This window comes from Amblyraja radiata, chromosome 12 (assembly GCF_010909765.2).
Source record: "Amblyraja radiata isolate CabotCenter1 chromosome 12, sAmbRad1.1.pri, whole genome shotgun sequence".
Lineage (NCBI taxonomy): Eukaryota > Metazoa > Chordata > Chondrichthyes > Rajiformes > Rajidae > Amblyraja > Amblyraja radiata.
Window position 1 is genome coordinate 12,001,127 of NC_045967.1, and position 248,669 is coordinate 12,249,795.

Consider the following 248,669-nt stretch of genomic DNA (forward strand, 5'->3'; position numbering starts at 1 on the left):
TGAACAATTGTAGTGTAACTCTTTCCCTGCACACTCACCTTCTCCATACCTTCCTTCCTTCGCACCCCATGCCTTAGCACACAAGATAGTCACAAGATGCCAGAGTAACTCAGCGGGTCAGGCAGCATCTCTGGATAGAAGGAATAGGTGACGTTTCGGGTCGAGGCCCTTCTTCAGACTGTATACGCTTAAATACACAGACACGCACATGCATGCATGGCCACACACACACACACACACACACACACACACACACACACACACACACACACACACACACACACACACACACACACACACACACACACACACACACACAGATAGACAGACATACACACAGACATGCACAAACATAAACAGACACAGGAAAACACACACACACAGATACACATACACACACTCAGACATACACTGAGGCACACACACACACACACACATTCAGATGGATACAAATAGACTCAAATAGACACACAGACATACGCACACATCCGAACAGATACACGCACACAGGCAAATGTTAATGTACACAGACAGATACATTCGTATAAACAGACACACACACTGATTCATAAAGACACACATGGACCCACACAGATACACAGACACACACACACACACAGACACACACACACAGATACACACACACATACATACATTTATAATTTTAAAAACAATCCAGACACCCATTTAAATTGCAAGAAAGGGAACTTCAAACATATCATCGCCAGGACATTAGTGCTTGGGGAGGTGTGGGTTGTGTGGTTTAATTTGGGAAGAGATGCAGTTCTTTGCTTGTGTGGCATGGCAGTAATTGCAAGCTGTGCTCTTGTGTTGAGGAGCAGAGTGTTGGTGGTGGTGGTGGCACCAAATGTCCTCTGTGCCTGGGTGCTGTAGTGACATGGCTGTTTCAACAGGCCCCAGCGCACTGTGTCTAATGATTACACTGCCACAGACCTTGCCTTTTAGATGAGTCAACGCACTGATGTTCGGGCATCTGTTTACTCTGCGTCCACGCCTTTGGCAAACCGTGGCATGAGGGCTTGCGTTGCGGAATTAACTTCTGAACGCGGCTCTCAACGATGAACATTCAGCCAGTTCAGATAACATCAGCCAGTATTGTGCCCTGCACGCACTGTTGGTTTGGATAATAAGTGCCATTAGACCAGGGACCCGGTTCCTGAGGCAGCCTGCTCGAGAATCTCCCTTCACATTCCTTGCCTTGACATGCGAGGTTTAACAACGTGGAATTCAACGGTTCAATGGCGCGTTATTTGTCGCGTGTACCGAGGTACAGTGCAATTCATTTTTGTATACGTTTTAAAGTAAGTAAGTAAATAAGTCTGAAGAAGGGTTTCGGCCCGAAACGTTGCCTATTTCCTTCGCTCCATAGATGCTGCTGCACCAGCTGAGTTTCTCCAGCTTTTTTGTGTATCTTCGATTTTCCAGCATCTGCAGTTCCTTCTTAAACACAAGTAAATAAGTTTATCGGCCAAGTATTCACATACAAGGAATTTGCCTTGGTGCTCCGCCCACAAGTAACAACATGACATACAGTGACAGTTACGAATGACTCAGAAAACACTAAACATTAATAATAATAATAATAATATTTCAGTGCAGATATCACTATACATAAGCACTTAGACACATCTTAGATACGCAACATAGATACAAGTGTATAGCAGTAGTACACTAACACAGTATACAGCGTCACCAGACTTGGCGCCAATTTCAAGTCCCAGTCGTTGTTAAGTGCTCCATCCGTCCGTGCTGCTGCTGGCTGTGTCAAGCCCACGCTCTCAGCTTCGTGGAGCGGTGCCCGATCCAGCCGAGCCCCAGGCTGCTGCCGGGCCTCCAGCAGTCCACTCCACCGTCGATGTGCACCACACTGTCCACCGCAGCCGGTCTGTTCCGACTCCCTCCTCTCCGGTCCAGGAGGTGAGCAGGGACCGGGCTCAGCAGCTTCCCTGTCCGGGCCCGCCAGGCCTGCCGTAAGGTGCAGCCGCGGCATCGTGGGCCCAAAGTATTGGCGCAGACTCGGATTTTGAGTGACCAATTGCTTTCATTAATAAGCAAACTTTCCTGGCGAGACTATTCACATTTCCCATCGCTGTTGCTTTGTGGCCATGGAGTGGTATTGAGCTGTAGAAAGAATTGAAAAGTCACAGCAGGCTACTTTAGATTTTGCTTTAGAATCTAGAGATACAGCACGGGAACAGGCCCTTCGGCCCACTGAGTCAGTGCTGGCCAGCGATCATCCCGTACACTAACACTATCCTGCACATTAGGGGAAATTTACAATTTTTTTACCAAAGCCAATTAACCTACAAACCTGTACATAGAAACATAGGAACATAGAAAATAGGTGCAGGAGTAGGTCATTCGGCCCTTCGAGCCTGCACCGCCATTCAATATGATCATGGCTGATCATCCAACTCCGTATCCTGTACCTGCCTTCTCTCCATACCCCCTGATCCCTTTAGCCACAAGGGCCACACCTAACTCCCTCTTAAATATAGCCAATGAACTGGCCTCAACTACCTTCTGTGGCAGTGAACGTCTTTGGAGTGTGAAAGAAACCCGGAGACAACCCACTAGTTTGGTTTAGAGATACGGTACGGAACCAGGCTCTTCCACCGACTGAGTTCACACCAGCCATCGATCGCCTGTTCACACTAGTTCTATGTTATCCCACTTTTCCCATCCACTCCCTGCATGCCCAGGGCAATTTACAGAGGCCAATCAACCTACAGACACGCATGTCTTTGCGATGTGCGAGGAAGCCGGATGACCCGGAGGAAACCCACGCGGTCCCAGGGAGAACCTACAAACTTCATACAGACAAGGTCAGGATCGAAGCTGGGTCTTTTACGCTGTGAGGCAGTAACGCTGGCACTGTGCTGCCCTAATAGCCCACAGACTGAAAGAGAATTACTGACTTCCTTGAAGCATCTGTATACTGAGATGGACATACTAGTTTTACAAGGGTGGCCATATGTTTCCATGTTCACTTAAATTACAGATCCTTATCCTTTTTTAAGCTCTGACTGTTTTACTCCCTTCTTTGTTCTAATTTGTCCTTTGTCTGAGCACTTCCAAGAGTAGCCTCGCTCTGCCTATGGGCGACTCCTGGCTCCTGCCATTGTTGATCAATGTACAGTAAAGCATGTGATGCTGCAAACTGCCTTACATCACTGTCAAACCACCGAGAGAGAGGCTGGATTCCAAGTGAAAATATGGTCAATAATACCGCATATTCCTGAACTACTGCAAGAGAGATGCTTGGAACATCGCTTTAATGATCTATCACTGACTGTCTCTGTCTCTCTGTCTCTCTCTCTCTCTATCTCTGTCTCTCTCTCTCTCTCTCTCTCTCTTCTCTATGCGTATCTCTCTCTCTCTCTCGCTCTGTTCTTCTCTCTCTCTGTCGATCTCTCTCTATCAAGGATTGTGATCGTTATATCTGTCGGCTCTATCTCTACTCTGTGTATCGATATCTAAGCTATATCAGCTAGCCTATGCGATATACGACTCTCTCTCTCTCTCTCTCTCTCCCTCTCTCTCTCTCTCTCTCTCTATCTCTCTCTCTCTCCCTCTCTCTCTCTCTCTCTCTCTCTCTCTCTCTCTCTCTCTCTCTCTGTCTCTCTCTCTCTCTCTTTCTCTCTCGTCACACAGTCACAAAGTAGCAAGATACAATGTGGTGTGATTTATAGAACTAGACCTTGTAAATACAGTATTTGAGTTATTGGGGGATGAAATATTCTCCATTCAGTTTCAAGAGTGTTTAATTGTCATGAGTACTGACAATGGAACAATGAAATTGGTCTTTGCTACAGCCTAACATGCCCATCGTTGCAATAACTAACAGATACATATATGAGAATAAAAAACACAACAAATTAATAACCATAATAGTGGGTCTGTAGTGCAACCAACGACACAGTCCATAGAAGATCATAGTCACTGTTGTTAGTTGGTTGTTTAATTTAGAGATACAGCGCGGAAACAAACTCATCGGCCCTCTGAGTCCGCACCGACCAGTGATACACTAGCACTATCCTACACACTAGGGGGGGACAATTTACCAAAGCCGATTAACCTACAAACCTGTACGCCTTTGGAATGTGGGAGGAAAACGGAGCAGCCGGAGAAAACCCACGCAGTCACGGGGAGAACATGCAAACTCCGTACAGACAGCACCCGTAGTCAGGATCGATAACCAGGGCTCTGACGCTGTGAGGCAGCAAGCCGATTGCTGTGCCACCGTGTCGCCCACTTTGATGTATATTTAGAGGGCCATCGCCATTAGATTAGAGGCTAGTTTGTGCTGTGCTCAATGACTTGGTGGTTGGTGGGACGATGTTGCTCTTGAAGCTGGAGGCCGCGGTTTTCAGGCTCCTGACCCTTCTTCCCGACGGCAGTCGAGAAATGAGTGCGTGGTCAGATTTGTTTCAGCGTTGTATTTGAAGTCTGAACAAGGGTCTCGACCCGAAAACGTTGCCTATTTCCTTCGCTCCATAGATGCTGCCTCACCCGCTGAGTTTCTCCAGCGTTTTTGTCTTCCTTGCATTTTAAGTTGCATTTAAAAAAAAGTACTGTTGTGGATCCTCTTATCCTTCAACGCTGACTGAAACTCCATAATTTTTGTTCAAATAATCTATTAGCCTTTCGTGCAGTACCAGATAAGAGTAGGATATTTTATTAAGAAAGATTCGTAGGATCAAAATTGGAAGGTTTGTTGGGAGGTTTGCAATAGGTTTTTTCTTGTTCTTGCTCGGTGAGGAAGTTAGCTGGGGTGTTTCCAAGGGAAAGGGATTATTTCATTCAACAACTATTCCATGTATCTTGGTCTCCAGCCGCCCATTAGAATATGCAGCTCACAAATCAGTAACTGTTCTGCCTCAGAGGACGACTGAAGAGCGATTTTAACAGGGGATCCAAGCCCCCACTAGCGGTGAAACATTGCAACTGCTAACGGTTGGGGGACTTAATGGAAATTGTCTCGATTCTGCTGTTGTCTCCATCAATTTTACCCCCGCCCTCCCCCCCCCCTCCCCTGTGAAACCCAACACTAAAATAAAAGGGATTCTACTTGGCAATCGGTCTGATTACATTACTGTAAAGCTGGATCTAAATCAAACCCAGTAATCAGACATCGAAGGTTCTTTATTCCACTTTGCTTGCCTGCAGTACCTAGTCCATGAGATATTTAATGTGCTCTAGAGATTATTCCAAATACGGCTCCAAAAAACTAGATGCCCACTTCTGCCTCAGTGGACAGGAGCCATTACATGGAACAATTGACCTACAAGGACACACTACCATTTAGTTTGGTTTAGTTCAAAGATACAGCACGGAAACAGGCCCTTCGGCCCACCGAGTCGGTGCCGACCAGCGGATCCCTGTACTCTAGCACGATCCTGCACAATAAGGAACATTTATAATCTTCACCGAAGCCAATTAACCTACAAACCTGTACATCTTTGGAGCGTGGGAGGAAACCGGGAACACCCGGAGAAACCCACGCGGCCACGGGGAGAACGTACTAACTCCATACAGACACTCCATACACCCGTGGTCAGGGTCGAACCCGGGTCCTGGCGCTGTGGGGCAGCAACTCTACCGCTGAACCACCCCTGCCACAAATTTCTTGTACGGTTGTTGAGATCTGATTTGACTTCCGCTCACATAAATAGATCCTGGTGCGGATTGATCTCTGTCTGAAGTGCATTGGGAACAGATAAAAGAGGAACTTTGGGCAGGTTCTTGAAGGGGAAAACACTTCTTGATCCGTGAAGGGGAAGAAAAGAGGAATGCAGTAAACCTTCATTAAAATGGACCATAGCCGAGGGAACGGCATCCGTTATTGCCAAATGTCCGCTATAACCGAGTGTAATATACGGCACTTCACGTGCAGAGACCCAAAGATAAACTGTAGGCTGAACAAGAACTACACTGGCAGAGGTGCGTTATCTCAGCTGGAACATGAAGGCCAAACCCTGCCTGTACTCCACTACCAAGCTTCATTGTCTCGATACAGCAGTAGAGGCGGAGGCAACGTAGGCACGGCCAGGGGTGGCGAGGGCAGCCATCAGTAGGTCTGTTATAAAGAGGTCCGTAAAAACAAGGGTTTACTGTAGTTCGACCACCTCTCACGAGCCGGCTCTGTCCCACCCTGCTTTTTCCCCCCACTACTGTAATCAGTCTGAAGAAGGGTCCCGACCTGAAATGTCGCCTAACCATGTTCTCCAGAGATGCTGCCTGACCCACTGAGTTACTCCAGCGCTTTGTGTCATTCTATGTATTAACCAGCGACTGCAGTTCCTTATGCTCCTGTCCCACTTAGGAAACCTGAACGGAAACCTCTGGAGACTTTGCGCCCCACCCAAGGTTTCCATGCGGTTCCCGGAGGTTGCAGGTGGTTGCCGGAGGTTGCAGGTAGTGGAAGCAGGTAGGGAGGCTGACAAAAACCTCCGGGAACCGCACAGAAACCTTGGGTGGGGCGCAAAGTCTCCAGAGGTTTCCGTTCAGTTTCCTAAGTGGGACAGGGGCATAATGTCTCCATTTCACTGCTCCATTGCGAAATGTCCTTCGAGTGTGCCTACTTTGAAGACGTTGTCCTCCTCTCTCAGGCAGGGAGTTCCGTGAGACCCTCTCGCATGTCTCCCCATCTATGATCCCTGCTGCTCTTCTGCCCTTCAACTGTTTCTGACCCTTTTACTTGCCAGACTTTGTCGTGTCCCTGCCTCTTGTCCAGCTTTCTTCCCCCACCCCACATCTACTCCAATTGGCCTGAAGAGAGGTCCCGAGCCAAAACATTGCCTGACCATGTTCTCCAGAGATGCCGCCGGACCCACCGAGTTCCCCCAGTACTTTATGTTCCACGACAACAGTTCAAATTGGATAACTCTTTCAGACAAATAGCACAAACTCAATGAGGCGGATGATCAGTGGGAAAAGGAAATTGGTTCTTTGGCCCACCAGGTCCACGTCAACCATCACGCACCCAATTATTGACACTTATTTTAGTCTAACCAGTTCCTAATCTCCCCGACACTCCTGCCAGCCCCCTCCCTGATTCTGCCATTCATTCACACACGAGGGTTAATGTCCTCTGGCCCATTAATCCACTTGTCAGTTCATCTTTGGGTTTTGTAGATTAGAGATACAGCGCGGAAAAAGGCCCTTCGGCCCACCATGTCTGCACCGACCGCCGATCCCCGCACTTTGACACTACCCCACGCTAGGGACAATCTTTACATTTACACCAAGCCAATTAACCTACAAACCTGCGGGTCATTGGAGAGTGGGAGAAAACCAAAGATCTCGGAGGAAACCCACGCAGGCCACGTGGGAGAGCGTACAAACTCCGCACAGACAGGCTCCCGTGGTCAGGATCGAACCCGGGTTCTGGCGCTGTGGAGCAGGAACTCTACCGCTGCGCCACCGTGCCACCCGACCGGTGATAGGAGCGCCTAAAGGGAACCCGTGCCGTCCAAAGGGAGAACATGCAAACTCCACTCAGGCAGCACTGGAGGTCGGGCAGGAGCTCGGTCACTGGAGCTGTGAGGCAACAGTTCGACGAACCGCAACACCATGCTGTGTGATTGTATTTGGAGTTTCCTGCATCGTCAAAGTGACCACTTTTCTCCTCCGCCTGTCTTGAACCACATTCATCTCTGAAAAGCTCCCAGTTACAGTTTATTGATGTGATGAGAGGCGTCTACACATCACTCGCAGCCAATAATAATAATAATAATAATAATAATATCTTTTATTGTCATTGCATATCAGTGCAACGAGATTTAGTATGCAGCTTCCAACCGATGTCAAAGAAAAGTAAAATAAATAAATAAGCTGTGCGACGTGACCATCTGAGGGAGACAGTCCAGGGGGGATGGGGGGCACTCAGCAGGGCCGGTTCAGAGCCGCTATAGCTCTGGGAATAAAGCTGTTTCTGAGTCTGGAGGTTTGGGCGTAGAAGGCCTTGTAACGCCTGCCGGAGGGAAGTAGTTCGAACAGTCCGTTACAAGGGTGTGAGGAGTCTTTATGGATGCTGACGGCCTTCCTGAGGCACCGTGTGTGGTAGATGCCCTCCAAGGCTGGTAGCTGTGTCCCAATAATCCTCTGCGCTCTGTGGACGACGCGCTGAAGAGCTCTCCTCTCCGCCTCCGTGCAGCTGAGATACCACACAGAGATGCCATACGTTAATATGCTCTCTGTGGTGCAGCGGTAGAACGTTGTCAGCAGCTGTTGGGGCAGACCAGTCTTTTTAATGTCCTCAGGAAGAACAGTCGTTGCTGTGCCTTCTTGACCAGCGCAGCTGTGTTGGTGGACCATGTGAGGTCTTCTGAAATGTGAGTGCCCAGAAACTTAAAGCTGGACACTCTCTCCACACTTTCCCCGTAAATGGAGATTGGGGCGTATTCTCCATTATGGGACCTCCTGAAGTCAATAATCAGCTCCTTTGTCTTGGAGGTGTTTAGTGACAAGTTGTTACGTGCGCACCAGTCCGCCAGGTTCTGCACCTCCGCTCTGTATTGTTGTTTCATCACCGTCGGTGATCAGCCCAATCACTGTTGTGTCGTCTGCAAACTTCACGATGGTGTTGGTGTCGAATGCAGGGACACAGTCGTGAGTGAAGAGGGAGTAGAGCATGGGGCTTAGTACACAGCCCTGTGGTGTGCCGGTGCTCAGGGTGATAGTGGAGGACAGGTGCGGGCCCAGTCTCACTAGTATTCGGAAGCTTGTCGCTGGAGTTCCAAAGCCATGTTTCATATAAAAGTCTGAGGAAGGGTCTCGACCTGAAACGTCACCTATCCATGTTGATACGTTCATGGGTTAGACCAGTGGTTCCCAACCTTTTTTAGCTCATGGCCCCCTTGGGATCTTTTAATTTTTCTGTGCCCCCCCCCTGACATTATTAGCGGGAAAAAAGTACTTCAATATTATAATACCTTCCATAAAAATATCAGTGTCTAATAATTGCACATATATTCTCTTTTATTCTATTCCACAAACATCAAAAATATTTCAACTACATGGATTTAAATTTATTAGAACTGAAATTTAGGAGGTAGATCTGTGGCCCCCTTCATTGAACCTGTGGCCCCCTTCATTGAACCTGTGGCCCCCTTCATTGAACCTGTGCCCCCCTAAATCCCCCAAATTTTCCTGTGGCCCCCCTGAAATTTGCCATGGCCCCAGGTTGGGAATCACTGGGTTATAGGAGCAGAATTAGGCCATTCGACCCATCGAGTCTATCCCGCCATTCAATCATGGCTGACCTATCTTTCCCTCTCAACCCCTTCTCCCCATAATCCCTGTTTTCCAGCGATGTGGCCTGACCCGCTGAGTTACTCCAGCACCTTTTGTTTGTTGTAAACCAGCATCTGCAGTTCCTTGTTTCTTCATATAAATTCCCTCTGATTACTAATGCAGACTATACTGTCTTGAATAAAAGCAGAAAATGCTGAAAGTACTCAGTAGATCAGACAGCATCTGGGGGGATGGACGCTGATTTAATGTTGCCCTTCCAGCGATAAAAGTGAAGGCAGTATGGAAGCAGAGAGAGGAGAGGGGAAGAAACATAGAAACCTAGAAAATAGGTGCAGGAGTAGGCCATTTGGCCCTTCGAGCCAGCACCGCCATTCAATATGATCATGGCTGATCATCTAAAATCAGTACCCCGTTCCTGCTTTCTCCCCATATCCCTTGATTCCGTTAGCCCTAAGAGCTCTATCTAACTCTCTCTTGAAAACATCCAGTGAATCGGCCTCCACTGCCTTCTGTGGCAGAGAATTCCACAAGAAAGAACAAAGAGAAGGCGAATGGCAGGAGAACTCCAGCGATGAAAGGAAGCGGCTGTGGTCTCTTCACATTGCTGTTTACTCCTTGTCAGTGGCTTGGAATCTGTTTCATGACTGTTGAAATAACTGCACGATTGGACATGTTTCCAAATCCAGGGCTTGTGCAGGGTGTGACACAATAAATGGTTGGAAAATTCTTCACTGTTTACAGAGGTGAACTCAAAATATCTTTCACAAAGAATATTTCATATTCTCTCTCTCTCTTTGTCTGTGTGTGCATGTGTATGTGAGTGTGTCTGTGTGTCTGTGTGTGCGTGTGTGTGTCTGTGTGTGTGTGTTTGTGTGCGTGTGTGTCTGTGTGCGTGCGTGTGTGTGTCTTTCTGTGTGTCTCTCCCTCTCTCTCGCTCTCTCGTTAAGGATCTCATTCTCTTTTAACGTTGGCTTTGACCTCTTGTCGGGATACAGTACTATGGCAAGAGGCCATGCATGTGATGTTGGCCAGATGCCAGTGCAGTGGAGCGACTGTGTGTCTGTGCGCGTGTGTGTGTGTATGTGTATGTGTGTGTGTGTGTATGTGTGTGCGTGTGTGTGTATGTGTGCATGTGCGTGTGTGTGCGTGTGTGTGTGCGTATGTGTGTGCGTGTGTGCGTGTGTGTGTGTGTGTGCGTGTGCGTGTGTGTGTATATGCGTGTGTGTGTATGTGCGTGTGTATGTGTGTGTGCATGTGGGTGTGTGTGCGTGTGTGCGCATGCATGTGTGTGTGTGTGTGTGCGTGCGTTGTGTACGTGTGTGTACGTGTGTGTGCATGTGGGTGTGTGTGCGTGTGTGCGCATGCATGTGTGTGTGTGTGCATGTGTGTACGTGTGTGCATGTGTGTGTGTGCATGTGTGTACGTGTGTGTGCATGTGTGTGTGTGTGTGTGCGTGTGTGTGCATGTGCGTGTGTGTGCGTGTGCGCGTGTCCTCAGTCTGTTTGACTGTCAGGGTGATCACAGTCAGGAGCTGATGTTGTGGCCAGAGTCACAGTGGATGGCTGTCGGTGCCGTGATATGTGTCTGACCAACCCCGGGTCTATCCCCACTCCATTATAACATTTACAGAAGGGCGCTCAACGATTGTGTTAATCATATACTCGACTATCGACATCGAGCAAGAGAACAAGAGACAGAGAAAGAGAGAGAGCAGAAGAGAGAGAGAACAAAAAGAAAAAGCGAAAGGAACGAGCCCCCAACCACCCCTCCCCCCCGCTCAAGAGACCTCACCCCCTCTCCTCCCTCCCCCTCCCCCTCCCCCTCTCCCCCCCTCTCCCTCTGTCCCTCTCTCTCTCTCCATCTCTCTCTCTCTCTCCCCCTCTCCCTCCCTCTCTCTCACTCACCCATTCACTCAAGGATTTAACCTCAGCTCTGGAATTTTCCTGATGGTGTATTGACGTAATATTTACAGTTCAGGAACAGGCCAAACGAGTCTTTGCGTTTTTTTTATTGGCATTTGTCCTCGTTCTCCCATTTTGTGTTGGTGTGTTTTATTATTTTGTTTTAATTTTGCCGCCAACAAATCCCACAGGATTGAAACATTGTCCCCCGTAACCAGATGCACTCCAGCCCCTGCAGCAGTGCCCACCAGCTTCAGAAAATCACCAGTTCTTGGCAGGCCTTCCCTCTCTGGGCTCACCCAGCAGTAGTGGTAAACTCACAGTACAGGCAGCCAGCCAGTTGGCTCAGGTGGACAGCGAGGATAGCCACTGCCTGGCCACGTGAAGGGCCATCTTCGCCAGGCTCATGGGCAGGTCACAGACTCACCCCTACCCCATCAAGGGAGCTCCATTCAAGACCGCAAGAACATGCGGAGAATTGTGGACGCAGCCCAGACCATCACACAAGCCAACCTCCCTTCCATTGACTGCATTCACACCTCACGCTGTCTCAGCAAGGCCACCAACATAATCAAGGACGAGTCGCACCCTGGCCACTCCCTCTTCTCCCCTCTCTCATCGGGCAAGAGGTACAGAAATGTGAAACTGCACACCTCCAGTTACAGGCGCAGTTTTGTTCCCAGCTGTTACCAGGCAACTGAACCATCCTATCAATAACTAGAGAGCGGACCTGAGCAACTATTTACCTCATTGGAGACCCTTGGACTAGCTTTGATCAGACTTTACAGGACTTTATCGAGCATTAAATGTCATTCACGTTATTCCCTTCACCGAGTATCTGTACACTGGACGGCTCGATTGTAACCATGTATTGTCTTTGCGCTGACTGGTTAGCACGCAACAAAAACCTTTTAACTTTAAACATGACCATAAACTAAACTCAACTCAGTAAATTCCCCCAAGTCGATGGCAAACTGTTCACTGTTTGTAAGTTGTGAGGTCGCAAGAAGTTGCCAATCTTATCAAGAGGAATGCAACCCAGAAGCCTCCTGCCACCTTAATTAAATCCTGCAATATTTGTGGAGACTTCAGTTTCTTTCTCCCTCATGTCCTTATCTAACTTCCTGTTATTTGGACTGATCCTCTTTGGGTAAACAATGGCTGAGCTATTGAGGAAACGTTCATAATGCACTCGATATGTGAGTGTTTTCAAACTCAATCTAACGGAGCATCAGACATTGCATAAGTTTTCGATCTAATGTTGCCTTTCTGTGACCTGTCAGACACTGACTGTCTGTGGCTGTCAAAAGTACGTTCCCACTTTGCAGGGATTAATGATAAAAGTTGTCGTTTAACCTCCATTCTGTTCTTTGGCCCTCGCTGTACTATAGGGGTTGCCAACTTTCTCCCTCCCAAATAAGGGACAAAAGGTCAATATTAGGGACAAATTCCTGAAGGCAATTCGTTGCCCGACTTGGCCGTGGCTGGGTGAATGATGAGTTGGCCCCGGGTGCTGGACTGCACACAAAGCCCAGCCGGCAGGACAGCTGAGGAGTTTTGGCCCGGGCAACGCCGCTCGCAAAGTCTGGCGCCCCATCCAACTCATGAACCGATGATCGGTCATGAGAAGGAGGGGTGGTGGTGTCGGCAGTAAGCGAAGGTCCGAAGGTCGGACAGCCGGCCGGGCTGGCGACGGACGGGGCCACGGGCGAGGCGCTGCTGCTGCTGCACTCCATGGGCTGCACTATAATAATAATAATAAATTTTATTTAATGGGCGCCTTTCAGACATCTCAAGGACACCTTACATAGATTAATAGAAATAAAAACATATAATCAGAATAAAATAAGTAATAAAGACATCACAGAGACACAAATTAAAAACAGAATTCAGTCCAAAAACAGAAAATGAAAAACACAATGCGAAGAGAGAGCAGCGGCAGCCAAAGCGCGCTAGCGTCCACTCTCCCTCCACGGCAGCCATCTTGGACACACTTACAGGATTACATTAGACAAAAAAATCATCCCCCCACAATGGATACCACTGTGGAGGAAGGCACAATGTCCAGTCTCCACCCCAAAGTCAGGCCTATTGAGGCCACCGCAATTGCCTCTACGGAAGCCCGATGTTCCTGGCTGTTCTCACCGGGTGGTCTTGCCCCAGCGTCGGGAGAGTCCTCTATGTCGGGACGGGTGAGGCGGGGCCGGACACGGCGTTCCGACCCGGCAGTCCCCTCGACCCGAGTAGTAGCAGTCAAATGCGGGACAAGGGCGGTCCCGTATGGGACAAACTAATTTAGTCCAATATACGGGATGTCCCGGCTAATACGGGACAGTTGGCAACCCTATTGAACTTCACCTGTACAATAGACTGGGCACTTTATTGCAGTTTTGGCAGAGTTTTTACATGGGGTAGGAATATTTTAATAGGACATCGGGCGGCATGGTGGCGCAGCGGGAGAGTTACTGCCTTACAGTGCCAGAGACGCGGGTTCGATCCTGACAACGGTGCTTGTCTGTACGGAGGTTACACCTTCTCCCCGTGGCAGCGTAGGTTTTCGAGATCTTCAGTTTCCAAAGATGGACAGGCTTGTAGGTTAAGCGGCTTGGTATAAATGTAAAATTATCCTGACTGTGTATAGGGTAGTGTTAATGTGCGGTGATTGCTGGTCCGTGTGGACTTGGTGGGCTGAAGGGCCTGTTTCCACTCTGTATCTTTAAACCAAACTAAAACTAAGCATAGGACAGACAATACAGCACAGGAAGGGGCCTTTCGACCCACGATGTTTGCACCGAACATGATGCCAGGTTAAACTCATCTCATCCGCCTGTACACGACCCACATCCCGCTATTCCCTGCTCTTCAACCTACCTATCTAAAAGCCTCTTAAAGGTCTGGGAGGCCATTTAGCCCAGTGAGTCTGTACCAGCTCTCAGAGCATTCCCATCAATCCCATTCCCCCACTCACTTCCCTGTAACCTGATCTCTTGATCAACCCGCTTCTGATCACCTCATCACCCACCTGCCCAAGGGGCGACTTACAGCGGGCCACCAAAATGCCAAGGTTAGGACTGAACGCACACAGCAGGACCTGTGAGGCCGCAACCTCGACTGCTGCCCCACCATGCTATGCTGCCCATGCAACAGAGCAGGTTCATACTTGCCTCAACACTACACCAAGATTGGCACAATGACACAGTGGTAGGGACAGCGTGGGTTTTCTCCGGGTGCTCCGGTTTCCCCCCACACTCCAGGGAAGTGTGGGCTTGTAGGTCCATTAACTTTGGTTAAAAATTGTAAATTGTCCCTAGTGTGCAGAATAATGCTAGTGTACGGGGATCACTGGTCGGCACGGACTCGGTGGGCCGAAGGGCCTGTTTCTGTGCTGTATCTAAAGTCTAAAGTAACAGGGTGGGTTTATGCTGACGTGGTAGTTTTGAAGTTACCAAAGCAGGATCACTAATTGTGAAATTAATTTCATTCACTTTTGGATGTTTAAACATGTCTAGATGACTTGATGAGCGATTTACCCACCGTTTAGCCATACGTGGTGGACGAGGGAACTCTCTCCATGTTCTTAAGGAGGGTAATTGCCAGCAGATGTACATTGATCCTGGATAGTTAACAAGCTATCTGCTTTAACATGCATTCACTGCAAGGCATAGTATTTCCCAGGGTCGTTCAATTTGGAGAAAATTGATTGCTGCTGGCAAAATATTAAATAAAAGGGCTTCTCTCTGACATTAAATTTCAGTAACACCAGCAACTGACACACAAGCAAAGCCTAATACAAATTGACATGCTATGGTGCACACCGCATTGCTGATTGACAGGTTTGTTATTACGATAAGTTTTTACCACAATGTAGTTTCACAAGTTCCAGTGTGGGACCATGGAGATTCCCCTGCAAGGTACTTACCAAAATGTAGGTTGAGAGAGTCTGAAGAAGGGTCCCAACCCAAAACCCCACACATCCTTTTCCTCCAGAAATGCTGCCCGACCCCCTGAGTTACTCATAAGCTCATAAGTTCTAGGAGCAGAATTAGGCCATTCGGCCCATCAAGTCTCCTCCACCATTCAATAATGGCAGATCTGTCTTTCCCTCTCAACCCCATTCTCCTGCCTTCTCCCCCATAACCGTGCTAATCTAGAATCTGTCAAAATCCACCGTAAAAAATACCCATTGGCGACCTCCACAGCATTCTGCGGGAATGAATTCCACAGATTCACCACCCACCGACTGAAGAAATCCCTTCTCGTCTCCTTTCTAAAGGCACGTTCTTTTATTCTGAGGCTGTGGCCTCTGGTCCTAGACTGTCCCACTAGTGGGAACGTCCTCTCCACATCCACGCTATCCGGGTTCTACTCCAGTACTTTGTACACTGTAAACCCTCACAATAATGGACTCCGGAGAGGGGGGAGGTGTCCGCACTAACAGAAGGAAGGGGGGGGGGGGGGGGGGGGAGGGGGGAGGTAAGGCCTGGAGGACCCAAGGCCTGGAGGAAACAAACATGAGATGAGGTGGGGAGGGGGGTGTGGTGGGGAGGGGAGGTTGAACCTGAGGGGGATTCCCAGGCTGGGGAGCTAGAGAGCCCCCAGCCCCACACATGGTGCACCGGGTATGGGGCCCGGTACCCACACCGCCTTCATGCTGCTCCCTCTCTCCGCTCCTGCAACCGGAAACTCCCGCCACCTGGAGCCAGCTCGTTGGGTAACTGGCGGAGTTGGCGGGGTGGTGCAACCAGAGCTTCGGTCCGCTATAACTGAAATCCGTTACATAGAGGTCTGTTATTGCAGGGTTTACTGTATATCTTTGATAGATGGTGCTGTTTGTCATGATTCAAACCTTGCGCCTGTTAAACTGATATATTATATTTGGCATCTAATGATGTAAGCAGTTCATGGAGACATCCTTTCAATTGTAATTGTAATTTATTTATTTAGGGACAGTGCATATTAATAAACATTTACATGTAATACGCAAGATTGCAGCCAGTAGCTAATTTCCATCTTTAGTCCCATTCTAGGGTGGCGCACAGAGGCGCAGCTGGTAGAGTTGCTGCCTCACAGGGCCATAGACCCACGTTTGTGTGCTGTTCGTGTGGAGTTTGCACGTTCTCTCTGTAACTGCGTGGATTTCCCTCAGGCAGCTCCAGTTTCCTGCCCACATCCAAAGACGTGCAAATTTGTAGGTTAATTGGCCTCTGTAATATCTATACTTAGTCTAGCAAAAAACTCAAAGTCTCATCTTGTATGTATATATGTATGTTCCCGAGTTACAGCCAAAACGGTACATGATAGCACATCAATTTTAGGGCCGCCTTATTCACCATTCGCCTGGGGTGTGTGGTATCAAGTTTTGTTCGATTTAACAAAGTAATTGCCTTTATAACTTCTACCGCGAATGGCAAAAGTGTCAATGCGGCAGGTTGCGCCTGCGCTGTGCGCTCACACTTGCCGGTCCCGGTATCCGTGCATGCGCAGTTTGGGGAGGGTTGCCGGTCCCGGTACCCGTGCATGCGCAGTTGGGGGAAGTTTGCCGTGCCAGGCGTCATTTTAAGTTCACCATTTTGATCTCATATTTGCGTGTGTACTTAATGGCGTCACAATGGGGACCCAACGGGTCCACGGGTCGTCTAATTAACTTTATAACCCCCCCTACCCCACTCCACCCCCACTCCCCCCCAAACCAACCAAACTTTCCTCAAAATTAGGAGCTAATATTCTGTTTTTTAAAAATTCCAAGTATAGAATATTTTAAATATGCGACAACGTGTCCGTTCAGGAGAGAGCATTGAGAGTGTTTGTTCCTGAGCCCTTGCTGAGAAGTCCAGTTATTGCTGGCAGTTGTAATGTCCCTGTATCTTATCACAGCCATTCCTTCACACATTGTACCAGGCTTGGACCATTTCCTGTTGTTCCTTCCCGAGGCCTGAATTCCCGCTGTTGCATTTCCGAGATTGCCCCTGCCACTTCCGTGAGATACCGCAAGCAGCATGAGCGTTGCAACTTCTGGGCGGCTTTGCACGAAACGATGTGCATTTGATCATTTCTGCTCAAGGAAGCAGAACAGCACGAGAACAGGAGGCATCACGCTCAACTGAACTGTAAACAGCAGAGTTTGCTGATTCGGAGAATTAGCTTTGGTGCAGTGCTGCAGCTTAGACATGCAACAAGCCATTACCAGAGCATCGCAATTTACCAACTCTGCACGTGGGGCTTTTAGATGCATCCCAGAGGAATTCACCATTCAGTTTCCAACTGCGATTGTGCAAATCCTTGGAGATTGTGTCCAATGAACTCCAGCTGATTCATCCTCTTGGATAGAGCTTTATCCCAAATGGAAAGACTGTTCAATAATTAAGGGCTACAACTGCTCATCTAATTTAATGCCGACTACATCAGCAATATTCCTCCCTTGGATTGATCACAGCATTACCCTTGAGAATAACTAGTATCGGTTTACGATTGTCATATGCATTAAGATACAGTGAAAAATAATGTTTTGTGTCCTGTCTAATCAGATAATACCATACATAAGCGTAAAGAAGTTATACACAAATACAATAGGTCGGCAAATAGATAAGTATCAGAGTTTAGTTTAGTTTAGAGATACAACGCAGAAACAGGCCCTTCAGCCCACAGGGTCCACACCGACAAATGATCACCCTTACACTAGTTCTATCCTACACACTAGGAACAATTAACCTACAAACTTGCACGTTTTTGGAATGTGGGAGGAAATCAGAGCACCGCATCGGAGTCAACGCACGCGGTCCCAGGGAGAACGTACAAATTCGGTACAGACAGCACCCGTAGGCAGGATCGAACCTGGGTTTTAGTAACTGCACCACTGTGCCATCGGAGTAAAGAGCATTATGGCATTACAGTTACAGAGGGAATGTATAGATAAAACAAAAAGTGCATTGTCTGAAATGTGGTAGGTTGGAAGATCGGGACTATACCCTTCATAATGAGAGGACCGTTCAGTAGGCTGGTAATAGCAGGGAGGAAGCTATTCCTGAGTGCGGTGTTAAGTGCTTTCAAGCTTTGGTATTCTCTGCCTAATGGGAAAGGAGTGAAGAGGGAATGCCGAGGGGTAAATTTGGTCCTTGATTGAAACCAATGCTCTTGCAGCATATTGATTGATTGAAGTGGGTTCAAACGCCAAGTCCAGGATGTGTGCAAAACCTGGTTGAGCTCCCACACTCTCAGAACGATACCAGCGGTGTGCTGCATTGTTGAGGTGCCACCTTTCATCGGACTCAGTAGCGTAACATCATCAGTGCCTGGAGTCATCCATGGGTCAGGCAGTTCCTTGTGTCTTGATGGGTCGATTAATACATGCAGCATGAAAACTGGCCCCTCTGCCTACAGTTATCAACCGTAGATCACACGCGATCTCATCCACTCCCTACACACTGGGACAATTTAGGGATGGCCAATTAACCTACAAACCTGCTCGTCTTTGGGATGTGGAAGGAAACCGGATCACCCGGAAGAAACCCCCATCCTGGATTTGAGTACGTGCATGGAAATGATTGACAAACTGGTCTATAAGATTTGTCCGTCAAATAGACATTTAATCTTTAAATGAATAAATGGAATGATTTAGTGAAGAAGGGTCTCGACCCGAAACGTCACCCATTCCTTTTCTCCAGAGATGCTGCTTGTCCCGCTGACTTACTCCAGCGATCGTTTCGCCGAACACCTCCGCTCGGTCCGCACTAACCAACCTGATCTCCCGGTGGCTCAGCACTTCAACTCCCCCTCCCATTCCGAATCCGACCTTTCTGTCCTGGGCCTCCTCCATGGTCAGAGTGAGGACCACCGTAAATTGGAGGAGCAGCACCTCATATTGGGTAATTTACACCCCAGTGGCCTGAACATTGACTTCTCCAATTTCCAGTAGCCCTTATAGTCTCCTCCCCCCTTCTCAGCTCTCCCTCAGCCCTCTGGCTCCTCCTCTTCCCTTCTTCTTCCCAACCCCCCCCCCCCCCCCCCCCCCCCCCCCCCCCACTCTACATCAGTCTGAAGAAGGGTTTCGGGCCGAAACGTTGCCTATTTCCTTCGCTCCATAGATGCTATCGCACCCGCTGAGTTTCTCCAGCACTTTTGTCTACTCCAGCATTTTGTTTGTCTTCGGTGTAACCCAGCATCTGCAGTTCCTTCCAACGCATTTAATCAGAAAACCATTCTTGCTAGCCAGAATCTTTGTTAATCTATTTCTGGTGCACAGTTTAAACCACCAGCTCACTCGGGGTTTCGGCTATAGATTCATCACAGCATGTAGCTCACATGAAGGTTTGTGCTGCAGGGAATGTTAGTGTCTCAACTGTAGATGAAACAGTTGAAAGCCTCACAAATAAATGGAGGTTTCCGTAGAAGTATAGTTTTCTCTAATTCCTTTGTCTCTCTCTCTCCTTCTTGCAGGATCCTAACTCTAGTAATAATTACATCAAAGCCACATCACACGCCTTCCTGAAGCAGCAACTCCTGAAGAAGCAACATAATCTCCTCCAGCAACAACTCATGGCTGACCAGGTGAGGCAAGCTCTTCAGATGGCAGTTTAGTGAACACAGTGCTGAGATTATAACTCCTGAATGAACCCAGCTCCGCCTCACTCACCTTATTGTGGTAGAAACACATTACAGACAGAAGAGGTTTGACACACACAAGTAGACTGGTGTTAGAACCGCCCAGCTGCTCTGGTAGCATCTGTGGAAAGAGAAAAATAAAATTGAATAATTGTCATTTATCTCACAGAAACAGTTACACTTAATGCATGTAATCCCTGACTGTAGTCAAAATCTCTTCCATGTGCTCGTTCGTAACTGAGTTCTTGAGGCATTGCAAAAGGATCAAATGCAGATTGAGTTTGTACTGCTAGTTCAAGCTGTGCACAAAATCTGTGGGCAACGTGTGAGGGGTTTTAGACGGCTCTGGGCCGGCACTCAATGGTGTTTTATTTGTTCCGTATGCAACTGCACGGCGATATTCTGTTTGCATATTTACTCAAGTCAGGGTGACCCGCGCTGCTCGATGTAGTGGAGCAGGTCCCGCCAACCGACGTCCCTCTCCTTGCCCAGCCGTCTTTGTGTCCCAGGGGCGCTTAGCTTGAAGGCGTTGGTGGCATTGACCCGGTTGACTGTTCGACCGGCCCTTGCTCCTTGCGTCGGATGTCTCCAGAGGCCCCCTCCTGGTTCGGCTATTCGCCGAGCCCTTGGGTGCGTCCCGCCGACTGATGAGCCCCTTGGGCGGGTCCGCGGTCCTGAGGGGTAATTCGTTCATTCAGAGGGTGGTGGGTATATGAAACGAGCTGCCAGAGGAGGTAGTTGAGGCAGGCACTACGACAGCTTTGAAAAAACACCTGCATATGTGTAAGGATAGGAAAGGTCTAGAGAGATATGGGTCACATTTGGACAAATGGAACTAGGTTAGATGGGGCATCTTGGTTGGCATGAGTGAGTTGGGCCGAAGGGCCTGTTTCTCTGCTGTATGACTCTATAATTTGCCCCTGTACCTGACAGTTCTGAGGACAGGGTGCTCTGGTTGATGCAGCATGACAGGGGAAAGATCCTGACTTGGGTTTAAAATGCTCCATGATTGGATGTGTGGAATTTAAAGATGTACCCAGTTGCTGACTTGCCCTGTTGAGCCAGATTGAGGCAGGCGGGACGAGTTTAGTTTAGACGGGGCATCTCGGTCGGCATGGGTGAGTTGGGCCGAAGGGCCTGTTTCCGTGCCTTATTCATTGGCTTGGTCATTGCTTTATGTTGGGGGAGGGGGGAGGGATCGAGGAGTCCGTAGCTGATCATTGAAGTAAGCCCCTGAACAAAACAGAGACTCTTAAGTCTGGTAGGATGTGAACAATTAAGTCATGTGTTTTTATTTATTTAAGCGCATGGATTTCATTGATGTGTGACCGGATAGTGGGCTGTTCTGCTGCACATGGAACGGCAAATAAAAACATTAACACAAATCAAACGCCTGTGCATAGGATATAGCAGCGGATTTGCGCTAATTGCCCTCCCTCCCCCCCCACTTCATGTCTTGCTTTGAACTGCAGTTGGTTGCATGGATGAACTCATGTTTGTTAAGGCACAGGAGCTTTATGTGTGTCACAGGCGAAATGCAGGTGAACCAACAAGAGCCATCTTGTCAAGTTGTTTCTGGGACAGGATTCAGGAAATTCAGCCTGGCCATCGACAGACACTGGAATATAAACAAGCTCATTTTGGCATCTATGAAAGGCTTCGAACAGAAGAGCCTTGTACTACAAGCTTTCAAACACTTCCAAAACGTACAGCTGCGATTTGTAACATCCAACTCTCGTTAGCATTTTATTTCCCGAATTCCTGAAGAAAATTGGGAGTGTCCGTCTGGAGGCTGGAGCTGGGTGACTGGAAGATGGTGCAGAGCTCCGCAGGGTACTGGCTCTGCTAGGGAGTCCCAGCTAAAGGTGCGAGTGGGAGTAGTCTATGATTCCAAAGCTCCTCTTCAGCTGTGAGCAGCCTGTGGGACATTTCATATTGAAGGGTTCTACCCAATGCCTGCAGTTTAGTTTAGAGATACAGCGTGGAAACGAGCCCTTCGGCCCACTGGGTCCACGCTGACCTGCGATCACCCCCATACACTAGCACCATCCTACACACTAGGGACAATTCACAATTTTACCGGAAGCAATTAACCTACAAACCTGCACGTCTTTGGAGTGTGGGAGGAAATGAAAGCACCCGGAGAAAACCCACGTGGTCACAGGGAGAACGTACAAACTCTGTACAGACAGCACCCATGGTCAGGATCGAACCCGGGTCTCTGGCGCTGTAAGTCAGCAACTATCCCGCTGTAATAATAATAATAATGGATGGGATTTATATAGCGCCTTTCTAATACTCAAGGCGCTTTACATCGCATTATTCATTCACTCCTCAGTCACACTCGGTGGTGGTAACCTACTTCTGTAGCCACAGCTGCCCTGGGGCAGACTGATGGAAGCGTGGCTGCCATTCTGCGCCTACGGCCCCTCCGACCACCACCAATCACTCACACACATTCACACACATTCACACACAGGCAAAGGTGGGTGAAGTGTCTTGCCCAAGGACACAACGACAGTATGCACTCCAAGCGGGATTCGAACCGGCCACCTTCCGGTCGCCAGCCGAACACTTAGCCCGTCCTATCCATCTACCAGTCTAACACTTAGCCCATTGTGCCGTCTGTCGTCCCAATGCTGTGCCACTCAATAGAAGACACAGAATGCTGGAGTAACTCAGCAGGTCAGGTGTCATCTCTGGAGACAATGTTTTGGGTCGGGTCCCTCTTCAGAAGACGGTGTTTCCACGCATTTGCTGTTCTTATCCTTCTCGCTGGTAGGGTAGGTGCTGTCTAATGGGCCTGTCCCAGTTAGGCGATTTTTGCGGCAACTGCCACAACATTTTCAACATGTTGAAACATTTTCGGCGGCAGTGGCGACAATTTTTGCTGTCGTAGGTTGACGGAGGTGTTGTCGTAGGTTGTCGCCAGGTGTTGTAGGTGAATTCCATTCAAATTAGTCCCTGGCAGTCGCCTAAAGAGTCGCCTAAGTGGGACAGGCCATATTAGGGGGAATTTCTGTACAGACCAAGGATGCTGAACAAAGGGATATTTACACTGCGTTCATTCATCTGACGACATTTCTTGTACAGTTAAATTCAGATAATCCGGATCTGGCCCCCCGATATTTGGACAAGCAGATCTTCAGGGCTATTGGATATTACTCAAATAAATACCCCTGTGTACTTCAATGAACTTTTCAAAATGTCGCACTGTAGTATAACAAATGTTCCCGTGAACCTGGAGAGTTTAAAGGGAGTGTGGGAAACAGAGCTCCAGAGGATTAAACATTGTAGAACAGAAGTGCAGGATAAAAGGCCCCAGTAAGGTTAAGAGGAAGTTTGCTAACAAGAGCCCAGTGGGTTTCGACTGAGGGTGTAAAACGCAAAGTGCTGGAGTAACTCAGTGGGTCAGACAGCATCTCTGGAGGACATGGATAGGCCATATTTTGGGTCGGGACAATTAGAGTCATACAGCGTGGAAACAGGCCCTTCGGCCCAACTTGACCACAACGGCCAACATGTCCCAGCTACACTAGTCCCACCTGCCTGTGTTTGGCCCATATCCTCCCAAACCTGTCCTATCCATCTACCAGTCTAACTGTTTCATAAATGTTAGGATAGTCCCTGCCTCAACTACCTCCTCTGGCAGCTTGTTCCATAAACCCACCACCCTTTGTGTGAAAAAGTTACCCCTCCGATTCCTATTAAAACCTTTCCTCTTGTCTGTACGGAGTTTGAACATTGTCCGTGTCCACGTGGGTTTTCTCCAGGTGCTCCGGGTTTCTCCCACACTCCAAAGACGGCGTGGTTTGTAGGCTAATTGGCTTGGTATAATTGTAAATTGTCCCTAGTGTGTAGGATAGTGCTGCTGTGTGGGTGTCGCTGGTCAGCACGAGCTCGGTGGGCCGAAGGGCCTGTTTCTACGCTTTAACCCTAAACTAAACCAATTGTCCACAAGGATTCTCTCGAACTTCTGCAAATGCCCTACAAGAAGTAATGTGATGGGATGTATCTCAGCCTGGTGTGGCAACTACTCTGCTCTTGCCCACCTACAGAGAGTGGTGAACACGGCCTGGTGTAGGAACTGCAGATACTAGTTTACACCAAAGTTAGACACAAATGCTGGAGTAACTCAGTGGGACAGGCAACATCTCTGGAGAGAAGGAAAGGGTGGCATTTCGGGTTGAGACCCGCAACATCACCCATTCCTTCTCTCCAGAGATGCTGCCTGTCCCACTGAGATACTCCAGCATTTTGTGTGTCTCTCCACTCCCATCACTGGCTTGTCACTTCCTTCCATCCAGTCCATCTTCACAGTGCTTTGCATGGGGAAGGCTGGAAGTATATCATCAGGGATGCCTGCAACCCTGGCCATTCTTTTATACTGTGTTTTACCTTCTGGGCCAAGACACAGAAGAACAAAAGCTTAGACACCAGACGTACGTAAAGCTTCTTCCTCACTGCTACCTGAGCCGTGACCTCTTTCCCACCCCGTCCCGGAGGTACTGTCGCATTCACTGAAGGGCCTGTCTCACTTGGCCGTCATTTGCCCGCCATTTACGCGACCTCCAAAAATGTGGTCATCGCGTTGTGACGCACGGCTAGCGTGGAGACGCATGGGGGACGGGCGCATGGAGAGGCGTGGAGTTGCGCGCGGTATCGCGCGGCGCTCCAGGATTTCGTGCTGCAAGAAATCTCCGCGCGCCGCCGGCGTGGCGTATCGTACGCGGACGTACTGCGGTCGCACGCTGACGTCCTGACCTTTTACGTGGAGAGCGTGGTGACGCATGATTACGTCACCGTGCGTAACCATGCGCCGCCGCGCGCCGCCCACAAAGAGAAAATAATTGCGCCGTAAGCATCAATGCTTTCAGAGTAATGTCTTCAGAGTTACACCTTAATAAGTATTTTTGAAACATCCTTCGTTAAGGATGTTTCAAAAGTTAACATCCAGGTAAGGATTGCAGATTTTATATCCTAAAAGAACACTAGTAACCAAATCAGGTTTTTTTTAAATAACCACCAACAATTTTGCAAACACAATTAAAAAAAAGTTGGCAAACTAATTCTTAAGCTGGGTCCAAACCCTCAAACTGCTACATTGGAATACAAATTTGTGTTTGTTGGGAGTATTTATAAAGTTTTAAAGTAAATTAATTTTTCCAGCAAACAATAATGTTATCAATGTTTCACTTCACAAATTATGTCAATACGCTGACTAATTCTACTTGCAGAGCAGATCAAATATTTGAAGGCGCGTGATGATGCGCCCGACCGTCGCGCGTCAGTCACTACCAGCCTGTCACGTAAATGACGGCCAAGTGGGACTGGCCCTTAACTATTAGCTCTACATCATTTAGTCATTCTGTTCTATCACATTAGATTTATATTGTGCTTCACATTGAACTACAAGCTTTGCGCTATTCTGCTGCTTTTCTTGCATTGTTGTATCTATCGTTACAATGTTTACAGCATGAGCTTCATGCCAACAAGGAGTTTCATTGTACTCTGGTGTATATGACAAAAAACTAGTCTGAATCTGAATCTGAAGTTAAAAGGAGTGTAGGAAACAGAAACTAGTCAACCTAATGTGCAACCATTGGGATTCCCAAACAATCGTGGATCTATCGCAGTTTTTATTGTCACTAAAGGGCCTGTCCCACCAGCATGCGACTGCATGCGGCGAGCACGTCCAAACCAGAAGTGGGGGCCGCGCGGAGGTCGAGTGATCCCGTACGAGTTGACGTGAAGTTCGAGCGAAGTCCGCGGGAAGTTCGCGCTAGGCGTACGCCGTCAAGACGCTACGTACGCCGTCGAAACGCTGCGTACACCCGTCGAGGCGGTGCGTACGGCCCCAATGCGGCTGCGGGCCGGCAGGCCGTTGCTGCGCGGAATTTTTGAACAGTGTCAGTTTTTCGGAGCCCCGCGCGATGTCGGAACCAGCTCCGCACAACTCCATACGGCTCCGGCGATCGAAGTGGGACCGGCCCCGCGAGGCCGTACGGCTCAAGCGACCACGTTAGGTCGCGCTTGCCGCATGCAGTCGCATGCTCGTGGGACAGGCCCTTAACTTGTAAGTCTGTAATACCTAAAACGGTGTTATTTCATGGAGTATTTTGTTTAAGAAAGAACTGCAGATGCTGGAAAAATTGAAGGTAGACAAAAATGCTGGAGAAACTCAGCGGGTGAGGCAGCATCTATGGAGCGAAAGAATAGGTGACGTCTCGGGTCGGGACCCTTCTTCAGACTGGTGTATTTTGTACAGTTTTGGTCACCCTGCTATTGGAAGGAGATTGTTAAATTGGGAAGAGTGCAGAGAAGATTTACAAGAAATGATGCCAGGACTCGAGGGCCTGAGCTAACAGGGAGAGGTTGAGCAGGCTACGGTGGTATTCTTTGGAGTGCAGGAGGCTGAGGGGCGATCTTATAAGAGGTGAATAAAATCATGAGGTGAATAGATAGGGTGAATGCATAGAGTCTTTTACCCAGAGTAGTGGAATCATGAACCAAAGGACATAGGTTTAAGGTGAGAGATGAAAGATTTAATATGAACCTGAGGGACAACATTTTCACAACGAGGGTGATCTGTGTATGGAATGAGCTGCCAGAGGAGGTAGTTGAGGCAGGTACTATAAATGAATTAAAAAGACATTTGGACAGGTACAAGTGTAGGAAAGGGGGATATAGGCCAAACGTGGGCTGGTGGGGAATCTTGTTCGGCATGGGCAAGTTGTGCTTGCTCTGTGTAAGTGTATAACTCTGTGAGTCTATGTCAGCGGAGGGCATTTTCAAGCGGGTTGGTCCTTGTCCTCATCGATGTATGAGGAAATCAAGTTCCAATGATTTATCCATATTGTGATGAATGAATGTGTCTAAATAGTGAAGCGTTACATGATCAGAACTTTGCAGAGTATTATCTGTCACTGAAGCATTAATTAAAGTAACATTCCACCGCCCTTCTCTCCTCCTCCCCCCACACCAGGAAAAACAAAGACAACATGAGCAAATCAATGGCCACATGATCCGGGTGTCCCCTGAGTACAAGGAGCAGAGGAGTGTGTTTGGAGTTCCGCAATTAAATCATTTCCAAGGTAAGATGAAAGCGGGGGCAGAACAGAGGGGGGGTGTTTAACGAGGGCTTGTGCTTTACCTCTGTTGTTGCTGGGCCGTGGCGCAGCGGTAGAGTTGCGGCCCCACGGCACCAGAGACACGGGTGCTGTCTGTATGGAGTTTGTACATTCTTCCTGTGACCACGTGGGTTTTCTCTGGGTGCCTCGGTTTTAGGATTGCCGACTCTCACTCCCAAATAGGACAATAAGGGACTGATGGGGGACAAGGGACATTGAGGGGGAGGGGATAGGGACTGGACGAGACGGGGGGAGGGGGTTACAGAGACAAGGAGAGGGGGCCAGATGGGGAGGGGAGGTTGATGGGGAGGGGAGAGGACATTGAGGGGGAGGGGAGGGACATTGAGGGGGAGGGGAGGGACATTGAGGGGGAGGGGAGGGACATTGAGGGGGAGGGGGGGGACATTGAGGGGGAGGGGAGGGACATTGAGAGGGAGGGGAGGGACATTGAGGGGGAGGGGAGGGGGACTGGACGGGAGGGGGAGGGGAGGGGGACATTGAGGGGAGGGGAGGGGGACATTGAGGGGGAGGGGAGGGACATTGAGGGGGAGGGGGACTGGACGGGAGGGGGAGGGGAGGGGAGGTTGATGGGGAGGGGAGGGACATTGAGGGGAAGGGGGGGACATTGACGGGGAGGGGGACATTGAGGGGGTGGGGAGGGGGAGGGGAGGGACATTGAGGGGGAGGGGAGGGGGACTGGACGGGAGGGGAGGGGAGGTTGATGGGGAGGGGAGGGGGACATTGAGGGGGAGGGGACATTGAGGGGGAGGGGAGGGACATTGAGGGGGAGGGACATTGAGGGGGAGGGGAGGGGGACTGGACAGGAGGGGGTCACAAAGACGGGCAAAATATAGCGTGCAACTGATGTGCATAAGGGGATTGGGTGAAAGGTGAATCGCTCGTGTGTGGCGTCAACAGCACATGTAACACGCAACGAGTGATTCTCTGTCGAAAAGGCATAGGTGGCGTTTCTAGTCGAGACCCTTCTTCAGACTGAGAGTCAGGGGAGAGGGAACCTAGAGGAATGAAAAGGTTCGGAACAGCAGCGAGAGAGGGTGCTGCAGAACTCCAGGAACAGACCCTTCGGCCTTCAATGTCTGTGCCAACCATGAAGCCAAGACACGTGATCCACACGTGATCTGTATCCCTCCATTCCTTGCATATCCATGCGCCTTTCCAAAAGCCTCATAAACGCCTCTTAAACACATCTCAGACTCCACCACCATCCCCTGGAACCCACCCCTCCCTCTGTGTAAAAAATACATTCCCAACATCTTCCCCCCTCTCAGCTTCAAGTTATGCCCTCTAATGTTTGAGATGTTCTTCATGGAAAACAGATTCTGACTGCCCACACAATCAATGCCGATCATCATTTTCTGTGCCTATCAGATCGCCCCTCAACCTCTGGGGTTCCTGAGAAAACAATCCCAGTCCATCCAGCCTCTCCTTGAAGCTAGATCCCCCTAATCCAGGCATCATTCTGCTCAGCCTCCGCTGCTCCTTCTCCGAAGCCACTACATCTTCTGTAGAACTTGGATTTAATGTGGGATCAGGACAACAAAATGTGATGTGAAGAAAACATCTCAAAGTCCCAGCAGAGTGGGGCAGCACAGTGGGGCTGCTCCCTCACAGCGCCAGAGATGCCGGTTCGATCCTGACCTCGGGTGCTGTCTGTGTGGAGTTTGTACGTTCTCCCTGTAACTGGGTAGGTTTCTTTCGTGAGTTATTTCTCCCCACCCCCCCGCCTCTACTTTCAGTTTGAAGCAGGTTTCCGATCCTACATGTCACCTATTCTTTTTCTCCAGAGATGCTGCCTGACCCACTGAGTGTCTGCAGCATTATCTTTGGTACCTCTTTGGTATAAACCAGCATCAGCAGTGCCTTCCGACATAGTTTAGTTTATTGTCACATGTACCGAAGTACAGTGAAAAGCTTTTGCTGCCTGCTAACCAGTCAGCGGAAAGACAATACATGATTAACACATTTACACATGACACTACCTGTATTCTTTGCCCTATTCCACCCACTATCCGTGATCTCACCCCCTACCCCTCAATCTCCCGAGTTCCACGCCTGGATTTGTCACCTTATGATCCCCAATGTTGAAACGCTCCATCTGTATCCATGCTTTCCATCCCCCACACAAACTACCCACTCCAATTTTTCCCATCCCGTGTCACTTTGCCAGGAGCAAGGTCAGGTGAACTGGGAACGTTTGAAGGTGACCTGCTTATTCCGAGTCCCGATCTTGTTGAATGTTGGACTGGGGTTAAGCAGTGAAACGGTATCGTTCTGCTCATCTATCCTATGATCCCCGCAAATATCGCCGCCGGGTCATCATAATGTTGCTATTTGTGAAAAAAAGACACTCTTTAGTTTAAGGTAGACAAAAATGCTGGAGAAACTCAGCGGGTGAGTCAGCATCTATGGAGCGAAGGAAATAGGCAACGTTTCGGGCCAAAACCTTCTTCAGACATTTGTGAGGGTTGGGGGGGGGGGGGGGGGGGGGGGGGGGGGAGAAGAAAGGAAGAGGTGGAGCCAGTGGGCTGAGGGAGAGCTGAGAAGGGGAGGAGAAAGTAAGGACTTCCTGAAATTAGAGAAGTCAATGTTCATCCCGCTGGGGTGCAAACTGTCCACATCTTCTTCCCCCCCCCCCCCCTCCACCCTCACATCAGTCTGAAGAAGGGCTTCGACCCGAAACTTTGCCTATTTCCTTCGCTCCATAGATGCTGCCTCACCCGCTGAGTTTCTCCAGCACTTTTGTCTACCTTCGATGTTCCAGCACCTGCAGTTCCTTCTTAAACACTCTTTAGTTTAGTTTAGTTTTGAGATACAGCGCAGAAACAGGCCCTTCGGCCCACCAAGTCCATGCCGACCAGTGGTCATCTCGTACGCCAGCACTATCCTACACACTAGGGACAATTTACAATCTTTACAACCCGGAAAAAAACCCACGCAGTCATGGGAAGAAGTGAGGCAGCCACTGTGACTCTGAATCAGCTTAAAAGCAGGTTGCAAAGGCCTTCAGCACTCTCCTGCCCAGGTCCCTGATGTAAAGAGACATCAGCAGCTCTTATTGCTGCCCCAATGTACCTCCATTAAATCGCCTAATCTTTCAGTTACTTTATGTGCATGTCCCCACTTCTGGGCTTTGGTCCGCAAACAAGACTAATTTGTTTATGATTTGTTTTCAGCTGTGGTACAACCTTTGTCGACAAACTCTGTGCAGTCTTTGCCAACGCCACCTGCCCACTGCGGGATGCGGCTGAACCCCGGCCTTTTACAAGTGATACCCCAGAACAACCTTGGACCTGGGGTGGCGGCAGTGACCACCAGCCAGGCCGAGCGGACTATGGGGATGTATCCGAATAACGGCGGCAGTCAACAGAATGTCTACATCCCACCACCCGGCATCAACATGCCTCTGAGGCCAAGCCAGAGCGCTCTGGGAATGCGCTCGGCCAGCCAGGCCGTGCCAAGCCAGGCAATAATCCGGCAAAGGACAGCAATGCCAGGGTTCGCAGGCTCGGTACCAAACCCAGCCGTACCTCCCCAGCACGTCAGGCAATCCATCAACCAGGCAGGGGCCAGCATGCCCGTCCAGGGAATATCAACCCCCTTGGGCACGTCCAGCATGGCCCCTCAAATGTGGGCGCAGCAGCGGATTCAAGGAATGCAGAATCAGGCCAAAATGGACGGTGGCATGCAGCAGTTCTCGAATAACGGCTTGTTCCCCAAGCAAGCCATGCGGCCCAATCTGCCCGTGCATCCCTTTCCTCACCAGAGCATGGCACCGCCAAACCAGATAGCGCCGGGGGGGCAGATGAAGCCGCTGCAGCAGCTGAACCCGGGGCAGGCTGGACAAAGCATGGTCTCCATGAGCGGCTCGTCACCCAGACACAGTCAACAGAGGTTACCGTCAGCGGCCATGACCAGCATGAAAGCCGTGCCACAGGGGATCACCAGCCTGAGCCAGCCTCACCCGCTGCCCGGTCTCACTGCCGCCAGCTACGTGTCCAGTGCCCAGTCACCGGCCTCCTACAGCCGCATGAACCCCGCCACCGACGTGTCCACCTTTGACTTTCTCCAACACAACAACGGCAATGCCTTGGCGGCAGCGCGTAACGAGTCTGACTTCATAGAATCCATCATGAAGGGCGGCAGCAGTAACGACGACTGGATTAATGACTTAACGCTCGATGACTTTCTGGGGCAGCATTCCTAAAGCCTGCCTGGTCGGTGTGATTTATCTGACCTCCAGGCCCTTGTACATAGTGAGTGCCCATCTACACATCGTGGCAGTGGACTGAAGATTAATGAGCATGTGTGTAGGTGTGGTGACTGCAACCTTCCAGTTACTAGCAAGTACACATCGCTGGGTGTACCCAGTGTACTGACTGCAACACTGAGTTTTAAAGTGGCAATACATAAATTAATGTATTTCTTCAAAATATTCTGTAAATTATGTTTTCCTAATAAATATTGTATGTCAGGAAGGAGTAATTATACTTGGTTGGTTCATTTGTCAATAAAATACAGTATAGGCGAAATCATTGTTTTTTATATTAGCAAATTTGTTTATTTTTATTTGGTATAAAAAAATGCAGACTACATTGTTCAATTAGTAATACTATGTATTACAATGTTAAAATACAGGTTGTGTTATCGACATGACTTAGACAGTGCAGTCTTGTGTTGAACAGGTGACTTATCCCCGAGTTCAAGAATCTTCATTAACCATCAGTTCCATTTTGATTTCAGCAAGTTACCGCGGCGAGCAAACTGATGGAATGGCTGTCAATATGAAATTGCTTTCTTTGTAACCTGTCAGCTCGTGTTGATGGTCTGTACATTTTGTATGTGCATTCTACCAAGATGTTATGAATTTCATAATGTTTTTTTTTTTTTTGGCTGAAATATTTTCGTGATCTCATGTTTTATTCGTTATATGTATTTTCTTTCCTGCCTTGAATGTGTTTCTTTTATTTTTAATTTAATACCATCTTGGAGCACAAATAGTATGACAAGTTTTTGCTTCATTATCATAATAAACTTGCCTTGTGCCAAGACTGCATTATTAGTGATTGCCATACTTCCAGCATGAACTACAAGCGGCGTTTATAGCATGGTCGCTGGGTGATTCAACACTCGGGCTGCGGAATTTGAAGCTTTTCACGTCTGTTATAAAAACTGGAATCATTGCATAAGTTGTTCATAAGGTCATAAGTGATAGGAGTAGAATTAGGCCATTCGACCCATCGGTGATGGGTGGACACATTCGACTCCACCATTCAATCATGGCTGATCTATCTCTCCCTCCTGACCCTATTCTCCTGCTTTCTCCCCCGTAACCTCTGACACCTGTACTAATCAAGAATCTATCTATCTCTGCCTTAAAAATATCCACTGACTTGGCCTCCACAGCCTTCTGTGGCAATCATTGACTGAGGAAGGGTCTTGACCTGAAACTTCACCCATCCATGTTCTCCAGAGATGCTGGCTGACCTGCTGAGTTACTCCAGCCTATTGTGTCTTGTTTTTTTAATAAACCGGCATCTACAGTTCCTTGTCCCTCTCTTGGAGGATACGTATTTGTAAATTAATGAATATATTTTTATGAGGGTAAACTCAGTATTTCTGAATATTATGCATCAGATGGATGAATAGATTTTTGAGGAGAAGGAAAATGGGACCAGGTGGGATGGGAAAAATTAGGGATGGACAGTTTTGGTTTGGGCTGGGGGAAATAAATTGGGAGGGAACACATCAACAGTGCGGGTTGGAGGTTCTATGGGTGACAGACCGGAGTTCAGGAGATCGAGGGGTAGGGCAGGAGATTAGGGATGGTTGGAGGAATTGGTACAGTGTAGGGACTGGGGAAAGAATAAAGATAGACAATGCACTTAACTGGCAGGTATAGCTTGTCTAGCACTGCACTGGGTAGACCAGGTTTACTGGGAGTGTCCAACTTAAAATATCCCATGGAAAATGCAGTCAAGAGTCAAGGGGTCATATGTACTGACAACAGTATAATGAAACTCTTACTTGCAGCAGCATAACTGGCCTGTAAAACAATATACAGAGATAATATATAACAAACAGAAATACTGAAATAAATTAATAAACCCATTAATAGTGCAAATAAAAAGCCCAAAGTAGTTGGGTATTCGATGGATGCAATGGACCTGAGGGCATGTTTAGTTTAGAGATACAGCGTGGAAACAGGTCCTTCGACTCACCGAGTCCGGGCCGACCAGCGTTCACCCATACACAAGTTCTATCCTAAACACTTTACAGAAGCCAATCAATCTACAAATCTGCACGTCTTTGGAGTGTGGGAGGAAACCGGAGCTTCCGGAGGAAACCCACGCGGTCACAGGCAAAGATTCTATAGCAAGCAAGTCAGATCACTCGACAAAAAAGACGTCGTACGGTCATGGGCAGATCTGTAACCGGCTTCCGTCTCCGCACCAAAGATCCCGTAGCGGAGCAAATATAACTAGTGCGGAGACGGAAGCCGGTTACGGAAACATCCTCGTAAAAATAAAAGTTCTTTGGTAAAAATCTTCTCATTTTCAGAATTATAATTTATTAACACAAACTGTTCCCCTGCAACGTTGATTACACTGCGGGTCGGGTCGGGTTACTGAAATGGATGAAAAAAAGGCCCACGTTCCGCTCCGTTGCGTACTACACGTCAGCCCATTGCATTTAGAAGGAGTGGTCCATAGGATCTTTGGTCACGGGGAGAACGTACAAACTCCGCACAGACAGCAGCAGTAGTCAAGACCGAATCCAGGTCTCTGGCGCTGTGAGGCAGCAACTCTATGGCTGTGCTGCCGTGCCACCCTGTTTCTGTGCTACGGGACAGTATCACTACAAATGTATCACAGTAGCGTTTTCTCTCATTGTAATCTGTGCTCACTAGAGTGAAGAAAGGAGGAGAACATTGTCACTTTGGAAATGGCTTTGAGAGCATCACAAGCAGAGTCTTCAGCCCATCAAGCCTGCTTTTATTAAAAGAGATATTTACTCATTCACAGGAAGTGGATACCGCTGATGGAGGTGGCATTTATTGCCATCTATTTCATTTGAGTTGAGCAGGCAGAAACATATCAACAATAGCGGAGAGCCTGGAGTTATATCTAAGGCTACAAAAATTGTCAGATTCCCATTCTGAAGAGCAATCGAGAAGAAGACAAATCTCTGTAACAGGTAATTTCATACGTTGTTATATTAAAAATAAATCCAAATTTAAATTCCTCAATTATAATGGTGTGATTGGAACTCTTGACTGAATATTATGGGTCTAGTAACTTAACCAATGGGCTAACACAATTCTGAGAAATCCATTACTTAACAAGTTAGTGGTTGATTTTATATTGTGTCCCAGTTTTGTGGTAATAGAGTCATAGATTGATACAACGTGGAAACAGGCCCTTCGGCCCAACTCGCCCACACCAGCTAACATGTCCCAGCTACACAAGTTCCAACTGGCTGCATTTGGTCCATATCCCTCCCAACCTGTCCTATCCATGCACCTGTCTAACTGTTTCTTAAACGTTGGATAGTCCCAGCCTCAACTACCTCCTCTGGCAGCTTGTTCCATACACACACCACCCTTTGTGTGAAAAAGTTACCCTTCAGATTCCTACTAATTATTTTCCCCTTCACCTTGAACCCATGTTCTCGATTCCCCTACTCTGGGCAAGAGATTCTGTGCATCTACCCGATTTATTCCTCTTATGATTTTATACACCTCAATAAGATCACCACTCATTCTGCTGCGCTGCAAGGAATAGAGACCCAGCCTACTCAACCTCTCCCCATAGCTCACACCCTCTAGTCCTGGCAACATCCTCGTAAATTTTCTCTTAACCCTTTCAAGCTTGACAATATCTTTTCTATAACGTGGTGCCCAGAACTGAACACAATACTCTAAATACTGTTTCGCCAATGTCTTATACAACTGCAACATGACCTCCCAACTTCTATACACAGAATGTAGTTTCATTCATCTTATTTGGAGAGAATGACGATCTGAATGAGGGGATGGCTACAACGGGCCTTTATGGCCAACTGCACTGGGACTGTAAAATGGCGTCATAGTCTGGTGACTGTTGCATATGCACTCAGTGGACTGTTTCTATGCATGGGGTACTTAATCAGGGGTGTCTTTATGCAATAATCTCACTGAGCTATATGCAAAAATATATTTCACTGTACCTTGCTACATGTTTCAATAAAAGAACCATTGAACCATTAATATTTACATCCTAAGGATGTAAATGCTGGTACTATCACAATGTTTAAGAAACATTTAGACAGGTCCAGGGATAGGATAGGGTTAGGTTCAGAGGGATGTGGGCCAAACACAGGCAGGTGGGACTAGAATAGATGGGACATGTTGGTCAGCGTGGGTAAGTTGGGCCATAGGGCCTTTTACCACACTGTATGATTCTATGTTCTTTTCTGTGGTAATCTTGATTGCAAAATGGAGGCTGTGCAGATGAGCATGGCCTGTCAACTGTCTGCCTTCTGTCCCAGTTCTTGGCTCCAATGTATTTGTACTGGGAGCCACTGTAGAATACAGGGAGAAATTCAGAAAGAGAAATGCTGTGTGCTAGTGTTAGGGAGGTATTAGCAAAGGCTCATGAACAAACCCAGTCAAGCAAGGTACTTGATTCAAGTCTAAACACCTCTTCCTCTCCATCACTGGTGCATAGTGTAGTTTGCTTAGTTTAGAGATACAGCATGGTAATAGGCCGTCCAGCCCACCGAGTTCACGCTGACCATTGATCTCTCGATCACACTAGTTCTATGTTATCCCACTTTCTCATCTGCTACCTATGCACTAGAGGGCAATTAACCTACAAACTCGCCGTCTTTGGTATGTGGGAGGAAACCGGATCACCGAAGGAAACCCACATGGTCACAGGGAGAACGTGCAAACTCCACATGGACAGCACTGGAGGTCAGGATCGAGCCCAGGTCTCTGATGGACTGTGCCTCCATTAAATGTGTATGGGGTAGATGGAGGGACAGGGTGGGAATGGAGCTGCGGGGGAAATGGATTTCCGGACTAATGTGAACTAGCTGTTCTTTTGTAGTTTACATAAATATTCTGAAATATCCTTACATTTCCAACACCATTTAGAATGAATGGATTACATGAATAGTACACGATGTATCGTCTCCCATAAAAGGTTCAACCTGGAGATGAATAATGAATCTAAAGTTATCCAACTTACATATGCCAGGCGTGAACAGATTTGAGTATATCCTTTTTATATGTAAAATAATTGATGATATATTTACGTAACATTATTAGAGCCTAAAAAGTCAAAATGCTCGCTGAGACAGTGCTGGGGGCTTCAATATACAACCTTGCATCCAACAATGCAATCTGCATGTCTCGATATCTTGCTTATGCTCGATATGCCATCACCACTCACCCGCTGTACGCACAACTTCCTCAATCAATTCCTCCTTTCATGCCTTGAGATGTCTATGCTGAAGAAGTTGAACATTTCTAGTTTTAATCTTCTGGTATATTTGATTTGGTCTTGGGGCAATAGGTAGTAACACAGCGCAGCAGATAGTGCCGCTGCCTTTGGAGCTCCAGCGACCCAGGTTTGATGCTGACCTTGGGTGCTGTCTGTGTGGAGTTTGCAAACTCTCCTTGTGTCCATGTGCACCTCCCCAAGGTGCTGCGGTTTCCTCCCACGGCGCAAAGACCTTCTAGTTGGTCTGGTAATTGGCTTCTGTAAAATGACTCCCAGTACAGGGTGGCACGGTGGCGCAGCGGTAGAGTTGCTGCCTTACAGCGCTAGAGACCTGGGTTCGAGCCTGATCAAGAGTGCTCTCTGTATGGAGTTTGTACGTTCTCAATGTGACTGCATGGGTTTTCTCCGGGAGCTCTGGTTTCCTCCCACACTCCAAAGACACACAGGTTTGTAGGTTAAATGGCTTTGGTTAAAATTGTAAATTGTCCTTAGTATGTAGGACAGTGCTAATATACAGGGTGATCGCTGGTTGGTGCGGATTCAGTGGGCCTGTTTCCATGCTGTATCTCTCAAGGGCCTGTCCCACTTGGGCGTCATTTGCGCGTCATTTACGTGACATCCTAAAAATTGGTTGGCGCGTGGTGACGCGCGCATGGCCCGTGGTGAGGCGTGGTGGTGTATGCAATGATGCGCGGCACCCCAGGATTTCGGAATGCTCAAAATCCTCGCACGCCACCTGCGTGACGTATCCCTTGCGCACGCTGACGTACTGATGGTGTACGTGTAGCGCGTGGTGATGCATGGTGACGCACGAACATTGCCTATGCTAATTTATTATGTGTCACCCTGCGTCAACGTCCGTAAGCATGTGCCGCCCGTACGCCATCGGCGCGCCATTTGCGCGTCATTTGAGCGCCGCATCACTTGACCACCCGGGTATAAAGCGCACGTAGTTTTGAATTTTTTTTCACTGGGAAAATCCTTGCCACGGAGATCGGACTAAGTACGAACAACATCGCATATGGATCCCAAAAGAAGCAGGGCCCTCAAGACCACTTAGCGTGCGACTGTCGCACTGCTAGACGATTTTCGCGCAACAGTCGCGACCGGCCTGTCACGTAAATGACGCCCAAATGGGACAGGCCCTTAAAGGTTAAAGTCTATTGCCTAATTGGCCTATGAGGGTTAGGAGACTATCTAGTGTGTCGGAAAGTAGGATGACATAGCATTAATGTGAACGTGTGATCGATAGCCATTGTGGACTCAATGGGCCAAGAGGCCCGTTACTGTACAGTATCTCTAAACTACGCTTAATCTGAGGACATGACTTTCTCTCCCATTTCTGCCATGAGCGCTGGTCTTAAAGACCTTCGCAGACCTTCCAAAACCACCCTCTTATAGCAGACAATCAGCAATAAGGGACATAATTCCCCCCCCCCCCTTCCCATGGTCCATTATAACGAGGGTTCACTAACTTTGTGCATCAGATAAAGAATATCCATGGTCACCTAATTAAAGTTTGCACAATCAGTTAACAAAGGACTTTAATACATTGAATGTACTCCCTTCCCTCCATGAGCTCACCTCTCCTAGTTGTGCACTCCAATCACAAACCTTTCCGTGTCATTATATCCTTCTCTCACCGCACTTTCAGTTCTGGAGTTATCTCCCTCGATCTCTCTACCTCTCTGCCCAGTTTCAAAACATTCCTTCAAATTTGTCATTGACCAAACTTTTTGTCCTTCTGCCCTTCACTATTGTTTGGGAGAACTAACATTACAAATATTAAATCAATGCACACTGTTTGTATTATTTTTGTTGCAATTGTCCTTTGTGGAGTCCATGTTAGTCTAATTGCATTATGTAGGTGGTTCATCATTTAACATTCCACGACGCTACACTGAGGTGCAGAGGTCCAGCAGAAGCTAATTATTGAAATAACGTTCTCTGGGTTGACAGTCACCTGATTTGTCTTTTTTGCTGGTTTAAAGATCTCTCTCTCTCTCTCTCTCTCTCTCTCTCTCTCTCACACTCTCATTTACCTCTAAGACAGGAGATTGTTGGATGTATTTCCTTCTTGCACCTTTTACATTGTTCACAAAATGCACCAGAAGGTGTATCAGCAATGTCCACAAATCATTTGTGCAAATAGTCAAGAGAGTTTTGTCATACAATTTTTATTCACAGCAACACAACAGGTTTGTAAGTACAGTATTCAATAGATAACACCATAAACAAACAAAACAATTAAGTTCAATAAATAGAAAACCCAAGACAGCAAAACTAAAACAAAGCTTGTAGTTTAGTTGGAGTTTGTAGTGTTTAATAGCCTGATGGTTGTTGGGAAGAAACTGTTCCTGAATCTGGACGTTACAGTTTTCAGACTCCTATACCTTTTTCCCTTCTTTACTTGAGGTGAGAGTGTGGCCAGGATGGGGTGGATCCGAGATGATGCTGGCTGCCTTTTTGAGGCAATTCCTCTTAGATAAATAGATAAATAACATGGTGGAATGTTAATGGAAATAATCTAACTGAAGGGCCACTTGATGGATGATTAATGCAGAATTTGCTGGAAATACTCTGTGGGTCAAATGCACCTGTGGAACCTTTCAATATAGGCTCACAAGTAGATGTTTTAGCTTAGTTTATTATTGTCACGTTTGCAGTAAATACTTTAGTTTGCGTGCTATCCAGTCAAAGAAATGAATATACATGATTATAATCAAGCCATTGACAGTGCACAGATTAAAGATTAAGTTACAACACGTGATGCAAGATAAAGTCAGATGAAGTCCAATTAAAGATACTTTAAAAGTCTTCAGTGAGGTAGCTGGGGAGGAAATCAGTATTCTAGCTGATGAGAGGACCATTCAGTTGCCTGATAACAGCAAGGAAGAAACTGTCCCTGAATCTGGAGGTTTGTGTTTTCATAGTTCTGTACCTCTTGCCTGATCGGAGATGGGAGAAGTGGGAGTGACCGGGGTGAGACTGGTCCTTGATTAACCGCTGGCCTTGCCGAGGCAGCATGAAGTGTAGCTGGTGGTCAATGGAAAGGAGGTTGGTTTGTGTGATGGTCTGGGCTGTGTCCAATTGAGTTACAGGATAAGATATGAAACAACAAGCAACAATTCAGCAAAGAGGAGACTCGTCTTGCAAGATTTAGGAATCTGATTTATTATCAGCAACTTTATCAGTCCCATCTCTCTCTAGGGACCTGCTGGGCAAATTCAAGTAAAACTTTCAACATAGCTCATAGTAAGGTTTATGATATTTTATTGTATAAAACATAAGTGCTAGAAATTTAATATCACAACTATGCATACTGTGATATGATTGAAAATGTGCTTTTTCCTGAATAGGTCATATTGTATTACTTAGAAAATTAGTCTGGGCTCTTCACACCTATGCATCTGACTGGACTTCTGTACAAACGAAAACCTGCAAAAGTTGGTTTATACCAAAGATAGCTGGATAGGGTGCAGTGAAGATTTACGAGGATGCTGCCAGGACGCGAGGGGCTGAGCTATAGGGTGGGGTTGAGCTGGCTAGGATTCTATTCCTTGGAGTGCAGGAGGATGAGGGGAGATCTTCTAGAGTTGTGTAATGCCCCTGTCCCACTTAGGGAACTTGACGGAAACCTCTGGTGACCTTGCCTGCTACCCAAGGTTTCCATGAGGTCGCCGGAGGTTTTGGTCACTCGCCTGGGAAGCCTCGAGCTGGATCGACCGAAGCGTGAGCTGCATCTACTGACCAAAGATCCTATAGGATCCTTGCTACCGACCACACACACACACACACACACACACACACACACACACACACAAAACACATCGCAAAGGTGGGGGCCAGGGACAGCGGAGGAGCGCTGTCTGCGCGATGAAGAGGAAGGTAAACGGCTGCCACAGAGCACGGTAAGTCCTTTAGAGAGCGCAAGGGGAGAGAGAAGGGGGGTTGGGGGAGAAGTAGTGGAGACAGTTTTAAGAAGTTTAATAAAGTTAGCAGGCGTTTTACCTTCCGGTGGGTCTTCTAGGTTGTGAAACTCCAATGAGCCAATCAAAATGGCAGGTCAGCGAAGGAGATGGACTTCGACTGCCTGTAAGTAAATAGCGACCCCACTCCACTGGCTTCGACCAAACGGCAACCTATTTTTAATGGAGGCCGGTTTTGATAATGTTGAATTAATCGAAGGAACCTAGAAGAAGCCTCGACCACGCGGGAACCACATTCGACCATTAGGGAGAGTGACCAAAACCTCCGGCGGCCTCGTGGAAACCTTGGGTCGCGGGCAAGGTCACCTGAAGGTTTCCTAAGTGGGACAGGGGCATAAGATCAAGAGAGGAATAGATATCAGGTAGACACACACACACAGTGTCTCTAGACATAAATTGTCCCTAGCTTGCAGGATAGAACAAGTGAATGTTGGCATGGACTTGATGGGCCGAAAGGCCTATTTTCATGCTGTATCACTATAACTAAATACTAAAACAAAAGCATAGGTGTTGGGCTGAGGGGCCTGTTTCCAGGCTCAATGGCTCTATCTCATCTGCCTATAAAACGCTAATCAATGCCTGAGAGCTTTATTCCCAGCGGCTGGTTGTCTGATGGCCCTCCTCGCCCTCCAACAACCCTCCTCCGACGGTCCCCTCGCTCTCAATGGTTGCTCGCGGGTCCCACCTCTCGCTCGGCAGCGCGGGTCCCTTCGACGCCGTGTTCAGAGTCGGCAGTGGGCCAGCCAGTGGATGCTCCGTCCTCGGTGATCTGGTCAATCTCACAACCTCCAATGGTCTTTGTCTCCCAATACCACAACAGGCCCAAAACATGCTACAGGGTGAAGGGATGATGCACCTCTGCGGATGCTGGTGGGTTTTCCAGGGCAGATTGTTTATTAAAAGCTTGAGAATAAATTATTTGCTCAAATGTGGTGTGATCTTTAAGACTTTCAGCCATAACCCTGATGGAGTTTAGAGATACAAATAGAAACAGGCCCTTCAGCCCACCAAGTCCATATTAACACTCAATCACCCATTCTATGGTAATCCCTCTTTCTCATCTACCCCCTACTCACTGGAAGCAATTTACAATTAACTAACAAACCCACAAGTCTTTAGGATGTGGGAGGAATCCCACGGGTTCACAAGGAGATCAAACAACCCTGGTACAGTCCAGATTGTGTGTAGAAAGGAACTGCAGAGGCCGGTATATACTACAGATAAATACAAAGTGCTGGAGTAACTCAGCGGGTCAGGTAGCATCTTTGGAGAAAAAGGATGGGTGATGTTTTGGGTTGGGACCCATCTTCAGACAGGGTTAATGTCCTGACCTTCAGTCCCGACCCGAAACGTCGCCCATCCTTTTTCTTCAGAGATGCTGCCTGACCCGCTGAGTTACTCCAGCACTTTGTGTCTATCTTCAAACCCGGGTCTCTGGCATTGTTGGCTAGTGGCTCCACTAGCTGTTCCACCACTGTGCCACTCCAATCTTTTTGTTCAATTGCCTGCTTTTACTGACATTCACCACCAGCTTCTGGGCTTTTAAATTCATGTTTAAAATTCTCACCTTTGTGTTGAGAACAGTCAGCTGATACCCTCCATTGCAGGTCATGTCTTCACCTGCCTTGGCAATCGCCATCTGTACGTTGCTCTTTAAAACCTACCCCCTGACCAAGTCCTAAAGCCCTGTTCCAGTGCCTCCTCTTTCAGCCGATTGACAATTTATTTTTCTGCATTCTCTCCTTGGCATGTTTGACAATATCAAAGGAGCAATGCCTCACTGAAGGTTTGTTCAATTTGTGATTTATACTTCAGAAGCAAACCAGTTGGCACCTTGTATACACATGAAGGAGACAATCCTGCTGCTTCTTCTGAAGATCGGATAAGGATTAAGATCAGTTAAAGTCAGAGTCAAGGATAAAAAGATGCAAATTGTGAAGCTAGAGGAAGGAGTCTATGTGGAATGGGAGGGGGAAGGGGAGCAATCAATGGATACGTCCAGTTGATGCTAAAGATGAACTGAATGATGCCGTGCCTTTGTCTCACAGTCATGGAAAAATGCAGCATGAAAACAGGCCTTTCTGCCCATCATGTCCATACTGACCATCAAGTGCTCATTTTTGCACTAATCCTCACCTAACCCATTTTATCCTCCCTGCATTGTCATCAACTCCTCCCTTTGATGTGGCCCAGTGGCACAGTGGCGCAGTGGCACAGTGGCGCAGCAGTAGAGTCTTAAGGGCTTGTCCCACTTGGCCGTCATTTGCGTGCCATTTACGCAACCTCCAAAAATGTGGTTGTCGCATTGTGACGCACGGGTATCATGTGGGTAGCGCGGGATGGGCGCATGAAGAGGTGTGGAGTTGCGCGCGACGCTTCAGGATTTCTGGCTGTACGAAATCCTCGCGCGCCACCTGCGTGACGTATCGCGTAGGCATGCTGATGCATTGGGTACGCACGCTGATGCATTGGAGTCGCACGCTGGCGTCCCGACGTCTCACATGTATCGCGTGGTGACGAATGGTTAAGTCATCGTGCGTAACCATGTGTCGCCGCGCGCCGCAGGGTATTCTAATGATGTCACGCGAACCAGACGACATGATGATGCGAGATTTGCGCGCGATGTTGCGCGTAACGACGCGCGACCTATTTTACATATGACGCGTAAATGAGGCGCAAATGACGGCCAAGTGGGACAGGCCCTTTACAGCGGCAGAGTTCAACCCTCATACATTTTGGTGTGATATTTTTGATATATTCACGAAGCTATTTAAGATAAAATCGGAGCCTAATACTGAAAAGATTCTATTTGGAGTAATGGGAGACGGGAACAAATGAAACACATCCCAAAACTTATTTTTTAATTATGGGTTAATAACAGCAAAAAAACTCATACTTAAATTTTGGAAAGATGCTACTATACCAACGCTTAAAATGTGGATTAGTAATATGTTGGACACAGCACACCTGGAAGAAATGAGACTCCTCCTAATAGATAAACAAGACCAATTCTTAACGAGTCGGTCTCCATTTATTGATTTCTTGGATTCATGTGGTGCAACAGTATTGTAAAAATTAAATGTTTCAGGTCTGGGTGAAAGATGATCAACAATATAAAAACGCATCTCCATGCATCTATTTGATCATCTCCCTCCTGCTCTCTTTTCTCGTTTATTTCTTTCCCTCACTATTTCTTCTCCTTTTTTATCTACACACACTACACTTTTCCTTATTCTTTATTATCTACCCCTTTTTTCTTCTTATTTCTCTCTTTAAAAAATAAAAAATGAAGTTGTACAGAGAATGTATTCTGTTAACATACATTAGGCACCTGTAAAAAGGCACCACTGTATTGTACTTACTTCTAATAAATTATAAATTAAAAAAAAGAGTTCAACCCTGACTACAGGAGCTGTCTGTACGGAGTTTTTACATTCTCTCCGTGACTGCATGGTTTTTCTCCGGGTGCTCCATTTTATTCCCACACTCCAACGACAAACAGGTTTGCAGGTTAATTGGCTTTGATAAAATTGTAAATTGGAGCATTCAGTGTTCATATTGTTAGGTTGTAAGCTACCCAAGTGGAATAGGAGGCACTGTTCTTCCAGTTTGTAAGTGGCCTCACCCTGGCAATGGATGCCCAGAACAGAAAGGTCAGATATGGGAGGTGGAGTTAAAATGGTTAGCAACCAACCGGGAGATCCAGCAAATGTTCCGGGCATCTTCTTGAACTTGAGCCTAATTGTTTGTTTACGGCAGACATGAAGTCACTGCACATTGGCCTTCTTCCCACAGTTAGGACTGCAAGTGTTTGTTTTACGTATTGCATAACTTTGCTTCGGTATTCAATGGGAATGAACGGCTGGTATTCCAGCTACTCTAAATGTGGTACTGGGTTATTTTAAGCTATTTTTAATGGGCCACTTACTTGCGCCTAAGCCTGGGTGTGTTGTTTGACCTGAGCATTGTAAAAGTGCACAGGAAAAGTGCTGGGTGGAAGAGCGCACAGCTTTAAGGAAGTCCTTCTGGGTCAGAAAACTGGGTGGGTTCCTTCACTATTGTGAGTCCCACCCCATTCAGTTTTCCTGTATTTGCCGTGCCTTGAAGTCTAACGCGGCTCGATGCAGTACCAGGGAAATCGACCGCCATGTTTTTTGTTTGATTTGGATTTCGTCCATGAGTCTTTCGCTGATATTTATGGTATTGCCTTTGTTTTCAACTGCCTGATAATGACTTCACCCTGCCCCAACTGTCTGTCCCTTGCCTGTACAAAGAGATTTGAAGATAAAAGTTGTCCCATGCATGTTAGAATTTGCCGTTAGAGAGCCAGTTTAAGCGTAATGTGCATCAAATATATAATAGGGTTTAACTAGAGATATTTCACTTGGGCATCTTACAACCCAGTGGTATGAATATTGATTTATTACATGGATTTCCTATACATGGATTAATACTATTTGTCAAACAAATACCCTCCTTGCCCCATCTCTGCAGAGTCATGATGTCATACAGCGGAAACAGGTCCTTCGGCCCAACTTGCCCACACCGGCCAACATAGAAACATAGAAATTAGGTGCAGGAGTAGGCCATTCGGCCCTTCGCGCCTGCACCGCCATTCAATATGATCATGGCTGATCATCCAACTCAGTATCCTGTACCTGCCTTCTCTCCATACCCCCTGATCCCTTTAGACACAAGGGCCACATCTAACTCCCTCTTAAATATAGCCAATGAACTGGCCTCAACTACCATCTGTGGCAGAGAATTCCAGAGATTCACCACTCTCTGTGTGAAAAATGTTTTTCTCATCTCGGTCCTAAAAGATTTCCCCCTTATCCTTAAACTGTGACCCCTTGTTCTGGACTTCCCCAACATCGGGAACAATCTTCCTGGATCTAGCCTGTCCAACCCCTTAAGAATTTTGTACGTTTCTATAAGATCCCCCTCAATCTTCTAAATTCTAGCGAGTACAAGCCCCATCTACACATGCCCCATCTACACTAGTCCCAACTGCCTGTCTACCCCTCTAAACCCAGCAATATTACAAATGGAGTATTTGTACTTTGTAATTATTTCCAAGGCATTCATTAATCATCCAGTAGGTATTGATAACCACTTAAAAATTAAAATACTGCAGATACTGAAATAAAAACAGAAAATACTGAAAACATTCAGTCAGGCAGCATCTGCGGAAGGAGAGACAGAGTTGAAACTTCAACAAACTTGGATTGGTTTATTTTCTGTGGAGTGTCAGAGGCTGAGGAAAGACGATAGAAGTATATAAAATTCTGAGAAGGTAGATAGTCGGAACCTTTTCCCTGGTGTGGAAATATCAAAGTCCACAAGAAATGGCTATAAAGTGAGAGGGACAAGGTTTTAAGGTGATGTACGGAGGGTGGCAGGTGCTTTGTACGTGCTGCCAGAGGTGGTGGTGGTGGAAGCAGATATGGTAGTGCCTTTAAGAGGCTCTTGGATAAGCAGATGCATATATAGGGGTAGGAGGAATGTGAATAACATGCAGACAGAGATTAGTTAAACTTGGCGTTATGTTTGGCATGGATATTGTGGGCCGAAGGGCCCGTTCCTGTTCTGTACTGTTCTATGTTCTATATTCTTCAAAGCTTTGATAGAGGGAAAATGATTTAGTTTTAAGTTGCAGAGATTGGCGGAGGGAGATGGATAGGACAAAGGGAATATCACTGAAAGGCTCTGTAGGAGCAGGTTGTCACGGTCATCTGGTCAATGGATTTATGGGGGTTGTTAGAGAGAAAGAGAAAAAAAAAAGAACAAAAATAAACTCAGGCAAACAGGACATTCCTTTAGAAAGAAGATGAGGAGGAATTTTAGCCAGAGGGTGATGAATCTGTGGAATTCATTGCCACAGATGTCTGTGGAGGTCAAGTCATTGGGAGATTCACAGATTATGGGTCAGTAAGGTTGTCGAGGGTTACGGGGGCGGGAGGCAGGAGAATGGGGTTGAGAGGGAAAGATAGATCAGCCACGATTGAATGGTGGAGTAGACACAATAGGCCAAATGGCCTAATCCTGCTCCTATGACTTATGAATTTATGAAATTGGTGCCATTAGATTAAGAGAATGCAAAGAAAGGAACATAAAGACAGTGAGACATACAGGGGTTGTGGGATATGCCCAGTTTGCCGAGCTTCTCTAGTTGTTTATACTGTTGTACAAGATTACAGGAAAGCAAACACTTGCTAACATTTCATAATTCTCAAACCAGCAATGTAATTAGCCCCTTGAGAAGTAACATTTCATCTTTCCCAACAATGACGAGTTCCTGGTGTAACATGATTGCAATATCCTTGGCATTCAGGCAACGACCTTAAGCAAGCCTGTCAACATCAGAATAAATAAGAGGATGATTTAAGAGTTGTACTTAAGTGTGAAGTGTTGGGACTTTGCCTTCTGGTGCGAAGACAGAATGGTCCCAGTAGCAATAGGGCAAGGATGCTGAAAACAAAACAAGTGGTTTATACAAGTGGGTGGCACAGTGGCGCAGCCGTTGCGTTACAGCCTTGCAGCGCCAGGGACCCGGGTTTGATCCTAATGACAGATGCCATCTGTACGGAGTTTGTACGTTCCTCGTGTTGCCGCGTGGGTTTTCTTCCAAAGACGTGCAGGATTGTAGGTTAATTGGCTCTGTAAATGATCTCTCGCTTGTAGAATAGAACTAGTGTATGGATGATCGTTGGTTGGCGTGACCTCGGTGGGCCAAAGGGCCTGTTTCCTCGCTGCATCTCTAAACTAAACTAAAAGGGTCATGGATAGTGAATAGAATTTGAGGAGCTATGGGACAAGAAGACTTGGGAATACTGTACTTTGAGTTAGCATGGGTTTGATGGGTTGAAAGGCCTTCATTGATGCTGTTCGAATTCAATAATGTGAAGAGGTTAGACTGAGCTGCCTGGTGCCATGATGTACATTCTACATCTCTGGTTGTGGTAGGATGTGGTAGGATGATTCAGTTGCCTAATAACAGCTGGGAAGAAACTATCCCTGAATCTGGTGGTGTTCGTTTTCACACTTACTTCTATACCTTTTGCCTGATGGGGGAGGGGAGAGGATGTAGTAGCCAGGGTGCTGAACTACTATCTACCTCATTGGTGACCCTTAGGCTATCGGACCTTGCTGGCTTTACCTTGCACTAAACCTTATTCCCTTATCATGTATCTATACACTGTAAATGGCTTGATTGTAATCCTGTTTTGTCATTCTGCTGATTGGTTAGCATGCAACAAAAGCTTTTCCTGTACCTCAGTACACGTGACAACAAACTAAACTAAATTAAACTATATTATATGGTCAACAAATATAATCTCCTATTCTTCTAAACATGAGAATATAAACTAATCCTACTCAATTTCATCTCATGGGATATCCCAGATATCAATTAAGGGCCTGTCCCACTTGCCGATTTTTTTCGGCGACTGCCGGCGTCATTGCCTGACGTATCAGGGTCGCCGAAAGATTTTGAACATTTCAAAATCCAACGGCGACAAATAAAATGTAGCGACTCTTGAGGAAACACCGCGCGTTAATACGTCATCATGCCGCGTTACGCCGCATCACGCCGCGACTTTTTTCGGTGACCTGATACGTAAGTCAATTATGCCGACAGTCGCCGAAAAAATCGCGAAGAGGAACAGGCCCTTAAATCTCTTTAAGGCAATTGTATCCTTCATTAGAGACTAAAAGCTATGTGCAGAACAGTGCGATCACGCCAAGTCTTTCGCAACAGCACTTTTTATTGTTATTTTTTCTTCATAAGTTATGGGAGTTTAGTTTAGTTTAGAGATACAGCACGGAAACAGGCCCTTCGGCCCACCGAGTCATTACCGACCAGCGATCCCATCACATTAACACTGTCGTACACGCACTACATACCTGTACGCCATTGGAGTGCGGGAGGAAACCGAAGATCTCGGAGAAAACCCATGCGGTCAAGGGGAGAACGTACAAACTCCCTGCAGACAGCACCCATAGTCGGGAACGAACCTGGGTCTCCGGTGCTGCAAGTGCTGTAAGGCAGCAACTCTACCGCTGCGCCACCATGGCCGCAGGTGTTGCTGGCAAGAAAGGCACACATTGCTTGTTCCTCATTGCCCTTGAGAAAGTGGTGGTACACTTCCTCCCTGAAGAGCAACACTCAGTTTGGTGAAGAAACTCACACACACACTGTGCTGTTACTTCCAAGCCTTAAAAAATAAATCATATATTGTATTCATTGACATTAACACAGCATTTTAACAATTTTAGAAGACCCCAGAGTATTGCAATTTTCTAATGTAGTACTTCTTGTTGGGGTTCTATGTAACAACACATGGGTTTGTTTCAGGGCCTGCTGTTCTATGGATCTTTTGCAAGATTACATCGTGACTGGCATGTAATCTCACAGCTGCAACATTGCGAGCCACCCCACAAAGGGACATATATGCAGAATGCAGGCTGCACTCTTCCAGCCAGCTACTGGTGAATGGTGACTTACAAACTTCTGTAGACGATCCTTGGAAAGCATTCTGTCACGTTGCATCAAAGCTCAGTATGGGAACAGCTCTGCCCAAGACTGTAAGAAATTGCAGAGAGCTGTGGTTGTAGCCCAGTCCATCACACACACCACAACCCACCCTTGACCCCATTTACACTAGTTTAGTTTAATACTGAGACGTGTACCGAGGTACAGTGAAAAGCTTTTTGCTGCATGCTATCCAGTCAAAGAAAAGACTATGTATGATTACAATCAAGTTGTCCATGGGGTACAGAAAAGGATAAAGGGTACAACATTTAGTGGAAGATAAGGTCAGGTGCAGGAAGAAGTTAGAATTGCAAACTGTAAGCTGTCTTTATTGCAAGAAGATTTCAACACAAGAGTTATTATTTATAGCTCCAGTAAGAATACATCTGAAATATTGTGCACAAGTCTGGGGCGGCACGGTGGCACAGCGGTAGAGTTGCTGCCTTGCAACACTTGCGGTGCCGGAGACCCTGGTTCAATCCCGACTACGGGTGCTGTCTGTATGGAGTGTGTACGTTCTCCTCGTGACGTCCCGCGTGGGTTTTTCTCCAAGATCTTCGGTTTCCTCCCACACTCCAAAGACGTACAGGTATGTAGGTTAATTGGCTTGGTGTATGTGTAAATTGTCCCTAGTGTGTGTAGGGTAGTGTTAATGTGCGGGGATCGCTGGTCGGCACGGACTCGGTGGGCCGAAGGGCCTGTTTCCGTGCTGTATCTCTAATTTCTAAGTCTGAGCAAATATTTATGGTAGTGGGAAATGTTGCCCAAATTGACTCTTGGGTGGACTGTCCTATGAGGGTGGGATTAAGCAGATTGAGGTGATATTATTTTGTGCTTTAAGTGAAGGAGATGTGATCTGATTGAAAACTTAAAGACCATCTACGGGGGTTATGCTTCCCTTGAGGCTTGGATGTCAGGATTCAGGGCTCATTGTCTCTTAAATAAGGAGTTTCTATACAGGACTTGAATGAGAAGTAATTTTTTTCACCCAATGCTAATGCTTGGTGCTGGCTCGAAGGGCCGAATGGCCTCCTCCTGCACCTATTTTCTATGTTTCTATGAATCTTTGGCATTCTCTACCCAACGTTGGCTGTGGAGGTTCATTTGTTGAGTATGTCCCAAACTGATAGATTTAGGACGTGGAAGTTGATGAAGACGAATGGGATTAGTACAGGGGTGTGGTACAGAGGTAAAAGATCAGCCATGACATTAAGGAAGATGAAGCAGGAGGAAGAGCCCTATTTCACTTTTATTTCTTGCAAACAGTAAACCCTCGCTTTAATGGAAACTCTTCAGAATGGATCTGGATTATAGCAGGCAGACCTACCGATGGCTGCCAACGCCAAGCCTGGCTCGCTCTGCCTTCCCTGTCGCTCACATTACCGGCCACCCCGGGCTCACACCGGTTCCAGGCCGAACCTTCTCCCTCCACCGTCGGCACACACCGCTTCCTCAACCGCTTCGAGGCTGTGCTCGCCGCCACTGCCAACCGTTACCTGTTCTCCGGCCCCCTGCGGGCCAGGACCAATCCTCCGATCCTCGCCTCCCACCTGGCCTCCAACAGGCTGAGGCCGTCAACTCACCTGGATTCCCGGGCCCATTCCAGACCGAGACACTGAACCCAAAATGTTACCTATCCATTTTCTCTTGAGATGCTGCTTGAGCAGCTGAGTCACTTCAGCACTTTGTATTATTTTGTGTATTAACCAGCAACTGAAGTTGTTAGTGTCTAATACTTATACAATGATAATACCTAACTCCGTTATAGTGGCCAATCGGCAATAATAGACACCATTCCTCCCTCTATGGTTGTTATAACGAGGGTTTACTGTACCTATGTCTCAGCTTGAATGAAGACAAGGAATGATGAGATTACTGTGCAAAGACCAAACTGAGCACCAGTGCTGATGAGAGCAGTGCGCCAGGACTGTTCCCAGTGAGCGGGACCAAGCCATCCAGTAGGCCCAGCTCATCCATCACTGGCGTCGATGGGGCACGCGCTGCTAGAACAAGGAGGGACCAGCAAGCAGCCGTCGGAGAACGAGAGGGGCCGTCGGAGAACGAGAGGACATGAATTTACTGGGTTACATGCAAAACAAAACATTTCACTGTAACTAGGTACATGTGGTAATAAAGTATCATTGAACAGATGCCCTGTTGATGACTCACTTTGCAAATGATTAAGAGTAGCCTAATGGCCTGGTGTTCTTATACTCCCATCTCCTTGCAATAAAAGCTAACATGCTGTTTGCCTTCCTAATTGCCCAGTGTAGCTGCAGGCAATGATTGTGATCTTTGCTCTATACTCTTGATGCATTATTACATCTGAGACCTTGAGTAGCCAGTGCCTAATAATAATCCAACCTACTGCAGTGAGATGAGACCTGTTTCTTGTTAATTCTAGGCGCATCCTTGAAACCATTGAAAAATCTATTTACTTTTTATTTCAGCCTCCTTAGCTTTTTCCTCTGCTGTCTTGAAGGTGATTATTTATATATTAGTGTGTGATTCCATGCTGTTTATTGTCTGCCAGCCAAACTATAAATGAAGTTAATATTATCGGTATTAGCAGGCTATTTGATCCTGGCAGTGTTGAAATGTTGTCAATTCCTTCTCTCCAGGGAGGAGCCATCTTGGGGAGCGGCTGCTAACCAGCAGCCATCCGTTTTAATTCGCTTTTTTAAACGTTTTTAGTGAGTCCTGTTTTTTGTCCGTTGGAGAAATTGACTTTTTAATGTGGGGGGTAGGGGTTAATTTTACTTCTAGGTCCCTACCTGGTCGGTGAGGCAGCTTTTTCTCCGGGCTGCCCGTCGACCCGTCCTCGTGGCCTACCAGCGGGCTTGGAGCGCCGTTTCCTGGCGGGGACCGCCCAGCACCTCGGCCTCGGTGGCGGCACAGCGCTGGAGCACTATCGCGGAGCGGGCGATGCCTTGCCTGGGTCGCCGCGCTGGATCGACGCGCTGGAGCTCTGGTGAGCTGAGACCGCCGTGTTCAACACCTCCGGGCTGCGGGTCTGCGGAGCGGAGCGGGCGGCGCCGATTTCAACATCGGGAGCCTGGGAGCTCCAAACCGGCGCGGCCTTGTCGGCTTCGGAAGCCGCGGTCTCCAGCTAGATAGCGGCCGTTCCAGGTGGCCCAGCCGCTGAGAGGCGTCTCCCGGCGCCGGGGCAAGACCACCCGGTGAGAATGGCCAGGAACATCGGGCCTCCGTAGAGGCAATTGCGGTGGCCTCAATAGGCCTGACTTTGGGGTGAACTTGGGATAGGGACTGGACACTGTGCCTTCCCCCACAGTGGTGTCCATTGTGGGGGGATGATTTTTTGTCTGTAATGTAATCCTGTTAGTCTGTGTCCAAGATGGCTGCCGTGAAGGGAGAGTGGATGCTGGCGCGCTTTAGCTGCCGCTGCTCTCTCTTCACATTGTGTTTTTGATTTTTGTTTTTGGACTGAATTCTGTTTTTAATTTGTGTTTCTGTGATGTCTTTATTATTTATTTTATTCTGATTATATGTTTATATTCCTGTTAACCTATGTGGGGTGTCCTTGAGATGTCTGAAAGGCGGCCAATAAATAAAATTTATTATTATTATAGATGCTGCCTCACCCGCTGAGTTTGTCCAGCATGTTTTGTATACCTTCGATTTTATCCAGCATCTGCAGTTCTTTCTTAAACAGCGTTGAAGTAATGCTCTATTTCCCTTCATCCAATGACGTGTAACCTTCAGCAAAGGGCATTGGATGGTGATCAGGACATCTTTCAAGATGGTGGCAATGGCAGGTGCTTGGGGGAAAGTCAGTGCCTGTGAACATTATCTGTGAACTTGCCTCCCTTGCCCTACGATATGCCCGCTGAGTTACTCCAGCATTTTGTGTCTATAAGCCCTAGAGTCCTGGAGTCGACTCGGGAAGCAGGGGATATGGATCTTGGCGCACGGAAGCGGAGGGGCGGTCACTGGATGCGCGGGACGGTGTTTCGTGAGTTGTGATCACGGGTCATGTTTTGGCGGAGGTGGCCGCGGGGACCTGCAGCAGCCGAGTGAGTGAGTGGATCGAGCGCAGCCAGGCGGAGCGGCGGTGGAAGGAGCTGGCGGCATAGCGCTGGGCCAGGCCGACACCTACATCATTAATCCAGTGCCACCAAGATACTCACAAGATACATGTGAGAAAGAATTATTGCATATCTCCTGAGGCCCAGATCAGATATTTGAGATGGTGCAGGAAGGTGGCAACTCTTTGCGTACTGTTCCACAAGAGGATTGATTGTCCATGTAGAATACACTGTACTCACATATGGTATGATTTGATGGATAGCATGCAGAAGAACATTTCACTGTATCTCTGTACACATGACAATAAATAAACCATTGAGTCAGTGTCCTGAAAAACTGTTTTCCAGTGGTTTTCCAGACAGAACTCAATAAATTTTAAGTTTATGGTTAGACTTTTAGAATAGGAAAAGCAACACACCTCTGGATGGAGAGATATACCAGGACCCACCCATGCCCAAGACTTTTAACTCCAAGCACATTGAAGATAGATTTTGATGCATCAATCAGCTACTTTAATGATCATTTGACGTAGTTGGTAACGCTTAATTCTAATTGGTAGTCTTTTCTTAGTTCTTAGTTGGTAACGCTTGAATCTAAACATATTGACTTCATGACTGATTTCAGTGAGTTAACTTAAATTAGTTTGATAAATGTGTCTCTTCATATGTATTTGGTGTCAGGTTTCTCCCATTCAACCGATTTTCCCATCCTTTATACCCCTTCGCAGTTTCATTTGGTCTTTCAAAATAAACTTAGTTTTAGTTTAGAGACGCAGTGCGGAAACAGGCTCTTCGGCCCACCGAGTCTGTGCCCATCAGTGACCCCTGCACACTAACACTATCCTACACACACTAGGGGACAATTTACAATTTTACCGAAGCCAATTAACCTACACATTTTTGGAGTGTGGGAGGAAACTGGGCCACCCGGAGAGATCCCACGTGGTCACAAGGAGAACGTACAGAGTCCATACAGATAGCACCTGTAGTCAGGATCAAACCTGGCTCTCTGGTGCTGTAGAGCAACTATTTTACGGTGCTGATTTGGGTAACAAGTAGAAATATTTTCACTGCATACTGCTTGCCAGAATCCAGATTACTTAGTTCCACAGTGAGGAGAAGTGATCTCAGTGCGAAACTCCGTGCAACATCATTACTTGCTTTCAGCCATTGTGAAACCAATCATTAATTTGCTCTTGTACGTCTATGGTATTGGTTCAGTTTTTCTCTCTCTATTACCCAGGTTAACCTGCAGGCCGTGTTAAACAGACCTGCCTTTCACAACTACAAACATTCTTTTGACTTTATTCAAATCCCCACTAACTCTGTAACTTAAAACCCACTCATATTCTTTCTTTTCCAGCTCTAATAAAGTCCTTGGCCTGAAACATTAACTCTTTTTCCACAAAAATGTTGAATGTTTTCAAAATTATCTGTTTTTATCTCAACTTTAATGTATCTGCGGATTTTTAATTTTCCTTAACTTCCTTACCCCTTGCATCCCCTCCCTCTCCATCCCTCCCCCACCAGTCATACTAGCTTCAAAGTTGTCTTATTGAGTCTCATGGTCTGTAACTCCTTTTCATCTAGCCCACATCTAACAATGGCCTGTTTCCTTTATCATTGTTACTTATTTGCATATCTTTCATTCATCTATATAATTAAAAGTCTCACCTTGACCAATTCCTGTTTGCACTGTGCTTTGATTTTATAACAAACGCTACCACATATGGCTGTGATATTTTGGCCATCTTACTCAGAGTCCTCCTCCGCTGCGCAGACCTCGAGGATTTTTCCCATCGATGAAAAATAAAAGATTTATTAATGTTTTAAAAATCTTGAGATTCTTTCTTTCCTGTCAATCACCACCATGAATGCCATGCCCCTTCTGGTGGGAGGGGGGAGGGACTATAAAACCCAGAAGTGTGGGCGTGGCTCAGTCTGTCTGCAAGATGGTGAGGGAGAGGTCATGACTCTCTGTCTGAGCTGGGAAACTACAGAACACTGTGAGTGTGCAATGAACTTGAATAAATGATTTGTTTGCCCTTAATGAAAATGGCCTGCCCTGTGCTTGAAACTGTAATGGCAATGGAAATAAAGTGAAAATGCAATCAGCTGTTTGGGTTGAGCCTGCCCTGTACTTGAAAATGCAATGCAATTGGAAATGAAATGAAATGAGTTGTTTGGCCTGCATGAAACCACTAATTTCGGCCCACAAGGCCCCTATTAGCCGAGAAACCAGTCCCTTTTGCCCAAAATGTCCGTATTAGCCCAGGAGGAGCATTTTGGCCCAAAAGGCCTGTGCCAGGCCAGGAAAAGTCCAGAAAAAGAGCCTTTCACTGAGATTTCACTCAGATTTTTTTTAAAAAGAGCCCCTTAGGCCCATCAGGCCTGTACTAGCCCAGGAGTCCCTTCGGCCAATCAGTAAGTATTCCCCCTGAAAGTATTAACCCCAGTATTTTTCTCCCTCCCTTCATTTGCTCCCTGTGAGATCCAGGCCAGGATAGACTTTCCTCCTTCATTGCTGTGATCTGCAGAAAAAGATGAAAAATGTCTAAAATTGATTCTCCACCCTCTCCCCCTTCTCTCTCACAGAGTCTCTCAACTGTTTTGGGCAGAATTTTTGGCAGTTTCTGAGCTGCCTGCCCACCAGGCCTGAGTGACTGAGCTGCCAGCCCACCAGGCCTGAGTGACTGAGTCGCCAGCCCAAGAATCCATTCGGCCCACAATGTCTATACTAGCCCTCTGGAAACCAGTCCCTTCGACCTACAACAGCCATACTAACGCTCCAGAAATCCCCCCCTTCCCCACTGGCCACCAATATTGGAATTGGTGGAGAGTTGGAATATTGCGTTGGGGGACCAGCCAATGGGTCCCACTTAGTCTAGTTCATTCTATATCTCTCGTTTCCCTTTCCCCTGACTCTCAGCCTGAAGAAGGATTTCAACCCGAAACCCTCCCTTCCCCAGAGAGAAAGAGTCGGTCCCGAGAGGGAGGGAGAGTCGGCCATGAGAGAGAGAGAGAGAAAGTCGGCCCAGAGATGGAGGGAGAGAGAGAGAGAGAGAGAGAGGTGGGGGGGAATGGGGGATATATCCCCCACTTTTTGAGTTGGAGATGGCCAGTATTATCGCCCAGTTTTTGGAGGTCGAACAGCAACAAAAAATAATAATTGCGCCACTCTCCCCCCGAGGACGGTGATCAGTGATCGCTCAGCCCCCCCCCCCCCCCCCCCCCCCCCACTTTCAAAAACGTTCCGTGGCCCCTGCTTTTCTCTTTGCACTACCTGTTGTACTTGTGTCTTTCTTGATTGCACATGTGTATAGTATGGTTTGATTGGATGATAAGGCTTTTTACTCCATTCTAGTACATGTGACAATAATAAACCAATTTGTTTCGGCCCGAAACGTTGCCTACTTCCTTCGCTCCATAGAGGCTGCCACACCGGCTGAGTTTCTCCAGCACTTTCGTCTACCAACGCCAACATCAATGGCTGTACGGTGGCACAGTGGGCACATTCTCCCCGTGACCATGTGGGTTTTCTCCAGGAGCTCCGGTTTCCTCCCACATTCCAAAGATGTACAGATTTGTAGGTTAATTGGCTTCAGTAAACAAAATATAGTCCCTAGTGTGTAGGCTAGCGCTAGTGTACGAGGATTACTGGTTGGCGTGGACTCAGTGGGCCGAAGGCCATGTTTCCATGCTGTATCTCTAAACTAAACTGAACTAAATAACTACAAAAGTAGCCAGATGACAATTATTTTACTGTCTACTAATAGAAAAAAAAATCATAAATAAATAACAAGGCAGATCCTCTACTTCAAGTATCTCACAACAGCATTGCAGATATCACTTCAGGGTAGATGAGGCAGATAAACACAGTCCTTAAACAACAAAAAAACAAATGTTAGTTTTGGAAGGTAACTGACTTTGGAAAGTGGTTCACGGTCCAGTGAATATGTAGCATTCACAATTGCTGTGAAGCCGGTACAAAAGAAGAACTCTCTTTTATATAGCAAGGCCTCTTGAGGCCTCATACCACTCTGCAGATCACAAAGTCGTTTTGAAGCATAATTACTGTCATAATGTAAGGAAAACCAGCAGGCGACTTGCATACATCAATGCCTCACAGTGATGAAGTTATAACAAGATGCTCTAATTTAATGATTATTGGGTGAGGGTTAATATTATCCAGCACACCAGGAACACTCTGATCTTCCCCAAATATTGTTGTACAATATTTTATGTAACTGAGGTTTTGGTTTGACATGTTCCATCTCAAAGATGGAATCAATAATATTGAGTTTCCAGAAGCGTGTGCCTTGGTTACATTTCAGTAAATTGACCATTAATTACATTTGCAACTTTTACATGAGCTATAAGTAGCTGGGCAGCACACTGGTGCAGCGGTAGAGTTACTACCTTACAGCGTCAGAGACCCGAGTTCGATCGCTTGTCTGTACGGAGTCTGTACATTCTCCCTATGACCTGCATGGGTTTTCTCTGAGATCTTCAGTTTCCTCCCACACTCCAAAGATGTACAGGTTTGTAGGTTAATTGGCTTGGTATAAATGTAAAATGGTTGCTGTGTAGGATAGTGTTTATGTGCGAGGATCGCTGGTCGGCGCGGACTCGGTGGGCCGAATGGCCTGTTTACGCGCTGTATCTCTAATCCAAGAGAGAGGTAATGCGAGGAAGGATCTTCAACTTGAAATATTAACCCTTTTCCTCCAAAATCTGCCTGATCTACTACTTGTTTCCAACATTTTCTGTTTTGGTGATAGACATTTCTTTGTTCACTGAACAATGTCTCTGGGATGTTCTTGGTTATGAAGAACTTTCCAGTATCATGTCCAACCTTCCATTGACACATCAAACGTCCACAAAGTTCACTTTCATCTTGTTGTGCTGGAGCCATTGCCTTGGAGAACTAATTGAGACAATCAAAACTGATATTACACAACTTTTCATTTCTTGATCTGATAGTTTGGTTTCTACTGTGCAAGGCTTGAGTTATTTTTAAGTACATTTTGTTCTAGAAATCTTTTTTATCTAGTAGAGTCATATGGATTTAGATCCATGCAGCTCTTCGGCCCAACATTTTCATGCTGACCAAGTGCCTAACTGAGCCTTCATAACAAGAGGAGTATAGGAGCAAAGAGTTCCTTCTGCAGTTGTACAGGGCCCTAGTGAGACCACACCTGGAGTATTGTGCTCAGTTTTGGTCTCCAAATTTGTGGAAGGACATTCTTGCTATTGAGGGAGTGCAGCGTAGATTCACAAGGTTAATTCCCAAATGTTGATAGAATGGAGCGGCTGGGCTTGTAGACTTTGGAATTTAGAAGGTTGAGAGGGGATCTTATTGAAACATATAAGATTGTTAAGGGTTTGGACACACTAGATGCAGGAAACATGTTCCCGAGTCCAGAACCAGGGGCCACAGTTTAAGAATAAGGGGTGAGCAATTTAGAATGGAGATGAGGAAAACCTTTTTCACACAGAGGGTTGTGAATCTATGGAATTCTCTGCCTCAGAAGGCAGTGGAGGCCAATTCTCCCTACGCTTTCAAGAGAGAGTTGGATAGAGTTCTTAAAGATAGTGGAGTCAGGGGATAAAGGGAAAAGGCAGGAATGGGGTACTGAGTGTGGATAATCAGCCATGGTCACAGTGAATGGCGGTGCTGGCCCGAAGGGCCGAATGGCCTACTCCTGCACCTATTGTCTATTGTCTGAGCTAGTCCTACTTGCCTGCTCCTGGCTCATATCATTCCTAACATTTTTATATTTTGCTAAATATCCTAGAACTGTATTTGGCCATTTAACCCCTGTTTCATCATTCAATGAAATCATGCCAACTTTATGACTAAATTCCATGTACCAACCATAGCACTACAATCCTTAATATATTTGGTAATAACACTTTCATATTTAAAATTAACAATTGATGTTGCAACAACCATCATTTGTAGATTTTGATAATCCCCTATATGTAGAAACATTTCCAAATGTCCTTTATGAATTTATTTTAGATGTTAATATAGATATGTGTTGGAAGTAGTTCAGAGATGGCTGACTGGAAGATATAGTACCTGGAATGTGAGGAAAGTCTCCTGAGGAGCTGCTGGACGGGTTAAGATGGTTTCTGCTGAGGTTTTGAAGAGAGGGCATGATTGATAAAATATTCCATGGGGTGGATGCGGGGAGATGCGGGTCTCTGACGTGTAAGGCAGCAAATCTACCGCTGCGCCGCCCTCTGCCGCCGCTCAGCACCACGATGGCTGAGAAGCTGAAAAAGTTTGCAGCAGGGGGAGACTAAGTCATGGAATCCATGCCTTTGGACCCAGGTCTGCCTCTGTCAAGGACCATGTGTGTGGGTTGTCCTTGCACTTGTCTCCCCACGTTCTTCTTCTTCTTATCGAGTCCACTTCACAAGATTAGAAATTGTTCAGGCAGGGCTGAACACACTTCTCGGCATCTGCACACAATGGTGTCTGTCTTGTGCTTCTTGTGCTGCTTGTGCGTGGTGGTGGAACAATTGGTGGAAACGGGGCCGCATCGTGAACGGTCTTTCCTTGACCCCATCCCCACGTTAAAAGATGTGATGCATAGGTGTCCACCCGGAGGGATATCCCACATTCCATGATCGGCCTCTTCACCCATCTCCAGGTCAACAGAAAGGACCACAAGGAAGACAATCTTCATCGACTTTGAGTGATCATGAATGCTGAGATAACCAAACCAAGGTCAGGATTTGTTTGCATCTACCATTTAGTTCCCATTAATATCTTGAAAACGTCAATCAATTCACCTAACCAGGTCAGTAATTAATTTTAAATTCGAGGAAATTTAATTTCAGCCAGTGGTTTTATTAAACGCTTTTTGAAAGTCAATAAAAATAATGTCCAAAGATATTCGCATGTCTACCAATTTTGTAAGCTCTTCAAAAAATCCATACATTTTGTCAGCCATATATCTTCTATCTTCTTCTATCTATACTATTACTAAAACTCTCATCTTGACCACTTCCGGTCTGCGTTGTATTTAAATTTGCGCAAAAACGAACCCCATAGCGCTATGATTTTTCGCCACCTTACTCACCATACTCCTCTGCTGCAAGTCAAATAAGTTTTGTTCCGATCGGTGAAATAGTACAAAAGTTATGAAGGTTTAAAAAATGCCCCTTCCGGAACCCGCTGTCAATAACGCGACGAGGAGAATAAAAAGCCGAAGGGGCGGACTGTGTTGAGCAGCTCGCGGAGAGTGAGCAGCCTGCGGACTGCTTCTGCGGAGACTAGCACGACCAGTCGGAAGCTGCTGAGTTGAACCGGAAGCCTCTGAGTGAAGCTGGAGTGGGTCCGGGATCTGCTGCGTGAAGCCGAAAGCTGATGGTACGGGGTGAGCAGAGTGCGAGCTGCATCTACTGCAACCAACCCCCCCCCCCCCCCACCCCCCTTTTCCCCACACACCCTTTTCCCCACCCCCCTTTTCCCCACCCCCCTTTCCCCCCCTCTCCCCACACTCCACCTCTCCCCACACCCCACCTCTCCCCACAACCCCACACCCCCCCTCCCCCACAACCCCCTCCCCCACAATCCCCTCCCCCACATCCCCCTCCCCCATTCCCCACCCACCCCCTCCCCCACTCGCCCGCTCCTCCACACCACCCCCTCCCCCACATTTGATTGGGGGAAGAGGGAGGTGACGAGAGAGAGAGTGGGAGAGGAGTGGGAATAGAGGGAGAGAAGGGGGGAGTAGAGGATGGGGGGAGTAGAGGAGGGGGGCGTAGAGGAGGGGGGAGTGGGAGAGGTAGGGAGTGGGGAATAGAGGGAGAGGAGGGCAGTGGGGGAGGTGAGGAGGGATAGTGGGGGGGGGGGTTAGGGTAAGATGAGGCATGGGGGAAGTGGGGGATAGAGGAATAGGAGAGGGGTAGGGAGGGGAGAGGAGTTATGGATGGAGGGAGGGAGTGACTGAGAGTAGGGGAAAGAGGCAGGAGAGAGAGGTGAGGGGGGGATTGTGGAGGAGAGAAGGAGAGGGGAAAGAAGGGGGAGGGTGACGAGGATGGAGAGAGAGTGTTTGGGATGAGGGCAAATGAGCAGTGCCTGTGCAATTGGGGGCTATGGGTGAGTGGTGGAAAATTGCGTTGGGGGACCAAGCCTCCTGTGTGACAGGGACCCAACGGGTCCCACTTAGTCTAGTCAATTGCAAATCTATCAGTTATGATAAAATAAAAATTGCTGTTATTCGCTCATACTGTTGTTATTTGTACTTTCAAATAATACGTCAACAATAGATTTTAGATTACCAGGTTTATAATTCCCTGCTTTCTTTTCTTATCTTTATTATTTTGGGGAATAGATGGTAGTCAGGAAAATTGTGCTCTCCATGCAAACCAACAACAATGTAATTGTTAATTAAATTATGGAAAGTAGACTATGTTTGATCAAATGTTTATCCAATTCAAACATTCCCCTGGATGTAATCACATTACAATCATTATTAGATAAATATGCACATGCTATTTAAGATGTTTACAAAATCAGGCTTGGTACTCATTACTGAGTATATTAAGGCCGGGCTCCATGGTTGATTTCAAGATTCAAGATTTAAGAGAGTTTATTGTCATGTGTCTCAGATAGGACAATGAAATTCTTGCTTTGCTTCAGCACAACAGAATATAGAAGACATGAATACAGAACAGATCAGTGTGTCCATATACCATTGTATAAATATATACACACATGAATAAATAAAACAGATACAGTGTAAATAAACAGATAATGGGCTATTAATGTTCAGAGTTTTGTTTGAGTTGAGTTCAATAGCCTGATGGCTGTGGAGCGGAGCGGGCGATCCCTTGCCTGGGTCGCCGCGCTGGAGCGACGCGCTGGAGCTCTGGCGAGCTGGACCGCCGAGAGCAACAACTCCGGGCTGCGGGTCTGCGGAGCGTAGAGGCGGCGTGCGGAGAGGCGGCAGTGTGGAGAGGCGGCGCCAACTTTATCAATGGGAGCCTGGGAGCTCCAAACCGGCGCGGCCTTGTCGGCTTCGGCAGCCGCGGGCTCCAACCACGAAGCGGCCATTCCAAGTGGCCCAGCCGCTGAGAGGACTCTCCCGACGCCGGGGCAAGACCACCCGGTGAGAACGGCCAGGGACATCGGGCCTCCGTTGAGGCAATTGCGGTGGCCTCAATAGGCCTGACTTTGGGGTGATCATGGGGTGGGGACTGGACATTGTGCCTTCCTCCACAGTGCTATCCACTGTGGGGGGATGATTTTTTTTGTCTAATTGTAGTCTTGTAGGTCTGTGTCCAAGATGGCTGCCGTGAAGAGAGAGTGGACGCTGGCACGATTTGGTTGCCGCTGCTCCCTCTTCACACTGTGTTTTTGATTTTCTGTTTTTGGATTGAATCCTGTTTTTAATTTGTGTCTCTGTGATGTCTTTATTACTAGTTATATTCCGATTATATGTTATTCCGATATACTATGTAAGGTGTCCTTGAGATGTTTGAAAGGCGCCCATTAAATAAAATTTATTATTATTATTATTATGGCTGTGGGGAAGTAATTGTTTCTGAACCTGGATGCAATATTTGCAACAAAAAAAATTAAGTTTGACACAGTACAGAAATCCACCAACTTTTTGATATGAACTGCATTGCTCCCTGTTTAGTTTAATTTAGAGATATAGCGTGGAAATAGGCACTTCAGCCCACCGAGTCCGAACCGACCGGCGATCCCTGCACAGTAACACTATCCTACACACACTAGGGACAATTTACACATACACCAAGCCAATAAACCTACATACCTGTACGTCGTTAGAGTGTGGGAGGAAACCGAAGATCTCGGAGAAAACCCACGCGCTCACGAGGAGAACATACAAACTCCGTACAGACAGCACCATGTAGTCGGGTTTGAATCCGGGTCTCCGGCGCTGCAAGCGCTGTAAGGCAGCAACTCTACCGCTGTGCCCGTGGCCGCCGTTGGAAAGTTTAAATTGCCCATTTAAACCTCACTAGTTCAGTTGCATGCTTGATTATTTTCCACAGTTATAAATTCTACCATTTCACAGCATCCTCCAGCTGGCCAACATACAATTCCAATGCGTAGGAAGGAGCTACAGATGCTGGTCTACACCAAAGATAGAGACAAAATGCTGGAGTAACTCAGCGGGACAGGCAGCATCTCTGGAGACCTTCTTCAGACCGTTCCAATGGGATTTGATCAAGCAGAATTTATCTTCATGCATCTGATATTTCTGCAGCATCAGATCTATACCTAATGATACCACTACATATACACCACATCGTACCTGGAGCATTAGCATGCAAACTACGAACTTCATCGAATAGTCATAGTGGAAGAATATTATGCAGCGGTATTGTATTGCCTGTATGTTTGCTTCAGGGATCATGCTAACCTCAGGACTCCCAAATGGGCACTTTTGAACTGACCGCACAAACATCTTCCAAAGTTCACACAGTGTGGTTAAATCAAGAGGATTATTCTTCTGACAGATAGTTGAAGATGTACTCATTCGAGAATTGCCACCATTGACGATACACCACTCACAACATTTTGAGTCAGATGCGACCATTATGTGAAACTCTTACCTAAAACAATGCTCAGGTATTTAGTCTGAAGCTAAGCTGCCTTCATCAGCTTATATTCTTTCCTAGTATCTTTGTTGTTTAGGGGGCAGGAATAGACGGAATTCTGCCTAGATCTCAATGGTGACAGCAAAGAATCGCTACACACCTACTCCTAGATGATCCTTCACAACTTTCTCCCCTTGCAATACTAGCTAGTCCCTGATATGTGAGAATCATGGTGCCAAAAGCCAGCTCTGTCCCAAAACCAAGATGGATCTTTTGCAAGCCTTATGGATGGCTCTTCCATATTGGTTGGAACAAGCACTATTGAGGAAAACCATCCGGACAATACTCTCACTTCTGAACAGTTGCTTTGCCTAACCTTTGCAGGTGACAGGAACGAGAAGCATCCTAAGTGACTTAAATATGGAATATAGTTCATGATGCTTCGAGGAAAACGGAAGATTGCTGACTGAATTCAACCTCACCCAAGACTAGGATACAGCAACAACATCGCTGCATTCACTAATATGAAGATGCATGATGGTAAGAATTAATAGCAAACTTGAATTTCTTATAATCCAGCGGGAAAACTAAGATCTTGCTCCACTGCTCCACTCCACGCACAGGCCTCATCTTAGGCAATACATTTCCAAGTTTGGATATTGGATGACTTGAAGCAGAACTTGTAGATGATAATATTCCAGTGTTTGTATCCATGTGTGACAAGCATTGTTTGTTCTGGTAGTCTGGGCTACTAACTGCTATGTTCATTAGATGCTGCAACAATAATAGAGAGAGGGATGTTTAGCTTTAAGATTCAGTTCATTAATGTCATGTTTACCGAGGTACGGTAAAAAGATTTGTTTTGCATACCATCCAATCAAATCAAATAATACTAAACATGAGAATGCATTGGGTGGTGACTATTGTGCCAATTTTAAGGCTACTTTATCCTGGATGGTCAAAAAAAGGCACAAGGCGCTGGAATAACTCAAATGGGGCCAGGCAGCATCTCTGGAGAAGATGGATAAGTGACGTTTCAGGTTGGGACTCTTCTTGAGACTGATTGTCGTATGGGGAGAAAGCTAGAAGAGAGGTGGGGACAAGACAAAGCTCAGTGAGAAATGGTTGGAGGCACAAGGTCATGCATATGCTGGTTTACAAAACAAGATACAAAGGGCTGGAGTAATTCAGTGAACAGGCAGCATCTCTGGAGAACATTAAATAGGTGACATGTTGGGAGGTTGAGGAGAACTTCTTCAAAGTAAGTATACATATTAGGTATATATTAGTGATAGGATACAGGTGAGCAGATTTAGATTGGCAGATGGTTGGGCAAAGGCCAGTGATGAAAAGATAAAAGGCTGTGAGATAATGAGTGAAGAAACGTGAATTCTAAAACAGAGGAAAGGATATGTCAAAGGGGAAAGGTGGGGGGGAGGATTGTGGGAGGAATTGGTTTGCATCTAGATGGGGCAAAGAATGGGGAAAAGGTGGGTGTGAGGCCCATTTACAGTTCCCTGTGTCTGCATTATCCTGGGTGGTGTAGGAACATAGAACCGTACATGTGGAAGGAACTACAGATGCTGGTTTACACCGAAGATGGACGCATAAATTCTGGAGTAACTCAGCAGATCAGGGGCAGTTTCACAGGAGAAAAGGAGTAGGTGATGTTTCGGCTCGGAACCCTTCTTAAGACTCCTTGTCTCCAGAGATGCTGCCTCACCCGCTGGGTTACTCTAACATTTTGTGTCCATTATCCTGTATGGTGTTCAGCTTTCTAGTTATTGGAGCTGCATAGAAACATAGAAACATAGAAATTAGGTGCAGGAGTAGGCCATTCGGCCCTTCGAGCCTGCACCGCCATTCAATATGATCATGGCTGATCATCCAACTCAGTATCCCGTACCTGCCTTCTCTCCATACTGGTATCTGGTAAAAAAATAGAGACCATTCTATCACAGTTTTTTAAAACAAATTTCCAGGTCAGTTTATGTTGGTCCACTTGCTACAGAGGCCATCAGAACAAAGAAGTCAGGCTGGGGGTGATGTGGGACTACATTTCCCATGGTCCCGCGGGGCGGTGGGGCCGGCGCGCGTGCGCAGTGGGGCGGTCAGGTGACGCGGGCAGCGGCGGCGGCGGCAGCAGCAACAGGCGGGCGAGCGGGTGGAGGAGTAGGAGGAGGAGGCGGCTTTGGGCCTGCGGGACTCCCAGCCGCACACAGCAGGTATTCCCCCCTCCCCTCCCTCGCATTACCCGCGACTTTCAGCACCCACTCTGTCAGACACTCGCTGTTTATGGTGCTCATTGCGGGGTTTAGTAACAGGAGGCCGGGCTGGGCTGGGCCAGGTGAGGGGTTGCTACCGCTCTGGGCCCTGCCTGCAGTCACCTCTGTCTGTCTGCACTGGGGCAGGTGTCAGAGTTAACACAGAGTCCATGTCAAAGCATCCCAGTGCAGGAGCTGCAGGCAAAACATGCATCAAAAAAAACTCCTTCCTTACCCTCACTAGAACCTCTTGATTGCGATTGTGTGCCCTTCTTCCACCAACTAAATGCCAGGCAGAATTATGATTAATTTTGTAATTTCACCCTTTTTGTCTGTCTGGGTGTTTGTGCCTTCTGATTAAATCTGATCCATCTTTTGTAGATGTCTTCTACCTTTTTATTGAGAGAGCAGTGTGTGCTCCTTGAAGCCTGAGCAAGAGCATTTACTGCAGTGTGGTGACAGTTTATGAAACTTGCAGGAGAATTAAGTGGAGTTGTAGCGACTGTAATTATGATCCTCTATTATTGTTGCACTTACTGGTTATTTGTTTGTTTTTTAATCTACAAACGCTGAACTTTTGTTTATTATGAGTTTTATGGAGTACTGTGTTTACATTTTTTTTGTGCTTCTGCAAGTAAGAATTTCATTGTTCTGTTTCAGGGCATATAGCAATAACATTTTCTTGATTCTTGAATAAGATATTGATATTAAGGCATTGTACAATTGTCAGAGAATAACTCCATTGAAGTAAGAAATGTCAAAATGTCAAAATGTTGCTGAAATATTAAAGTAACACATGGATGGGGGGGGGGGAGGGGGGAGAAAATGTTAGGAAAAGGACACAAAGTACTGGAGTAACCCAACGGGTTTTAATTTTGTGTATTAACCAGTATCTGCAGTTCTTTGTTTCTGAATGCTAAACAATGTTTGGAGGTCAGGTAACACTTGTGGAGAAAGAATAACCAAGTTATCAAATTAAAGTTATTGTTCCTTAATCAGTATAGTGAAAGGTTACTATAGGTTAATCTGTCGACAAGAGTTAAGGCTGGTTAGAACAAGAGGAATGTCTCGGATAGGGAAATCAGGAGAGACTGAATGACATAAGTGCTGGTGTTGTTGTTTGAGAGAGGATGGCGGAGGTTGGTTAATTGCAGATGTTGGAGATATAGAAAAACGAATGAGAACAAAGAGAAAATATGAACTGCTGGGATGGAGATGGAAAATACTGCAGCTGATGGAACTCTGAAATAAAAGAATGCTGGATAAATTAGTAGGTTGGGTGGTATCTGGCTAAATGAAAATAGTTTGACTGGTCGACTCTAAGACAAACTGGTTGCATGAAATTACTGGTGTATTTCTAACATCACAACAAAATGTTTCTCCAAAGGTTTATATTCTGAACTGCCTTGGTTTTGAAGTGTTTTGGGAAGTTGTTTAGATGCCATGCAAAATGAGAAACAAAACAGTGCAAGTTTTTCTGAAGACACAAGATGGTGGAATCCTGGGGGGGAAAAAGTGCGAAGGAACGTAGCAGGTCAAGCAGCATTTGTGGAGCCAATGGACCGATGACGTTTTGGGTCGGGTCGCTTCTTTAGACTGCTGAACTGACAGACTGGTGGGGGGAGGGGAGCTGGGAAAGAGGTGGCGATGGGGCAAATGGCACCATGTGAGAGGGGTAATTGGTAGACGGTGGAGATCGTGACAAAGACTGGAGGTGAAAAAGAGACAAAAGTGTGTCAGATAAGGAAAGAAGCAGAGGAATGAAATCTAAAGATGAGGGAGCGATATGAGTGGATGGGGAAGGGAAAAGAGGGATGAAAGGAAATGTGGGTCGCGGTGACTGGGGATGAGCATACGGTGGGGGGAAGAAGCAAGGTGACTCGTGTGGTTGGAAACGGTGACTAGGATAGTGGGATGGTGTGAGAAATGGTTGTGCGCTTTTGGATGGGAGGCAGGGGAAAAAGTGGGGGACAGGACGTGGGGGGGGGGTGATCTGGAAACACATGAAATCGGAGAATTCAATGTTCAACTGTTGGGTTGTAAGCTACCCAAGCAGAATATAAAGTGTTCTTTCATTTTGTCTCACTGCGGCATGCTATGTAATTGTATGACATTGAATTCCTCAATTTCAACTAATTCTCAGTATCATATTCAAGGGTCAACTGAAAGATACATGTCAATTCCTTGAAGCTGATCTAATTATTTCTCAGCTGACTGATTTAATACATTGTTGTGCTAAGTCTGCATATTGTAGGAGAGATTATAGCATGATAGTTTCTAAGTTTGTTGATCACAAAAACCCAAATTAAAGTGAATTACAAATTGTGGTTTAATGATGAGTAGGAATCCACAAAAGGACATACAGTGCTGGAGTAACTCAACAGGTCAGGCAGCATCTCTGGAGCACATGGATAGGTGATGTTTCGACCTGAAAGGTGACTTGTCCATATTCTCCAGAGCCTGACCTGCTGATTTACTCCAGTACCATCCATCAGTCCGAAGATGGGTCTCGACCCGAAACGTCACCCATTCCTTCTCTCCAGAGATGCTGCCTGTCCCGCTGAGTTACTCCAGCATTTTGTGTCCACCTGCTGATTTACTACTTTTGTGTATTAGCCAGCATCTGCAGTTCCTTGTATCTACTAGCAGGAATCCATATTTGGGGAGAGTTGCAATTCTCTGATTAATGTTTGATGCAAGATGCAAGATCATGCCAATGATCTTTCCCATAAAGGGTGAGGACTTGGGCTATGTTGTTTTGGACCAATGGAGTAATTGAGTATTCAATGCTATCATCGCAAAAATATCGCTTAAAGAACCAGTGAGTTCTAATAGAACAACAATAATTGGTCCAATAAGAAAATCACAAATATAATTAATTTATTCACTAAATGTGTTGTTGTATCATCAGTTCATGGTCAGTCACAAACTTGTTTTAGCTCTGTTAGGTTGAAATATAATTTTCTCTTTTGAAAATTAAATTAAGATATTATTTCTGTGATAATTGAAATTATGGTTATAAATGTGTTCTATTCATTTTCAGTACTTTTGTCTTGCCAGAAATGCCTGTTTTTCTTTCTAAGTAGGCTAACTGTGTATTTCTGTTATTTTCTGTCATTATTTTAAGACCCATCATTTATTTATTTGCCTCTGTACTCCACAATTTGAGATTTGTAATAGAAAAAAATCACACGAGGCTAAAGTGCACATTGTCAGATTTTAATAAAAGCCAATTTTATACATTTTGGTATCACCATGTAGAAATTACAGCAGCGTTTATACATTGTCCCCCCATTTCAGGGCACCGTAATGTTTAGGACACGGCAATGTCATGTAAATAAAAGTTGTCATGTTTAGTATTTTGTTGCATATCCTTTGCATGCAATGACTGCTTGAAGTCTGCGATTCATGGACATCACCAGTTGCTGTGTGTCTTCCAGTATTGCAGCCATCTTTAGCTTATGCTTGTTTTGGGGGGTAGCCCCTTCAGTTTTCTCTTCAGCATATAAAAGGCATATAAATTCAGATCGGGTGATTGACTTGGCCACTCAAGAATTGACCATTTTTTAGCTTTGAAAAACTCCTTTGTTGCTTTTGAAGTATGTTTGAGATCATTGTTGAGGAGAATAAACCACCAGCCAATGAGAGGCATTTGTTTGAAGTTGAGCAGATAGGATGTGTCTATACACTTCAGAATTCATTATGCTGCTACCATCAATAGTTGTATCATCAATGAAGATAAGTGAGCCAGTACCTTCAGCGGCCATACTTGCCCAGGCCATAACACTCCCATCACCGTGTTTCACAGATGAAGTTTGGATCTTGGACAGTTCCTTCTCTCCTCCATACTTTGCTCTTGCCATCACTCTGATATAAGTTAATCTTCGTCTCATTTGTCCACAAGACCTTTTTCCAGAACTGTGATTGCTCTTTTAAGTATTTCTTGACAAACTATAACCTGGCCATCCTGTTTTTGCAGCTAACCAGTAGTTTGCATTTGCAGTGTAGCCTCTGTATTTCTGATCATGAAGTCTTCTGTGGACAGTGGTCATTGACAAATCCACACCCGACTCCTGAAGAGTGTTTCTGGTCTGTCGGATTGGTGTTTGGGGATTTTTCTTTATTCTAGAGAGAATTCTTCTGTCATCATCTGTGGGGGTCTTCCTCTGCCAGTCCCATTGCGATTAGTAAGCTCACCAGTTCTTTCTTCTTAATGATGTTCCAAACAGATGATTTTGGTAACAGTTTTATTCTTGTTTCTCAGTCTCATAATGGCTTTTTTGACTTTCATTGGCACAACTTTGGTCCTCATGTTGATAAACAGCAAACAAAGCTTCTAAAGGTGATGAAAAGACTGGAGGAAAGACTAGATGCTGAGAGCTCTCTTATACCTGCATTAAGGAGTTAATTAAACATACCTGGGCAATAACAAACTCCTGTGAAGCCATGTGTCCCAAACATTATGGTGCCTTGAAATGGGGGTACTGTGTATAAACACAGCTGTAATTTCTACATGGTGAAACCAAAATGTAAAAAATAGCCTTTAATAAAATCTGACAATGTGCACTTTAACCACATGTGATTTTTTTCCTATTACAAATCTCAAATTGTGGAGTACAGAGGCAAATAAATAAGTGATGGGTTTTTGTCGCAAACATTATGGAGGGCACTGTACCAGGCTTAGATGCATCTGTCAGAATATCTTCTTTCGCAAGTTGAAGTACAAGAGAATTCTTGTGGACATTCTGAATCTTCTCAGACACCTAAGTAAGCATATATGCCGATGTGCTTTCTTGATCACGGCATCAGTGTGAAGGGGCCAAGTTGTAGGTGATATGGATGCCAAGGTACTTAATTGTTGTTTTGGTTGAAACAGAGGAAAAAAATTACATATGACTCTGTAAACCTGACGAGGACAACTGTAACACTATTTACAGGCATGGAATAGATAGATTGTATACAGGCATGGAATAGATGTAGATTGATAGTGCATGCGAGCCAATCACACACAGGCCAGCACCACTAACTCCACCCCTCCACAACACCCATACTAACGCCCCATTCCGGCACTTCGGTTCGAGCAGCTAGGATGTATTGATAACCTGTTGTCCTAAATGCTGCTAAGTGCTCATTAAAGATGTGTTTAAATCACACAATGACTTTGGCTTGTGTTTACATTGTGTCAGAAGTGAATTCCCTGATCTTTTCGACAACAACCTAGGCAAGTTGCCTGTGACCTACAAGATTATTACTGACCCCGATGTGACGCCCGTCATCCGAACCCCGCACCGATTGTCATTTGCCATGATTGACAGGGTTCACTCTATGCTGAAGGACATGGCGTCCATAGGCGTAATTGAAGCAGTCAGCGACCCCACTGCCTGGGTCTCGACCATGATTGCCACATTCAAGAAGGGAAAGAACGAAATCCGTCTGTGCATCAACCCGAAAGACCTGAACACTGCCATTAAGCGCCCACACCATCCCATGAAGACTGTCGAGGATGTTGCGGCAAAGGTCGGAATGGCCACCCTATTTTCAGTCCTCGATGCAAAGAACTCTTTCTGGCAGATCCCGCTGGACAAGAAGTCATCAAACCTCACCACATTTGCCACCCCATTCGGCAGATATAAGTTTCTGAGAATGCCATTCGGAATCTACTCCGCCAGTGAAGTCTTCCAGAGAACCATGGAGCAATTATTCGAGGGCCTACCTTGTGCTATCATTGTTGACGATATCCTCATATATGGCAAAGACGCAGCAGAACACGATCACAATCACAGGCTCATTTTGGAGCGCGCTCGCAAGATCAACCTCAAGCTCAATCCTGACAAGTGTAAGTTCCGGGTTCCAGCGGTCTTCTACGTCGGCCACATCTTTACTCCTGATGGCCTTAAACCCGATCCGAAGAAAGCTGCCCCCACAGACGTAAAAGGCCTGCAATGTTTTCTGGGCATGGTAAACTATCTTGGAAAGTTCATACCAAACCTCAGCGAATTATGCTCCACACTGCGGCAGCTGACCAAAAAGGACTCTGCATGGTCATGGTTCCCGCAACATCAGGTTGCCTTTGATGTTTTAAAATCCAAACTGACCAGTGCACCGACCTGACTTTTTTCGACCTGAACCGTCCTGTGACGATCACATGCGATGCCTCGAAATTTGGGCTTGGCGCAGCCTGCTTGCAACAATCTGCTGATGGCGCTCTACTACCTGTCGCGTATGCCTCCCGCACCATGACCGACACGGAGCAGCACTACGTGCAAATCGAAAAGGAACTGCTGGCTGTCGTTTTTGCCTGCACCAAATTCCGTGATTTCGTCCTTGGCAACATATGGTCGAGACGGACCACCAACCACTGGTGACAATCCTGAACAAGTTCAAGTTCAAATTTATTTGGTCACATACACCTTTTAGGTGTAGTGAAATTCTTTTTGCCATGCAGCACATAAAAAAAAGAATACAACATGACAGTAATAGATAGTTTCAACATCAAAACATCCCCCCACAATGATTCCCATTGTGGGGAAAGGCACAAAGTCCAGTCCCATCCCCAACAAGCCCATCCATGCGGCGCCAGCTCGCTTGCAGCGCATGATGCTGCAGCGGTATGACTTCACAAGAAGGGTAAGGACATGCATGTTGCTGACACTCTCTCTCGTGCACCTCGGGCATCTTGCGAACAACACCCCCATGAACAGGAGGATTTCAAGGTCCTCGGTTTCGACCTCGTCCCCAGTAAGCAACTGCGTACCCTGGCCGCGCACACTGCCACTGATGATACGCTTCAAACCCTCTCCTCCATCATCAAAACAGGCTGGCCAGACAAACAATCCGACACGCCCACAGAGGTACAGCCGTACTTCCTGGTACGTGATGAACTGGTGCTACAGGATGGTGTTGTGGTTAAGGGTCACAAGGTGATACCCTCGTCACTGCGAGATGAATACTTAAAAGAAGCACACAGCGGTCACCCAGGGGCCGATTCCACACTGGCACGTGGTCTGTTCTACTGGCCGGGGATGGCCGAGTACATTCGAGACCGCATAGCCTCCTGCCCCACTTGCAACAACCTTGCGCCTCATCAGCAGCGGCAGCCCCTTCTGCAACAACTGCCACCGGCACTGCTCTGGACGTCGCTGGCGGCAGACATTTTCGAATGGTGCGGAAAGCACTACCTCGTTCTGGTCGAATCCTTTTCTAACTGGTTTGAACTTGACGAACTGACCTCCCTCACGTCTGAGATGGTCATCAAGAAGCTGAAGAGACACTTCTCCGCCTATGGCGTTCCTGTTTGCCTGAGAACCGACAACGGTTGGCAGTTCACCAGCCACATGTTCAAGCTTTTCGCAGACCGATGGAACTTCCAGCACGTCACGAGCAGCCCCGAGTATCCACAGAGTAATGGACTCGCTGAACGCGCTGTCAGAAGCGTCAAACACTTGCTGGAGGGAGTACGCATTTCAAAGTCGGATGTCTACCTCGATCTCCTGAATCTCAGAAACATTGCCAGGGACGGTACCCTGGGATTGCCGGCACAGCGCCTGATGTCGAGATTGACGAGCTCTCCGATCCGCACCGCACAACAGCAGCTGGTTCCTCGTGCGTTGGAGCCTGCCACTATCCACAGACGTCTCCAAAAGAGGCAGAACATCCAGAAACGATCATACGACAGTTCCAGCAGACCACTCGAGCCTCTACAGCCGGGCCAGGTCGTCCGTCTACGAATTTTGACTGGACATTCCCGTCTGGGCACTGTTGTCAGCCCGACTGACGAGCCACGATCCTACATGGTGGACTGTGAGGGAGCGGTTTACCGGAGAAGTCGACAACACTTGCTTGCTGTGAGGGAGCCCCGCCCACCGCCTGCTGATCCCTATGCTCCACCGCTCCAGTTCCAGCTGCCTTCTGCGATGTCTCCTATCCGTCCCCGCATGCCTTACACCCCTCCTCGTCCCTCGGTCTCCACTAACCACGGGGTCTCACCCACCGCATGTTTCCCCTTTCGGTCCCCGCAAGCCTCTCCCGCGTCATTCTCGCCTCCTGGATCTCCGTCCCATCTTTCAGGAGAGGGAGGGGAGGGTTGGGTCCGCACGCGCTCGGGACGTGTTAGCAGACCACCAGACAGATATGGCGAGTATGTTTAACTCCATGGCATGGGTGCACTTTCCACACTTAATCCCAAGGGGGAAGGATGTAGATTGATAGTGCATGTGAGCCAATCACACACAGGCCAGCACCACTAACTCCACCCCTCCACAACACCCATACTAACGCCCCATTCCGGCACTTCGGTTCGAGCAGCTAGGATGTATTGATAACCTGTTGTCATAAGTGCTGCTAAGCGCTCATTAAAGATGTGTTTAAATCACACAATGACTTTGGCTCGTGTTTACAGTTCAAGCTGAAAGATTTTCTAAGTTATGAATGTTGAATTTAACTGTTCTGACCTAGTTTTGTTGACATCCATTACAGTCTATTTTTCTGTTGTATTTTCTCGATGCATCTGCTGTAGCATGCATAATTTTAGAACTTGTTTTGCTTTAGGTAAGAATGAATTGATAAAGACTGTAGTCAAATTATTTTGTTTTGCAATCATGGCAAATGGCCTTCTCTAGCAAAGTCAACATTTATTGTCCTTGAAGGAGGTGAAGGACCACTTCTGTGAGCTGCAGTCAGTGCAGTGAAAATATACTACAGTGATGTCTGATAGGCAGTTCTGGGATGCTCCAGTGATTCTGCTACTAAGACTACACAGTTTCAAGAGGATGGTTTGGTTACGGTAAAGCGGATGCCATTTCTGCTTTTTGTTTGGGGGAAAAAAGGAAGCAAAAGTGATCATGATGCTCAAGGCAGGAAAATATGGATAAAGTTGTGGAACCTGCTTTTAAAAGTGAATGGTGGATTTTCAGGATACCTATGCCCACTACTCCTGCCTGCTAGAAATTACAGAAGATGATGCTCTCATGTGCGAATATGGTAGATTGAGTAAATGTTTCAGGTGGTGGATAGACAATCTAACTGGATGGTGTCAAACTCCATAAGGGATTTTGGAGCAGAACTCATCAGGGCCAGTGGAGAATATTGCAGTACACTTGTTACTTGTGACTTATAGATTGTGGAAAGGTGTGAGCTGCTGGGAAGCGGTGCATTTGCCATAGAATGCCAGTCCTCTGATTTGCTCATCTAGCCAATGTTATTTTGTGATGGGTCCATTAATTACTTGTACAGTGGGCAATGATTGATGAGGGAAATTCAACAATGGTAATTGGGACATGGTTTGATGAACTTTGAGGAGAGTTGTCTCTAGAAACTTGATTGACATATTCTTACCTGCCAGTTATCAATCAGCCCAAGCCTGTATGTTGTCCATAGTAATTTGGTAATATGAAGCTGGTAATTTCTTCAGCATCTTTTCCTCATTGGAGTAAGCTGCTTCAACATAGGAAGTGGCGGCGCTGTGATACGGCTGCGGCTCGCCTGCAGTCTGTCTGTTTTTACTTTTTTGTGTTGTTTATTTTGCCTAGTTTAGTAAATTTTTTGGTTATTAGGTGGTGTTATGTGTGTGTGGGGGGGGGGGGGGGTGAAACAGGGCTTTCTGTCTCTCCCTTCGGGGGAATGCGACTTTTTTTGTCGTATCCCCCTTCTCTTCCCCCGTCTGCGCTGAGGCCTAATGGCGGAGCTGGCGGCCTCCAACCTGCGACCGACCTCGAGGGTCCGGAGGTAGAGCCAGCCAGGACTCACCAACGCGAGGCTGGCCGTCTTCGAGCTGTGGCGACGTCTGGGTAGCGGCACGACTCGGCGCTCCGGTGAGGGCGGACGGCGCGGAGCTGAGACACTCCCGTGCGGGCGGCACGGCTACCGGCTGGAAGGCGCTCCCGTGTGAGCGGCCTGGGTCCCGGCTGGAAGGCGCTCCCGTGGGGGCAGCCCGGTGCGGGGCTGAGACGCTGGCGTGTGGGTGGCCTGGCTACCGGCTGGAAGGCGCTCCGGTGAGGGCAGACCGGCTCCCGGCTGGAAGGCGCTCCCGTGGGGGCAGCCCGGTGCGGGGCTGAGACGCTGCCGTGTGGGCGGGCCGGTGCGGGGCGGAGACGGTGCTCCGGCGGCTGAGGCGGCGTTCTGGCGGCGGCGACCTGGATCCGGGGCTCGGCCGCGGGCCAGTGGATGACAATGTCGGGAGCTCGCAGGTCACAGGCTGGTGCCTGTTTTCCGGAGCTCCCGTTGCAACAGCTGCGTCCGCTGGACTGGAGGACGGCAGCTTCGACCACCTCCGGGCCGCGGAGCTTGAACCGCGGGACTGATACCATCGCCCGGTGGGGTATCGCCTCGGCGCAGAGGGAGAAGAGGAGGGAAGAGACAATAACTCTAAGACTTGCCTCCATCACAGTGAGGAGGTGTTTGGTGAACTCACTGTGGTGGATGTTAATATGTGTTTATTGTGTGTTGTTATTCTAACATGTATGGCTGCAGGCAACAGCATTTCGTTCAGACCGAAAGGTCTGAATGACAATAAAGGAAATCTAATCTAATCTAAGGAGTAAATTAAAAGAAATGAGATGCCATTTTAATAACGAATTTTTAAAATTATAGTATGGTTTTCAAAATTAATCTAATCCCAAACTACTGTATTGTGTGGTAACTACAGTGCCCTCAAGATGATGTTATACCATTAGAAGCATTGAAAGTGCAGTAAATGCTACCCAGGTGATTTCAGCAGAATTACCATATTGAAACATTAAGGTTTCAAACTCATTACTCATTTCTAGTGTGCCCTGAATAGAGACCTGTCCATCATGGGAAGTCGTATTCATGACTTGTACCCTGGAGAGTATTAGCTAATCATTTGTAGTGGTGAACATAGCTGATCAAATGTCTATGTAATTGATTTAATCTCTCAGTAATGAATTAACAGTTCTCATTTATTGTCAATGGTTTAGAAGCAGATAGACTTGCAGAAATCTGCCATATTTGGGGAATTGCAATTCATCCTTTTTCATTTTAACATTGTGTTGGTTCTATTGAACTTTTTCAGAATACATGATGTATTCCGACCAATTGAATTTTGACACTGGAACAGATTTATTTCCTTGCTCATTTAGAACATTCAGAACAGGCGACCAGTAGGTAACACCCATTGGTGTGCCTGAAAATCAAATTGAATGTTCAGTATTAACTCGTCAATCGTCCTGCAGGTTACAGGCACCCAATGCTGCAAAGGCACTTAGTCACAAACCCATAGAGCACAGAAAGAGTCTGTGGAAACTATTGAGTTCATGCCTGCTCTCTGTAAAACGTTGCACTCTCAATGCTACTTCTCTGCTCCATCCTTGAACCTCTGTACGCATATTTCCCTCAAGTAGCTACACTATTTGCTTTCAAAATCGTTGATTGTTTCAGCTTACACTACCCTTGAGAGAGCAAGTTTCCGGTTGTTACCACTTACTGCCCTGTCAAAGATTTTTTTTTATGTTTAAAAAAAAAAAAAGCTTGTTTCATTTCACCTGAGCTCGGACTAGTGTCCACAATTAAAGTCTATCTCTATGGGGAAAAAAAGATCTTTCTTAGTCATATTTGCTGATTGCCTATTTATTTTGCAAATTGCAAGTGAGAGAAAACAAACATGCATTTGTCTTGTTACTTTCAGATCTCCTCCTCTTACAGCCAATGCATCTTAAGCTGCAATTATGCTGCTCGTATTTGTTTACATAATGTCCCATGAACAGAATGTGATACCCAATACTTTAGTATCTGACCAATTCTGGATTATATGGACTAAAATGTTAGAAGTCATTTTAGTTTAGTTTAGATATACAGCGTAGAAACTGATCCTTTGGCCCACTAAGTCCATGACGACCAGAGATGCCTGTACACTAATTCCATTCAGCCAATTAACCTACAAACTGCATGTCTTGAGAATGTGTGAAGAAACAGGAGCACCCAGAGAAAACCCATGCTGTCACGGGGAACATATAAAATAGTAATGTTACAAAATTTTGAGATTTTAAAAATCAAGTCTGCAATTTATCCCACCAGATAAAGCATAAAAAGTTTAATTTGACACCTAATTCACTTTCATATCTTCAGTATTAAAAAAGTTATGGCCATTTTCATACATGGAAATTAGCATCTTGTTCCTTATTGCTTTTCCATTGACTTCACACAAAAGCTGTGATCGAAGACAGTCAAAAGGCCATAACTTTCTTAAAAATCAATGAACTGCATGAAATTTTCAGTTATTATAGATTGAAGCATTCTGAAACAAATATGAATGAATGAATGAAAACTTTATTGTCATTCAGATATACACCTAGACACAGTGCACCTTGAACGAAATTTCGTTGCATTTGACTCTCCAAATCAGGTAATAGTAAAAGTGCTAGGTGCGTCCATAAAAATGCCTCATGTGCATGGTTCTGTAAAATAAAATATATATAAAAAGTTTTTTAAAAAGTGTCGATATTTAAAAAGTTCTAGCCTCTTACTTGGATGACCGGAAAATAAAACATCTTACTTGGATGACCTGAAATTAAAGCATATAATAGTAAGATTAAACGAGAACTTACCAGTTTGAAGTTTGATCTTTATTTTATGAGGAGGAACGTTGAGGGAATACGTGAAGAACCCCGCCTACGGCGCATGCGTGTCATTCTTCAAAGCAGCGGTGTGAGGTCACAGATAGAAAATAATGACCTAAGATAGTAAGATTATTAAAGAGATACCAGTTTAAGATATGACCATATAAGGGTGGGAGCGGAGGGCACGTATTCCCTCAACGTTCCTCCTCATAAAATAAAGATCAAACTTCAAACTGGTAAGTTCTCGTTTAATCTTACTATTTTACTTCGGAGTCACGTGAGTGACTTCGTGAAGACTTCAAAGCTCTGTGACCTCATGCCGTGGAACGAGTCCAATCTTCACAACTGCCTTGGTAGTTTGGGAGAAATTGTTACTGGTATTTAAAAAAAAACACAATGATACCAACATTTTTAAGCAAAAATTGTAAATAATATTTATTAAATCAATTTATAAACCTTATAAGCTTCAGGTGTAAATTAAATAGAACTCAAAATTTTGCCCGAAAACGTTTCTTCTTTTCTAACTGGTTTGTTGTAATATGTGCGAAACGTTTTCTCTGATGACCATCCTGCAGTTCTGAGGATATTGTCCATCGGTACCTCCAGGCGATTAGCTGCTGATGTAGATGCAGCCCTGGTGGAGTGAGATTTGAATACATTAGTGTCCACTCCTGCCTGAACTAAGCAATATCTCAGCCACCGTGAAATGGTCTGAGTCGAGACTTTATGGTATGGCTTCTTATGGCTAATTAAAAGAGCCTTTTCATTGCCTCTGATAGCCTTCGTTCTGTCCATATATAACATGATGTGTTTTACTACACAGAGACGTTCATCCTGTGGATAGGCTATGAACTCTATCACCTGACCCGCTGATCCTGGTCTATTTTGCTTAATAAGGCCCTGGATCACGAAAATCAGCCTTCCTGTCGCCTCCGTCAAGTTATCCAATCTTAACTTCTGTAATGACTGGACCCTTTGCGCTGTGACCAGCGCCATAAGCATAACCATTTTCATAGTTAGATAGTTTAGCGGTAATGCCGTAGCCGGACCAATTCCGTAACATTTTTAGGACTACGCTCACATCCCAGATTTGGCTATATCTAGCCCTTGGTGGGTTAGTGTTAAAGATGCCTCGTAGCAGTTTTATTACTAGAGGATGTGAGCCGACACCCTGTCTTTCTGTGCCTTCCCATAAATAACTGGACAAGGCACTCCTAGCACTATTGACCGTGCTGTAACTGAGTCCTTCAAAGTGCAGGCTTGTGAGGAATTCTAGGACAGCTGGAATATCCACCTTTCTGTGGTCTAGATTGTTGTCCAGGCAGTATTTAGTCCATTTCTTGACATGACATAAATATTGTTTTTGAGTGGAAAGTCTCTGTGCTGCTGTGATCATGTCCACAGTTCTATCAGATAAACCCATATGCCGAAATGGTTCCTTCAGAGTCTACAAACCAATAAATTTAGATAATTATGGCAAGGATGGCTGTCCCCAGTCACCGGATGCACCAGCAACTGAGGACTATGTTTTAAAGTAATATATGGTGTAAGCACCAAATCCTGCAGCACCGAGAACCATGGTTGGGTAGGCCAATCAGGTACTATGAGAATCCCAGATGCCGAGTCTAGCTGAATTTTCCGTAGTACCCGATTGATGAGGCAGAAAGGAGGAAATGCATAAATGAACCATTTCCCCCCAGTGCAAAGAGAATGCATCTGTAGCTTCTGCCTCAGGATCTGGTTCCCATGATATATACCTAGGTAACTGATGATTTAACCTGGATGCAAAAAGATCAATATCCGGCCTTCCGTACTTTGCTGTGATATCAGCAAATATCTTTCTGTCTAACATCCATTCCGTATTTTCATTAAATTTTCGTGACCTGGCGTCTGCCACTGAATTAAGTATCCCTGGTAGATACGTAGCCGATAACCAAATATTCCTTTGGATACACCATTCCCAAATATGGTTTGCCAATTCATCACAGGATATTGATATATTTCCACCCATATGATTTATATATGCCACCACCGTGGTATTGTCTATCTGCAATCTAACATGCTGGTTAATCATTCCCGAGCAATAAGATTTTAAACCATAAAAAGCACTCAACATTTCTAAGTAATTTATACCCTTTGTGGTAAGTAGGTTAGTTTCCTGTATATTCCATCTCCCTCCAGAGCTCGAGATGGTATCCGTTGCTCCCCAACCCAGTGCACTGGCATCTGTTTGTAATACCACAGATGGGTTTGGAATAACTATTGGGTTGGAGCTATATATAACATTTTGTTCCCACCATTGTAGTTCTTTTATAGCTCTAATTGTTTGCTCCATAGGCCTATCAAAATGGCCTCTATTAATTTTTAGTGCTCTAATTTTTTCTCTCTGTAAATTTTGGTAATGCAATCGTCCAAATTGAATGGCAGGAAACGTGGCTATAATTTTCCCAATAATCCTGGCTACCCGTCTAATGGATGGTTTAACGGTATTAATAAGCTCTGTGCAATCCTTTTGGAACTCAGTGGCTTTCCCTATAGGTAAAGTCACTAACATATCAAGTGTGTTAATAGTGAACCCCAAGTAATCAATATTAGTTGCAGGTGTTAATCTTGACTTAAGTGGATGGATAATGAATCCCAGCTGTTCCATCAATTTTCTTGTGGCAACCACTGCTCTACTAGCCAATTCATAAGTTTTCCCCACAATCAAGATATCATCCAAATATGCCATCACTCTATAGTTTTGTTGTCTAAGAAATGCCAAAGCTGGTTTAAGAATTTTTGTGAATAATCTAGGGGCTGACGTTAGCCCGCCCCCATCTTTCTTATGTCTAATGAATATATTTGAGACAAATTCCTGTTGTTCATGTTTGGTTTTTTCAATTACTCCTTTCGTGAACAACCTTTGTATTTCAATTTTTGCTTTAGCTCTGTCTAATTTGGTAAGCATATAAGTTCTGTCTGGTGTATGTTGTACTGGAGGTTCTTGTATGTGTATAAACTCTATAAGATATCCCTTAATACTGCTAAGGATATACCTATCCACAGTTAACTTACACCATGCTTCCAAATGAAATTGCAACCTCCCTCCAAGTTCTGTGCTCCTTATTAATTTTTGAGGCACAGACCCACCTACCTCCATGGTTATCGGTGGTGTTACTTTCTTGGTCTTAACCGAGGTTGCGGAGGGCCTTGAGGTTGAAAGTGGGGTAAATGTTGAAGTGGAGGCTTCCGCATTTTCCATTGTGGGCGTCCCGGGCCAACCCCTAAAAAAGGACGCTGTTGCTGGTTTCCTCTGGCCTCTCTCCAATTTTTCGTACTATACATACTAGTACTTGCTTTTTTAGTCGTCCCATAAGGATGATACCGTTTTCCGACATATCCTTTGGTCGCTTTTATTAGGCCCAACGTTTTGGCCTCTTCCTCCAAATCTTTGACCTGTTTTGATAGGTCACCCCCAAACAACAAATTTTGAGGTTTTATGGCTTTCTGTTTGCACAGGATTGCAAATTTTGGGTCTAACGTTGGCTGAATAGCCCCTTTCCTGATGTTGTTCAGTTCAAATTGAACATTGCAAAACAGTGCTAAAGCGTCTTTCATGTCATTGGACATATCCACATTTTCCAGCGTACGGGCCAAAGCTGTTATACCCGCCGAGAGTCCTTTACTAGCATTCTGTATTTTTATATCCAGACTCCGAATATCCTGCCCCACGTGTCTCCAAATGCTTCGGTTCACCTTGGGTACATTCAGAGCCGCACAATTTCGCGGAGGTAAATGTCTTGCCCATACCTCAGCTAAGGTATCAGTTTTGAGGTGATTGGTCGTCATATAATCAATGCTGGCCGCCATCCTGGCCTCTAGGTCTTTTCCAGTTTCTTCTTGCTGGAAATATGTGTGCACCATGTCCAGCAACTGTGTTCCCTCATCCTCCATATGGGAACGTGGCTCTGACTCTTGTTCAGAGTCCGAGTCAGGCAGCCCTTGAACACCCTCTTCAGATGAGGATGATATGTCCAGCAGCCTTTTCTGGCCATGCTCTGAGGGACTTACACCTGTATGTGTGCGGCTTTTATCCATTTTCTGGAGCCTGACACTATGGAGATGTTCCTCCCACAACCGCTCCAGCCGACTTTCGTGCTCTCCCGCACTAGTCGCTCGCGGGTGTTTCTTTTTAGCCCACCGCTCCTGCCGACTTTCGTGCCCTCGGGCACTAGTCGCACGCGGTTTAAATCGCAACTCGTCGCCATGCCTACCGGCTCTGGTTGCTCCCGGCCGCTGCAAACGCCGTTTTTCGCCGTCCCGGTACTCCTCCAAACAGATAGATGACGGCCCCACATGCTGCAGCCACTCGTACTGTTTTCCGAGCTCTGCAGATGCGATCGCTGCCGGCTGCTCTATGCCCTGCAGCTGGTCATCATCACTGCTATACAAGTAAGTATTTACCGGCGATTTTTCGGGCTCACTTTCCCAGCGGTTCGTTTTGCGTTTCGCCTTCCCGCCCGGTCTAGAATTAGTTTTTCCCGGCGCGGGGTTTGAATCTGGCACAGCTGGCTCAACGCAAACTGCCTGTGCCGTCGGCTGCTGCTGCGGGTCCCCGGCACCTTTACCGCCGACATCCTGCAGCTTCTTCACAGCCTTTCTGCGTCCTCTATCCATTCCTAAAAAACGGTGAAAATGCAGAATCACTTACCTGCCGTCGACCGGCTTTTTAACTCTCCCGTTCAAGGGGACGTCCTCCCCAGGTCCGACACGTTCAATGCGTGTATGCGATATGACACGCATGCGCCGTAGGCGGGGTTCTTCACGAAGTCACTCACGTGACTCCGAAGTAAAATTAGTTAATTATCTAATTGTAGTTAATTACAAAATTGACCGTTGTGACGGAAATAGTAATAAACAGCCAGACTGCCTTGAAAATTCAAAAATGTGATATTCTCAAGATCAGAACTTTAATATTATTGTATTATATGCTGTAAATCTGCAACAGATAGGTAAATAAATTACAATTTCTAGCAATAGACCAAGTCTTTATGGAGAAGATCGGTTGCTAGCTGGTGCATTGGCATATCATAATCAGTAGCATCATCATACTCCTCAGATTGTAACCAATAAGCAACTCTGTACACCTTGTTTTTCCTCAACTTTTCAATTTTGGCATTGTAAACTACAAGTTTTTGCTCTTCAAACCACACATGACATGCCTTTCTGCCTACTACTTTCCCCATTAAGAATGTCCTGTAGATTCCATTTGTTAAGAAAAGGATATTTTTTTTAAATAGCCTAATAGCCTAAGTATCCAAATAACAAACTAATCCCATTCACACAAGAATTCACAATATAACATGATTTTTAAATCTCTGTCATGAATTTATATGCCAGATAGAAGGAATTTAATGTTTAATTCCCATTAATTAATCTAGAAACATCCATTCAATATAATTTAAATTATGATTTTTTTGCACAATACATGGGAACATATTAGTATAAAAATATTGACCATGGGTAGACAATAACACAAAATATAGACAATTTAGATGCTCTTATGACATGATTGTCCAAAAAAAAGAGCATTTAAATCATCTTGTGAGTGGGTTTTTCTGGAACGTGATCGATTGGAATGTTGCATTTGTGTTGAATTTGAACCCCATATCGCCAGGAAAAACACTGCCGGTTCGTATGGGGCCTAAATCACATTTTCGCATCGTTAAATTTGATTAAAGCCATCGCAAGAAACAAGTTTATATGTAAAATAAACGACTTACATTTTGTTTTGGCCCATTCATGCGATCCGTCATGTTGTAGGCGTTGAGGGTGTTAGAAGTCGCCTTTTATTTTAATGTAATTATTAAATTGTCTCGCGATTAAATTAAATTAAAAAATCGGGAACGGAAGTCCGATCGATTGTTCTTCAGCAGCTAGCAGCCGGAGGAAAGCCGCCTCCTATAAGTAGGTATGTTGCAAAGCCTACCTGAAGCGTCGTTGAAGATCTGCTGCTGAGGGTGTGCGCGATTTTGGCGCCGTTTAGAGGGGGCGGGTTTAAAACGCGATTTTCTCTAAGCTGTTCCAATCGAAAATGTTCAGCCTAGTTAATTATTAACGAAAAATCGCTGGAAGACCCCGTCGCAAAAGCTATTATTAGGTTTAAAGGCCTTGAATAATAGTTATAGTAGTTTAAAAATCAATCTCTAAACCCGCGACCGCCAGCAACCGCAGGGTCACATAAAGCAAATAGCAGAAGTTAGGTTGTATATTTTTACATTAAAAAGGGCTTCTAAAGATCCCTTTATACTAAATTTAATATTGCGAGTAGCTCAATTTGGGCCCATTATATCGCGCAGTATTGTTCTCGGCATTTGGGGGCACAAATCTACCGCAATGTGAACGTTCTAAACCAGCGCGTTCCACAGGGACCCACTGGAAAGCTGATTTAAATGGGCATTTATTTACAGCAATTAAACACTAAATTCCTTCCATTTGGCCTATAAATTAATGTAAATGAGATTTAAAAATCATGTTTTATTGTGAATTATTTGTGAATATTATTTGGACATTTAGGCTATTTAAAAATGTTAATCATTTATTAAGAAATGGATAGATGTTTAGATCTAGTAATTGAAGTCTGAAATTAGCTACAATTAGGTAACTAACTAATTATATGCTTTAATTTCAGGTCATCCAAGTAAGATTATTTTATATTTGTTTCAGAATGCTTCAATCTATGATAACTGAAAATTTCATTCAGTTCTCTTAATTTTTAAGAAAGTTATGGGCTTTTGACTGTTCACGATCACAGCTTTTTTGTTATGTCCATAGAAAATCAATAGGGAACAAGATGCTCATTTCCCAGTATGAAAATGGCCATAACTTTTTAAATACTTGAGATATGAAAGTGAATTAGGTGTAAAATTAAACTTATGTTTATGCTTTATCTGATGGGATAAATTACAGACTTGATTTTTAAAATCTCAAAATTTTGTAATATTGCTACTATAAGCAGGAGAAAACGTCATTTTAATCCCGCCCACCCCCCCTCAAAGGCGCCAAAGTTGTGCACACGGCCAGTGGCAGAACCGCAGCGCCGCTGAAGGTAAGTTTTGTAACATCGCTATATAAAGTCTGTACAAACAAGCACACATAGTATGGTTTGCACTTGTGTCTCTGGCGCTGTCAAGCAGCAACTCTACCGCTGTGCCTATCATCTTAAGTCCCATTACAGTGTGAATTTTCATTTTGATTTCTGAAACTTTGAAGTTCACAAAAGAAAGGCAGAGCTGTCATCGAGATAAAGAAACTGAAGCCCATTTATCCTTTCAGCTGGTGTTTACAATTATACCATCTGCGAGGATAGATAGGAGATTGTTATTCTCATCTGAAAGGCTGTACTTAACACAGGGCAGTTTATATTCCAGTTTAAATTTTGCATAGGGTTAGCGATTACAGTTAACTCTTATGTAGGGTAACTGAGGGATGCTTCCTGGAGGTGCTGCTGCTCCATGATCTTACTCTTACGTTTTCATTGATGGGTTAATGGTGAAGAGTTAGTAACTTCAAACACCTAGGCATTAACATTTTTGGTCTTTCTTTGGTCCTGTACATAAATGTAATCACAAAGAAGGTACATTGGCACCTCTACTTTCTTAGAAGGTTTGTCATATCACGGAAAGCCCAAACAAACTTTTACAGCTGTACTGTAGAAATTTTCGTAACTGGTCCAATCATGGTCTGGTATGGCAATTTTCTCACTTTTCCTGCATTTAAATATCATATTGTATTTATCATTACTCTTTGTATTACTCCCTGAGTTTCTTGTGAGATTTAATTGCACCATAGTGTCTATGACAATAAACTAATCTGAATCAGAACTCCATGAATAATGTGAAAATGCAGTTGCATGATTGTCCAATAGCCTCAGAAAGTCTGTCCATGGTGACTGTTCAAGTTCAAGTGAGATTATTGTCATGTGTCCCTGTATAGGACAATGAAATTCTTGCTTCTGTCTTCTGTCATGTCAATGACTGTGGGCTGCAGCTCGGTCCCACACCACAAAAACTGCATTTACTGCACAAAGCAAATTGTCGGTATCCTCATTCTGTTGCAGATCCAGATTAGTTGGACAAACCTGAGCAGGTACATGTGTATCTCTGCCTCAGAGTCCTGCTCTCTCTCTCTGCATCCAAATGTGGGTTGCAATCCAATGCTGGCTTATGGAATGTTTGACGCTGGTTTCTGACCTGAAGTTCAAGACTGTTCCATTGGAAAGCATCAGGGCCCCTTTGAGCTAGAAGCCTGTGGGGCCCATCATTGTGGCACAACCTACAGCTGCCTGCATGCATTCGCAGCAAATCTAGTGGCAGTGGTGGAGGGTCATGGGAGCGGTGTGGAGGAATGGGTTGGCCTTTGAGAGGTGGCCATTGCGGTTATCCAATCTGTCAGCAGAGGTTTGGGGAAGATGGGTGCATTATCATCCCTATGATTGTCATGACCAGTGTTTGGAGAGAGGGGGGAGGGGGGTCCAGTGTGCTTTCTGCATGTTTGCTTCTCTTCAGGGACATTAATCAGCCTTATCTGTATCTGAAGATAGAAATAGAACTGTAATTGTGTTAACTGCAGCAAAGTTCTAGTGGTTAAAAACGAGCATACTTCTGTCATGTCAATCTTGTATGAGCCGCCCAATATAGCTGTGGGTGTTTTTGTAAAGTACCGATTCATCAGTTGTCTGATTACAAACCAAGACCTCCTGTATGTTATTTGTAGAGATGTAGAGATCTGTTTAGAAAGGGTACTTTAAAACCATTAAAGTTCAAAAGACGTTTCAAACTAAAACATCAACAATCATGGGTAGACACAAAATACTGGAGAAACTCAGCGGGACAGGCAGCATCTCTAGAGAAAAGGAATGGGTGCCGTTTCGGGTCGAGACCCTTCTTCAGACTGGGTTAGTCATGGGTTAGTTGTTCGAATAGTTTCCAATAATATAATTGAATTAAGTTTATCAATGCAAGTCCTTGGTTGATAACGACTTTGAATGATAAGGCACAACTGCGATCTGATTTGGTTGTGTGCTGTAAAAAGAGGTCTGGTTAAAAATTTGAAAACTGTTCTTCTTAGCAATATTACAATATCTGGGCAAACTTCTGATATTTCAGGGAATTTTGAAGCCCAGCTTATTTCTCAGTTCATTCAGCTCTGGATTTTGCTTTGTAGCTGTAGAGTACTGACTTTTCTTCATGTGCAATACATTTAGGTTATGTGTGATCTGAATGATAGGGTGACGCTACAGAGGATTTGTGTTATCTGACTTTATTAACAAATGCAACAGGACTTTGACAAGGTTAAAAATAAACAAGTGACTCAACTGTGGGCTGACTGGCAGATAGACCTTTAAACAAAAGGGTAGGCTCCTTTGTTCTGTATTTAGATGTATCTTACAGGTTGCATTATTCTTGGTTTATATTTGAACCAAAGTGGATTATGTTCAAGTGCTAAGCAGAATCAGTTAAAATGAAATGGGTTGGATTCGATTGCAAAACAGCTAAATATTGAGTGTTTCATAGGATGCCAATGTTTTTAAAACGCTACAGGTTTTATTTAACCTTTCAAGTTGGCGCTGTTATGTTCTCTTTATATCGAACATTTGCCATTATAAGCCTTTCACCCTTTTTCATTCATTTTACTGCGAGCTGAATTACATTAGTAATGGGCAGCTTCCCCTGTGGTTGATGGCCTCTAACTCAGAATTAAAATAGAAAAATTGCGGAAGTGGTGCTTCTGTTGCATGGTATCTTTATCAGTCTCTTTCTGAAGTACTGTTTTGAGTACTGATTTCAGCTTATGTGGATAAACAGTGCAGATTCACCAGTATTGTTCAACTGTTTTAGAGTTTTAATAAACTCTATTTGTATTTCAGTGTCCATAATTTTGAAGATTATGGTGTGATCTTGTTAAAAAATTAAACATATTATGGTGAAAAAAGATAAAGAAAAAGAGGAAAATCATTGAAGTTTCATGTTGCTGACTTTGCAGACAAAACAGGTTTGCTCTCCAAAGATGCTGCCAGACGGTATATTTATGGTATGGTTTTATTTCAGACGTTCAGCGGTTCAGTTTTTTTTTTGTCTTTCATTGGGAAGCCATTTAAAAGTGAAATTAGAAATCACCTTTTCACATAAAGGGCAGCAGTACTCTCCCTTACAAGGCTGTTGGCACCCGGTCAGTTGAAATTGTCAAGTTGATAAATTTTGGATCTGTAAACGACCTGTTGGCATGCATTAGAAAACAAATCACCATCGATCTTGATAATTAAAGTACTGTCAAAAAAAGGCATTTTTAGTACTAAAGAAGGATCAGGTCAGAAGAAGGGTCTCAACGTGAAACATCACCCATTCCTTCTCTTCAGAGATGCTGCTTGTCCCGCTGAGTTATTCCAGTATTTTGTCTATCTTTTAGTACATTCCAGGTGTCTTAATGCATACCTCAGAACAGTGCCAACTGTGTCCGAATCTGTTTAAAATTAATATCAAACATTGACAACTTGTGTTCCATACTTGTACAGGTCTTGGAGCCGTTTAAGTATACTGTGCCCTCCATAATGTTTGGGACAAAGACCCATCATTTATTTATTTGCTTCTGTACTCTGCAATTTTAGATATGTAATAAAAAAAATCACATGTGGTTAAAGTGCACATTGACAGATTTTATTAAAGGGTGTTGTTATACATTTTGGTTTCACCATGTAGAAATTACAGCTGTGTTTATACATAATCCCCCCATTTCAGGGCACCATAATGTTTGGGACACATGGCTTCACAGGTGTTTGTAATAGATCAGGTGTGCTTAAATGCCTCCTTATTGCAGGTATAAGAGAGCTCTCAGCACCAAATCTTTCCTCCAGTCTTTTCATCACCTTTGAAAACTTTTATTGCTGTTTATCAATATGTGGACCAAAGTTGTGCCAATGAAAGTCAATGAAGCCATTATGAGTGAGAAACAAGAATAAAACTGTTAGAGACATCAGCCAAACCTTAGGCTTACCAAATCAACTGTTTGGAACATCATTAAGAAGAGAGCACTGGTGAGCTTAACAATCACAGTCATTGCATGCAAAGATATGCAACAAAATGCGAAACATAACTACATTCAATTACATGACAATTCAATTACATGGATGGGGGGGGGGTACTCCACATCTCAAATTGTGGAGTACAGAAGTAAACAAATGATGGGTCTTTGTCCCAAACATTATGGAGGGCACTGTCCATATATTTAATTGAAAATATTATAAAAACTTTATTCAATTTCACTTTTTGATAAATTTCAGAAATGGAATCCCTGTTCAGAATGCTTTTACTATTGGAAATATTTAAAATAATTGTAAAAGATAAACAGCATAGAGATGTAGGAATTGAAGAACATTTGGGTGAAGATATAAACTTTTACGTTAAAGCTGTAGAACCTACATTTGTTAAAATGTCATTATTTCCTGTTATGTTATGGAATATGTAGCATTTCATTAAGATTGGTGTGAAATCTTCCCTAGTTGGAATTGGATAGTATATGGAACTTGAAGTACCAGCTGATTATTATGTTTAGTTATAGTTTAGCTTAGTTTAGCGATACTGCGCGGAAACAGGCCCTTCGGCCCACCGCGTCTGCGCCGACCAGTGATCCCTACACATTAACACTATCCTACACCTACTAGGGACAATTTTTACATTTACCCAAGCCAATTAACCTACAAACCTGTACATCTTTGGAGTGTGGGAGGAAACCGAAGATCTCGGAGAAAACCCACGCAGGTCACAGGGAGAACGAACAAACTCCGTACAGACAGCACCTGTAGTCAGGATCGTACCCGGGTCGATGGCGCTGCATTTGCTGTAAGGCAGCACTTCTACTGCTGCGCCACCGTGACCACCCCCGACATGTATCTTCTGTTACAATGAGAAAATACATTGAAGATACAATTACATTGAGAAGATCGCCTCATCATATTAGAAACAGCGTGACTTTCTGTTTACACAGCAATTCTGGTCTAACGGAGCAAAGAAAAATCTTGTTAAATAATTTTTCATCAAATCCTACTGAGCCTGAGCTGTCACCATTTGGACAACATCATTACAGTCACAGTAGTTATTGGTATGAACCTGCATGTTTGAGTGATTAAAAGATCTAATGGTGATAACTAGAAAACCACAATATTCAGCTCAAAGAGCATTCATGTTGATTGGAATCTTAATTATGCAATTCACATTCAATTGTTGCAATCAAGCACACTTCAATCTGTTTTCTTTCATATCTTTCAGTCAGGTTGAGAGTGTTTAATTGTCGTATGTACCGGCAATGGAACAACAAAATCTTCTGCAGTTTTATAGGGCCATTAATGCAAAAATGTAGATCATAGTTGCTGAAATGGTGATTAATATTTTTTTATTCAAGATTCAAGTGTCGTCAGCGGCGATGTGGGTCAGAGAAGATACATCAATGTTCTCCCTTTTGAAACGAGCATAGAAAGCATTGAGCTTGTCGGGGAGTGATGCATTGCTGCCTCTTGAGCTACTATTTGGTTTCATATTTGAGAAATGATAGGCTGCTAGCCCTGCTGCAGCTGCTGAATGTTCTTCTGGTCCTCCAGTTTAGGCTGATAGTATCTCTTTGCTTTCCGGAAGGCCTTGTTCATGTCATACCTGGACTTCTTGTATGACCTCATATTATTTTGTGAAATTATTGAATCCAGTAAAAAGCTTTCTGAATTCCTCTGTTTTGACATTTTAAGATTGGCTTAGTCTTGCAATGGATCTTACCGAGAAGACCCAATTAGCCAATAAGAACCAAATGTTCTGGCCTTTTTCTACCTCCAGTTCCCTTCCCTCTCATGCAATCTGAAGAAAGGTTCTAACCCAAAACCTCACCTGCCCATTTTCTCCAAAGATGCTGCCTGACCTGCTGAGTTATGCCCAAGTCCCACTTGGGCGACCTCCACTGCAACCTCTGGCGACCTTAAGTGACTAAAAAAAAAATCAAGGTCGGGGTGACCTACGACCTTCCTCGACTATGTGTACAACCTCCTACGACTATGTTGAAGACCTCCCTCGACTATGAAGAAGACCTCCTTCGACTATGTTGAAGACTGGCTTCGACCATGTACGTTTTACTCGAGGATGGTCTCTGGCAAATTGGTCCGTGAATGAGCATGAACCCCTTCCACCTCAGAGGACCACACCGAAAACCAACAACGACCAGTGACGAGTGTTTACAGCTCAAATGATCACCTGATAAAATGTTGTCATGTCTGGATTTTTTCTCACTAAAAAATGCCTCCCAGGTCTTTTTTTAAATCATTCTGAACCATGCAAGTAAGGAAGGAACTAGTTTGGAGGATGTTAGTAAAAATACAACTACTGCTGTTTGCAGTAGCCCTTTTGCTTCAGCAGTCTTTTAAGAAAGGCAGAAGGGGAAGAGCAAGGGTGAAGAGGAAGCACAAGAAGAGATCTCAATGGGTGAATGGAGATGATGTGATGGACTGTCCCAGTACACCAGATGACTGGAAGAGAGTGGCGCTGGACATTGACAAAAGATGGAACTTTAAGCACACATGTGGGGCAGTGGATGGCAAGCATGCCATTCTTGTCCCTGCCCCTGTACAACCTCATTTTCCTTATCATACAGGATGGCATTCTGCTGGAACCATTCCTCAAGGTCCCCCTCCTGCTGCCTGGTGAAGGTGTAGGGCATAACCTTCCTCCAGCCCTCCCTCACCACCAATGGGGCATCTGCCTCTGATGCTGTGTCAGACACAGGAGAAAGGGCTGCTTTGCTGCCTTCAAATGAGACAGTGAAGGATGGGGTGGTGGTGGGGACATATACTACAACCCTGGCCTCCTCCTCCAGGGGTCTCTCATGCAGGGCTACCTCCTCCTGCACTATCACCTCCTGTGGCATCACCTCCTGCCACTCCTCCTCCTGGGTGGGCACACTTACATGGCAGGATTTTTTTAGGGTTGTGCCCTCCCCATGTGCTGCTGCCTTTTTGGTGCCATCTCTAAAACAGAAGTCTCCTCTCCAAAAAACTCTCCAGCTATGAATGAACATGCCTTGGAGTGAAAGAGGTGACGTTCTGCTGTTTAAATTAACTTTTTTTTTCACCCCGGAGCTATTACCTTCGACTACCTACGACTAGCATCACGACCAACTATGACCGGCTTCGACGATTTTTCCCACGGCGACCTATTTTTAGTCGTGGTCAATTTTTAACATCTTGAAACGTACGCCGCGACCTAACTGAAGCCTCGACTACGCGGAGACCACTCTCGACCATGAAGGAAAGTGACGAAGACCTCCTACGACCTCGTGGCGACTATGGGTCGCGGGCAAACTCACCAGAGGTCGCGGTGGAGGTCGCCCAAGTTGGACATGGGCTTAACTCCAGCATTTTGTGTCTGCCTTGGCTCCATTTAGAACCTTGGCAAAGAGAGGTCATTCCACTGCTATTTCCCCAGCTGTTCTGTCCATTTCTAGAAGACTAGAGATGTTCTTGATTATTGCCAGGTGTTATCTTTGATCATTTGTAGGCGGTGGGCCGAGCATCAAAAATGTGTATAGAAATCAACTTTCATGACCCATGTCTCGGAACTACATGCAATTTTGCACAGATTAGATAAAATATAATAATTGAGAAGTAAGTCATAACTCGTCAGTGCCAAAAGTTGCACATGAATTAATTAAACTAATTAGACAATGAGATCGAAAAAGTAAGCGGCATCTAGTGTCCAATGCCCATATTACACCATGGGGAGGTACACAAAAATGCTGGAGAAACTCAGCGGGTGCAGCAGCATCTATGGAGCGAAGGAAATGGGCAACGTTTCGGGCCGCCTCAACTACCTTCAGTGGCAGAGAGTTCCAGAGACTCACCACTCTCTGTGTGAAAAATGTTTTTCTCATCTCGGTCCTGAAGGATTTCCCCTTTATCCTTAAACTGTGACCCCTTGTCCTGAACTTCCCCAACATCGGGAACAATCTTCCTGCATCTAGCCTGTCCAACCCCCTAAGAATTTTGTAAGTTTCTATAAGATTCCCCCCTCAATCTTCTAAATTCTAGCGAGTACAAGCCGAGTCTATCCAGTCTTTCTTCATATGAAAGTCCTGACATCCCAGGAATCAGTCTGGTGAACCTTCTCTGTACTCCCTCTAAGGCAAGAATTTCTTTCCTCAGATTTGGAGACCAAAACTGTACACAATACTCCAGGTGTGGTCTCACCAATACCCTACAACTGCAGTAGAACCTCCCTGCTCCTATACTCAAATCCTTTTGCTATGAATGCTAACATACCATTCGCTTTTTTCACTGCCTGCTGCACCTGCATGCCTACTTTCAATGACTGGTATACCATGACACCCAGGTCTCGTTGTATCTCCCCTTTTCCTAATCGGCCACCATTTAGATAATATGGCCATATGACGTGACTATGACTAATCATATATAATTATGTATAATTATTATATAAAAATAATATAATGAATATAATTGTGAGTTGTTTTTTGAATGAGACTGCCGCAGAGGTCCGGCTCCTGAACCAGCCTAATTAATGGGTGAGGGCAGTTCTTGTGGGTTCCACCGTTTACTGAACCCCACTGACTGCCAGTCTGCAGAGTGGGGGTCAGGGCCATAGTGGGATTGGGGCAGTGCCAGGCTGGGGGAAGGCTAAGGCATCTTCCACTGACAGGAAAATGCCTAACCCTAACTCGCCCCCCTTCCAGAGCTGCCCACGGCTGGAGCTGGAGCCGCTTTGGGACCGGCTGCGGGCTCCGTACGTGTGGCCCCGCAGGGCATCCACCTCGGTCAGCATGCCCTTCTGGTGGTGATGATGGTGGGGAGCAGCACTGCCCTGTACGCCGCCCGGGCCGCCTTCAGCGCCCCCATAGCGCCGGCTCCATCGGACCGCCCGCTCGCTTGCTGCAACACCGACCGACCACTCGCAGCACCCACCAGAGGACCGGCCCGACCGACCGCTCTCACCACCCACTGGAGGCCCGGCCCTACGCTCACCACCCACCACCCACCAGAGGCCCGGCCCGACTGACCGCTCTCACCACCCACCGGAGGCCCGGCCCTACGCCCACCACCCACCAGAGGCCCGGCCCGACCGACCGCTCTCACCACCCACCGGAGGCCCGGCCCTACGCTCACCACCCACCAGAGGCCCGGCCCGACCGACCGCTCTCACCACCCACCGGAGGCCCGGCCCTACGCTCACCACCCACCAGAGGCCCGGCCCGACCGACCGCTCTCCCCACCCACCAGAGGCCCGGCCCGACTGACCGCTCTCACCATCCACCGGAGGCCCGGCCTAACTCTCACCACCCACCAGCGGCCGACAGCCCGACTGATCCTCCACAGCATCCATCGGCCTACCAACAAGCCCGACTGACAGACTGCCAGCTTGACCGACCGACTGACTGACCCTAATCCTAACCCTGGCTCTACATTTGTTATTTATCATTTTTATTTAACAGTTCACATCATAACTTTATAAAGATAAATCAATTGACAAACAAAATCATCAGCAAGGTGAGCATTACCTTTATTCCTTGGAAACCTTATTATTGTTTTGATGTAATGAGGAGGGAGCCATGATCCCAGGGTCCTTGCTGCCTAGCGACCATAAAACAAAGCGCGGGATTGGTCAATTTGTGTCTGACCTCAATGTCAAACGTGCATTGATTGGGCAATTACTACTCAGAAAAATTGAGGTTTTTCCTCATATTTCTTAAAAATGTGCAGGTTTTGGTCTTGACGAGTTTCAGGTATGATTTTTATAATCTTTTTACACAATATGTTAAAAATTTAGGTAATTCCGTGAGTTGGGTCACGAACCTGAACGAAAAAGCTCCTCGGCCCACAGCCTATTGTGATTATATGACGAATGGAGAAATTGTTTGAAAAGATCTTGGCCGATAACTGTGCTGCAGGGAAGCACAGGACAATTTATTTTCGACCCAATGTGGCAGTTCAAGCTCTATAATGGGGAGGATGAGTAATTGAAAAGTCTGATCCTGCTTGAATGAATCCTAACAGTGAGTCCTTGGAGGATTCTTGTCCTTGAACGTGTGAATAGTGAAAATTATTTTGTGGCACAAACAGAAATGAATAGTGTGGGCTCTCAAATAGAGCGGAAATATTCAGTAGGTCAGGCAGCATTTGTGAAGAGCTTTGTTTCTTCATATTTCATTTTAATATCCTATTATGAGAAAAGAGGAATGTAGAAATGTAAGAATCTGGACTGCAAAAGTCAATGATATTAATTCAAATATTCCGCAAGCATGTGGGGTTTGCAAAATGTTTGTTTCTCTGTCAACCTTTGTGTAATTTTTGGTAGCTCGATGATTCTATATTTAAAGCAAGGATTGCATAAATATTGCAGCCATCAGATATGTTTTATCTTTCAGAACTTTGCCACTATCTAAAGGACAGCATTTATGATTATGTTCTCGCTGAAAAGAGCATGCTTCTGAGTTCACTATACTGTCTTGTATTTGACCTGTAGATGAGATATGATACCGTATACCTCCACTTGTTCTATGTATGGAAATTATATTTAAATGTAGTTATTCCATAAGGGGACACTGATTTCTGTATCCAGTTTATGCTTTAAGGTCATGGATTCTTCCTTTGTTCTCCAGGAATGTATAGACTGAATTGTAGTATGCACCCAGTGCTCCATCATTATCACATGCACAGGTCCTGTCAAAATAATTTATTTTATAGTGTGGTGATGCCTGGCCTCTAATACTGTCACATACCAGTGGGCAGGAACGTACAGTTGTAATGTCAAATAACACTGTTAGTGCTTACTGGCACTCCTGCCTAAAAACAACACCAATATGTGGCATCTGCCAAAAATCAGTTGTGAAAAGTCTGGACTTTTATCTTTCAGTTTAGTTTAGAGAAACAGCACGGAAACAAGCCCTTCGGCCCACTGAGTCCACGTGGACCAGTGATCCACATGGACCAGTGATCCCCATACACTACTGCAATCCTACACACTAGGGACAATTTACAATTTTACCTAAGCCAATTAATCTATAAACCTGTTTATCTTTCGAGTGTGGGAGGAAACCGTAGCACCCGGGGAAACTCCACGCGGTCACGGGGAGAACGTACAGACAGCATCCATGGTCAGATTCAAACCTGAGGCTCTGGCGCTATAAGGCAGCTACTCTAACCATTGCACAACCGTGCCGCCCGTGTATGTGTCTGCAAAGTAATTTGTTGTAAACCTCAACATTTTACACCATTGCAGTTAAGGCCATTGAGAATATGACGCCTCATTTGAATGAGGTACATGATTTAATTTTTAATTATGTGGTAAATTTACCTCTGTACAGTCTGTTTCATCTTATAACTGTGCAGGAAAGAACTGCAGATGCTGGTTTAAACCGAAGGTAGACACACATTGCTGGATGGAGTAACTCAACAGGCCAGGCAGCATCTCTGGAGAGAAGGAATGGGTGACGTTTTGGGTCGAGACCCTTCATACTAGTCAGGGGAAATGGAAACAAGAGATATAGACAATGATGTAGAGAGAGATATAGAGCAGCGAGAGAGGATGTTGCAGAACTCTCGTCGGAGGAGGAGAACTTCTTCAAAGTAGACATACCTTGAGAAGAATTTGCAATGGAATAGACAAAATGTGTAGGAAGGAACTGCAGATGCTGGTTTAAACCGAAGATAGACACATAATGCTGGAGTAACTCAGTGGGACAGGTGGCATCTCTGGAGAGAAGGAACGGGGGCACAAAATGCTGGAGTAACGTCACCCATTCCTTCTCTCCAGAGATGCAGCCTGTCCTGCCGATTTACTCCAGCAATTTGTGTCTCTCTTTATTTTATAACTGCTTACATGTATCTCCATACATTCTTAAATATAATACAAATATTTATTTTATTTAAGTTAATGATGTTTTGGTTCTAGCGTGAGGCCATGATAATGCTTCAGTATATTTTTTTGGTTCCCTATAAAGTGATTTTTAAAAGTGAAAAATATTCTTTGCTTTTCACTTCCTGTTGGGTATTCCGACTGCGCATGCCCAGTTCATAGGTCACTTGAGAAAAAAATTCTCAGCAGCTGAGTGGTTGCGTGCATACAGACCTGCATGTCATCCGTAGTCAGGATCAAACTCGGCCTCCGGCGCTGCAAGCGCTGTTGAATTGCTACGAGAGTTAGCGACACTATTTCTCCCTTCTCCACTGGTCCATGCAGAAATCTCAGCAGTGACAATCTAATGAATCACGGTTCCCCTGAGCCTGTGTGTAAGGGTTCCATTCTCATTCAGGCTGCCCTCCCGGGTTATACAGGGTTATTATATAGTGGCGAACAATGCACCCCTCTCCTGCATAACCCCAGGAGGCAGATACAGTGGCTGGCAAACGTATTCATACCCCTTGAACTTTTCCACATTTTGTCACGTTACAGCCACAAACGTAAATGTATTTTATTGGAATTTTAAGTGATAGACCAACACAAAGTGGCGCATAATTGTGAAGTGGAAGGAAAATGAAACATGGTTTTCAAATCTTTTTACAAATAAAAAACTGAAAAGTGTGGCGTGCAAAAGTATTCAGCCCCCTTTACTCTGATACCCCTAAATAAAATCCAGTGCAACCAATTGTCTTCATAAATTGAATTGAATTGAATTGAATACCTTTATTGTCATTCAGACCTTACGGTCTGAACGAAATTTCGTGCCTGCAGTCATACATACAATCATACAATAATAAACAACAATAAACACAAATTAACACCACCACAGTGTATCCTCCAAGCACCTCCTCACTGTGGTGGAGGCAAAAATCTTAGGGTTACTGTCTCTTCCCTCCTCTTCTCCCTCTGCGCTGAGGCGATTCCCCACCGGGCGATGGCACAACAGTCCCGCGGCTCACCGAACCCCGCAAACGGGCCGGTTCAAACACCGCGGCCCGGGGGTGGTCGAAGCTGCCGCCCTCCAGTCCAGCACACGTACCTAATTAGTAAATAGAGTCCACTTGTGTGTAATCTAATCTCAGTATAAATACAGCTGTTCTGTGAAGGCCTCAGAGGTTTGTTAGAGAACATTAGTGAACAAACAGCATCATGAAGCCCAAGGAACATACCAGACAGGTCAGGGATAAAGTTGTGGAGAAGTTTAAAGCAGGGTTAGGTTATTAAAAAAATATCCCAAGCTTTGAACATCTCATGGAGCACTGTTCAATCCATCATCCGAAAATGGAAAGAGTATGGCACAACTGCAAACCTACCAAGACATGGCCGTCCACCTAAACAGACAGGCCGGGCAAGGAGAGCATTGATCAGAGAAGCAGCCAACTCTGGAAGAGCTGCAGAGATCCACAGCTCAGGTGGGAAAATCTGTCCACAGGACAACTATTAGCCGTGCACTCCACAAATCGGGCCTTTATGGAAGAGTGGCAAGAAGAAAGCCATTGTTGAAAAAAAGCCATAAGAAGTCCCGTTTGCAGTTTGCCACAAACCATGTGGGGGACACAGCAAGCATGTGGAGGAAGGTGCTCTGGTCAGATGAGACCAAAATTGAAGTTTTTGGCCTAAATGCAAAACGCTATGTGTGGCGGAAAACTAACACTGCACATCACGCTGAACACACCATCCCCACTGTGAAACATGGTCGTGGCAGCATCATGCTGTGGGGATGCTTTTCTTCAGCAGGGACAGGGAAGCTGGTCAGAGTTGATGGGAAGATGGATGGAGCCAAATACAGGGCAATCTTGGAAGAAAACCTGTTAGAGTCTGCAAAAGACTTGAGACTGGGGCGGAGGTTCACCTTCCAGCAGGACAACGACCCTAAACATACAGCCAGAGCTACAATGGAATGGTTTAGATCAAAGCATATTCATGTGTTAGAATAGCCCAGTCAAAGTCCAGACCTAAATCCAATTGAGAATCTCTGGCAAGACTTGAAAATTGCTGTTCACAGACGCTCTCCATCCAATCTGACTGAGCTTGAGCTATTTTGCAAAGAAGAATGGGCAAAAATTTCAGTCTCTAGATGTGCAAAGCTGGTAGAGCATACCCCAAAAGACTTGCAGCTGTAATTGCAGCGAAAGGTGGTTCTACAAAGTATTGACTCAGGGGGGCTGAATACTTTTGCACGCCACACTTTTCAGTTTTTTATTTGTAAAGAAGTTTGAAAACCATGTATCATTTTCCTTCCACTTCACAATTATGCACCACTTTGTGTTGGTCTATCACATAAAATCCCAATAAAATACATTTACGTTTGTGGTTGTAATGTGACAAAATGTGGAAAAGTTCAAGGGGTATGAAAACTTTTGCAAAACTTTTGAGTGGAGTCCCCTCGGTGCTGGCAAAAGCACACACAATGCTGCAGTAACTCAGGGGGTCAGGGAACATCTCTGGAGACGTGTCTCGACACAAAACATCACCTATTCCTGTACTCCAAAGATGCTGCCTGTCCCGCTGAGTTACTGCGGCATTTTGTGTGTACCCCCGTTGATGACTGGTGTTTGGCTTTCGCCGGCACCGAGGGGCTTAACCAACAGCCACTGGATAAGGCGAGAGGTGCAGCTGACGGGGCCTGGTTCCTTGGGAGTTGGAGAAGAGTTGAGCAGGAGTTAGTGCTTCTTCTCCACTCTGGCTGTAAGCCTGGGTCCACCACTGCTCCGGGCCGGTGTCCCGTCAGTCCATGGTCACCCCGGACATCTCCGGCTGCCCCCCAACAGGGATAGGACACGCGGGAGGGGACGGTCCAGTAGCATTTCAACAGCGCTTGCAGCGCCGGAGACCCGGGTTCGATCCTGACTACGGATGAAACGCTGGTCCGTACAGACACAGCAACTCGGCTGCCGAGAATGTCTCTCTGCCGGTTCAGTCTCTCCTCCTGTCTCCCACTCGCATCTGCCCCCTCTCCCTCGCTGTTTCACCCCGCTCTCCCACTACCTGGCCTCAGATTACATATATTTTTACTCATAAATTATGATTAAAGGTAAGAAAAGGTTTTAAACACAAGTAATATTTTCTTATTCCAGTAGCAAACACATTAAGGATTAAATGAAAAGAATAAATTCTTTAACTTTTGCAGATTAATGAACTGAACTAGAACTGGGACTGTGTAAGTAGTGTGTGAACAGCTGAACAAGAAAGGAAACTATTGAGTTGACAGAATTCTTGATTAATTCATTGGTAGAATAGTTAACAATTTATACAGCCAGTGCTTCATTTGCTTTTTCTTTATCACAATTGACCTTTGACAATTCCCATGATTCCTTTCGTTTTTGGCTTATTGGCTACTAGGTCTGCCTGACATCTTGGGTTGAAAGCAGCGATAAAATAAGGGAAATCCTACCAGGGCACTTTAATCGTGGGCTGTTTTCTTAGAAATCTGTGGTGCCGGGTGTCCAGCCTCATACTGCCTGGTAAATCCATGCTATTAAAACCTCCTCTTTCCCTATTCTCACGCTTACGTTTTCAAGGTGCAAGTTATACAACATTTTGCAGTAAATATCAATTACGAGGCACGGAAATAGAGAATCGTGGATGAAAATTGACAGATAAGGGATTACTTTCATATGCTTGGGTTGCATATGGACATAGTTACATTTATGGACTATGAAAATCATTTCATGTAATCGAGAAACACGGATAGGGTGTTTAGAGGGATCTGGGCCAAAATCAGGTAGTTGGGACGAGTGTAGATGAGGCAGGTACACAAAAAAGCTGGAGAAACTCAGCGGGTGCAGCAGCATCTATGGAGCGAAGGAAATAGGCAACGTTTCGGGCCGAAACCCTTCTTCAGACTGATCGGGGGTAGATGAGGCATGTTAGTTTGCGTGGGCAAATTGGGCCGAATGGTCTGTTTCCACATTATATGACTGACTTTATAAAATCCATTCTGGACAACGTGATGCATTGACACGTACAAGGCTGCTTTGATCTTTGAGTTAGATTTGCATCTTTGCAACTGTTGCTGTGACTAGCTAGTCTGTTTCTATTGCAGTACGCTCTTTTGAGCATCAAAACCCTGGGTTAAAGATGGCTTCGGCATCCTCTTCGATGGTATATTCCACTTCTACACCAATCGGCTCTTCGACTAAAAAGGTATGCTTCTCCTCTCTTCTGATTATTGAGATTTCCTGGCAATGATATCCACTGATACAATGGGAACTCCCAGCATTTGAGTGGTTTGATGGGTTTTGGTTCATCTTTTCACCACATGACATGAGACCAGACCCATCATTAACCAAAGCCCATTGATCTATTTCCCGGCATGGGTAAGAGATCAGAAATGGGAGCCTTGACAGCTATTTTCTCCCCCTGCAGCAAAACACTGCCACTTACTGTGATTTTTGGCTATCTTACTCAGAGTCCCCCTCCGCTGTGCAGGGCAAGAGGATTTTTCCCATCAATGAAAGATAAAAGAGTTATTAGTGTTTAACATTTTTTGAGATTCTCCTGAAGGCCTCATCCCTTCCAGAGGAACTATAAAACCCAGAAGTGTTGAGTGCCTCAGTCAGTCTCTGCAAGATGGGGGAGCGAGAGGGTCACATCTCTCAGTCTGAGCTGTGAATAACACTGAACACATGTATACTAAACTGTGAGTGTGGTTTTACTGACCTTGAGTGCCCTCAATGTGGTTTGAAAAAAAATGTGGTTGGTTTGAAATTAAGCACAGCAAATGGTTGGTGGTGGTTGGTTTGAAATAAAGCACAGCAAATGGTTGCTGGTGGTTGGTTTGAAATAAGGCACAGCAAATGGTTGCTGGTGGTTGGTTTGAAATGGCAAATGATTAAAAGTCTAAACTTGTCAACTTCCAGTTTGCACTGTATATTGATATTAGATAAAACGATACCACTTACGGCTGTGATTTTGGCCATCTTACTCGGTCCCCCTCCGCTCATCAGGTGCAGAAGATTCTTCCCATCAATGAAAAATAAAAATATTATTAGTGTTTAAAAAATGTTGAGTATCTCTCTCCTGTCAATCACGCCATGAAGGCCATGCCCCTTCCGGTGGGAGGGGGGAGGGATTATAAAACCCGGAAGTGTGGGTGTGGCTCAGTCTTTGCAAGATGGGGGAGGGAGCGGTCACGACTTTGTCTGAGCTGTGAATCAACTGAACACACTGAATGTCTACTGAACTGTGAGTGTGGTGTTTATGTGGTATTTTTATGATGTTTAGTGTGGTTTTATGGTGGTTTCACCCTGTTTGAAATGGTATGAAACTGCATTTGAATGTGGTGGCCTTGCACCCTGCTTGAAATGGTATGAAACAGCACTTGAATTAGGTGGCCTTGCACCCTGCTTGAAGTGGTATGAAACTGCACTTGAATTTGGTGGCCTTGCACCCTCTTCCTCCCCCCCCCTCTCTCCCCCCTCTTCCTCTCTCCCCCCTCTTCCTCTCCCCCCTCTTCCTCTCCCCCCTCTTCCTCTCCCCCCTCTTCCTCTCCCCCCTCTTCCTCTCCCCCCTCTTCCTCTCCCCCCTCTTCCTCTCCCCCCTCTTCTCCCACCTCCTCCTCTCCCACCTCCTCCTCTCCCTCCTCCTCTCCCACCTCCTCCTCACCCACCTCCTCCTCTCCCTCCTCCTCTCCCCCCCCCCCCCCCCCCCCCCCCCCCCCTCCCCCCCTCCTCCCTCCCCCCTTCCCTCTCCCCCCCTTCTCTCTCCCCCCTTCTCTCTCCCCCCCTTCTCTCTCTCCCCCCTTCTCTCTCTCCCCCCCTCTCTCCCCCCCCTCTCCCCCCCTTCTCTCCCCCCCCTTCTCTCTCCCCCCCCTTCTCTCTCTCCCCCCCCCTTCTCTCCCCCTCCTCCCTCCCCCCCTTCCTCTCCCCCTTCTCTCTCCCCCCCTCTCACCTCTCTCCCTCCCTTCTCTCTCCCCCCCCTCTCTCTCCCCCCCCTTCTCTCTCCCCCCCCTTCTCTCTCCCCCCCTTCTCTCATCCCCCCCTTGCCCTCTCCCCCTTTCCCCCTCCCCCCCTTTCCCTCTCTCTCCCCCCCTTTCCCTCTCTCCCCCCCTTTCCCTCTCTCCCCCCCTTTCCCTCTCTTCCCCCCCTTTCCCTCTCTTCCCCCCCCTTTCCCTCTCTCCCCCCCCCCTTTCCCTCTCTCCCCCCCTTTCCCTCTCTTCCCCCCCCTTTCCCCCCCTTTCCCTCTCTTCCCCCCTTTCCCTATCTCCTCCTCCTTTCCCTCTCCCCCCTTCCCTCTCCCCCCTTCCCTCTCCCCCCTGCCCTCTCCCCCCTTCCCACTCCCCCCCTTCCCTCTCCTCCCCGTCCCTCTCCCCCCTTCCCTCTCCCCCCCTTCCCTCTCCTCCCCTTCCCTCTCCTCCCCTTCACTCTCCCCTTCCCTCTCCCCCCCTTCCCTCTCCCCCCCCTTTCCCTCTCCCCCCCCTTTCCTCTCCCCCCCCTTCCCCCTCCCCCCCCCCTTTCCCTCTCCCCCCCCCTTTCCCTCCCCCCCCCCCTTTCCCTCTCCCCCCCCTTTCCCTCTCCCCCCCCTTTCCCTCTCCCCCCCCCTTTCCAGACCCAGCCTGAAAGTCACCTATCCATTTTGTCTAGGGGTGCTCCCTGACCAGCTCGGTTACTCCAGCATTATGTGTCTAACTTTTGGTATAAACCAGCATCTGGAGTTACTTTTTATTATTACTAAGAAAATGTGAATTTTGTTTGATTATTTTTTTAGAATCTCAGTTTAAGGCCATTTTTTTTTGAAGAATTGTTTGGATGTCTGAACTGTATGAACTTGGCCTGCTAGTTTATTTACAGCTTTAGAAGCTCACTAGCATTTGTCCTGCTGGCATGTGCCAATCGGGAAGGTTCTGCATTCCATGCTTGGATTGAGTTTAGTTGATTCAGCTGGAGTGGGGAAGAAGCAATATAATTGCTCTCAATGTCCCCATGCTACAGAAATGGATTAACAAAAAAAATCCACAAGGAGCAGCTTTCCAGATTGCTATCCAGTGACTGGCTGGAAAGTGTGAGTGAGGAAGGTTTGGATGAGAGCAGAATCAAGCTTGGCTTTGATGTCCTACAAAGGAGTTGTTAATATTGTTTGTCTCGACTTGCACACATTTAGATAAAATACATAATACATAATTCAAATACATAAATACATAATGATTTATGAAATAACATCGAATGAGTTACCATCTTGAGAAGAGGATGTTAAAGGGAAGGAAGGTAATTGAAGTAAGATCCAAGAATATAATGCATGCAGATTTTTAAAGTACTTGTGTTTCTGCAGCAAACAATCTGTGAAACCAACTGCATGATGAGATTAATTGAGAAGATACTTTCTTTGGTTGCAGTATATGAATGTAGAAATAATATATTTTTTAAATCTGCTGAACAGTGAGCATTAGTGCAGGTTGAAACATTGAACTGAACATGTGGAACCTGTTCACAGGTTGTGCATGGAAGAGGTGGTGAGAAAATTGTTGCCGGAATGTTAGGCATCAATAGTGTATGGTAGGTTTAAATCTGAATCTGTAGGTTATGATGATTAATAATAATAATAATAATAACCACCACCACTAAAATAAACAACCCCTCCCACTTCACTACCAACCTCCTTTGCCGAAAATTAAACCAATTAGCAAATCATCCTCTTGGCCAGCACCAAAACAATCCATCATTCAGTTTGTTGTGAGCTCCACCCTCTCACAAACATATCTTTTGTTCTCTTCCTGCCCCACCCACACCCTGTAATTTAAGGTATGTTTGTTTTCTAACTTGGTTCGGATAAAATATCATTGACCTGAAATTTTAGCTCGGCTTCTGCCTGCACCAAAGTTGCCTGTCTTGCTGAGAGGGCAGACTAACGCCCCTGTCCCTCTTAAGAAACCTGAACGGAAACCTCTGGAGACTTTGTGCCCCACCCAAGGTTTCCATGCGGTTCCCGGAGGTTCATGGAGGTTTTTGTCAGTCTCCCTACCTGCTTCCACTACCTGCAACCTCCGGCAACCACCTGCAACCTCCGGGAACCGCACGGAAACCTTGGGTGGGGCGCAAAGTCTCCAGAGGTTTCCGTTCAGGTTTCCGTAGTGGGACAGGGGCATTACTGAGTGTGCCCAGAGATGATTTTAACTTTGTTCTATAACTGTTGTTGGTGGGCTCATCAATTATTGAGTTTTCTTGATATAGATAGTAAATAGCAGGATTAAGCCGCCCCCAACCCTCCACCCAAGTTTCGAGCTGGCTGCTTTCAGTTATACATTCAAATCCAGATCTCGAAAGTGAAATGAAAAGCTCAATTGAATTTGGATAGTTGTCCAAATTCGATTGAACAGCAAGAATGCAGGTGGCTATGGGTGCTGTCTGTAGGGAGTTTGTACGTTCTCCCTGTGACTGCGCGGGTTTCCTCCGGGTGCTCCGTTTTCATCCTGTGCAAGTTTTTAGGTTAATTGGTGTCTGTAAATTTTTCCTAGTGTTTAGAATAGAACTAGTATTCGTGCGATCGCTTGTCTTGGTGGGCCGAAGGGCCTGTTTCAATGCTATATCTCTAAAGTTGTGTATAGCAAAATTTGTATTACCTATAAATATGTTTTGATTTATTCTGAGGGATGACCAAAGTTAATACATTCACTAATCATTGCAGTGTAAACAGTTTTAGCGGATGCAATTTTTTGGATCAAATGATTTGATGGGTTAATTTGGCTTTCATTTACAGGCACAACAAACAGAGGATGTTCCACTATTACCAGGAGAAGATGTAAAAAGCAAAGGTAAGATAACATTGATATTTTTTGCCAGTAACAATTCCGTTTGAGTTTCTATCGTTTTATCAAATTGATAATTATGATATTTTTCAACGTATAAATACAATTTATCTTGATTAATCTTTTTAATAATATAGGATTACGTGCATGAAAGTGATGATGAGGTGGAAGATTAGCCATGAGATTATTGAAAGGCAGCAGTATCTTGTGCTTTTTTTTTTTTTTTCTGGCTTCTAATGAGCTAATGTGAGTGTTATTTCCTTGTTTTGCAGAAAAGGATGTGATCTACATTTGTCACTTTAATGGACCTAAAAAAGGCGTGGTGTATATTACAAATTACAGGCTTTACTTCAAGAGTGTTGAACTGGTAAGTTTTCATTTTCATTTAATATGGATAGTTCTTAATTATTATATTATTTTACTTTGGTAAAGTGTTAAAAGTCAATATATTTTGCCTCATGTTAGTGACCAGCTGTTGTCTCTTATCTTCCACTTCATTCTCAGCACATTTTTTTGTGTCACCCAATTTCCTCTAATCTGTTTACGTGAAAATCTTCTTCATGGCTTCCTCCCAAAAACTCAGACTCCTACTTAATTCTCACAGTTTATTCGCTTAACCACTTGACACTTCATGAAGTCTAACTTTATTCGTCTTGAATGTAATTTTCATGAAAAGGGTAAGTTTCTCTCTTACCTACATGCTAAATTAGATTCTGGTGATTCCTGCAGTCGTAAAATTTTGTGCATTTACATTTTCAAGAGTGAGTCTGATCATTGAGCATTGTAATGCGACACGACTGTGAAACACATCTAAGTACATTCAACCATGTGGAAAATTTAGTTTATTGTCATGTGTACCGAGGTAAAGTGAAAAGCTTTTTTGTTGCGTGCTATCCAGTTAGCGGAAAGACAGTACATGATTACAATCAAATTGTCCACAGTGTACAGTTACATGATAAAGGAAATAACGTTTAGTGTAAGTTACAGTCTCGTAAAGTCCGATTAAAGATAGTCCAGAGGTCTCCCAATGAGGTAGATGTCAGGTTCGGACTGCTATCTAGTTGGTGAAAGGATGATTTAGTTGCCTGATAACTGCTGGAAAGAAAATGTCCCTGAATCTGAAGGATTCCATCACAGTGAGGAATGTGGAGGAGTCAATGTGGTGGATGTTTATGTTAAAATGTATTTTGTGGGTTCCGTTGCTTTTTATTTGTATGACTGACTTGGCAAATGAAATTCCTCGTATGTTGCAAAAAATACTTGGCTAATAAAGTATTATTGTGAGTGTGATTGTATGCATTTTCATTCTTTTTGTCCCTTGCCAGATGGGAGAGGGGAAAAGAAGTGAGACGTGAAAATCCACTCCTTGCTTTATCCCTAACCGAGGTCTTGCTGCTGTGGTGCAATGTTTTACTTTAAAAAATGTCCTGCAGAGACAGTTTTAGCTACAGCACAGCATTTCATTCATCAATTTGACATTTGAACAATGAGTTATATTTTCTTGTAGCGTTGCAGTTCACAGTAGGCATGTTGTTAACCTCTGGGTACGGATCTTTAAGCCACTGTAAAGTATAGCAAGACTGTTTAAATCAAGTTTTGTAATACATTGTTGGTAAGTTATTTATATTAAGCTGTTATCACTAGCTGCTGCTGCAAAGTGAGTGGAGGGAAAAATAAAAAAACGTATTTAGGTTCAAATATTCCATTGTCAAAAGGACCAGCATGTTGCTTGTTGAGCAAATTTATGGGTGCCTTAAGAGAATTTATTTCATTTGCCTGGTAAGTTATAACTGGGACTCGGAACACTGCCCCACATATAATATGTTTAGAAAGCCATGATCAAATTGGACAATCTTTGATCAACTGTTGACCAACGGAAACCATAGGATTAATTTAATATGTGTTACATGACACATTGTTGAAATTATCCTATTTCAATTGCTGTAAAGCTACCCGAGTTTAAAATGTCGGAAGAGCTGAATGGTGTTGAAATGTATTTCTTTGTTAACATAGGTTGGAGAGAATTACTTGGTTCAACACATTCCTTGTGTATTGAACAGAATATTAAAAATACTGTAAATATTATGCAGCCTGAGAGTTGGTCGCATTCTGGAATGATAATGTTTTGTGCATGACTGTGTGAACTTGGAAAAACAAACTATAATGGCAGAAACAGATACCTTTTGCAAGGATTATTTTAAACATGTAATCCTTTTGCAAGGATTATTTTTACCATGCTCACAAGTGTTTACAACTAGCTTGAATTCCCTGGGTATTATTTAGCTCCCAAATACTTTTCTAACGCTTGATGGTATTCCCACTTAGAATGCTGTTGGCCTCGCCACCAGTCTGTCGGTCCCTTCCTTCTTTGTTGTTTTTTTAGTATGTGTTAAATGTATGTTTTACTGTTCTTTAGCTTGTTTTATGTGGGGGGTGGGGGAAACTTTGTAAAATCTTAAACCTCGACGGAGATGCGATTATATTCGCGTATCGTATCTCTGTCCGCACTGCGGCCTAACATCGTGGAGCTGGCGGCCTCTGCTGAAGTTCGACTTCAGGAGCTCCAACCGCGGGAGCCTGCGGACTTTAACATCGAGGAGCTTGCGGTCCCTGGTTAGAGACTGACTTCGGGAGCTTCGATGGCCTGGCGCAGGGTCTTCGATCGCCCCGACAACGGATGGTTCGACTGCCACGACAGCAGGAGAATAAGAGGAAGAAGTTTAGACTTTATTGCCTTCCATCACAGTGAGGAATGTGGAGGAGCCGCTGTGGTTAATATTTATGTTAACTTTTATGTAGTTGTGTGTCTTGTTGTTTTTTTTTAATATGGCTGTATGGTAATTTGTGTTTCACTGTACCTTAATTGGCACACGTGACAATAAACTGACCTTTGAAACCTTTAATGTGCAAAGCTGCGTGAATAGCAGAAAAACTTCCCAATGTTATTGAGGCAGAAACAAATCCTCAGTTTGAAAACTGTGTCAATAGAACTCTACACTTAAACAGTATACTTATATCTAAAGCAGACATGTGTTTATATATTATTGCTATAGCCCTTCTCCTCTTACTCTGTTTCTTACCACTCCTCTGTGCCATAACCATAAACACCAACGTGTTTTTCTGGCCTTGAGGGTGACAAAGGACTCAAACAATTTCTGTTTGCCTAATTAAACAAAAATTAAAAGCAAATTATGTTGCTATCTCATTGAGAACTGATAACACTGGACAGATTTTGATTAATTGGGTTCTAACCTTGATTATACACTGAATTAACAAACTGAACCATTTGAGGATTCGAATTTCATCAGGACGTCTACTTTAGTAGTTGACATTTATTCTCATCAATACCATTTATGAATTACAACAGCAATGTCAGAAAATCTTAAACAGTGAGACTCTCTATTTTTATAAAAATAAATTTTAATAAAAATAGATCTCTTAAAATAAATGCCTAAATTTTTGTGAAGTTTCTGTGCAGCTATGATGTACTTGGACGTACACTGAGCTTGAATGGAACTCTATGAATACAGGTTATTAATCAAACTATACGAATGGTGTCAGATGTTACTTTTTATGGTTCATTTTTGTTTTCTATTTTTGGTATGTGCTTAAATTCACTATGAATAGCTCTTTAGTAGTAAGAGCACTAATACCTTTAAATAAATAAATATGCACACATGTGTATATCCATATATATATATATATGTGTGTGTGTGTGTGTATATACCGTATTTCCCAGCAATGAAGACGCACCCCCATTTTGAGTTGCTAAATTTTGAAAAAAGGCTGGCGGGACAGGATCATGGGTTTGGTTTAGTCGTGTAGACAGGATCAAGAGTTTACTGCAGTTTCAAGATTCCCTGCGTGCCCTGGGACTGGCTGCAGTTCCCAGGTCGCCTGCGAGCCCCGGGAGTAGCTGCAGTTCCCAGGTCGCCTGCGAGCCCCGGGGCTAGCTGCAGTTCCGCTGTACGGTCCCACAGCCACCCGAGCTATTGAGCGGGCAGCTGGCATGATCCCCGACCCCCTCCTTCTCAACACTCCTGCCCTCCCCGCAACTCTACCCCTGGTGGCCCAGCCATGCTGACCCGGGCCAGACTCCACACACGCTGTGGAAGGAACACTCCCCCTCTCTCTCCCCCCCCCCCCCCCCCCCCCCCCCCCCCACCGGGCAGGCTGTCCTTTTACAGCCGCTGTACTGAGGGACAGCCAAGTCTATCTTTCTTTGCTTTCAATCTAACCTTCGGCCTCCAAGACACAGATAACACAGAGACAGAGACGTGAAAATACTATTGCTTAATCATGTATAACTTCAACCTCACGTCAGGGAATTATGACAACACTTAATATTTCATCGTTTGATTAAGATGTTATTTTACAGGATGACACCTGGCTTCAGCTTTCCTAAATTCTGCAGATCATAAGTTATTGAAATCCAATTGTCTCCCCACTCTCACGCTCTGTTTCATACCCATCAACTCCCCAGCCTGGCCTCTGTCTTACTTATTGCCCTTCATGTATTTAAAGGTCACTAGACCAAGTGCAGACCTGTTGGGTCTGTTCCCCCAATGTGTGGTTGCGAGGGAGGGGGGGGGAGGCGGCATGCGGTGTCAAATACACTAACTACCCCCTGCACACACGCTAACTACCCCCTTGATATATTAATTTGCTCCTTTTACCCCATAACCGCTTATCCACTGACGCATACCCCCCAACTCGCAGGCGCGTCTAGAGAGGAGGGGGGGGTCGAGAGTGAGGGCAGAGAGAGAATGGGGAGATACAGAGAGAAAGGGGCAGAGACAGAAGGGTAAGATGCAGAGGGAGAGGGGGGGGGGTGAGGGAGGGTGGGTGAGGGGGGGGAGGGTGGGGGAGGAAGGGTGAGAGAGATGAGGGGGAAAGGGAGGGGATTGGGTGGAGGGAAGGGGGTAGGGGATGGGTGAAGTGGAGGGGCGAAGGGGGTTTAGGGGAGGGCGAGGGGGAGAGAGACAGAGAGAGCGAAATGCAACCGTGCGTCACGCGTTCAGAATGTTCTGGAAATGAAGTGTCCGCGTCTCATGCACGAAAGCTGTCGGCAGCTCTATGGAATTCGGGGGCGGACCACACGCACGCGCGCACACACACACACACACACACGTATATAGATAATACTGGAAATGCACATAATTATTCTTAAATGTGCAAAGTGCACAATTCCAGCTGGTCATCTTTTCCCTCGTCTCTATGCTTTTGTTTTTCTTAAGCTGCCTAATTCTGATGCTCTGGAAAATGTCTAAAATTTACTGTAAAATTAACTGTTCACAATTGTCATCTTCATTTAAAATGAATGTTTGGGAAAAAAAATTTGCAGAAGTGGATAGATTGTGTTTCATTTTGGGCCAACTTTGAACCTTATTTTGTTGTAAAAGCTAGTTTCCAGTTAGTTATTGGGCAATTTAATAAAGAATATAGTAGTTTAATAAGGCATTCAGTGTATTAAGGAACAGTTGATGGCTTTTAAAGCTTCTTGGCTTTTACACGCTTAGATGTTTAGTCACATCTTTCAAAAAGTCTCTGTATTTAGAACAAATTGATTATTAATTGATCAATTAATTGTGGGCTTTTGTGTAGTTTTTGCTGCCAAATTGTATAGTTAAGCAGAGGTGTGACATCCAGGTGAATGTGTAATTGTGCTTTGCAGGATCCCATGACAACACTTGATGTCCCATTAGGCGTGATAAGTCGAGTTGAAAAGATAGGTGGCCAATCAAGCAGAGGTGAAAATTCTTATGGATTGGAAATTACTTGCAAAGTAAGTCTTTTTAAATAAATAATTATGGGCTGAACATGTTACACACTGATGATGAAAGTAATTGAAGTAGTAACTTTAAGCATGTACTAGTGAAGTATTTGTTTTAATAAACTATTCGGCTATTAACACTGCCATCTTGCTGATTAATGAGCTTTCCCTGATTCAAATGCAGTGTTAACCAACATTTTGACTAACTAGAATTTTTGGGATATTTGGAAGCCTCAGGGGAGTGTTTCTGAACATTCTTTTTAAAAACTTAACTGCCATTTGCAACTGGATGCTTGTGTCCTTGTTAAAGTTCTTTCTGGCTGCACCCTCTTCCCACATAGTGCAATGTAAGGGGGAGGAAGGAGAAATCTAAAACATGGCAGGAAAGTTGAAATAACAATAAATTGTTGACTACTGAAATGCAAGAAATATGGAAGGTAATTGCACATGGCTTAATCAAATGCAATGTATGCTGAGCTCCCCCTGGAGGCCAATTCTCTGGATGCTTTCAAGAGAGAGTTAGAGAGAGCTCTTAAAGATAAAGGGATATGGGCCGAAGGCAGAATGGGTTACTGATTGTGGATGATCAGCCATGATCACAGTGAATGGCAGTGCTGGCTCGAAAGTCCAAATGGCCTACTCCTGCACCTATTGTCTATTGTCAATAGTTACATACACTGTGATCATCAACTAAATATCAGGGATTTTGGAGGATTTTTTTGTGGTTTTGGTACCTTTCTGCACAATTCCTCAGTTTTAACAAGCCAGCGCAGGCAATCATGGGTATGAGGGCAAGACCATACAATTTGGCTGAGGTACCTTCCAGCTAGCAAGGAGAAAAGTTTGCAAGGTTTGTGGAATTGGATGGTAAGAGTTGCCTTTAGTGTTGTTGAATAGTGATATTGGAAAAATATACTTTTTCGGAAAGGTGGGTAGTTTCCTTAGTAAGTAAAAAGTAAGCAAAGTAAAAAAAATCACCTGATCAAACATTTTTTGTAAAAGTTCCTGAATTTACTTCACTGATATTGGGTTGTAGGGTGTGCCTTGCGAGAGGAGTCTCGGTGATGCATTTGGGTGGATATGTGGGTAGGAAGGGATTAAAATGCAATAGGCCAAATGCAGGCAAATGGGGCTAGCCCAGAGTAGTACCAAACACCCACCAGAGATCCTGTCTATGGGTGCTGTCTGTACTGAGTTTGTATGTTCTCCCTATGAGCGCATGGGGTTTCTCCAGGTGCTCTGGTTTCCTCCCACACTCCAAAGATGTACAGGTTTGTAGGTTAATTGCTTTCAGTAAAAATTGTCCCTAGTGTGTTGGATAGTGTTGGTTTATGGGGTGATCGCTGGTTGGTGCATGCTCTGTAGACCAAAGGACCTGTTTCCGTGCTGTATGTTTAAAGTAAATTCTAAAGTCTTAAAGGAAGTATGCACAACAAGAATACACTTACAAGTGGCCGTTCAAGTTGCTGTTGTGACAGTCTGAAAGTATAATGAATAATATAGAATTATTTTGCTGTGTACAATGTGTGTCTACTCAAATTGTTGTACCAATATTGGAGAGACTGTCTTCTGTTCACTTCAGCTGGAAGCAATGTGTTCTTAATGTGATGCAGATGTTTGTAAATAATTTCACAAGATTTTAGTGGTGGACCCTGGAGAGAGATGGCTCACCTACTTTCATATACTTTTTCCCCCAAGTTTCAAATGAATGCATCCTAAGAGTCAATTTAAAATTGAGCTGAAAACAGGAAGCGGGAAAAATAGAGAAGCATGCCGTTTAAGCAGTCTGGCCTTCATCTCCTGGGACTATGTTGAAAATAGATTTTTTGTTAATACAGTGGACTGTTAAATGTGCATTCTAGTCGATGCTAAGCTAAGGTGTCAGTGTAATCAATGGTTTTGAGAAATATAATTTCACAGCAAATCGAGTCAGCATTTGTATATTTTATTCGTAATGTGGAGTTCAACGTCATTTTTTTTTTGTCCTAAAAAGATATTTGAAATTGTTGAGTTGACATTTGTGTTAAAGCTATGCCAAGAATTTGATTCAAATTAAGGAGACTGTCAACATTTGCTTTCTGTGTATCTTCTGTTTGAATAGACTCTTTGTGATGCAGCTGTGTTTTTTTTTAAAGAGACTTTTTAATTTAAAAAAAAAAGCCATGAACGAAGAAATTGTATTCTTTCCAGCAAGGTCACCCATGGGTTCTTTAACATCTTGCTACATCTTTTGTTAGACAGTGATGTTCTGGGGCTATACCCTTGCATCATGAAATACCTTAATTCCTTCTTTAAATAATTTGATGACATGTCACAAGAGTTAACTGTGACTTTGTAGCACTGATAAGTGATTCGACATGAGCTAGTACCATGAAGTGCTTGTACAAGTGGGTCATTTACAGATATCAAATGGGGCTGCCATAGTACGAAGGACTTGGATGTGTTCAGGAAAATGTTCTCAATTAATATGTAAATGGTCCGACTATCGAAGGAGCAAACTTGACTTCCTTTTGGGATTTGAGGCGTTAGTAGGAGAGTACCTTGGGACTGGTGACCACAATTCTATTAGTTTTAAAATAGTTATAGAAACATAGAAACATAGAAAATAGGTGCAGGAGTAGGCCATTCAACATGATCATGGCTGATCATCCAACTCAGTATCCTGTACCTGCCTTCTCTCCATACCCCCTGATCCCTTTATCCACAAGGGCCACATCTAACTCCCTCTTAAATATAGCCAATGAACTGGCCTCAACTACCTTCTGTGGCAGAGAATTCCAGAGATTCACCACTCTCTGTGTGAAAAATGTTTTTCTCATCGCGGTCCTAAAAGATTTCCCCCATATCCTTAAATGGCAATAGTTATGGGCAGCACCAGAGACCCGGATCGATCCTGTCTCTGGGTGCTATCTGTACTGAATTTGTATGTTCTCACCTGTGATGGTGTGGGTTTTCTCTGGGTGCACCGGTTTCCTCCCACATTCCAAGAGGTGCAGGTTTGTAGGTTAATTGGCTTCTGTAAAATTGGCCCTAGTGTACAGGATGTGAAACTGGGATAACATAGAACTAGTGTATGCATGGTGATGCAGCCGTAAAGTTGCTGCATCACAGCGCCAGAGAGCTAGGATCGATCCTGACTACGGGTACTGTCTGTACGGAGTTTGGACGTTCTCTGGGACCGCGTGAGTTTTCCTCGGGTGTTCCAGTTTCCTCCCACACTCCAAAGACGTACTGGTTTGGAGGTTAATTGGCTTCGGTAAAAATTGTAGGTTGTCCCGAGTCTATAGGATAGTGTTAGTGTACGGGGTTCACTGGACATAGCGGACTCGGTGGGCCGAAGGGCCTGTTTCCACGCCGTATCTCTAAACTAAACTAAATGGCGCAGCATTTAAACCAACATATATGCATGCTATTGCATGAAGGAATTTAAAAAATGAAATTCCTCATCTACATTTAATACTTTTCCCTCCCAGCATTGATTAAAATAATTTTGAATGATAATTTTGATTCCATTATTCATTTCCGTAAGCTATTTACAGATTGTCTTCTATTTCATTCCAAGAATTGGGGGCTCCACAATACAATCCCCGTGTGTATTATTTGATATCTGACAATACACTGTTTTGGGAGGCAATCTTTTCAATTTTTATTTATAAAGCCTCAATTCCAAGCTTTAAGATTAATCTGTTTGCATTATCATAGCTTTGAAGAGCTATAACAATGTTCCACCTTTTGTAACCAGGCTGTTCTCTATCTATTGCACATCATGAAAGAGCTCCTTTTCATTTTTCACAGGACATGCGAAACCTGAGGTTTGCTCTCAAGCAGGAAGGTCGCAGCAGAAAATCCATGTTTGAGAATCTTACAAAGCATGCATTTCCTATATCAAGTGGCTTGGTAAGGAATTCTATTGTGAATACACTCTGCCAATAAATAAAATGTAAGATTAATCCAGATTGTATGTAATGACTGTATATGATCCCAGTTCCATTTAGATTGCTTGAGCAAAGGCTTAAATCGTAAAAAGGAAGCCTTTAATCGAAAGGTTTGCCACCGCAATGTTGACGGGTGGCTCCCATTTGATTGCAGTAGATTTGAAACTTTAAAACTACTCATCTAAAATATTTGTATTTTCCCAATTCCAAGCTTATTTACGTATATTTCTTCTTGTCAGATGGTCTTATCTCTGAGAAGAAAAGATGCATTGCCTTTGAGGTCACTGCCTTATCGTGTGTTACTTCAGAGCATCAACAAAAGATATATAAATAATAGCAATGCGTTATTGCAAAATCTTCTTGCTGCTTCAGCACTTTTTCAAAATTAAAGTTGTACTGCTGTGTGACATTTTGATCGTTCTAATTCAATTGATATGTATTTAAGTTGATAATTTTATTAATGTTTCCTGGATAAGGAGGAAGGTGCACAACACCTTATGTATACAAATTTAGTAGGCTTCTGATTGAAGACAGTAGACACAAAACACTGCAGTAACTCAGCGGGTCAGGCAGCATCTCTGGAGTAAAGGAATAGGTGACGTTTCCTTTTCTCCAGAGATGCTGCAAGGTCCCCTGAGTTACTCCAGCATTTTGTGTCTATCTTTGGTGTAATCCAGTATCTGCAATTCCTACCTACACTACTTGAAGATAGTCCTGCTTTCTTTTTAAGATTTGATTTCCTAAGTAATTGGCTTTGTTATCATCAGAAACATCACTGTATTAACAATTTGTTTGGTTTAATTTCTCCATACATAGTTTTATTGCCTTCATATTTTCTTGTGTGATTGTCTTATCTCTGAGAAGAAAAGCTGCATTGTATTTGAGGTCACTGCCTTATGTGTTCCTTTGGAAGATATATAAATAATAGTAATGTAATAAATAGTAATAGTAAATCATCTATATTACTAAAAGTCTGATCTTGACCGCTTTTGGCTTGCTGTGCTGTGATTTTATGAGAGAACGCCGCCACCTACGGCCGTCATTTTTGGCCACCTCGCTCAGAGCCCCCCCTCCGCCTTCCTGAACCAGAGGATTTTTCCCATCGATTAAAAATCAGAGAGATATTAATGTTTCTTTAAAAATTGCCATTCTCTTTGCTGCTCCTGCTGGTGGGAGGGGGGGAGGGACTATACAACCCGGAAGTGGTGTTCCTCACTCAGTCTCTGCAAGGTGGAGGAAGCCAGAGGGTCACGTGTCTCTGAGCTCTGAATAACACTGAACACATGTCTACTCAACTGTGAGTGCCCTTAATGTGGTTTGAAAATGAAAATATGGTTGGTTTGCAGTAAACAGGCACTGCATGCAATTGGTTGTTTGGGGGGGGGGGGGGGGGGGTTGGGTTGAAGTAAAAAGGCACTGCATGCAAATGGTTGTTTGGGGGGGTTGGGTTGAAGTAAAAAGGCACTGCATGCAAATGGTTGTGTTTGGAGGGTTTGGGTTGAAGTAAAAAGGCACTGCATGCAAATGGTTGTTTGGGTGTTGGGTTGAAGTAAAAAGGCACTGCATGCAAATGGTTGCTTGGAGGGTTTGGGTTGAAGTAAAAAGGCCCTACATGCAAATGGTTGCTTGGGGGGTTTGGGTTGAAGTAAAAAGGCACTGCATGCAAATGGTTGTTTGGGGGGTTTGGATTGAAATGAAAAGGCACTGCATGCAAATGATTGTATTGGGGGGGGGGGGGGGGGTTGGGTTGAAGTGAAAAGGCACTGCATGCAAATGGTTGTTTGTCTAAACATAACAACTTCCTGTTTGCACTACATTGATTTTAGATAAAAGGCTACCACTTACGTCTGTGATTTTTGGCCATCTTACTCACTCCCCCTCTGCTCACCAGGTGCAGAGGATTCTTCCCATCAATGAAAAACAAAAGTGTTATTAGTGTTTAAAAAATGTTGGGAATCTCTCTCCTGTCAATCACGCCATGAAGGCCACACCTTTTCCGGTGGGATAGGGAGGGATTATAAAACCCGGAAGTGTGGGTCTCTGCGTGATAGGGGAGGGAGAGGTCATGACTCTGTCTGAGCTGTGAATCAACTGAACACACTGAATGTCTACTGAACTGTGAGTGTGGTGTTTTGTGTGGTTTTATGGTGGTTTTTATGGTGGTTTCACCCTGCTTGAAATAGAATGAATGCATTTGAATGTTTAAGAAGGAACTGCAGATACTTGAAAATGGAAGGTACACAAAAAAGCTGGAGAAACCCAGCGGGTGCAGCAGCATCTATGGAGCGAAGGAAATAGGCAACGTTTCGGGCTGTCTGATTGGCCCGAAACAAAACTCCAGCATCTGCAGCCTTGCATGAAATGGTATGAAAATGAATTTGAATGTGGTGTTGTTGCACCCTGCATGAAATGGTATGAAACTGCATTTGAATTTGGTGGCCTTGCACCCTCCTTGAAATGGTATGAAACTGCACTTGAATTTGGTGGCCTTGCAACCTGCTTGAAGTGGTATGAAACTGCACTTGAATTTGGTGGCCTTGCACCCTGCTTGAAATGGTTGGAACATGGATTTGAATTTGGTGGCCTTGCACTCTGCTTGAAATGGAATTTCAAGGAATAGCTATGTCAACTGCCAGCCCACCAGCCGTGAGTAAGCTGCCAGGACATCAGGCTTGAGGGACTGAGCTGCCACCCCAAGAATCCATTTGGCCCACAATGTCCATACTAGCCCACTGGAGACCAGTAGTCCCTGCAGCCAACAACACCCATACCAGCGCTCCAGAAAGCCCCCCCCCACTGGCCACCAATATTAGAATTAGTGGAGAGGTGGAATATTGCGTTGGGGGACCAGCTCTCCCGTGTGAACATGGGACCCAACGGATCCCACTTAGTCTAGTATAGTTTTATTGCCTTCATATTTTGACCATGCCTTAAAGTCAAGCTCTCCCTTAAGTCCCTGTCCCACTTTCCAGAGTTACTCACGAATTCTCCCGATGTTTTCCCCTTGATTCAAACTCGGAGAATGTCCGTAGCGAGTCTGCAGATATTTCGTAGCGGCTCGTAATGCCAGCCGTAGGTACTCGGGGCATCAGGTAAGTCGGTACGTTTTTTCAACATGTTGAAAAATGTCCATGAGTAAAATAAAATAGCCCCGAGTACCTACGGCTGGCATCTCTGAGTTTGAATCAAGGGGCAAACTCGGGAGAATTCATGAGTAACTCGGGAAAGTGGGACAGGGGCTGAACACATTCTACACGCGCATGCACATTGTTAAGTATTTAAGAGTAAACCCACATCAAATCTTGGCCATTAAAAACACCTGCATAAGAGGAATTTGCTGGAGCGTGTTTTATATAGCTATGCTTGAACAAAATGTATTAAGTATATCATATGGGGAGAGAGCTGAAAATGGGAACATAGGAGTAAAATCTCGTAAGACCTGAATTCAATGCAGGTAAGAAAGGTTAAGTGGCCCTCTCCTGTGTGAAAAATATCTACAGGTTTTTTTTTAATAGCAGCTTTACAAGAATTATTCTGTTATTCCACTATCTTGGATTGTAGAATATTAATTTGCAGATTCTATTTCCTTTGCAGCTGCTTGCTGTTATGCAATGAATTTATTTATAATTTTTCTTATTAACGAGAGAAAGCAATGGAGGTTGGAGGCGCGATACTTAACATTAACGGGTTGAGCAAGTATACAGAACATTTGAAAATATCTTGTCATTGACTCATAGCGTTATACATCGGATTGGTTTCATCGCCCTTTCCCCATTTGGATTTGCAGTTAAATACAACTGATAAAATTTACCATTAAGGTACAGATGGTTGGCATAAATTGTCATCTCAATGGGTCATTAAAGATGATGAGTATATTATTACACAAGAGAATTAGGTAAACTGTTCTGAGATGCAAGGTTAAACATAATATTCAGTGGTACCAGATCTTGCTTCGTACTGTCTGTGAGACAATAGACAATGGGTGCAGGAGTAGGCCATTCGGCCCTTCGAGCCAGCACCGCCATTCACTGTAATCATGGCTGATCATCCACACTCAGTATCCCGTTCCTGCCTTTTCCCCATATCCCCTGCGCTATCTTTACAAGCTCTATCTAACTCTCTTGAAAGCATCCAGAGAATTGGCCTCCACTGCCTTCTGAGACAGAGAATTCCACAGATTCACAACCCTCTGTGTGAAAAAGTTTTTCTCCTCATCTCCGTTCTAAATGGCTTACCCCTTATTCTTAAACTGTGGCCCCTGGTTCTGGACTCCCCCAACATCAGGAACATGTTTCCCGCCTCTTGCATGTCCTAACCTTTAATAATCTTATATGTTTCAGTAAGATACCCTCTCATCCTTCTAAATTCCCGAGTATACAAGCCCAGCTACTCCATTCTATCAACATATGACAGTCCCGCATCCCGGGAATTAACCTCGTGAACCTATGCTGCACTCCTTCAAAAGTAAGAATGTCCTTCCTCAAATTTGGAGACCAAAACTGCACACAATACTCCAGGTGTGGTCTCACTAGGGCCCTGTACAACTGCAGAAGGACCTCTTTGTTCCTACAGTCAATTCCTCTTGTTATGAAGGCCAACTTGCCATTCGCTTTCTTCATTGCCAGCTGTACCTGCATGCTTACTTTCCCCTGGGTCCTGTAATTACGCCAAAACGGTACACGACAGCACTACAATTTCGGCCCATCTTACTCACCTTTGTCCTGTGGTGTAGTGTATCAAAGTTTCCTTCAGATTTAAGGTATATTTTACACGTTATTCACATTTCAAACTTTACAACAGTTTGACAAAAATGACTTGCACTGGCAGTTAGCAGGGTATGCTGTCACAATGGGATCTTATTTACATAAACTGCCCATCAGCAGTGTTCCACCCCGCAATGACATAACAATGGGATTTCATTTACATTAAAAAAACTCTGTTTTCAAAAACACAGCAGCGTTCCATTCAGATTGATGTTATATTTGACAAGTTATTCACATTTTAAACTTTAAAAAAATTTACATTTCACTTTAAAAAAATCAAACTTTTCACTTTAAAAGTTGTCCTGGCTGTTACAATGTTACCCAATGACAGAACATCCAGTGCAAAGTGAGATGTGTTACATTGTTGTCAGGGGAGTGGGGGAGGGGAGACAGGACTCCCAGTGCAATGAGAGATTTGTTACATTGTTGTAAGCAGAGGGAGGGAGGGGAGAAGGAGAAATGTTATTTCAACATTATGTTTAGTGGGGTGGGGAGAGGTGGGGAAGCAGGGAGATAGAGGGAAAGGAGGGGGGTAGGGAGGGGAGAGGGGTTATGGAGGGAAGGAGAGAGTTATTGAGGGTAGGGGAAAGGGGAGGGAGTGGGGGAGGTGAAGAATGGAAAGAAGAGGGAGAGTGAAGAGGAGGGAGTTGGAAAATGAGCCACGCCTGCGCAGTTGGGGGCTATGGGGGAGTGTTGGAATATTGCATTGGGGGAACGGGGCCCAACGGGTCCCACTTGGTCTAGTATATATTACTAAAACTCTGTTTACGAACTCTATCTTGTTCGTCTGTCTGTGTCTGTCTGTGTCTGTCTGTTCCTGAAATTACACCCACGATGACACTACAATGTTTGGCCCACCTTACTCACCATTGGCCTGGTGTGTGGTGTCTCAAGCTTTGTTCAGATTAATGGTATATTTTACAAGTTATGAACATTTCAACCGTTAGAAAAATATAAACAGCGCCCCCACTCGCCATTAGCAGCATATGACGTCACAATGGGGCTCATTTACATGAAAAAAACCCTCCCTTTTAAAAAAACACACAGCAGCGTTCCACCATTACATCACAATGGGATCTCATTTACTTTTTTAAAAACTTGCCGTTCCCGATAAAAGCACGCTGGACACAGACATGGACTGGGCCCTGAGCGCGGTTCCGGGCCCTGTGCCTGGGTTCGAGACAATGCGGGATCTAGGGGCTGCTGCTCCAGGCCTGCGGGGATACCTCTCTCTTCCCCTCCCGCGGTGCCAGATCACAGCATCTGCCTCTCCCTCCCCTTCCCGCGGCTCCAGAGCGCAGCCTCGGCTTCTCCCTCCCCATCCCGCACAGTCTCTCCTTCTCCCTCCATCGGCTCCAGACTGCTCGCCTCCCCCTGACAGCTACAACTTCATTGTCGACATGGTGGAGAAAACGGGGCCGGCGGTGGTTTACATCGAAATCCTGGGGAGGTGAGGAGGGAGACTTGGGGGATTGACGGAGAGGAGGGGGTAGGAAGGGAGAGGGAGGGGAAAGTGGTGGGGGAGGTGTGGAGGGAGAGTGGGGTGGATTGGATAGGGGGGAGCTGAGGAGTGGGGGAGGATGGGGATAGTGGGAGAGGAGGAAGGTAGGGAAGGAATAGGGTTTATGGAGGAGTGACAGGGCAGGGAAAAGGAGAGGTGATGGAGGGAGTGGAGGAGGAGGAGAGGGGAAAGAAGAGGGAGGGGAGGGAGTGCTGGGGGATGAAGGGGAATGGAGGAGGATAGCGGTAGGAAGAGGGATGGCGAGGTAATGGAGATAGGGTGGGGGAAGAGGGAGGAGTGCAGGGAGGGGGTGAGGGGAGGAAACAGGAGGGTTGGTGGTGGGTGGGGAGAGGGAGCATAATGAAGGACGGGAATAGGGGACTGAAGTGGGAGTGAGATGCGTTCACATTGATCTTATTTTTTATGTGATTGCCATTTTAAACTTTAAAAACGTCCACTGCAGTTTGTGAACTATGGGTGCGTGGTGGAATATTGTGTGTGACAGGGACCCAAAGGGTCCCACTTGGTCTAGTATATCTTATCATCATATTATATCTATCTTCTATCTCTATACTTATAAAACTCTGATCTTGGATGTATATTTATTTTATATATCTATCTATATACTATTAAAACTCTGTGGCTGCCGCCTGCCGTCCGGCTGCCGCCTGCCGTCCAGCTGCCGCCTGCCTTTGATTCATTGCCACGCCGAATCCAGACGCTCAATCGCCGAGATCTTTTCCATTTCGGTAGAGATTTCACTTTTCTTTCTAAGTATCCGCTCCTCATTACATTTCGTCGTGTTTAAGTACACGTTTTTAATCAAATCCTTCTCCCCCACCCTGCAATATTTCAAAAATAAACTGGCTTCTCACCCATAGAAGCAGCCATTTCGGTAGACATTTCACTTTTCATTCCAACTATCCACTCCTCCTGCTGGCCGGCGACCATAACGGCTGCTGGCGCCCGCATCTCGCCTCAAAGACGCCATATAAAACCAGTCGCACTGCTCATTCCTGAGCCGCTTGAGTTGGAGGACCACGTCTCCCGTGGGGGCTACGGGTAGGGAACGGCTGCGTTGGGGGAGCAGACCCAATGATCTTGGATGTGTATCCGTGAAAAAACGACGCGATAACGGTAAATGTTTTACATATTCCGGTAGACATTTTCCCCCTGGAGTCCAAAATTGCTTACCTGAAAATTTCATGCTTTATTTCTCGAGTTATTAATGAAAATGTTCAAAAATCTGCCAAAACTTATGAATTTAAAAACGACTGTCTTTCGCTGATGACGTCACAATGGGTCTGCATGCCTTCTTCCTCGTGCTGCGAGTGACGTCCCTCTCCGTGCCCCTGCGTCCCTCTCCGTGCCCCTGCGTCCCTCTCCGTGCCCCTGCGTCCCTCTCCGTGCCCCTGCGTGCCCCTGCGTCCCTCTCCGTGCCCCTGCGTCCCTCTCCGTGCCCCTGCGTCCCTCTCCGTGCACCTGCGTCCCTCTCCGTGCACCTGCGTCCCTCTCCGTGCACCTGCGTCCCTCTCCGTGCACCTGCGTCCCTCTCCGTGCACCTGCGTCCCTCTCCGTGCACCTGCGTCCCTCTCCGTGCCCCTGCGTCCCTCTCCGTGCCCCTGCGTCCCTCTCCGTGCCCCTGCGTCCCTCTCCGTGCCCCTCGTCCCTCTCCGTGCCCCTCGTCCCTCTCCGTGCCCCTGCGTCCCTCTCCGTGCCCCTCGTCCCTCTCCGTGCCCCTCGTCCCTCTCCGTGCCCCTGCGTCCCTCTCCGTGCCCCTGCGTCCCTCTCCGTGCCCCTGCGTGCCTCTCCGTGCCCCTCGTCCCTCTCCGTGCCCCTGCGTCCCTCTGCGTGCCCCTGCGTCCCTCTGCGTCCCTCTGCGTGCCCCTCCGTGCCTCTGCGTGCCCCTCCGTGCCTCTGCGTGCCCCTGCGTGCCTCTCCGTGCCCCTGCGTCCCTCTCCGTGCCCATGCGTCCCTCTCCGTGCCTCTGCCCCCTTCCCCCTGCCCCCTGCCCTCTGCCCCCCTCCCTCTCTAGCCGTGTCTGCGAGTTGGGGGCCATGCGTGAGTGGATAGGGCAGGGGATCGGGTAAAAGAAGCGAATGAATAATATTAACTGTGTAATAAAAATAGACTTCTGTGAATAAACAATAAAGATCATTTTACAGTAAACCATAAGAGATCTTTGAATTCTCTGTCACAAACCATTACTTTAATTTTGAAACAGTGGAACATCTCTTCCTTGATCCAATAACTTTAGAGAATTATGCAAAACATTTTCGCAGACCTGATGAGAAGACCGTTTCTGGGCAGCAGTAAATTTATGTTTTCATAATTATATTTATAAGAGTGGTGCCCTATGGTTTCTCTGGTTTACGGTTGGATTGCTCTGCAGTGACCTCTGCTGGATGAGTGTGTAAATGAAGCCCCCTGTCGCTGACATGAAAAATGGCTGAATGGATCCTTTACTGAAGTGCAGATTGCCTTTAGATGATTTAATTAATACAAGATGAGGGATTGAACTAAAAATGCCTCTCATTCAGCAAATAAAAGCAGAAAATACAGCAAATATTTATAGGCTGAGTGCAGTGGAGTGCAAGTGTTAATGGTTTAGGCTTTATACTATAAAGAATTTTCTGGGAGTTTAACAAGCTTGAGGATATGGGGTGGTTGGTTGGTGGGGGGGGGGGGGGGTGTGTGCAGGTGTTGAGGAGGGATTTGTCTTTTTAACAAAATTGCTAAGCCACAGTGAGGCAGTGATTTGAGTCGAAAACTAATTACATTTAAACCTTTGGCAAGCCCAGAGCAACAAGAGGTATATGTGCAGTCATCTGTAAAGCAAAGGGAGCTCAGATTGTACTGTTTGTGCTGAAAAACATTGTGGTGCAAGCATATTGCTGTCAGTGCTTCCCCTGTTCATTGGAAGAATTCGGTAGAATTCAGAATGTGGAGCCATAAATATTTGGTAGGCTGCCTTTTGTTCTGTTTTCTATCAGGCTTTAGACATCTTGTTGGATGCTAATGCATCAGAGGAAGAACAGAGCAAGTTTGCTAGGATCCTGGATGGCATGAGTAATTTATTTGCGAAGGTGTGTTTTGATAGGAAAGAAAATCAAAACGTGCAGATGCTGAAAACCTGAAATGGACGCAGAAAATGCTGGAGACTTTCAACAGATCAGATAATGGTGAATAGGGGGTGGCACAGTAGTATTATTGCTGTTGTAAATCCTGGCCAAAATGGAGCCAAAATAAAGCAGATAATTCACGCATTTACAAGGCCTGTTAGCCCTTTCTGTGTAAGAAGCCACAGGCTGCTAGCTGGTGCCGGGAAGTCTAGGTCCCAGATCAGTACATCAGATAAGGAGGGTCCAAGTATCTTTGTAATTGTTAATATGTATGAGAATTTTGCAGAGGAACTCCAAGGTGTTGTGGATGCATGAGTTTGATTGGATTACTGCAAAGGGATTGTAAATAATGTTGCAAGACAGTTACTCTGCTGTTTGTTGATTGGCCAGAGTGTGAAGCCCTGGCTGAATTGTTTGTGTTCCAGGGTAAATGTTGCATTATTCAGTTAAACTGACTTCCTTCCAGAAGCTTCTGTAAGAAACATTGTTTGGGATTCTTTGTAATTGGGTTGGGGAATTGTCAATAATACTTTGATGTAATTGATATGTATGATTGGTTTGTAAGGGGAACCACCCCTATGCAGTTCGGCCTCTCAAGGTTCGTTGATCTATAAAAGGTAGCCCCCATTTAGATCGCTGTTGATCTTCTGGAAGGGCACTTGGGACTGCGTGACATTTTGGGCAGTGTCTGCTTGCACGAGGCTGAAGGGCTTGGCCAGGCAGAGACAAGGATCGAACCTGCGGTGGTTTAGGTATCATATTGGGGGATTTGTTGTTCTACCAACAATTAAGTTTAGTTGTTCCAGTGCTTGACTCAGTGTTTTATCTGAACTAGACTAAGGGGGGTAAGCTTTAGGAGCATATTTACACTGTCTGGCTGCTTGGTTCAATGCTGACCTTCAGTGGCTGCAATGTGGAGCTTGCTTGGTCTCCAAGTGCTCCAGTTTCCAGCAGGGGTTGGTTGGTTAATTGGCTACTGCAAAATATTCTTAGTGCATGTGGGAGGACAATTAGAGTCGAATTGTTGGGCATGCAAGAGAGTAAGTTGCTGTGAGCCAGCTGAGTAAGAGGGTTGTATAGGAAAGAACTGCGGATGCTGGTTTAAACCGAAGATAGACACAAAAAGCTGGAGTAACTCAGCGGGACAAGCAGCATCTCTGAAGAGAAGGAATGGGTGACGTTTCGGGTTGAGACCCTTCTTCAGTTTGACAGCAACTGACATCTAATAGGATGTCTAAAGCATGATATGAAACAGAACAAAGGAAAGTTTAAAGAAGGGTCTCAACCCGAAACGACACCCATTCCTTCTCTCCAGAAATGCTGCCTGTCCTGCTAAGTTACTCCATCTTTTTGGGTGAGGGTTGATGGGTTTGCTCTGAGGGTCAGCATAGTTTCAATGGCTGAAAGACCACTTTCTACATCTTAAGAAATATAATAAAGAGTTCTAACAACAGGACTTCAGCTTGAAATTTTGCATCTGATCTTTTCACAATATTGCCTGACCTGCAAAGTATTTTCTGTATTTTTCTCTGTGTCTTGAAAGATTTAGTTTTAGTTCATTGTCACAGTGAAATGATTTGTTAATGTGATGAGATGCATTGAGTAGAAAGCAAGCCTTTGAAGTATGAGTGCTGGAAGTTATAGATACAAGATGGGTGGTACGGTGGCACAGCTGCCTTACAGCGCTAGAGACCAGGGTTCGATCCTGACTATTGCTACTGTCTGTACGGAGTTTGTACGTTTTCCCCGTGACTTCGTGGGCTTTCTCTGGGTGCTCCGGTTTCCTCCCACACTCCAGAGCCGTACAGATTTGTAGTTTAATTGGCTTAGATAAAAATTGTAAATTGTCCCTCGTGTATAGGATAGTTAGTATACGGGGATTGCTGGTCGGCGAGGCCTCGGTGTGCCGAAGGGCCTGTTTCTGTGCTGTATCTCTAAACTAAAGATGACATGGGAAGGGAAAAAGATGAACCTTTTTACTCTGCAGATATTTGAGAAGTTATGGAGTGCACCATTTGAAGACTCTGGGTATTTAAGATGACGTTTCTGAAAGAGTAAGGGGCATGGAACACAATGGACATCTATGTTTGGGACTATTGCTCATTGAAAGTAAATACCATTTCAGAACAATTGAGCTGAATATCCTGTTGTAGTGCACCTACAAGGGTGAATGGCCTATTTCATTTTTCTTTCCTTCTACAAATTACATGAAAGATTAGCTAATGGTTCCCAAAGAACAATTAGCGAGGGAAAGTTAAGCATTTGACCAAGAAATGAGCTTTCAAGATGAGCTTAGAAGAAGTTGGTGTTGGGCTCAGCTGCTTTCTTATGGAGGTCAAGGTCATGGTCATTCTCAGCTTCTTGGTCTCAGGAGCAAGAAGGTAAGTGTCGTCAGATAGGGCTGAGAAACAGCACGGACACAGGCCCTCTGGCTGAACTCGGCCATGCTGATTAAATTGTCCCATTTGCCTGTAGCTGGTCCATATCCCTGGAGGCCAGGGAGTTAGAACTATTAGTATAACAGATTTATTTATGCATATGACCACAGATTATCAAATCCTTATGTGGAACAGTGAAGTAGGAAGTATGATGAGTTAAAACTAGATTATCATGAGAACATTTGACTTTTGGAAAAATTAGCAATAGTATAAATATGTAAGGGTTTGGAATGGTGTGGTGTTAATGAGTCCGTCACATAGATTGTTTTTGATGGATGATCCTTGATTGTCATTGCTGGACTGCTTCCATTCTGTGTGATTAGTTCCCCTTATTACAAAGCTAACAGTTGTGTGACCATATCCTTACCTGTGCAAGAACACACATACATGATATGCCCCCTCAAGCTTCCCCCACCTAATCATATGATCGTTTGAAGTATTTAAAGAGGAGACAAATATTTTAGAATGATCAGGGAATTCGGGACTATGGGAAACTGGTACAAGAAAGAAGATGAAACTTAGGGAATATCAACCATGCTTTTGAATGGTGGGGCAGGCTTGAGAGGTTTCTACTCGACCTATTACTGCTCCTATTTTCTTGTATCGCTGTGCAGGTGAGGATACGGCTCTCAAGTACTTGCAGTAAGAGGCAAAGATTCTCTCATTCCATCCCTGCTAACCTCTATGTACTGCTTATTTTAAACTTGATTAAAAAGTAAACCTTTTATGTTACATGTAGCTGTACACATTTGTACATTGTATTTTGACAATTTTCATTTGGGATTTTTCTCTCTGTTTAGTGAATGTTGTATAATGTTGTATAATGTAACATGTAGTGAAAATATCATAACCAAATTATTTTTTTTCCATTATTGAAGCAGTTTCATGGTCCGTTAAGTATATCATTCTAGAATTGTTTGCAAACAAATGTCATGCTTTTAGTTCTTGCAGTGCTTCGTTTAAGCTCTTGCAAAATGCAAAGTCAACTTGAGTTTGGACAACTCTTAAGTTAACTTTTAGTGTCAGTTTTCTCAGCGTCTGAAACTTTGTGTAAAATTGCACAGTAGTGGGTTACAAGTTGGCATATTCCCAAGTCATCTGTGTAGTTTGGGGCCAGGTAGGGGTATTGAAGGAGAATAACGAAAAACAGAAGAATAAATCATAGGATGAAATGCTCCAGTTGTAACTTAACTAGCAATTTGACCTTGTTTTAATTTGGGGATATTGAAGTGTTTTCAAATATTGGCTAAATTATGTCAGAAGTTTTATTATTAAAAGGGAAACTATTATTAATGTGTGTGTGTGTGTGTGTGTGTAACAACGAAGCCCCTTTCCCAACAGTTCTGAATGACAGTTAACTCTCATGCAATCTAAAGGGCCTATCCCACTTGGGCGTCAATTGCGCTACATCATAAAAATTGGTTGGTGCGTCGTGACGCGCGCATGGCGTGCGCATGGCGCGTGGTGAGGCGTGGTGGCGTATGCAGTGACACGCGGTGGCGCACGGCACCCCAGGAATTTGGGATGCTCAAAGTCCTCGCGCGCCACCTGCATGACGCGCAAATGACGCCCAAGTGGGGCAGGCCCTTTACACTTAAAAAAAGTGACAATTTCCTTTGTTGCCACTAACAGCATTTGTATCAGCAGCAATATGCAGAAATAAAATGAGTGTTTTAAAGGGGAGACAACGTATAGGAGTGGAGAAAGGAATGTAGCATATTTTAATGCATTTTGATCTTAAAATCATCCTTCTTATTTATTCTACAGCATTGCTTAGATTTGCTGGAATATGTTCATCAGCAGATAGGTGTCTTTGTATTTTTATCGCTAAATCTTTCGTAGATTATTTTACATTGGCCTCATCAGCAACAACGATGAGTCGGCCTATAGGGAGAAGGTCCAGCTCCTAGCAGCATGGTGCGCTGACAACAACCTGGCCCTTAACTCCAAGGAGCTCATTGTAGACTTCAGGAAGTCTTGGAGCGGCACGCACACCCCCATCCACATTAACGGGACGGAGGTGGAACGAGTTTCCAGCTTCAGCTTCCTGGGGGTCAACATCTCCGATGACCTCTCTTGGACCCACAATACCTCAACTCTGGTCAAGAAGGCTCACCAGCTTCTCTTCTTCCTGAGGAGACTAAAGAAGTTCCATCTGTCTCCTCAGATTCTGGTGAACTTCTACCGCTGCACCATCGAGAGCATCCTTACCAACTGTATCACAGTTTGGTATGACAACTGCTCTGTCTTAGACTGGAAAACACTGCAGAGGGTGGTGAAAATTGCCCAACGCATCACCGGTTCCTCACTCCCCTCCATTGAGTCTGTCCAAAGCAAGCGTTGTCTGCGAAGGGCGCTCAGCATCGCCAAGGACTGCTCTCACCCCAACCACAGACTGTTTACCCTCCTACCATCCGGGAGGCGCTACAGGTCTCTCCGTTGCCGGACCAGCAGGTCCAGGAGCAGCTTCTTCCCTGCGGCTGTTACACTACTCAACACTGTACCTCGGTGATTGCCAATCACCCCCCCCCCCCCCCCCCCCCCCCGGACACTCCTCCCACCAGGAAAAATAATACTATGACTGTTTGCTCGTAAATAGATTTATTTATTGCTCATATTTATGTCGCTCTTCTAGGGAGATGCTAACTGCATTTTGTTGTCTCTGTACTGTACACTGCACAATGACAATAAAGTTGAATCTGAATCTGAATCTGAGATGGCCTGCAAGAAAAGTAAAACTATATTATGCTGTTTAATTCATGTGAATGGTACAAATTGTTTAGATTCCCAATTCCTTGCTATGGTTTCAATCAACACCATTCACACGAACATATAGTGTGAACGAAAGACTTAAGAATATAATTACTAGGGGAAACCACACTCTGATTTCTGACTTTTACAATCATCTGCAGGGAATGGAGGGATGTGGATCACTTGTAGACTGATGAGATTGGTTCATCTTGGCATCAGATTCAGCACAGACATTGTGGGCCAATAGGCCTGTTCCTATGCTATGTTCTATTTAAATTTGTGCCTATATTTTCTGCTCTGAGCAAGGTAGCCATCTGTTCATGAATTTAAAGGAAATACCTGTTGCTGTAAAAGATTCAGGAATAATTTGTGTAACTGTTTCTACAGATTTGCATGTAAATGTTTCCAGGCTATTAGATTAGGGTGGCACAGTGGCACAGCAGTAGTGTTTCTGCCCTAGCGCCAGAGACCTGACTACGGTCATTGTATGGAGTTTGTACGTTCTCCGAGTGCTCCGGTTTCCTCCCACACTCCAAAGACGTGCAGGTTTGTAGATTAATTGGCTTTTGCAAATTGTCCCAAGTATGTAGGGTAGTGCCAGTATATGGGGTGATCGGTGCGGACTTGGTGGGCCGAAGGGCCTGTTTCCACACTATCTCTAAAGATGCCCTATTTTTAAACTTTGGGTCAGATCGGCTGTTTATTTGTTAGTTGAAAATTTGCTTTTGAGGGTTTTAATGGAATCAGCTTAGCATCTAGTAACTTGTTTAGGTTAGCAAAATTAATACGCTCTTGCTTTTTGCTTTCGTAACATAACTGTTTCCTTTACCTGCTTGGATATTGTACATGATGTAAGTTTGCTTCACAGACAAACCAAAGGTTGATGAGTGATTTGCTAGCATTATGCCAGAACCTTCAACTTCCTGGCAACCCACCTACGGCACGAGAATTCTCGCTACTCTCCATGGTGTCTTCATTCAGGTCGCCGATAATTTTTCAACATGTTGAAAAATTCACTGCGACCATAATGAGGCCGCGACTAGTTCCCAGAATGTGGGATCTCCTCACGACCATGAAGGCGACTCCCGGCAACCACCCGCGAACATGTGGCGACTGCATAGTCTCCTGCAGATGCCTAAAAAGTTGCCTAAGTGGGACAGGCCCATTGGGGACTGGTGCTGGACACATCGCTATTTGTCACCCATATCAAAGATTTGAATGAGAATGTAGAAGGCGAGATTAGTAAGTTTAGAAAGGGCCCTAAAGTAGGTGATATTATAGACAGGGAAAATGGTTATCTAGAATTGCAGTGGAATTTTGATTAGCTGGGCATGTGGTCTGAGAAATGGCTGATGGAGTTTAATTCAGATAAGTTTAAGGTGTTAGATTTTAGAAAGTCAAACTAAGGAAGGCCCTGAAGAGTATTGTAGAGCATAGGGATCCAGGAATACAAGTCTATAGTATCTCGAAAGTAGCATCACAGGTAGATAGGGTGGTAAAGAAAACTTTTGGCACACTGGCCATTTTCTGTCTGGGAAGTATGGAAGTTTACAACATTATGTACAGTTGTATAAGACGGTGAGTCCGCCGTTGAAGTATTGTGTTCACTTTTAGTCATCCTGCTGTTGGAAAGAGGAAATTAAGCTGGAAAGATGCAGAGAAGATTTACAAGGATGTTGCCAGGACTTGATGGGCCTGAGATATTAAGAGAGGTTGCGCAAACTAGGACTTTGTTCCTTGCGGTGCAGGAAGCAGAGGGGTGACCTTATAGAGGTGTATAAAATTATAAGGGGAATAGATGGGGTGAATGCACAAAGTCTTTTTCTCCAGAGTGGGGGAATCAAGAACTAGAGGACATAGGTTTCAGTCGAGAGAAGGGGAAAGATCTAATCAGAACTTCAGGGCAAGTTTTTCCACACACAGGGTGGAGGATATATGGAACAAGCTGCCAGGATGTAGTTGAGCCAGGTACAATAATATTTAAAAAAAACATTTGGACAGGCACATGGATAGGAAAGGTTTAGAAAGATATGGGCCCAAACGCAGGCAAAAGCGAATAACTTAAATGGGGAATATTGGTTGGCATGGATGAGTTGGGCCGAAAGGCCTGTTTCTGTGCTCTATGACTATTAGAAAGGGAAAGATTGAGCAGGCATTCTTAAATCGATGAAAATGTTTCCTGGCATGGACTTGTAGTCACTATAAATCTCGTAATGAATATGGAGCAGTGTGAACTCTTCATCCATTTTGATTACTTTATATGGAGAATTTGACATAATGATAAGAAAACATTTCCTTGTAGAAAAGAGTTGAAACTCGACTCTGTTGGGTTTGACTTGTTTAGTACATGTTGTTCTTTTTAGAATTCTTTCCCAGTTGTGTGTTTATATACTTGTGTTCATGTGCATCAGATAAACGATCAGAATAAGATTATTTTGAAATTGTGGCAATTAAAAAAAATTACTTGTTGAATCCAAAAGCAAAACATCCCCAATGCTGAAAATTTGAAACACGGACAGAAAATGTTATTGGCAGGTAAACATCTGTGGTGAGCAAAACACTGTTAATATTTCAGGTTAATTACTTTTCCTAAGAGTTTATTGTAAGTTATGCATGTTTTCCTAAAGGCTATTTGACCACAGACATGACTCCAATCGAGAAACATGCAGACCAAACTGGGCTGACACTACAGTGAATGCTCAAGTGCTGTTGCTTTTTTGGTAGAGTTCTGATAGAATTCATATATATTTGTCCGTTGCCACAGATGCTGCCTGATCCGATCACTTTTTCCAACATTTTCTGCTTTCATTTGTAATGTTTGAATGCTGAACAAGATCAACGGGTGAAAATGAGCTTAGAGAGTCAGTCATACAGCGTGGAATATGTCCTTCGGCCCTACTTGCCCACACTGACCAACATGTTCCATCTACACTAGTTCCACCTGCCTGCGTTTGGCCCATATCCTCCTAACTGGCCTATCCACGTGCCTATCTAAATGGTTTGTAAAAGTTACTTTCGTACGTGCCTCAACTACCTCCTCCAGCAGTTCATTCCTTACACCCACCACCCTTTGTGTGGAAAAAGTTACCCCACAGGTTCTTATTAAATCTTTACCCCCCTCACCTTAAACCAATGTCCTCTGATTATCGAGTCTCGAACTTGTAACGTTTTTCAGAAAAACACATACCAATGAGTCATGTGAAAAGTAGAAGATGCAGTTTATCTGCCAAGTTCTAAATTTGTAAGTTGATTTTCCAGGATGGAATCTAAGTGACTTTTAATTTAATAATTCTGTGTAAAGGAGAAGTATCGGTGCCATAAACTAGAAACAAGAAGTCATTGTAACTGTTTCAGTACCACTTGCAGTTGTTCTATCAATACTGCCTTTTGTTTAGAGTCTTTCTGCAGTGTGTAACTTGTGTAAGAATGACAAGACCAACAGAATATTCAAAATATGGTTCAAATTTGCACATTGTTGGGTGCATTGACCGTGTGTTCTGAAACGCTGTGCCTTGTGCTAACAGAAGGTTTAATGTTGCTGTCCATAAAGTTTTGTGGCCATAAGTGATTATTTCAGTCCCAACACAATGAATTTCTTGTCCTACTTAAATACATTTCTAATTAATTCCCAAAGAAATGGAAAACAATTAAAACTTGTTCAGCAACAATTTAAACCAGTTTTATGACTCTGTACCAGTCAGAGATAGAATTCATGTTTGTTTTTAAAGTGTAGATACAGTGGATTTAGAAAGTATTCAGACCCCTTCACTTTTTCCACATTTTGTAATGTTACAGCCTTATTTTAAAACGGATTAAATTCATATTTTTTAATCATCAATCTACACACAATACCCCAGAATGAAGAAGTGAAAACAGGTGTTTAGAAATGTTTGCAAAGTAATGAAAAAGAAATAACCAAAATATCACATTTACATAAGTATTCAGACCCTTTGCTATGACACTCAAAATTGAGCTTAGGTTCATCCTGTTTCCATTTATTATCCTTGATGTTTCTACAACTTGATTGGAGTCCACCAGTGGTAAATTAGATTGATTGGACATGATATGGAAAGGCACACACCTGTCTATATAAGGTCCCACAGTTGACAGTGCATGTCAGAGCAAAAAACAAGTAATGAAGACGAAGGAATTGTCCGTAGACATCCGAGATAGGAGAGACACAGATCTGGAGAAGGGTATAAAACAATTTCTGCAGCATTGCAGGTCCCGAAGAGCACAGTGGCCTCCGTCATTCTTAAATGGAAGAACTTTGGAACCACCAGGACTCTTCATAGAGCTGGTCACCCAGACAAACTGAACAATCGGGGAGAAGGGCCTTGGTCAGGGAGGTGACCAAGAACCCGATGGTCACTCTGACAGAGCTCCAGAGTTCCTCTGTGGAGATGGGAGAACCTTCCAGAAGGACAACTATATCTGCAGCACTCCACCAATCAGACCTTTATGGTAGAGTGGCCAGACGGAAGCCACTCTTCAATAAAAGACACATGACAGCCTGCTTGGAGTTTGCCAAAAGGCACCTAAAGGACTTTCAAGACCAGGATTCTCTGGTCTGATGAATACAAGATTGAACTCTTTGGCCTGAATGCCATGTGTCACGTCTGGAGGAAACCAGGCACCGCTCATCACCTGGCCAATACCATACCTATGGTGAAGCATGGTGGTGCTGGCATCATGCTGTGGGCATGTTTATCCGCGGCAGGAACTGGGAGATGAATGGAGCTAAGTACAGAGAGATCCTTGATGAAAACCTGCTCCAGAGCATTCGGGACCTCAGACTGGGGCGGAGGTTCACCTTCCAACAGGACAATGACCCTAAGCACACAGCCAAGACAACGCAGGAGTGGCTTTGTGACAAGTCTGAATGTCCTTGAGTGGCCCAGTCATGCCCGGACTTGAATCCAACCGAACATCCCTGGAGGGACCTGAAAATAGCTGTGAATCAACGTTCCCCATCCAACCTCACCGAGCTTGAGAGGATCTGCAGAGAAGAATGGGAGAAATTACCCAAATACAGGTGTGCCAAGCTTGTAGCGTCATACCCAAGAAGACTTGAGGCTGTAATCGCTGCCAATGGTGCCTCGATAAAGTACTGAGTAAAGGGTCTGAATACTTAAGTAAATGTGATATTTCAATTATTTCTTTTTTATTACTTTGCAAAAATTTCTAAATACCTGTTTTCGCTTTTTTATTATAGGGCATTGTGTGTAGATTGATGATTAAATAAATGAATTTAATCCATTTTAGAATAAGGCTGTAACGTAACAAAATGTGGAAACATTGAAGGGGTCTGAATACTTTCTGAATGCACTGTAGACGGCTGTGAAAAGTCTTGATAATCGTCATGGGGAGTGGTGAAGGTTTAAGTGTATAAGTTTCCAGTGAGCTATTGATATCTTCTTTCATGCAAACATGAACACATTATATTTTACAAAAACAAAGTGCTAGAGTAACTCAGCGGTCCAGGCAGCATCTCTGGAGAACATAGATAGGTGACGTTATGGGTCAGGACCCTTCTTCAAACCGAAAAAGGGGCCTGACCCGAAATGTCATCCATCCGTGTTCTCCCGAGATGCTGCCTGACCTGCTGAGGTACTCCAATATTTTGTCTCTTTTTGTGTAAACAAAGTGCTCGGTGGTTACCAGTATAGGACAAGGTATACCTCTGTCAAGGTATACCATCTGCCAAGAAGGTCCATTGACTTGTCAACTGAGATTGATTCTCAAGTCTCTGAAGTGGGGTTTTAAGTCACTGCTTTGAAAAGCAAATGTCACATCTAATTTCATTCCGATAATAGACACTTACGCAATTATCTGGACTTGGGATTTAATAGTAATGTTAGAATCATTTACTTGTATCTGCATATGATTACAGTCAAGAGCCAAAGCACAAATGACCATTGAGAAACTGAAATGGAGAAGTCCATCAAGAAAATGTCAACTTGTATGACCAGAGACCTTGATGTTGTAAAGTGAACGTATTGGGCCAGTCAGGGGTCTGCCAAGAATGTTCAACGCCTGCCTGCACACGTTCTAATTGTTTAGCAAATATCGTGTGAAAATCAAACATTATCACATGTCTGAAACTTGCTAGGGCCTTCTCAAAGGCAACAAGGTTTTGGGCAATTCTTTTCCATCAATACAAACTCTCGTTGAATTTACTCTCAAACATTCTAGAAAGACTTCTGAAATTGGATAGGAGTGTCTGTGTGACTCTCCAGGCAGCCTTCTCTGAAATCATCTATGAGGAGCTGTGACAGTGTAACTTGTGGATCTTAGCAATTGCATCAGCATGGCTATTAAATATCTTCATGTGAGGGCAAAGGCAAAATGAAGATCCTAAATCAGCTCTGTACCCGAGTCGTTGAATAAAGAGCTGATATGGTGAAATGCCGCTATGTTTATATCTGAGATCTGTGATTTCAATGAAAGGCAGAGCAGGCAACCCATTTTCAATCAATCAATCAATCAATCAGTTTTATTCGTCACATTGCACATAAAGTGCAAGTGAAATGAATTTGTCAGCAGCGGTACAATGATAAAGAACACACAAACACAATAAAAATTTAACACAAACATCCACCACAGCATTCATCACTGTGGTTGAGGGCACAGAAATTGGCCAGTCCTCCTCCATTTTCCCCCGTGGTCGGGACCTCAACCCTGAGCAGCAGTTTAAAAACGATTAGTGACATATTTAAAGAAGTGAAAGTTAAGAAGCCAAGAAGTGCAGAAGACGTGAAAGGGGTGACGTCACTCACAACGCGAGCAAAGGCAGGCAGTCAGAGTTAAGTCTAAGTTATTTGAGATTTGTGAACATTTTCATAAATAACTCAAGAAATAATGCATGAAATTTTCAGATAAGGCAAATTTTGATTTCACGGGATAAATCTCAACACACACACACACACACAGACAATCAGAGTTTTATAGTTATAATAATAATAAGGATAATAAGGATGTTAGTTATTAACAGTATCAAAGCAAGTTCCTAATATGAATGAGCAGTCTGTTTTCAGTTAAGCTCTATCATGCACCAAAAATATGCTTTAGTCTAAATGTCAAATATCAGTACACAAAATTACAATTTCCTTTGCTTGGCTTCCTGTAGGCACCTTTGAATTAAATTGCTAATCAGTGCTAAATTAGAAAGTTTGTGCTGTGGGCCATTACAGATATGTTCAGAAATGATTTACATTTGTTCGCTGGAGCTCCTTTAGTTCATCACATTTGCTTGTGCTTCGATACTGTGGGGTGGTGTCTCTTGCCTCTGTCAGTGCCAGAAATGGGCACACTTCCTTCCCAGCTCCAGAGAAGGAGGAGTTGCAGGCCGTAGAAGCACCCTCACACAAGATGCCCCCGACTGGAGTCAAGCAGTGGAATACCAGGAAATGGGGCTCAGAAACACACTTGTGTCATTAAGCTGGAAAGAGTGCAGAGAAGATTAATAAGGATGTTGCCAGGACTCGAGGCAGTGGAGAGCAACTCCCGGCTGAGTCACCAACATCTTCCACAGGGTGCACCAGCGAGCCCTTCACCAGCTGTTGTGGAAATCGAACGTCAGTGGGACAAAGGGTGGTCAATTGTCCATGAGTCTGTGCCAGCTCTGTGCAAATGGAGTGCAGGTGGCCCTATGTGCTGACCATGCGTCTTTGTTTTCTCTTTCAAGGTGAATCCCTAGTTAAATTTGCCTCCACACTTTGCTGGGCAGTGCATTTCCCGATTATAATAATTTTTCCTAAAATAATAGTTTTTCCTAGTATCACCTTTAGACTTTCAGACTTCAGACCTTGGAGAAAAAGTGCAGAAATAGGCCCTTCGGCCCAGCGATCACCCTATACATTAACCTATACACACTACGGACAATTTTTTTTACTACTTACTGAAGCCAATTGGCCTACCAACCTGTACGTCTTTGGAGTGTGGAACCTTGTTTGCCAAATAGTTTAAACCTCTTTCCGTGATTTCTTCTTTCAATCACTGGGATCACCATTTCACGAGCTAGACCTCTCGTCTTTTGAACACTCCTGTCATATTTCTTTTGCACCTGCTATACTCTTAAATATGCTTCGACTACCCCGACCGCGGGAGAATAAGAGGAAGAAGATTAGACTTTATTGCCTTCCATCACAGTGAGGAATCCGCTGTGGTGTATGTTTATGTTAACTTTTATGTAGTGTGTGGCTTGTTGCTTTTTTTTTAGTATGGCTGCATAGTAATTCGGATATCAGCGTACCTTAATTGGTACACGTGACAATAAACTGACCTTGAAACCTTGAAATAGAACGTGACACTATCTTTTGCTTTTCCGTGTTACCAGGTTCCACATCCTCAAAGCCATTTCTGCATCACTACATGATGTTCGTATCTTTCCTAAAGCACGGTGACTAACATTTAGCACAATGTACTGAATTACGGCCAAAACCCACAGAGCTATTAAAACAGTAACTGATAGGTACAGGGCAGGTTGCCAGTTTACAATAGTCAGCTCCCAGTACAATAACTGAGATGAATGATCAGTGGAGTTCTTTGTATTGCTATTGATTCAACAGAATATTGTTTTGGACACTGAGAAAACCTCATGCTTTCCTTTGACTGTTACAGGAACAGGCAGATGGATCCAATAATGAGGCACTCATTCGGGATCCCACTGCAGCATCAACCTTAGTTCAGTGCATAAGACAAAGTGAGTTTTGACCAACATAATTCTGACAGGGACAAGAGCATAAATAATCAAACCATGTCGATTTTTAAAAATAATAACTTTACACAATCTCATTATTGAAAGCACTAGTCGACTTTTTAAAGACAGATACATCTAAAAAATTAGCACCCGTCATATTATTTTGATTTGTAAATTACTTTTTAAAAATCAGAAGTGAAGGAAATACAGGAAATATATTGTTGAGGGGAACAGGCCAGCCAGGTTGGTTGATCTGGAAACTGAGCACGATAAATGGACTGTGTTTGCAGTGTGAATTGAAGTGTAGATCCTCAAGGCATCCACAGGCATTTGGAAGGAATGTGAGCTCCTTCTCCATGGCATCCTTCACAACATTTACTGATGTTGTGCCATTCATCATGATTAAGTAATAGCTGTGACCTCTTGAAGGCTTTTGCTTGGTAAGTATTGCGAAACTCCCATCGGCTTTAGTTTTTTGGCAGGACGTTCAAAATCTGTGGATGAACAGAGTTTTGTGTTGTTGACTTACGATATCACATCTGGAATAACTAGCGAAAGGCAAGCATGACTTTACCCAGAAGCATGTCACTTAATCAGACTCTAAATAATGTATGGCAAAAAGGGTATTTTAACCATATGTGGATTAAAAGCATTTTCTCTTTTTAAATTCTGTAGTCTGCTATACCATTTGGCTTCGGTGTGTTAATTGATTGTTGGTAAATCTGACCATACAGTCTTACCATTTGCATTGATCCAGCGAGTTACTATTTTTCATCTAAAAGAGACAGAAAAGTATTTGTGAATCACACATCCATAAGCTAGGGCTTTATCTTTTTGGAACCGATACGCTATAATGCTGAGAATTATATCTTGTACTCTTTGCTTTATCTATTGTATTTGAGTTTGAATTGATAGTACCCTGTATGTACATCTAATCTGTTTAGATAGCATGCAAAACAAAGCTTTCCGCTGTACCTTATTACGCGTGACAATAATCATCCTAAATCTTTGAGTGACATATCCTGACACGATTTTATAGTGTGGGAAGGAACTGCAGATACTCGTTTATACCGAAGATAGACACGAGTGGCTCGACTGGGATTAATTTGTACCTGAGCTGGTTCTGATTTATGAATTTAAAATCTCTTGTGTTTGAGCCAGATGGCAAATCTAGAATGGTTTGCTTGTCCTGGACAACCATGTGGGAAAGATTGTGCAGGTTGGAAATGTGTTGGTGGGCGAGATTACAATATGGTTAGATGAATTATAATTAAAATACACTGGGAAGAAAAATTCAAAATTGATCTGTAGTAGTTTATGATGATTACAGTTGTGCTAAGAGACTGATTAAGCTCTGAATATTTTCTTAAAAAATGAGATTTGGTGGCGATTTAGATGATTAAATTGAGAGACCTAGGAAGGATGAATGGCGTGGATCTACTTCCCCTGGTATCAAGGTCAATAAATAGACGGCATACAATTACAATTGATGGTTGGAAGAATCACAAAGGAGTGCAATTAGGAAGTAGTAGCTTAAATGGCCCCATATTTGGATGGCATGGATATGATGGGCTGAGGCCTCATTATCTGTTGTGTAGTTCTGTGATTTGATGTTATATGACAAGTACATGAAGAATAGGCTGTTTGGCCTTGTATGTGTGCTGTTGTTCACAATTGTGGGTGGCCGACCAAAGCAAACCAACACCATCAATCTTGATTTCCTTTATATTCAAAAATCCAGCAATCTCTTCCTTGAATACTTCACAATTGAAGTTCCCCAAAGATTCACAAAGCTGTGGCTGCAGACATTTCTTTTCATCACTTATAAGAAATGATCGTCCTCTTATTTGGGGATACTGAACCCTGGTTAAAGATACACCAACTGGGAGATATATACATTCGAACTCTTTCAAACATCATCATAATTTAGGAGTACGTGGATAGGCAACGTTTCAGGTCGGAGCCCTTCCTCAAACTGAGGAAGGGTCTTGGCCTGAAAGGTCACCTATCCATGTTCTCCAGAGATGCTGCCTTGCCCACTATTTATTCGAGCAAGAAGAAGAGTTGAGTATTGGAGCGGAGGTCCTTCTGCAGTTGTACAGGGCCCCAGTGAGACTACACCTGGAGTATTATGTGCAGCTTTGGTCTCCAAATTTGAGGAAGGACATTCTTGCTATTGAGGGAGTGCAGTGTAGGTTCACAAGGTTAATTCCCGGGATGGCGGGACTGTCATATGTTGAGAGAATGGAGCGCCTGAGCTTGTATACTCTGGAATTTAGAAGGATGAGAGGGAATCTTATTGAAACGTATAAGATTATTAAGGGTTTTGACACATAGAGCAGGAAACATGTGCCCGATGTTGGGGGAGTCCAAAACCAGGGGTCAGAGTTTAAGAATAAGGGGTAGGCCATTTAGAATGGAGATGAGGAAAAACTTTTTCACCCAGAGAGTTGTGAATCTGTGGAATTCTCTGCCTCAGAAGGCAGTGGAGGCCAATTCTTTGGATGCTATCAAGAGAGAGTTAGATAGAGCTCTTAAAGATAGTGGAGTCAAGGGATATGGGGAGAAGGCAGGAACGGGGTACTGATTGTGGATGATCAGCCATAATCACAGTGAGTGGTGGTGCTGGCTCGAAGGGCTAAATGGCCTACTCCTGCACCATTGCCTATTGTCTATTCTTCTGAGATGCATCCTGATCTGCTTAGTTGCTCCGGCCCTCTATGCCCTAATGTTGTAACTAGCATCAGCAGTTTCTTGTTTCTGCCTTCCTAATTGTTTGCGAAACCTGCACGTTAACTCGGTGAGGTGTGATTGGAGCCTCAAGGAATATTGTTTCGACAAATAATGCCTTGAATCAAGTTGTCAAAAAGCAAAGAAGGGATGTGTGAGAAAATGATTGGTTTCTATTTTTTTTTAAAGTCAAATTCAATAGTTAATTTGATCTATTATTGACGTTTGATATTCTAATATATTTCCCATAACAAGTCACAAGCTTAAATGATTACACCTATTTTTTTTACTTTCACTGTGAACTTTCAGCTAGCTGCATATTTGGATGATGAAGGTAGTATGTGCCCAAAGCTAGAAGATTTCCTTCAGTTTAGGAACTGCTTCTGTGTAATCTGCTTAACACGTCCTTAATAACTGGAAAAGCTCACCATTTGGAAATTGAAGCCACTTTGCTCTCCAGGGTACTGTGCACTCTGGATCTCTCTCACTTATCAGTTTCATAGAGTCTAAATACGAATTCTCCCTTATATAGTTGATTTGCAAAACGACAAATTAAAATCTATTAAAATGTTGCCAATTCATGGAATTATAGATTGATATAGAGCAGTGGACCCATCTTGACCTAATAGAAGTGAACAGCTTCTTCCCTGCTGTTATCAGACTGAACAGCCCTCTCATTAAATAACACTGTAGTCCTGATCTCCCAACCTACTTCATTGTGGCCAAATCACTTTTTTTTATCTGCACTTTCTCTGTAGCTCTAATACTATAATACTCTAATACTCCATTCCACACTGGTATTTTTCGCTTTGCCCTACCTGTTTACTAGTGTGTGTATTAGTATGATGTGACTGGATAATACGCAAATCTCAGACGCATATTTTGACTGCATGTCAGTACACATGACAATTAACGAGTACTAATGCTATTTGATCCATTGTGTCAATGAAAGAACTGTCAATTAGTCCGGCTCCACTGGTCTCTCCACAGATCATTGCAAATTTCCAAGTTTTTATCCGATTCCATTTGAAAATTAGTATTACATCGCCATCTGCCACCATTTTAGATCATGCATTTCCAAATAACATATTTTAATTTCTTTATAACATTGGAAGTGGCCATTTTGCCCTACAGGTCTAAGCTAGTTCACAGAGAAATATAGTCTCTAACTATTTTTTCCAGTAATCACTTCTCCACAAATTCCCACCAACTCTCCCCTACATATACCACACACCTGCATCCTAGGGTCAGTTTACAGTGGCTATTTAATCTACTGGAGGAACTCAGCAGGCCAGGTGCTGAGGGAGTGGATGGCTGTTTTGGGTTGGGACCCTACTGACTGATCACTTTTGGGGTTGGGACCCTTCTTCAGACCTCCTTCATCCTCTACACAGATGTTGTTTGGCCTGCCGAGTTCCTTCAGCACTTCACTTTTTGCTCAAGATTCCAGCACCTGCCGTCTTGTCTAATCTACCATCACCTTTATCTTTGACATATGAGAATAAACCAGGGCACCTCGGAATCTTATGTGGTCACAGGGCAGCTTTCGGGCAACGTAAAAGATCAAGCTGGGGTTGCCAAAACACTGAGGCATCAGTTCTGCTATTCAGCTCTACTATCTGTGTCACATGGCTGCCTCTGAGTATGTCTTGCTTTCCTCAAGTTGTTGATTCTTCTGCCACGGATTATAAATCAGTAATCCCACGCATTAAATCTCATCAACTGTTGATGGGTCTGACATATTTTGTCCAGTTCTTGTAATTAGTGGAAACAAAAATACTTCAAAGTGCTGGAGTAGCTCAGTGGGTCAGGCAGCTTCTCAGGAGAACATGGATAGGTGAGATTTTGGGTTGGGACCCTCCTTCAGACTGATTGTGGAGAGAGGGGGAAAGAAAGCTGGAAGAGAGGAGGGGTAGGTAATACATTGAAACAGATCTGTGTGTGTGTTAGGGGGGGGGGGGGGGGGGTTGATAGGTAGATGGTGGAAAAAACCTAGAGATTAAAAGGCAGAATGGATGCCAGGCAGTAGGTACTGAGGTGGGGGAAGTGAATATGTTTAATTGTCCATTAGTTAGGGTACTATCTGATTCACCTATACCCCATTGTGGACATTGGACTGAAGCACAAAATGCTGAGAACACTATTCTGCACTCTATCTTTCCTTTTGCTCTATCTATTGTACCAGTTTAAACGGATTGTAATCATATCTGATCTATTTGGATCGCATGCAAAACAAAACTTTTCACTGTACATCGGGACGCACGACAATAATAAACCTAAACCAAAAATGATTGAAAAGTTGCACATTGTGAAGCTGGAGGAAGGAATGTAGGTGGATGAGGGGGTGGGGGGAGGGAGGTTGAGAAATAGGTGCGAGTCCAGGAGGGGCACAGGGGAGGAGGGGGTGGGATTGACGGAGGATGAAAGAGGGTAATTGAGGATATGTCTATGTATCAATTACTGGTAGAGTTTAGTGGCATCTGTTATGCATTACATTTTTGAGCAGATGTAATGATCCTCCCCTATGCTACAAGGTTGACCATCATTACTCTTCTAGGAAGTGCTTGCTGTGGTTCAGCCTATGTTTTCTGTTCCCATGGTTTACCCGGAATCTTCACGGGTGTGACACCCATCGTGTTGACTTCACCGGCTCAGCCTGATCTGTGTTCTTATCATTTTATGTTATTTTTCAACTGTTGCAGAAGAAACTCCAGTATTTTTAAACCTTTTTAAAATTATTACCATTAATTTGCTCCTTTCTTTTGTATTTCTATTTTGGGGTCAGTAACTCCTGCTTTTCGCAACTAATGGGACCCGAACTAATTAAATGTGCATGGATTTGGCAAGGAACCCAAATAAACAGTTTTCCCCCAATCGTTTTCATTGCTTTATTTCATACACGCTGCACATAACACTTGTTTTGTCTTGTTTAACGTGTTCCGTGCCAAATGAGCCGAGAAGAGTTTCCCAATCTTTTTCAAGTGTTTATTTCATACATGCTGCACATAACACATTTGTTTAACATGTTCTGTGGCAAAAGACCTGAGAACGTTGGTGCCATTAGTCAAGTGTATGGAGAAGGGGAAGCAGGGGAGGTGGACCGGGTCATAGAGCATTCACTGTACTTTTGTTGGAAAGTACTGCCATCAAGGGTTCAGAGTAAGTCGGCCTGCCAACTTCAGCACGGTGTGGATTTTCTGAGCTGAACTTTTGAGCTCTGTTTTGCCCAGGAGATCTGATCAGAATATTCCATAAAGACACGGCAGGAAAGTTTGATAATCATGGGAAAAATTAACAAATATATTAGTGTTCTAACAATTACTGTTATGTTCCTTTCAGCAATTTTTTGCATTTGAAAATAAAGAAACATGCTACGAAGATGGCTGGAAAGTTTATGACCCAATTGAAGAATTTAAGAGGCTGGTAAGCTGTTTTTTAGGCCAGCTTAGGTTTGAAATGCATAAGCTGTTTAATATTTGCATTGTACATTTAACAACCAAACACCATTTTTAAAGCCACACATATTCCCTTTATTTTCTCAACCAATGCTCTCTCTCATCACTGCCCCATAATGAGCTCATGTTGGAGTGTATTTAATATATACATGCTTTAATCAGCAATCAGCAAATCAAAAATTATCAGGCCTCAATCTACTTTAGTAAAAGGTTTTCACTATGTATTGATTCTCTTGAAAACAGAAATGCCTTCTGAGGTAATTTCTTGTTCCATATTTCCTTTGACCCTCCAATTTTATCTTCAATGATTTGGAGAGTTTATGGATTTTATTACTAAGTCTAAGAGTGTCAGCTGCGGCTTTTATCCACCCCCCCCCCCCCCCCAACCTGCTTTTCCCCGCGAAAACATTAAATCCGCATTTTTCTTTCTTTACCTGACTTTGCCAAACTCCTATTAGCGTTCAATTCTACATTTTGCTCACATTTATTGATGATGCCCCCTGACTGTTGAAACTGTTCTGTCCTCGAATACCTTGGCCTTCTGTAAATGGCTATAGATTTTAATTTGAGAGAAAAAAGCAGAGAAAACCATGTATTCTTTGCAAACTGCCATCCTATCTTTGACCTTTGTCCTTGCCATTGCTGTCACTTCCAAAATACATGTCTCTTTTCCTTGCCTCTCCACATTAGAATTTCTCCAGTCGGGTTTATAGATCTGTCACAGTGCCGTCATTAAAAAAAAATATATTCTCCATAACCCTGGCCAAAGTATGTAATCCTCCCTAGTGGTTGTCTTTGTGGTTGTCCAGAATATCCTATCCTGATTCCTTGCTCATCTGATCATAACCTGATGATTTCTGCCATGCTAACTTGCCATAGCACAGTACTACTAGAACACCCCTGGCATCTGCCCGTGGCTTTCTTTTTACCTTGGAGGCAACTTCTAACAGTGGGGACAACTCTACACATGAGGTCAAATTATTCAGGTTTTATCTGACGTCCAATTTTAATAAGATGCAGTTTATTGTAAATTACAAAGTTGAGTTCTACGTTGTTATCAACTATGGACTTGAATCAAACTGAATGGTAGATGGATACAAAATGCTGGAGCAACTCAGCGGGACAGACAGCATCTCTGGAGAGAAGGAATGGGTGACGTTTTGGGTCGAGACCTTTCCTCAGACTTATTTTGTCTGATCAGTCCGAGGAAGGATCTCGACCCAAAACGTCACCCATTCCTTTTCTCCAGAGATGCTGCCTGTCCTGCTGAGTTGCTCCAGCATTTTGTATGCATCTTCGATTTAAACCAGCATCTGCAGTTTCTTTATACACGTCAAACAGAATGGTGGTGGAAATGTTGCAACTCTTATGTACTGCCGCAGTGCCTCCACCTCTACTATTCTTACACTCTTGTACACGAGTATGATTGTGCACATGTGTAGTTGGACTTAAACAGAACAGTATGCAAAAATAATTTTACTGTACCTGAGAATAAAGCACCATTGATATTGGCTTCTACCACAATCTATGATTGAGAATGACTCCATCACTGGCAGTTGTTTGTGGCTCAAATTTCTCATTTACCTAAATCTGGAAGAGACCTTTTGGCTCATCTGGTTGATGCAGGTTCTGGGAATAATTCCATCAAAGCCCATTTATTTCTTTGCAACCTATTTTCCCTCGCATGCCAATTAACACCTGTCTGAGATTCCCATCAGCAACCGACACTGGGATAATTTACAGTAGCTAATTAACCCTGCAGCATGTGTGGCTTTATGACCTGGGAGGAAACTAGAGCACCTGGAGGAGAACCTTATACAGTCACAAGAACAGTATGAGATTCCCACACATATAGCCCCGTAGAACACATTCAAACTTGTGTTGCGGAAGCTGTGAGACAGCTGAACTATCAGCCGCAGTCAATGTAGGCTGACTAGGACTGATTGCAAACCGTGTCTCTTTCAACCCTAAGCTCTGTTTCTGACCCCATATGCGCTGTGGATCAGTTGCTTTCATCTTAATAACATTGCCTGACTCTGCCCCTTTCTCAGCTTTTGAATCTCCCATCTGTGGGTTTGTTACCTTCGGGTTTAACTATTGTCCTCCTACTCCGCAAGACTTTGACAATTATTTTGTTTCCTATTTTTAATCCTTTGTGTGCCTCTTACCTTTTGTCTGACACAAAGGCTCCAGACTGTAATTTGAAATCCTTATCCATGCTGTTAAATGCTTTATGACGCGGTACATTCCCTGTGATTGTGACATCCTCTTACACTTTCCAGCACTTAAACTCATTTTTATTCTACTCCTTTCCATTTTGCTGCTATTGTTGGCCTTAGGTCTAGCTACTTGAACCGTACATTTTGGACACGAGTATCGAAAACCACTTGCAATTCCTCTTTCTTCTCTCCTCAAGGTCCCTCCTTAAGTCTACCTAGATAGACTGACACTCTTGACCTTGGAGGTGATACAGAATAGTGAAAGGCCTGGATAGAATGGATGTGGAGATGATGTTTCCACTAGTTGGAGAGTCCAGGACCAGCAGAATAAAAATACATACTTTTACAAAGGAGATGAGGAGAAATTCCTGTAGTCAAAGGGTAGTGAGTCTGTGGAATTCCTTGCCACAGATGGCCGTGGGGGCCAAGTCAATTTATATATTTAAGGTGGAGATTGACAGGTTTGTGATTAATAAGGGCGTTAAGAATTATGGGGAGAAGGCAGGAGAATGGGGTTGAGAGGAGAAGATAGATCAGCCGTGATTGAATGGGGGAGCAGACCTGATGGGCCGAATGGCCTAATTCTGCTTCCATAACATGAACATGAATTTGCACGTTGATTTGGATATATAGAAATAAGTAATGTGCTTTGAGCACAGAGTTAAAAGTGATGAGATACATTTTATTACATTCACTGGAAATATGTAATTATATATTTTTAGATGTGTATATTCTGGTCCTGTAGCATACTCATGTGGATAGCTGAAGTAACTACATCTAATCAGTAAGGGCAAAGGAATAATGAATTTTGCTTGTAGTTTTGCATAATTTCTACAGAAGGAGATGATAACCGAGGAAGGATTAGGATTTTTTTTTCTCTTAAATATAGTTAGCGTTCCATTAAATGTAGTTAGTGTTCAACCATCAAAATTAAAACATTTGTTTTAATTCCTCAAATTTTAAGTCGTTTTTCTATAAGGATCAGTTTTCCTACAAGGCAGATAATACTTTAGAGGAGGAAATATTCACTTTCCTAACTTTAAGTAGGTTAGCATTATCAGCTAACTATATAATGAATGTAATTTATCATTTTGTCTATTTGGTACGTATTTGTTAGTATTTTCAGTTTGTTCATTTCCTCAACTTTCACATGCAAACAGAGACATGGTTTTATAAGGGAGGGAAGGAATCAGTGATACCTATTTGTTTCATCTGATACTTCCACATTCAGCTTTATTTAAATCTTTGTTCTTGGCAACTAAGCCTGATTTAGAAACTGGAAGAGGAAAATCTTTGGGATGTAGCGAGTCCAAACTTTGTGATCAAACGGTTACTTTATTCGGTGAGATAAGTTTGACATACATGTACGTTCAGGACTCTCTAAACCAGTGGTTCCCAACGTGGAGCAATTTGATTTTTAAGGGGGGCATCAGGTAAACATATGTAGTTTATGTTTCAGATGTTATTTTGAGTAAATTCCATTTTCTGAGAATTATTTCTTTGTCTGCTCGTGCTAAAATATAGGGGGGGGGGGGGCATCAGGATTTTAGAGGTGATTAGGTGGGGCATGGCCAAAAAAAGGTTGGGAACCACTGCTCTAAACATATTGAGTCATTGCTGCTGCGTGAGGGTATTGACTCAAGCTCAGCTACCTGTTGACTCATGAGCTCAAGGTAAGATCTGCTGATGTAGCAGGACACTCCCCTTAACCCATGACGTCACGTGACAGTCCTCGTGACGAGGGTTCGACAGTAAGTGGTCTGACCATCAGGTGATGCCACAGTGATATGTTATTAGGAAGGCTACCTTCTATGGTAGTTGTACACTTTTTATCTGTAACATACTGAAGTGCAGATTCAAGCATATATTGCTTCATTTTAGTTAACAAAAATATGTTTACCACTAAATTTTAGTGTTGCTGACATTTTATTTTTGGTTGGCTGCCGTTTACTTATGTTGTATGTTCCTCCAGGGCTTACCTGATGAAAAGCGAAAATGGAGAATCACCAACATAAATCAGAACTATGAGCTGTGTGACACTTATCCACCAATCTTAGTGGTTCCAGCCAGTGCTAGTGATGATGATCTGCGAAAAGTAGCTGCCTTCAGATCCAAGGGTCGATTACCGGTGGGTATAGTAAAATGAATATATAATATCTGGTGATAATTGTCCATTCATAGAATCATGCAGCAGGGAAAATGCATGGCCCACCACACCCATGCCAACCAGAGGACATCCATCCCACTAACGCCATTCTTCAGCACTTGGCCCATTGCTATTAATGCCCAGATGATTTAAGTGCTTATTTAGACATCCCTTTAATGCTGTTTGTGACCCTGCTTCCACCATTCTCTCCAGCATTGCATTCCAGGTATTTGTGACTTTCTGTATAAAAAAGGTCCTCCTCAGATCCTTGCTAAATCTCTGTCCTCTAAAAGGGAAAAGGAAGACCATATTTTGAACTGTCTTAAAATTAAAGTAGCACTAAAAAAAATAGGTTTTATGCTTTTTTTCTCCAAATGACTCAACATTTCTTTAACACCCAGGCACATTTGAGAAAATTCAAGTTGAATTGCCCATGAGTATTGTTGACCTGGATATTGAAAAGACCTTTGAAGTTGGCAGGACATGTTAAGAGGGTAGTTAGAAAATATTTGGGATCTTGGGCTCCCTAAGTACAGTACAGAAACAGCGAAGTTATGCTGAAACTTCTCTGGAGTTCTGGTTTACTGCAAATAGATACAGTAGTGTCTATTTGATTTTTCTGGGTTGTAGGTAAAACAAAGCATTTCACTGTACATTGTACATGTGACAATAAAGTATCATTCATTCAAAAAAGTATAATTCATTCGTTCATTCAAAATCTTTGTTAGTCCATTGCTAAATGACAGTGTTCAGATATGCTCACTCTAATCTAGTTAAGAAGGACCGAAAAGATCCTTAAGGGAGTTCAGAGGAGAATTGCCAGAATCAGTTCCAGCTACTTAGTTCAGTTGCCAAAATCAATGTTATTTTCTATGGAGCAAAGTATATTGGATTTGGGTAAGGTGTACAAAGCAAATGTGCCTACATCAGCAGATGAGATGAGCGGCAGGGTACAGAATCATGAAGGAATATATGTTTGATAAAGTCATTATACCAGCACAGTATCTTGAAATATACTATACTGCATATACAACATGCATATTGTATATATTATATTTTCTGTCTATATCTTGTATTTATAGAATATATATATATATATCATATTATCATAGTGTGTAGGAAAGAACTGCAGATGCTGGATTAAATCTGATTTAAAATTTAAATTTAAATTTGGAGTCTGAAGAAGGGTCTCGACCCGAAATGTTATCCATTCCTTCTCTCCAGAGTTGCTGCCTGTCCCGCTGAGTTACTCCAGCATTTTGTGTCTATCCTCATATTAACATAGTATTGGCACACCATATAGGAAGGATTTCTTTGCACAGTAAAGGCTATCAAGCTGGATTTCACAGGCTGTGGGAGTGGTGGCGGTGATCACTGTTTCAAAAGGAAATTTGGCAAATTAGGGAAAAAGATCAGGGTTGTGAGGATTGAGCCAAGAAAGAGGATAGACTGGATTGCTCCGCAGAAAGTAGGCATGCATTTGATGGGCTAAATGGCTTCCTTAGTGTCATATTGATGATATGACATGTTGAGATGTGACATCTGTTAAGGGTGTATTCAGTTCAGTATGTATGATGGTGTTGTAACAACTACCAGCCTGTCAGAAATGTCACGGAGGAGCTGAAGTTTTAATGCGAGTTTGTCAAATGATTGTTGCCGGGCCCATACAAGTTATTCTAAATGGTCTTTCTCATCGACCCATTTCTTCTTTTTCCTTTTGCTAAAATAAGAGATTCTAAACAGAATTACATTGCCACCTTTTAGGCTAAGATATAATTTTTGGTGACTCAAGGAACTGCAGATGCTGGTTTTCTAAAAAAACAATTTGTTGGAGTAACTCAGCGGGAGAGGCCGCATCTCTGGAGACATGGACAGGTGATGTCACTTATCCATGTTCTCCAGAGATGTTGCCTGACCCGCTGAGTTACTCCAGCGCTATGTGTATTGAATTCTTCATGCCGGGATGTGTGTCAAGAAGATGATTTTGATTCGCCAAACCAAGAATCACATTTTGCTTTGTATAAAAATGACTGTGTTTCGATTCTTTACAAAATGTTCCATAAATTGGAAAAGCTTTTCATTGCTAAACAATGCATCTCAAACCTCACGGATCTTTGATCTATGCTTGAGGCCCATGATTTAATTACTGAGGATTGGATAGAAAGTTATTTTCAGTGGGCTGACGAAAGCGGAGGGCAGGCATCTTGTTTTTTTTTTCTCCCAATTTACTTGTTTTTGGTCATGGTTGCAGATTCGTTCTTTTAGTTTTAGAGATACAGCGTGGAAAAAGGCCCTTCAGCTCACCAATTCCGCTCCGACCACAATCACCTGTACACTAGTTCTATCCTACACACTAGGAACAATTTACAGAAGCCAATAAACTGCAAACCTGCATGTCTTGGGATGTGGAAGGAAACCGAAGCACCCGGAGAAAACCCACACGGTCACAGGGAGAATGTACAAACTCCATACAGACAGCACCCGTAATCAGGATTGAACTCGGGACTCTGATTAATGCCATTAGTTGTAAAAATCAAACAATGGACTTTCATAATGACCTCAGTTTGTCTCTGTTTCAGGTGTTATCGTGGATACATCCTGATAATCAAGCTGTGATTGTCCGTTGTAGTCAACCTCTGGTTGGGATGAGTGGAAAACGCAGCAAAGATGATGAAAGATATGTTGATATTATTAGAGAATCCAATGGCCAAACCCAGAAGTTGACTATCTTTGATGCAAGGCCAAGTGTTAACGCAGTAGCCAACAAGGTGTGTACGGATATAAAGGCAGAGACGGTATACTTTAGGAATAACCTGATTTTAATGGTTATGGTATTAGATTGGTAATTTAGTAGCTGCAATGTTGAATTTAAGTGGTAATTAATGTTATGGTTTTACCTCAACTAACTAGTCCACACAGAGTCCTTTCCATCTCTTGGTTGCTCCCTTGCACTATTGCTAAAGGAAAGTCCAATGTCCTCTTCTCCTTGCTCACCAGAAGCAGTCAGTAAATGCAATAATGTCAGTGTTATTATCCCCAAATATAATTTAAAAAACAATTTGTGGGTACAGTTTTTGTTTTCTCAGCATTCTTTGCATTCTTTGGATAGCTAAGTGGGGTCTTTGATATACACTCACACATTGCTCCATCAATTGTCTCTAGTTTATTCTTAAAAGGAAATAATATAGGATGACAATTGCTAGGAAGCATGTGTTATAATTGTGGCCTGCACTTCAAGCAAGCGAGTCGTCGGGTCGGTTAAAAAACACTGATAGTTTGCACCCCAGTGGTATGAACGTTCAGGTAGTCCTTACTTTCTCCTCCCCTTCTCAGATCTCCCTCAGCCCTCTGGCTCCACCTCTTCCTTTCTTCCTCACCCCTCACCCTCACATCAGTCTGAAGAAGGGTTTCGACCCGAAACGCTGCCTATTTCCTTCGCCCCATAGATGCTGCCTCACCTGCTGAGTTTCTCCAACACTTTTGTCTACCTTCTTAAACAATAAATTAAAGAGCATCTGTTAGTGTTTGATTGTGGTAATGCATTGATTTTTTCCCACTAAATGAAGAGAGGAGTTGATGAAGACAATGCAGCAGATTTCCTGAAAATATTTGATAAAGTCTCATGAAAGTAAGGTTACCAATAGCCTAGCTAGGAAGTAGGCTGAAAGGAAGAAAGTAATAAATAGTGGCCAGTGGTTCAACTTTTATATTTGAGGATGGCAGATAGTGGTGTTCCTTGGGGTGGTCAGTGTTACAACCACTTTTTTGTAATATACGTAAATGACTTTAATACATTAGACAAGGGTATGCGGGATCGCAATTACACATTAACAGAAGACGTTGCAAGGGGTGGAGTCATGTATTTTGGGAGTAGGAATAAAGGCTTAGAATATTTTCTAAATGTGGAGAGAAATCAGAAATCAGAGGTGCAAAGGGACATGGGAGTGCTGGTACAGGATTCCCAAAAGGTTAATTTGCAAGTTGAATCGGTAGTAAGGAAGTGTAATGCTAGCATTTATTATTTCAAGAGGAGTAGAATACAAAAACAGGGATATAATGTAGTGGCTTTCCAAGGCGCGGGTCAGACCGCGTTTGGAGTTTTGTGAGCAATGTTGGGCCCCATATTTGAGGAAGGATGTGCTGGTGCTGGAGAGGGTCCAGAGGAAGTTTACAAGAATGATTCCAGGAATGAGTGGGTTAACATATGATGAGCGTTTGATGGCACTGGGCCTGTACACGCTGGAGTTTAGTAGGATGAGGAGGAACCTCATTGTAACTTACTAAACAGTGAAAGGCCTGGATAGAGTAGATGTGGAGGGGATGTTTCCACTAGTGGGAAAGTCTAGGAGAAGAGGTCATAGCCTCAGAATTAAAGGATGTTCCTTTAGGAAGGAGATGAGGAGGAATTTATTTTGTCAGAGGGTGGTGAATATGTGGAATTCTTTGTGGAGGCCAAGTTAATAAATATTTTTAAGGCAGAGATAGATAGATTCTTGATTAGTACAGGTGTCAGGGGTTATGAAGAGAAGGCATGAGAATGGGGTTGAGGGAGAGATAGATCAGCCGTGATTGAATGGCGGAGTAGACTTGATGGGCCGAAAGGCCTAATTCTGCTCCTACCACTTATAGAAACATAGAAAATAGGTAGGAGTAGGCCATTCGGCCCTTTGAGCCTGCACCGCCATTCAATATGATCATGGCTGATCATCCAACTCAGTATCCTGTACCTGCCTTCTCTCCATACCCCCTGATCCCTTTAGCCCCAATGGCTACATCTAACTCCCTCTATAGCCAATGAACTGGCCTCAACTACCTTCTGAAGACACAGAACTACCTTATCAAGACACATAGCTTGGAAGTGTTGATAAACAGTGCGGAGAGTAATAATGGAATGCAAGAAGGCGCAGGTTGACTGAATGAGCAGAGCAGTGGCCGATGAAATTTAACCCATGGCAATGTGAAGTGATGTTCAGTGTGGGAAAGAATGAGACATAACATGGACTAAATGACATAGCTCCAAATATTGTATGGTAATAGATTGTCCTGAGTGCATCTGTAAGCAAATCTGAAGGTGATGGGACATTTGGGAATGATAGAATGATCAGTAAAGTATTTGGGATCCTTGAATTCATATGTGTAGACATAAATGTTTGACTAAGATTGCTTCCCTTAAAGCACAGGAGGTTGAGAAGACATTTGATAGAAGTGGGAAGTTTGGCATGTCTCCAATGACTCTTACAAACTTCTGCAGATGCACCATAGACTGTCGGGATGTATCCTAGCTTGTTTTGGGAACAGCTCTACCCAAGAAAGCAAGAAGTTGCGGAGAACTGTGCATGTTGCCCAGTCCATCACACGTTTGACTCCCCACCATTGACTCCAACTACACTTCATGCTGCCTCAGAAAAGCAACCAACATAATCTAACACTTGTCCCACGCCGGTCATTGCACCTCCTCCCCACTCCCATCGGGCTGAAGTATAGAAGCTTGAAATTGCACAGCACCAGACACATCTGTTAGGCTTCTGACTGGTCTTTCCATAAGCTAGGGTACACTTCTATTCACCACTACCCTGTAGACTTTGTCTATGGATCCGGTGCACTACAACGCTGAGAATTATATTCTGAACTCTAGCTTCCCCTCTGCTCTACCTATGGTACTTGAGCTTTCCTTGATTGTATTTATGTATAGTGCTAATGAACATCGTCACTCTCGTGAAGAAGTCACATCAGCGGCTGTATTTCCTGAGGTCTCTGCGGAGAGCAAACGTCTCACAGCCGCTGCTGCTGTTCTTCTACCGATGCGCCGTGGAAAGTATCCTCTCCTATGGCATCCTGGTGTGGTTTGCTAGCTGCACTGTGGCTGAGAGGAGGGCGCTGCAGAGAGTTATAAAAACTGCACAGAGCATTACAAACGCTCAACTGCCCTCCTTGGATGATATATATAGGGCCCGATGCTTGCGCCGGGCCACAAACATCAAGCAGGACACATCCCACCCTGCCAACCAACTTTTCACTCTGCTACCCTCTGGGAGGCAAAAAATAGTTTCTACCCATGTGCGATAAAAGAACTTAATTCCAACAGAGAACACTGGGGAAGCAAAATGTAATTCCAATAAATGCAAAATTATTTTTAAATACTTATTTATTATTTTTACTAATAAGTGTACATATGTGTCAATGGTTGTCTTGTTTGTATTTTTTAACCGGAGGAGATGCAATGGAATTTCGTTGCACAGTATTGTGCAATGACAATATACGTATTCATTCATTCATTCATTCATTCATCGATTAGATTGGATAGCATGCAAAATAAAGCTTTTCATTCGACCTCGGTACATGTGACAATAATATACCTAAACCTAAAGATCAGTACAGGGTTAGATAGGATACATTAAAAGACGTTGTTCTCATTTGTGAATGGTTCAAAGACTACAGACACAATGTAAAATATTGGGCAAAATGGGAAAGGCGACTGTGTGGAAAAAGATTTCTTACTCAGTTATGACTTACTCAGTCAGTGGTTTTCGTAAAGTTTAAAATGTGAATAACGTAAAATATACCATCAATCTGAACAAGACTTGATACACCACACCACAGGACAATGGTGAGTAAGGTGGGCCAAATATTGTTGCTCTATCGTGAGCCGTTTTGGCGTAATTTCAGGATCACACTCATAGACAGACATAATAACAAACAAGATGAGAGTTTTAGTAATATATATATATTAATATATCTAATATATATTTATATATAATATATAATACACACACACACACACACACACACACACACTAAGCAAAGTGGGACCCATTAGGTCCGCGTCACACAGAAGGCCTGGTCCCCCAACGCAATATTCCACCACTCACCCATAGCCCCCAACTGCGCAGGGGCTGCTCATTTCGCCTTATTCACCCTCCCTCATTTTGAACTTTTTAAAAAATGTGCACTTGCTAGGGCTTGCAGGACTCAGTGTCCTGGGATAGCAACATTGTAGCAAGCAGGGCTACAATTCCATTGTGACGTTATAGATGCAAGTGTTAGTGCAGAGGGAAGACATTTTTCTCAAAGTGGGGTTTAGTAAAGTTAAAAATATGAATAACTTGTAAAGTATAACATCAATCTGAACGAAACAATACAAAAGACCACAGGACAATTGTGGGTAGACAAAAATGCTGGAGAAACTCAGCGGGTGAGGCAGCATCTATGGAGCGAAGGAATAGGCGACTTTTCAGGTCGAGACCCTCCTTCAGACCCTTCCTCAGGGCAATTGTGAGTCAGGTGGTCCAAAAATTGTAGTGCTATCATGTACTGTTTTGGCGTAGTTCCGTGATCACATGCGCAGACATCCACACGCATGCGAACACACAACTATCTACCTCTTTGAAGACTCTCGGACTATCTTTAATCGGACTTTACTGGACCTTATCTTCCACTAAACATTATTCCCTTTATCATGAGTCTGTACACTATGGATGGGTCGATTGTAATCATGTATAGTCTTTCCACTGACTGGTTAGCATGCAAAAAAAAAGCTTTCCACCGTACCTCGGTACACGTGACAATAAATTATAAACTAAAGTAAATTTCATTTTAATTCTTGATAGAATTGGTCGGGATATATTTTAGTTTTGCATACTTTTTTAATTGTAGGTATTGAAGCTATTTATTAATGGTTCCTTTGTTTTGAAAGGTGCAATATAACTACAGTACATCCCAGCATTATGAAGCGGTTCTGTTTTTAGAAAACTGTTGGTATCACAATCTTCTGTAATGCGAACCCTTGAGAAAATATGTCAAATTTTGTGGTTTCTTTCACATTGTGTCTATTTAGTTTTTTTGTGCATAAACCCCTTAAGAGCAATTTTTTATTCCACATCTCAAGTTTCTTAGCAGTAATTCCTGAATTCTGTAAGGGTGAATATCTGTTACCCAAACTGTTGTAATGCTAGGCCACACATTACATGGACCTTTCAATAATATAGTCAAGATGGCGCTGAGTTAAATAATTCAGGAGAGCTGGCTCTGTCTATGGTGAGTGTGTTTGTTGGATGTTATTTAAAGCACGTTTTTGCTTCAGCCCCAGCAGCCTCTACAGGAGGCTTTAAACATTCGTTTTACACACTGTATATTCAACACGTTCTGAAGTTACTTGGCATTTTAGTATTTGGTGAGTGTGTGTGAGTGAATGAATCTGTGTGTGTGTGTGTGTGTGTGTGTGTGCGTGTATGTGAATGAGTCTGTATATGTGTGTGAATGAGTGTGTGTGTGTCTGTGAGTAAGTCTGTGTGTGTGTGTGAATGAGTCTGTGTGTGTGTGTGTGTGTGTGTGTGTGAGAGAAGGACTCTGTGTAAATGTGTCTGTGTGTAAATGAGTCTGTGTGTGTGAATGAGTCTGTGTGTGTGAATGAGTCTGTGTGTGTGAATGAGTCTGTGTATGTGTGAATGACAAGAAGCAGAGTGGGGGGGGGGGGTGAAGGGAGGAGGGGTGACTGAGTGAACTGCCAGCGTACCAGGCGTGAGTGACTGCACTGCCAGCCCATGAGCTGTGAGTAAGTGAACTGCCAGCCCACCAGCCGTAAGTGACTGAACTGCCAGCCCAATAATCCATTCAGTCCACCCTCTCCCCCTTCTCTCTCACAGTCTGTCACCTGTTTTGGGCAGAATTTCTGGCAGTTTCTCAGCTGCCAGCCTGCCAGGTCCGAGTGACTATACTGCCAGGCCTCAGTGACTGAGCTGCCAGCCCAAGAATCCATTCGGCCCACAATGTCTATACTAGCCCTCTGGAAATCAGTACCTTCGGCCCACAACACCCATACCAGCGCAACAGAAAGCCCCCCCCGCACTGGCGAGCAATACTGGAATTGGTGTGGAGGTGGAATATTACGTTGGGTGACCAGCCCTCCCGTGTGATGCTGGGGCCAACGGGTCCCACTTAGTCTAGTCTTGTTATAAATTCTTCTCCCTCGTACCCCAATACTATATCATGCCCACTTTTCTGATTTGGTTCCATGAATTCTGGCTATTTTCAGTAATAATTGAGAAGGTCCATTTTGTTTTACAGGCCACAGGAGGAGGCTATGAAGGTGATGATGCCTATCAGAGAGCAGAACTCATTTTCCTTGATATTCATAACATCCATGTGATGAGGGAATCTCTAAGGAAGTTGAAGGATATTGTGTACCCCAGTGTGGAGGAATCCCACTGGCTGTCAAGTCTGGAGTCTACACACTGGTTGGAACACATCAAGGTGAGATAGTTCTGACTGCTGCAGGCGTGTGACTGACTTGTTGATGACTAGCTAAACACAACATTTATTACAACAAGGAATTGTAGATGCTGGTTTATACCAATGATAGACACAAAATGCTGGAGTAACTCAGCAGGTCAGGCAGCATCCCCCGAGAACATGAATAGGTGATGTTTCGGGTCAGAACCTTTCTTCAGACTGAGTGTGGGGGGGAGGGGGGCAGAAAAGAAAGCTGAGAGAGGGGTGGGGCAGGACAGAATGGCAGGTAATCGGTGAACACAGGCAATGTTTTTTATTGATAGGTAGATTGTTGGACAAAAGCCAGAGATGAAGTCAGGTGTGAGCCCGAAAAGATATATTCTGAATTTCTAACCTTGTGGATAGAAAGGTTGCAAATTGTGTATCCATTGTAAACGGTACAAGTGGAGGTAAAGGGGGAGGGGGGAAACCTGTTGGCGGTTGTGGAGGAGGAGAAGGTGAAGAGAGGGCAGAGAAAGGGGAGTGGGTTCTTGGGCAGAGAAAGGGGAGTGGGTTACTTTCATTTCTTTTGTTTTAAAGAAAATTAGGAAGAAAGAACTAGGTTGAGCATTTATTAACTTTTGCAAACTTGATGAAGGATCATCCACTTGTATCCACAGATGTTGCCTGACCTGATGATTAATTTCAGCATTTTTAGTTTTAATTTCAAATTCCCAGCATCTGCAGTGTTTTGTTTTACAATTTTGGTTTATCTGGTTTTGGTTGAGCATCTTGATTTTCTATATATAGAAAAGTCATGATTTAAACTTTTTTATTTAAGTGCCTCGATTAAAGTGTCACAGAAATATTTTTTCTTTAATTTTGCTTGTAGTTAATTTCTGTATAAACTTTTAATTATGAATTTCTTGGAAACAATGAACATCCGTTAATTTTCATTGTAAAATGAGTAAACTTTTTTTTCAAAAGAGACATCTTTACAACTTACATCTTTATATTCAGTTTGTTCTGGCAGGAGCAATCCAAGTTGCAGATAAACTAGCATCTGGAAAGAATTCAGCCTTGATACACTGCAGTGATGGCTGGGATCGTACTGCACAACTGACATCTCTAGCTTTACTAATGCTTGACAGCTTTTACCGAACAACCAAAGGGTTTGAAGTACTTATTGAAAAGGAATGGTTAAGTTTTGGGCACAAATTTGCAACGGTAAGTATTTGGAACCACGTCTCATAATGTAAGAGTGACAGTATTCTTTATCCCGGTGACATGAGACTTGCACCCATTACTCCCCTTCCACCTCTGTGCCTGTTACCTGGTTTCACAATTTGCTGCACTTCTTTTATCCTTATCTCACGCCTTTTGTCCTTTCATTTCTGGCCTTTCTCCAACCACCTGCCTATCAAAAACACCCCTCACCTGTATCCACCTATCACTCCCCATGCTTTGTCCTGCCTCTCCTCTCTTCCATCTTTCTCCAACCCACTACAATCAGTCTGAAGAACGGCCCTGATCACAAATGTCACCTATCCATGTTCTCCAGAGATGCTGCCTGACATGCTCAGTTACTCCAGCATTTATTTTAAACCAGCACCTGCAGTTCCTTGTGTGTAGACTAAATTCAAAGGTTCTTTATGATGTGGTTAATTATTTTTCCTTTCATTCGCTGAAAGGCAATGGCCTGCCGCATAAATAGATTTGTATGGGCTCTATTGTCCTTCAACTCGTTAACATAGAGTGGCCATTGGCTAAGGTTAAGAACTGCACGAATGCTCTGCGGCTATTGTGTATTTAGGAGGAGTGGCTTCCTGACTTTCTGTGCCTGATTAGAAACTCGCTCTCTAAGCTTATGTACCTAAAATGTAGGTTTGTGGCTGCACAGTGGTGCAGGGGTAGAGGTGTGCCATACAGCACCAGGTACCCAGGTTTGATCCTGACTATGAGTGCTGTTCTGTACAGAGTTGATACGTTCTCCCTGTGACCACGTGGAATTTCTCCGGGTACTGCGGTTTCCTCTCACACTCCAAAGACATACAGGTTAGAAACATAGAAACATAGAAAATAGGTGCAGGACATGGCTGATCATCCAACTCAGTATCCTGTACCTGCCTTCTCTCCATACCCCCTGATCCCTTTAGCCACAAGGGCCACATCTAACTCCCTCTTAAATATAGCCAATGAACTGGCCTCAACTACCTTCTGTGGCAGAGAATTCCACAGATTCACCACTCTCTGTGTGAAAAATGTTTTTCTCATCTCGGTCCTAAAAGATTTCCCCCTTATCCTTAAACTGTGACCCCTTGTTCTGGACTTCCGCAACATCGGGAACAATCTTCCTGCATCTAGCCTGTCCAACCCCTTAAGAATTTTGTACGTTTCTATAAGATCACCCCTCAATCTTCTAAATTCTAGCGAGTACAAGCCGAGTCTATCCAGTCTTTCTTCATATGAAAGTCCTGACATCCCAGGAATCAGTCTGGTGAACCTTCTCTGCACTCCCTCTATGGCAAGAATGTCTTTTCTCAGATTAGGAGACCAAAACTGTACGCAATACTCCAGGTGTGGTCTCACCAAACCCTGTACAACTGCAGTAGATCCTCCCTGCTCCTATACTCAAATCCTTTTGTTTTGAATGCTAACATACTTTCTTCACTGCCTGCTGCACCTGCATGCCTACTTTCAATGACTGGTGTACCATGACACGCAGGTCTCGTTGCATCTCCCCTTTTCCTAATCGGCCACCATTCAGATAATAGTCTACTTTCCTGTTTTTGCCACCAAAGTGGATAACCTCACATTTATCCACATTATACTGCATCTGCCATGCATTTGCCCACTCACCCAGCCGATCCAAGTCAGCTTGCAGCCTCCTAGCATCCTCCTCACAGCTAACACTGCCCCCCAGCTTCGTGTCATCCTCAAACATGGAGATGTTGCATTCAATTCCCTCGTCCAAATCATTAATATATATTGTAAATAGCTGGGGTCCCAGCACTGAGCCTTGCGGTACCCCACTAGTCACTGCCTGCCATTGTGAAAAGGACCCGTTTACTCCTACTCTTTGCTTCCTGTCTGCCAGCCAGTTCTCTATCCAGATCAATACTGAACCCCCAATACCATGTGCTTTAAGTTTGTATACTAATCTCTTATGTGGGACCTTGTCAAAAGCCTTCTGAAAGTCCAGATATAACACATCCACTGGTTCTCCCTTATCCATTCTACTAGTTACATCCTTGTTTGTAGTTCAATTGGCATGGGTAACATCGTAAATTGTCCCTGGTGTATATGATGGTGCTAGTGTATGGGCTGATCAGTGGATGGTGCAGACTCGATGTGCCAAAGGGCCTGTTTCTGCTCCATGTCTCTAAAGTCAACAGTGTAAATGTCAAGTCAAGATTTATTTGTCACATACACATACAAGATGTGCAGTGAAATGAAAGTGGCAATGCCTGCGGATTGTGGAAAAAACAACAGAACAGAATAGAACAGAATCAGTATTTACATAATAGAAAAAAAACCAGCAATTTAAAAAAGACACAACACAACAGTAAATTAGTTGAGTAAATTAGTTCCTGGTGGGATAACAGTCCTGACAGCCTGTGGGAAGAAACTCCGTTTCATCCTCTCCAAAGATCCTATAGCGGAGCAAGATAGGCTACTCCTGCGGAATGCAATGGGCTGACATGTAGTATGCTACGGAGGGGATCCTGGTCATTTTTCTCCGCCCATTTTAGTAACCGGAGCCTACCCGACCCGACCCGACTCGCAGTGTAATCAACGTTGCGGGGGAACAGTTTTTTTGTGTGTGATATAGGGTTAGATTCATAATTCTGTCAGTTCATACTTCTGTTAATTCTTGTCAAGAATAGAATTTGACTCTGGTAATTGTCTTTTTTTAATGTTTTTTTAAATCATTTCTTTTTAAATGGCTCATAAGCAGTGTTTGAGTTGATTTTGTAGTAACCGGAACCTACCCGACCCGACCCGACTCGCAGGGTAATTAACATTGCGGGGGAAGTTTTTGTGCGTGATATAGGGTTAGATTCATAATTCTGTTAGTTCATACTTCTGTTAATTCTTGTTAAAGAATAAAATGTTTATAAACACACATACATGAATGTGATATAGATGTATATAATCATATAACACACACAATTATATTTCTTCTGATTTTTATATCCAATGATGAACTTTATTTCAGACTAGACAAGGGACATTAAATAATAAACATTGTAAACCTCCCCGCAACTTCACACACATTAGGCCTTATCCCACCCCTCAACTCTCCCCCTCCCCCCGGCACTCCCTCGCCTCCCCCCACACTACAATGTCTCCCCCCCCCTATGCTGTAGTCCCTTAACCCACCAGCCCCCAACCCCACATCTCTCCCCATGCTCTCTGCACCCCGGCCCCTACCCCACCTCTCTCTCCCAAAGATCTTATAGCGGAGCTCCGCTATAATGGGATTATAGGACCAAGATGGGTCCTATAATCACCCATGAATCTGCCCATGACCGTACTACGTGTTTTGCGTAGGAGTGGGCCATCTTGCTCTGCTATAAGATCTTTGATCCTCTCTGTCTTCACAGCATAACAATAGAGGCGTTTGTCTGACTGTAGCAGCTGGAACAGTCCGTTGCTAGGGTGATAGGGGTCCCCCATAATGTTGCAGGCTCTGGATCTGCACCTTCTGATGTATAGTTCCTGCAGGGGGGCGAATGTAGTTCCCTTAGTGCATTCGGCCGAATGCACTATTCTCTGCAGAGCCTTCTTGTCCTGGGCAGAGCAGTTCCCAAACCAGATTGTGATGTTGCCGGACAAGATGATTTCTACAGCCCCTGAGTAGAAGCACTGAAGGATCCTCAGAGAGACTCTGAATTTCCTCAGCTGCCTGAGGTGGTAAAGGCGCTGCCTTGCCTTACTCACCAGTGCGGCAGCGTGTGATGTCCATGTCAAATCCTCAGTGATGTGGACTCCCAGGTATTTAAAGCAGCTCACCCTATCCATTTATCTCCAGTGGCATATACGTCCTCAGATGTTGTGCCCTTCTAAAGTCCACAATCAGCTCCTAAATGCGTCAGATTTCTACGTTCTCTCCATTAATCTCCTGTATATGTTTTAAATGTAGGCAGAGTCTAGCTTTGCTATCTTCTCCTAATTCCACTTATCCCCTCCCTCATACTATTGGGGCTTGCATGCACTTGCAAATGGTCAAAAGAATGTCATCTCTTGATGAACGACCAAAAATTGACAATTGGGCAAATGATACACACACAACTTCATAAAATCCAATAATAATCTTGCATAGGAAGAGCTTGGCTTGAGTAGAAATTGATCTTGACACAAGAATTGCTATTAAATCTTCAAAGCCACTAAGTGCATGACAACAACCCTTGTGAGCAGTTATGGATGGGCAATGAATGTTTGCCTTGCCAGCAGCATGCATATGCCAAAGTTAATAAACAAACAAAAGTTCTGGAGTAACTCAGCTGGTCAGGCAGCATCTCTGAAGGGCATGGACAGGCGACTTTTGAGTTGGGACCCTTCTTCGGAGTGATTGTAAGAGGGAGAGGAAAGCTGTAAGAGTGGGTGTGTGTTGGGGGGGGGGGGGGGGAATGACGGGCTGCGCTGTTGATGACGTGCTGCGCTGCTGATGAACGCAGCCCCCAGCGATGCATGTTGGCGTTGAACCGGCCGACCCCTGTATGGTGCCGGTTCAGAGACCCACTCTTTGCGGGGCAGGTCCGAGCCGGGTGGGGCTGTGGTGTTCGGTGCAACAGTGAATTGCGGAGGTCGCAAAGTCTGTTCCCAGCTGGTTCTCGATGCTCCTAGTGTGTTGAAACCGGAGCCACAGAGGGTCGCCGCGTGAAGGGAGAAGGGGCGACGAGACGGGAGAAGGGGCGTGAGGTCCCGACGTGAAACGGTACCTATCCATGGTCTCCGGGTATGCTGCCTGACCTGCTGAGTTACTGCAGTGTATTGTCTTTTTTGGTGAACCATCATCTGCAGTTCTTTGCCTCGATAAATTAGGAGATAAATACTATCTAATTGTGAGAAGATAATTCTGAAGTGTCTCATTTTTGTGTGTCAAAAGGCAAACAGTGCAAATTGTCAGATATTTCCCTTGTGTTAAAATATACTTATAATTGGAGCCGAATCTGATTTTTTTAGATACAAATGTTCTAAGCTAACGGTGAGAGAGTAAGATTTTGTATCTGGATTTGCCCTTCCTGTTAAACTTAAGATGCAGCCTGTGTCATTGCAAATGACAGATTTGTAATAATCAGTGCAGGAGTGCTGGAGTTTCAGTTACTAAGGTAACTTGTTAATCATTCTGATCATACAAACTTGGGCGGAATCGGTGGGCAAGATATGTCAGGAATTTGCAGGCATTCCCATTTGATGGTAATGCACACCTGAATAACTACAAAACGCTACCTTTTTTAAACATTTAGGAAAGTAGTAATTGTGAAAATCCTCAAAATAAAATTCCTAATGTGCCTGTCCCACTTACGTGACCTTTTCGGCGACTGCCGGCACCCGTCATAGTCCGCCAAAAAATTTCAACATGTCACCAGGGGGTCGCCTGTATGGTCGTGATAGGTCAACAGGGGTCGCCTGTATGGTCGTGAGAGGTCTCCTCGTCACCCAAAGAGTCTTTCTGGTCGCCGCTGAATTTTCAACATGTTGAAAATTTTCAGCGACCTATGACGAGTGCCGGCAGTCGCCGAAAAGGTTGCATAAGTGGGACAGGCCCTTAACTCTGTCACCATCTGAAAAGTCTTCAGTCATAGGCCCTTAAGTATTGCTCGGAGATTTATGAATTCTGTAACTTTTTATTAAAAATGACAAACACACTCAATTTGAATAAGCAGACACAAGAAACTGCAGCTGCTGAAATCTTGAGTGAAAAATAAAGGAGGAAGTCAGCAGATCTGGTAACATCTGAGGAGGGAAATGGACAGATGTCATGTTGGGACCCTTCAGTCTAAAAAGTAATCTGCCCATTTCCCTCCACAGATGCTGCTGAGTTCCTCCACCAGTTTGTTCTTTTAGTCAATTTGAATCGGATTTCTACCAGTCAGTAATTATAGTTTTATGTTAAAATTGCAAATTATATGTAACAATAATTGGATCAGGAAAACTTGTTGGTTGACTAAGTTATTTATTTTAGAGAATTGGACATGGTGATAGGAACTACGCAGATGCAGATCGATCTCCTATATTCCTGCAGTTCATCGACTGTGTGTGGCAAATGACAAAACAGGTGAGTGTTTTGAATTTCACTTTATGATTTGTTCACTATATGACAGACAGCAAGTGAGCACTGCTTGTACTGAATATTTTGACAACTTCTGCATTGAAAATTTGAAAATATTACAAAAAGGTGATGTATTACAAATTAATATTACGAATATTACGATATATTTACCCAAATAATGAAAGGCCTGGATAGAGTGAATGTTGAGAAGATGAGATGACCAGAGACCATAGCCTAAGAATAAAAGGACGTATCTTTAGAAAGACGAGGAGGAATTTCTTTAGTCGCAGTGTGGTGAATCTGTGGAATTCATTGCCGCCGACGGTTGTGGAGGCCGTCAAATGGATATTTCTAAGGCGGAGATTCACAGATTCTTGATTAATAATAATAATAATAATAATAATACATTTTATTTATAGGGCGCCTTTCAGGACTCTCAAGGACACCATACAATTAAAACAAGCATGAAACAAAAACAACATATACAGCAACAATACACAATTCGGAGATTAGTAAGGGTGTCAAGGGTTATTGGGGGAAGGCAGGAGAATGGGGTTGAGAGGGAAAGATTGATCAGCCATGATTGAATGGCGGAGTAGACTTGATGGGCTGAATGGCCTAATTCTGCTCCTAGAATTTATGAACTTAGGTGCTCATTTAAAAAAAAAAGATTAGCTTTAAAGAGAGTACATTCACAGGACAAATATATTTGATTATGTTTGTTTCCAAAAATTATCATCTTGGAGATTATGAGAAGCATTGACATTCCTGCAACCATTTACTTTCACTGGTGCATCATCATTTTGCTTCTCTAAGGCCAACTGAAGTTGTAGAGAGTTCAGATGGTAACTTATCCTCTGGGGAAGCCACGACTGAGGCTACGTGGAGTGATATTTGTGGTACTCACCTTAATGTAGGAGGAAGAGGTCAGTCACACAAAGGCTGGAAAGTAGTACCGGTTGCTCAACACTTTAACTCCACATACCATTCCCACACTGACCTTTCTGTCCTGCACCTCCTCCATTGTCAGAGTGAGGCCCAGCACTAATTGGAGGAACAACACCTCATATTTCGCTTGGGTAGCTTACACCCCAGGGGTATGAACATTGACTTTTCTAACTTCAAGTAGCTCTTGCTTTCCCTCTTTCTCCATCCCCTCCTCCTTCCCGAAACGTCACCCATTCCTTCTTGCCAGAGATACTGCCTGTCCCTCTGAGTTTTTCTAGCATTTTGTGTCCATCTGGAAAATAGTGTGTGTTTGTGGGGAGGTTGAAAACTAAGAGTGGCTCTGTCTAAACCGGTAAGTCAAAATATAAAAGAATAACTTAAACAAAATGGATCACCTTGGCGTGCAAACCGTGGCTATTATTTTGTATTATATGGAATATAAATTGGACTAGTTTAGTTTATAGATATAGTGCGGGCACAGACCCTTTGGCCCACCGAGTCAGCACCTACCAGCGATGCATCTACACTAACACTATCCTGCACACTAGGGACAATTTACAATTTTTACCAAACCCAATTAACCTACACACCTGAACGTCTTTGGAGTGTGGGAAGAAATTGCAGCATCCGGAGGAAACCCACGTAGACATGGGGAGAACGTACAAACTCTGTACAGACAGCACCCAGACGTAGTCAGGTTCGTACCCTGTGGTTTCTGGCACTGTAAGACAGCAACTCTACTGCTATGCCACCGTGCAACACATAAACATTTGAACGTAGACCTGATTAAGGTTTCTCCACATATTGACTCTTTGAGGTAAAGAAGTTTTATGGGTTAAATAAGTTTTACCATTGGAGAGTTTAATAAAATGTGCTGAAAGGGACATCTTTCTCTTGGTTCTAGTTTCCGACTGCCTTTCAGTTTAACGAGGTTTTCTTGGTTACCGTTCTGGATCACCTGTACAGCTGTCGGTTTGGAACCTTCTTATACACCTGTGAACAGCAGCGCTCAAAGGAGGTTGGTACAAATATGGTTTGATGACTTGTCGAGTGGCAATCACTATGGTGCATTCTGTGGTACTGCTCCCATTATGAATACTGTCTTTATTACTTAAACCCTGTGCTCAGTCACAAACTAGATTGGGGGATGGGGATAACGAGGGCACGAATCAAGGGGCGGGGCAGAGGTATGGGGATAATAAATATCTTCCATATTTCATAACTTAACTAAGCTCGTGTTATATGTGCAAGACTTTCTATTCCTTCTGGTTGCCTTTTCTTTTACTCGTTTATTTTTTCTTCAGCTGTTTGTTTTTAATTCAACTTGCCTATTTCTTTGTTCAGCCCAGTCTAGTTTCTCCATTCATGTTTATATTCTCTTATTCCCGACTTTTACTGAGCGTGAGACCAAGAGTCTCACATATTTATAAAATCAACCGAGCAAGGGAAGAGATGAGGAAGCAAAGGAACTGGAATCTCATACGCAACATATTTTCTATTATCTTTTGCATCATATTTTCGATTCCAAAGCTCAAAATACAAAATTCCTGGAAAAAGGAGAGAATTGTAGCTTACTCTTATTGAAATATGTATGTTTGTGCTGATAAGGCCATTTTAACACTGGGGCCATTATTTTTTTCCCTTGCTTGTTGACTTGCTGTGTCGTTGTTATGTGCCTTGGGACATTTTACTGCATTAAAGACATTTTATAAATGTAAGGAAATACTAATTTTGTGGGTTTCTTTTCCTGAAACTGCCTCTTTGCTTGTTTCCTTTGCTCTTTCTGCACCTGTCCACGGCCTCTTGTTTCTTTCTTTCTTTGAATGACGTGCTGTTTATCATTATTTTATTTCTGTACTTATAATTTCCCTCTAGCTGGTGTCTCTCTTTTCTGTATCTCACAGAATGTATTGTCTCTATCAAAAAGTTTCAGATTTTGTACATCTTGAGATTCAGACCTAATAAAATCAAATTATCCTTTCTATCCGTAGATAATGAATTATAGCTATCCACATGGATAACACCATAACTATGTAACTCTCTTTACAATAAGTTCAGTATCATCTAATACATCAGTTTAGATCTATACTTCACTGAAAACATGAATGGTTGGAGATAAAATATGCCCCATAATCTGATGAATCGTAAGTACTACGTGTGTGATTTTTTTTTTTAAAGTCATTTATTTTCTTTATTGATTCAAGGAGTTACGGAAATGGACAGTCTCCTTGTGGTCTTTTACAAATAATGAAATGGACAAGTACATCAATCCCTTCTATACAAAAGACCAACGTGTGCTGTACCCAGTGGCCAGCATGCGACACCTGGATCTCTGGGTCAACTACTATATTCGTTGGAATCCTTGGTTCAAACAGCAGGTATGACGATGATCATAAAGGTATAATTCGGTCTTTCGTAAATACTGTATTTCTGTAAGAAAAAGTAAAGTTTTAAAGGTAAGAGCCAACAGAAACTTATTCCTTTTTCTGGGAAAGGACTTTGATTTGTCAGACAGACACCAAACTAAATGAATACAATGAATTCTTTCCATGAGATTTTGCGGCTTTCTTCATGATAAAGAATGTTGTTAGCGAATACTGGGCGGCATGGTGGCGTAGCTGGTGGAGCTGCTGCCTCACGCACCAAAGGCCTGAGTTCTAACCTGACCTTGGGTGCTGTCAATGTGGAGTTTACATGTTCTCCCTGTGACTGCATGGGATTTCTCCAGGTGCTCCGGTTTCCTCCAACATCCCAAAAGACACGCGGGTTTGTAAGTTAATTGGTCTTTCTGTAAATTGTCCTGAATTCATTAGGGAGGTTGTGAAAGTGGGATGACATAGTGCGAATGGATGATCGATGGTTGACAAGAACTTGGTGGGATGAAGGGTCTGTTTCCATGCCGCATCTTTCAATCAATCAATCAATATGGCTTCCTTTAAATTATAGGAATATTACATCTTCTGTTAGGCTTTTCTGTGTTATTCATATGTTTTGCTTTAGATCTCAACTTAATCTAAAATACATTCTTGACTCTAGCTGATCTTGACATCTCTTCTAAGAGAAATAATTGATTTGCATGGTGCGATTTTACTAGAAGTCGATCGTTATCTATCAGATTGTCTGTTGCATTTCCATCAGTTTGAAATGTGTTTTCTTGTCGTAATCACATTTTCTGTCACTGATCTTTCAAAGTCCTTTAATGTTCTGGCTTTGAAAAAAAAATTGCTTGCTCTTCGAAAGGCCCATCCAATTAATCCCTTCTCCAGGTGTGCCCTCTACACCTGTCTGTTGAATGAGGTTCACCTCTTTAAAAAATGTTTGCCCCTCTGAGCAGACCTACTTGTGTACATAGGCGCATGAATGGTAGTACTTAAATCAAATGTTATGTTTTTTCTCCTCGCACATTCTGCATTGCAATTTAACACTAAGATAGCATAACCTCATGATTGTCACATTGGATTCAAGTACACCCACTGCAAACGGTGGAACTAAATTTCCATGTGTAGCATTCAAGAAACTTGCCGGGGCAAGTTGTGCTCTACATTCTACACCATAAACCAACTAAAGGAATAGAAAATCTCAAGACATCTCCAAAGAGACTGTTTTATTTTTAATGGAATCTGGGAGTTGTTGGAAAGGCCAGATTTTACTGCCTATCCCAAACTGATTTTGAGAAGGTTGTCACTGTTGAACTGCTTTAAGATCATATTGCTCATCTTGCCTTTGCAAAGCAATCCATTCAGTCCCCTTCCCCTGCTCTTTCCCTGTTGCTTTGCATGTTATTTCCCCTTATGTATTATCCAAAGCTTTTCGGGCACTGTTCCTGCAGGCTGAGAACTCCAGATTGTAACCGTTCTGCATGATAAATTCTCCTCGCATCTTCCATGATTTTTTTCCACATCAAATCTAATCACATATAAATCACATCAAATATAAATCCGCTGCTCCTTGATTCAACAGCTTCTCCCTATTAGTTTTTCTAAACTGGACATAAATGTGTATGTCTCCACCGAACCACGTAAGAATCTTTGCTGCAATGAGCTTTTCTGGCCAAGCTATGTAAATGATTTTTTAAAAAAGGACACAAAGTGCGAGAGTAAATCGGTGGGTCAGGATCTGGTGAAAATGATATTCCACATACCTGTAATCATTCTAGAAAATACTTCTGTATCTTTACTCAGGCCTTTACTTTCTTCCTGTATTTACATTCATTGTCTATCCGTTTCTATGAAATGCGCATTCCAAACATTTTGCCAACTAAATATACGATGTACTTTGCCAATTTTAAAGATTTGAATGTGGAGGCATCCAAATCCCCCTGATCCTGTACAACCTTTCAAACGGTGTCATTACGTAGCATAGCCTCGTTCTCTTTACTAAAGCGAATCACACTTCTCTGCATTAAATGTCAACTTCCACAGGCCTGCCTGTCCTGCCATCCCGGTCTCTATTTTCATTCAGACAACTTTGTGTCCATCCTGCAACTGCCTCTTTTAATTGTGCTGACCATCCTTTTATTTTGAACCTTATCAAAAGACATTTGAATATCAGTATAGATAACATCCAGTCTATTCTCATTATGCAGTATTCAGTCTGGTTAGCCAAGCCATTACCGGCTTTCTTTTATTAACTCAATGTTTGCCTAGCACCTGACTATTGTTTTAAAGGCTTCCATGCACCAAGATCAAACTGATGGCCAGCATTTGAAGATATCATTATGGTTATTTTTGTACAAAGGTGTTGCCTTTCTCATTTTCCAGCCTGCTGTTGCTTACCCAGTATTAAGGGATGTTTGGAAGATTATGCTACAACTTCCTGCAGTATCCCCTCCCATTTCCTGCGGCAAACTAAGATGCTACTGACCTCCACAGAAAGGTCCTGACCCAAAACGTTGCCTGTTCATTCCCTCCATAGATGCTGCCTGACCTGCTGAGTTCCTTCAGCACCTTTTGTGATGCTACTGTTTAAACTGGGTGATGCTTGCCTTGCATTGCCAGCCTTTTAATACCTCCTTTTACATTTCATCTATTATTTTTACTGCCTTCCCTTTCACTGGATTTTATTATAATTCTTTACCATGAGAAGCATAAACTACTTTATAAGTATTCCAGCCACGCCCACTGCTTCAGTGTGGAGACCACTTTCTTTAGTATCTAACTAACCCAATTCCTTTTGTTACTGCCTGCTATTTATATGTCTTGCCAGTCAGTTTGGGTTCATTTGTAAGTTAACTTCCGGCCACACGCTGCCATCTTGTTTTCCTTTTCACCTGCTATTAATTTGCTATTTTCAGTCAGATTCTCACTTGAGGCCATTTGATGAATGTAGCCTAAACAGTTGATCAGCATAATCAAGGACCAGTCTCACCCTGGACACTCCCTCTTCTCTCTCCCATCAGGCAAGAGGTATAGAAGTTTAAAAACACATACCTCCAGATTCAGGGACAGTCTCTTCCCAGCTGTTAATCAGACAACTGAACCACCCTCTCACTAACTAAAGAGCAGTCATCGCCTCCCTCTACCTCATTGAAGACCTTCGAACAATCTTTAATCGGACTTTAGTGGACTTTATCTTGCACTAAATGTTATACCCTGTATCTGCACACTGTGGACAGTTTGATTATAATCATGTATAGTATTTTTGATGAAATATAGCACGCAACAAAAAAACTTTTCACTACATGTGACAATAATAAATTAAACTGAAAATAAGGACATCAGGATTTTGGCGTGATGACAATGAAGACATGGGGATGCATTTCTCATTTGTGATTTAAGAGGAGCTTTTGGATGCGATCTGTGTACTTCTATCCTATCCCTGCCAGAAAGCAAAGTCACAGATTTTGCAGCTGATGTCACTGAGGTCTTAAGGGCCTGTCCCACGAGCATGCGACTCCATGCGGCAAGTGCGACCTAACGTGGTCGCTTGAGCCATACGGCCTCGCGGGGCCAGTCCCACTTCGATCGTCGGAGCCGTATGGAGTAGTGCGGAGCTGGTCCCAACATCGCGCGGGGATCCGTAAAACTGACACTGTCCGCAGCCGCATTGAGGGCGTGCGCAGCGTCTCGACGACGTATGCAGCGTCTTGACGGTGTACGCCTTCGTTCGAACTTCACGTCAACTCGTACGGGATCACCCGACCTTCGCGCGGCCCCCGCTTCCGGTTTGTTTGCTCGCCGCATGCTCGTGGGACAGGCCCTTTACAAAGTTAACTATCTACCAGTGGCACTAACGTCTGTGGTGATGAAGTGCTCTGAGAGGCCACAACAGATCAACGGTGGATGCGATCTCACTGGCTCTCCACTCCGCTCTGGACCACAGACAACAAAAGTTCATATGTCAGACTGTTATTCATTGACTACAGCTCAGCATTTAATACCATCATCCTGTCCAAGCTGGTTACCAAGCTCACAGATCTGGGTCTCTGCGCATCCCTCTGCAATTGGATCCTCGACTTCCTCATTCACAGACTACAGTCTGTCCGTATTGGTGGAAATGTGTCATCCTCGATAACAATCGGCACGGGAGTACCTCAAGGCTGCATACTCAGCACCCTGCTGTACTCACTCTATACTCATGACTGCGTAGCCGGGCATAGTGCGAACTCCCATCATCAAGTTCGCCGATGACACCACTGTTGTGGGACGTATCACTGATGGGGACGAGTCAGAGTATAGAAGTGAGATCGACCGATTGACCAAATGGTGCCAGCACAATAACCTGGCCCTCAACACCAGCAAAACCAAGGATCTGATTGTGGACTTTGGAAGGGGTAAGATGGGGACCCACAGTCCTGTTTATGTCAACGGGTTGATGGTGGAAATGGTCAAGAGCTTCAAATTCCTGGGCGTGCACATCTCTGAAGATTTCTCCTGGTCCCAGCACACCGATGGAATTATAAATAAAACTCATCAGCGCCTCTACTTCCTAAGAAGATTACGGAGAGTCGGTATGTCAAGGAGGACTCTCTCGAACATCTACAGGTGCACAGTAGAGAGCATGTTGACCGGTTGCATCGTGGCTTGGTTCGGCAACTTGAACGTCCAGGAGTGCAAAATGCTGCAAAAAGTTGTAAACACTGCCCAGTTCATCATCGGCTCTGACCTCCCTACCATCGAGGGGATCTATCGCAGTCGCTGCCTCAAAGAGACTGCCAACATCATCAAGGACCCACACCATCCTGGCCACACACTCATCTCTCCGCTGCCTTCAAGTAGAAGGTACAGGAGCCTGAAATCTGCAACATCCTAGTTCAGGAACAGCTTCTTCCCCACAGCCATCAGACTATTAAACACAACTTCAAACAACCTCTGAACTACGACAGCCTATTGCACTTTATCTGTTTATTTATGTGTGTGTGTATATATATATTCTATGGTATATGGACACACTGATCTGTTCTGTATTTATGCCTACAATATTCTGTTGTGCTGAAGCAAAGCAAGAATTTCATTGTCCTATCTGGGACACATGACAATAAACTCTCTTGGTCTTGCTCCAATCCATCTTGTCGTTGGTATATTTTGACAGCAATAACACTCGGGTGACAGAGGGAATAAATGCTGAAGAAATAGATAGGATGTCTTTCAAGTCGGCTGCTTTGTTCTGAAAGGTATTCTGCTAATTGGAACTTCACTGAACTGGAAGGTGGAGAGTAACTTATGCCTTACAGGTAGTGGAAATACATGGTAAATCTCTTGCCTGTTCTTGTACTAATACGTATGGAACTGGTCCAGTTTAGTTTTTGTTAGTTTAGTTATTGAAATTGGCTGTGCAAGAATTGATCTGATCCATCAATTGCCATAGAATGTGACTGGGTCTGAGTTGATTGGAAGAGTTTGTAACATTGAATCCCAAAGAGATAAATCTGTTTTAATGTTCACCAGAGATATCACTGACCTGCTGATTTGCTCCATCATTTTGTGTCCTTTTGAGCTGCCAGAGGTAGTCAAGGTAGGTACTATAACAACATGAAAAAATCACGAGTGGAATACATAGGATGAATGTGCATTGTTGGGGAATCTTGAACCATTGGACATAGGTTTAAGGTGAGGGGTTAAAGATATAGTAGGAACCTGAGGGGTAACTTTTTTACACAAAAGGTGGTAGGTGTATGGAACGAGCTGCCGGAGGAGGTAATTGAGGCAGGTACTATTTCAACGTATAAGAGACATTTGGACAGGTACATGGATAGGATAGGTTTGAGGGGATATGGGCCAAACAGGCAGGTGGGACAAGTGTAGATGGAGCGTGTTGGGTAGAAGGGCCTGTTTCCATGCTGTATGACCCCATAACTCTCTATTAATTGTTTACAAATACACAGGACTAGATGTTAAACGTTCAAAGTGCCAAATATCAATTTACTCCCAATGTTGATGGGAGCCTTCTTCACTCACCTATGCTCCTCCGATGTTGAGAAAGGCTAGGCAGACACGTCATTGGGGTTATCAAGTGGGCACCTACTTTCATCGACGTTTCGCTGATTGAACCCACGACGTCTCCAGTAGGCTCAGCGGTGCATTCTGGCGTCCCAGAACCACCCCCCTTTGCATCTGTCTAGTCGGTTATTTGGGAGACCAAATGGGGTCTTTCCTCTTCAGCCGGAGCCACTGGGAATAACTCCCTCTTTATGTTTATTACATAGTATTCTGAATTAATGGGAAGGAAATTAATTAATTTAATAGGATTTAATTAATTAATCCCAAATTAATGGGAAGGAAAGTTCGAGAAGGGATACGAGAGTAAGGTCAGGGCCAATTGCGAGAGGGGACATGAAGGTTCATGGCTTCAGAATGTCTGGGTCCTGGGAGGAAGCTAAGTACAGGGTGATGTCCAGATATCCCCTCAAGATCATCCTGAAGCACTTCACACTGAGCAGAAGAAGCCGGAGCAAATAGAACAGAAGGTGAAGCCAGCTACGAGTGATGCTGTCACCTCACCTCAGATAACTGCCCATATTGGGGCCGGGGTAGAAACCTGTATCTTCTCTGTCTTACCTGTACAGGTAATAGCAAGACGAATACAGCGTTGCAGACATATGTATTGTTGGATCATGGAAGATCGGCTACCTTTTGTACCGAAAGCTTGATGAGAAGGCTGGACATTACAGGAGAAAAGGTTAAGATTCTATTGTGTACCATGAATGAAGAGAAAGAGTACGTTAGTCATTATATTACAAGTATGGAAATATCTAGTCTGGATGAAGACAATTTTATACCAATATCTGAGGTGTTTACACATGAGACCATGCCTGTTTGTCATCAAAATATACCCTAGGACTTGAAATAATGGCCTTACTTGAAGGATGTCAAGATACCTAAAATAAATTCTGGTATCGACCTACTTATCGGAACGAATGCTTTGAAGGCATTGGAACCTATACAGACTGTGAGGAGCCAAGGGGATGGACAGTTTGCTGTGAAACATAGAAACATAGAAATTAGTTGCAGGAGTAGGCCATTCGGCCCTTCGAGCCTGCACTGCCATTCAATATGATCATGGCTGATCATCCAACTCAGTATCCCGTACCTGCCTTCTCTCCATACCCTCTGATCCCCTTAGCCACAAGGGCCACATCTTAAATATAGCCAATGAACTGGCCTCGACTACCCTCTGTGGCAGGGAGTTCCAGAGATTCACCACTCTCTGTGTGAAAAAAGTTCTTCTCATCTCGGTTTTAAAGGATTTCCCCCTTATCCTTAAGCTGTGACCCCTTGTCCTGGACTTCCCCAACATCGGGAGCAATCTTCCTGCATCTAGCCTGTCCAACCCCTTAAGAATTTTGTAAGTTTCTATAAGATCCCCTCTCAATCTCCTAAATTCTAGAGAGTATAAACCAAGTCTATCCAGTCTTTCTTCATAAAACCCTACTCGGATGGGTTATCTATGGCTCATTGAGAAGGAACATCAGAAGCAGGAACCAGAATAACCACCTTGCTGCTGCTGTCAATCAAATATCTACTGTTAAATTAGAGGAGCTATTGATCAAGCAATACAATCATGACTTCAATGAAAGTACCGGTAAGGAATCAGAAGAAATGTCCAGAGAAGAATGCAAGTTTTTGAATATTATGAACCACTCAGTAAAGATGATAGAGGGACACTATTGTCTAGATGTACCTTTCAAACAAGAAAGTGTTAGTCTGCCGAATAATCGTTGCATTGCAGAGCAACACACCCAGAATCTGAAACACAAGTTTGGCAAGAATATGAAATTTCATGAGGAATATACGTCTTTCCTAAAAGACATGATTGACAATGATTATGCCGAAGTGGTACCAACAAACCAACTAAATTGAAGTGATGTAGAGCTTTTGTATATTCCGCACCAAGGGGTGTATCACTCGAAGAAAGGGACCCCGAGGGTGGTCTTTGACTGTCCTGCAGTCTTCAAAGGGTCATCATTCAACTGCCATCTACTGCAGGGTCCAGACTTTACCAACTCACTCATTGGAGTTCTTATTAAATTCAGACAAGAACCAATTGGTTTGATGGCTGATATTAAAGCGATGTTTCATCGTCAAAGAATCAGAAAAACACATTGACTACTTGCGATTCCTATGGTGGCCTGATGGGGATGCACAACAAGATCTTGTTGAATACCGGATGAAGGTACATTTCTTTGAAGCAGTGTCATCACCTAGTTGTGCGAACTTTGCATTAAGGAGGACCGCAGAGGACAATAAAGCTCACTTTCCAGAAGAAGTGACAAACACTGTGAAGAATAATTTCTATGTGGATGATTGCTTAAAATCCATGTCTAAGGAGCAGGAAGCAATTCAAATGGTAAAACATCTGACCTCCTAAGGGAGGATTCATGCCTTCCAAGTGGATCAGCAACAGCCGAGTTGTATTGGAAAGCATTCCACTAGATGACAGAGCCAAGGAGAGCAGGGAGTTGGATTTGGACAAAGACAATCTGCCAATTGAAAGAGCACTCGTGTTCAGATGTGTTCAAGTTCAGAATCTCGATTCAAGAGCGATCATGTACAAGAAGGGGTATCCTATCTGTGACTGGTTCTGTTTATGACCCTTTGGGATTTCTTGCACCATTTATACTTCCAGCCAGGTTAAATTTGCAGGATCTCTGTAAGAAAAAGCTTGGATGGGATGAGGGTATAATGCAAACCTCTTCTCAGCGATGGACAGAATGGTTAATGGATCTTGACAAGATCTCGGAGTTTAAAGTGGACTGGTGTATAAAACCTACAAACTTTGGTAAGATCAGATGTGCACAGTTGCAACATTTTTCTGATGTCAGTGAAAGTGGCTATGGTACTGTTTCATATCTAAAACTGGAAAATGATGACGATAAAGTGCATGTTGCATTCTTAATGGGAAAGGCCAGAGTGGCACCATTGAAGCAAATGACAATTCCCAGAATGGAACTTACTGCCGCCGTCTTAGCTGTTAAAGTTGACATCATGCTAAGGAAAGAACTACAGCTTCAACTGGAACAATCTACCTTCTGGGCTGATAGTATTACAGTGCTTAAGTACTTCAACAATGAGAATTCTCTAACATTTGTAGCAAACAGAACCTCTTATGTAAGGGGTGCTACTAATGTTTCACAGTGGAAATATATTAACATAAAGGAAAATCCTTCAGATGAAGCTTCTAGAGAACCAACAGCAGACCGCTTCTTAAGCAATAATAGATGGATCAATGGACCACAGTTTCTCTGTAGGCCAGAGAGAGAATGGCCAAAGCTTGAGCTGGGATTTCAAATCTCTGCTAATGATCCGGAAATTAAACAAAACATCACAGTGAACGTTATTGCTAAAGATTCAATAAACACAACAAATTATTTAATTACCCACTTTTCATCATGGAAGAAGCTGGTGAATGTGGTGGCTTGGTTCCTAAAAGCAAAAACAAGGTTATTGCTGTTTGCTCAAAAAAGGAAAGAGATTGCTAAAAGCATTTCTGAAGAAGATTCTGAAAAACTAAAGGAAAAGGTTGAAAAGAAAATGCAAGTTTTTAAGGCATCACATGACGTACAAGGATTACATCTTGATGATCTCAAAGCGGTAAACGCGATTATTTCTTTCTGTCAAAGACAGAAATACTAAGAGGAAATATCGACGTTAGAAGTTGGAGTACATGGTGTCAAAAGAGACAGTCAATTGTATAAGCTGGATCCGGTATTGGAAGAAGGACTTCTGAGAGTGGGTGGTCATCTGAATAGACTAGCAATGCCTGAAGAGGCCAAGCATCCTATTATTCTCTCGAAGGACTTTCACATTTCAACATTATTGTTAAGACATATCCATGAACTGATCGGACATGGAGGAAGAAGTTTCATGCTGTCAAAACTTTAGACTTTTGAGTTTCGGACTATTCACTGGGTATCATGCCTGACGTTAAGGGTTTGGTGCGTACAGTATGACTTCAGACTAAAAACATTTTTTTAATAAGACCCATAACCAAGTTATGCTTGCTTCTAGAAGGCGAAGGTGAAGATGGAAGAATCGCTAAAGAAGTCTGAATGCTGATAAATAATGCATGTTATTTTTTGTTTTTTGATATATTAAGTTAAGCTTTTATAGCTTCTTTTTTAATGTCTATTAGTAATTGCCTCGTTATATACTCAGAACAATTAGTAGCCATTTAGCTTAACTCAGTATGTTATAACTATAACCAGTTACCTTTAAATTTTATCTGCCTGTAATTATGTGGGTGGGATTTATACGTAGTCTGAGGCGTCTAAGCGACGGGGATTCTCGCATGGACTCCCTAGTAGTTTAGTTTGAGGAAGAGACAGTTTTTGATCATGCACGAGCAGGACCACGAGATTATGATTGAAATGTACTTATACAAGAAGAAGCCTTTATGATTATCTTACTGTTTGTACTACTACAATAAAGAAACTATTAATCAAAAGAAGATTTATCTTTCGATGGCATTGAATGTCTCGTGGAGAGCGCGTGAGTGAGTATAGATTACCTTCTGATCCTCTGTCATCAATTAAAGTGACTATCAGGACTAAATCCTTGAGAATATAAAATCTGTCACTACACTGATGGTGTCCGCTTTTAAGCTTTTGTACCTTCTGCTGGACTGGAGTAGGAAGAAGAAAAAGGAATGATAAGATAAGATATAATTTATTGGCACACAACCAGGGTCGGTGGAATTTGGGTTGTCAGCAGCGATACAATAATAAAGAACACACAACCACAATAAAAATGTAACACAAACATCCACCACAGCATTCATCACTGTGGTGGAAGGCACAAAATTTGGCCAGTCCTCCTCCATTTCCCCCCCTGGACAGGACCAGAGTCCAGAGTCAGTCCAGGATCGGCTCTTCCTCACCGGAGACTGCGGCTTTAAGTTGGTGTAGGCCGCAGGCCGGTGGTCGAGATTTAAAGTCTCCGCCGCAGCCAGAAGCACCGTAGACTGCAGGGCCGGCGGTCGAAGCTCCCCTCCAGGGGTGATGGTAAGTCCACGCCGGCCCCGCGGTAGAAGTTGGCCGCGGGCCGGCAGTGGTGGCTTCTTCTTCCCCCGGGTCCCCCACGAGGGATCCCGGGCTGTAGACGCCGCACCAGCTGGAGCTCTGCGCCGCGGCTTCAGGCTGCCGGCTGCCCCGGGCCAGCGAAACGGAGCGCTCCCCTCCGGCGAGCCCCAGCGAGGGCTCACCCGCTCCACGACGAGAGTCCACGCTGCGCCCGCCGCTGAAGCCCCGGGCGTGTCTCCGGGAAAGGACGCGCCGATCCTTGATGTTAGACCACGGGGGAGGCGAGCTGGAAAAAGTTGCCTCTCCATGGAGGAGGCGACCGAAGCGGTTTCCCCCTCACCCCCCCACACAAAACACACGAAGGAACATTAAATACACACTTTAAAACATACTAAAAAAAAAAAAAAGTTGAAAAGACTGACGCGCTGCTGACATGGCTGCACACAGAGGAGCGCCCCCTACAGGTACCTAATGACCAGGTTGGGATGAGTCTTTCAATATGTTTGCTGCTGACTGCTTTTCCAAAGCAACTTATCCATGTTCTCTCGAGAAGCTTCCTGTCCTGCTGGCTTTCTCCAGCACTGTGTTTTTTAAATGGTTAAAGTATTTGGTTAATGCTCTTTCTTGTTCTATCTCTCAACAGCAAGACCCAGTTCAACAGCGATACAAAGAATTGTTGGTTGTGAGAGAGCAGCTATTGAAGAAACTTGAGGAACTACAGATTATGGATTCTTCAACAGGAATGCTTCCGCATGTTTCTAATTCATCCACTCCATCCTCTCCTGTGCCAGTATCTCCACGATCACAGACAACTCTCTGAGCTGTGCACATCTGAATTCTAGTAGCTCTGATTACTTTAGAAACTGTAAAGAATTTATATATGTTATACTGCAGCATGTTAAAAGGTTGCTGGATAGGGGTGTTGATTTATTTGCATGTTAATACTATAATGCCTCTTTATACAAAAAGTGAATTAAAACTATTTTGATAAATATATTCTAAAATTACGCTTGTGCCTTAGTTTAAATGGTAGCAGGCTGCCATTTATGTAGGGTTAATGTCCTGCTCTTTCTGTTTGCATCAGGTGCTATGCTGACTTTCTTTATCACTGAATAAAGGAAACTGTGGAATTACTCATCTCAAATCCATATGTCGCAGGGGGTCTGGTAGACCGCTATCAAATATCTATGGGTTAAACATATTCAATACCTTTTATAGGATTTCACAGCAAATTACTTATCACACACTGCTTCTGACCACAATGTTGTTATCTAGTTAATCAAAGGCCAATACTAAGCATAACAAGCACAAGGTTAGGAAAGCTTTTGAAACACAGTGGGGATGAGATTGATCTTAGAGTGTAGCACAAAATGGGCAAAAGCAAGGTGTCAACCTGTTTCGCGATCTGCTTGATTCATGGGCAGTAGATTTGGCACAGCTTGCTCGCACAATCTTCCACGCTTAGTTTCATCCACAGTGTATTTTTCTGTGACCTGCAGTGGTCATATTCTCCTGATTTCACTGTTACTCTATTTCAATATCATACAAGAATTTGAATAAAAGATGACAAGTTCATTTTATTGTTTTTTACAGTCTGAATTGTCCAACATTTTTGTAAGTATGAACTCCCACTGAACAAAACTATCTCTCCAAATTAAAAAAAAAATCAGTAATTCTGCAGGAGAACTCATATTGCCAATGGAGCTATTCAGCTTCACAAATATCCAATGTATTTGTTAATTTGGGTTGTTTGTTGTTAGCTGTGAATGTTCCACACAATTTAAATAAAAATTTGAGATAAGTTTATGAAAATATAATTTGCTCTTGGGAATGTTGACATACCTTGCCCCTTAAAAGTTGTATTCAGGTTTAGAAATTACATTTTATTATGATGGGTCAGCAAAAGGAGTGACTAATTTTGTAAACTGCTGTATTTTAATAACTGATTAACCTTGGCTTTCATTGTTTGTTGCCCTGGCACCAATGGATCTAAAAATATCACGTTTAAGCCTGAAAATTTGACATTAAAATCGTGGAGCAGAAATTGGCCAATGAGAAGGTATTAATGATGCCTACACTGATTCAAGGCTTTAATCCTCAATACTGTGGTGTCGCAGATGTAATGGGTAGTGAAGCATCGTGCGACATCGCACTCTGCGATATTTTTCAAATCATTTTTATGTCCGCCAGATTTAATATAAATATTAGTTTAGGATTCCATGCTTGTTGTGCAAGGTCCAATTTTCTAAAATGATTTTTCTTTGCATCTTTAGTTTAATTTTTTTTAATATATAGACTGCAAAAGAGATATATGAATTTAGTTAAGTTGGCAGCACTCAACCAAATAATTAGTGTGGATCTAAGTTCCATTGCAGACCTCTCAACATCCTTTAAGCAGACAGTTAATGTTGCTGTTGAGAGAGCTGTATTGGTCAGAGTAGCAGGCTTCACCCGTATGTAAAATATTTCATAGACCTAACGTGCTGGAGTAACTCCGCAGGTCATGCAGCATCTCTGGAGAAACAGGATGGGTGACATTATGGGTGGGGACCATTCTTCAGGCACTTCGGTCTGAAGAAGGGTTCCGACACAAAACGTCACCCATCCTTTTTCTCCAGACAAGCTGCCAAACTTGCTGTGTTACTCCAGCACTTGTGTCTATTTTCTGTATAAACCAGCATCTGCAGCTCTTTGTTTCTTTAAATAAACTTATGGTTTTATCTCAAGGATAGTAAGGCCAATATTGATTATTAATTATCACTAAGAAACCACATTATTTAATCTTGGATCTTGTGCATTTGGTTTCACCTTGTTAAATCCAAGACATTACCCGTGCACCAACAATAATTGTATTCCAAAGAGTAATTAATTGATTGTATGATGCCCTGGAACATTCTGACCATGCAAAATTCAATATTTGTTTTAATTGAGCCCAACTTTCAACATTGGTGCAACACCCAATTCATATTCATGATGCGTTGGCTTCAAACTACAGAGGCCTACATTGAATTTATTTGCTCCCTAATCTTTGCCATTTACACGTTATTCCACTGCCATCAGGAAAAACAATTTAGAGAAATCGTGTTTGACCTCAAAGCTTGGATTTCCTAGAAGGCTCTATTTTTACTTTGTTTAAACTCCATTATTTAATGGACAGCTTTGTTGCCATTGAACTACAATTGGATATGGCCGCTTGTAGGCCACAATAGTTCACCATACATTGTACATCCAGTGTGTTAACACTGAACTGTGCAACAATCTTACATCAAATCATGACTGTCCATCAGATTTAACTCGTAGACCAAAAGTCTGTGGTAGTTAAAACAGCAAGGCTTAGAATCTAGTGTGGATACTGAGAATGCAAGAAGATCTAGGTCACTGTTGTCTTCTGCCCTGTTGCAATGTGCAGCTACTTCCTGAATTTTCTGTTGCACATTTCTTTCTAGGGATGGCATACTTTTGGATTATTTGGGCGTATTACTAACAATGGCTCAGTGTTAAAATAAGTTGAATTCAAGACATAAAAGCTGTAATTGGCTTTAGGTAATTAGTAATAAATATAACCGTGTTGTCGCTTCAAATCTTAAATTGTACACTGTCAATTATTCAATTTTTTCTCGATATTCACAAGAAAATTATTAAATAACAAATCCAGGCTGCTTGAATCATTTCACTATTGGCTAATCTGTATGAGCAACTTAAATGTCAAGACAAATAGTTTCAGCAGTAGCCCAAGGCTTTTATTTTGTGGCCTATCAAGTCTTCATTATTAATTTATGTTGGCAGATTAAACTGTTATGTTAAGTCTGATACTCTCAGAATTTACTGAAAATCATAGATAATCTTTTGTGGCCAAATACCTTTGCTGTCAAATTCTTACCAATCTGATATACAAATGGTTCTCTGTGCTATGGATGGTCTGAATTCAAGCTCGTGCAAGATCACAAGAAGGGGTGAATTTGGACTGAGTTTCAGGAATGCACATTTCGCATTGTGACTACTGACTGTATTAATTTTGTTCAATGTTGCCTTCAACTACAGCTTGCTTTGAAGCATGTCTGATGTGAAATGAGCTTGTGTGACTGCAGCACAAGTAAATAGATGCAAAAATACTTCTAAAGTATTGATGAGATGGGATTGATGAGATGCAGTATCTTATGTAGGGGTGGAAAATGCAACACTTGAATTAAGAGGTCCTTGTGTATATGATATAACCCAATGCTAATCATCTTTTGAGTGTTCTTTTACACCATGGATAACAATTTCCAAATCTTTCAACCAACATTCATTTTTAATGTTCATTAAAATAATTTTATGACTGTTAATGAATGTAACTGACAGCACTTGCATATATTTATTATTACGCAGTTTAAAAAAATGGAGACAATATCTTTGTGGGTTAAATGTAGCTTTCATTTTATCTCAATTCATTTTATGTCCTGTTTAGATTTACTTGACAATAATGCTTTGCCACTACAGCATGGGCAGAAATGACCCCCAAGATGTTTAAATTCCAGTATTCATGAACATGAGTGAAAAGGGTGATTTTTTTTTTAAAAAGCTTGAAAATGTAACATAATATTAACATTTCATTGACATTTCCTAAAAATGTGTGGACACATTTCATCTTTATTGATTTGTAGCATTTTCTTTGTTTTTTTTCCAGTATATTTATTTTTTCTCAGGATATTTGCCTTGGCTCTCATTTTGCTTTTTGTTTCTACATACGCAGTTTCTGAAAACTGCACATATACTGAGAGGCGGCAAGATTGCTGGTTATAAAAGTATAAATATGAATACATTAAAGATAATGCTATACAAATAACATTTTTGCAACAATAGAAATAGGGGACTAATCTTTTAATGTGCATTGTATGCATTGCATTACAAATTGATGTTTATAATGAAACAGTATACAGAATTGATCTATGTTATGTTTGCCTTGTACAGTCAAATATGCTACTGTTTAGCTGATGAGAAATAAAAATAAGAGATGATATCTAAGATGTTCTGGTATTTATCCAATGTGTTTAATGCTAATTTCTCTATTAAACAAAGATGCTTAATTACTCCCACACGTGGTGGTGTACTTTTTCCATATCATTTTAAGGCCAAAGTAGATATTTGCAATGCTCTGGGAATATTCTGTTAGTGTATATCAGAGGTTACAATGCCCATAACTTTTAAAATAAACATAAATTAAGGCATGATTGCAAGCTTTGACCTTTTGTATAAACTTTTTGTATTGCATAAAAAGTTGTAGCCTTGGAATCAGAGATTCAGAGTTTATTATCCCGAAACATGCTATTTTGCCATGGTATAATTTACGTGGCTTAACTTCCTGTGAGAAATGTTTGGATCTGCAGAGTGTAAACATGAAGAATTGATTGGACTTTAGAGATACAGCGTGGAAACAGGCCACTGCATCTATGCTGACCAGCGATCACCTGTACACGAGCACTCTCCTACACAATGGGGACAATTAACAGAAGCCATTTAACCTACAAACCTGTACATTTTGGAGTGTGGGGTTAACTGGAGCACCCAGAGAAAACCAACAGGGTCACAGGGAGAACGTACAAACTCCACACAGACAACAGATTAAATATCTATTTCATGCCAAACTTTACCTGTGCAGCTGAAGTAAATCAGCAGGTCAGCTGATCTGTGGAGGGAAGAGACTGATGATATTTCAGGTTGGGACCCATCTTCAGACCTGCCTGATGTCTGATCAGCTGAGTTGCTCGAGCACATTGCTCTTTTGCTTAAGATTCCAGCATCTGCAGTTCCTTGTGTCTCTAAACATTACCCTTTTAAAAGGCAAAACCTTTCTTTAAAATAAATGTAGTGATTGAAAGATGGGCTTTGCAGATTGTAAATTGTATATTACAAGTGATTGATTAATTTGCTCAAATTAAGACATAGACATGCGCATCTCAGAAACTGGACCGTATGCTCAACTCTAAGGTGCAGGCAGAGGTGGATGAGACATCACCAGGAAAGGTAACAATGATAGCACCATCGAGGCTAACCCTGACTTTCCCATTCATGCTGACTTGAACAATCTGCCTGAAGTCCTGCAAACTCTTCTGGTCTTCCGTTAAATCACTGGAAGACTTTGACTCCAAGACTTGAGTGGCGTAGAGTCTGGGAAGATGCCAACACCAACAACGGAGAGGTCATCACAGACCCCACAGTGAAACCACCGGGTTTTGACCTCCATCGCAAGCAATGGCTAACCCCGAACAGAATCCGCTCCCTCCATGCAAGAACAGCCCGTCACCTGCATAAGTGTGGGATGACAGACAGCCCTGCTTGCTACTGCGGACATCCAGACCAGACCATCCTACACAGCGTGAATGACTGCCCTCTGAGGCTTTTCCCTGGTGGCATCAAAGCCATCCACCCATTAACTGATGCTGTCCTGGCCTGGATGTCTACCCTTGGTCTACAACTTTAGGCTGTGCACGCCCTACCCAAGAAGAAGACCAGGAATGGGATTAGGTAGTCTGTTCAAGAATCCCCCGTGGCAATTACCCTTGAACAAATATACCCTTTTGGATACTATTGGGGGGAGTGGGTAATGACCGTTCAGAGAAGAGTAGCAGCTGGGTCTATGGTCTAAGCCTGGTAAATTTACACCATGATGCCTCAGTAAGGCCACCAGCATTATCAAGGATGAGTCTCACCTTGGTCACTCCCTCTACTTCCCTCTCCCATCAGGTAAGAGGTACAGAAGTGTGAAAACACACACCTCCAGATTCAGGGACTGTTTCTTCCCAGCTGTTATCGGGCAAATCTGAACCATTCTATCACCAACTGGAGAGGGGCCCTGAGCTACATCTGCCTCTGATACAGCCTCTTTATTTAGTAATTGTATATATTCGCCAAACGTTGATCGCCAGATTCAATCTGAGTCTTGTGTGTGGAGGGAAATCTAAAATGGCATGCATTTTGGGGTCAGAAATGTAAGAATCGCGATTTATTTTAAAGGCAGAAATATTAATGCACCAATCTTCATTTAATTATTTTCTTTGTACCACCAGAAAAAGCCAATGTGTCTGCTTTTTTTTGTTGGAAATCACTTTTATTGCCTTTATGAGTTGATTCAAACCAAATTGTTAGTTGTGACATTTGTCTCCCCGGGTGTCAGGAAATGACAGGGGAAGGAAAGCAGATGACGTTGAATTGTGAGTTTAGAGCAAAGATTTAGAGGTGTAGGGAGGCGGCAGGAAGGGGAAGCGGCCGCTGCAAGCGCTGGGCAGCAGCCGGACTCTGCAGAGGAAACCCGGGCCAGAGAGCCGCACTACACCCGGCGCCCATGGACAGACTGGTCAGTTCCGACAGCTTGGCCGCCAAGAAGCCGCCGCGCTTGTCGCCTGGCTCCGGGCAGGCGAGCGTGGAGTCGCAGGACGGGTAAGAGCCGACGGTGGGACGGTGGAGCCGCCCGGGCCGGGCCGTAGGGTGCATGCATAGCCCGGCTCCGGGCTGCTCTGCTCCGGCTGCAGGGTGGCCAAAAACCCGGCGGTCTGCAATCGTTCCAGGTGCAGAGACACCCAGCCCTGGTGCCATCGGCTCCGGGTACAGAGTGCACAGACCCCGGGTTCCACTTGCAATAGAACCGGGTGTAGGATGCACGACCCGGCTCCGGGCTACTGTGCTCCGGCTGCAGGGTGCTCAGAGCCCGGCTTCTCTGCAAACGGTTCTGGTGCAGAGACGCCCAGCATCGGGCCCGGGCAAAGAGAGCACAAACCCCGGGCTCCAGTTGCAATAGAACCTTGCAATAGTAGGGTGCACGATCCAGCTCCACCTGCAGAGTGCTCAGAAACCCGGCCAGCTGCAAATGTTTCGGATGCAGAGAAACCCAGGCCTTGGAGCTGTTGCGGCACAGAGCCCGGGCTCAGTTGCAGTCGTATCGAGCAAAGATTATACAGGAGCTCCTCTATAATCTTTGTTATCTAGAGCTGGGTGCACAGAGCAAGGCTAGTTGCAGAACGATACGTGCGGGATTGTGGGAGACCTACAGTGTCCTCCATAATGTTTGGGCCAAAGACCCATCATTTATTTATTTGCCTCTGTACTCCACAATTTGAGATCTGTAATAGAAAAAAAAATCACATGAGGTTAAAGTCCACATTGTCAGATTTTAATAAAGGCCAATTTTATACATTTTGGTTTCACCATGTAGAAATTACAGCTGTGTTTATACATTGTCCCCCTATTTCAGGGCACCATGATGTTTGGGGCATAGCAATGTCATGTAAATGGAAGTAGTCATGTTTAGTATTTTGTTGCATATTCTTTGCATGCAATGACTGCTTGAAGTCTGCGATTCATGGACATCACCAGTTGCTGGGTGTCTTCTCTGGTGATGCTCTGCCAGGCCTGTATTGCAGTCATCTTTAGCTTATGCTTGTTTTGGGGGCTGGTCCCCTTCAGTTTTCTCTTCAGCACATAAAAGCATGCTCAATAGGGGGGTTGCATGCAAGGTCATCGGGTCAAAGGGCGTGACGCACGGAGCAGCTCAATCCATGTGGAGGACATGGCAGCCTCCGCGTTCACTGTTAACACACGAAACGCGTACTTTCTACTGTTAAAAACCACCGAAATTGTCAATTTTTGCGCTGTAAATAATTGTGGAAATCGGGGTAACCGTGAGAGACATTTATCCTACTTCAGAATTCAGAAAGTGAAGAGAAATTATGGTAGAGAGGGGCGCCAGCTGAAGGGACAACAACAGCTAAAGTGGTTGGCGAACATTGGCCGTGCAGATATCAAGATTGAAAATATTGGGAATTATTGTGTTTGCTCACTGCATTTCATCAACAGTAAGGCATTTTGTGTTTTTTCTTGATTCCTTTAATATCTAAAAAGTTTCAGAAGTGATAAATCTGGCTGTAAAATTTTTCAAATCGCCCATGGTTCTCAAGTGGGTTTTTACATGCAAAAAGAAAATGTTTCTTAAGCTAAATTTATCATTAAAAAAATCTCCAGACTTACGAGTGGTGTGTGGAAAAGTAAGTTTTCTATCATTATTATATATATTATAATGATATTCATATGAGGTATATTTTGGCAAATAATAAAATGTCCTGACAACTTAAACACCCACTCCCTTTCAAAGATATTGTCAATTTGCTGAGGTTGATTATGTCCAATTAACAGCTAACAATTATGCCATTCCTTGGCTTGCATCTGAGTAAAATGTAATTCAAAATCCACGTATCGTTTGCGATTTTTTTAAATGGTAAGTTTAACTTCAGAAGTGTTTTCTTTTTGTATGTAAAAACCCACTTGAGAACCATGGGCGATTTAAACATTTTACAGCCAGATTTATCACTTCTGAAACATTTTAGATACCAAAGGAATCAAGAAAAAACACAAATAATGCCTTACTATTGATGAAATGCAGTGAGCAAACGTGTTAATTCCCAATATTTTCAATCTTGATATCTGCACGGCCAATGTTCGCCAACCGCTTTAGCTGTTGTTGTCCCATCAGCTGTTGCTTCTCTCTACCATAATTTCTCCTCACTTTTTGAATTCTTGAAGTAGGATAAATGTCTCTCACGGTTACCCCGATTTCCACAATTATTTACAGCGTTCCATAATTATTGACCATTTTGGCAGTGTTTAACTACGCTGGAAACCACAGTAAGTCCTTACCTGCACTTCACCGCGTGTACTCCAGTTGCGGTTTTGTTGCAACAGTACGGGTCAGGGGTTGTGACCTCGACTGCCGTGCAACCTCCCTATTGGGTTGAGATCGGGTGATTGATTTGGCCACTCACGAATTGACCATTTTTTAGCTTTGAAAAACTCCTTTGTTGCTTTAGCAGTTTGTTTGGTATCATGGTCTTGCTGTAGAATGAACCGCCGGCCAATGAGTTTGAGGCATTTGTTTGAAGTTGAGCAGATAGGATGTGTCTATACACTTCAGAATTCATTACGCTACTACCATCAGCAGTTGTATCATCAATGAAGATAAGTGAGCCAGTACCTTCAGCAGCCATACATGTCCTGGCCATAACACCCCCACCACCGTGTTTCACAGATGAGGTGGTATGCTTTGGATCTTGGGCAGTTCCTTCTCACCTCCATACTTTGCTCTTGCCATCACTGATGTAAGTTAATCTTCGTCTCATCTGTCCAAAGACCTTTTTCCAGAACTGTGGTTGCTCTTTTAAGTGCTTCTTGGCAAACTAACCTGGCCATCCTATTTTTGCGGCTAACCAGTGGTTTGCATCTTGCAGTGTAGCCTCTGTATTTCTGTTCATGAAGTCTTCTGTGGACAGTGGTCATTGACAAATCCACACCTGAAGAGTGTTTCTAATCTGTCGGACAGGTGTTTGGGGATTTTTCTTTATTATAGAGAGAATTCTTCTGTCATCAGCTGTGGAGGTCTTCCTTGGCCTGCCAGTCCCTTTGTGATTAGTTAGCTCACCAGTGCTCTTTCTTCTTCATGATGTTCCAAACAGTTGATTTTGGTAAGCCTAAGGTTTGGCTGGTGTCCTTAACAGTTTTATTCTTGTTTCTCAGTCTCATAATGGCTTCTTTGACTTTCATTGGCACAACTTTGGTCCTCATGTTGATAAACAGCAATAAAAGTTTCCAAAGGTGATGGAAAGACTGGAGGAAAGACTAGGTGCTGAGAGCTCTCTTATACCTGCATTAAGGAGGCAATTAAACACACCTGTGAAGCCATGTGTCCCAAACATTATGGTGCCCTGAAATGGGGGGGACTATGTATAAACACAGCTGCAATTTAACAGTGAAACCAAAATGTATAAAAATGGCCTTTAATAAAAATCTGACAATGTGCACTTTAGGAGTACAGAGGCAAATAAATAAATGATGGGTCTTTGTCCCAAACATTATTGAGGGCACTGTAGGTCTGGCTGCCTTGGTCCCAGTTGCACTCCAGGCTGTGATTACTACAGTACTTGGTGCCGCACAGATCTCACCATACATCTGGAGATCAAACAGGAAGATTATGGAATGTGTGCGTTTCTATGTGAGATCTTTCAAAACATTGTTTTTGCATTTAACTAGAAACCCGAACTTGTCTGAGTATTGAAACACTCAGTGACAGAAGAGGAAATCCAGTTTGTTTTATTTTACAGATGCTTTACTTTTTCGATTAGTTTATTATCTTAATAGAGTAAAAGGGCGCACATTTAGAAAGGAGATGAGGTGGAATTTCTTTAGTCAGAGGGTGGTGAATATGTGTGATTCTTTGCCACAGACGGCTGTGGAGGCTGTAATTGGGTATTTTTAAGGTGGAGATTGCCAGATATTGATTAAACGGGTGTCAAGGGTTGTGGAGTAGGCAGGAGAATGGGGTTGAGAGGGAAAGATTGATCAGCCATGATCGATTGGCAGTGTAGACCATTCATGGACTGAATAGCCAGCCTACATCTGCTCCCATGATCTGAAGTTATGATGAATTAGTGACAATCTGGCATCATTCATTTTCTGATTGTTGTGGAAAAGACTATTTGGTACAATGTGAAAGCAGCTGTTCTGTGACCAAGGAAGGATTGGTGTGAGCTGGTTGGGGAGGGTGGACAGGCAGGTTTTTCTGGAGCAGCGGAGACAGGTCGAGCTGTGTAAAATATACGAGGCACATAGGTAGGGTAGATAGTAGGAACGCTCTCCAGTGCAGAGGTGTCTAAACTGAGAAGCCAGAGGAAGTTAAGTACTTTAGACTCTAGAGATTCAGCACTGAAAAAGGCCCTTTGGCCCACAGAGTCCGCGCTGACCAGCGATCACCCTGTGCACTGACACTATCCTATACACTAGGGACAATTTACAGAAGCCAATTAACCTGCAAACCTGCACATCTTTGGACTATGGGAGGAAACTGGATCAGCCGGAGAAACGCAGTCACAGGGAGAACATACAAACTCCGTACTGACAGCATCCCTAGTCAGGATCGAATCTGGGTCTCTGGTGCTTTGAGGCTGTGCCACAGTGCCACTTGTCGGGGATTTAGAGGAAGAACTTTTCCACCCAGAGGATTCATGGAACCAGGATGGCATTACCCTTGTGACTGGTGAATACAGAGATCTCACAATATTTTAGTATCTAGACAAAAACATGAATTGCCAAAGCAGTTCTGTGCACTCAGACCTGGTAATGAATCAAGAGTTAACAGTGTTTTATTGTCATATGTCCCAGATAAAACAATGAAATTCTTACTTGCTGCAGCACAACACAATATGTAAACATAATACACTATAAACAATATGATAAACGAGAGAAAAAGAAAATAAAAGTTCAGTGTGTGTGTGTATATATATATATACACACACACACACACACACACACATACTCAAAAATCAAACAATAGTAGTATAAGAATAAGAATAATAATGATAATGATAATAATAATAATAGTATATTGTAGCTCAGGACTTATTGGAGGTTGTAGTATTTCATAGCCTGATGGCTGTCGGGAAGAAGCTGTTCCTGAACCACGACATTAGAGTTTTTAGGCTCCTGTACCTTCTTCTCAATGGCAGGGGTGAAATTAGTGTGTGGCCAGGATGGTGTGGGTCTCAGATGATGCTGGCTGCCTTTTTGAGGCAGCGATTCTGATAAATCCCTTTGACAGTGGGGAGGTCAGAGCCGGCGATGGACTGGGCAGTGATGGGTGTGTGATAATCGACATAAACAGAGTGGCCCGAGGGGGTCTGAATCTCTACTGAATGACTAGATTGGTTCTTTTATTTTGCCATTACCAAAAAGTTCAATTTTATTGTCACTTGTACCTAGATGCAGTGAAATGCCTCATGTTGCATAGAATCCAGCAAAATCATTCTGTACATAAGCACAGTCACATATAAGTAAAAGTGTGCAATGACTGTAGAATAAAATAAAGTACATTTCTTTTGAGGCAGTGTGCAGAGAGTCGCCAAGTTACCTGCACTACCTTTTCATACCTCCAGTTTCCCTCTCCCCTAACTCCCAGTCTGAAGAAGTGTACTTGCCTGTTGAGTTGTTTCAGGATATCAAACTACTTTGTGATTTAGTTTTGGATGACAGCATGGGAACAGGCCCTTCAGCCCACCGAGTCCATTGATCACCCCTTCACACTAGGTCTATGCTATCCCACTTTCTCAACCCAAAACATCACCCATTCCTTTTCTCCAGAAATCTTGCGTGGACTTACTCCAGCTTTTTGTGACTTTGGTGTAAACCAGCATCTGCAGTTCCTTCCTACACATTCCAGCTTTCAACTATCAATTTTTAAAAAAATATTGAGTCTTAACTTGGCTTTAAATGCCCATTGTTAGCGTCTGCACCTATGTTCATGAAATGTAAATACCAATGTTTGCAAATGTCATTGTTTCTCTTACGATTTCTGCCAAAGAACATGAAAAGATTTTCATGTTGAAATTTGCAAGAAATTGTAATTATCTGTAAATGGCATTGTCAGTTCTCAGCTCTCATCTGTAAAATATACTCTGGAATTTTGATCTAACCAATATCAAATCTTTGACCTGACAATATTCATCACTTATAACTTGAAGTTAAATAATAATTTACTAGCAGGATGCAATGGATATACAAATGGAATGGAATCCAGGTTTAGTCATTAACCTAGTCTCATTTACACAATGAAAGAAAAGTCGTACAGTAGTCATGCAGCAGACTCCCAGCCACTTTATAAATCCAAGCCCCTACTTTTAAAAACATTGCATTTTTCTCCCACTGACCTCATGAAGTGTAGTATTAGTTTAGAGATACAGCATGGACATAGACATTCGGCCACCAAATTCACGTTGACCATCGAGAGAGGGGCCAATGTCAGTACTTACCTAAGATAGACACAAAGTGCTGGTGTAACTCTGCGGGTCAGGCCTCGCTGGAGAAAAAGGACCGGTGACATTTTGGGTCGGGACCCTTCTTCAGACTGATAGTAGGGGGTGGGGTGGAGCTGGAGGCGAGAGCCGGACGGTCATGGTGGCGCAGCGGTAGAGTTGCTGCCTTACAGCGAATGCAGAGTCAGAGACCCGGGTTCGATCCCGACCACGGGTGCTGTCTGTACAGAGTTTGAATGCCCTCCCCGTGACCTGCATGGGTTTTCTCCGAGATCTTCGGTTTCCTCCCACACTCCAAAGACGTACAGGTTTGTAGGTTAATTGGCTTGGTAAATGTAAAAATTGTCCCTAGTGGGTGTAGGGTTGTGTTAATGTGCGGGGATCGCTGGTCGGCGCAGACCTGGTGGGCCGAAGGGCCTGTTTCTGCGCTGTATCTCGAAACTAAACTAAACAGGACTTGCCTGTTGAGTTGTTTCAGGATATCAAACTACTTTGTGATTTAGTTTCGGATGACAGCATGGGAACAGGCCCTTCAACCCACCGTGTCCATTGATCACTCCTTTACACTAGTTCTATGTTATCCCACTTTCTCATCCACTCCCTCCCTACATGTTAGAAACATAGACAATCGGTGCAGGCGCAACTTTCATCATTGTTCAACTTCTGTCAAGGAGAAGCTATACTTCACCCTCGTTAGACCTCATTTGGACTACGCAGTTGCAGCATGGGACCCATACACAAATAAAAACATTTCTTCCATCCAACGTGTCCAAAGACAGGCAGCTCGATTTGTTACTAACACCTATGAGAGAGAAGCGAGTGTCACCAAGCTTCTGAATTCTCTGGGGTGGAACCTTCTCCAAGACAGACGTGAAGCTCATCGTTTGACCTGTTTTTACAAAATGTTAAATGGTCAGCTCGACATAGACTACAAGACCTACACCAAACCCAAACCAATTAGGAGCAGACGAGGGCATTCGATCCAATTTGTGATCCCAGCTACAAAGACAGATGTGTACAGCAATTCGTTCTTCCCCCGCACACACAATTAAAGCATGGAATAATCTCCACCCAACTATAGTTACCCAACCAGATGCAACTAAATTTAAAGTAGCTCTTTCTTCCCAATAACCCTTTCTGGCTTAAGCCCTCCCTTCACCACTTCCAGTTTAAATTCCATTTGGAATATTTTGGAGGACCAAGAAACCAAGAACCAAGAGTAGGCCATTCGGCCCTTCGAGCCAGCACCGCCATTCAATATGACCATGGCTGATCATCCAAAATCAGTACCTCATTCCTGCTTTCTCCCCATATCCCTTGATTCCGTTAACCCTAATAGCTATATCTGACTCTCCCTTGAAAACATCAAGTGACTTGGCCTCCACTGCCTTCTGTGGCAGAGAATTCCACAGATTCACAACTCCTTGGGTGAAAAAGTTATTCCTCATCTTAGTTCTAAATGGCCTACCCCTTATTCTTAAACTGTGTTAGGACCAATTAACCTAAGAAGTGCACGCTTTTTGGGATGTGGGAGGAAAGCGCACAAGCTCCTCACAGGCAGCAGCCGAGGTCAGGATTAAACCTGGGTCTCTGTGAGGCAACACCTCTACCACCTGTGTCCCTGTGCTGTTGTTTTTTGTTTCTTTTTATTTATGTTTTACTGGAAGAAATGCATTGCTATGTTGGAGACTTCCTGGTCAAGCCAGAGGGCAACATCAAGTGGTCTGGAAAATTAAAGACATAAGAATTCAGCAGATCAGGCAGTGACACAAAATGCTTGGGCAGTTAGTAATGTCTCTCTGTGTATAACTATGATAGTTTGGCTTGTGCAGGAAACAATAGGCAGTCTCACATTGACATTGATCCAGTGTCAGTAAGAGCTTGGTTCTTAATTGTCCCTGCAAACTCATTTAACCTCAACCAGTTAATACCTGGAAGATGGCAGCTGATATATTTTTAAGCTTTGGTATTGCGGTATTCAGGTACATGATCCCAATGTCAGACTTGCAAGCCCAGCGTTATGCGCTGAAGGATACACAGTGCATGAGTAAATCAGCAGGTCAGGCAGCATCCCCGGAGAACACGGATAGGTGACGTTTTGAGTCAAGTCTAAAGAAAGGTCTCAACCTGAAACATCACCTCGCCACGTACTCCAGAGATGCTGCCTGACCTGCTGAGTTACTCATGCAGTGTGTGTGTCCTCTTGTGTATTAACCAGCATCTGCAGTTCCTTGTTTCAATATTATGTGCTGGTGGGGTTGAACAGTTTATAAGGGAGTAGTTAGCCCTGCACGTCATCCCTCTGGAATGAGTGTCATAGAGTCATACAGTGTGGAAACAGGCCCTTCAACCTAACTTGCCCACACCGACTGGCATGTCCCATCTAGACTAGTCCCAGCTGCCTGTGTTTGACCCATATCCCTCGGAACCTGTTCTGTCCATGTACCTGTCTAAATGTTTCTTAAACGTCTTAAAATCCCTTCCAGCAGCTCGTTCCATATACCCACATCTACGACGCTGTAGTTGTGCCTCAGAGCTTGCCATGTCCTCGTGGCAGAGGCTGGCAAAGTACATTCTTTCTTACGCTCCCCAGTTTCTTTTGCTTCCCTCGGGCACAAGGGAAGCCGTGCTGCAGTATAAATGTGGGCTTCACTCTCACTGCACTAATTGAACATAAGCAACAGGAGCAGGATGAGAGGATTCAGCCCCTCGTGCTTGCGATGCCATTCAAGAAAACTAGCCAATTCTTTAGACATAAGGAACTGCAGATGCTGGTTTCCAAAAAAGCGACACAAAGTGCTGGAGTGCCTGACTCGGCGAGTTACTTCAGCACTTTATGTGTGTGTGTGTGTGTGTGTGTTTTTTTTCTTTAGCCAATTCTTTGTCTCAGAGCAATCTTCCTGCAATAACCCCATTTAGCCTGATTCTTTCATATCTGAAAATCTATCTCTCTCTCTCTCTCTTGCAAGTGGTCAGCAGGATCAGTCCAAAAAATAGCCACCCTCCCTGGGTGAAGACGTTCCTTCTAATCTCCATCCTGAATTGCTCACCCCCTTGATTTGTGACTGTGGCCGCAGATTCTGGATACTTCAGTTAAGGGAAACAACTTCTTTGTACCAACCACGTCAAACCCTCTGTAAGAATTATATGTGTTTTCAGTTAGATTGGCTTTCGTTCTTCTAATCTCCAGCAAGGATAGACACATTCGACGATCATTCCTCAAACCTTCTATCCCAGCCGTCAACCTGGTGAGTTCTCAGTGAAAACCTCCATCACAAGAACATCCTTCCTTGGGCAGAGAGACTGGACCATTCGGAGTATTGCCTGCAGTTCTGGTCGCCCCATTACAAGAAGGATGTGGGGGCTTTGGAAAGGGAGCAGAGGAGGTTTACCAGAACGATGCCTGGATTAGATGGCTAAATTAACAAGATGGCACCCAAGTCAGGTGACTCTTACACGCTGGTCCCAGAAGTGGATCTGCAATCATTAATTACAATCGCTCCACTCTTTAAATCCTCTACTCCAACAGCACCATTCCTTCACTAAACGTTATCCTGTATCTGTACACGGTGGACAGTTTGATTGTAAGCAGCCAAATGAAGAAAGACTGGATAGACTCGGCTTGTACTCGCTAGAATTTAGAAGATTGAGGGGGGATCTTATAGAAACTTACAAAATTCTTAAGGGGTTGGACAGGCTAGATGCAGGAAGATTGTTCCCGATGTTGGGGAAGTCCAGAACTAGGGGTCACAGTTTAAGGATAAAGGGGAAATCCTTTAGGACCGAGATGAGAAAAACATTTTTCACACAGAGAGTGGTGAATCTCTGAAACTCTCTGCCACAGAAGCCAGTTCATTGGCTATATTTAAGAGGGAGTTAGATGTGGCCCTTGGGGCTAAAGGGATCAGGGGGTATGGAGAGAAGGCAGGGATGGGATACTGAGTTGGATGATCAGCCATCATCATATCGAATGGCGGTGCAGGCTCGAAGGGCCGAATGGCCTACTCCTGCACCTATTTTCTATGTTTCTATGTAATCATGTATAGTCTTTCCGCTCACTGGATAGCACGCAACAAAAAGCTTTTCACTGTACCTCGGTACATGTGTCAATAAACTAAACTAGAGCTTCGACACAAAATGCTGGAGGAACTCAGCGGGGTGAGGCAGCATCTCTGGAGAGAAGTAATGGGCGACGTTTCGGGTCGCGACCCTTCCTTCTCTCCAGAGATGCTGCCTGTCCCGCTGAGTTTCTCCAGCATTTTGTGTCTTCCTTCGATTTTAACCAGCATCTGCACTTCTTTCTTAAAACTAGAGGGTGTCAGCTACAGGGAGAAGTTGTTTTCTCTGCAACGCTGAAGGTTGTGTGGGAACGTGATAAAAGTATATAAAATGGTGCGAGGCATGGATTGGGGAAACTGTGAGAAGCTATTTCCTAGGGTGGAAATATCAAATAAAGATGAGAGGGCAAAGTCTACTGTTTGTGGTTTGTATCAATGAGAATGTACAAGGCATGATTAGTAAGTTTGCAAATGACACTAAAGCAGGTGGTATTGTAGACAGTGAAGATGTCTATGATACCACCAGTCGTAAGGAAGGTAATTGCAATGTTACCTTTGATTTCAAAAGGACTAGGATATAAAAGCAGGGATATAATACTGAGGTTTTATAAGGCACTGGTCAGACGGCATTTGGAGTATTATGAGCAGACTTGCCCCCCCCCATATCTGAGGAAGGACGTGCTGGCGCTGGAGAGAGTCCAGAGGAGGTTTACGACAATGATCCTGGGGATGAATGGGTTAACGTATGATGAGTGTATGATGACTCTGGGCCTGCACTCGCTGGAGTATCGAAGGATGAGGAGGGGAATCTCAATGAAGCTCACCGAATAATGAAAGGCCTGGATAGAGCAGATGTGGAGAGGATGTTTCCACTAGTGGTAGAGTCCAGGACCAGATGACACAGCCTTGGAATAAATGCCTGTTGGAAACCAGCACCACTGCATCGCTAATGTTTTCAACGATTTAATTAAAAAATAATAATAGAATAAAAATACATTATTTACGACTGGAGGTGAGGAGGAATTTCTTCAGCCAGAGGGCGGTGAATCTGTGGGAACATTGCCTCAGAAGGTGGTGGAGGCCAAGACTTTGGGTATTTTTAAAGTGGAGATTGATCAGGGCATCAAAGGTTACGGGGATAAGGCTGGAGAATGGGGTTGAGGAAAAGATCAGCCACGATTGAATGGCAGAGCAGAATGGCCTAATTCGGCTCCTATGACATGAACATGGTTATCAAAATTTATAGCAGGATCTTGATCAGCAGGGCAAGTGAGATGGAGAATGGCAAATGGAGATAAGTGTGAGATGTGGCATTTTGGAAAGTCAAATTAGGGCAGGAACTTCGCAGTGAATGGTAGGGGTCAGGGAAGTGTTTTAGAGCAGAAGGATCCAAGGGTACAGTTTCATGGTTCCCCCAAAAGTGGTGTCACATGTAGATAGGGTGGTAAAGAAGAATTTCTGTGTATTGGCCTTCAGTAGTCGGGATATTGACAAGATGTAGGTGTGGCCACATTTTGAGTATACTGTTTTGGTCACTCTGTTATAGGAAGGATATCATTAAGTTGGAAAGAATGCAGAGAACATTTGACAAGGATGTTGCAGGGACCTGAGGGCCTGGGCTATGGGGAAAGATTGGGCAAGCTAGGACATTATTCCTTGGAGAACAAGAGGCTGAGGTCTATCTAGAGGTCTATAAAATGAGGGGAATTTATAGGGTGAATGCACAGAGTCTTTTACCCAAGAAGGGGAATCAAGAACTAGAGGATATAGGTTTAAGGTGAGAGGGGAAAGATTTAGTAAGAACCTGAGGAGCAACTTTTCACTTGGACGGTAATGGGTATTTGGAACAAGCTGCCAGAGGAGGTAGTTAAGGCAGGTACCACAACATTTAAAATACATTTGGACAGGTGCATGGATATGAGTGGTTTAAAGGGACATGCACCAACGCAGACAAGCTTAGATGGGGCATCTTGGTCGACATAGACAAGTTGGGCTGATGGGCCTATTTCCAGGTGGAATGATTTGATTCCCCTTGGGTTGTTCGAGGGGAAAGGAACATCAGCCAAGTGGGATGTTTTTAAAAGTGCTGACAAAAGCTCAGGATATGCACGTCCCTGTTAGAGTGAAGGGCAAAGCAGGCAAATATAAGGAAGCTTAGCTGAGGAGAGAAATAGGGGCGTTGGTCAAGAATAAGATTGGCGAATGGGTCAGGTATAGGCAGCTGGGATCAAGTGTATCCCTGGAGGAGTTTCAGGAACTAAGGAGCAAAGTAAAAAAGTAACCAAAAGGGGTCAGGAGATAGCTCTGGCAGATAGCATTAAGGACAACCCCAAGAGATTTTATAAATATGTAAGGAGGGAGAAGGGTAAATAGAAGGTGGTGGGACCTTTCAGGAATCAAAGCTGTCAACTCTGTGTGGAGCCACAGGAGATGGGCAAGGTCCTCAATGAGTATTTCTCCTCTGTATTTACCGAGGAGAGAGACAGGAGGACAGAGGAACTTGGGGTAGTTAATGGAAGTGTCTTGAGAGCAGTCAGTGTTACGGTCGAGGAGGTGCTGTAGGTACTACTGTGTATGAAGGGAGACAAATATCTAGGACCTTGAGATCCGAGGATATTGTGGGAAACCAGGGAGGAAATTGCGGGAGCCCTGGTTGAAATTTATGAGTTGCATTTAAATACGGGAGGTGCCGGAAGACTGGAGGGTGGCAAATGTTGTGCCTTTATTCAAGAAGGGCTGCAGGGAAAATGCAGGGAACTATAAACCAGAGAGCTTAACATCTGTAAGTGGAAAGTTACTAGAGGGTATTCTGAGGGATAGGTTACACAGGCATTTAGACGAACAGGGCTGATTAGGGGCAGTCAGCATGGTTTTGTACGTGGGAGGTCGTGTCTCACAAATCTGATTGAGTTTTTTGAACACGTGACCAAAAAGGTCGATGAGGGCAGAGCTGTAGATGTATATATGGACGTCAGTAAAGCATTCAACAAGGTTCCTCATGGTAGGCTGCTCTGGAAGGTTAGAACGCATGGGATCCAAGGAGAGATAGCTGAATGGATAGAAAATTGGCTTCATGAAAGGAAGCAGAGAGTGATGGTGGAAGGTTGCTTCTCGGACTGGAGGCCAGTGACTAGTGGTGTGCCTCATGGTTCGCTGGGCCCGTTACTGTTTGTCATCTATATCAATGATTGTATGAGATTAGCAAGTTTGCAGATGATACAAAAGTGGGTGGTCTTGCAGATAGTGAAGATGGTTGTGAAATATTTGCAGCAGGATCTGGATCAATGGGCTGAGGAAAGGTTGATGGAATTTAATGCAGAAAAATGTGAGGTGTTGCATTTTGGGGAGTCTAACATGGGCAGGACCTACACGTTGAATGGTAAGGCTCTGGGTAGTGTTGTAGAGCAGAGGTATCTAGGTGCGTAGTGCCCTGAAGGTGTAGTCGCAGATAGAGCGGGTGGTCAAAAAGGCTTTTGGCACATTAACCTTCATCAGCCAGAGTATTGAGTATAGAAGTCGGGAGGTCATGTTACAGTTGTATAAGACGTTGGTGAGGCCACATTTAGATTATTGTGTTCGGATCTGGGCACCGTGTTATAGGAAAGATATTGTCAAGCCGGAAAAGGTACAGAGAAGATGTTGCCAGGACTAGAAGGTCTGAGCTATAGGCAGAGGTTGGTATCCTATTCCTTGGAGCGCAGGAGGATGAGGGGTGATCTTATAGAGGTGTTTAAGATCATGGCAGGAATAGAACGGGTTAGATGCACAAAGTCTCTTGCCCCAGAGTAGGTAAATCGAGGACCAGAGGACATAGGTTCAAGGTGATTTGAGAATTAAGGGACAGAAGTTTAGGGGTAACATGAGGGGGAACTTCTTTACCCAGAAAGTGGTAGCTGTGTGGAATGAGCTTCCAGTGGAAGTGGTGGAGGCGGGTTCAATTTTATCATTTAAAAATAAATTGGATAGGTATATGGACGGGAAAGGAATGGAGGGTTATGGTCTGAGTGCAGGTAGATGGGACTAGGGGAGAATAAGTGTTCGGCACGGACTAGAAGGGGCGAGATGGCCTGTTTCCGTGCTGTAATTGTTATATGGTTATATGTTATATGGTGAAGGGGAACAGATTTAAAAGGAATCTGAGGGGTAACTTTTTCACACAAAGGGTGATGGATGTATGGAACAAGCTGCCAGAGGAGGTAGTTGAGGCAGGGACTATCCCAACATTTAAGAAGCAGTTAGACAGGTACATAGATAGGACACGTTTGGAGGGGTAAGGACCAAATGCTGGCATGTGGGACTAGTGTAGCTGGGGCATGTTGGCCGGTGTGGGCAAGTTGGGCTGGCCTGTTTCCGTGCAGTATGACTCAAATATCAATAGAAGCCATCGCTTCACAATTTCAATGCGCCGACAATGAAACTGACAGATTGTGTTCTTGTGGGTCAGTGATATCTGATTACTGCTGGGAGTTTACAAGCAAACAGTTCATTTTATCTAAACTGTTTTTTTCCAGGACAGCTTTTTTTTCTACTTTTAAATTTCCTAAGCATCTTTTAAGTGTTTTTCTAGTTGAATGTAGAAACAAGGAACCGTAGATGTTGCTTCTCACAAAAGGACACAAAGTGCTGGAGTAACTCAGCGGGACAGGCAGCATCCGTGGAGAACATGGATGGCCAACGTTCGGGTCGGGACCATTCTTCATACTTAGTTCATGTTCTGGAGAGATGCTGCCTGACCCGCTGAGTAATGCCAGCACTTTATGCCCTTTCCAATAAATACGTACCTTTTTTAAACTGGGGTTCGGAGTTTTATTGGTTTTAGGTCATTAATGAGTCTTTAGTCAGTTGTCAGCACTCTAATATGATGGGGTCCAGCATGTAACTGCCTCACCATTAGCAGAGACGGTAACGGATTCCTGGTTTAAAAATACCTTGCTCTGGGTTCATTGACCACTACAAATAGCGGGCAAACTGCCTCAATGCCAGTGTGTATGCATCAAGCAGAGGGGCTGGGGCGTTCACAGTGATGGCTGTCCAACGATCTGACACTTTCCCCTTATCCAGTCCTGCAGGATCTCACGTTGAATGGTGTAAACAGCTTATAGCTGCTACTATCTCAACCCAACATTCAGCCTCTGTAGTGCCAGAAGCCATCTCCAAGGACTATAGGGTGAGTGACATTATTTTAACGCCCGTGACTTCTGCTTTTCCGAAACAGTCGATTTCCTCCTCTTCCCTTCTCTTCAGAGTTGCGCAGAACAGCACAGCACAGGAACAGACCCTTCGGCCCATCAAATGTGTACCGACCATATGCCAGTTTAAACTGCACATCTCCCTGCACCTTGTCTATCTAGATCCCTCCATTCCCTTCCTGTTCATGTCTCTGACTAAATGCCTCTTAAATGCTGCAATTATATCTGCTTCCACCTGGCGCTCTGTGTAAGAAAAACCTTGCCCCTCGCATCTCCTTTAAATTTCCCCTCTCCTCTTAAATCTACGCCTTCTAGGATTTGACTTTTCCATCCTGAGAAGGATAAACTCCATCCACCCTGCTTACACCTCTCAAAATTGTACATACACAGTACTACTATCAGAGCTTCCTTTAGCCTCTGATGATCCAGAGAAAATAAATCCAAGTTTGTCTGCTCTCTTCTTATTAATAATACATTGTATTCCAGACAACATCCTAGTGAACCTCTTCTGCACCATCTTCAAAGCCTCTACATGCTTCTAGTAATGCTGCGTCCTTTAAATGATGCCTGTCTCATCTTCCAGCTTTGCCCTCTAATTCCCCACTCAATTCCTGAGACATTATGTGCGTGTGTCTCTGTCGGTGACTACCAGTAGCTGTTTAAGGATAAATAGACTTCATGCTTCACTTCCTTGAATGCCGCGCTACTGACTTCAGGGAATGCAAGGGTAAATTCCTCGCTGATTACCTGCTCTAAGAACGTGTGTAAGATTTGGTTGCTTGTTCTATCCACCGGCACCCTCACGTCTGCTGAAACCAATGCAGCTGAACGTACAGGAGCTGGGGACAACTAAGTTTTGTGTGCGTTAGCTTTAGGCGGCACAGTGCCGCTGCTGGGATAGCCGGCTGCCTTACAGCATCCGAGACCCGGGTTTGATCCTGAACTTGGATGCTGTCTGTGTGGAGTTTGCATGTTCTCCCTGTGACTGCTTGGGTTTCCTCTGGGTGCTCCAGTTACCTCCCACATCCCAAAGACGTGCGGGTTTGTAGGCTAATTGGCCCTCCATAAATTGCCCCTAGTGTTTAGGGAGTGAATGAGAAAGTGGAATGACATAGAACCAGTCTGTACGGCTGTTTGATGATCAGTGTGGACTCAGTGGGCCAAAGTGCCTGTTTCCATCCTGTATCTCTAAAGTAACTAAACAAAAATAGTCTCACACACACACGTGCGCGCACACGCACATGCCCACACACACACACGTATGCACACATACACGCACACATACACGTACATGCGAGCACACACACACACACACACACACACACACACACACACACACACACACACACACACACACACACACCTCCAACGGAATCCCACTACTGGTCACATCTTCCCATCTCCACCCCTTTCTGCTTTCCTCAGAGACCGCTCCCTCCGAAACTCCCTGGTCAACTCGTCCCTTCCCACCAAAACCGCTCCCCAGGTACTTTCCCCTGCAATCACAGGAGATGCAACACCTGTCCCTTTACCTCCCCCCTTGACTCCATCCAAGGACCCCGACAGTCTTTCCAGGTGAGGCAGAGGTTCACTTGCACCTCCTCCAACCTCATCTACTGAACCCGCTGTTCCAGATGCCAACTCCTGTACATCGGCGAGACCAAGCGCAGGCTCGACGATCATTTCGCTGAACACCTCCGCTCAGTCCGCCTTAACCTACCTGATCTCCCGGTTGCTCAGCATTTTAACTCCCCCTCCCATTCCCAATCTGACCTGGGCCTCCTCCATTGTCAGAGTGAGGCCCAGCGCAAATTAGAGGAACAGCATCTCATATTTTGTTTGGGTAGCTTACACCCCAGCGGTATGAACATTGACTTCTCTAACTTCAAATAGCCCTTGCTTTCCCTCTCTCTCCATCCCCTCCCCCTTCCCAGTTCTCCCACCAGTCTTACTGTCTCTGACGACATTCTATCTCTGACCCGCCCACTCCCCTGACATCAGTCTGAAGAAGGGTCTCGACCCGAAACGTCACCCATTCCTTCTCTCCAGAGATGCTGCCTGTCCCGCTGAGTTACTCCAGCATTTTGTGTCTGCCTATATATGCATACATGCAGACATATATATAAACACACCTACATGTATACAGACACGCGCGTATATGCACATACATGCATACACATACACACACACACACACACACACACACACACACACACACACACACACACACACACACACACACACACACACACACACATGTTTAAGAAAGAACTGCAGTTAGTGCAAAAACAAAAATAGTCTGGTCAGGTCGGTTATATAATACACACACACACTCATGTATATATCTTACACTCTGTCAGGATAGTGGTGAATGTTTCTTTCACTCTGGTGCAGTTTATTTAGTGAGCGTGAGTCACGTGCATTTGGAGCGGGAGTGTGGAGCAACATGGCAGGTGCAGCATAAGAGGTATAAGAGTAGCTCATTCTCTTCATAATTTTCCATCTCGTGTTCAAGATGGGGACCTCGCTGCGAAGGGGACCGCAAGCAGCGGGCCAATTCCTGCCACATCTCCCGCATGTTGCGTCTCTCTCGAGTCTGGCTGCATTGGAGCAGCAAGCAGCCTCTGTTGCCAGTTCTGAATACCGCAGGGAAACCTGCGTGATCGCAGCACACCACAGCATTCCCTGCACAGATCAAAGGGAACACGGTCACTGAGTCTGCCCCAGCAGACAACAATACATTGAGTTAATGCCAGTACTAGTGAAAAAACCTACAGTGTCAGCACAGCGTGAATGCTGTAGAATTTGGGGTATCACTGCAATCGGTCTTATTATCGTAATGTATTTCCAATGCTGGCCGACGGGGATGAACAGGATTCAATGCTGGGGTCATGCCCCTTCATATCCAGCATCTTTTGTTGATTTCATCTTGATGTATTTTAACTAACAGGTTTTCAGGAGGCCTGATCTCAGGGTAAGGATAAAACAGGAACACAGCAGGCTTATTTCTTACCTGTTTGGCTCTTGTAGTCTGATGCAAAGCTTGCTGTGCGTGCGTGTGTGTGTTTGGTCCCTCGTTTCCTGTTTGCAGTGTAAATACAGTTACTGTTTATGTTTTATGGCCTTTTAATGAAGATGATACTTTTGACTTGCACCAAGCTGACAAAAGACGTGGAATGTGCCAAGTTGATGTGTGGGGCTGTAGGGATGGCAGGAGGAAGGGTTTGTTTTCATGTGAAGACAACAACCCTGTTCCAAATATTGTGGTGACAATAAAGGTTTCAGCTGCTCCCTTTTTTCCTTCACTGCGGGCCTCATGAAGCGGGCCACAGTTTATAATATGCAGGACAATTTGCTCGTGCTCTGATTACACCCCCCCCCCACCGAAAAATAACACTGTGAAGTCATTGTCGAAGTGATCATATTGAAGAGATCAATAATCCCGAACGTTAGTGCATGTGTGCGCCCTATTCAACTGGTGATACATCTCCAGGAAGGTCACCTCATGAAGGCGGCACAGTGGCACAGATGATAGAGCCCCTGCCTCCATCTCAACCTCGGGTGCTGTCTGTGTGGAGTTTGCACGTTCTCCCTGTGTGACCGGGTGCGCTTCCTCCGGTCGCTCAGGTTTCCCTCCCGCATCCCAAAGGCCCGCAGGTTTGTAGGTTAAAGCTGGCCTACGTAAGATTGCCACTAGTGCGTAGGGACCGGATGGGAAAATGGGATAACATCGATCTGATGTGAACGGGTGGTTGATGGCCAGCCTGTACTCAACGGGCTGAAGGGCCTGTTTCCATGCTGTGTCTCTGAATTAAACTGAAAGTACTGTCAGTGGCAGGAGTGTAGAGATAACACAGTATGCGATAGCTTTAACAAACCTGCAGGGTGGCTGTGTAAAGTGGCACGTGCACCAGAACCCTGTGGAATACGATTTAGTGAGAAGGATAATTATTGGACAACATTAATCTAAACGAGCTGGGGAAGAAGAGGGAATTACAGTTCAACAGTAAATCTACATTTAAATTTTTAAAAGGAAATGACAGACTTTACCACTCACTTCTAAAAGGTTGTGATTAAAAATGTCATGTGGAACCTTGGCTAAGTCAATTCAAGTCAAGAGTGTTCAATTGTCATGTGTACCGACTACACACTAATTAAATTCTTGCTTGCAGCAACACAACAGGCCTGTAAACAAAAGTTACATTAGATCAGTTTAGTTCAGAGACGCAGCATGGAAACGGGCCCTTCGGCCCACCGAGCCCATGCCGACCATCAATCACCCAATCACGCCAGTTCTATGCTATCCCGCTTTCATATCCACCCCCTACAACTCAGGGGCAATTTACAGTAGGAAATTAACCTACAAACCGGTATGACGTTGGAGGAAGCTGTGGAAATCCACGCGGAGAACGTACAAATTCCGTACACATATCGCGCCCGAGGTCAGGATCGACGCTGGGTCTCTGGTGCCAAGAGGCAGCAACCCGACCAGTTGTGCCACTGTGTGCCGCTACACATAGAATGGGCCAGTCAGCAAACAAAATCAATAAATTAATAACCGCAATACCAGTGCAAAAACCTGTAGATCTTAATGCAACCAAAGACAGTCCATGGAAGTTGATAGCTGAGGATAGTGTTGTGTCGTGTTCACGCGCATGATGGTGGTTGGGAAGAAACTCCCCCTCAGTGGTCACGGGTTTCAGACTCTGGATTGTAACCAGGATTTGGAGGCATTGATGTGGAGATTAATGTACAATAATACTGGGGGACTGAAGCACTACCTGTCAGGGTAGGTTGAGAGGGTGGGGCTCCCTTTGGTCATGTGAAGGTTGGGAGATGACCTACATGAGGGCTTTCAGACACTGAAAGGGGTCTATTCTAGAAGGGCCAGAACTTGGAACAAAGTTCTCTTGGTTCAACCAAGCCTTTCAATGGTTCAATGGTGCTTTTATGGGTGCAAACGCACAGTGGAATTATTTTCTTCAGTAGAGCGTTCCCATCCCCAAGCACATCCTCGATGAGCAAGTGTACAGACATAGTCTACTAAACATGCAAGAGTCGCCATGTTTTGGCGCCATTTTCCAAGTCCGGTCCACGCTCCAGTTCTTGCGAGCGGTGCCCGGTCCAGGCAAGCCCCAGCTGAATCCGGCCATCACCTTCCTTGGACACAACATCCTGCTCCTCACCCGCCCACCTTTGTGTCCCGGGGGGCACCTCCTGCAGCCGGCCTCGAGGGCGTGGTAGACCCGACCCCAGTCCTCGCTCCTCGCCTGTCGCATCCTGTCACAGAAGGACATCCTTCCTCAGTGACCAGTGTGGATGCTATTTAAACACCAAGCCCAATAAAAAAATGAAAGATGAGCCATAATAGAAGTTCCAGTTATAGACCACTATCAAGAAATTAGTTTGAATAACAATATGGAAATGTCCTTATTTTTTCCAATATGGTTTTACCTTAGTCTTAAAGTGTTTCAAGCTATTTACCTACAATGGTTTAAAAAGATGTACCATTTAGGGTGATGTTAACAGCTTGATAGATCCCCCTCCATAGAGTGATGTCTTCCTAGCCATCAAATGCTACTTGCAAGATGGTGATTCTCTGTCCAAGTTCTGGAACTGCTGATTCTGGTTGAGAAAAAAGGACACAAAATGTTGGAGTAACTCAGCGGGTCAGGCAGCATCTCTGGAGAACATGGATAGGTGATATTTCGGGTCAGGACCATCGTCTGACGAAGGGTCCCAACCCAAAACGTCACTTGTTCTCCAAAATGTTCTCCAGAGAAGTTGCCTGACTGTCTGAATTACTCCTGCACTTTGTGTCTATTTTTTAAAACTCGAACTGAGTTATGGTTTCAAAGAATCGAAGAACTATCGAAGAATAGTGAAAGGCTTGGATAGAGTGGATGTGGAGAGGATGTTTCCACTAGTGGGAAAGTCTAGGACTAGACCTCAGAATTAAAGGACGTTCTTTTAGGAAGAGATGAGGAGAAATTTCTTTAGTCGGAGGGTGGCGAATCTGTGGAATTCTTTGCCACACAAGGCTGTGGAAGCTGTTATGGAAGAGATAGATAGATTCTTGATTAGAATGGGTGTCAGAGGTTATGGTGAGAAGGCAGGAGAAAGGGGTTAGGCGGGAAGGATAGACCAGCTATGATTGAATGGCAGAGTAGACTTGATGGGCCGAATGGCCTAATTTTCTCCCATCACTTATGATCTTATGAACTGGTGAGCAGGTTTTAGAACTTGGAGTCACATTCCCTGTCCTTGCCATTGAGCAGCAGCCAAGCTCCCACTGCTGGGAACTGCTGAAGCTGACTCAAGCTCAAACTGAACATGGACGATACGCAGGCGTTCACAGTGCGGCAGCAGACTCCAAGCAGAGAACAGCACAGCACGCCACTGTACACCACCTTAAATCAAATGCGTCTATAAAGTCCTTTTCATGTTCCTTTCAGGAGACTTCAAAGTTCATCCCCAACCAAAGAAACCCATTTTTTCCCTTTGAAGTCTGCTAGCAGTTTTAATGAAGGATCGAACGCTCTCGGGTTGAAAAGCAGGATGCTCATTCAGTGCACCTGCACGGTTTTGTACAGTTTCCCCAACACCTTTTTGTGACCTGAGGATAGAAAGTGTAAACTGCTCATTTCTGCATTTATTTCATTGTTTAAAGAAACATCTCCTGTGTACCCTTGAAACTAATTCAAATCGCGCGGCAGGAACTTGCCCCTCCCTCTGGTCTGGTGTGGCATGGTGATAAAGTGTGACTTACAATGCCTCTCCCCTTCTGCATGACTCCCCTCCCCTCCCTCCCCCCCCCTCCCCTCCCCCCCTCACCCACCCCACCCTCTGTTCCCTCAATCGCTCACTCGGATGTACAGGAGAATCAGGATGGACGTAATGGCTCCTGTATTTCTGACCCTGACCTGGGTGTTCCCTCTTCGGCAAGTGACCATTCTCTTTATTCCCAATCTGCGATGTTCCTTTGACTGGTGCCTGAGATTTCAGACATCAGTTGACTTTCAGACTTACTAATGAATGAATTGCATGCTGATGAATTGGGTTTTATCCCCCCCCCCCCCCCCCAAAAAAAAATAAGGCCATGGAAGCAAACTGTCTCGGGTCAAATCAGTGGGTGTGCGTTGCATGCTTCTGTCGTCTCTCTGCTTCCATTGTGGGACATGCTAATCTGAACACAGTTACAACTCAGATCATCTTGATTTACCCTTCACTGCAGTTTGCCCGCTGTGAATCTGTTGGCATTCATTTAATAGACACAAAATCTGAAACAAAAATACCATGCATTGTTTTAATTGGAGAGAGAGATATACTCGAGCTCGTGTCTCATTGTGAAATGATGCTCTGTACAAAGCGACCCCTATTCGGAGCTCTGGGTGTTCAGACTGGCTATGTCCCACTGTGTCACTAAGACAGGTTGTTAACCATGCAATGCCTACTAACAAAGCATCATGTTATGTGTATGTTTGTGAAATGGAATGCAAATATAAAAGGAATCGGTTCAGGTAACTAAGTGTCTTGATCCAATGGATCATTTGGAACAGTGTGTTAGAAAATGCTGCAGTTAAAATGGCCGGTCTCTGGGGGTTTTGGCTATTGCTCTGTATTCACAGCATGCGAAGAGCATGTTAAATGCTAATCCCGCACAGATGAATGACCGCAGGAAAAATGTGAATGCATATGGTCTTGGTACCCCGCGCCCTATCCACAGAACGGATAGTGGCCTTCACCATCAGTGCCATTGAGTTTAATCATCAGCAATGTTACTATATTCCTGTCAATAGACTGTCAGAGTAAAAGATATGCACATTATTTACCTGTGGCAGCTTTAATCTTCTGATGAGCAAGTCCATACTTGTGGTTCGGAAGTATTATAAGATGAAGCCAAGAGAATTTGCCGATCATTTTTCACGCCAACCCCTATGCTGAGTCGACAGAATACAGATGCAACAGATTTTAGGTTTTTGGTAACCTCTCACAAACGTCTTGTTTCAACTTCTTAATTATTTTGTAAAGCAGTTGTTTTATCATTTTGAACATAGAACAGTGCAGCACAGGAATGGGCCCCACAGTGTTTGTGTCAAACGTGATGACAAGTTAAACTGATTAAGGGTGGCACAGTGGTGCAGCGGTAGAGTTGTTGCCTTACAGCACAAAGACCCGGGTTCAATCCTGACTACGGGTGCTGTCTGTACGGAGTTTATACGTTCTCCTTGTGACCTTGTGGGTTTTCTCCGGGTGCTCCGGTTTCCTTCCACACATGAAAAACGCACAGGTTTGTAGGCTAATTGGCTTCAGTAAATATTGTAAATTGTCCCTAGTGTGTAGGATAGTGCTAATGTATGGGGACCACCAGTCGGTGTGGACTGGGTGGGCTGAAGAGCCTACTTCCACGCTGTGTCTCTCAAGTCTGCCTGTGCATGATCCATATCCTTCTATTCCCTGCACCTTCCGTGTCTCTATCCACTTATTGGATTTCCAGATGCCGGGCAGCGCTGGGATTTATTACGTGAGAAGGAGGTGTGTGGCGCCGTTAACGTGCAGGGCTGCAGTCCTGGTGAAGATCTTGCCGCACTTCCGTTAGGTAGGGTTGGGAGATCCACCATCTCGACCCAGCGAAGACGAAGGAATGGAGTGTGTTTCTAGGTGGGGGATGTTGTGTGAATTGGAGGGGAACCAGCAGGCGGTGGTGATTGAAGACAAAGTCTCAGAAGCTCCGGCTCCAGCTTGATCTAAAAGATAAAGAGTCCACACAGTCTCCGCAATACCACTGAAAGTCCCTCTAGTTTAGTTCATTGTCACGTGGACCGCGTCAGCGGAAAGACAATATATGATTACAATCGAGCCATTTACAGTGTACAGATAAAGGGAATAATGTTTAGTGCAAGGTAAAGTCCGATGAAAGATAGTCCAAGGGCCACCAATGAGGTAGATAGTAGTTCAGGACGGCTCTCTAGTTGTGGTAGGATGATTCAGCTGCTTGATAACAGCAGGGAAGAAACTGTCCCTGAATCTGGAGGTGCGCGTTGCCCTGTGCATGTTGTTAGTGACGAGCTGGGTAAGGTTAGTTGCCTGGAGGCCCATTACAGTGGAGTCACTACATTAAGAAAGACAGAGGCAACAGAGGTAGCGGGGCAAGGTGAAATGAATGGGCGGGCCATGCTTTAACTGGGTTTGATTGATCATCAGGTCCTGAGGGATGGAAATAAGGTGGCTCAAATGGAGGAGGCACCACTCTTTCCAGGAGAAGCTATCAAAACAATCGGTAAGTGTTGAACTCTTACTTAAGTTTCACGGGTCCACCACTGATTTTCCGGTAGTCCGGCACCTCCTTTAATCCGGGCAGAATTACGAGAGCGCTCTTGAAATTCTCACATGAAAGCTCGCTATTGCCTCTATTTCCTCCGAAGACGAAGGAAATCCTCCAACGACTCTTACCAACTTCTACAGATGCACCATGGAAAACATCCTATTGAGATGCATCGCAGCTTGGTATGGCAGCTGCTCTGGTCAAGACCATAAGAAAGTGCTTAGAGTTGTGGACACAAACGAGCAAACCGTCCTCCCTCCAATTAATTTGATGTGCCTTTTATGCTGTCTCAGGAAAGCAGCCAACACAATCAAGGACCACTCACACCCCAGTCATTCTCTCTTCTCCCCACTCCCATAGGACAGAAGATACGAACGCTTGAGAGTATGTATCACCACATTCAAGAAGAGCTTCTTTCCCACTGCTAATTCACTCTCGTATTCTAAGGACGTATTCTTGATCTTCCAATCTACCCCCATAGCGGCCCCAGCACTTTTTTAATTGACACTTCCCCTGTAGCTGTTACACTATAACCTGCAATAAAAAGGAACTGCAGGTGCTGGTTTATATTAACGATAGACAAAAAACTCAGTGTCTCAGTGACTCAGCAGGTCAGGCAGCATCTCTGAAGAAAATGGATAGGTGAGGTTTCAGGTCGGGAAGAAGGGTCCCAACATTATATTTTGTCTGAAGAAGGGTCTCGACCCGAAAGGTAACCTACAGTATTCCTTTCCCCCTGAGATACTGCCTGACCCGCTAAGTTACTCCAGCATTTTGCATTTAACTTCGGTGTAAACCGGCATCTGCAGCTTCTTCCTCCACTATATTCTGCACTCTGTTTTTTTTCTCATTTCCACTACCTGTTGCGCTTAAGCATGGCATGATTTGCCTGGATCGCAAGCAAACGGTCTTCATTGTATCTTGGTAACTGTGACAATATTTCTGAAGATCTTTCCTGGACACAGCACACTGATGCAATTATAACGAAAGACCATCAACGCCCATCAGATTGCGAAGATTTGGTGGGTCAGAGAGGACTCTCTTAAACTTCTGCAGATGTACAGATGAGCGCTTATTGACTGGCCACATCCTGGCCACACACTCGTTTCACTCCTGACACCGGGAAGAAGATACAGGAGCCTGAAAACCAACGTGCAGATTCAGGAACAGCTTCTTCCCTACAGCCATCAGGCTATTACACACTCCAACCTCCAAATAAGCTCTGAACCACCTAGACTTGTGGGCATTGGCTTTGTCATTTTGCACTATTATTGTTTGTTTATTTTGATGTGTATGTGTGTGTATATAGCTCAAAAAGTGGAATAAGGTGTTCAGATTGCATTTTGAAATTTGTACGTTCTCTCCCCAGCCAAAGATGTCATGTACATTTGCCCGTTCATTGGAGCCATCAATGGAACACTTACACTAACTGACTACAAATTGTACTTCAAAAGCGTGGAACGGGTGAGTTAACCAGACCTTGCTCTTGTGTCCTTGGATTTAAGTGGACTGCTGAAGTCTATTTCAGGCTGGGTCTTTGTGCTGTTATTTATTTGCAGGGGACGGACATCGTTGGTGAGACTGGGCTGCATTGCCTGAGCCCCGCTCCTGTAGAGAACATACATACAACGTCCATAGAACATAGAATGTTGAACAGTACAGCCCTTCGGCCCACAATGTCTGTGCCGAGCATGACGCCAAGACCAACTCTTATCTGTCTTTACTTAATCCATGTCCTTCCATTCCCTGCATATCCATGTGCCTATCAAAATGTCTCTGAAATGCCACGATCCTAACAGCCTTAACCACTACCCCTGGCAGTGCGTTCTAGGCACTCAGAACTCTCTGACTAAAACATTTCCCCCCGTACATCTTTAAACTTTGCCCCAATCACCTTAAAGGTATGCCCTCTTGTATTTGATTTTTTTCCATCCTGGGAAAACAAGTTCTGACTGTCTACCTACATGGCTGTGATAAATGTATATACTATCAGCTCTCCTCACATTCTCTGACGTTCCAGATAAAACAATCCAAGTCTGTGGCTAGTACCCCCTAATCTAAGCATCATTCTGATAAACCTCCTCTGCACCCTCTCCAAAGAATCCACATCCTTCCTGTAATGGGGTGACCAGAACTGCAAATGCGGCCTAACCAAAGTCCTATAAAACTACCTCATGTCTTCCGGACTCCTACACTTAATGCCCCGACCTGTGAAAGCAAGCCTTCTTTAACACTACCTACTTGTGGAGCTATGGACTTGGACCTCAAGATCCCACTGTACATCAATAGTGTTAAGGGTCAAGTCACTGAGACATTGCATTATCAGTCCTGTGCATCATCTGCATTAACATCCTTCCCCGTCATTGTTCCATTGCAATAGCACATTTGTGCAGTGGCAGCAGTGCTTTGGTGTTTTAACGCATTATCAGTCCTGTGCAGCAGTGCTCTGTTGCGTGGGTGGTCCCATGCATCAACATTCTATTATTTTGGTGCTCCTGTGCAAAGAGATTCTACAACATGGGCATCTCTGTGCATCTCAATCCATTGCTGGCTCTGCCTTGAAGCTCCTAGGCCATAACGTCTGAAATCCCTTCTCTAAATCTCACCTTCTCTTCCTCCCTCTTCAAGGCATTCCTTGTTCTGGTCCAAATTCCAGTATGGGTCCAACATGGGTCTGAAGACGTTTACGAGATTAAGGACAGGGTGAACACATGAGTTGATTTAGGCCTGGGTTTATTATTGTCATGTGCGCCGAGGTACAGTGTAAAGCTTTGTCTTGCCTGCTGGAAAAAACTGTTCAAAGCCTGAAAACGGGAAGAAGCTGTCCCTGAGTCTGGCGGTGCGCAGTTTCAAGCTTGGTGACTCGGGAACAGCTTCTTCCCCTGTTTTCAGGCTTCTGAATAGCTTTCTGCCGGATGGGAGCAGAGAGAAGAAGGAATGTCTGTTTTTGTAGTGTAGGAGGTGCAGCAAGCTTCAACACCTAGCTGTCAGATATTGGCCTGATAGTATTTCAATGAGAGGTTCAATGTACTGGAGTAACTCGGCAGGTTGGGCAGATGCTGTCTGACCCACTCAGTAAGTCCAGCGCTTTGTGCTTTTTGCTTTTGTAAACCAGCATCTGCACGTCCTTATTCCCCCCCCCCCTCACACCACCCTCCCCCCCCCCACACCACCCTCCCCCCCCCACACCACCCTCCCCCTCACCCCCCCCACACCACCCCCTCCCCCCCCCACACCACCCTCCCCCCCCCACACCACCCTCCCCCCCCACACCACCCTCCCCCCCCACACCACCACCCCCTCACCCCCCCCCACACCACCCTCCCCCCCTCACACCACCGCCTCCTCACACCACCCCCCCCCTCACACCACCCCCCCCTCACACCACCCCCCCCCTCACACCACGCCCCCCTCACACCTCCCTCCCCCACCCCTACACCTCCCATACACCCCACTCCCCCAACCCCCTCCTCCCCCACACCACCCCTCTCCCACACCATGGTGGAATATTGCGTTGGGGAATGGGTTGCGTTGTGGGACCAGGTCTCCCGTGTGACTGGGTCCCAACAGGTGCCACGTAGTCTGGTATCTCTATAATTCCAGTGAGTATTGTTGAAGGGAGAAAGGAGATCTCAGTGTAAAGAAGGAGATGACGGGGCAGGCAGGGGCAGGATGTTGTAACGGTGTTTAAACTAGGGCTGTGTTTCAGTGATTTACAGTTTGGTTAAATGAAGCCCTGATCCATCTTATAATTTGCCATTATACTCCAGGAGCCTGCGTTCACTCTCGACATCCCACTTGGTGTCATGAGCCGCATCGAACAAATCGCTGGTTTACAAGGGCACGGAGCAAGTTCCTGCGGCCTGGAGATTGTGTGCAAGGTAAAGCTTCCAGTTCAAGCCCAGGCGCATTCTGTTAGGCAGGGGAGCAGAGTCGAGAGTGGGGCCAATGTCAGTACTTACCGAAGATAGACACCGAGTGCTGGAGTAACTCAGCGGGTCTGGCAACATCTCTGAAGGAAAAGGATGGGTGACATTTCGTGTCGGGACCCTTTTTCAGACATAAATCACTTTGTGATTTAGTTTAGTTTAACGATACAGCATGGAAACAGACCCAAGCCAGTCGACCTTCACCCTAGTTGTATGTTGTCCTGCTTTCTCATCCACTCCCTACACACTACAGAGCTCAACTGTAAAATCCCCCCAGTCTTTTATCACATAGACCATGTTAGTTTAGAGATACAGCACGGAAACAGGCCCTTCGGCCCCCTGAGTCCGTGCCGACCAGCAGTCCCCGTACACTAACATTATCGTACACACCAGGGACAATTTACGATTTTACCCAAGTCAATTAACCCACAAACCTGCATGTCTTTGGGAATGTGGGAGGAACCCGGAGCTCCTGGAGAAAACCCACGCGGACACAGGGAGAAGGTCCAAACGCCGTACAGACAGCACCCACCGTCAGGATCGAACCGGGGTCTCTGGTGTGGTAAAGCAGCGACTCTACTGCTGCCCCACCGTGCTGTTCATATTTTATTTTGCAACAGTCAGTAATAGATAACACACGGAAACAGACCTTTCAGCCCATCAAGTCAATGCTGACCATCATGCATGGGACCTGGGGGCAGGTTGCACTAATCCTGCTTTAACCCATTTCCCCCCCACCCCATATTCCCATCCTCTTCCTCCAATACTGACCTTTGTCTGCAGTTTAGCAAGAAGAGTAGCACAGTGGCGCAGAGCTGATAGAGCTGCTGCCTCACAGCTCCAGAGTAGCGGGTTCAATCCTGATCTCGGGAGGAGTGTGGAGTTTGTGCTTCCTCCCCGAGATTGCATTTTTTTTTTCCGGGTGCTCCGGTTTCCTCCTGCATCCCAAAGACGTACAGGTTTGTAGGTCAATTGGCCTCTGTAAACTGCCCCCTAGTGTGCGGCGAGGAGATGCGAATGTGGGATAACATAGAACTAGTGTGAGTGGTTGTTTGATGGTCGGCTTGGACTCGGTGGGCCGAAGGGCCTGTTTCCATGCTGCCTAAAGGTTTACAGTGACCAGTTCACCTACTAACCCGGGCATTTTTGGCTGGTTTCACACTCCGCACTGCCAGGAAAGGAGCTCAGGAGTAAACCTGGGTGACTGTAGCTGTAAGGCAGCAGCTCTACCAGCTGAGCCACTGTGCCACCCCACAATCTATAAAGCTTGTCCACTTGGCATTCCCTGACACAGCCGTGATTTTATTAGTGTATTAATCGCCGAATGTGAAATGCAGGTCAGGCAGCACCTGTGGAGGGAACGCTCAGTTTGAAGAAGGTTCTTGACCCGATTCCCTCCACAGAAGCTGCCTGGCCCGCTGAGTTCCTCCAGCACTTTGGTTTTTGTTCACGATCCCAGTCCCTGCAATTTCTCATGCCTCCCTGTACTTCACCAGACAGTGCTTCAAGTCGTTGAGTTATGCAGCATGGAAACAGGCCCTTCGGCCCAACTTGGCCACGCCAACCAAGATGCCCCATCTAAGCTGGTCCCATTTGCCCACATCCCTCCAAACCTTTCCCATCCATGTCCCAGTCCAGTTGAACTCCTTTAAGAAAATAATTCAGTTGATAGAATTACATCTCCTGTATTCCGGTTTTCATGTTATTTCGGGAAACAATTAGACGTAATGTTGTCCAACTGTTCCTGCAGGATATGAGAAATCTACGCTTCACTTACAAGCAGGAGGAGCATGGGAAACTGGAGATCTTTGAGAACCTCACACACTTTGCCTTTCCCGTCTCAATAAACTTGGTAAGCCTGCACGCCTGTGCCGTGGACCCGCACGGGCATTTATTGTTGAATGTTCAATCACAATTTACCCTGGAGGGGAATGGAATTAAATACTTACAGCTGATGGAAAAAAGAGTTGGTAGTAAAAACCAATCACAAGTAATCAGGTAAACCATCCTCTCCTGTGAGTGACAGCGGTGTGTAAATGGAGAAATTGTTTTACAGCAAAGGAATGAAGAACCTGAGGCAGGAATCCAGCCCCTTGTTATCAAACTTTCTCCTGTAGACCTAGCAACTGAGACGCCACACCTAGCGGGCAACATTCTCACGATTCAACATCCTTTTGGAGAAGAGATTTCAGCTCATTGTACATTGGAATCCACCCTCCCTCCCTCCCTCCCTCCCTCCCTCCCTCCCTCCCTCCCTCCCTCCCTCCCTCCCTCCCTCCCTCCCTCCCTCCCTCCCTCCCTCCTATCCCCCTCTCCCTCCATTCTATCCCCTCTCTCCCTCCGTCCTACCCCCCTCTCTCTATCTCCCTCTCTCTTTCTCTCCACTTCTCCTTCTCCCTCTCTCTTTCTCTCCCTCTCCCTCTCCCTCTCCCTCCCCCTCTCCCTCTCTCTCCCTCCCTCACTCTCTCCCTTTCTCTCCCTCTCTCTCTCCCCCTCTCTCTCCCCCTCCCTCTCCCTCCCCCCCTCCCTCTCCCTCTCCCCCTCCCCCCTCCCCCCTCCCCCTGCCCCTGCCCCTGTGTCCTGCCCTTGTTCGACGTCGCAAAATACAGCACCTCACACTTCTCTGTATTAAATTCCATCAACCATTCCTCCGCCCACCTGGCCAATCGATCCAGATCCTGCTGCAATCGTTCACAACCATCTTCACTATCTGCAAAACCACTCACTTTTGTATCATCAGCAAACTTGCTAATCTTGCCCTGTAGTTTCTCATCCAAATCATTGATGTAGATGACAAACAGTAACGGGCCCAGCCCCGAACCCTGAGGCACACCACTAGTCACGGGCCTCCAGTCCGAGAAGCAACTTACGATCATTACCCTCTGCTTCCTTCCACGGAGCCAATTTGCTATCCATTCAACTATCTCTCCTTGGATCCCATGCGATCTAACCATCCAGAGCAGCCTACCATGTGGAACCTTGTCGAACGCCATACTGAAGTCCATGTACAGCAGCATTTTGTTTGGGTTTTGTGACTAAGCTGCATGTGATGCACTCCATGATGAAACGTTGTCTTGCTAAACGATTGTGTCCTCTCCTCCTCTTTAGCCACTGTTTGCAATGAAATATAAGGAGAACTTCCCTGTGCAGGGCTGGAAGGTCTACGACCCAGTTGCAGAATATAAGAGACAGGTATGTCATTTATGTGTAGGAAAGAAGTGCAGATGTTGGTTTAAGTCGAAGGTAGACACAAAATGCTGGAGTAACTCAGCGGGTCAGGCAGCATCTCTGGAGAGAAGGAATGGGTGACGTTTCGGGTCAAGACCCTTCTCCAGACATCATTTATGTTCCTTTTGGTCACTACAGTACTTTAGACTAATTTGGAGAGACAGCATGGAAACAGGCCCTTCGGCCCACCGAGTCAATGCTGATCGGCAATCCTCACACACTAGCACTATCCCACACACTGGGGACAATTTACAGAAGCTAAATAGCCTGCAAATCTGCACATCTTTGGAGTGTAGTTGGATACCAACGCAGAAAACCCACGCGGCCACAGGGAGAACGTGCAAACTCCAAATAGATAGCACCCGTGGTCAAGAACGAACCTGGGTCACTGGCACCGTAAGGCAGAAACTACCACTGTGCCACTATACAGGTATCTAGTGCATTGTCACTATTTCTTGTGTGAAGTTGATTTCTTTTGAGCAATCTACTTTTTAAAACTGCAAGCCACAATGCTGGAGTGTCTCAGCAGGTCAGGCAGCATCTCTGGAGGATACGGGCTGGTGACGTTTCAGGATGGGACCCTTCTGGATACATGGACCCTCACTGCCTCCCAGGCCAGGCCCAATGACTTTGCTTTTTTCCTTTGTTTAGTAAAGCAGCGTCTGCAGTTCCTTTTGCTTTTTAATGCTGGTTTTGGAAATTTTTCAGCTCCTCCACCCATTGAGTTGGGGATGGTGATGAGCTGCTGGTTCCTGTCCTCCATCCTAAAGGGCCTGTCCCACTTTCATGACCTAATTCATGACCGCTGCCGAGTTTGCCCTTGACTGATACTCGCAGCATGGTCGTCACAAGGTCGTAGGAGGCTGTAGGTAGGTCGTAGGTAGGTCGTGATGCTAGTCGTAGGTACTCGTGGCATCAAGTAGGTCGGGGCGTTTTTCTAGCCTGATGAAAAATGTCCACGAGTAAAAAAGTTTGTGAATTAGGTCGTGAAAGTGGGACAGTCCCTTTACCGATCCAACGTAGTATGTGTGATGATGGAAGCTCTCCTTTCCTTTGTTGGTTCCCAGCAAGTTCTCACTGACTTGGGACAGTCATGGCAAGCTGTCTTCTGGGCGTTCCTTAGATATTTCGATGAACTAATTTAGCGTCTTCCCATAGTCTACAACATGAGTTGCAGCCCTGATTGCCTAGGGTGGCAGGTCCAATGTTCAATCATTTAGTTTAGTTTCGTAGAAATACATCTCCATCTCTTCAATGTTGCCATGTCAAAATCCTGCAAGTGTTATTTTTAGTTTATTATTGTCGAGGTACAAGGAAAAACTTTGTGTTACGTGCTATCCAGTCAGCAAAAGGACTGTACATGATTACAATCAAGCTGCCCATCGTGTACAGATACAGGATAATGGGACGACCAAGAATAGTTTGGTGACTACTGGAGAGACAGTTGACGGCACGGAGAGACGGCATCCGGGACAGGCTGGGTTAGCACCGCAGTCTGTGTCTTTCGTGAGAAAAACACCCAGCAAAGCTATGGAAAGGCCTAATGAACCACCGTGGCCTAAAAACCCATCAGACGAGAATGAAATGCTCGGAGAAGGAGAAAGAGGTGCAGCGCACAGGCCTTGAACCTGGTGAGACACAGGAGGAGCCCGGCCAGGACTCACCCCACAGAGCCCAGTCTCTCCACGCACTAGAATCTCCCAACCCCTGCAGAGTAGTTATTAAGAGGGCTGATCCATGGGCGGTTGCTGCTGGGGAGCAAGTCGGGGCCTGATCAACCCCGGCTGAGTCGCCTGGGCGAGGGGGTCTGATGTGAGACCCGAAACACCTGATGACCCCAGGTCACATCACTGAGGATGCGTCCAGCGCATCTAGAAGATGTATCTATCACACGGAATAACATTTCTTTTGTTGAAGTAAAGATTTATAAGAGTGGAGCGATTGTAAGGAGTGATTGCAGATCCACCTCTAGGACCAGCACCGGTGACATCTTGGATATAGGCGGGAGGCACAGTGGTGCAGCGGTAGAGTTGCTGCCTTACAACGACAGATTCCAGGGTTCGATCCTGACAACGGGTGCGATGTGGGCAATTTAGGGCGCCGTTTCTTAGGAAGGATGTGCTGGCTCTGGAGAGGGTTTACATGAGATTTACATGAATGATTCCAGTAATTAGTAGGTTAACCTATAATGAGCGTTTGTCAGCACCGAGCCTGTACTCGCTGGAGTTTAGAAGAATGAGGGGGGACCTAATAGAAACGTACACAATATATTGAAAGGCTTGGATAGAGTGGATGTGGAGAGGATGTTTCCACTAGTGGGAGAGTCTGGGACCAGAGGTCATAGCCACAGAATTAAAGGCCGTTCTGTAAGGAAGGAGATGAGGAGAAATTTCTTAAGTTAGAGGGTGGTGAATCTGTGGAATTCTTTGCCATTGAAAGCTGTGGAGGCCAAGTCTGTGGATATTTTCAAGGCAGGGTAGATAGATTTTTGATTAGTACAGGTGTCAGGAGTTATGGGGAGAAGGGAGAGATAGATCAGCCATGATTAAATGGCAGAGTAGATTTGATGTGCCAAATGGCCTAATTCTACTACAATGACTTATGACCTTAAAACGTTTTCTCCGCCCAAAACAATGTTGTTGCAGGGTCTGCCAAATGAAAGTTGGACAATATCGAAAGTCAACAGCAACTACGAGCTCTGCGATACTTACCCAGCTATTGTGGTGATGCCAACCAACGTCAAAGATGACGACCTGTGCAAAGTGGCGGCTTTCCGGACCAGCGGGAGATTCCCAGTGAGTTGTTGACAGAGTCTCCTATCCCAGTGTCTCATGTCCGAATCTCCCTCACGTTCCTAGCGCCCCCTATCCCAGTCTTCCTGACGTTCCCAGTCCCCCGTACCCCAGTCCCCATGACATTCCCAGTACCACACATCCCAGTCTGCCTCATGTTCCCAGTGCACCATATCCCATTCTCCCTGACACTAGCGGTGCATGATATCCCAGTCTCCATGACGTTCCCAGTGCACTGAATCCCAGTCTCCCTCATGTCGGCATATTGGGTCACTTAGCAACAGGACCAGCTCTTCCATATCTGGAGTTGAGCCATGTCATGGTTTTATTGGCTACTGGCTGACGTGAGGGAGGGAGGGTAGGTGACTGAAGGGACAGCAGTCTGGGGAATGGACTCACCATGTTTGGTGCAGTGAAGCTGTTAATGTTTCCGTCAGGTTCAAAAGTTCCAGGAGCACAATTAGGCCATTCGGCCCATCAAGTCTACTCTGTCATTCAATCATTGGCTGATCTATCTTTCCCTCTCAACACCATTCTCCTGCCTTCTCCCCCTAATCCCTGACACCATTACTAATCAATAATCTATCAATCTACACCTTAAAAATATCCATTGACTTGTCCTCCACAGCCGTCTGTGGCAATCACTTCCACAGATTCACCACCCTCTGAAATTGCTTCTCATCTAAAGGTACGTCCTTTTATTCTGAGACTGTGCCCTCTGGTCCTAGACTTTCCCACTAGTGGAAACATCCTCCCCATATTCACTCTACCCAGGCCTTGCACTATTCAGCAAGTTTCAATGAGGTCTCCCCCCCCCCTTCCCCTCATCCTTCTAAACTCCAGCGAGTACAGGCCCAGTGCGGTCAAACGCTCATCGTAGGTTAACCCGTTCACTCCTGGGATATTGTCCACGGACGCCTCTGTTTCTCTTGAACGGCGGGACGTGGATGAGCCTTGAAACTTGTCCCCGTGTCTCCACAGGTCTTGTCGTGGATCCATCCGGAAACCCAAGCCACGATTACCAGATGCAGCCAGCCAATGGTGGGACCCAACGACAAGCGGTGCAAGGAAGACGAGAAGTACCTGCAGACCATCATGGACGCCAACGCCCAGTCTCACAAGCTGACCATCTTCGACGCTCGGCAAAACAGTGTGGCCGATGCCAATAAGGTGCCCACTGTGAATGCTGCGCTGGGGGCAGCAGAAATTGATATATTTTTTAAAAAATAGTTGGAAAACCCTAAGCCTTTGAATCATTGGACTAGATGTCGGTGTTATAACATATAGTTCCACCACCGACCAACTGGTGGTCCGGAACCACCTTTAATCCAGACAAAATTATGAGAGCACACTTGACATTTCCACCTGAGCCCCCTATTCCCCTTCTATCACCCCCCAACCGCCCACTTCTCTGTCTGCTCGTGTCTCCATCCACACATATTCCCCCTCCAGCTTTACATTTCACTCCCCTTCTCTTATCTGACCCCCTTTTGTCTCCTTTTCACCGCTTTGGCCGTTTTTACTTACTCTACCCATCTGCCAGTCACCCCCACACCTGTATCCACCTATCACTTGCCAGGCGTTCGCCTACTATCACTTCTCTTTTCCAGCATTCTCCCCCCCCCCCACACTCCAATCTGTCTGAAGGATGATCCTTACACGAAACGTCGTTTGTCCATTTCCCCTCACAGATGCTACCTGACACATTGAGTTTATCCACACTTTTTTATTTGCTCGAGATTCCAGCACCTGCAGTTCCTTGTGTCTCCAACTTCTCCCCTTTGTAGTTTTTGTGCAGTATAATGGCCGCTGCAATAATGCATGTTGGACGTTACTTCCAACGTGTTGTGAAGGAGTAAGAAAATTGTTGAATGTTTGCGAGATCCACGGATACCTGCATTGTCTGTTGCCATTGTGTAGGCCAAGGGGGGAGGATACGAGAGTGAAAGTGCCTATTCCAACGCCGAGCTTGTTTTCTTGGAAATCCATAATATCCATGTCATCCGGGAATCTCTGAGGAAACTGAAGGATGTTGTTTACCCAGTCATAGACGAATCCAAGTGGCTGTCAAACATCGACTCGACACATTGGTTGGAATACATACGGGTGAGACGCTTTATGTCCCATGACGGAGTCAGGCTGACTGATGTTTGTGTCCCCGCTTCTGACCTACATCCACCTACTTGTACAGGCGCACACTGGCCGATCGTTTCGCTGAACGCCAACGCCCAGTCTGCCTTGTAGAAACATCCGCTAGATCTTGCTAGAATTTAGAAGATTGAGGGGGGATCTTATAGAAACTTACAAAATTCTTAAGGGGTTGGACAGGCTAGATGCAGGAAGATTGTTCCTGATGTTGGGGAAGTCCAGAACAAGGGGTCACAGTTTAAGGATAAGGGGGAAATCTTTTAGGACCGAGATGAGAAAAACATTTTTCACACAGAGAGTGGTGAATCTGTGGAATTCTCTGCCACAGAAGGTAGTTGAGGCCAGTTTATTGGCTATATTTAAGAGGGAGTTAGATGTGGCCCTTATGGCTAAAGGGATCGGGGGTTATGGAGAGAAGGCAGGTACAGGATACTGAGTTGGATGATCAGCCATGATCATATTGAATGGCGGTGCAGGCTCGAAGGGCCGAATGGCCTACTCCTGCACCTATTTTCTATGTTTCTATCCCGTCCACATCCACAAATAGTGTCCCACTCCTCCGGCTTGGTATAAAAGATCCCCCCAGTGTGGGGTTCAGTGCGGGGCGTGGAGCTCGCTCGGCCAATACCCACAGCTGGTGGCTGCCTGTGGGATCTTGCTGTGTACCGATGGGTGGCTAACCCCTTGCCTGTGGAACAGAAGCAAGTCGCCTTGAATGGACCAAACACGTGGATGTACAGCATCTTCCCACTGGTCTCTTGAGCAAAACACAAAGTGCTGGAGTAACTCAGCGGGTCAGGCAGCATCGCTGGAGAACGTAAAGAGGTGGCTTTAAGGGTCAGAGGCCTCCTTCGTACCTGTCCCGAAACATCATCTGTCCATGTCCACCAGGGATGCTGCCTGACCTGCTGAGTTCCTCCAGTGTTACAAAGTGTCTTTCTTTGTAAGGCAGCATCTACAGTTCCTTGCGTCCAGTATCTGTGGAGGAAATGGACAGTCGACGTTTTAGGTTGGGACCCTTCTTCAGACTCGCTACTAAAAATTGGAGAATTCAAATGTTCAGTAACTTACAATTGGAGAGGGCTCCCGACCTGAAACGTCACCTGTCCATTCCCTCCACAGATACTGCCTGACCTTTTGTGTTCCTCCAGCACTTTGCGTTTTGCTCGAGATTCCAGCGTCTGCAGTTGCTTCATAGGTGACCCTTGGACTGTCCTTGTTGTGACTTTGCTGACTTTACCTTGCACTAAACATTACTCCCTTATCATGTATCTATGCACCGTAAATGGCTCGATTGTAATCAAGTATTGTCTTTCCGCTGACTGGATAGCACGCAACAAAGGCTTGGTTCATGTGACAATAAGCTAAAGTGAAATAAACGAAACTGCTTGTGTGTCCGTAATGGTCTCTTCCTGCGACACATTCCGGGTGTGGGTGAGTGTCTGCGTTTGTTAACTAGCCATCGCCTTCTCTTCCCAGATCTTGTTGGCGGGGGCGGTCCGCATGGCTGACAAGGTGGAGTCGGCAAAGACCTCTGTGGTCATCCATTGCAGTGACGGATGGGATCGGACCTCTCAGCTTGTGTCACTCAGCATGCTGATCCTCGATAGCTTCTACCGAACCATCAAGGGCTTTGAGGTGCTGCTGGAGAAGGAATGGCTCAGCTTTGGACACAGATTTGCCGTTGTGAGTAAACGCAGTGCAGTGAAGTGGAATCACTTTGGTCCGGAGCTTTTCACCGTACCTCGTTACACGTGACGAGAAACAAAACTAAACTAAACTTCCGTCAGTACATCATTTAACTAGTTTAGTTTAGAGATACAGCATGGAAACAGGCCCTTCGGCCCACCGAGTCCATGCCGACCATCGATCACCCATTCAACTAGTTCTATGTTATCCCACTTTTGTATCCACTCCCTACACTCTAGGGGTCATTTACAGAGGGCCAATTAACCTACAAACCTGTGGGATGTGGGAGGAAACCGGAGCACCTGGGGGAAACCCACGCGGTCACAGGAAGAACGTGCAAACTCCACACAGATGGAACCTGGGTCTCTGGCCCCGTGAGGCAGCAGGTTTTGCTTTAGTGACATCCTGAGGCCAGGCAGATATTTAGGTTAACGTAAGGAACTGCAGATGCTGGAATTTTGAACAAAACACAAAGTGCTGGAGTATGTCTGGACAGCGTGATTGTAATTATGTGTAGTCTTCCCGCTGACTGGATAGCAGGCAACGAAAAGCTTTTCACGTGAGAATACACTAAACTGAACGTACTCAGCGGGCCAGGCAGCATACGATGAGGGGTTGGGCAGGCGATGTTTCGAGTCGGGACCATTCTTCAGACTTGATATAAGCGCACGTCTTTGTGTCTCATTCAGAGAGTAGGACATGGGGATGAGAACCATGCAGCCGCAGATCGATCGCCCATCTTCCTGCAGTTCATCGACTGTGTGTGGCAGATAACGAGACAGGTAGGAGCGCGTTCACTCTTTATTTGTGCTTTGTGTATCTGGATTGGCTCCACTTACTACCCCAAACTCAGCGTTCATCAAAGCCGACCTTCCGGGCACTTAATAATACCTTGAGACTCAGCATTGAAATCCACTGTTTCAGATAATCAGCCTTACCTTGACTCTTCTGATCAACGTTCAGTTTAGAGAAACAGGCCCTTCATCCCACCGCGTCTACGCCGACCAGCGATCACCCGTACACTACTTGTATGTTATTCCAGTTTCGCATCCTACTCTATCGGGGTCATTTACAGAGGCCTATTGACATACACACCCGCATGTCTTTGGAGTGTGGGAGGAAACCGGAGCGCCTGCGAAAACACACACGGTCACGGGGAGATTGTACAAACTCCATACAGACAGCACCCATAGTCAGGATTGAACATGGGTCTCGTGCTGTAAGGCAGCAACCCGACCACTGGGCGGCCCTCAAGGTGAAGTTAACTCTTTTTCTCTCTCTCCCTCCACAGATGCTGCCTGACCTGCTGAGTACTTTCAGCATTCTCTTGTATTTCAGATATCCTGCGTCTGCAGTGTTTTGCATCTCATAGGCCAACAGCACAAAGTAGGACCAGTCTCACCCTGACCACTCCCTCGTCTCCCCTCTCCCATCAGGCAAGCGGTATGGAAGTGTGAAAATGCACACCTCCCGATTCAGGGACAGCTTCTTCACAGCTGTTATCAGGCAGCTGAACCGTCCTCTCACCAACTAGAGAACGGCCCTGACCTCCCATCCACCTCGTTGGAGACCCTCAAACTATTGTTTACTGGACATTATCTTGCACTTACTGTTATTCCATCTATCATGCTATGGATAGTTCGATTGTAAACATGTATTGTCTTACGCTGACTGGCTAGTAAGCAAAAAAAGCTTTCATTGTATCTCGGTACACGTGACAATAAACTAAACTAAACCATCCCCTCCACCCTAATTCCAACAACCAACATGGACATCAGTTAGAGTTGGGAACCTCCAGAAATTAGGACTCTTCAGTACCACAGGCATAACCCATCATAGTTCTTCCACATTCTATCTCATCAATGAGAAAGAACTGCAGGTGCTGGATAAAATCGAAGGTAGACACAAAATGCTGGAGTAACTCAGCGGGTGAGGCAGCATCTACAGAGAGAAGGAATGGGTGACGTTTCGGGCCGAGACGTCGCCCATTACATAGATGCTGCCACACCCGCTGAGTCACTCCAGCATTTTGTGTCTACCTTCTGTTTAATCAAGACTGTTTGCTGCTCGAAATTGATATTTTGTATGTTTCTACCATTTTAGTTTCCGGCTGCCTTTGAATTTAATGAACTCTTCCTGTTGACCATCTTGGACCATCTGTACAGCTGTCTGTTTGGGACCTTCCTCTTCAACAGTGAACTACAGCGAGTGAAGGAGGTAAGTGACGAGTGTGAAAGTGAACCCCCCGCTCGCAGTCTCTGTGGTAACTCCACCATGACTGGCCACTTGATCTCCCCACAGTTTAACTCCTCTTCCCATTCCCACACTGACCTTGCTGTCCTGGGCTTCCTCCACTGTCATAGTGAGGCCACCTGCCAACTGGTGGAACAGCTCCCCTTATTTTGCTTGGGCAGCTGACAACCCAACGTTACGAACATTGAATTCTCCAATTCTGGATTAGATTCCCCCCCCCCCCCCCCCTTTTCCACCCTCTCTCTTTCCTGTGCCTGTCCTTGTGTGCACCCATTTCTTCCACTATCCTGCCCCTCTTTCCCCTTCTGACCTCCCCCCCACCCCCACCCCTCCCTCCCCTATCCCTTCCACCTGCATCCCTCACATTTTACATTTCTTTCCTCTTCTCTCGTTACCCGACACAATTTGGTGTCCTTCTCATCTCTAAGCATTGTCCATCCATCTGCGCATTAACCCCCTCCTCACCCAATTAACCCCCTTCCCCCGGTGCTCTAAACCAGAGCACCCGGGGGAAACCACATGGTCACAGGGAGAACGTGCAAACTCCTCACAGACAGGGCCCCAGGTCAGAATGGAACCCTGGTTTCTGGCGCTGTGAGGCATGGGCTCTACCAGCTGCACTGTAGTGTGTGTGAATGCAAAGCGTTGATGCAGCCTCGGCGCATTGTCTAGACGGCCTGCGGTCAAGTGTAACGTTGCTGTGTGCTGTGCCGTCTCTCCGCAGGAAGTGCAGACAAAGACGGTGTCTCTGTGGTCCTACATAAACAGCCAGCTAGAGGAGTTCACCAACCCGTTCTACGTGAATTATGAAAACCACGTGCTCTACCCAGTCACCAGCTTACGGCACCTGGAGCTGTGGGTGAATTATTACGTCAGGTGGAACCCAAGGATGAGGCCACAGGTAAGAAGGTGATAAATAACATGAGGACAGGTCCACCACTGATCTTCCGGCAACTGGTGTTCTGCATTCCCCCCCCCCCCCGCCACTTTAATCTGACCAAAATCTCCCCCCACCACTCCCGGAAGTCCTCCTGAAAATGTGGGGCCCAAGACGGGTGAAGCGCCGATCTCTACCTCATCGGGACTGCCGTGCCGATCGGTGTCACGTAAAGAGATTAAACACTCCTTTCATCATAGTCATATTGCATGGAAACAGGCCCTTCGGCTTGCTTACTTGCTTACACCAGCCTACATGCCCCATCTACACTTGTCCCTGTGTTTGGCCCATATCCCTCCAAACCTTTCCTGTCCATGTGTCTGTCCACATGTTGAGGGAGGTTGCTGTGGATAAATTGGTTGCTTTCTTGTAACAGTGACAGTGGTTCAGAAGAACTTCATGAACTGTGCTATGTGTTATATTGTTCCACAGTCATGAAAGGTACCATGGAAATGCAACACCATGTTTTTCTCTACTTTCAAATGCTTTTGTATTTTCCTTTAGTTTCCCTCCTGCTAACCAGAGCTTAACTTTGCTGTTGTGTTTCCAACCCTGCCACTTTAGTTTATTTAGTATAGTTTAGAGGTACAGCGCGGAAACAGGCCCTTCGGCCCACCGAGTCTGTGCCGACCTGCGTTCCCCGCTCATTAACACTTTCCTACACACGCTAGGGACAATTTACAATTACACCAAGCCAATTAGCCGACAAATCTCTACGTCTTTGGAGTGTGGAAGGAAGCCAGAGATCTCGGAGAAAACCCACGCCGGTCACAGGGAGAACAACCAAACTCCATACAGACAGCACCCATAGTCAGGATCACCGGATCTCTGGTGCTGTAAGGCAGCAACTCTACCAGCTGCGCCACTGTGCTCAGTAACGCGTATGTTTACTGAGCATTAGAAATAGCTTGCTTACTGTTTAAAGCATGCGTGTTGTAATTGCCTGGGTTGGTGTTGGATGTGCTCTCAAGTATGGAGCCAGGAAAGGTTGGAAAGCTGCCTTAACAGGGTGGAAATCCAGCAATCTTCTATTCAGTTTCATTCACTCATGTGAGGGCGAGTATTAAACAAGTTTTAATGGAAGCATGCATACTGGTATTTCTCCTGATGTTTCCCCTGGTGCTCCTGGATGTTGGTAATCCTGACCACATGGTCTCAAAGGAAATCTGTTTGCATTTACTTTAATGCCTGGATTTAAACTGGAGGATGGCAAAGCAGAAATTCATGTGCAAAATCTAAAACAAGCATTGTCATCTGTGAACTGGGATCTGTTCACTGTCAGACAGGAATGAGAGAGTCAGAGTCAGAGACTAAAAGAAACAGGCTCTTCAGTCCAACTTGTCCATTCCACAAAATGTTGGCACTCTGTGCTAGTCCCATTTAACCATATAACCATATAACAATTACAGCACGGAAACAGGCCATCTCGACCCTTCTAGTCCGTGCCGAACACGTATTCTCCCCTAGTCCCATATACCTGCGCTCAGACCATAACCCTCCATTCCTTTCCCGTCCATATAACTATCCAATTTATTTTTAAATGATAAAAACGAACCTGCCTCCACCACCTTCACTGGAAGCTCATTCCACACAGCCACCACTCTCTGAGTAAAGAAGTTCCCCCTCATGTTACCCCTAAACTTCTGTCCCTTCATTCTCAAGTCATGTCCCCTTGTTTGAATCTTCCCTACTCTCAGTGAGAAAAGCTTATCCACGTCAACTCTGTCTATCCCTCTCATCATTTTAAAGACCTCTATCGTCCCCCCTTAGCCTTCAGCGCTCCAAAGAATAAAGCCCTAACTTGTTCAACCTTTCTCTGTAACTTAGTTGCTGAAACCCAGGCAACATTCTAGTAATTTGCCTGCATTTGGCCCATATTACTCTTAACCCTATGTATAGGAAGTCCCGGTAATATTCTGGTGAATCTCATTTATCCAAATCAACTAACAATCAAACCACCCCCAAATCTGTATCCACTTATCACTCATCAGCTTTTGTCCCGACCCTCCTTTCTTCTAGCTTTCCCAACCCCCACCCCCAATCACCACCACAATCAGCCTGAAGAAGGGTCCCGACCAAAAGCGTCACTGTTCATTTTCTCCAGAGATGCTGCCTGACCCACTGAGATACTCCTGCAGTTTGTGTCTGGTTAAGTGCGTCATTGTATAAGAGGACTGATGGTGGAATGTCAGGGTAAAACAACATTTCACTGGGATAGCGTGTGGAATGACAGAATCCTCATCCGAAGAAAGAAATGGAAATTGTGGTTAGTCAGAACAGAGAATATGATCGGATAATTTAGAAGTTGTACTTGCAGTGATTAAGGAATGAAATAAGGTAAATATCTGGTCACTCCCACCTCTACCATCAGGCAATAGGTACAGGAGTGTAAACATGCAAACCTCTAGATTCGGGAACAGTTTCTTCCCAGCTGTTATCAGGCAACTGAAAAATCCTATCATCAACTAGAGAGCAGTCCTGACCTATCATCTATCTCATTGGAGACCCTCGGACTATCTTTAATCGGACTGTACTGGACTTTATCTGGCATTAAACATTATCTGGCACTTAACATTATTTCCTTCATCAAAAGCTTGATTGTAATCATGTATCGTCTTTCCCGTGACTGGATAGCACGCAGCAAAGAAGCTATACACCGGGGGTCGGCAACCTTGCTCTGCATAGGGGCCAGGACGCATGTCTGTGAGCGGTTGGCGGGCCACATCTATCACGTGTACACATGGATCCCGCCTCGGATGGCAGGCAACAAATCACGTGTTCACATGGATCCCGCCCTTTCGAGGAAGCCACCCAGGGCACTGGCCTCTAGTTACGGGCGCTCACGAACATGGCGCAACCACGGACCATTGCCTTGGCTCTGTCCTGAAGGCGGTGGCTCAAATACTCGTACTCACTCGTCCCCAGGCCTATTGACAACCTCGATCCCGCCAGCGAAGCCCAGGCACAGAAGGTGCGCGGCCGTGCCGGCGGCTTTGCGCAGGATGCGTTACAGCCATTGCGGCCTCCTTGCGTCACCGCGGCCTCCTTGCGTCACCGCGGCCTCGAGCCCGGGAGGAGGAGCCCGGCCTCAAGCAGGGCGATGGGCAGCAGGATTGAATGTGTCTTTTTCAGCGAGTTTCATCCGACCCTCGGTGCGAAAATCACCTTCCAGGTACCGGAGATGACGGAAGTCTGCGGGCCAGATGATTGCGGGAGGAAAAACTACACCTGCAGGCCGAATAATTTCGGGATCCGGGCGGCGCTCGGCCCGTGGGCCCTAGGTTGCCAACACCTGCTTTATACTGTACCTCGGTACACGTGACTATAAACTAAACTAAACTAAACTTGGATCAAAACACAACTTGCTGTGATAGAGGGATACAGAACAAGGGAGCAGAGATGTACAACATGGAAGGAAGAGGTGCAGGGTGTGGGAGCAAGAGAAACATTTTTCTCTGCAGAAGGCTGAGAGGCTGTGGAACAAATTGGCCATTGAAGCTGAGACTAGATGGACGTCCATGAAGAGTTTGAAAGAAAGGAGAATAAAAAGAGACTGGAATGGGGATGGGGCGCAGGCTTAGTAAACTGCGATACAGGAGACCAAGTGGACTGGTGCTGTTGAGGGGCCGGCCCCTGTGTGGAATTCCCATGTGGTTTGATGTATTAATGAATGGAAACTGGTGAGTGTTAGGGATAAATGTTGCTGCTGTTGGATGGCTTTCCTCACTAGTGTAGAGGCTGCTTTAGTCACGGAGGTCAAAGGGCTGATGTAATTGCTGTTTGGAACGCAGCTGCTGGTACCAGTACCAGGCTGATCCTTTACCACGCTCCAAGTTGCTTTTGTTTTAAAACAATGGCTTATTCAAAGGCTCCATTTAGGAGAAACATTCAGAGCTGTAAGATTACCCGAGAGCTGATAATCATTGTCATTAAAACATGTAACAAAGGATAAAAGACAAACTAATTCTTCAGGACCTGGATGCTTTTTAAAAAAAAAGACTCAATTGTATAAAGATTCCTAAACCTATAGCGTATGGTTCTAATAAAGTAGACAGCTTTATTTCATAAAATTGTAAGATTGTGTGGAATGAGAGTAATGGTGTTCTCCTGGGAACCTGCACAGATTTGGCACAGCAGTAGAGTTGCTGCCTCACAGCGCCAGAGACCTAACTACGGGTGCTGTCTGGACAGAGTTTGTACGTTCTCCCTGTGACCTCGTGGGTTTTCTCCAGGTGCTCCCGATTTCCTCCCACACTCCAAAGATTGCAGGCTTGTAAGTTAATTGGCTCTGGTAAAAATTGTAAATCCCAGTGTGTAGGATTGTGTTAGTGTATGGGGTGATCAGTGGTCCGCATGGACTTGATGGGCCAAAGGGGCTGTTTCCGCACTGTATCTCTAAAATCTAAAATCGAATCCATGGATCAAATGGCCTTGTTCCGTTAACAAACAGTTCTGTGACTCTATTTTCACAATTATATTTTTTAGTTTGACAGAAAAATCCAAATTGCAATCAAGAATTTAGTAGCTAACATCTTTTGGCTGATCAGAGTTGTTAATCAGGTCTTCTAGCTCCTGGTTAGACTTTAGAAATACAGCGTGGAAACAGGCCCACTGAGTCCGCACCGACCAGTGATCACCCCGTACACTAGCACTATCCTCCACACTAGGGACAATTTACAATTTTATTGAAGCCTTCAAACCTGTATGCCTTTTGTGGGAGGTAACCGGAGCACCTGGAGAAAACCCATGTGGTCACAGTCTTTGATATTTCCACCCTGGCAATGAGGTTCTGACATCCTACTCAGTCTATCCCTCTCATAATTGTGTATGCTTCTATCATCTGTCCACAAATCCATTGAGTTTTCTTTCTGCAACAGCTTGCTATGATCTGCAATTGCAGATGGGATGGAAGCAGGTTGAGTATTAATTTTCTAGAGTGAATTGAATGAAGACAGGAAGAAGATAAAATTAGGATTGATACTTTATTGTCACATGGATGAATGAATGATGGGGAATGTAAAGGAAAAGCACAATAAAGTAAATGGCTCTTATGTTTAGCTTATTGTCACGTGTACTGAGGTACTGAAAAACTTTTTGTTGCGTGCTAACCAGTCAGCGGAAAGAATATACATGTTTATAATCAGGCCATCTGCAGTGTAAGGATATATGATCAAGGAATAACGTCTAGTGCAAGGTAAATCCAATTAAAGAATGTCTGAGGGTCTCCAATACAATACAATACAATACAATATCTTTTATTTGTCATTTGAACCTCACATGAGGTTCAAACGAAATTTGGTTTCTGCAGCCATACAAGAAAAGAACCAAGACACACACCAACACAATTCAATTCACATAAACATCCATCACAGTGAGTCTCCTCCTCACTGTGATGGAAGGCAAAACTTAAACATATCTCTCCCCTGCACTCCCCTCTCCCCCCCCCCCATGTCAGAGTCAAAGACAGAGTCAAAGCCCCCGGCGGACGATGTTAAATGTCCCGCAGCCATTAAAGCCACGCCGGGTGATGCAAGGCCACGCACCGGGTCTTGGTGTTGGAGCCCCGGCGGGCTCTTGGTGTTGGAGCCCCGGCGGGCGCTCACAAAGTCCCGCGGCCATTCCAAGCCGCGCGGGGCGATGATGTAAGGCCCCGCTCCAGGTAATCTTCAACCCCGCAACTCGGGCGGGAGAAGTCGCCGTTGCGGAAGCCCTGAAAAGCGGTCTCCCACCAGGGACCCGCGGGCTCCCGGTATTACTGTCCACAGACCTGCGGTAGGAGCCTCCGAATCTCCGGGTGTCGGGTCACAGCAGCGCTCCACCACAGCTACACCTGCTCCGGACTCGGCCAGCTCCGTGATGGTGAGTAGATACGCAGCTCCGCGACTGGAGCCCCAGGTCATTCCTGTTGTAGGCCGCTCCACGTTGCAGCCCCAACGACAACGGAGACCCGACAAAGAAAAGGTCGGGTCTCCCGTGCAGGGGAAAGACCTTAAAGTTCCCCCACCCCACCCCACCCCCACACACATACCCCGACAAAAAAACAATAAAAACTACATAGAACAAGACAGAAAACAATAAAAAGACAGACGGACTGCAGAGGCCGCTGCTGACAAGAGTCGCGCCGCCCACAATGACTCTACACGAGGTAGATGGTAGTTCAGGACTGCTCTCTAGTTGTTGAGAGGATGGTTCAGTTGGCTGATAACAGCTGGGAAGAAACTGTCCCTTTGTTAGGAACCTCTATGATAACTGGAAGAGCAATTCTTTTCCCCCGCTATTGGGATTAGTACATGCAAATTTAATGCTTTATAGGCTGATTCACACAGCTTTGGCCATCATCATGAGAAAAATATTAATCATCACAGCAGTGCTCCCTTGCCACATTTTAACTGAAGTAATATATTCCCACTTTATCATTTAATGCATCATTTTTCAATTATCAGTGCTTCCAGTATTTTACTTTCTTCTCAACTGACTGGAGATTTGCAAAATTAATGTAATATTGTGTTTCTCCAAATCTTTCAAATGTGATATACAAATTTGAGTGCAGTTGTCTGGTAGTGTCTCCCTTCGCCCTCGCCTTGCTTGGGCAATCCATCTCCCCCAATAGTAACCACCTCCATCAGCAACTCCTTGTTTTACTCATCTTTCTGTTGCACCTTCATGGGGTGTGGATGCCACTGACAATGGCAGCATTATGGGGCTGTCCCACTGTACGAGCTCTCCCGAGTTTAAAAAAAAAACCCAAACTCGTGTAAGCACGTAGAATGTAGGTAGCGGGTACGTCGGAGCTCGGGACGTCTCCTAGCGGCTTGTAACGCTAACGGCAGGTACTCGGGAAGAGTCGGAAAGACTCGTGAAGATTTTCCAACATGTTGAAAAATGGCCACGAGAGCCCCGAGTACCTACGAGCGGCTATTACCGTAATTCTCCGAGTTCGAATCAAGGGAAACTCGGGAGAACTCTTGAATTAGCTCGTACAGTGGGACAGCCCCATAAGGTGTCCATCCCTAGTTACTATTGAGGAGGGGGAGATGAGCTAACGCCTTGAACTACAGATGACGGTACAGTGTTGCAGCAGTACAGTTGCTGCCTCACAGCGCCTGGTTGGATCATGACCTCGAGTCTTGTCAGTACGGGGTTTGTACGTTCTTCCCGTGACCGTGCGGGTTTTGTCCAGGTGCTGCGTTTCATCCAACGTGCAGGTTTGTAGGTTAATTGGCTGCTGTAAATTGTCTCTAGTGTGTAGCATAGTACTCGTGTATGGGTGGATTGCTGGTTAGTGTGGACTCGATGGGCCAAAGGGCCAGTTTCTACACTACATCTCTACACTAAACTAAAATAAACTAATGAATAAACACCAAAGATAGATACAAAATGCTGGAGTAACTCAGCAGGTGAGGCAGCATTTCTATAGGTGGCGTTTCGATCGAGACCCTTCTTCAAACACAGCAGTTTATTGAAGACGAGAGGCTTGCTTCAACCATTCCACAGTCAACGTTAGTTCAGGTCCATAGGCCAAAATAAGTTGATTCTGGTCAACGTAACGACACTGCGGCACAGTGGAGCAGCAGGTAGAGCTGCTGCCTCACTCACAGCGCCAGAGACCCAGGTTTAATCCAGAAAATGCTCATCTCCTAACCGCTCACACAAACTGTAGTGTAGGAATCTTTAAGTGACAGGAATAGAGGTGGGGTGCTCACTGAAACACAGCACTGTAATTATACCAAGTTGGAATCGGCTGGAAAAGATGTCAACTTGCATCTAACCAGAGTGTTTATCACTTCAAAGTAAAGGCTGGCACAGTAGGTAGAGCTGCTGCCTCACAGCGAGAGAGACCAGGTCTTGATCCTGACTCCGATAGCCGTCTGTGTGGAGTTTGCACGTTCTACCTGTGACTGCATGGGTTTCCTCAGGGTGATTGATGACCGATATGGGCTTGGTGGGCCAAAGGGCTGTATCGTTCAATCAATGTAACAAATGTCCTTCTCTGGAGGGCATTATGAAGCAAATGTGTTTTTATGACAGTTTTTAAGTTTCAAAGTGCCTGATTTTTAATTCCTAATTCGTTAATTAACTGAATTTAAATTTCCCAGCTACTGTGGTGGGATTGGATCTTTAACACACACTTTTGAATTATCAGGGCAGCAACAACCTCTTCCACCATTTGCCACTGGTTTATCTGATTTAATTTAGTTTAGAGATACAGCATGGAAACAGTCCCTTCGGCTCAACGAGCCCACACCGACCACTGATCTCCCGTTCACACTGGTCCCACTTTTGCATCCAGGGGCATTAACATACAAACCTTCACATCTTTTTGATGTGGTGGTAAACCGGAGCACCCAGAAGGATCCCACTTGGTCACAGGGAAAACGTGCAAACTTCCCATGTATAGCACCTGAGGTCAGGATCGAACCTGGGTCTCTGCTGCTGTGAGGCAGTAGCTCCACCAGCTGCTCTACTAAAATAATGTCAAATAGCTGCGGACAGTTGCCCCAGGACAGTGCGAGCCCCTGTCTGTGTATAACTGAACTGGTCCTTGCTGGGCAGTGGCTGGGATTAATTGCACGTGTTTGAGTGACAGTCCCACTGTGTTTCCCTCTGGCAGGTTCCGATTCACCAGAACAGTAAGGAGCTCCTGGGCATCCGGGCCGAGCTGCAGAAGAAGGTGGAGGAGCTTCAGCGGGAGGTCAGCAACCTGGCGGTGTCGTCCTCGTCCGAGAGAGCTTCCCCCACACACTCGGTGTCCCCCGTACAGACGACCGTCTGAACCGCCCTCCGCCGTGGTCACCTGGGCACTTGATCGACCACGGCCACCGGCACGACTGCTACATTTACTTGAACGCTGTAAATACAGAGTCCGTCTTTGTACGCGTGTGTTTGTGTGTGCTGCATATTCTGTATGTTCTGTAAACCTTTCTGTGGATGGCCTTGATACAGTACCACTTCATCCTAAACCCAAGACCTTCTTTTGCAAAAGGAAACTAAGTGCCACTGTGCAGTCCAGCCAAAACCCTTGACAAATCACGCTGGTGGGGCCTCAGTGGTCAATGGGGTGGGACAATAGACCTGATATCTGAGGAACTAGAGGGCCAAGTCTTTTCTATAGCCGGCTGTGAAGGAGATCTGTGTCTTTTCTGCTCCTCACCCCTCAGCTAATGATGTCTCTCAGGAGCCCAACCCAGCCTCGTGAATCGTATCACAGCTCACAGAAGAGATCCACTTTTGATTTTTGGAGCGGTAACTTTACTATTAACATTTGAACAACCTTGATAAAATGTATATATTTTTATAGAGTGCGCATAGACTTCTCCGTCGCTTTCCAGCTTTAATCATACTATTGATAAATAAAATCAAAACATTTTCCGAGGATTAAGAAAGCCAATGCATTAACTATATATGATGTTGTCTTCATAACCTTGTCTGCAATATTCTCTCACCCATGGCTAGGGTGTGGTGAACACCAGTGTACTGTTCGACATTAATTTGCAGGACATTGTCCATTATTTAAACAAGGATTTGTTTTTAATCTGAAGAGGTCAGCATGAGCTGTTCACTGTGTAACTTCATGAGGTACTGAACTAGAATATGAAAATCATGTTTATCAAAAAAAAGGGGGTACTGCCACACAGTGCCAGGGTCCCAAGTTCGATCCTGACCTCGGGTGCTATCTGTGAGTGGAGTTTACATTTTATTCACGTTTCCTTCAGGCACTCTTGTTTCCTCCCACAGTTCAGAGACATGTGGATTTGTAGGATAATTGGCCTCTAAATTGCCCCGAGTGTGTCGGGAATGGATGTGTAAGTGGGACACGTAGAACTAGTATGAACAGGTGATCGGTTAAGGGTTTGGACACGCTAGAGGCAGGAAACATGTTCCTGATGTTGGGGGAGTCCAGAACCAGGGGCCGCAGTTTACGAATTAAGGAGTAAGCCATTTAGAACGGAGACGAGGAAACACTTTTTCTCACAGAGAAGGGTGAGTCTGTGGAATTCTCTGCCTCAGAGGGCTGTGGAGGCAGGTTCTCTGGATGCTTTCAAGAGAGAGCTAGATAGGGCTCGTAAAGATAGCGGAGTCAGGGAATATGGGGAGAAGGCAGGAACGGGGTACTGATTGGGGATGATCAGCCATGATCACACTGAATGGCTCGAAGGGCCGAATGGCCTACTCCTGCACCTGTTGTCTATTGTCTATCGATGGTCGGCATGGACTCGAGGGACTGCAAGGCCTGTTTCTATGCTGCATGTCGAAAACTAACTAAACTAAACTAACTGTTGCATCATCACTGGAGATTCGAAACATTTGAAACTGAAGACCACTGCAATTTCATACAAAATAGTCTTCAAACATTCAGAGAAGGTATTGAAACCATCAAGGATCCTACATGCAGAAGTGTGACCATCTTATCAACACTTTGATGTTGTCAAGCTGGAAAGGGTGCAGAGATTTATAAGGGTGTTGCCAGGACTCGAGGGCCTGAGCAATAGGGAGAGGTTGCGTAGGCTAGGACTCTATACTTTGAAGCACAGAAGGATGAGGGATGATCTTATAGAGGTGTGCAAAATAACGAGAGGAATAGATTGGATCTCTTCCTCAGAGTTGGGGACTCGAGAACAAAAGGACATATGTTTAAGGTGAATGGGGGAAATATTTAATAGGAACCTGAGGGAGAACTTTGTTATATAAAGCGTGGAACCATCGCAACGTTTAAGAAACATTGGGACAGGTGCATGGATAGGATAGATTTAGAGGGATATGGGCCAAATGCAGGCAGGTGGGATTAGTGTAGATGGGACATGTTGGTCGGTGTCAGCAAGGTGGGCCGAAGGGCCTGTTTCAACGCTGTATGACTCTATGACACCTACAGTTGACGCGGAATTTGTGTAAGAGATTAAGTACAAGATTAGCTTCATATCACTTCATTCATTGAATAATTGGATTGCTCAACAAATTTGACCCATTCCATTTACACAATGATGTTGCATGAAATATATTTTGACTGATTTCTATTTGTCTTCTTTCAATAATTAAACAGTGGATCTTTAACTGGGGAGAGAGGGCCAGCAATAATTGGATGTAGTCACCACAGACCTAAAGCTGTCTCCCTGGTCAAATAATGTGTAGCAATGTTAACTAGGTGAGCCAGATATTTCAATAACCAGTAATCTATCCTTGTCCTTAATATCATTTGTGTGTAAATGACCTTAGATTGCTAAAGGCCACAAAGTCTGTTGGTCTGGAATGAGCAAAGTCATTTCTGTATCATTGGACAACTCGCTTTTACCTCACCACGATTTTGCTTTCTGCTTCTGTTGACGTAAACTCACAATCTCACTGCCAACATTGGCATATTTTTGAAGTGGATAAATAACTCGGCTTGACGTATTTTGTAACGTTAAGTTTCAGAAGTCTGGTTCCACTTTTAAGCATTTTAACAGTCGGAAATACAAACCCGTGTGCTTGCGATGGTGAGATCCTTCAGTAGGGAATATTCGATACATTTATATACTGTAAGCAGTTGGCAATAAGACATTTCATTTAAAATCAGATTCAATTTTTAAGCCATCTAACGGTCGGAAATACAAATTCATGTACTTATGATGATGGTGAGTTCTTACAAATGGAGAATATTTGATAAATGTAAATACTAAAAGCAGTTGGCATTAAGACATGTCATTTTAAATAGACTGCTAATGCGACAAGATAGCATTTTATCTAGGGTGGGGTTTTAAAAAAAAATGGTACTATTTGGAAGAGTGGCAGAATTCTCAGTGGAGCTCTGGTCAATACTTATCTCAATCCACATTACAATAGCGGATTTGTTGTTTGTGGGATCGTGGTCTTCACAAAGATTTTCCTGAATACAACGGTGACCACCAATGATTAAATATTCAATTGACTCTAAAGTGCCCTGAGATGTCTTAAATGCTTTAAAGGTTATGTAAATCATTTTCAAACAGTGATTTATGTCACAATGAATTGCTTAATCTGTATTTCCCAACAACAATGCCATGCCTTAAAACAAGGAAATAAAATGAATCCTATTACTAAAAAGGACCAAATTATTTGAAATAAAGAGCAAGTGCAAATCATCTTTATCTACAAGTTTATTAAGTGGTTTTCAGTTTAGTTACAGTTCAGTAATTAACAGCCACTTTAGAACACAATTACATTGAGTGTGACAATTCTGTTATTCAACATACGACAGCTGTACTCTTAACTAAAAAGTAAGCATGTCACCATCTATTAGAACAGTCGGACTTTGACAGGACATATCTCAATCTGGTTTTGTTAAATTTCTACACTGGTGCATCATGTGGGAAAAATTCAATAAACCTGGAGAATTATGCAGTGTCTGCTTTTATAAAAATTGTCGGACTGGTTCAGTATTTGAATATCCACTTATTTCACAGCATTGCTAAATATTAACTTTTATCTTCTTGCGTTGAACATAATCTTGCATCAGTCTTCCCCACCCTCCCCTTCAATTCCTCTACCACTGTTCCAATTGTAAACAGCTGTGATTTGAAATCTCTACTCTTTAATTATAGAAACAAGAAACTGCAGATGCTGGTTTACAACAAAAGGATACAGAGTGCTGGAGTAAGTCAGCAGGTCAGGCAGTATCGTTGGAGAATATGGACAGGTGTAGTTTTGGGTCTGGACCCTTCTTCATACCCTCCTCTTCTAAAGATCTGAAACGTTACCTGTTCGTGTTGTCCAGCGATGCTGCCTGACCCACTGGGTTACTCCAGCACTTTACGTCCTATATTTATTGTAGTGGACAAGTGGACAATTACAACCATATATGAGGTTCCTAACCAGTTGACACTGCATAAGCCTCTATCATTGCATCTGCTCTCTGCTGTGTGTGGATATGTACTGGCACCCATGTACCTCACACTCTGTAAACAAGAGTGAGAAAGGTAACAGGCTTGAAACCACTCCAAAATGTGTAGAAACACTGCTCATTGTTCAAAATATATATAAAAAAACACAGCCATGCACATTTCATTGTAAGGCGCTGCTTTTGTTTAACACTTAAAATCCTCTTGAAGATACGCTGAAGGTTTCTAATTAAACTTGAGCCACCCATTGGTTTAAGAGGTTAAAGAGTAAACCACATTGTGGCCTGTTTCATGGCATCCTTGTCCTTGTAGCTTTGGCTAATGGTTTGGTCAGAGCCATCATGGGTGTGTTTGCCTTCATTGCTTCTCCCTACCTCAAGAAGCGCTGAAAAGATCTCGTGCTTGCCTAGTAAAAGCTCCTGTTGTAAGTTCAATTATTGCCTCTACCAAAACTATGTGCATTTACAGCGTGCTGTTACCACAGTAAATCACTCCTGGGGTGTTAAATGATGCTGAACACAGGTTTCTAAGACCAAGCCACCCAAAAGCTGGCTCAAGGAATATTTAAAGGATTGGCCTACCAGAAGGAAGAGTATGCAGAAGTGGGGACATCCCGGAGCTGGGGCCCTGGACAAGGCAAAGCACAGTTCACGGTGAAAACCAATGGTTGGCAACAAATCAGAACAGCCTCTAGGACAGGGACTGAGGTGGGAGATGTTTAGCGACTGTTACATCCCTCCACACATTGCAACATGGGGATGAGCCTGACATCTCTCCATTGGTCACAGTACTAACGTTGCCCAAAACTGGCCCTATGTTGGGAAACTTCACATATCTGCATTCTCATCAGGCTACAGAATCCACAACAGGTGCAATTCAGTGCAAGACATAAAGGAACATCATGTCCACTACGATACAGCTATGTTTTATCCTAACCAATAAAATGTTTTCTTAATTGAGGTTTTTACAGAGGAGAGAATTAAAAGGATAAAGGGAGAAGGCAGGAGAATGGGGTTGAGAGGGAAAGATAGATCAGCCATGATTGAATGGTGGAGTGGACTCGATGGGCCAAATGGCCTAATTCTGCTCCGATGACTTGCGATAAAAAAAATTGAATCTGTGAGCTGTCGGATCACGTGAAAGGCTGTGATGGTTTGTTTCCTAGAAGAGTAAGCTATTAGCCGACAGTGCATTTATTAACAAAGATCCATAATAAATAAAGTAGTATTATACACAACAGTCCCTGGTGAGTTTAAGAATAATTAGTCTGCCTTTTAAAGTCTTTAAATACAGAACTATACATACACACACAACACGCATGCACTCAAAATGTAGCTTGTACGTTGTAAGGTTGTAATATTGTACAAAGGCCTATAAAGACGTACAAAGCCTTGCAGCATAGCTCAATCCAATACCTTATATAAACCTGAAGCCAATTCTTCACAAGGCAAGCGCTGTCAGGATTTTTAGATTTAAGCCCATTGAATTAAGAACAGGTGGTGTATTAATACTGAAGCGACAAACACAAGCTGAAAGTTGTCATTAGTTGTGTGTTAAATACTGAGAATTGTTGTGATGGTCATAACTCCTTGTGCAATGGGTCCATTAAAGTCAATGACGAATGCTTTACCCTTGCCAGATTTGTAAAGAATTGAAAGTGGCAGGGTGGGTCAAGTGGTTGAAAACAAGATGTGATGGTAGACTTTATACACCGAGTACAGGAGCAAAGAGGGCACTATGAAATGCTGCAGTCACATTGTCCTGGATGCAAGACTAAAGAAAGATATGAAGGCTCTGGAGGGGATGCAGACACTTCCAGGGATGGATGGTTCAGTCCTGTGGAGGTGTTGGACAAGTTGGGATTGTTCTCCCTGGAAGAGAGGCGTTTGTGAGGTTCGGATGGAGCTATTTAAGACCATGGAAGGTTCGGACAGAGGAGGTTTGTAGACACTTGCATTTTTAAAGTCAGAACTGTTCTTACATGTAGCTTGTATGGATTTGACAGTCCAAAAGACCTCCTAACCATTCTACAATAAACAATTGCACTTCACAACCCTGAGAAAGGCTGAGGAGCACAGGATCTAAATCAAGGAGTGATATTTATCCTTGACATAATCAGCTTGGATTGTTACTGCGTTTCCAATAACAATTATTGATGTCAATTTTCCATGGACCAGTTTGAGGATGAATTAATGATTTTTTGTGCAATTTGCAGAAGGTGAATGTGTTGGTTTCATTAAAATAGTGGAAATCATGCTAATCATGGAAATAACGTTTTACATAAAGGTATTGAGTGCAAGGAGTAAACGTAAGATGCATACACATGTCAAACTGTCCGTTAGACTTTCATAAAGCACAGAAATTGATAAGTTAGTCAGATGGGGGGAGTTGCAGTGTAAAACAATATATATATATCTCCACCCTAAACCGGCCATTGTTTGGAGTTCAGATTCACTTCCACGTGACTTGGTCTGGTTCAGCCTGGTGAAGATCTGGAAAGGATTGTGCAAAGAAGAAATCCAAGGCATTGTGAATCAAAAGGAGCTACCAGGACACTGTCTAAAGGTCAATGCTGGCCCAGGAAATGGGTCAAGTAGGTCAGACATCCAATGGTCGGATAACATTGTGTTGTCCTGCAGATTACCATTCACAAATAACGCCTGAAATGAACCCACTATTGACTCCATCTGCACTTCATGCTGCCTCGGAAAAGCAGCCAATATAATCAAAGCCTTGTCGCGCCCTGGTCATTCCTTCTTCTACCTAAACAATAACACATCATGATTGAATGGTGGAGTGGACTTGATGGGCTGAATGGCCTCATTATTTCATTAGAAAAAAAAATCCGTATGACTGAGATCAATCATCAGGTGGGAGTATGGAGGGTTGTAGATCAGTGGGGAAAAGGGAGCTCGAGGAGAAATCTGTTGTAATTTAACTGAGAAAGAACAGCACAAACAACTGATCAGCCCATGACATTTCTTGGAGTTCACATTTCCTCCTCTGCCGTCTGGAGCAATTTAAAGGCAAATCAAATCTTAACCCCAATACAATACAAGGAACCTAGAAACAGGAAAAGGCTCTTGAGATGTCAATGATTTGTGCCAGAAGATGAACTTGCATTTATTCCATATCCACTGATACCTTTGGTTAACAAGAAGCAATCAACGTTGGGTACAAAACCTCATAATCTATCATGAATCTACAGAACACATTAGTCTTCTGTTCTGTTCAGATGGTATGGAGGTACAGTAGATCTCATGAGAGAATTCAAAGGGGAAATGGATAAGTGCTGGAAAGGAAAGTTGAATATAAAGCTCGAGGAGAGGATGGGGATGTCTGTACCCCTTTTGAACGGTCCTTGCATAAGCTATGAAACGGTCCCAATTCTCCAACCTACTTCATTGTGGACTTTAGACTTCTCCCCTGAAACTGTTGTGCCACAATGCTGAGAGCTATACTCTGCACTCTGTAATTTTCTTTTCGTTCCTCCTTGGGGTGGCACAGTGGTAGAGTTGTTGCCTTACAACGCCAAAGACCTGGGTTCAATCCTGATTACGGGGGGGGCACTGTCTGTAAGGAGTTTGTACAATCTCCCTGTGATTGCGTAATGTTTCTCCGGGTGCTCTGGTTTCCTCCCACACTCCAAGAGATACGAGTTTGTAGGTTAATTGGCTTCGGTAAAATTGCCCCTAGTGTGTAGGATGGTGATAGTGTACGGGGATCGTTGGTCGGCACGGACTGGGTGGGCTGAAGGGCCTGTTTCCACGTTGTATCTCTAAAATCTATTGTATTTGAGTTTGGCTTGATTGTATTAATGTAACATATCAAATCTGTTTAGATAGCATGCACAACAAAGCTTTTCACTGTAGCTTGTGACAATAAACCTACACATTTGTGGGAATAGTGGGATTGCCCATACAAAGAGCTAACTCCCAAATTAAATTTACATTTATTATTGTCACATGTACTGACGTACAGTGAATAGCGTTTGTTTTGTATGCTACCAAAATAAATCATACTGTATATAAATATACATGACTCCCAATCAAGCTGGATGGACTGAGGGACATCTTTAGAGATACAGCACAGAAAAAGGTCCTTCGTCCCACTGAGCCCGTTACGATCAAAGATCACGACATACTATTCTACACATTAGGGACAATTTACAATTTTACCCGAAGGCAATTGACCTACAAACCTGCACGTATTTGGGATGTGGGAGGAAACTAGAGCACCCGGAGAAAGCCCACGAGGTCACAGGGAGAACGTACAGACTCCGTACAGACAGCACCCATGGTCAGGACCAAACCTGGGTCTCTGGCGCTGTAAGGCAGCTGCTCTACCGCTGCACCACTGTCATCTTTTTGTGATTTAGCGACATTTTTTCCCATTCACTGATGTGAGGCAAATATTCTATATTCCCCCGAGAAAGGCCAGGCTTTTATTTTTAGACTGTCCTTGGATCCAGCCTGCAGAAGCATGTTCCCCCCATCTGTCTTGCACATTATTAACAAAAAGAATGTCTGTGCTACAGATACGCCACCGCTTTAAGCATCCACTCCTCTCCGCCACGCAGCTATTGATTATTTACCAGCTTCTGCAGCTTCCCTGCAGCGTGGCAGGCAGTGATAAATCCTCACCACAATGAAGCAGAGGGAAGAATAAGTATTAAAGCGATGCACTGCGCTAGAATCTGCTGCTCTCCATGTGTGAACATCTAAAGATTTAAATTAGCCACTGCTAACATTCGCTGGGCAGGGTTAGACTGCTATTTCTCGGTATTAATGCTGTTTGGGAGACTGTTAAATTGATTACACCGGGAATGTGTATTATAACAGTGTATTTTTTAACAAGTTGTTAAGGACAAACTGACTAGTCCAGTCCTGACTTGTGCAATCCTGAGAGTCTATATCAGCACAAACATTGTGGGCCGAAGGGCCGGCTCTTGTAGTTTTATATCATATTGTCCATACTGTTACACCCTGAATCTTTCATTTTCATATAGAAGTCAGCAGTTCACTGTCATCTGATTTCCTGTTGGTAGACGTCCCCATTTAAGACAGGCTTCCCAACAGATGGGAGGACTATTGCATCTTTCTCCTAGCTACATGAAGTGATGGAAACCAAGGCTGTTCACCCTTCTCGGCAGCTTAGATTCGATAGGCCTGTGGTGATTTTGAAGGGTTAAATTCTGTACCATAAAGTCTTCCGAGTATTACAGTGCGGAAACAGGCCCTTCGGCCCAACGCCTCCTTGCTGATCACAATGCCTCATCGAAGACCCATTTGCCCACATTAGGCCCATATCCCACTAAATCGTTCCTATTTATGTGCCTGTCCAAGTGCCCTTTAAATGTTGTTATACTACCTGCCTCATTCATCTACCTCCTGTGGCAGTTCGTTCCATACACCCACCTGTGTGAAAACTGTGTGAAAAAGTCAAGCCTCACTGACCTGTAATTTTACCCCAAACTTTGACGTGCTAAACTGAAGACACGTGGAACTGCAGATGAAGGTCTACAAACAAAAACCAAGTGTTGGAGTAACTCAGCGAGTCAGGCAGCATCTTTGGAGAACGTAGATAGGTGACGTTTCGGGTCGAGACCCTTCTTTAGACCCCACAGACAAACACCAGGCCAACCCCTCCTCACCTGTATCCACCTATCACTCGCCAGGCTTTTCCTCCCACCCCCGCCTCTCTCCCCACTACCACAATCGGTCTGAAGAAGGGTCACGTCTTGAAACGTCACCTACCATGTTCTCAAGGGATGCTGCCTGACCCACTGAGTTACTCCGACATGCTGTGCCCTTAATAAACGGCCTTGTTCTCACCAGCAAAGCCTACGAGCTAACAGCACGGCATGCCATTGCTGGAGAGCGTTTG

General features: G+C 44.7%; 3 protein-coding genes across 8 annotated transcripts in view; all 3 read left to right on the forward strand.

The window, feature by feature from the left end:
• The window catches only part of LOC116978942 (mastermind-like protein 2), a 139,438-nt gene extending 107,458 nt beyond the window's left edge, over nucleotides 1–31,980 (forward strand). The window contains exons 3-5 of the mRNA XM_033030245.1: nucleotides 19,614–19,724; nucleotides 26,764–26,872; nucleotides 30,103–31,980. Coding sequence (XP_032886136.1) covers nucleotides 19,614–19,724; nucleotides 26,764–26,872; nucleotides 30,103–31,133 — 1,251 coding nt within the window. The 3' untranslated portion in view covers nucleotides 31,134–31,980. The remainder of the gene's footprint in view (nucleotides 1–19,613; nucleotides 19,725–26,763; nucleotides 26,873–30,102) is intronic.
• A 33,684-nt stretch (nucleotides 31,981–65,664) lies between these two features.
• On the forward strand, nucleotides 65,665–185,633 carry mtm1 (myotubularin 1). Its single transcript, XM_033030246.1, has 15 exons — nucleotides 65,665–65,797; nucleotides 101,437–101,537; nucleotides 106,086–106,140; nucleotides 106,407–106,501; nucleotides 111,809–111,919; nucleotides 115,703–115,804; nucleotides 145,188–145,271; nucleotides 149,495–149,650; nucleotides 152,248–152,436; nucleotides 158,732–158,917; nucleotides 159,896–160,102; nucleotides 166,068–166,160; nucleotides 168,007–168,120; nucleotides 169,307–169,480; nucleotides 181,202–185,633. Exons 2-15 carry the CDS (start codon nucleotides 101,472–101,474, stop codon nucleotides 181,376–181,378), a joined length of 1,809 nt encoding a protein of 602 aa, XP_032886137.1. The 5' UTR covers nucleotides 65,665–65,797; nucleotides 101,437–101,471; the 3' UTR covers nucleotides 181,379–185,633.
• A 2,127-nt stretch (nucleotides 185,634–187,760) lies between these two features.
• LOC116978945 (myotubularin-related protein 1-like) lies at nucleotides 187,761–239,315 on the forward strand. 6 transcript variants are annotated; one of them, XM_033030248.1, is made up of 16 exons: nucleotides 187,761–187,974; nucleotides 203,504–203,609; nucleotides 206,582–206,605; nucleotides 212,836–212,911; nucleotides 214,326–214,420; nucleotides 216,727–216,837; nucleotides 218,636–218,737; nucleotides 219,994–220,077; nucleotides 222,759–222,908; nucleotides 223,887–224,075; nucleotides 224,826–225,011; nucleotides 226,533–226,739; nucleotides 227,432–227,524; nucleotides 228,846–228,959; nucleotides 229,720–229,896; nucleotides 238,544–239,315. In XM_033030248.1, exons 1-16 carry the CDS (start codon nucleotides 187,880–187,882, stop codon nucleotides 238,703–238,705), a joined length of 1,971 nt encoding a protein of 656 aa, XP_032886139.1. In that variant the 5' UTR covers nucleotides 187,761–187,879; the 3' UTR covers nucleotides 238,706–239,315. The 6 variants fall into 6 exon arrangements, with proteins under 6 accessions (XP_032886139.1, XP_032886138.1, XP_032886140.1 ...); XM_033030247.1 differs by lacking the exon at nucleotides 206,582–206,605 and adding an exon at nucleotides 210,510–210,572; XM_033030249.1 differs by lacking the exon at nucleotides 206,582–206,605.
• Nucleotides 239,316–248,669: the final 9,354 nt, after the last annotated feature.

Bases quoted from the DNA above. Each gene is read 5' to 3' on its own strand.
- LOC116978945 (XM_033030247.1), top strand. From the start codon at position 187,880: ATGGACAGACTGGTCAGTTCCGACAGCTTGGCCGCCAAGAAGCCGCCG. The intron at 203,610-210,509 runs GTGAGTGACATT...TCGGATGTACAG, and splicing joins CCATCTCCAAGGACTATAGG to GAGAATCAGGATGGACGTAA. The intron at 214,421-216,726 runs GTGAGTTAACCA...ATTATACTCCAG, and splicing joins ACTTCAAAAGCGTGGAACGG to GAGCCTGCGTTCACTCTCGA.
- mtm1 (XM_033030246.1), top strand. From the start codon at position 101,472: ATGGCTTCGGCATCCTCTTCGATGGTATATTCCACTTCTACACCAATC. The intron at 106,141-106,406 runs GTAAGATAACAT...CTTGTTTTGCAG, and splicing joins AGAAGATGTAAAAAGCAAAG to AAAAGGATGTGATCTACATT. The intron at 169,481-181,201 runs GTATGACGATGA...ATCTCTCAACAG, and splicing joins ATCCTTGGTTCAAACAGCAG to CAAGACCCAGTTCAACAGCG.